Genomic DNA, 288,358 nt, shown 5'->3' with positions numbered 1-288,358 from the left:
AAGACTCTGATAAATTCTAATAAGCGATAACTGTGTGTGGATCTATGCTCGGACTCCAGTTACAGATGTTTAAAAAGGAACAGAATAAACTTTAAATCATACTGTGAAAATACATAGAGAAATAGTACTGATAGTCTCAACAAGACAAATATTTTATGACAAAACATTGTTAAAAATGTTTTTGCAAGTAAATACATGTGAGCCTAATTTATGTCTTTTAAGTCCCAGCAGTATGCACACATTTTAATACATGTTCTTTATTTTTTATGCACAGTCGTGTAGATTGTTTTTTAAATTGAACTTATCAAATTGTTTAGTTTAAGTTTATTGCATTATTTTAGTATCATGTGTTACTCTGATGGTTTATTAAAAGGCCACTTTTGATGAACTTGAAGTCATCATGTGACCATTACTGTGGCCATTACTGAACAGCCTGTATTAAAGTGTAAAGCTGTAGGCCCTACTGTTATTGTTAGTTTACTTTATTTTTAATCTTCCCAAATGGGAGTAAATGAAAATTGGCACACTTGATGCACACGTGATGGTAATGAATAATGAGGCTGTATTTCAGGATCAGTCGAAATGAAACTTGGTTTGCTGCATCAGAGCCATGATCTAGCCAAATACTAGCCTAAAAAAACCTCTCAAGCTTACTGAAGACAAGTAAATAGTGAAAAAAAGAGCAAAGTACATTAGAACAACAAACTACAGTGCAACAAAGACACAAATGATTTTCAGGTAGAAAAACTTCAAGCACTAGAAATACTACATAAAGTGTATAATCAAATGTATAAAAAACTATGCATATTTACAGTGTAAATGAAATATAAATTTGTTAAAAGGGATTCAATCAAGAGCAGTGAGAGATTTTATCTCTCTGTTTTGTTGTTTGATTAGCATGAATAATGACAGCAGGTAAATTTGGATGCTGTCACTTTAAAACCGACTGCACAGATGAAATTCATTTTGCCAGCGTATTTTTTAAATGGTAAATTTCTGGCAACCAAAACCCTAAATTTCACAGTACTGCTTTAAAGCACTATAGGGAGGTATGGCCGCAATTAAATGATGGCAGAAGTGTGATTTTTGGGTGAGCCATTCTTTTAAAAGCTGGGAAGGTATGAGCATGTGGGTAAATGTTCTCTTGGTCAAAATCTGCAAAAAAAAAGTTATCTAACTTCCAGAATTAATTCAGAGAGAAGTCTTCACCCCATAGATTCATCCTCCAACATTAGCCAGAGCATCGTCCGACTTTCACAATTATTTTTCCTCAAAGTTTATTTAATTGAGCATTTTAAATAAAGCGCAATTGATCCATGGAGTGCTGTGACTAACTCTATGACTCTATGCTCTCTGCGGGTTGGTGGTTCAGTGGAGTGTTTTACTGATTGTTATCACTGTTTTCACTTTGCATTCTATCTCTGCCACATTAGAGAGGAAGATCATAGAGTTATTCACAGTGGGATTTCCAGTAGGTCTCCAGTCTAGTAATGTACATCTCAAGCTGGAGACACAAGTTTGGTGAGATTTATTCAACAGTTTAGTCTTTTATTTATACATTAAGTACTATTAAAGGAATATTTCACCAAAAATAAAAATTAAATCACAGTAAAACAGTTCATACACAAGTATGGTCATTTTTCTTTAGTGAATTATTCCTTCAAGAGTATTTGTTCTTATAAACTGGTAGAGCTTGCTTTACTATCAATGTATTGGTGCTGTATATGTCATGATAAATATTGCCATATTTATAGATATTTTGAAAGAAAAATGCTCAAAAAAATCAATTTCATCTTTAAAGTGTCCCTATTATGCCATTTTAAAGGTTCCTGATTTTGTTTTGGAGGTTTACGTGCATCCAAGAAAAAAAACAAACTTGAATTTTCTCATAATGTACATTGCAGCATCACTTCTTTTCTCATAGTGTCTGAAATGGTTCAGTAAAGGATTCAGTCTCTTTCCGAGAGGCTACTCTGATCTGGTTGGTCATATGGCTCAGTCTATTGTGATTGGTCTACTGCTTACAGCGTGTGTTGGAAACTAAATGGCCATTACCATATCTGAGTTTTAGCTCCGGAGGCTTCCTCAGCACTTGTATACAGTGATACGAACAGTAACAATGGTGTAAGTTTTAGCATCAATTCCAGCCCGAGTCCTCATCTTTTGGAAGTGCACGCAAACTGGATTTGCTTTCGCAGCGCAGAAAACAGCATCTTCTTGACATGTTGACAACATTTACCAAACTCTTCCAGTCTCAGCTACAAATACAGTGTTTGAGGGTCAAAGTATACATTGTTTTTGGGCAACCAATGAAGACCATTGTATCCAGAGATATTGTCAAAACAAGCATCAGCTATCAATATCAAGATGATCTAGCATTTTCAATTTATGTATTAAATTATTATTAGTATTATTGTATTATTATTATTATTATTAGGGAAGGCCTAGGCTACTTTTATTATTAAATTGATAGGCTATTTCTATCTCAATAATTTCATAGCGCATCACCGCATAACCAACACGCTGTGAGGATAATAAAATATTACATAGAAGCTTACTTCTCATTGAAAATTGTCTAAAACATTTAGGTCGATTACAATAAATTATAGCTATATAATTACAGTTTTTCTCAGTCGCTTTGGTGCATTTCTCATAACACTATTTACATTTGCACAACAGTTAATGCAGTTCTCAAAACAATTAGTACAAACTGCAAAACCTAGTTGATAACCTGCAAAAGCGTGTCACTTGCTCAAAATGGATAGCCCATTCCTCAAAAGCAAGTATTTATGTCAATGAATGTGTCAGTGTCATCAAAATGAAAAGTCCTGACACCATCGTTTATGAACAAGATAGTCAAATGGCTTAGTCATGTTTTCATTATGTCAGTTTACTCTGTAAATGTTTTCCAATGATAAAAGTCAGATCTTGGTGACACTACCTGAAAATGCTCAATACAGCACTACTGTAAATACTATTTGCACTGCCATTTGAAAAAATACAGTAAAGTAACACATTACTGTATTTATGAGGTAACTGAGTACAAGACACTGAATATATGTATGTTTCACATTTTTACTGCATATGCTCTTTGCAATTCTAATTTGTTCACAGCATTGTGCAAAAGAAAAAATACACCATTATTTACAACAAACATAAACTCCCTTTGGGTAGAGCTGTGCACAACTGTGAACAATATTGCAGTAGGCCTATATACTGTATTGGAACTGAACATACAACATACATAGGACTGTAATCATTCATGCACATCCAGACGTTCCTCTCTGTCTGGTCACATAATTTAATCTACATCACAGCGAATATCACCTCTTGCTCAATTGCAAATTGTTCAATTTAGGAGACTTTTTCAGGATTTATTTTTTTTTTTTTAAATGACAGATTTTGACAACTAGTTCAACATTTTTGTATGTAATGACTCAAGCAATGAAATGAGGACTATTAGTTTTATATGGAATGACTATTCAGCATTCACAAGTATAGTTAATTTTGACTGACATGACATAAGCAAATGATAATGTTATAAAACAGCAGAGAGATGTCCAAAAGCATTTGCAATTTGTTGGAAGGAATGAGAAACTGCTACTATGATGTGCACAAATGACTAAATGTTGTGGAGGTTGAACTAACTGTTGTGCAAATGTAAATAGTGATGTGAGAAATGCACCAAAGCGACTGAGAAAAACTGTAATTATTAACAGTCTATAATAATGTCCGAACACTGCAATAATTCATCAATGAAAATAAAAAACAGCTTTAAACAAATTAATAAAAGAGGCAAAGTGTAGGCTACATCCAGGTGGCTTGGAAGACGTGAGTAATCGTTAATCCATTTTGCAACACGAACTGGAGGTAAGCAACAGTAATTTGTAGCTAGCTTGAACTACAGAACTTAAAGATCTCCCTCTTTTCATTTTTTTTTTTTTTTTTGCTGCAGATGAAACTTCTGTTTTCGCGCAGGCGCAGTGAGGGTAAAAACACTGAGTTTAGGGCAATCGGCACATGGCAGAAATTCATCTGACCATCCGATTGCCGGTCGGGAGAGGTTAATCACCTCTCGTTTCCCCTTGTACACTGCACGACAAAGCTGAAAATCAGCCCGAGAAAGAGTCACATGAGTCAGAATTTGCCTCAAAATCGGACAAAAATCGCAGTGTATGCCCGCCTTTAAAGGCAGTTTGAATGAATTAAACTCAGAAGAAGATGTTGACAATAATCATCTGTTATGTGTCATGTGCCAGTGTTTGTTTGTATTAGTCACATGTCTTTGTTCTGTTTTCCCACCACTCATTTGTTTCCATGATAACCCTTATCAGTTCATCTGTATCACCTGGATTTAGTTAATTATCATCATCATCATCATGATCATCTGTATCACCTGGATTTAGTTAATTATCATCATCATCATCATCATGATCATCTGTATCACCTGTGTCCTGTTAATCAGTGTTCATCTGTGTTTGTATTTAGTTCCATTCTGTTCGTTCAATCTGCATCCTATTAAGTGCGTGTGAATCTCCTGTCTGTTTGTATTATATTGTCAGTAAAAGTTTGCATTGGAACTTTTGATTCTCCTTCGTCGTCTTCTTCTGCACCACACCGTGACATTATGTAAATGCACACTATTGACCGAATTTTTTGTGCAAAACATTAAAAAGCTTTAGCTGAAATTTTCTTATCAACATGTACAACAATAAAAGGTTTGATGACAAACCATTAAGCTCTTGAGTGGTAATTCATGTGTTTTTACAAAAACACATCAGCTTGATTGTGTCTTTTTCTCTCTGCGCTATTCTGTGTTTTTATAGAAAATTAAGCTTATTGTGTGTGACAAAAGAATCTGCATGCACCAGATAACAATACATACGTCATTGTGGTAAAGGAATCTTTACGAGATCTGAGAAATCAGGAGAAAACAAAAAACATAAAACACAGCCCACCCTCGGCTTTGACCTGGGATGCTGCCGCTTAGTTGCTTATTATACATGTGCGCCTAAAGCACAATCAGCCCTTGATGTTGAAAGCTCTCTGAAGCACATAAAGGAAACAATGCTCATACCAAAACATTGAACCAGGAAATTGGGCTCCTGGTAAAATACATCCTTTTTCAATGACCTAGAACCAACTTCAAGTCCCAGCCTTGAGCATTGTAAAAGAAACGGTGAGATGGAGATTCAAATGTGGTTTGGTCCGCCCCATGTGGGATGTGAGATCCGGCTGGTGAGCTCTGGGATTCAGAGGTCAGGCGCTTTTTCAAATGAAGTGACCGTGTAGCCTTGCTGGAGACTGCAAGCTTCACTGTTTCGATGTGGATTCAGCACAGAAACTCCGGACAAACTGAACAATGTTTACCGATGGAGATAATTACGTGGTCCTGCCAATGATGAAATACCTCAGGGAACAGAGCAATAAATCTTTTTATAGCTGAGCTGGTTACTTATGTGTGAATGGACGAACTCTGAAAAGGACAGAGAGTGAATACTGGGCCACGAAGCTCAATCCGGCAGGATAAAACTTTTCATTACAGGAACTGACCTCAAGGCTGAAGAGACCTCAAGGCTGGTCCAGAGTTGGTGGGGTTTGAGTTTACATGAAACAAATAGATCCTACACTTAATTATTATTTCTTTTTCGCTCAGTTACAGATGCATTTGGATCGAACAGATACTGCAACATACGTTGCAGAAACGAAACAACTGTCTTGAAATATCAGCACAGGTGAAGCCAGGCTTTCTTTAACACATATTATGTTGATGTGATATCTCCTTATAAGACAGGAGTAAAAATCTCAAAACACCCTTCTTAATTAAAGGAAGTCCTCTGGGTGAAAAATTATAATCTAAGGAACAAACAATTCTTAGTTTAATAATAAGTTCAGCAAACCCTAGCACTTAAAGTTTTGACACATCTATTCATTTATTATTACTATTTCCCACACTCTACCATAAGTCTTGACAATGAAATGGAAGTGTTGGAATTATGTAGAGACCAAGTCAACAAACCAATCAATCAACAGAATTTTAGCTTTGTCCAGGAATTCAAATATTGGCACAATTTATAACCAACTTGATGCATTTTTTTGAAGCATTGAAGGCTTTTAACTCTTTCCCTGCCAGCATTTTATTTTTAAGTTGACAGCCAGCACCAGCATTTTTGATCAGATTTACAAAAGAAAGAACAGAGCCTCTGCTTTAAATGTATATATAAATGATTCTTGCTTCATTCATTAGTTTTTTCATGAACACTTGAATGTCTCATTAAAAAACAACATCCTTTTGAACAAAATGCTGAAAGGAAAATCGTATTTTTGTCAAAGACTTCGTCTGCATCGGATTCAGAACGATGATCAAAACATAGATCGAGCCAATCAAAGCTTGCTCAATCATGTACCTCTTTGTGGGTTCTACTATTTCTCTCACTAATATTAGGCAGTTTTGGTCTCTATACGCTGTTGAATGTTTGATGATCACATCAGCTTACTTGTGCATAAACAACTTCTATCCACTCTTTCTGGTTTATGCAGATCTTTTTCGTTGCTTGTTTTTGGATCCGGAGATTCTGTACAATTTCAGAAGATCCGTAACAGCGCCCCCTACCGTTTCACAGTGAAAACGCGGATCACCGGAAAATCTCATCAATGGCAGGGAAAGAGTTAAAGGGTAACTAAACCCCTGGTCAGAGCCTGACTCCACCCACTGGCAATATTTGAAAAATGCTAGAAAAGTGGGCAGACCCCAGCGGAGATAGAGGGGACGAACCGTGAGCGGGGGGGCGTGCACCTGAGACCCGCTGTCAGACTCTCTAAAATGGAGAGTGACTCACAGGGTTGCGAGACGACGTAAAGTACATGCATCTGATGAGTTTTATCGAGTTGATGTCAATAGCGCGCGCTCTCTATAGGCATTTTCATATTTTGCCGCTATGTGAAAAAATCCAGCAAAATGCGCTGGCGCGTTTGTCGACCCCAGAGGATTAACTTTAGCCTAACCATAAATTGTGATTATTATATATATGATCACTCACATCAAGACGCCGCTGCGGTGGTGGAGTCCATGCAGGAGGAGCAGCGTTTGGCACTGCGTCGTTTTTCAGCGCGAGCTGTGTGGAGAAGCCCATTTCCACCTCTATTGCGTTGGAGAAGCAATTCCGCGTAAAATGCAGGTTTCACACTCACGGTCTTCCAGGCCACGCATGCAACCACTGGCGCCTAATTTCCAAGTCTGCTGGAAAGCTGTGCAGTTGCCACTAACAACACTACACCTACCACTGTACTAAATAAATACAGATAAATCTACGCTAGCTCATCCAAGGGCTTGGTGAGCTCGTACCAAGGGAGGGCGTGGTCAGCTGGAACCTGCTTACGTCACGCAGTACCGCTTACGTCACGCAGTACCGCAACATCCAATAGGAAAATTCAACTGCAGTAGCCACCGTTCAACCTGAAGAGGGCAGCACTCAGACGTTTTTACACCATAATATATTGTAGAATTAAAACACTTTATACCCAAATGTCAAAAAAGTTACTCGAGTCAATGACCAGCACTAATAAAGCCCCATTCTTACAGATCATTAACTAAAAAAAGTTGGTTTAGGGTTTAGTTACCCTTTAAGATCATGAGAAACACAAATTCAGTCAAATGTGTCTTTTTATGATCAACTTTTTAAGTATCAACTTTTTAACCTGTAACATATAATGTACACAATATCTAACTGTAATGTATGTATCTAATAACTAAATAAAAGGCAGATAAATAAACTATAAATATAATAAATTAATAAAGGTAAAAACCGTCTTTTTTTTAAATCAAATACAAAAATTTAATTATTCATTTATTCATTAGCCATATATCACCTCAGAGTATCCATGTTTATTCAAATTAGCCATGTACTTATTCAAAGTTGTTTTGCAATACTTTCTTAAAGCAAATCTGCACAAATATACATATTTGCAACGAACCAACTGCTGTTCTTTTTGCCAGATCCTGCTAACACAGGTGTGTTTAGCACATGCCACCCAGATGGCAGCACTCTGCAGGTCATTCATGAGAGAGCGGCCCATTTATCATACACATACATGCTAACCCCCGCTCCACTCATGTGGGTTCAGTTTGTCAGAATAACACACTTAACCATTATATGCACAATTATGAAACCAGTAAATTTTGATGTTTGAATAAAAACATGATTCACCTGCATATGGAAATTTAAACCCAGTGGGAGAGAGAACCTGGTGCCAGATGTGCAAAACTGAAAACAGCTTGGCCCATCTTGCCCAGTAAACAAACTGGAGGTGTGGGTTTTGAGAAGGTAAGACATAGCAGGGCTGTCGATCATTTCAGATTTAATCAAGTTAATTACTTAAATAGATCACAAATAATAATGTAAATCAGTATTTTTCGATAAATGCCCCCGATTAATATGATTATTGCAGCAGATAAGTAAAACACTTTAGTCTATGTTACACTTAAGCAACTTGTTTCTAACACTGGGATTTGATTTATTTGCATTCTATCTTTTAAATAATTGTACTAAATACATAGATGTAAGAACATTATATTTTCATCAAGACCCTGTGATGCTGTAGAAGCTTAGAGAAACAGGATTGAGAGATTCAACAATCTTCGGTGTGTTCCTGATAGTCACAGTGAAGTAATTAAATTAATGTAATTAAGAAATTAAATCTGTTTCCTTTAGAATAATTCACAAGATGGAACTTCAATTTTTCTCGTCTATCAAGTTCGTGACCTCCCCAGTGGAAACTTCTACAGTTTAAGAGGATCTCATGCAGGGATTGTTATTATTATCACGCGCACCTGTGTTTGCGGATGAATTTAACATATGGTCTGTCGCCTTTGTGACTATATGAATGTTCCCATACCAATCACTTTGACAGATCAGCCAAGCAGACAGGCCCGTGATGATGACAATACCTCTGAGAATGCCACATGCACCGCTTACCTGCTCGCTGAGATGTTTACTTGAGAAAAACTTGTCAGAAACACTTAATGTTTCAAAGTTACTGGAGAGATAGTCAAGGAAAGTTTCATTCAGGTATGTGAGGGGAAGAGGAGGAGAATTTCAATCATGCTTTCACAGTATGAAACATATGGGTTATCAGAATTTGCTGAGATCCCATAACAACAGCAGACGTGAGGACTGTTGAGTTTTGCTATAATTTCTGAATCTGATTAGGTCTTTAGTAAAGTGCTGTTTTTTTGGATGCGAGTTAATGCTCTTAAGAACAATTATTTTAACCATCTGGTGGCTTTGGTGGTTGGCTTGTGCGAGTATTCCTCTTGCCAGCCATAGTGAGTTAGTCTATTTGCAATATGGTTATCACATCAAAAGCTATGCATAAAGCTCAGCAAACCCTAAAATAGTATTAAAGTAGACAAAGGGTGAAGCTCAAGAAACTGTTTGATTGTCAACCTCAAGTTGTTGCTGCAGTGCCGGCCCGAGCCTTTTGGGGGCCCTAAGCAGAATTTGATTTGGGGGCCCCCTCCCACCACGCGGAGTCACCTGTGCTTGATGATTATTGACACAATGTCACTCTATAATGTTACATTATAAATTAATACAATGAGGTTATGTATTAATACAAAATAAATAGCCTACTTAATAAAAAATAAATACTTAAATAAAAATGTTTTAACTTTTTCTTTACTCTTTTACTAACTCTTTGAAACTTCTGAAAACAAACTGTCAAAAAACATATTAAAAAAAAATTATTTGCAAAATATCCTCCAACGTTTTGCAACCCTTTGCAGTTTGAATGATGTCTTATATGAACATGACGGAGTATGTGTTTATGTTTCCACTGTTCGATCGCGTCCGCGCCTCACAAACACACACACACACACACACACACACACACACACACACACACACACACAACATAGGCTATTCCAGCACTGCAATCTTGACATCGCAGCCTGTTCGTTATAGCCGTAATAAAAAATACTAATAAAATAGTCAAACTAACATATAAAAATTACACTGCTCTTTTTAAATAGTCAGTAGTAGCCTACAATTCGTACCATTCAGCGCTGCGTAGCCTAAGCACCGCTCCACTGTGATGTTTCCAAGCACATTTTTGCGCATGTGAAGAGAATGTTTTTTTCCCTCGATATTGGATTTCAAGCACATTTTTGCGCTTGTGAAGAGGATGATTTTTTCCCTCGATATTGGAACGTGGGTGAAGTACAAAGAAGCCTATAATAAATAATAGTTTACCATCCAAATCCATCGCGAATGTTGAAACATTTTGATTCTAATGAGAGAGATCCGCTTTCACTTTCGCTTTAAATTATTTCGTTTTGGCTTGTTTATAGTTATTTTTTTATTCTTGTTCTGTTCTGAATATCATTAAATTTAAAGGATAAATCATTGATCAAATCAAATTTGTGTGAAATGGCTTAACATTAGGCTACCGTGACTTTGCGCACGAATTTTCTATGCACGCGAGGTTATGCGCATATGACTCAAACACTGGCAGACACAGCAGCAGTTGTAGGCAGGTATATTGATCATGAAATCAGAATTTTCTTGTCTTGAATTATTAATCCATTCATTAATTTATGTCACTTGTTTAATTTAATTAGGCCTAATATGTAAAAAAAAAAAAAAAAAAAAAACTCGCTTGGGGGCCCCCTGGTGGCGAGGGGGCCCCAAGCAGCCGCTTAGTTCGCTTATGCCTCGGGCCGGCCCTGTGTTGCTGTGTTCAGGATGGAAGAACTGACCATTCGAGCAGACCATCTATGACAGGAGATCAATGCCAAATAAACCAATTCATGTTACTTGATAAAACAGGACTAGGAAGTCATCTGCAAAATGTTTTCCTCAAAATGTATGGCTGTGATTCCATAACTGCTGTTCTCTGAAATGGCTTTGAGAATTGAGGATTGTAACCTTAATAGTATTGGCTTGTGCACCACAAGAAAGTCATCAATCATTAAATCATTGCTTATTCATGCATTTTTAGCACAAAACAAAACCTTTGGTAATTTTTGAAACTAGTCAAGTACTTTATATTTATAGTTTGTTGCTGTACACAACTCAACATAGAGATAAACTCTCATCACATTCATATATTCAGCCAGTAAATGCATGAAGTAGCAGGTGCTAAAAAACCATAGCCTGCTTATTTTCGGTCTGTATAGTTCACAGAAGGCTTGAGTGATGAGTTTAATTCCCATCAGTGCACACTGGTGCTCAGCGAGCTGAAATTATTTGCTTGGGTGGTCTTATCATTATTTACCTCTAAGGAGTTGATCTCCGGTTGTCAGTATCTTTTGCTCTCTTTAGACTGGTAAAGGGCTTTTCCATTTCCATTCATTTTCAAGTAGACTTTGATTAGCTGGTTTAGGTGTGTTTGATTAGGGTTGGAGATTTAGGGTACGTTTACACGACAATGATACGCTTAAAACAAAGAAGTTTTTCCTTTGAGTTTTCCGCGTACAGACGACACCATTGTCAAAACGATTCCCATTCACACGGATCCGCGAAAACGACTAAAAACCCTGTATTCTGCTGCCAGGCCATTAGATGGCGATGAAACACTATAGACTAAACACGTAATACGCATGAGCATGACGTCATCGTCTTCAGAGATTCGCGTTTTTGTTGTTTACACAGAGACTGTTCAAAACCTTGCACTTTGAAACCCGTTTTCAAAACTTTGCGTTTACAGGCACCCGCATGTAAACGAACGGCCAAAACGCATAAAAAGTTTTACGTTTTTAGTTGAAAGTGGTGTCGTGTAAACAGCCCCAAACTCTGCTTGAGTATTAGGGTGTTTTCACGCCTAGCTTGTTTTCTTCCTTAGGTCAGTTTGTTTAGGCATATATGAACACGGTAATCACGCTCGGATCCGCACCAAAAAGCCCAGAGATTGTTTGAACAAGGTTGTCTCGGCCCGCTTGAAAGCGAACTCTGGAGTAGTTCGCTTGTGATGAGAAAGCAATCCAATCCAACAGACCAACAAACCAGGCTGTATATCAATGTATGATGGGTAAAAATAATAATTTGTTACATTTGTATATCGCTTTTCTGGGTACTCAAAGTGCTTTACATATGGAAGGGGGAAATCTCCTCAACCACCACCAATGTGCAGCATCCACCTGGATGACGCCAGCAATATTGCACCAGAACGCCCACAACACACCAGCTTATTGGTGGAGAGGAGACAGAGTGATGAAGCAAATTTGTCCGGGATGCCGGGGTTACACCCCTACTCTTTTTCAAAGGACATTCTGGGATTTTTAATGACCACTGAGAGTCAGGACTTCGGTTTAACGTCTCATCCAAAGGATGGTGCTTGTTACAATATATCTCCATTACTATACTGGGGCGTTTGAACCCTCACAAGCAGCAATCTAGTTTTCCCAGGAGGTCTCCCATCCAGGTACTAACCAGGCTCAACCCTGCTTAGCTTCAATGGGCAACCAGTCTTGGGCTACAGGGTGATATCGCTGCTGGCCATTGTGGTAATTATGCACGTTGCATGAAAAGCAGCAGTGTTTGTTTTGCTAATACCTCTCAAAATGAATCAAACAAAGTGAAATGCCCAATTGAAATTTGGTTGGACGAACATATTCCAAAACACACATAAATACTGAACAACTGCTACAACGAAAGCCACAATAAGCCTGAAGAGTTGTTTTCTATCCATCTACCACTTTGACTCTTCAAAAAGATCATAAAGAGATAAAATCTATCCATCCTGATGGATGACTGCTATGAGCGGAATCCCGGAACAATTCTTATTATTATTGAAAAGATGCACCCTGACCAGTGAGAGGACAGTTTACTCGCTCAGAGGGCAGTTACACTTTTGTCCGTTTAGAAATGCTGCCTTATGAAAGCGAACCAAACCAAGGAAAAATTGCAACATTTTAACAATTTTAATTGTTTCGGAATAAATCAAACGTTCTACAGGTCCACGTGATATCACGGGAATACGTGTAATAATGCTACTTTTAAATGCTACCAATACGTCCGTATTGTAAGTTTCAGCATCTATCCAAACGTACAAAAAAAGTATGTTTTGTGTCTTTGAATGTTACGTATTAATACCTACATATTAACAATGAGACCAGGCTGACAGGTCTAAAAAATTTTACCAAGTTGCTTATTCAGAAAACAATAGCATTGCCCTGATACCATGTCTAATATCATAGAATACTTGTGTAATTTTTTTGTAACTGTCCAAAGCAACAATTGTCTTGGTAATCCAGTTGGAGACAAGAGTCAAGACCTTTACAAGGCCACCTGGGCTTTCTTTTAATTGTGCAACAACACAGCATGTGATGCTAATGACTTGATCGCCATGCTACTTTGATCCATGTCCATCAAGCTGTGGGACCAGAGCTAAGATGGAACAGGCAAAACTGAGAAAACCAAGAAAGCTTGTTTTGTTGAAAAGTAGGGCATTGTAACCCAAATGAAGCACAAAACATATGCAGCTAATATTTAACCCGCAAAATACATTAACAACATGGGTTCACAAACTATTAATTCCTCATGATTTCTAAGGGCTGGACTTTAGTAAATTTCAATAGACAGAATGATTAATTGATTTACACAATGTTTTTTTTTTTTTTTTTTTTTTTACATATGGAATGTATAATATTTTTTTTAAAAGCAATGTTTTCTATCCGTGATTGTGTTGAATTTGGTAGCACAAGTCTGAGTTTGCAAAAATCGAATTTAAACCAGTGGACTCATTTTACGATAAAAGTTTTTAGACACTTTACCATATACAATTAAAGAGTTAGCTAAATAAACAGGACAGTTTAATCATTAACTAATTTAATTGATTTATATTGTTTTCTTTTCTTTTTATTTTGCCATTTTAAATTGGAGTATCATGTAATGTATTTTACATGCATTTTAAGATCTTGTACATAAAACTACTTCTAATATACATAGTGCAAGTATACAAGTGTTTTTTTTTTTATGAGTGTGAATAACCCAGGAGTTGTGATAGCACAAATACACATGATTAGTTCAGGGAATAATCTCTCAGATATTTTTATGGCAGAAGATTGATCAAACACTACAGAAGGCCATAATGATCCATCGATGTCCAATGGCAATGAATATCACTGCATCAAAGCATATATTGTTAGGAACAAAATGGTGGCTTGAAGAACCATTATCTGGATCTGTCTGCTCCTGTGCTCCCCTGATTGTCATCTCAATATTCCATTGGAGGGGTGCCACAATTTTGATCTCAGAACGAATAGTTCTGGGCTCTAATCCAGGTCTGGTGAAACTGTCAAAATAGTGCATTAGATTATTGGAACCAAGTTGGAAGATGGAAAAACTCAAATACAATAGTGTGTGTGTGTGTGTGTGTGTGTGTATATATATATATATATATATATATATATTTTTTTTTTTTTTTTTTTTTTTTTTTACTTTGGACAGAATTAAAAAAACACTTAAATTGTTGACAAATATTTACATTTGTGGTTGGGTTCAAATCTTACATTTTTATTTAATATTGATAAAAAAATACTTGTTTTCCAAAATCAAAAGCATTCATAAAGTAAAAGAATATTTATTATTTTTTCTTCTGCGTGTTCCGGTTTCCCTAGGCCAATCTGAGCCAGTTCTGTACTCTCCATTGACAGCTACGCAACTACCACTTTGACTCTTCAAAAAGATCATAAAGAGATCGTAAAACTAATCCATATGAATTGAGCGATTTAGTCCAAATTTTCTGAAGAGACACGATCACATTATATGATGAAAGGATTAAATTTAGCATTTTATTCACATATTAACATTGATCAGCGAACATAAAATACTCAACCATAACTGCATGACGCATAAACCTTATTGGTTCTTGCAGAAGCTCAAATGTGCTGCGTAACACACAAGAATAAACCTCACTGGCTCTTGTGCAAGCTCAAATGTTGGGCGAAACACACAAGAATGAACCTCATTGGCTCTCGCACATCAAGCAAGAATGCTTGAGCTTCTGTTTATCATAACTTATGTATGCACTGATAAATGTTTATATGTGAATAAAAGCCTAAATTAAATCTGTTCAGCATATGAAGTGATCATGTCTCTTTATATTCGAAAATTTGGACTGAACCGCTCAATTCATATTAGGGCTGCACAATTAATCGCAATGAAACCGCACGCAATTTTGCAAAGGCTGCGACTATTGTATGCACAGTTTGTCAGTGGAGCACGGCTGATCGGTAGTAAATACTGCTCCATCTGAACACCAGAGGCCACTCTTACACAGACACGCCAAAAATGCCCCATGCAGAAGTATCATTCCACGAAATCCCTATGGGCATCATACTATCGCTGTAGCTGAATAAACAGAAGATTGAAAAGCTTTGATTAAACATGACTAATAAACACACGACTGCCTTATTCTGAGTAAGAAGTCACATCATCTCACAGAAGGATGCTCAACTGTTGTTATGAAGTGAGTTTGGAGTAAAAGCATGTTATTAAATCTTTTGTTGGACAAGAGGTTCATAAATGCTTCTCACGTTTGGAAAGATGTTTGAAGCGTGTTGCTTTTTTCAAATGCATGTTGTAAGTGACTCAAACTCGCAGTGCTTTCAGATGGAGCAGCGTTTACAGAGCCGTACATCAATGACAAGCAGCGCAAAAAAAATAAAAAATTGCAGCCTTTGCGATTTCATAATCGCGATAAGCCAAATCGGTTTAAGTGCGATTTCATGTTAATTTGCGATTAATCGTGCAGCCCTAATTAATATGGATTTTTTGAAGTGTAAAAGTGGTTGCTGTGTTGCTGCACAAGTCTAGTGTCCCCATGCACACACACCATGTGATGTCTGCCACTGACTGGTGCCAAACAAGGGAGGATGGGTTCCACTGTCTGAGGCAAACAAAACAAAGAACATCCCCAGAAAAAAATGTGTATCAAGGACCATTGAGTACCCTCTCTTCTCGGCTACACTGTCTGAAAAGAAAGATACAAAAGCTGTTAGCGATACCATTTCAAAGGGTACTTATTTGTACCTTAAAACCCTCATCCTTCCCTTGGGTCATTTTGACCTGAAATTCATTTTTTTTTTAAAAGTAACAAATCCTTCCCTCGCGGGTCAATTTGCCCCGCTTAGGAATGAATGGAATGCGAGAAATGCTTCAGTATAAATGGAAAAACCCAAAAAAGCTCAAAATTCAAGCTAAAAATGCTAAAACTTTACCAATTTTTTTTATTTTTATAATGTCTACGTGTCTATCTGAATGCATACTGAAGAAAAAATGACTTTAGGACCCAGCGGAACAGCTCAATTGCTCCAAATAGAGCTATCAGGCCGTCTAGTGGCAAGAGTCATGAAATATCATGTTATATAATTTTTGTTCCACTAATGTAAGATATTTTGAGGCTGAATTAAAAGGGTTATGCATGCAATTGTAAGTTATTTTGAATTTAAGTTGAAAGAATGTGATGAATGTGCTTGCATTACTATTTATTTATTATTTATTTTTCAAATCTAATTTAAAGGTAAATAAAAAAAATAAAAAAATTGCATTAAAAAATATTGTCAAAATGAAATAAAATAAGCTTTCTGGACAAAAAATAAAATAAAATAAAAATTTAAAATTGAAATTGAAGTGTGCGGGAAGTATGAGGGTTAAATGTACATATTAGTAAGTAAAATGTTCACAGTATAAAAAAGGGGTACTACCCCAGTGACAGGTTCTGTAACTTTTTTCCCCTGAGGGTGTAGTTGAATAGAGAAGGTACTCAATAGCCCTTTATATGCACTTCCACCGTCACCCTTTTCTAGAACTGTGGATTGTTTTGAATCTGTCCCAACCCTCTATCCTCTCTTGCTTGGCACCAGTTAGAGGCAGATTGAGACTTTGCTTGATGTGTAGCCTATACATTGTACACTAGACGTGTGCTGGCAGTGCCAGTATCCATCTCAGCCAGGTGCCTTGGGAAGCAGCTATAGTGCACCCCTCCACTTCGAGTGGGACTGGCCAGGGTTTGACCAGCTGTTGGACTTGGGCAGGAAGGCACCCAGTGTGGAAGAGGACACCACACGGCAGCCTGTTCCTCTTACTCTACTGTGTGGCGAGTCATCAAGTTGGAGAACAGGGAAGACCATCTGCTACACATCTGGAAGGTCCTTGAAGGAACTGGACTGACCAGAGAAAATTCCACCTGAGATTAATGGAGGTGCAGTACCTGGGTTTCTGAATTGGTCCCGAATGAATCATACCCCCTGAGAAAACAGGAAGCAACAATGACAAAGTTCCCAGAGATGCAATCATAAACTTTGGAACATACAAGTCTTAGGTTGGCTGATGGCAATTGATTCCTAAGTTCTGCTGGGAAATTCTGACAACAAAGTTGACATCTTTTTAAAATCTCTTTCAAAGACTAATGGAGCCATATTTTAATTGGTTACCACTGTTGTGTGACAGTCAATACTTGTTGTAGCATCAATTTCAAATTTACCCACTCCAGTGTTGCCAGATTGGAAATGTCCAAGTATCGTACCAGAAGCTCAAAATTATCGTATTTGGAAGAAAATTGTCGTACACGAGTCAACGACATGAAAATGACAGACATCCCAACCTGCACAAAGTCATTTCTGGGAGTCATGAAATCTCCAACGGGGGTGGGGGGGTGGTTGTTCGGTTCTGATTCGGGAGTATAGATAAAAGCCCGCCCGCACTTACAATTGATTGGTTGGGTCCTTACATGCGCTTCGTGAGGCACACTAGCAGACACACGCAAGGTCTCTCGCTCCCTCTCTCTACACGTTCTTCCCCCGGTAGACGTAGAATCCACAGCTAGATCAACGAGAAGCCCTATTACAACGACCATCATTTGAAGTGTCACACAGTTCTGAAATTATCGTACATTACAGGATTTTTTCCATTATTGATCGTACATCGTACAGAGGTCAAAATTATCGTACAAATATGATAATTATCGTACATCTGGCAACACTGACCCACTCCTATATGTAGCAGGGTGACTGAATCCACTAATGAGGATCTCATTCACCTGTGCCTAGTTAAGCCCCGCCCCTTTCTTATTTGATATAAGGGATGTGTGGTTGCCACATGGCATGTGTCTTGGTATCGCCCTTGTGATGTCATCCGTGGTTGCCGCAGGCTTAGACTGTAAGCTGGCTTCCTCGTCTGCTGTGTGCTGGATGCCCACGCCTCACAGGTATGAGTAGCTGTTTTTGTTATATAACAAGAAGAAATTGACTGTGGCTGGTTATTTATGATTTATGTTTTGTTTTAGGTGGCATTGATAGCATGTCATTGATAGCATATGTTCCTGACTGAGCTGCTGTACTGCAATATGGTGAGCGACTGCGAAGCGGTTTTTGTGCCGGGATCATCACCCGGTATGTAAGATTATAGTGTTGTGTGTTAATAATTTGCTTCTGTTTTTAACATTAGCTTTCTGCTCGGCAGGCCTCCCTGCGTAACTGAGGGTCTCTTGGGCGCTTCGTGAGAATCGAGTATCAATGCTGAACTGTGATCGTGTATAATTGCGACTGCGTCGCTGTTTTGCCTCGACGTTCATCACAATAGCAACTATTAACTGCTGTGACTGTCGCACGTTGCTATTGAGTATTGTGTATTCCTCTGACTGTGCGAGCTGGCTGGTTGTCTCTGGCCGCCGTCTATTGAATTCCATTGGTTTGAAGCATCTTGTATGTATGAATGTTTGTTTGAAATAAACCAAATAATCAATGTCAACTTGTTTTTATGTGGTACTGAGTCCTAATTATGTCAAGTGGTTTAGATCTTTGAACGATTGGACTTGTTTTATTCGTTTGGATTGTATTCATGTTTTGTGTGTTTCTTAATTTTGTCTTTGTTGCAGGAGCTGGGGGTTTCTGGAAGGTGAAGGCGAAGCTGCCATTTGTGTGGTGTGTTTACACCTAGTGCTGCGTGTATTCTGGCATTTAACCCTTCACGTGTGTGTGTGGGTATTTTTAGTGGATTATTTGGGCGGGGTTTTGTTTTCCAATTTGGCAGCCGGCCCGGACCTCCAGATACCTCTGCTCCTGGTTGAGTTTCTATAAATTGAGTTTATTTACTGTGTGTATGAGTAGATGCTAATTGAGTTGTTCAGTTATTATAATGCCAATGTGAGTTTTTAACTTTGAAGTTTCTAGCTATTTTATTATTCAACATTGACGAACAAAAAACTTTTCTACTTCTATATATATACGACTCGTGTCCTCTCACCCACTCAAAACGAACCTGTGTGCCCTTAGGGCTATTAGTTCCCCGGTTTTCCGGGGTGGCGTAGTCGATCATATATTGCCATTTCTGTTAAAAGTGTGGTAAACACTTCTCAATTCTCTTACTCTCGCACTGCAACGCTACATATACATCACTTAAAAACCAACACTATCTCACAACCAATTCATACGAGTGAGTAAAAGGTGGCGAATTCGTACAAACTCACTCGTGCGAATTTGTACGATTTATCTAAACCCCAGTGATGGCTAAGTTTAGGGACGGGGTCAGGGGTAGGTCATTCATATGAATTGGGCAACTCGTAAAATATTTACGATTTAGCAAAAATCGTACAAATTCGTACGAGTGAGGTCGTATAAATTAGCCACCTCATAAAATACTTACGAATTGCCATGAGATCGGGTTGTTAAAAACTGAGGTTGGTTGCTTGACATGTTGTTCAGATGGACCCCTTTTGGCTCATAGCTCCTTGATCAGAATACGCTGATAGTCACTGTGAGATTTTACATGAAGAATACTATATTAGGTGTGGTCACATTTCCCTTTAAAGTGAATTTCTGCGGGTGAAATAGTCATCTAAATAGGAATCCATTCAATCAGGATTTTTTTTGCATGAGGGACACGTAAAGCAAAAAAAAAAAAAAAAAATTCCCATGTGGATTTCACATGGGTTTGTGGAATTTTGAATGCCAGAATCTGCTGCATTTACCAACATAAAACTGCTTGGTTTGGAAGTGACCTCTAAAACAAAAAAAAAAAACACCCAAAGGTTTGTAAAGGATTATGCAGAATTATGTGTCTGGTGCCTGAACAAAATCTACAAATATCAGTATTCTGAAACCACAGATCTAGGGTTACCTAATTGAATAAGTTTTGGGGCAGAATTTTACAAGTCCTCTATAAAATATTCAGTCTTGGTTTGCAGACACATCTAAATTATTTATGGCTGCAAAATGAAAAAATCTGAGAAATTCTACAAGCCAGCTGCACAGGCTTTGGGCATTTTATTTTCCACTTATCTAAAAGCATGGGCTTAATTATTAATGGCCCAAATTGTCTTCCTGGCTTTGTCTGATCATGTGAAGGGCAACAAAGTCACACTGGTGGTAGCTGAAGGTGATTTTACTTATATTTGTTCATAATGACTGTGAGGCTTTAGAGCAGATATGACCGTTGTTTCTGGGACATTTGGTTGAAGATACACAAGGGTACAAATATTAATAATATGGATGGCCTGAATTAGCCCTAATATTTCAGCATATACATATTTTTAATCAAGCAGCAGGGACCTATGATTTGAAACATTTCTTTCTTTCTCAATAATCACTGCTCTTTGTCATACTCTCCCTAAAGAAACACAACCACAGAGAATCCCCATTAAGAAAACCTGATCAGCCATGTATATAATTATTTAACATTCTTTGAACATGCCAACATGGTCCAACAATGGCAGATGACATTTAAATGTATATTTTATCTTTACTGCATAGAGGCTGTCAGTGACATTTGGCAATTTAATTATTTATTTATTGGCTTCCAAGCGAATAGAGGGAGTGTATCAAAGCTGCATGCTGTTTTTTCTCATTAGGGGGGATTTCAGTCCATAATCTTTATGTCTTAACTGAACAGTCCACTACATGTGGTAAAAAAAAGAAAAAAAAAAGACAGGGTCTTCTTTTGACTATGTTCTTGTACTGCACATTAGTGGCATAACCAACTACAATTGCATATTTAGCAGATGGTTTTATCCAAAGCAACTACATTGTATTAATGCATTCAAGGCACAGTATGCATTTGATCAGTTCATGCAATCCCTGGGAATCAAACCCATGACAGTTCTAAAGCTATGCTTTTCTGTTAGAGGTCAAAGAATGCTTGAACTACACTTGTCCTTGTGGGTTAATGCAAAAATACTCTGCTCATATATTGCATGTGCTATGGCTGCTAAGCGATATCAGCTTTGCTGTAAAAATGCTTTTATGATTAAGAATCAGGTGAACGGTCAGTGACTTTATTGTGCAGAGAAAAGAGAATCTCTGACATCATTAGATCATTTTTTGGTTTGTTTGTTTTGGATAGGGATGCCATATGTTACTATGAGTAGGAACAGAGACACATTTGCCCTATTAATGTGTCATATTTCAGTTTGCCCTATCATTTATAATGAATGAATTCAGTCAGATGGTAAATGACAAAGTCCAGCCCACTTACGCATCTCTACCCTGAACAGATGGAGCCTAAAGACATGCAGAATTATCTATGTGTGTGCGCTTGCCATGAAAAATTATGTTTACTTTTGGTTGTTTGTTGCTGATCACAAAAAGCTCTAGTCCTGTCTTTGACTTCTGTTTTGTTTTCATGCTCAGAAATATTACCCTGCATGTCAGCGTTTAATAAGTGATATCTCTGCTGCAAAATTTACATAAATGCAATGGATACAGTTTTATTGAAGTAGAAAATAAGATGCACATTATTCATGACTCTGGTGTTTTCTGTGTGCCAACAAGGTGAGTAAATCTGAAATAAACATTTTCCATATAAAAAACATGCCTCTTATGGTATTGGTGAACAACTTTTTGTTTTAACATGCAAGTACTCTCGACGAGCAATTGCAGCCCACTGTTTGAAAAAAACAAGAATGTGAAGGAAATCAATTTAACCTAACATGCCACGGTTTATTTGAACTTTTACATTATTTGTTGGGAAAAAGTTCTTTACGGTTCTCCTTTTTATTATTTAGCATCTCGCCGGTGGATCTGCCACAAAGTACAGGTGCAGCGGGATTTTGTCAGGCAGAATAATGCTTTAAGCAAATGACTTTGAAACTCACAAGGAGAATCTACTTTATAGTCTGCAAAAGTGCACAGCAGCAGCTCTGATGTCTCAATCAGGGTTTATATCAAAGTAGCACACAAATGTGTTGCATAATTGCAGTTGTCATTGTGCCACACTCAAAAGACTTTTTACATGAAGTGTTTAGAATGTGTGTGGGATTTCATTTCATACATGATGTTTTACAGTATAACACATCTGTCAGCAAAGGCAATTATTAAAGGGATCGTTCACTCAATGAAGATTCCGTGATCATTTGCACCCTCATGTCTTTCCAAACCCATCTGACTGTCTATCATATGTAGAACACAACAGGCGAAATATTGCAGAATGTATTGGCTACTCAATATAAAGTAATTTTGGGCACAATAAAAGTACTGTATGTGAGTTGTTCACTATATTCCAAGTACTCCAAAGCTATCGTCGTCGGTTTGGAACCTGGGTGTGCTCTTTGATACCAATCTTTCATTTGAAAGCCACGTTTCTAGCATCTGTAAAAACGCATTCTTACATCTTAAAATATATATCTAAATTACGACATACGCTTTCAATGAAAAATGTGGAACAGTTAGTTCATGCGTTCATGACCTCAAGGCTAGATAATTGTAATGCTCTTATGGATGGTTGCCCTGCACGCATAATAAACAAACTACAGCTGGTCCAAAACGCAGCTGCTCGAGTTCTTACCAGAACCAGGAAGTATGACCATATTAGCCCTGTTCTGTCAACACTGCATTGGCTCCCTATTAAACATCGTATACATTTTAAAATATTGCTGATTACTTACAAAGCACTAAATGGTTTAGCTCCGCAGTACTTGAGCGAGTTCTTAACGCATTATAGTCCTCCACGTCTATTGCGATCTCAAAATTCTGGCCAGTTAATAATACCTAGAATATCAAAATTGACTGCTGGCGGTAGATCCTTTTCCTATTTAGCACCAAAACTCTGGAACAGTCTCCCTAACATTGTCTGGGAAGCAGAAACACTCTGTCAGTTTAAATCTAGACTAAAAACACATCTCTTTAACCTGGCATACACATAGAAAATTATACATTCCTATTATTCAAATCAGTTAAATGATTAGGCTGCATAGGTTAGGTCGAGCCGGAACCGGGAACACTTCCTCTAACACCCGATGTACTCGTTACATCATAAGAAGAATTGCATCTATGCTAATGTTAGTCTTTCAGTTTATCACACCACCACAACGCATCCCTGAAGTGTCAGCAGAGGTTGTGTCAACTAGACTCTCCCCTGTGAAGGCCTCATCGACACGACAGCCATGAGCACCGATCCTCAACAAACCCGTCTCCATACCGGCGTGATGACTCCGATCTTCAACCAGATGGAACTGGATAATGATCTATAATACTGCCTGAATCATAATCATACACTGTTCGTTCTGTGGCAGTTCATAGCTGGTTATAGTGTTTAAGCAATCGAGAAAAACTGTAATAACCTTTTTACAACAAAAATTAAACATCACTGAACTTACTTAAGCTGGACAGTGATGCTATTTTCTTCTGGAAACAAAATATGTTGCATTATTTTCCTGTTATCTCTGTAAAGCTGATTTGAAACAATCTGTATTGTAAAAAGCGCTATATAAATAAATGTGACTTGACTATTGTACGGCTTGGAATTTAAAGTACAACAGACGTTTAACACTACACTCTTAAAAATAGTTTCCAAAAGTTATTCCATAGAAAGACCTTTCAAGATTTCCAAAATAACTTTTCAATGAACAGTAGTATTTTTTTAGTATGAAGAACATTTTAATGATATAAAGAACCTTTTTCCACTATAAAGAACTTATATGCAATGGAAAGGTCCCATGGATATTAAAGGCACACTATGTAATTTTTCGCCACTAGAGGTCATTTATTCAAAACAAATTGATTGATTTCGCAGAATGATGGGAGTTGTTGTCTTCAACTCTACAGCCGGTGGAGAATATGACGGGACTCGGGCAGAAAACATATTCATAGATGACTGGCAATGTATTAAAGATTTATTAACGCTACGAAAGCCGTTGGAGCTATTGCTAATGAGAGAAAATCACAACACGCGGCTCAAGAGCAGTGGAGCTTTTATTACGCCACAGAATGCTTCCGCTTTTTCTGGTCATGCTTATGTGGGGTAACTCACATATTTATCATATTAGAAACATTTGAGTGTGTTGAAAGCTGTTATAATGCTACTCTGTGCATTAGCTCGGCGGCTACTATCTGAGACACTTGTGGCACACTGCAGTGAGCTAGATCAATATTAGGCATGATAAATATGGTACTCGCGGTAAATCAAGAAAACAAGGTTTAAACAAAAAGACTAACTGTGTTGATCTATTCAACAATGATTAGTTTTCTGTCGATGAATGTATCCAAACAGTTGCTCACCTGTCTAATAAAACACATAATCGTCTTTAAAGCGTCTTTGGTGTTTCCATGGTTTCAGTACAAATCGCGATTAACGTGGGTATGATGTCATTGATAGGTGACACATGGACACAGTCCATGTCCTGGTTAAAACTGCTTATTTCTCTGGATTTAAACATTTTTAGAAACATTTTGGATAATGTAAGTACACAACAAAATATCTAACATTGTTTTGGGATATTTTGATACAAAAATCTTGCATAGTCCATGGAACCATAGATGGCAATAAAACCATAGATGCAATATATATACAAACCGCAGAGTCATTTTGAAAGGCCAGATAAAAGTCTTCCTGAAGTTTCTTATAAATGTATTTTTTAACATGAAGGCTTGAATATTCAACAGTGTTTACAACTGGTGGGGGGAAAAAACATATCTAATAGATGCTGCCTGCTGGATAGATTTCGGAGCTCTGTTCTCAGAGGACACCTTGTTGTTTTTCACATTGTCTGATTTTCGCATCTATAGGGACGAACATCTTGAAGAGTATTTCCTCTAGAGGAACACACAAATGAGAGGAGACGGTAGATGACAGTGCAGACAGGAATTCAAGGGAAAGTGTTTGCACAGAGAGAGCCTTTGCTGCACACTTGACTGAATCGCCAAACAAGAACAAAGGAGAAGGAAGCCACAAGTGAAAGATGACGAATACTCTCTCTCTCTCCCATTCTCCCCAAAGGTAAATATTTGTTAACCATGGCAGTTTTTATATATATCATGTCTAGACCTATTAATTAGCGTGGAATTTCAGCCAACATTGTGAAGCTTTTTAGATACTTGGTCTGCTCCTAATTAGGATTTGTTGGTTTGTGAATTTGTTACACTACGCAAATTAAATTCTAAAACTTCTTTTAATTCACATTATCTGGTTTATCATTGTGAAAAGAGTTGTTCTGTATTGTATTGAATGTGCACTTGTGGTGTACTTTAAATCGTAAAACTATATATTAAAATAAAATAAAAATACTTGCAGATAATGTAATGTTATTGAAATAAAAGGTCACCTAAAGTGAGTACACTTTCCTTAAGCACACTTTTAATAAATGCACTTTGTGACAATGTCAAATTAAAGGAAGGGGAGACAATTTTTGGAGAGGCTAGCAATAGCGAGCTAGCTTTGAAAGCATAAGATCCCAGCCTCCCTTCAGAGCGTCTACAAAGCCACGCCTCCTTCAAAACACATGAACCCACACAGCCAGAGAAGAGTCTGCAAAGTGTCATGAGAGATGGTGTTAAACTACCTCATGTCTCAAAGCACACAAAATAATGAACATAAACAACTTAATGAGCTCTGACCTGTACCAACTGACTGCTACAGATTTATTTTGCCATTGATAGTCTTGCCATTGTTGCATAAATTTGAGTCACGAACCGCTCTGAGTATAACGTCACAGGTTTCCATCTCTTTCAAGTGACAGTAGTTATGGCGTGAACGCAGCAAGACTTTTGACCATAACTGCTTGACGCGAGAGAACAAACCTTATTGGTTCTTGTTGAAGCTCAAACGTGCCTCACGTGTTTACCACAACTAATGTGTGAATTAAGGACAGCTATATGCGACTAAAAGCATATAAATTAAATCTGCTAATCATGTTAAGTTTTATGATCTCTTCATAAAAAATGTTACGCATCAAATTAGTTTGTTGCATAGCTGTCAATGGAGGAACAGAAATCTTCTTTTGTGTTCCAAAGATGAACAAAAGTCTTACAGGTTTGGAATGACATGAGGGTAATAATTAATGACACAATTTTCATTTTTTGGGTGAACTGACTTTTTTAAGTAATTTTTAATTCATTGTTTTAATAATCTTTTGTCATGCTTTAAATAAGTACACTTATTTTGATGTTTTGACTATCATACTAAAACACATGTAAAGTACTTGATTGGAATTGTAACTGTAGTGTGCAGGGTTTGAAATTAACACTCGTCAACCTGCCAAATGCAGGTAAAAATCAACTGTGGTGGGTAACACTGTAAAATCACTAGCCAATTTGGCGTGTTACTTATTATGTTTACTCACTTTGCTGGGGAAGTTCGTGTAAGCCAAATCTGCACAGATTTAGCGCAAATGCTCAACTCACAACACAGTCATCATGATACATTAAATACAGCGTATTGCGCAGAATCTGCGCATATCTGGCTTACTTGAAAACACGCCACTACTCAACAAATAACGGCGTGCTTGTTCCTTTGCATTGAAGCAATAGTGAAGATTAAAAATCATGTTTTTTATTATTATAATTTTTTTGGCTAGTAGAAGTTCCGAATGGCCGGTAACTTAAGGTAACGTAAAATTTAGCAGCCAAATTGGCCAGTGAGTGAAAAAGTTAATTTCAAACCCTGGTAGTGTGTATACATTTATTTAATTGTAAATAATATGCAATTAAATGTCTGAAAACATTACATTCAGTAAAGAATATTCTTACAATAAAAGTAAATTATTTCTACAATAAGTGCTCTTTTTAAAAGTATGCTAAAGTGAATGTCTTCACAAGGGTAGTTAAATGTAGTGCACCACCAAACGGAATTGCAATGTCTGTTACAGCAGGTAATATTTTAGTCATACTTTTTTTTTTTTAACAAAAATATCCTATAAAAATTTTGTCATATATAACTCAGTAGGTTTTAAAGTTGTTTAATTATTGTGATGCATATTTTTTCATCAGTCTACATTATTACTGACAACACTTTTGTTAATGAACATTTGCCTCAGTCATTTCGTTTGACGAGATTAACACTGCCCCAGATGCCCACCATATGCTTTTGAAGGTACTTTCGCACTGTTTTCTACAAAATAAGGACAAGGTTACAAAACACTGCAGTTGAAGTAAATTACAATAAAATTACAATGTTAATAATTTAACAAACAAAAATTGTGTACTGTACATTGCATATGATATAGCCTGGCAAGCCAGACCTACATCAAGATGTTAGACACGGCTCAATCCGAGGGGCGGGATAAACATCTGTCTTTCAAATTCCCTCTGCACGCAATAGGACAGCGCTTCAACCAACCAGAGCGTTTTCCCAACAGCGGAGCTTAGTTGATAGATTCAACTTTTGCCATATCTGTCCGGCAAAACGACGAACACATCTTCCTTTTTTAAGAATGACTTAAGTGCCGTTCTTTGCTCTTTTCTCAAAGAAAAACTCAACTCCAAGTCCTCCAGAGTCGCGGCCAAAGCCGATTCGAAAGACCGTTGTTCTCCAGCAGCAGCCGCCATTCTTTGTTTTCAAGTGGCAACCGTCGCAATGTCGTCATATGTTAAGCCCGCCCCCTCCTACTCTATACAAGACGTGATTGGCTTGACCCAATTTAGGTTTTTGCAGCTAGAAGGTCTATTGAGAGTTGCTAGACCCCCCTGGCTGCGAAATACATTTTGCTGCCGCTAGGGTGCGTCTAGATTTCTAGGCTACATATGATATGGACATTTCCCTAACCCTGGTTCCCTATCGTTCGGTCACTAGTGGTGAACGATGAATAGGAATCTCGCTAGAGAGGCCAATCTACTTCGAGTGAAACTAAACAAGCCAATACACATTGGCGTGCAATCATTTGCATCAGCTGTGCAGCCTCGCAGCGCGGGTATTTAACGAGCAGCTGGTGAGATTGCACTTCAGCTTTTTGCTTCGGAGCCAAGCACTTCGATGCGTTCTACAAACAGAGTGACTTTGACAAGCCTTATTTGGACCTCTCCTTCCGGTGCGGGCGTTACAACACGGCAGCGCGAGCAGTCTTCTTTTTCCTCTCTCTTCTTTTCTCTGTCTTTTTTGTTTTTGTTACAAACTGAGCAAACAAAAAGCTGTTATAACAGCTGGTAAGGTGCGCCATCAGAGCGCTCAAAAGCTGTTTTTACAGCTGGTAAGACCTGCCAGCGAGAGAGAGAGAGTCAGCGCACAGACAGGTGCACATTCCTGTCTGTGTTCGCAGTGACTGTTCCCCTGCGTGTTTCAGCACCAGTGAGAGCAGTCCCTAAAAGAGCTTACACAGATAGAAAGCGTCTTTTTCAAAAAGAGAAAAAAATGACTTTCTATCTGTGTGTTTCTGGATGCGGTCGTTACCTGGGTTCGCGGGATGGTCACCAACGCTGCCTCGTGTGTCTGGGCATTAAACACGCTGAGGCAGCGTTTGTGGATGAGTCATGTACCCATTGTGGGAAGATGACCATCGCGGAGCTGCGGTCGAGACTCACGTTCCTGCAAAGGGGCGGAGTCCCCGTGCCGCTGCCTCGATCAAATCCTCCTCAGAGGGTGGCTTCGGGCAGTGACATGGGTGACCTGAGGATCACGGTGAGCGCGGCTTCTTCGGGGAACCAACCCCCTAGGAGCCCTCACTCCTCTCATGCTCCGCAGCCAGTTGAGCCCCCATTGGAGAGAGCTGGACCATCCTCGCGGTGTGTACCGGTTGTCTCCTTTGGGGCTCCCTGCGAAGACCAGATGTCGATCGCGGCATCGGAGGGTGGGTCAGACGTCTCTGCGGATGACGACTCAGCGCCGTTACCTCCTTCGGGTGTGTCAACGGTGCCTGAGACGGACCCGGAGATGATGGCCATGCTTTCCCGGGCCGCCAATGGGGTCGGGCTCGTGTGGAACCCTCCACCGTGTCCCGAACCCTCGAGGTTGGATGATTGGTATCTCGGGGTGGCGCGCGCTGGTTCTCAGCAGCCCACCCCAGTGCCTTTCTTCCCGGAAGTGCATGAGGAGCTTACGGGGACGTGGACGGCACCTTTCACTGCCAGAAACCGTTCCGGTGGCTCCTCCTCCCTCACCACCCTTGATGGCGGGGCAGCTAAGGGATACACGCGCATCCCGCCAGTGGAACGGGCCGTTGCTATGCAACTGTGCCCTAACTCCACTTGCCGCGGAGAACCGTGTCTCCCTTCACGGGCCTGTAAGTACTCGTCGGATCTAACCGGCAAGGCTTACAAGGCCTGTGGGGAGGCTGCCTCTGCCGTGCACGCCATGGCGTTGCTGCAGGTTCATCAGGCCAAGGCACTGAAGAACCTGCACGAGGGTGGTCATGATCCCCAAGTTCTTCAGGAACTTCGTATCGCGACGGACCTCGCGCTTCGTGCGACGAAGGTGACCGCGCGGTCGGTGGGTCGTGCGATGTCCACCATGGTGGTCCAGGAACGCCATCTCTGGCTGTGTCTGGCGGACATGCGGGAGACCGACAAGCTCCGGTTCCTTAACGCCCCCATGTCCCAGACCGGCCTCTTCGGCGACGCGGTCGAGAACTTCGCCCAGCAGTTCTCGGCTGTACAAAAGCAGACTGAGGCCATCCGTCACATCCTGCCGCGGCGGCCAGCTGCTGCTCCCAACCTCCGTCTGCGGCTCCTCAGTCTGCTCGTCGCCGAGGGCGGCCTCCTGCGTCTGCCCCTGCTCCCGCGCCGCAGCAGCAGCCTCCATCCAAACGGCGCCGTGGAGCCAGTCGCAGGCGGTCCGCCCCGCCCGTCCAGGACCCCACCAAGAAGGGCGGCAAGGCCAAGGGCAAGCGGCCCTAGGACGGGCGACCCAGAGATGGCAGGGACTGCTCTCCAGGAGACGATGACGGCATCGCTCCATCCCCCGGAAGAGGGCCGGGTGGAAAATCCTTGTTTTCCTTTTCTTTTTGTTCCGCCGCTGGCCTCAAAACCAGCGGTACCCAAATTTTCAATAAAAGAGCAGTTTCTTCCGTCTCTGGGTCCGAAGAGGGCCCGGAGAGCAGTGGGGGGAGAGAACCCTTACCACTCTCATCCACCTCTTCTATCGCCAGCAGGCAGCAGTGTGCAGTTCGAGAACGCAACCAAGCCGTCTCCTGCACCTCCCGCCTCGTGGAACCAGGTAAGTGTTGCGCAGCACACTCTGACTCCGCTACGGGCCGCCTCCCAGAGAGAGCCTCCCGAGCCGAGCCCCTGTGTTCCACCTCGCTGCCCTACTCCGGGTACGCCTACGGTCCCTTTGGTCCCGCTTGTACGGTCTCTGCGAGCCTGGCTAGCGCTCCCCAGCCCGTCTCGCTGGCTCATTCGGACCATCAGGCTCGGCTATGCGATTCAGTTCGCCCGGCGTCCCCCCAAGTTTCGGGCCATCCACTCCACTACAGTGAGAGCAGCCGATGCCCATGTCTTGCGCGCGGAGATCGCAGTCCTACTGGCGAAGGACGCGATAGAGCCGGTCCCTCCAGCCGATATGAGGTCAGGGCACTACAGTCCCTACTTCATTGTACCCAAGAAAGGTGGTGGGTTACGACCGATCTTGGACCTGCGAGTTTTGAATCGGAGCCTTCACAGGCTACCGTTCAAAATGCTCACGCAGAAACGCATTTTCGAATGCATCCGTCCCCAAGATTGGTTTGCAGCGATCGACCTGAAGGACGCGTACTTTCATGTCTCGATTCTTCCTCGACACAGGCCGTTTCTGCGCTTTGCGTTCGAGGGTCGAGCATATCAGTAGAAGGTCCTACCCTTCGGGCTGGCCCTGTCCCCCCGTGTCTTCACGAAAGTCACGGAGGGGGCCCTTGTTCCCATGAGAGAACAGGGCGTTCGCATTCTCAACTATCTCGACGACTGGCTCATATTAGCACACTCTCGAGATCAGTTATGCGAACACAGGGACCTCGTGCTCAGGCACCTCAGCCAGCTGGGCCTTTGAGAACAACTGGGAGAAGAGCAAACTCGCCCCTGTGCAGAGGATCTCTTATCTCGGTATGGAGTTGGATTCGGTCGCACAGACAGCGCGCCTCACAGAGCAACGCGCTCAGTCGGTGCTGAACTGCTTGAACACGTTCAAGGGCAGGACGGCGGTCCCACTGAAATTCTTTCAGAGGCTCCTGGGGCATATGGCAGCGGCAGCAGCGGTAACTCCGCTCGGCCTGCTCCATATGAGACCGCTTCAGCACTGGCTTCACGGCCGAGTCCCGAGATGGGCGTGGCATCACGGCACTCACCGGGTGGCAATCACACCGGAGTGCCGTCAAACCTTCAGTCCGTGGTCAGACCCCTCGTTCCTCCGGGCAGGAGTCCCTTTGGAACAGGTGTCCAGGCATGCTGTGGTTTTCACAGATGCCTCTGCCACCGACTGGGGTGCCACGTACAACGGGCATGCAGTGTCAGGGGTGTGGATGGGCCCCCAACTGCACTGGCACATCAACTGCCTCGAGTTGCTAGCAGTACATCTCGCTCTGAGCCGCCTGAAAAGGCCGCTACAGGGCAGAGACGTGCTGGTCCGTACGGACAACACTGTGACCGTTGCGTACATCAACCATCAGGGTGGTCTACGCTCCCGTCGCATGTCGCAACTCGCCCGCCATCTCCTCCTTTGGAGTCAGAAGCATCTGAGGTCGCTTCGAGCCATGTATGTCCCCGGTGTGCTCAACCGTGTGGCCGACGAGCTATCACGAGCTGTGCTTCCGGGAGAATGGCGACTCCACCTCCAGGTGGTTCAGCTGATCTGGAGAGAGTTCGGAGAGGCTCAGGTAGACCTGTTTGCCTTCTCAGAGACCTCCCACTGCCGGTTGTTTTACTCCCTGACCGAGGGAACACTCGGCACGGATGCACTGGCACACAGCTGGCCCCGGGGCCTCCGCAAATATGCTTTTCCCCCAGTGAGCCTACTTGCACAGACCCTGTGCAAAGTCAGGGAGGACGAGGAGCAGGTCCTTCTGGTGGCTCCCTATTGGCCCACCCGGACTTGGTTCCCAGAACTCATGCTCCTCGTGACAGTCCCTCCCTGGCCCATTCCTCTGAGGAAGGATCTTCTGACTCAGAGACGGGGCACCCTTTGGCACCTGCGTCCGGACCTCTGGAAACTCCATGTCTGGTCCCTGGACGGGACGCGGAGGTTCTAGGTGACTTACCCCCAGAGGTACTTAACACCATCACTTCTGCGCTAGCGCCGTCTACGAGACGTGCGTACGCCTTGAAGTGGAACCTGTTTGTCGAGTGGTGTTCCTCCCGCAGAGAGGACCGCCGAAGATGTTCGATAGGGTCAGTGCTTTCCTTCTTGCAGCAAGGGTTGGAGCGAAGGCTGTCTCCCTCCACCGTTAAAGTACATGCTGCTGCTATTTCAGCAAATCATGACCACATAGATGGCAAAACAGTTGGGAAGCACGACCTGGTCGTCAGGTTCCTTAGGGGGGCGAGACGATTAAATCCTCCTCGTCCCCCCTCCATACCCTCTTGGGACCTTTCCCTGGTGCTTCGAGCACTTCAGGATGCTCCCTTTGAGCCTTTGCAGTCAGCAGACTTAAAGCTTCTCTCCTTGAAGACTTTGCTGCTGGTTGCACTGGCCTCGATCAAGAGGGTAGGGGACCTGCAAGCATTTTCGGTCGACGAATCGTGCCTAGAGTTCGGGCCGGGTGACAACCATGTTGTACTGAGACCCCGGCCTGGCTATGTGCCCAAGGTTCCTACCACTCCCTTTAGAGATCAGGTAGTGAACCTGCAAGCGCTGCCCCTGGAGGAGGCAGACCCAGCCCTGGCTTTGCTCTGTCCCGTTCGCGCTCTGCGTATGTACGTGGACAGAACACAAAGCGTCAGGACCTCAGACCAGCTCTTTGTCTGTTACGGAGGCCAGCAGAAGGGGAAGGCTGTCTCCAAGCAGAGGATGGCCCACTGGATAGTGGATGCCATCGCCTTGGCTTACGAAGCTCAAGGCGTGCCCTGCCCGCTCAGGTTGCATGCACACTCCACGAGAGGCGTTGCATCCTCCTGGGCGCTGGCACGTGGCTCCTCGCTAACAGATATCTGTAGAGCTGCGGGCTGGGCGACACCTAACACGTTCGCTAGATACTATAGCCTACGTGTAGAGCCCGTGTCCTCCCGTGTTCTCACCCTAAACGGGTAGAAGCACTGAGAGTACCGGCTCTGTCGGCTTGCTGCACCCTACTGTGCATCCTTATTGCTCCAGAGTTAAAACCTGTCGAGTCCTCCAAACACCCTCGGCCTGGACGTGGCGGAGCGTCCGGTGCCAGGCCTTTACCCGCTGAATCTTTGAGAACCGGGTCTAGGCTGGGTCCCATATGTGTGACCCTATGGGGATCCCATATGTGTATATTTTACACGGCTGCTCTTAAACGGAAGCCTGTGTCTTCCCTTGGGCTAAGTCACCCTTTATTCATATGCAGTACAACCCTTGGGTTAGTCCATATGTGTATTCCCACATAACTCTTCTTAAGAATGTGGTTTCCGCAGCGTTCCCTTCCCTCAATTCGGGCACGCTTCCCAGTGTTATCCAATAATCTCACTGTATGGGTTATCACGGAACAACAGTGAAGGATACTCTCGGTGTAAGCCCCTTCCTATCGTCCTTCCAGGCAAGAAGGTGTAGAGGCTTACTCAGGGCGCTGGATGGGGTGCAGCAGCTGTGGCACTTTGGTAGGGATTCCTATTCGTCGTTCACCACGACATACGTCGTAGTGACCGAACGATAGGGAACGTCTCGGTTACATATGGTAACCCTCGTTCCCTGAGGGAGGGAACGGAGACGTACGTCCCGTTGCCACATCTGCCGCTACCCGCCGGGGCGACCAGCTTTTTCAGGCTTGGCTCCTCAGCAAAAAACTGAAGTGCAATCTCACCAGCTGCTCGTTAAATACCCGCGCTGCGAGGCTGCACAGCTGATGCAAATGATTGCACGCCAATGTGTATTGGCTTGTTTAGTTTCACTCGAAGTAGATTGGCCTCTCTAGCGAGATTCCTATTCGTCGTTCACCACGACGTACGTCTCCGTTCCCTCCCTCAGGGAACGAGGGTTACCATATGTAACCGAGACGTTTTTTAAACCTATAACCCCAGCAGTCAATTCTTCTTCAGTCTTTTCCAGTCAACTTCAGTTACATAAGTACAAAAATGTTATCCTACTTTGGCTGATAAATAGCTATGACATTTGTTTATGCTGCAATAACTGCCATGATATTAGAAGAAAGTAACAATCCTGTGGAAGACAAACTAAGAGTGAAGGAACAATGTTGTCAAGATTTCTTGTCTAAATTCAAACTGCCCTTTAATTAAAATACCAGCAGCACATCAGATGTGAGATCACAGGAATTAAAATGCAAATAGCCAGCTGAAACTTTAAAGAAATGAAGCAAAAACAATTACTGTCACGACTTTCACAGTGGCCCCAAAAATGCAGATTACTGCTCTTGTGTCCTCTCATGCACACAGCAATCAATTCATATAGTTCATTTCAAATACATTCTGCTCCTCTAGCAGTTGTAATCACAGAGAGGTCCTGTTTGTTACTGATTGCAAGAATTAAACTGGTTTGGAGATACATTCACAGATGCACTTTATTTATTCACTAAAAAGTGGAGTATTTTTTTTTTATTCACTAAAAAGTATTCACAAACATGGAGATGAAAGAAAACGCAGAAGTAGCATTGGGCTTAGTTCAATAATATTTCGGACTTTTAAAATATTTTTCAGAGGGTCCTTGCATGTACAGTAGGCGTTTGAAGAAGGGGCTTTTAAATAACTGCATATTATTTTGAAGGGCATGATTAATGCTACAAACATGTGAAGCAAGCCAAAGCTCAGTGCCATGCACCCTTTGGCTTTGGTGTTGTACGGCTATAAAACTATTGATGTCCAGCAGAAGGAAACAAAACAAAACAAAACAAAACAAACTTAGCTTGTATTGGTTCAGTTCAGTTTAACAAACAAGAACATACATTGTATAAGATTTGTTTTATGTGTAAGAGTTATTCATAAGAAAAATCAATATGCATATATATTATTGTTTTTTTATTGTGTCATGCATATCTAATCTAATCATTTTCATACACAGATTTTACTCATTTTAATATATTTTCCATTCTCCTTTATACATTTGCCGTAAGAAATAGTTTTTACAAATCGTATTACTTTGCAAATCATGTGACTATGATAAATAGTCATAGCATAATTTTGGGCAAGGATTTTAACCTTTAAAAGCCGGTTGTGCTCACGCCATGGCGAATTATTTACATGGCGGAATTTGCAAGCGGAAAGATTGAATGCTTCTCCAGAGAGGAAACAGATCTGCTCGTGCGCGAGGTTAAAGCACGCAAGCAGACCATCTACGGGACAAGCCGGATTCCACCATATCTTTATGTACACAATAATAATCTTTTACAATGTAATCCTTTTATTTTTAATATTTTGCTAGTTTGTGTGGTGCTGCGCTTCCCTGTGTGTGGAATAAGCAGAGTGTACGCACGATTAAATATAAAAAAAATAAATATTGACTCTAGACCAGGTTTTTTTGGTCAATGGTGCAGTATTTTTCAGTTGCCTCAAATTTGCCCACAAATAGGCACAAATGCATTTGCTATTTAAACAACGTGGCGCAGGACGTGAAAATGATAACTGCGTCAGGCTGATACTAGCAAAAAACACTTACGTCGCACCTGGCGCCGCATTGAGCCGGCTGTATGATTTTATATACAGTCTTAGTTAATCGACTTAGGCCCTCAGTCTTAATTAATCGAAATTCTTCTCCTGTAATCACAATTTGTGCAAGAAAGAAATAAAAGTTGTAATTTTACTGCCACTAGTGTTCATTTCAGCTGGAAACTACTCTGAATTGTTATGTATAGGTGCTAAAATGTAGGTAGAGGCATGTTTTTTTTCTAATGAGCCTATATGTTATCTATTAATATTAAATAAGCCAATATATTTGTGTTGTGATGCCAATTCAGTTTTTAAGTCTACAGCGAACTTTTGAACACAAACCCCACAGCAACTTCCAACCTGCAAACAGACACCTCAGCAACTGTTAGAGCCTGTTAGATTGGAGGAAACCCTGAAGCCAAAATCAAATGTGTCAGTGTTTTGAGGAGCATATTGATCTCTACGAAATCTTTTCCTCACTGTTTTCATTTGTTCCACCGATTGTTTACGATGGAGCGGTGTTCATCTGTTGGCAGTTCTGCTATGATCGGAAAACAAGCTGGAGTCGGTGACAGCGTGTGAGATGTGGGTTGGATCCACTGGAAGATAGCTGACCTTTTACTTTTGCCAAGGATTTGGTGGTGGAAACCATCCCTGAGAGTGAACCGAAAAAACAGACAGCCTTTAAATGACAGCAGCCTTGGTAAGAATTTCATCTGCTGTCTGATGCTTTGTTCTTTTCAAGGTGTATGTGATTGAGACCTCTGCTTAAGATTCAGGATATGTCATCCTTGTGTTTACAGGTCCATGTTGTGCTGTAGGGCTGATCGCCAGAAGTTTTATTGAAAGAAATAACATTGTACCAAGGAATTCAACCCCAGTATGCTCATTATCATCTAAGCACTATACACTGTGCATTTATACACAATGTATTTATGCACTAAGTACTCAATCGTGTAGTGTATGAATTTTATATGATTATTTTTGCATTCAATATTTTAGTCCGATAGCCCCTCCCCCTCCGGTACATAAAGCTGTGACAATTGAGTGCATGAAATGTCCAACATTCCACACTTTTAATTAAATCATATTTAAAGCATTCTTTTTCTATTTGGACTTTTCAGTGTGAACACACTGCTCACACTATTTATACTACAAAACGTCATAACTAGTGCACAAGTACGTGAATTGGGACACACCTATAGAATATAATTCTGGCCCTGGTCAAGTAACAATATATAGATGACATTATTGTGACATCACACAACATGCAACCGTGTTTCTAGTTTCTTCAGGCAAGCAGCTTGTAGTGATGCATATGAGCAGCGCTACGAGTCTAATAATCTTAAGCATTATACAATGTAATAAGGTTTGTTAATTTTAACCAAGGTTACTAAAAAGTGCTTTATAGTTAAAAAAAATATTGTGGCAAGCATGGCGGGGCCAAGAGCTGTGGGAATGAAGCAAGTGCTAATGAGCAAATATGTAGGTTCTTCTTGACATATTAACAAAACCCTTCTTGATTTGATGTAACAAGTTGCTGAATTCCAAACGGATCTCATTAGAAAACATAACTATTTTTTATGAGGTGACGATTTTGTTCTGTGATTAATTAAAAAATGTACGAAAACCCCACCCCTAAACATGACCGTCAGTGGGGCCTAAGCAGATCGTTCCAAAATTGATGAATGGGATCGTACAAATTCATACTAACTGACCACCAATTTGCCAAATGTAAAGTAGTTTAATGTAGTTACAAATTGCCATGAGATTGTGTTGTTGAATTCATATCCTCAAATGTAAAATGCACTTCCAAAGCCTGAGAAATGGTATATGAAATATAGAAATATAAAAGTATATAAATGTAAAAAAAGTCCACTAGACAAACACACAAAGCACAAATACACAAGTAATAATATTTAATATGAATGAACAACTGTTTTATATAAAAACAACTGCAAAGATTTCATCAGTATTGATTGTATTTCATTTGCTTATCCTTCCTCAAAAAGCCAATACCCACCAGCAGACAGTAAATCTTTAGGACTTGTAGTGCCTAAGAGAGATACAAATCTACCAACACACAGTTGCCCAACAATTGCTTATTAGAGCAAAAGAGATCATGATGATTGCCATGTACGATGTATCATCATTTCTGTAAAATACTGAGTTTGCCCTTATCCACCTGATTGCCTCAATGGAAGCCCAAATCTCCTTCAGTCTTTTAAAAACACCATGTTTCAGCCCCACACACTTTATGGTTATTTTCAGCTCAATTTGACTGCAGCAAAAATGTAAAACAGACCTTTTCCAGGTTGCCTGAAGAATAATAATAATGAATTTCACAATACACATTGTTTCAAGAGCTTTACAGAAATTCATGATGTTAATATTTATATCTTAATATCTTCGTGCCTTAAAGTCGTATTTAGCAGATTAAAGCTTGGCGATAATGGTTTACATTACATTTGCGACACTACAGGCAATCGGGCAGTTGAGATTTGCTATATATCGTTTTACATGTGTGTACTGTATGTATGTGGCTAAAGTTATACTTATATATGTCCATCTTTATATAAAGTGAAATAGTTTACATTTTGGAATGATATAAACAATCGAGCAATTGAGAACCAGTCATATGGCTTCAGAAGACTTGGAATATATTGCACACGTCGTATGGACCACTTTTTTCATCCTTTTATGGTGTTTTTCTATGTTTCGAAGCTGAAAAGCTTTAGTCTACTTTCTAAAGTGGAGAGAAATGACTTCTGCTGGTTAGTTTTAGTTTAGGCAACAATTTCCTTCTCATTTTCCACAGCATTGTCAGAGCTGCAAGAAAACCTTTCATTTGCTTTGAACTGGACAAAGCACGAGGAAGACTGAAAGCTCTTAGGCCGTCTCACTCCGCTGAGCTTTGGGCAAACGGATGTTTTGAAATGAGAAGTATACTGCTGTGAATGCAAGAACAAAAGCAATGAAATGTTCAGATGAGGGCTAAGCAAGAGTTCACTCATGAGGAGAAACAAAACAGCGCCGCAGAGCTTTTACACCCACGAGTGTCTGAGCCTACAATTTCAATAGAAAAGGATGCATATTATGTGAAAGGCAAAAAAGATCCACAACTGAGGAGTTTTACTGTCTGTGCCATCTTACGTAAGATGAAAGATATATAATGATATTTATCGAGTGAGTTTCAACACGTTTGAATAAACCCCAGAATTGTAGAGTATCTGTCCATGGTGCTGAAGTCAGTAGCACTAACCACATTTACCATGAAGACAATTGCATTTAAAACAGTAGCTTTGAATTGCACTCGTTAGACTGTATTTTCTAAGTAATGTCTAAGAAGCTCACATCTACAGTGATTATTAGGGCATGTCAACGTCCACTCACCGTTCATCTTTGATGTCAGTCTGAATTAGATCAAAGGTTTAAAAATCTGCTTCACAGTCCACCGCACCCTGCACTATTTCACACACACTAACATACTACGCCACCTGAAAAGAGCGGGTTGAAAGGGAGCTGCTTATTTGTTTCTTTTCTTGATTGATAGTTTTTCGGCTGAAAAGTTTTTCAGGATAGTTTGGAAAAGTAATTTATGTCTGCAGTGAAATGTGTTTTTTTTTTATGCCGTTTTTCCTTTTTTTTATTTCGATAGGACAGCACAAAGGTAAACAGGAAACATTTTGAGAGGAGAGAGGGGAACAATACGAGATTTTTAAGCAGAGCTACATGACAATGTAAGATTTTCACGTAGAGCTACAAAGGATAAGGAAGACAGGGACATTTCAAGTTCATAAGCCATCATGTGTCTCTGCATATATCAAAGAGAGAAAGAGAGAGAGAGAGAACAGCTGTGTCTATTCATTTTCAGCTCTGAATAGTCACATGTGACTATTCCTTCCAGATAATGGTGTAGTTACAGCGTCTACCAGAAGAGGCTAACTAGATAATATAAACACTGATTTCTTCGATAGCTAACTATAAATGATGACTAATTTTATCAGCAAGATCTTCATTGCTGACCTGAGGCCTGTTTTTCTTCTGTGGATTACTCAGTTATCTGTATTTTACTGTTGACAATTTGACATGATCCAGGATTGTTAGGTTCTCCGAAGTTCATCCCAAAGTTGCTGTCATAGCAACAGGTCCGCAAGCTCAAACCTGCACAGTAGCAGGCTTATTTCATGTAAACAGGATTAGGTGTTACTTAAAGTCAGTCCCGGCCACTGCTACTTTTTTACAAGGGTACCTTAGTGAACCAGGGACAATAATAATTTAATAATAACAATTTTAAAATAAATGTAAAAATAATAGTATAATGTTGTGTAGTTCATTATAATATACACTCACCTAAAGGATTATTAGGAACACCATACTAATACTGTGTTTGACCCCCTTTTGCTTTCAGAATTGCCTTAATTCTACGTGGCATTGATTCAACAAGGTGCTGACCGTTATCAGTTTGTAGCAGTAAATGAAGAGATGTCTCATCGATCACAAGTTCAGTATGGCGTACCACAAGGCTCAGTACTAGGACCGCTGCTTTTCACTCTGTACATGCTACCATTGGGAGATATTATTAGGAAACATGGAATTAGCTTTCACTGTTATGCCGACGATACTCAACTCTATATTTCTTCAAAACCTAACGAAACTTACCAATTCACAAAATTAACGGAATGCATAGCGGATATAAAAAACTGGATGACTCGTAATTTCCTACTTCTAAATTCTGAAAAAACAGAGTTTCTAATTATTGGACAAAAAACTTCCTCACGTAATAACCTAGAATACTGTCTAACACTTGATGGCTGCTCTGTTAAGTCTTCGTCGTCGGTTAGGAACCTGGGTGTGCTCTTTGATACCAATCTTTCATTTTAAAGTCACGTGTCTAGTATCTGTAAAACTGCATTTTTCCATCTTAAAAATATATCTAAATTACGTCATATGCTCTCATTGACAAATGCGGAACAATTAGTTCATGCGTTCATGACCTCAAGGCTAGATTATTGTAATGCTCTACTGGGTGGTTGCCCTGCACACTTAATAAACAAACTACAGCTGGTTCAAAACGCAGCAGCTCGAGTTCTTACCAGAACCAGGAAGAATGACCATATTAGCCCGGTTCTGTCAAAACTGCACTGGCTCCCTATTAAACATCGCATCAATTTTTTAAAATATTGCTGATCACGTACAAAGCACTAAATGTTTTAGCTCCGCAGTACTTGACCGAGCTCTTAACGCATTATAGTCCTTCACGTCTATTGCGATCTCAAAATTCCGGCCAGTTGATAATACCTAGAATATCAAAATCGACTGCTGGCGGTAGATCCTTCTCCTATTTAGCACCAAAACTTTGGAACAGCCTTCCTACCATTGTACGGGAAGAATACACACTCTGTCAGTTCAAAGCTAGACTAAAAACACATCTCTCTGACCTAGCTTTCACATAATACATTATAGACTTTAGATTCAATATTAGGCTGCATAGATTAGGTCAGCTGGAACTGGGAACACCTACCATAAATCCTTATGTACTCGTTACATCCTAAGAATGGCATCTACGCTAATTTTAGTGTCATTGTTTATCCCAAGGTTTTCCCGCAGCCTGCCGGATCCAGGCCGTATCCAGATCTGATGATGGACCTGCGCTTGGACCCAATGACAACGCAGTGCTGAAGTGCCAACTAGTCTCTCCCTATGGAGGATCCCTTTACCACTCTACAGATAAAGCGTTGTCGGGAAACTCAATTCGCGTATCTACCCCAAATTGATAAAATAAAATAAAATTCTGTATCAAAAATTATAAGGAAACACCAGTACTTTGTTTAGGCTTGGTTTGTAGGGAATTACAAACCTGCGTACATATATTCAAACGCACATAACTATAGAACCAATTCTTAATGCGCATGTGAACGCCATCAGCGTTTCTCACAGGTTCGTGTTTAAAGTCTATGTAGAGAGAATTGGGTCATCTTTGCGGCCCCTAATTTAATAACAAATGATTGTTGCGACGGAAGCGAATCAATCATAACTAACCTTAGCTGGAAAATAACTTTATTAAAGAACCGCTATAAAGCCAAAACAATCTCTGTTACCATAAATTATACGTTTATCTCTGTAAAGCTGCTTTGAAACAATCTACATTGTTAAAAGCGCTATATAAATGAAGATGACTTGACTTGACTTGAAAGCATTCTTTAGAAATGTTGGCCCATATTGATAGGATAGCATCTTGCAGTTGATGGAGATTTGGGGGGATGCACATTCAGGGCACGAAGCTCCCGTTCCACCACATCCCAAAGATGCTCTATTGGGTTGAGATCTGGTGACTGTGGGGGCCATTTTAGTACAGTGAACTCATTGTCATGTTCAAGAAACCAATTTGAAATGATTCGAGCTTTGTGACATGGTGCATTATCCTGCTGGAAGTAGCCATCAGAGGATGGGTACATGGTGGTCATAAAGGGATGGACATGGTCAGCTCAGGTAGGTCGTGGCATTTAATCGATGCCCAATTGGCACTAAGGGGCCTAAAGTGTGCCAAGAAAACATCCCCCACACCATTACACCACCACCACCAGCCTGCACAGTGGTAACAAGGCATGATGGATCCATGTTCTCATTCTGTTTACGCCAAATTCTGACTCTACCATCTGAATGTCTCAACAGAAATCTAGACTCATCAGACCAGGAAACATTTTTCCAGTCTTCAACTGTCCAATTTTGGTGAGCTCGTGCAAATTGTAGCCTCTTTTTCCTATTTGTAGTGGAGATGAGTGGTACCCGGTGGGGTCTTCTGCTGTTGTAGCCCATCCGCCTCAAGGTTGTGCATGTTGTGGCTTCACAAATGCTTTGCTGCATACCTCGGTTGTAACGAGTGGTTATTTCAGTCAAAGTTGCTCTTCTATCAGCTTGAATCAGTCGGCCCATTCTCCTCTGACCTCTAGCATCAACAAGGCATTTTTCGCCCACAGGACTGCCGCATACTGGATGTTTTTCCCTTTTCACACCATTCTTTGTAAACCCTAGAAATGGTTGTGCGTGAAAATCCCAGTAACTGAGCAGATTGTGAAATACTCACACCGGCCCGTCTGGCACCAACAACCATGCCACGCTCAAAATAGCTTAAATCACCTTTCTTTCCCATTCTGACATTCAGTTTGGAGTTCAGGAGATTGTCTTGACCAGGACCACACCCCTAAATGCATTGAAGCAACTGCCATGTGATTGGTTGATTAGATAATTGCATTAATGAGAAATTGAACAGGTGTTCCTAATAATCCTTTAGGTGAGTGTAGACACAGCCAATTTCACTCACTGAGAGATTTTTTCGAGAGGGAATAATTACCTAATAATTTTATTGGACATGGTGCTGTGCATGAATTTGAAGGGTGACTGACAGCTATTATGGAAGTGGCTTGATGCAGAGCGGGAGATGCAGGAAACTTAGTTAAACAATGCTGTCTGCTGTGCTATTCGAAAAATTTCCTTGACCCATAAGAAACTGCTGTCACGTAACAAATATGCTTCACAGGTAAAATTAAATGAATTGCTAATTACAACATTGAAATGAAAATGTAAAGGGGGGATAATTATTTATCCATGCACATCATTATTTTTCATCATTCATATGCTTTTGTAATCTTAAAATCAAAATGATTCCCTTCTCTTCCCATCCCTTCCCTTCCCTTATAGTGTCCTTATGTAACCGGTCCTACTCGACGTAATCCGAGCGGGATTCGAACCGGCATCTCCAGCATGGGAGAACAAGAACATGCCTCTTGAGGCCATGGGAGTGAGGTTTACACAGCTGTTTCTAGCTTGCCTCTGTTACACTCATCCCCCTAAACCTCACTCCCATCCGGGTCATGGCCCCAAATGTAACCGGTCTACTTGACCCGCTCCGAGCGAGATTTGAACCGGCGTCTAATGGCGTTGGCCGCTAAAGAGCGCAAGTCTCTAATGTCAGTCGCTAGTGCTCCTCTTGAGCCCTGGGGAGTGAGGTTTACACGGCTCTTGCTTGCCTCTTAGAATGCAAAAAACAGAAAAACCACAACTGCCTTCTCAGTAGCTTAAGAGCTCAAACACACACACACACACACACACACACACACACACACACACACACACACACACACACACACACACACACACACACACACACACACACACACACACAGATACTATAAGAGCAGGATTAATAAAATGGTTAATCAACTAAGCTCTGAAATGAAGATCCTGTGGACTTCAGATCAGGAGGCTGCGTGTAAAACATCTCGACATAAATATGAGTTCTGAAGCAATTCAAGCTTCAAACTTATCCTTGCGAAACAGCCTCAATCTTCTGCTTTTTAGAGCATCTAGGCTATTTTGTCCACCAATTAGTGTCAGCAGCCCAACCCTTTACCAAGTTGACTGTGGAAATATACTTTGGATAAAAAGAAGCACAGACAAAAATAAATGTCCTTTCTATCAGCAGCAATACGCTTTCAGAGCCTAAGGGTTTCAGACAGAGAACGGTGAAGTCTATGTATATACATACGTAGGGATTAATGATTGATATAGAACAGATTCCTCTCGGTGAACCGTAAAGAGATGGCCTCACACTCAGGGCCTTTTAATAGGTGTCATGCATGACTGGGTCCCTCTTACTCACACTGAAACTAATGTAGCACAACTAAAGGTATGGACACTACTCCCAGTGTGCTTGTCTGTTCTTATGATGTGTATTGGTCAGATTTAAGGTCTTATTTTATCACAGTTGAGCAGCTAATGAAGCCATCATAAAGACGGAACTGGCTGCAAGAGAGTTATCGCAATGACATCAGCTCAAATTAAATGGAAGTCTCAGTTAAATTTAAACTCGAGTAGATGAGTTTGTAAAGTTAAACATTTTCACTTTCACTTATGCTCAGAATCAATTTCCAAATTCAAACTGCGTTTAAAAAGCTCCAAACCTTGGGGTGGTTTTTAGTTGTAGATTCTGCACACCTCCAGAAAATGGAAAACAGTTTCCAAAAAAATATACTTTCAAATAATTCACCGTAACAAAATGCCTGAGCAGGCTGTTTACTGCCAAGCTCTGGTACTCAGTAAAGGTAAACCTCTGAATGAGTTCATGACTTTTGGGTAAATATAATCCGAAAGTGATAATTTGCTATTTAATGTGTGTGAACTTATTGTTCAGTTGAAGTTGCCTTTTTCGAGTTTTGTGGACTGTGGTGACTGTTAGGTGATAGCAAAACAACACAAAATAAAACAAAATCTAGGTGATACAGACTGCAGTGCAGGGTTTGAGAGATAGTTCACCAGAAAATTAAAATTCTGTCATTATTTACTCACCCAAATGTCATTCCAAACTAAAACAGACATTTGTGAAAATATATTTTATGTCCCAGAGAAGAATGTCAGGTTTGAAATTTTCAGGTGAACTATCCCTGATATAATCACATATCCATAAATATTGTTTTTCTATTGTAATTAATAAGATGTTTTAGATAAAACAAAAACAATATAATCAAAATACTTAATTATATACTATTTAAAAAAAAAACGTGACAATAGTATATTCATATATTTTTATTCAATAACTATATTTTTGCTTTTCTAATTAATTACAATTAATAATATAAAGTAAAAATAACATAAAATGTAATATTGAATGAATGTATTATTGATGTATTATATGATGTATTATTATGTAACTATATAATATATGTACAAATATTACATTGGGCATATATTAATATAATATGACACTATGGTAATCAAATGTATAGGTTAATAATTCCAGCCTCACCATCCCTAGACTTTAGCTTTTGGCATTAGCGAAGATGCTGATTCATTCTTTATTTTTGGCTGTCACCATGTTTTGTTATTTGTGTTTCATGAACAAAAAAAAAAAAAAAAAAAGAAAAGAAGATTGCTTTTCATATTCCAAAATAGAAGGGATGTGTCTCTTATGTGTATATTACTTGTATAATCTACTGTAGACGTCAGCAACCTAAGGCACGCGTGCCAACACTGGCACGCGGAGGGTTAATCGCTGGCACGCAAGCAAATGCGAGAGAAGTGTATGTATTTCATTCAGATAAAGTAGTCTACCTGCACACAGATCTACATTTTGATGTAATAATTCCTCATAGTAAAAACAGCTTATTTTATTAAGTTAGAGATGCACCGATTGATCCGCTGGTGGCCGAAATCAGCCGATTTTCACGTGATCGGCCATAACCGGCGACCGGCCGGTAAGTCTGACATATGCCGATTTTATGCCGGACAAATGCACTCGGTCTCGGGCAACACCATCATCACATGTGCACACGGAACGCACATGTAGGAAACTTCGTGAATTACGGCCGTTTCACGCATATTTTTTTCGGCGTGCATGTTAATCAGTGAGTGCATTCACACCGGGAGCAGCGCGTGAGCGCCCAACAGGAGCGTCGCGTAGCAGCAGTGAAGCGAGGGTTTCGCCGCCGAGTCTATTTTGTCTGCGCTGCTCACGCTCAGTTAAAGTGAAAGCACACATTTGATTGACAAAATAAATATGATTTCAAACAAAAGTGCCTAAAATGCACAGAATGTGCATGTCTAGTGTGTTTTAACAAGAACTGGATTAGGTTATGTCAGAAAAGAAAATGAAGACTCAAAAATATTTATATAAAATCTACTCATTTAAACTTGTTTTTATTATTCAGTTTGGGTAAAAGGATATGATATTTTATATATATATATATATATATATATATATATATATATATATATATATATATATATATATATATATATATATATATATAAAAAAAAAATATATATATATATATATATATATATATATATATATATATATATATATATATATTTCTGTGTGTTGTAAAGTGGTTAGAAAAAAAGAAATCGGAATCGGCTAAAATCGGTATCGGCAGGTCAAACTCAATGAAAATCGGAATCGGCCTAGAAAATTGTAATCAGTGCATCTAGGAGTTATAAATACTATTAAATTGTCTATCTAAATCTAAAACAAATTTCAAGAGAAATATTTAAATTTCTGTACTATTTCTGTGTAAGCCATTATGAAAATGTAAAATGTTTGTGTATTTATATGAGTGTGTGTGTTTATGTATATGTATGTATGTATGTATGTGTATGTGTATATGTATATATATATATATATATATATATATATATATATATATATATATATATATATATATATATATATATATATAGGCTATGTGTGTGTTGTGGCACAGTGATGAACTCGGAAACTTAAAAATGGCACTCTATGACAAAAAGGTTGCCGACCCCTGATCTACTGTGATGCTATGAAATTTTCCGAGCGTTGCACTGTGCTTGATTTTAATTTCACAAGGCTCAACATTAAGCCTCCTTATGTGCTTGACAGTCAGTCAGTAAATCAGTCATTCACTTGTCCAAGTAAAAAAATACGTTTCCAAAAAGAAAGAAAGAAAAAGGTTTAACTTATAATTTGTAATTTATTCTGAAGCAATATCCTCATCGGTGTTCTCTATCAACTCTTACTTACTTAAATCAGCATATTTGTGATATCTGCCACCTTAAATGGATTTCCAGGGCATTGATTTACCTTTATGAAAGGCAAGGGCATCACTGCATTTACACTACAAATTTACCACTGCAAAAACTAAAATATTGTGTCTAAAATGTAACTTAATATTAACTACTTGTTTATTGAACTGTTGTATAAAATAAATGTCACATTTACAATTATGCTGATATTCGGCAAAACAGCACTCTTGGTTGTGTGATATTGCTCAAAGTTGTCATGAAACTGAAGTTGTGATAGTCTTTTCTTCCATATTGTTATGTATATCTGAGAGAAACAGCTTCTCGAAAAAAAGAAGTGGGGCAGGACTTGATTTTGTCCATTTGGAATTGATTGGGTGGTTGGATCGTTAGCTTTTGCTATTGCTGTGACCTCATGCGAGTGACAGGTTTTACCGGCCTCATTGGATATTTCTGTATGTTTTACAGCAGTTATGTTTCTCTGTGTGTGTTTTTGTACTAATTTGTATAGATTTTTCTTCCCCAGAGACAGGCTGTGTGAGCCTCAACTGGCGCGACCTTGTTAATGTCAATACATTATCATTTGTCAGTCGCTGTTTACCCTGAATGTAATAGCCTAAAAGTCTCACCCAATTTTTTTTTTCGGTGGCCGAAGTTTTGGTGCTTCCCTAGTTATTTTTTATTACTGACATTTTAATAATGCTACTTGTTCGGTCAGGCAAGTAAAATTGTCTTTCACTTGTCCCAGACAAATATTAATGTTGCACTGATTCCTAATTTGATTCCTGTTTGCTTTCAGTCCTGTTCAACCTTTGAACATGGCATGCCTCACATTTGACTAAGTGTCATTATTGTTCCGTTTCTGGAGTTTTCCTGTCTTGTAGGCACAGATGAATCATCTCTAATTGGTGGAACAATACAGCTGGCTCAGCAGTACAACAGAAATGAAGCGCATCCATTTCAGTCAGCATCAGCCTCTATAAATGTGAACTGAGTGGAGAAGGTGCCAAGCATGTTTAGCAAATAAATTAAAGAGCGTCTACTCATCTCTCACCATCCAGGGCCAGCCATTAATCCAATTCTGACAAATGACCACAGCTGTCCTGCTATTTTCTAAAATCCCACTATTTATTAAAATAGTTCATGAATGCAAGCTTAATTAGACCGACGCGCTCCCAACAGGGCTACTTGTGACTACATAACCAATGCCATCAGTTAAATCTCACGATCATAATATAGAGTTAAAGAATTCCAGTAAGAATATCTCATAGTTGTATTGGTCACATTTTAGTTCAGGGTCTAATTCTCACTATTAACTAACTATAAACTACGTCTGTTGCCTCATTAAAGTCCTAATTACTGCTTCTTAGTAGTTAGTAAGGTTGTTGTTAAGTTTAGGTAATGGGTGGGATTAAAGGGGTGGTTGATTATGATTTCACTTTTCTAACTTTAGTTAGTGTGTAATGTTGCTGTCTGAGCATAAACAACATCTGCAAAGTTACAATGCTCAAAGTTCAAAGCAAAGGGAGATATTTGCTTTTAAAGAGATCACTTTTTAAGGACTACAACAAACGGCTGGTAGGGACTGCAAGACATTCCTCCAGGGTTAGTGACATCACCAACCCTAAAATTTACATAAACCCCACCCCATGATCAAAACAGAATATGCTAATCACTGACTAGAACATAACTACACATAAGCTACATAAATTCTTCAACTAACCATTCAGAAATGTCCTGTTGCATTCTACATGTTCTCACCTCTTCTTGAGTCTCTCCATCATTGTCTAAATCCGGTTTGAACATAAAAGGCTAAAAGTTTTTGAAATTTGCAACCTGTTGAAGCTCCACCCTCTGTGCCGGGAGCAACAGCTCATTTGCATTTAAAGGAACAGACACAAAATGGTGCATTTTTGCTCACCCTCAAAAATTGAATTTTAACATGCTATATAAAAATATCTGTGGGGCATTTGAGCTACAACTTCACATACACACTCTGGGGAAATCAAAGACTTATTTTACATATTGTGAAAAGGGCTTTATACCACCCCTTTAAGCGATGTATGGTCATGCAGACTAAGGCATTAATATGTGCTTTATAAGTACCAATAAACAGCCAATTTCCTAGTAATATGCATGCTAATAACTATAGGTAATAGTGAGAATTCGAGCCTAAACTAAAGTTTCATCATTGTATATGTCCATGCAGTGTTATCAAGCAAATTTTGAGGATATTAACAGCTTAATTGAAGAATAATGAGGTTTCATGGTGTTGCCTTAAAAGGCAGCTGCCTATGTAAGCAGCGAGGCAGCTCACAAACTTCTGAAATAAAGCTATGATCTCATTCAGTGGTAGTTTCTAGCCAAATGTTTATTAACAGGCCACTCTTTTAAGCCAATCAGGCAGTATTAATCAATTGTGGAAAGCACTAAAGAAACCACTAAAGACGAGGAATGATTTGCTATCACTCTTGATGAATCAGTTCCTCTACTATTTAGCTACTTTGCTTCTTATAGCACTCTGCAGTCAGGTATTAATTATAACGTCAAAGTACCCTTATTATGCTTTTTTAAAATGTATGTTTTAGATATTGTCACGATTAACAGTTGGAGTGCCACCAGAGGGCACTCCACCCCGGACTATTGCCACACCATCTCGGACTACATTACCCATAACTCACTGCCCGGACTAATCAACCATGATTTTCATCAGCTGTTCCTCATAGCCTTGTTAACTCTGTGTATATAAACCTGGTTCACTCTATCATTCTGTATGGTTTTGTTAACTGTTTACACTGCATCTCTGATTTCTCCCTGGTTTCATTGTCTCTTGTCTCTTGTCTCTTGTCCTGATTCTTAGATTCCCTTTTTGCCTTTGACCCCTGCCTGCCTGTTTGTTTGTTTGTTTGTTTGTTTGTTTGTTTGTTTGTTTGTTTGTTTGTTTGAAATGCCTTCCTGTGCTTGACCCTTTGCCTGTGTTTAGATTACGATTCTGGATTGCCACCTCTATGCCTGTGTCTTAGGACGAGACGGCCAACTCTACGTCTGTGTCTTCGGACGAGACGGCCGCCTCTACTCCTGTGTCTTCGGACGAGAAGTCTGCCTCTATGCCTGTGTTTTCAGGCGAGACGACCCCCTCAACGCCTGTGTCTTCGGACGAGACGGCCAACTCTACGTCTGTGTCTTCGGACGAGACGGCCGCCTCTACTCCTGTGTCTTCGGACGAGAAGTCTGCCTCTATACCTGTGTTTTCAGGCGAGACGACCGCCTCAACGCCTGTGTCTTCGGACGAGACGGCCAACTCTACGTCTGTGTCTTCGGACGAGACGGCCGCCTCTACTCCTGTGTCTTCGGACGAGAAGTCTGCCTCTATGCCTGTGTTTTCAGGCGAGACGACCGCCTCAACGCCTGTGTCTTCGGACGAGACGGCCAACTCTACGTCTGTGTCTTCGGACGAGACGGCCACCTCTACTCCTGTGTCTTCGGACGAGACGGCCGACTCTACTCCTGTGTCTTCGGACGAGACGGCCAACTCTACGTCTGTGTCTCCGGACGAGACAGCCGCTTCTACTCCTGTGTCTTCGGACGAGACGGCCAACTCTACGTCTGTGTCTCCGGACGAGACAGCCGCTTCTACTCCTGTGTCTTCGGACGAGACGGCCGACTCTACTCCTGTGTCTTCGGACGAGACGGCCAACTCTACGTCTGTGTCTCCGGACGAGACAGCCGCTTCTACTCCTGTGTCTTCGGACGAGACGGCCGACTCTACTCCTGTGTCTTCGGACGAGACGGCCAACTCTACGTCTGTGTCTCCGGACGAGACAGCCGCTTCTACTCCTGTGTCTTCGGACGAGACGGCCAACTCTACGTCTGTGTCTTCGGACGAGACGGCCACCTCTACTCCTGTGTCTTCGGACGAGACAGCCGACTCTACTCCTGTGTCTTCGGACGAGACGGCCAACTCTACGTCTGTGTCTCCGGACGAGACGGCCGCTTCTACTCCTGTGTCTTCGGACGAGAAGCCTGCCTCTACGCCTGTGTCTTCAGACGAGAATGCCGCCTCTACGCCTGTGTCTTCGGACGAGGCATAGAGGCGGCCGTCTCGACCGAAGACACAGGCGTAGAGGCGGCATTTTCGTCTGAAGAGGCACCTCCACGCCTGTGTCTACGCCGGTGTCTCCGAGGACTGCCCTTGATAGCCACCAGAGGGCACTCCACCCTGGACTCTGTCATTCACTGCAAGGTTTTGTTAGCTGTTTACACTGCATCTCTAAGCATTCTCCCAGGTTTCATTGTCTCTTGGTTGGATTTTTGCCTGTTTCTTGGATTCCCTTTTTGCCTTTGACCCCTGCCTGTTTGTTTGTTTGCTTCTTTGTTTGGACTGCCTTCCTGTGCTTGACCCTTTGCCTGTGTTTAGATTACGATTCTGGACTACTCTAATAAAGCTGCATTTGGATCTCAACCTTTGTGTCTTGGAGCAGTTCGTAACAGATATTACCTTTCGTGTAATATAGCTGTTTGTTGATGTGAAAGGTCTGCAAAGTTTCAAAGATCAAAGTGCACGATAAATGGAGTTATCATCTCACAAAAGAAAGAAGTGATTTCTGAACTGCCTGAAATGAGCCCTCAGTAACTCGAGTCTTACTTTCTGCACAAATGTATGTAGGTTTGTAACAAATTTGCATAATGCCAGACTCTGGTCTTCATTGGCTGCTTGCGAACAACATCTACATTGACCCTCATACACTGTTGTAGCTGAAGCCTGAAAGAGCTTGGTTTGCGTTATCAGCATGTTGAGAAGATGCTGTTTTCTGCACTGGAAAAGCAAATTCACTTTGAATGCACTTTCAAAAGATGAGGACTCGGGCTCAAGTTGATATGATAAAACCGAGGCCATCATTACTGTTCATATCACTGCAAGTGCTGAGGAAGCCACCGGAGCTGAATCCAGATATTGTAATGGCCGTTTAATTTCTGACATAAGCTGTAATACATCAACTATGTTAAAGATTGCTCTGTTATTGGAATGAAACAAAAATCATTCCAGAAATACTCTACAGGTCTAGCAAAAATGAACTATTTCTGCTGCTCATCGAGGCCCACTGCTGGTTTGGAGCTCTGGGCAGATGCCCGGCAGGCCTGTGCATTAATCCATCTTTGTCTCTAGTGTCCAACACTCACAGATAAGTCTCCACTACTCTTAATGAAATGACGGAAACACTGTGGTTGGCACAGAATGAAGATAAAGCATCATAGCCCATATGCTGAGTGCTCAATTGAAACAATACTCATTGTCACATTTCTTCATATAAACCTTTGTTATGCTCAAAGTATTGACCCACAGAAAAAGGTCATCCATGCATTATTTCTGCTGAAGAATTGCTTGGGTAAGTTTAATAAATGACTCTCAGTCATGGATGGAGCTTGGGGAAGGCTGTGGGGTGTGTGTATATTGTCATTTAATTTAACCCTAAAAAGCCTGATAATAGTAATAATATATACATATTTTTTAAAGGAACCATTTCTTGGAATTTTAGGCTTTTATGAGCTCATGGAGCTCATACTCGAGAAAAAAAAAAAAAAAAAACCTCAGAGGCCCAAACTGAGCAAATATATGCAATTTGGTGCAGTTGCTGATATTTATATGACCAATATCAATGATAATTTCAATAAGATGAAATTCTGATAGCTTGTAATGTAAATCAATGAAATCTTTATAAAAATATAACAGACTTACTTAATTCGTCTTAATTCGTCGTCATTCCATATCTCACAATGTCTTAAGATGATATGTAATGCTTAGTTTTATGATCAAAGCTTTGTAGTTTTTATTGTGGGGGGGCAAAACATACAGCACACTCACCGGCCACTTTATTAGGAACACCTTGTTAGTACCAGGTTGGACCCACTTCTGACTTCAGAACTGCCTTAATTCTTCATGGCATACTGAGAGAGTTCCACATGTAATGCAAAATATTTCATATGCAAGCATGTCAGCCAATCACAGCAGTGGGCATTTACACTGAAATCTCACAGCAGACACGCCCCTTTAAACAGAGCGTTCAAATCAGAGGCTAAAATCAGGCTAGGAAATATGCCTTTTATTTCTAAATTATAGCAACTTTTGATCTAAAAAACGTTAACATTATAAGGGCACCCCATGAAACATTCTAAAATAATAAAATAATCCATGCAATGGGACCTTTAAACAGTGCTCAATTAGTACTAAAGGGCCCAAAGTGTCCTGAGAAAATATACCTACACCATTACACCACCAGCAGCAGCCTGAAACGCAGATATAAGGCAGATGGTTGGGTCAGAATAAACACCATGAAAGTATAGATCCATCATCTATTCTTTCATGGTGTTTATTCTGACCCAACCATCTGCTGTCGCAAAATTCTATTGTCCAATTTTGCTGAAACTGTGCGAATTCTAGCCTCTGTTTCTTGTTCTTATCTGACAGGACTGGCACCGGTGTGTTCTCCTGCTGCTGTAGCACATCTGCCTCAAGGTTTGACGTGTTGTGCGTTCAGAGACGCTCCGGTTGTAATGAGTGGTTATTTGCGTTACTGTTGTTTTTCTACCAGCTTGAACCAGTCTGGCCATTCTCCTCTGACCTCTGGCATCAACAAGGCATTTTCGCCCAAAGAACTGCCGCTCACTGGATATTTTCTCTTTTTCAGACCATTCACTTGATATGGTTGTGTGTGAAAATCCCAGTAGATCAGCAGTTTCTCAAAATACCAGTCTGTCTGGCACCAACAGCCATGTTCAAAGTCACTTAAATCACCTTTCTTCTCCATTCTGATGCTCAGTTTGGACTTCAGCAGATCTTCTTTACCATGGCTGTGTCCAAAATTACCCCTATGCCCTCATTAGCCGCGTTTCCATTACAGATTTGCGCAAACGTTTTGCGCTATTATCTAAATATCGATAAAAAACTATTGCAAAATGACGGCGTTTCCATTAACCGATGTTATGCGACTAAAACGTCCTTTTTTCTCTCGCGATAAGTCATTCCAAAAATCACGGCAACGGACGTTGGTTATAATATCACAGCCACCGCTTTAGACATTATTATTATTATTAATGGAAGGAGATGTGGTGTGTTATCCAAGCATTAATGGCAGGGAAAGACCCCCGAACGACACATATAAGGAGTTTCTGGGTGTTTCACCCTCATTTCTGCTCCGAGGATTTGATTGTGGCATTTCTTTGAGATTTAGAATCCAGTATTCCTATAGGCTAATTCTTGTTTCTTTTATGAATTTAATAAAGAATTCTGTCTTGTATTCTGTCCAAACGATCCATGTCGGCTACTTTTGTGTCCATTCGTTTTTCCTTTTTTAACCCCTAATTGAAAAACGAAATATGAACGGTTGTTGTCTTTTTAAAACGCAAAGTTGAACACCAAAATTTTTATTTGAACTGGCTACACCAACTGCTGCGAAAAAAGTAAATATCGACGAATTTTCTGATTTTTGTTTATGACTTTTTTCCCCTTTATTAAACATTTAAAATATTCACAAATTAATATGGAAAACATGTCGATTTTACTGGTTTTCTAAGGCCAAATTAGAAATTAGCTGAATGAGAAGAGCCATTAATATTATTAATAAACTATTGTTTTCTAAGTGTCGGCTAAAATCACATCTCCATCTCCGCTGTTAAGCAGATGCGCTTTTAGAGAGAAATGCACCTTTCATACGAATTACATAATCAGAAGGTATTAGCTTTCGATTCGAATTTGTTCGTTTTAAAGTGGACATTTCAAGCTTTAGCCTACATAGGCTATATTTTGTTTCAGTTCTCGCGCTCAAGTTTACGGAGATCATGAAAGTGCGTCTGATTGTTTTCTTTTATTTTACAAAAGCACAGCGTTTTCTTGTTATTGTGAGTTTACACAAATAAAAGTAGTTGAGAATAATGTATTATTATTTTCTGTATGACCAGAAATGATAGAGTATTTTAAGTTGTTTCCACTGTTGATAGGAAAATGTAAGTGTTCGCGGCCGCGCCTCCGTGTCATGCAGTGCGCGCTCCACGCTCAGCTTTGTTCCTTTTTTGCATAAAAGCGTCTTCTAAATATAGCCTATTAAATGTTATAATAAAATAACATATTTTAACATAACAAGTAGCTATACATGGACTTCAGACACACCGCGTCTTCTAAGTCAGTTGACTGTAAATGCGCAAAAACTGTTTCCATTGCAGTTTTGCGAAATATTCCTTTTTCGAATTGCCTGAAAAACCACCTCATGAGAGCGTACAAACTTTTTTGCGATAAATGGGAGTTTTTGCGAAATCGACGTGTTTCCATTAGGCGTATTTTCAATTCACAATTTCAATTTGCGCAATTTGAAGGGTAATGGAAACGCGGCTAATCACTATTCTCTACATTAGTCGGCTAATATAGTTCTCTTGAGAGAAAGAATGAAATCGAGTGAGTGAATTCGGACACTGAGTGTGCCGTAAGGGTTGACGCTTATGCATAGTTTGTGCTTGCTGTTTAATAGTCATTTGCAAATAATTTGGCAGCTCCAGAAGCAAAGAAAATATATTGAACTCTGTCATGGAAACTTTTTATAAACCTTATTTAAACGATTAAATAATAAATGAAAAAGGAATTTATACCTGTATGATTTTAGGCAGTCGCTGTACCAGCATTTTTGGAAAATGGATGGATGGATGATTTAGCTAATTAAGCGGCCGGTGAGTGTATAATGCAATGCAATAAAATTATGATTATGAAACGTACAAATAAATGTTCCTCAAAATGTATCATATTTAATACTACCATTTTAAAATGATAAAAAAGGAAAATCAAGTAAACCTACTATAAGATGCTTTAGTTCAGCAAGTGTTCACCTTCAAATATTACTGAAAATATAGAATTTATTATACATAATGTTTAATTTATAAAAATCACTAAAGATTTCACAGCAAAAAGACACATACCACAACCTGAAGGTGGCCATTTCTAGAGTGATACTTAAAGGCATTTACTTGCTAAAAAATTACAAACTATCATTCAGACAACAGAAGCCATATAGTAGATTGTGTACAACAGGGTTTTTTTTTCAGCAAAGTTTTTAATCACAAAAATATAAATTTTTATTGTTTATTAACCAAATTCTGGCCCTTTGTCTGAAATGATCTGCTTTAGGGGTGTCTCCCAAGCCTTGTCAGTAAAACAGCCACTTTTATGATTGGCTAATGCAATTGCAATGGAAAAATCGATCACAATAACTCGATCAAGCACGTGGAGTATGTCATAAATTGAATGGGCATCTGTATACTGAATTCAGTGTAGACAGCATCAGTGATTATAATGGGTTCTATTTGCTTTTGATACAATGGTCTAATCTGATGTAGACAGGTCTTTTAAGTAATTGAATGCCAGTGGGCGGGGCCTATGGTGTGATAATGTAAATCAGTTTGTTGATGTCTTGCTTAGTCCGTCATATGCAAATACTGCTGCATTCGCAGCATGTTCTAATTACCATAATTACAAGATGCCAACCTGTGACGTTCTGTCGGAGACATTCACGTCCTCGGAATTATGCCCTTAAACGGCAATAACGGAATCAATGGCAAAACGAATCTGCAGCGGTCAGGTATAAAAGTCACGCTGTCCAAGTTGGAGCTTTCAGAAAACTCGCGTTTAAGTTGTAGGGCTAATTACGAGTTATTTTTCAGGATCTCGTAATTACAGTCATTCCGAAATTGCGTGAACTCACCTTATATTTGCCCATCTGACATCACTAATACCACATCCAAACTTGTTTTTGAAGCTTGGTTAAATAAATGTGCTTTTTGGACTGTGGAAGATATTTTTTCCCATAAGATAACATAAGATTTCATATAATACTTAGAATAAACAGCCAACATACGAAACAGCGTGCTAACATGAGCAATACCGGAAACTGAAGAGTGCACAAGTAGGAATTTAAATACATAGTGATGAGGACAAAATAACGAACAGCTATGATCATGCGCATGTGACGAATGATAGCAAACTAAGAGTCCATGAAAACAGAGACAAACAGAACATAACAGTGACAATTACAGCTCTATTTAAAAAAAAGAAAGAAAAAAAAGCACTTGACAGTTTGTACCAAAAGCCAAAATGATGTGGCCATAAATAAAAGTTATATAAATGTGAGCCTTTATTACAACCAAAATGACCAGGTGGTCAATAACCCAGTTTTAGAATAATATATTAATTGAGAGACTGTATGGAGTGTGAATTTGAATGTCTGTTAAAGAAAAGCTAAAATGTGATTAAAATGGTGACTGACCAAATGGCGACTGCATGGCTCGGTCTGGCCCCACTAGGTCAAATGTCAACTTACGCCCATGCTCGCAATCATTTTAAAGTGATTTGTCAACTCCATCTATGAGGAGGACAAATATAGCCATATTAATCACAGGTTTCATATATGTCTCAATTACTTCACATTCAGCATGATGACATTTCTCAGTCTTTCATCTCTGTATTCCACCAGTAGTCTTTGCATTCATACTTGTTCTGTACCTGCTAATAATAACATTTCCTGCTTTAAAGGTTCTGCACAGATTGTAGAGTATATAGCTTGTTTCCAAAGTAACCATTTCTGGTTTTATATATTTATATATTTGTACAAGAGAATGGTATAAACAAATATATAATTAAATAAAGCATGGCAAAGAATTGTTTTTTCTTCAAATCACAAATTCTTTGAGGGTGTGTAATTAATAGCCAAGCTTTTACATTTACTGACTGTGTTATTGCCAAGCATGCATTTTATAATCATTCAGAAACGTACCTGAGCTATCAGTGATGCCTTCAGATGCTTCTGTGATCCAAAATTATGGCTTTTATGTTGTCTAGCTTTGTGCTCTGTCATCCTGTAATTTAGTTTTTTTCTCTTTGAAATTCTGAGGAGAGCAGCTTTCTGGTCATTTCTGTTGCCCCTTTTATTTGAATCAACAGCACTTTTAATCAAAACACAAACACCTCAGTCAACATTCACACTATAATCACTTTAATGTACGAAAACCACTACCAAAGCCCTTTGATAACACATTCAAGGATAGGCAGGTGCACTTTTTTAACAAAATAGAGCTATTAAAGTTCTTACCTCTATCCGTGTTCTCTCCTTTTGACATGGTTTGTGCAGCTGAAACACAATTTTTGACATAGACTCATCTGTCTTGTTAACAGCAAAACATGATAATCTAATGTTTTAAACTCCAATCCAAGCTCCACTCCTCCATGATTTTTAGACTTTTTGTCCAACATTGAGGATTGCATGTTTAACGGTCACCAGCTGGAGTGCCCTTGAGAGCCACCAGAGGGCACTCCACATCAGACGATTGTCATTCCTTCACAAACTACATTTCCCATAACTCACTGCCCGGACTCATAATCCCTGATTGTATCCACCTGTGTCTCATTACCTTGTCAATCTCAGCCTATTTAAACCATGTACACTCATTCATTCCCTGCAAAGTCTTATATGTTGTTGCGCTGCATTTATCTGGTTCCATGTATTTCGGTTTTTGGACTCTCTGCCTGCTTTTGAATTACCTGTTTGCCTTGTTCCCAACCTTGTGTGTTTTGTTTGCTTGGACTGCCTACCTGTGTTTTGACCTGTTGCCTGAACATTGGATTACGTGTCAGGATTGCCCCATTATTAAAAGATGTATTTGGATCTCAACCTTCTTGTCTCAGAGCAGTTTGTAACATATGTAATGACATTGTCTGGAACTGTGATCAGATTCACTAATTTTCGCTTGCTCTTTACTCACACAGAAATTTATGAGACATTCACTGGAATGTGTTGTGAAAAGTGAATGACTGAACAATGTGACAGTGTGTAAAAATTCTATTCTATTTGTTTTATGAGAAAGTTTCCTGGTATTGTGTGCTTACTTAAATCAGCCAATGTAGATATTAGGTGTGTTCGACATCGGCTGCGGCTGGATGCACCCGATCTGCGAGAGTAGCCGCGTGCAGGCGGGAGGAGCTGCAAATGGAGACGTGAAGTCGGACACTTTCTGGTTCCCGTAGTGACCGCTCACATGGTGTTTGCATACTTTACCACAGCTGCAGTGAATGCAAAATTTGCCTAACAATGCACAGATGTTTCAGAGACATTTTCATTCAATACTTTATGTACTGCTTCATACAGCGTCTGTTTGAACAAGAATAAAGTTCAACATAAGCTATATCAATGAAGTGGAGTCTACGTTTTTTAAGCAGTTTTAATTTGATAAACATGACACAATATAGCATGACAACGACATGAAAAGAGTGTTCACTGTTATAATAAACTGATTTGAGAGCTTTAGAGGAACTAAAGGTGTTCGAAATAAACACGAAACACACGTGATCGTTGTCATGCGGTGAATCCGGCCAATCGTGGAACAGCTGTGTCGTCATCAGCCCACGTGCAGCCCAGTGCAGCCGCTCTTGAGAAGCTGCGCTGGCTGAGTTCTCCGGCTACTCTCGAATAGGCCTTTATCTCATTTCCTGGTTTCGGAACGTTCGAAATCGCCAAGCAGTGTACTCGCACTTCCGGTGGTTACTTAGTTACACATTAAGATGAAAAGTAGGTCAGTAAACTTAAATAAAATCGCGATATAGACCAGTGTCTGTTTAAATAGGAATCGTGCTCTGTTCTGCGTGTCTCTGTGAATGAATGGCACCGACGCGTTTCATTTACCACACACACACACACACACACACACACACACACACACTGAGGCACGCATGACGCTCGCGATTTTTTTCAGCCTTTCTTATTAACATTAATGCACTTCATCAACACAGCCGCTCTGAGAGTCACTTCAGCAGGATTTTTTAGCTTCATTTGAGAGAAACTATCATCATAAAACACAGAGAGAAGGTCTACATGGCAACCCGTCAAAATAAAAGTTTGGTTAACCTTTGAAGAAATTTTTGCTTAAATCATTACATTTTAAACAAATGGTTATAGCAATTTAATTAAACCATTCAAATGGAATCAAGAAAACAAAAAAAAAATTAAACTTTTGGGAGATGCGAGAGTGAAGTAGTCCAGTGATAATTAACATGAAGCCATGGTGAATGCAATAACCGGAAGACGCTGTACACTGCTTCGCGGCTACTTCCGGCGTTCTATTGTGTTGTGATAAAGGCCTATAGGGGTTATGCGGAACATACTTCCGGGTTCTACAAAACGGGTAGCCTATAACTACTTCCGGTCGTCAGCTACTGAGGTAAACACAGCGTAGGAATGGCGAACTTTTATAGCCGGTGTTTACAGGAGCTACCCATTCTATCCATTTCAGATGTGCATCGTATTGCCAAACGGACGTCCAGAGCCCCGAGTAAGATAAAGGATTTAAGTTTTTACGCCTCCTCATTTATTCATGATTATGAAGGTATGTAAGTTAGTATATGTAGCTTTTGCTAATGGCACCCGATGTAGAGTTAGCTAACTATCAGTAAGTTAAGTTTAGACTTGTTGTATGCTATCAGTAGTTTAACCCTTTATATTTGCTTGCAGACGATTAAAACAATCAAATGGAGACTACATTTTATTTTTTTTATAATTTTATTTTTTCTGATACCTAAGCATTCGTGGCATTTTAATTAAAACAGAAATAAGAATTGTATTCTAAAAAAGCGAAAAATAAGTTACCTCAGAGATCACCTACCGCTGCAGATGCGTACAGCAGTGCAAACCAGAAATGCTTATACCTGTTTTCCGGTTCGAACGTTGGGCGTTCCGCATAACCCCTATTGCTCTCGCGGTACTTTGATGGCATACGTCACAGTCACGTGGCGTCGGCGCTGTATCAAGTCGGACAAAATTTCTAACCGGCATGCACTGCTTCAAGTCAGCCGCCGATCGGTCTGCGCAGAGCTGCATGAAGTCGAACAAGCCTATTGACTACACTGTCCTAACTAATGGTTTGGATTTCATCACTTGATTTTGTAAAGTAACAGTGCACTTTTACTAAAGATTGGATTTGAAAACATATTCACGGAATTCGTGTGCAGTGTGAACAAAAACCACACGCAGGTTCAACTGCAGTCAATATTAGAGACTGTGGGGCTGCAGTTCCTATAGTTACACCCATAGCTCTGAGCTGTGGAGCAGAGAAATAAACCTTTTTTTTTTTTTTTTTAAGAAAGATTCCAGATTTTTTTACTATTTAATGTCTGTGCAGTAGTTGTGAATTGGTTTTGAGCACCACATGAGACTGGTATGATGCAACAGTCTTGTCTGCTCAGCTGCTACAGGCCTTCATTGTAAATTAGAACTCTGAAGGCACATTCTGTACTGTTTTTATAAGCTAAACAACAAATGTGTGTGTGTGTGTGTGTGTGTGTGTGTGTATATATATATAATCTTTTCATATATAAAATGTACAGACTCAGCTGTTTCCAATGAACAAATCAAACAAAAGTAACTGAAATAGCTCAACACAACAAATGTTTCAAGTGGTTTCCCCAAATTCAAATGAAAATGCAACTTTTAATGACTTCTGCAGTCTCAAAATTATTCAACATGACAAGCATCTTTAGTACTTAGTATTTAGTAGAACACCCTTTTGCTGTTATGACCTGCTGCAAATGAGATGTATAACTAGACACCAGCTTCTGGCAGCGTTTCTGAGGAATCTTAACCAATTCCTCATGAGCAATGGCCTCCAGTTCGGTATTCTAGGGTTTGTGTGCTGCAACCGCCTTCTACAAATCCCACCAGAGATTTTCTATGGGGTTCAAGTCAGGTGACTGTGATGGCCACTGTAAAATCTTCCAGGACTTCTTCTCCAACCAAGCCTTGGCGGAATTTGAGGTAAGCTTGGGATCATTGTCCTGCTGGACGATCCAATAACTCCCAAGCTTCAGCTTCCTCATTGACAGCTGGACGAAAACTGAAGTTTTCTCCTAGGATTTCCTGATACTTCAATAAATCCATGTTGCTTTCCACACTCTGCAGGTTTCCAGTGCCAGAGGATGCAAAGCAGCTCCAGAGACAATCCGTGAATATTCAGATCTCCTCGGGCATGGGAGGGAAAAATTCTGATAATAGTGATGTATTGTTTGCTTTATGGAGCAAAAAAGTTGAGCCTACCTTGTGTAAACTCAAGAAAGAGTACATTGGGATTAAATGTCCAGATGAGGAAATGCTCCAATGGTGGGACACAATTGGCAAACATCAAAAGAAATCAAAACATGGTGAAATAATTGAGGCTTTAAACTTCATAAGTTGTTTACGTGAGATAACAACATGTCTATCTTCAAGTATAGATGCTAAATGTAAAGAAGTGCAATCTAAAAATGCAGAGGCACACAAGTTTGAGGCAAAGATTCAAGATCTTCAAACACAGCTAGATAGATTACTAGCTGAGCAGTTAGCCCTGACTGAAAAGTGTAAAAGTCACAAGGAAATCATTGCAGATGTCAAGGCTAAGCTAAATGCTAAAAAGTCTCCCAAAATGCTTAACAGGGATGGGACTAAAAACCATGTTCACTTCTTAGAGGAGGTGACTTGCTCAAATGAATCTGAAACATTATTTAAAAAAAAACATGTGCAACTGTCCAAGAAAGTGTGCCTATTTCAGTACTTAAGGCGATGCAACACCGTAATAGCGCAGAGTAATGTATCAGAACACATTATGTACAAGCATTCGAGAGTCGTGAAAATCCTCAAACTCCAGGAGAACGTAGCAATCAACCCTATGGTAAAGAAAGCAGGTTTTGCAGTATCTGTCAGAAAATAGGCCATAAAGAGGGGGAAAGCTGGTCACTGGGAAGGGGCAGACCTCCATCTTATATTCAGAAAAATAGCAAACCACTTTCTAAGAGCAAAAATCAGCGATCTGCACGTACAGGTAAAACTCTTAGTGAGTTAACTGCTTTGTTCATGCAAGGCCTTCAGCTATTAACTTCACTTGCTAGTGGGTTAGTAGCTCAATAGCAACAAGTTTAATATCCAAATTGCAATGATCCTGTTTGTATTTTCAAATTTGTTATTGTGCATAACACATTGTGCTCATAGAACACACTTTATAGTTGTTTTTGCTACTACATGTACACATAGGCTAATTAAGTTTATTCTTTAAAACACACAATTACTTTACTGTAAGTGTTGTATGAAACACTTAGGTTAAAAGGTTGAAGATGCTATGCATTCTAGGCCATGTATCTTGTGTAAACTGGAATAATTGTTTTACTGGAACTGCATAGCAATTTCATGTTGCATGTGTGACTATATTGAATTTGTTTGCCTCCCTAGAGGAAAACTCTGCTATTTTCCAAATAGCTGCAGTAATACGAAAGAATTGCCATGTGGCTACAATGTTAATCAGAATTGGCATTAACCACGAAAAAAACAGCGTTTGCTCCCAGATTCAGTGCCTGTTCTTGTGGAGGTGTGAAGGTGTGATTTGCTGGATGATTTGCATATCTATGTTAAAGATATGTTAAAGTCACATGGTCAGGGAAAGGATAAAAGAAGATTGTAACTAGGGCTGTGTAGCTATCGATTATTTTAGTAATCGAGTATTCTGCGGATTATTCGGATAAAAAATTGTGGTAATAAACATAGATCCAAGTGAACAACAGCCTTTAAAATGACTTAAAATATAAATATAGGTAACACTTTACAATAAGGTTCATTAGTTAACATCCTAAGAATAAACAATACTTCTACAACATATCTTAGTTTAAAATTAAATTAACATTTACTAATACATTATTAAAATCAAAGGTTGTATTTGTTAACATTGATGTACTGTGGACTAACATGAACAAATAATGAACTGCTGGATTTGTATTAACTAACATTAACAAAGATTAATACATACAGTTACAAATGTAGCTATTGTTCATTGTTCATGTTGGTTAATACATTAATGTTAACTAATTAACCTTATTGTAAAGTGTTACCAAAATATATAATAACAAGCAATAATTATTGGTTCAGATAAAGTATCAAAGTAATCAAATGAACAACGCTGTTAAAATACACCATGTAAAATATTATATAAACTAATATAAACATATGTACATAACGTATTAAAACAAATGCCCGCAGAGAGCGCCAATGGCCTGGTTACACTAAAGGGGGGAAAAAGCGCATATATTTATTTAAAGCGGCACTATGCAGTTTTGGCAAATTCTTCGCTGTTTTGTCGCTTTTTGCTCACGGGTTTCTCTATAGAGCTCCCCCTACAGCTTCGGAATAGATATTTGACAACACTGTCGTCAAAACTCGTTGGCAACTCTCCCCCCTCCCATCTTATCCCTCTGGTCGTGCATTTGTTTTCAAAGAAGCCGGTGAATGCACAGAGCTATGTCCACTGAGGTATGTATGATACACAGAAGGCTAGCAAATAAATGTTTAGATAGTGTATGTGTGCAGTGCCGTAAAGCAATTTGTTACATCGCAAGACCTGATATCACGCGATACTTCCTGACGTCGGCCGGCCCAAAGTTGCAAGGGTGCTTTTTCCGCTCACAGGCGGTAGGAGGGTGCGAGAAGACCACCATTCAACCCGAAAAAAGTCATAACCATTCCAATGACTCCGCAGCTGTACAGTTAAGGTAAATTAAGCCAAAAAAAAACTGCATAGTTCCCCTTTAACTGAATCACAGCCTTTGTGATTTCACGATAGCACTATGCTATATTATGATTCTAAATGGTTTTAAATATATCGCGTAGCCTTAGAAAACGGTGTAATAATGCAGTTCATGGATTCTCGTCTGTGGAATGCGCCACTTCCGTTATTTTGCCGGTTACTCAACACGTGTAAATTGCAATCGAGGATTTTTTTAAATCGAGTACTCGACTTTAATTGAGGAATCGTTACAGCCCTAGTTGTAACTCTTGCTCTGTCTTTTCTCTCTGTCTATCTCTCAGGTAACATTTTACTGGTTGAGGAACGACCACTCCTCGAGAAGACAAAGGACCTTTCTGGAAATTAACATTTAAACTCTCTCTTGTGAAATTAGCACCTCTCACCTAAGCAATCCTAATCTACATTTCTTCTCTTCACCCATCCCTATCTGAATTCACCCAAAAATAAATATGGTATAATGTGAATAATTATCATACAGTATTACACTTTTGGTATCATTTGAAATGTCTCATTGCAACTGGTACAAAGGTCTCATTCCCAAATAAGTAAAATAAAAGGTAATAAGGTTTTTAAGAGTTTAGAGATAACTGGCACAGTGCCGGCCCGAGCCTTTTGGGGGCCCTAAGCAGAATTTGATTTGGGGGCCCCCTCCCAACACGCGGAGTCACCTGTGCTGTGCTTGACGATTATTGACACAATGTCACTCTATAATGTTACATTATAAATTAATACAATGAGGTTATGTATTAATACAATGTATTAATAAAATAGATATACTTAAATAAAAATGTTTTAACTTTTTCTTTACTCTTTTACTAACTCTTTGAAACTTCTGAAAACAAATTGTCACAAAACATATAAAAAATTATAATTTGCAAAATATCCTCAAACGTTTTGCAACACTTTGCAGTTTGAATGATGTCTTGTATGAACATGACGGAGTATGTTTTTATATTTCCACTGTTCGATCGCGTCCGCGTCTCACACACACACACACACACACACACACACACACACACACAGACACAGACACACAACATAGCATTGCAATGATATCGCATTCTGTTCGTTATAGCCGTAATAAAATATAATAAAAAAATAGTCAACCTAACATATAAAAATTACACTGCTCTGTTTAAATAGTCAGTAGTAGCCTAATTCGTACCATTCAGCGCTGCGTAGCGTAAGCACCACTCCACTGTGATGTTTCCAAGCACATTTTTGCGCATGTGAAGAGAATGATTTTTTCCCTCGATTGGATTTCAAGCTCATTTTTGCGCATGTGAAGAGAATTATTTTTTTCTTCGATATTGGAACGTGGGTGAAGTACAAAGAAGCCTATAATAAAGAATAGTTTGCCATCCAAATCCATCGCGAATGTTGAAACATTTTGATTCTAATGAGAGAGATACGTGAGCCCAACGCCGCTTTCACTTTCGCTTTAAATTAATTCGTTTTGGCTTGTTTATAGTTATTTTTTACCCTTGTTCTGTTCTGAATATCATTAAACTTAAAGGATAAATCATTGATCAAATCAAATTTTTGTGACATGGCTTAACATTACCGTGACTTTTCGCACGAATTGTCTGTGCACGCAAGGTTATGCGCATGACTCAAACACTGGCAGTCACAGCACCAGTTGTAGGCAGTACTGATCATGAAATCAGAATTTTCTTGTCTTGAATTATTAATCCATTCATTCATTTATGTCTTTTGTTTAAGTTAATTAATATGTAAAAAAAAAAAAAAAAAAAAAAAAAACTCGCTTCGGGGGCCCCCTGGTGGCGAGGGGCAGCCGCTTAGTTCGCTTATGCCTCGGGCCGGCCCTGAACTGGCACACAAAGGAGGGTGTGTCTCCAGGCAAACGGCCTTCTGTTCTCAAAGGTGTAAACTCAATGTAAATTCCCATTGTTAGCAAATGGTTCCATGTAAATCAACTTCTGCCTCCAGTAAGTCTGGGACGGTGATTTATGTAAATTGCCACTGTGAACTCATGTTTACATTTGAAAAGAGGTTTCTGCCTTGGTCTGTCTATATAAAGAAATGCAACGAGAAGGATCGGCACGATTCTGTACCTCAGATCAGCCCGTGATGTTGAAGGACCTTAAAGACTTCAGCATCATGTATTTCCTAATGTCAGGTTCACATCTCTTCTCTTTATTCCAGAGCATTTGATGTTTTGTATTGATTATCTTTGAACTGATTATGAAATTGGCATGATACATTTACCCGACATAATAAATTGTAACCATTGATTTTATTCTAAAGGACTATGGCATTATTTTCAGTAAAGAGTTAAAAAGAATAGTCAAACATTCGCTCACATTTAATGATGCACAGATATCATTAAAATCTTTTTATTTATGGAGTCAGATGAAATAACGAGAAAATACATATGAGAAAATGTATTTCATTTAATCAAAAATACTTTGCCACTAGAAAAGACAGTAACATGCAGAGACCTTCCCCGCTGACCGGATCCCTCCATTGGGCCGATTGAGCGTGTGCTTACAATGCTTAACTGTAGTCAGAGTGTTCTTTTCAGTATATGCTTCATTCATCTTTCTCCAGACATACCGCTGATCCATAGGGCCGAAAAGTTCCAGTTTTTTTTCAACGCTCCACAGAACAGAATCCTAAAACTTCTGTGGCTTATTTATATGATTTTGAGCACTATTCTTGTGCTTTTGGGTCAGTGGTGTAAATCTAGAAAGTTGAAACCTCAGTGCCTATTGCCACCAAGTCTTGCTGCAGGTCTTTTTGCAGTCACACTAGGGTTTTTCTGAACCTGTCTTCTCAGAAATCTGTTTGTAGCTACCCCGTCCAGTTAGTGTAACCACTGTTAAAGGGTAACTCTCGCCAAAATGCAACCTAGGCTCTTGTTAATCTACCCAAGGCAAACTTTCGTTTAAAAGCATAATTAGAATGGAAACGCCACTTTTAAGTTTGACCATATTTTCGTTTTAGGTTAAAATGCCTTGTGAATGGGAGTGAATGGGGCACTTTTATGATAGCATCAAAAATCACTATTTTTAAAACACCAAGGAGGCTCGATACAACATGAAACTTTGTTCAAAGTATCACCAGGGGCTCTACACATGAACTTGAGCATTGAGAACATTGTTTGTGTACACAGAAGATTTTGAACAACTCACTGTAGCTGTGTCCGCCGGCATTTTGACAGTCAAAAATAGTCAATTTCCGAATGCGAATGAACTGACTCTGAATTTTAGTATTGTTTCTTATTTGAGGATCCTTTTTCAAATACCAGGTCAATATTGATTTTCACTGACGAGAAAACAACAAATTATCTGTGAATTTACATGGAACTAAGCTTTAGGAGCTTTCCACCTTTACTCTCCTCCCTGTTACGGAGATCGACTATTTTTGACTGACAAAATGCCGGCGGACGGAAACACAAGCCGTTTCTCAATACCAAGTACGCAAAGTTCGGACTTGAGTCCTTGGTAGTTCGGACTGACAAGTTCGACTCAGGAGAACGAACTCCCGAGGACGGGAGGATGCGAGTCCGATAATTCTGCAAATGGAACAGCGGCGTACTTGATAGCGTCACTCAGCTTGCTCTGGCTACTCCGGTTATCTCTTTATAGGCTACAAATAAAACAAAATATGTTATAAACCACCACTTTGCCTCTTTTCATTTTCATTTAAAAAAGATCTTTAACACAATGGCCACACAAATGCGGTTCAGGCAACGCAATTGATTATCTTCACTGCACAGGGTTGCCAACTCTCACGCATTCAGCCTCAATCTCACGCTCTCACGCTTAACAAAGAAATCTCACGCTAAATCAGACATTCTTCTGTGCTGTATTTTTTTTTTTCACTCGTGTGCACTAAATTTCAGAATTACTATAAACAATTCAGGCTCTTAACTACTGGATGGACCACTATTTATGGCGCAAATTAGTTAAAATCTCCCGGAATCTAGAGCGAGCACGCATGCGAGACAGAGACCGTAGCGCACACACGGCGTACGGCAGCGTTGAGCATTGTAGCCAATCACTGACATGTCTGTTGAACGCATTGGCCAATCAGAGGCGTTTAAATGAGTCGCTGTCCTGAAGATGTGTTTTGCGCGAGCTCACCGAGTTCTACACTTTCGCAAACCTGTCATTATTATTGCCTATAAACTTAAGATGCAAATAAAAGATTCACTGCAATGTATTTGATATTCTTGATGCTGTTCTGATGCGCTCCATTACGCACCGCTCTGTTTGGTGTTAGGATGACTAAAAGTTCAGCGGTCTAGCTCTTCAATGTCAGAATGATTAAAGAAGTGAACGAATGCCTGGCAAAATGTAAGTGGAAAACATTTAATATTTGACTGTTTTACAATAGAAATGTTCAACTACCGACAGTATCCGGTGACGCGAATTACTCAACTTTTTTTATTTATTTACTAAATTTAGCCTTTTTGAATTGAAAATATGCTATAATTTCTTTGATTCATTTAGAGAGAATGCATGCATAATAAAAAATAAAATATTATTTGCAAATAGTTACAATTATTTCACTAATACAATAAGCTTTTTTTTCTCTTTATTCCCTTAAATCGCTTTTATAATTAATTCCTTTAAATAAAAATACCCCAAAAAAATTTGGGTTGGAATACCCCATACCCCAACCCCCCCCCCCCCCGGTGGAAATATATACCCCCCAAGTTGGAGAAGTCTCACTCCGAGCTAAACTCTAAAGTTGGCAACCCTGTCACTGCATATTTACAACAACACGAAATATAAAGCACAACCCTGACTCTTTTTGTTTTCATTTTAAAAATATGATGAATAAAAAACATTATAATATTGATCATTAAAATGAACATTTAGCAAAAAGAGACAGGGTTGTGTCATATATGTATATACAGTGAAGAGAATGTAGGCAACATGTAGGCTATTATAATACAAATTTTTATATGTTTTAAATATATAAATTAAAAAGACATAACCTTTTTTGCTAAATGTCAGTTTTAATGATCAATAATAGCCATTCTAAATGTATAAGTCGCCTAAAATGTATAAGAAGCTATACAATAATAAAGCCAACGATTCAGTCAAACATAAGTCAGCTCTCTAGGCTACATAGTTAAATAGACTAACGTTAAATAAAGCTATAACTTCACTTTGCCCTCAGCTAAAACGTTTTGCCAGGGAACAAATAATACATTAATGAGACAAATAAAATAAATAAATCGCCTGTTGGATATACACAAGACGATTTAAATCTCATGTTATACCCATAGACTGTAAAAGGTTATACCATTAGACTAGAGACATCCGAGCCAACGGCAAGTCAGCAGCACTAGCCGAGGAAAGGCTGTTCTCGGCGGGGTACGAGCGCCGAGCGTCCGATTTCCTGGTTCTCACAACTCCGAAAACGTCAGATCAAATTTTCAAATAGGCGCTATCTTTATAAATAAACCAAAGATTTGAGCTTTAAACAACTACATTCTGGCCTGAAATACTCTTAAAACTACATTTCGTGACACATTTATAGCAGTATTTTTAAATTACGCGGGGTTTCTCCTCTGCTATTGACACTTGCTGGTTGGTGGTGTGAGATGCATTCTGGGATACCTGGCTTGTCAAGTCCGCACAAGTCACCTCTTGATACATCCTCGGTAAAAGGGGCGGATCAAGAACACATCCGGGGATTCGACTGGACTTGGCTAGATGTGAACTTTGAATTGGAACAGTACTAGGGCAGCGACTGATGACGTTTCACAAGTCCACAAGAACACAAGTACAGACAAGAACGCATATTGAGAAACGGCTACAGAGTTGTTCAAAATCTTTCTTTTTAGTTAACTCTTTGTACACAAACAATGTTCTCAAATCACAAGTGCATGTGTAGAGCCCCTGGTGATATAAGTTTCTTGTTGTGTCGAACCTTCTTCGTGTTTTAAAAATAGGGATTTTTGACGCTATCATAAAAATATCCCATTCACAAGGCATTTAACCTACAGTAAACCGAAAATACGGTCAAACTCAAAAGTGGTGTTTCCATTCTAATTATGCTTTTAAACGTAAGTTTGCCTTGAGTAGATTAACAAAAAGACCCTAGGTTACATTTTGGCGAAAGTTACCCTTTAACTTTAACTTGCAAACTATGCTTCCAATGGTGTCTTTAGGAAGATTTAGTGCCTTCGATATCTTTTTGCATCCTGTTCCTTGTTTGTGAAGGGCGATGATACTCTTAACTTTTTGGACCCTTCTTTTGACCATATTTAACAAGCAATCAAACGTGGCACTCAACAAACCTAGCCAGTTCAGATATTTCCATAGACAGGAAAAGAAATGGACACATTGACCCCATAGACTTCAACGGAGACAAGTGAAGTCAATTAGAAGCACTGTCTTCCTGATGGCTGAGCGTACTGCGCAGACTCAAACTGAGCTTGACGACGTAGATGTGGCGTGAGCAACCTGTCTGACAGTTGCAAGTCTTCTAGTAGCTGTGCCGAGAGAAATCTGAATCATTCCCTTCCGAATCTTGCAGAGACGGAGAGTGTGAGTAGGAGCTGTCCATGAGCTGGGAGCAGGAGAAACTTTTGGTAAGTATTCTGATGAATTATTTTGTCATTTTGCCTCCACGTCCCCCCGATTGCCCACGAACTTCTCCTCCTGTCCATACGGTAATTTCTCTACTGTGCAACAGAGAGTCGTATGGTTATGACGCAATCGTTAGCCTATTTTTACAAAAAACGTCTTCTACGGGGCCATAACGTAAGACACAAGTTAATGGAGCCTTTTATACATTGTCGTGTTTCTTTTGAAATAAACAATGGACAAATTGAGTCTTTAAACGCCTCAGATGTAAAGTTTTCGCTGTCAAAGTGACGCCAAAATGAATGGGAGTCAGTGGAATTCTAACAGCAGGTGATGGCTTGTTAGCCAATGGATGCCCCCATGTGCTTAAGCTAGAACACATGAAATATCCAAGGGGGGTAATCCAGCACGCGGAAAGCGTACCTTCTATGGTCTGTGTGTGCAATTCCACAAACCTGGAAGACCTTCTGAATGTTTTTAATTCATTTATTTTTTATTAGAAAGGAACATTTAAAATATATAAAAGAAGTTGTCAGGAGAATAAATTAATTCTGAATAATTTGCTGCCAAAGTGAGAATAACATGCACCTCCACATTTGACCTTTGGTCATGTAAGTTGCAAAACAGTTAAGGAGACAGCATTTATATTGAAAATTTTCAGAACACTATAAAACGTAAATGAAATTCTGTAAAAGAGCCTTTGAAATTAATCTAAAGCTACCTCGGGGGCTGTACCAAAACTCTGATTGAAAAAAAATTACATTAATGTTAAAGAGTTATACCTAGACTTTCTATCATAATTGAAAAACTAAACTTTACAGTCATGTTGAATCATTATTCAGAGGTCTAAAATCATAATGATATATATACAGGCGTCCAGAACTAAAACAAGACCATTACTCTACAGTATTTGCTTGTTTCCCTTTAATTTTTCATTTTAATTAATCTCTTCAATAAAAGCTTTCAATTAGGATGCATTCCAAATGCACTCCATCAAATGCTGGCAAGTCTGTGATGTGCGATAACTCCCAACCTTTTAATTATGAGTGGCTTCAAGCGGTGACATTCCTGACAACTCCCAGCTGATGAAATGTCTGGAAACATTGCATGGTTATATTACAGGCTACTTTGCCAGCAGATGCGTGTTCCCACTATACACATACCTGGAGTGATATTACACTTCTCTTTTTCAGCTTAATAATATCAATCTTCTGTTACAGTCACCTTTGTGCCACTGTTCTCTAAATGAAGACCTTGGCTTTGTTCTGCCTTCACTTTACTGTTGGTACCTATTAGCCTGATGTGTTGATGAAAGCTTTATTTATTTTTTCACTCAGGAAGATTTACTGATTTCCCCCTCTAGTCAAATAGATCTGCACTGTGATTTAGAACATTTCTCCCTGATGACAGACGTTATACCCACCAAACCTTCCAGAGAATTGTTTCCAGAGAGTTTAAAGAGGACCTATTATGCTTTGTTGCATTTGAGCATGAAAAAGGTCTGCCAAGTTAAGCACAAAGGCAGTTATTCTCTATATCAGTGCGCTCCGTTTCTGATCTCCCTGAGTCTCAACTCCATTGTAGTTTTGAGTTTTCTTCCGGGATTCAAATAGGTCACAATATTCCTCATTTAAATACTTCCCACCCAAGTCATATGCAAAAAAAAAAAAAAAAAAAGTGGTCGTCCAGGTCGGGTTGAGTTGCGTGGTTATGTTAAGGGGCGTAACATTTCTGAAACAAGCTCAAAGCAGTTGACCAATCACAACACACTGATCCAGCCGCCCAATCAGAGCACACTGTGCTTTTCAGAAGGAGGGGCTTCATCGTAACAGCAACTGAACAGAGTGTTACTGACAGACTGGGAAGAGAGGTGCTGCAACAATGGAAAAAGGTGTTTTTTTAAACCTATTCTAGTAGACCACAAAAACAAAATCAAGACTTGTAAAGTTTTGTGTTGACACAGGGGAGGTATACAGGACTGCTACACGAAATGATGTGACACTAAGGTGCAAAATAGGTGTACGTCTACTGTTGTTTTATGTACAGCAACAGAAACACTTTTGTTTTCTCACATTTCGGCACAATATAACAAGACCTGTAAGTGAAGAAGTCTTTGCATCCGTTGAAAACCCACATTATTTCCCATGGGAGGTCTAAGCACAGAGTGTACATCCTCGAAGGCAGTCACAGATGCCATGAAGGCGGTTGTTATTCTCATTTTACCTACTACTAACCTCTAGAGTGTTTATGTGTGAGTCTGGTATTGCAAAAGCAATGATGGAAATAAAAGTAATGATGTGAAGCAATGAACGTGAAGCACTATAGCCATTTTAAAGCATTTGGATATGTATTATAACCCATTTACATGTTGAAATGACGTTAGAAAAGAATGTTGATTAAAATCTTGCTTTTCATTATGCATTGGAAGTTTATGAAATATAAGTTAAGTTAAACCCTTGTAAAAAAAAAGTGTGCTTGATTGTGCACTTGTGGTAAAGTTAAGTTAAACTTTAAAAAATCGTATTTGCAGATAATACTGTATATTAATGAAATGAAAGGCCAATAAGTGTACATAAAGAAAGCACTCTTTCATGACTATTTCTTAAAGTACACCCCAAAAGTGCACTTTGTAATAATGTCAAATAAAAGTTTTACTTTAAAGAACATTTTTTTAAGTATTTTGATGTGTGGGCTTACATCCTAAGACATGTAAAGTAATTGATTATAATTTTAACTGTAATGTGTTATTTGATATTAGATTTAAAGTTTGTTCTATATACAGTACTTCAAATGTACTAAAATTGCTACATCATTACATGTGTAAATATATTTAAATATATGACATACAAGTGTCAACAGAAATCGCTTTAAATTATATTTTAGTCCACAAATGCCTGCCAAAACATTTAGCAGTACACTTTAACCATATTTCAAAGACAATAGAGGTAATTATGAAACAACATATATAGATGTACAACTACATCTAAACTTATAGCCTATTGCATTTAATATAAACGCAAACTATAGTAAATTGTTTGCACTCAAGTATATTCTTTTAAAGTACATTATTTCCGTGATACTTGTTTTAAAAGTACACTAAAGTTCACTTATGAAGTATTACAATATTTTTTGTCGGACATTTTCCATGTAATCTCAAGATTTGTGTGACGTGTAATGGTTATGATGAAGTTTAAAAATTGATGACCCAAGCAAATAGAAATGACCTTATGAACCCTTGTGAAAAAGAACCAGACTTAAGCATACTTTTAAAAAGAGTATTACGGAAATAATATATTTTTTCTAAAGAATAAATTTAAGTGCAAACTGAATGTAACGTTTTCGGACATTTAATAGCATGTTATTTGTAAATAAATCAAAATGTATTATAGTTTAAATTGATATTTAATGCAGCTAATTGACCTTAGTTCATCCAAAAAATGAAAATTCTGTCATCATTTACTCACCCTCAAGTTGTTCCAAACCTGTATGGATTTTTTTCGACACACATAATTATTTATATTATGAAAGATTTACAAAATACTATTAAAACATAATTATTTCCCATGCTCTTTAAAGTAAAACATTTTACATTATTACCAAGTGCATTTTTTAAGAGTACTTAAGTGTGTAAAGAAACAGTCATGAAAGCGCACTCTGCCTATAAGTTTTTTATTTCGTTAATGTTATATTATCTGCACGTTTTTTTTGGAAACTGATATTTCCTACTGACACACTACAGCAAAATATATAAATAACTGACTTAAAACCATTTAGCCTTTTGCACAGTACTGTATATATATATATATATATATATACACACACACAAGTGCACATTTGATAAAATAAAGTACACTTCTTTTCACAAGTCAAAATTGGCCCCATTAACTTTCCAAATGTTTCTGGTATAAATGTAAGCAGTTCATCATTCCACTTTTGTCTTTGTAATTTTTCAATTAAAATATAATAACTAGCTTCGCCTCTGCACGTCTGTAGCAACTTGCTTTGTGCGCTGATGTTACTAATGCCATTATAAAATTAAGTAGTAGAACTTTTTTTTCCATTTCCGTTTCTTTTCACTGTGGATTATTATTAACAAACAACAATAGTCTTTATAAATTAACAGCTGTCTAGACAGCTCAAATAGATTCAGACATTGTTTGGATAGCGCATTCAAATACAGACACATTGTCAAGTAAAAGACATAACACAGAGTTTATGCATTGTATTTTCTTTAGTACTTACATATAAGGAGGGAAATACAACAGTTGTTTTTTTAGGGAGGATACAGGATGTTGTAACAGTGCTCTGTACATTAAGGGTGTGACAGCACATGGCTGACAGTACCGTGCTTCAGCAGGTCATAGAGTACAGCTCAAATCTACACCACAACACAGCATGTGGTCAAGGCAAAGGCCTAGTAGCAGCTCCTCTTGAAAAATAAAAATAAAAGCACAGATATTGCAACTGCTGATTCATATACATACATACGTACATCAGTTGAAAGTAGAAAACAAAATGAAATCAAAAATGTCCTGATGGTGGTGTTACACAAAATAATTTTAGAACACAGAAAAGTCTATGAGCTGCTACCAGAGACTTGCTAGTAGTCGTATCGAGTCTTGTGTACCCCATCAGAAGACCTTAATAATACATTGGACATTATGTTCATTTTGATCGCCAAGGTACAGCTGAAAAGTTTACATTCAGTTCTGAGCCTCCATATCTGTAATGTGTGGGCCAAACTAAACATTTGACCAACACTCCAGCTGTCAATCAAAACCTAATACCTTGACATGTTACATAATCAATTAACATTTCATCACACATAATATGATTGAGGGTTTATTTATACCTTTTTTTTAAAAAAAAAAAGGGTGAAGGGGGCAACAAATCATAGGAGAAAGGTGGAGAGGTGTCAGTATTAAATTCTCTGTGACTCTTATCTGGAGTGCAAAGGGCCCCTGATTAAATTAGGGGTGATCTATTTAAAATAATAATAATAATAATAATAATAATATAATACAATTACTATAAAACAAAGAAAGCAAATATAGGTGTTCCCTCTGGTTACAGGAAAATGACTAATAAGACTATTAAAAACTAGTCAAAGGTAAATCCTGCATGTTACAAATAAGCACAGTGGGAGATAAGCATTTAATACAGTGTGTGAATTTAGACATCCTGAAGAGGGGGGAGGGGGGGGGGGGGCTGTAACCCTGAAACTAACCTGTGATTGGTCAGCACCAATACAGATACAACTTCTTTGTGCCCCACCACAAAAAAGCTTCCAGACCCGTTATCAGCTTAACCCTTTCTAAACTAGTTAATAATTAAATTTTTGGGCTTGATCTACTGTGCTACCGCATTTTGTGGTGTTCTTTAAACAAATCTAGCGTGTTTCAAAGTAAAACAAAACAAAACAAAACAAAAACAACAACTTAAATCTCAAAACCTGCAATTTACACTGTGTCAGATGTTACAACCAGTTTGAGACATTTCTTAGTATATTAATGAAAGTAACCGTGGTGCTATAATAATATCTAGGGCAGATTTACCTAACCACAATAATCAACCCAGCCAGTGTTTGCATAGCATTTTATCTTTAACTCTATTACCACCTGGATGGGAATTCACGGTGAGTTCAGTAAAGAGACAGAAAAAGAGAAACGAGAGCCTCACTGAAATTCAAGTATCTGGCTGCCGAGTTCCTATATGGCATCTGCCTCCCTTATATCTCAGGCTAACTGAGTAATCAAGAGTTAAGCGTCAGCAGTCGTTATGTACTGAACATGGTATGTACACAGGAGGGAGGGTCTGGCACATGCATGTAATGCATGGTAACATGATATGTCCTCTATTATCATTTATGCATGATTAGATTATTTTCACAATACAAACATGTACAAAGTAAAAAAGAAACAAAATTGCGCTAATTGTGCCTCCAAGTCTCCATTCATGCAGAGGAATGTTGGAGAAGATACCTAACTCCACAATGTACAAGCTCTCGTCTTCCCCATGCCGACACATTTCATTGAGATACAGACATCTGTAGAGTTGCCCCCTGCTTTGGCCCTTACCAATATGAACAAATGTGGTGTCAGCACAGAGAGAGGTTGTGACTATTGAGATTAATAAGGCATTTGACTTAACCAAGACAGTGAGAGAAGCAGAGGTGGGATCCAGATTGAGAATGAGTATGAAATACCAAAGACAGACGAAGAAGAACTAATTCAACAACCAAGGCATGTGTTGAACTGAGATAACGCTGAAAAGAGGGGCAGGGGGATAAAACCATTCCGCCTTTCCAACACTGACACGAACATCCCTGACAGTTTCTGTGGCTAAGTGTCAGGTTTATCAACAATGGCATGAAAATGATCCATCTCAAACACAAATCTGGGACAAAAGTAGATCTGCACTTCAAAGGCCTCTTTGTTGGAGAAGAATCTGTTGGATTAAAAAAAAAAAAAAGAGAGAGAAGAAGAAAAATGGACACAGTGCCAAGACTCCAGGCATTCCTCTGAGAAAGATCCCATCCCCAGCAGGGTGACCCACACATGATTGAGTACTTCAGGGATCCATTTTGATATTAGTGTTCACAACTAAAAAACTCTATGTTTCCCATAAAGATTGTACACTCACCCTTCACCCTTCAGTAATCACACACACCGCTAAAGCCATTTTAGCTAGAATCCCTTAGACTTGTCTTTGGCTTCCCTGGCAGCGTCATGAATTTTTTTTTTTTTTTTTTTTTAAGTTTGTACAAGTGTCAATGTTCAGGGAAACAGCACTGTGCAGAAAACCCCAACAAAACTGGACATTAGGCCTTGGTTGTTTTTTTCGTGAAAGGTACCTCCCCTCTAGAGTGAAAAATAAGAGAGAGAAAAATAGAAAGGAACGTCTTTAGAAAGCATATAACCCGATCAGGCTATTTCCTTTATCCTGCGCATGTAGTCGTGCAGTTCCTCTGGGTCCTGAAAGCCCATGTCTTGACAAACCCACTGAATGTCCTCTTCATTGGCAATGGGGATGGAGTTGTAGGGTAAATCCTCTGTGGGAAGGGTAAAGGTGGTGAACTTGACACGCTTGCGTTTGGAGGTTGGCGAGCTGGCATCTTCTCCGTGGTCTTTGGTGGAACCGCCGGAGCTGCCATCTCCTCGGCCGTGGACTTGGCTTTGTACGCTGGTCTGCGAACTCCCACTGCTGTGGTGGTCCCCGTGACAACATGTCTGTACCCCCTCCAAGGTGTTGCTGGGGCTCTCCACCGTCTGAGGCGAGAGGTCGCTCTGGGTGCGCAGGGGTTCCCCGTTACCCAAGAACACCCAGTGATGGGAATGGTCCATGTTGGCTTGGCCTTCAGGAGGGATGCGCTTATGGCGATACTTCAACACAAACACAATGCAGTTTATAAGAAACACCAGTATGGCGAGACAAAACACGCCGAGGAGAGCATACATGCCGATCTCTAGGTCAGTCATGCTACGGGGATTGTGCACAAACTCGTCATCCTCCTCGTCTTCTTCAGTCGGTTCCTCAGAATTGCTTATTGTAGGGAAGTTGGTGTAATCAATGGGCACGCTTGCAGGTTGCTCATTAGATGGCTCATACCCTCCACCACCCACGTTGGGATCGATAGCGGGCTTTCTCGTGTTGGAAGCCATTCTAGTGTCTATTTCAGTCTCTGTATCCACTTCCTCCTCAGAGTCTTCATCTGGTCCAAAGCGGACTTTGACGAACACAGGAGATGAAGCAATGACACTCTTGCGTTTAGTCTTCTGGCAGGTTTCGCTGATGGTCATCTCCACGTGCACTACCTCTCCTGTGCCCTCACTCTCGGCAACGATGACTGGCCACCGCCCCTGGGGTTGTTGAGCCACGGAAACCACCTTATCGTCTGCTGTGGAGGCATTGAGGTTGTATTCTTTAGGGTCGTACATACTCAGGGGGGCGGCGGTATTGTCACTGTAATAAACCCAGATGGACAAACTGGCCTCCTACAAACACAAAACGAAAGAAATTGTGAGCATAAATTCAACCACTAAACAACAGTTAACCTTCAAATTCTGTCTTTGAATTCTTACGTTGTTGTCTGTGATGCACTCTAAAGGGGGGCCCACACTGAATGAGTGTTGGAGATTCATATTTGATAAATAAAGTGGTAAATTATGTTTTGTTGTGTGTGTGTGTGTGTGTGTGTGTGTGTGTGTGTGTGTGTGTGTGTGTGTGTGCACAAACAAAGCACTTGCATCATTTCATACAACTGAGGTTTAACCCCTAGAGTAACATGGATTACTTTTATGATGTCTTTCCTACCGCTCTGGGGCTTGAAAATGGTAGTTGCGCAGGCTGTCAATGGAGGGACAGAAAGCTCTCAGATTTCATTAAAAAGATCTGCATTTGTGTTCCGAAGATCAAAGAAAGTCTTAGGGGTTTGGAACGACATGAGGGTGAGTAATTAATGACAGAATTAAAATTTTGAAACATACATTTTTCAAATGCGAAACATTGTACAACTTTCTCTTAATGCAAAGAGATTTTCTATATTGACTTTATAGATAATCTCCTGACTTTCCAAACTTCTTTTAACTCTTTCTCCGCCAGCACCAGCATTTAACATTTTCACAGAACTTTCGTGGCCCCTAGAATATCTGAACATGCAATGTATGAAAAAAATGTTTCTTTTAAACAACACAAATACTGCTCTATTCTAGCTTAATGTATTCTCAACATTTTGAGCAAAAAGCTGAGAATTTTTTTTTTTTTTGTCAAAGACTACATCTGGATAGGATTCAGAATGATGATCAAAACATAGATGGACTAGATCAAGTCCATCAACACCTCCAAAGCTTCACCATCCTATAGCTCATCCTGGGTCGACATTTCATTCGGTAACGTTAGGCAGTTTTGATTTATATGCGGTTTAATGTTGATGATCGTGTTATTTTACATATGCATCTGCTTACATATGCTATCGCTTGTTTCTGCTTCTTCTTCACCTTTGTTTTGATCGGATATCATGGACTCTTTTAGAAGATGTGTAAAATATAGCGCCCTCTACCGTATAACAGTGAAAACGCGGAAAGAATATTCCATCAATGGCGGGGAAAAAGTTCAATGTTAATTATCCTAAGTTTTCTGGTCCATAAAAGACAACTGTCTTGAGCAAGCAAAATACAGCTAACATCAGAGGTGCTTGCCAGCTTTAGCCATAAGAAACAGACTGAGGGGAAGGAGCACTGGCGCGACGCTTGTGTTCTTGTCACCTCATAACAAGCCTGAGCTTGACAGTTGTTTTCCTGCTCATGCTCTCTGCTAAAGGAACAGTACAACACCTTACACCTGTTGGCAGGCAGACAAAATAAAACCACTCTGCCAGAGTGCTTTTAGTCAGAAATAAAGTGTTGCTTTGCTTTTATATTCAGGAAGAGAAGTATTTATCTGCTTCAGCAACGGCCTGTTGTGAGGCTGTAAAAAATATCTTCTGTCGCGTCACTAACTTCAAGGTTGTTCTGACATTCGAGCTCAGGCTCTGTCAACACTGCTTGTCAAGATGAAGAGAGTCTTTGATATGCATGATCTGAATAATACATTGAAGATGACATGATATCCTCGTGGACCTTTTGAGATCACTCTAGCCACTAAATAAAATGACATCAATCACACATGGTCCTTGATTCTTCTACAAGCTTCAGTCTTTGGGACATGACACTGTAACTTTTACATAGATGAGTCATTACGTTTCTAACTGCTAAAAGTTTTTGAACTGTATCTTGAAAGTAAGTTTGAATTCACTGTACGTAACAAACTATAAAAGTATAGTGTTCTTACATCCAAGACACTTGGAACTTTAAAACAGAATAATCGCTTACACCAGCATACAGCAAAATCAATTATTTAAGGCTGCCAGTTAGACAAAAGAAAGGGGCATCTAAAGTGTAAAAGAAAGAGCAAGAAAATCAGTAACACTTTACACAAGCTTCAATTTGTTAACCTTACTTTAGTTTATTGCCATCCGAATTCAGAATGTCAGTGTTTTTCTCCCACTACCCGCGTTAAAATCCCCGGCCAAAAAACCTACTGTATTTTCACAAACACCAAGCTCGTGTGGTAATTTAATAGCTGTCTGAATCCACATCACTGAGTTTATAAGAAAACATCAATTCAAAATTCACTGTTTAATTCCTTTGGACCACTGCTGAGCACCGTACGATAACGATTGTGCTTTGCTGTAATTTGGATGCGTTTTAAAGATCTAGCCTACACTTTTATCACTGAAATGCTAGAAAGTATTTACAAGAACAATATTTCATCATCACTCAAAAGAGAAAGAGAAAAAAGTACGTAAACATCTGAAATGGGTCATCATATAAATAAGAGGCTGTATTAACTTATTCCTGCTAATTTCCACATTTTTAAAAAGCCAAATACAAGACATAAAACCATTTTAACTATAATGCATCCAACTTCCTATTTTAAAACAGGAGATTTAAATAATCAAATAACAAATAGGATATTATTTTCCTATTATTAAATTTAAATTAAATGAAAATTGAATTTATTAATTTTTTAATGTTATTTACAGAAGACAATCATATGCGACTGACCACACGTTCCCTGGTTCGTAGCATGACAAGACTCGCTCCTCCACCATTGTAATGATTCCACTGGAGGCGAGCTTGCAGAACCCAAGGGCAGTTTACTTGTATACAAACAAGATCAAACATAAAACAAAAGCATGGCATGAAACTCAAGACTTAAACTTAACCGTGAACATAAAAATGGACATAAACTTCCCAACAGTGGTTACAGGTAACAATACTTGACAAGGACACGTGGCAAACATGAGGGCATAAATACACACAAGACTAATGACAAGACAAGGGACACCTGTGAACAATGAAACAATCAGAAAATGACACGTAAGACAAGGGAACACATGGCAGGATCACATGACTATAACAGGGAACCACATGACAGACATGAAACAAAACCAAAACGTGACCATCATGAATAAATCACCATGAATAAAACTTTGATAAAAAAAAGTTTTATCACTGAGGTGCCATGCAAGTTTATTTTTATGAACGTCCACGTGAGAAATATATACCGTCCGAAAAGGGCCAATGATACGTTATGACATTTCAAGTTTGTAGAAATTAATAATAGGTAATGTATTGTCAACAAACGTGAAGTAACAGCAAATAAAAGTATATGTACTAATTAACTCCAAGACTAGGTTAAAAATCTAGGTTAGTTACTTTATTATAGTTACTTTTGTTCAATGTTTATTCATGTTCGTTCATACATTAATGGTAATTTATTCTAAACTTAAAACTTAATGCATATAGAGAAATTATAATTCTCTTTTAATAAATTATTAAATTATATTAATGCATTTTAACAAAGACTAATATATGCTGTAAAGAATTATTGTCCATTGTTCATGATGCCTAATGCATTAACTAATCCCAACAAATTGAACCTCATTGTAAAGTGTTACCAGAAAATCAAACAATAAAAAAACCAAAGGCAGAAACGATTGCAAAACTGCTGTTATTTTGTGACTGCAGAGGTGAAGTAGGCAAGTGCACTGAAGGACTGAAATGATGGACTGGTAGTAGTGGTGGAGGAGGAGGGTCATCAGTGATGTTTATTGCACAGTCTCCACAAGCACTTAGGCTGATACATTACGCTAATTAAAACCAAAGGTGGCGAAGCACAGAGCGGGGGAGAACCGCTGGATTTTAATGCGTGAACTGAAAGCAGCCACCCTCGTCTGATGTTGGTCACAGGCTAAGTACAGAGCAGGAAAAAAAGGCCCCGAGCTCTCACGGCAGGGCTCCGTGACCTGCCCAAGACACTGTATAAATTAGCCCGGCAGCATCCGAGGTCTTCACTTGAAAATACGAGTGAACGCGCTCCAATTAATGCTTTGAGAAAGATTATACAGCAATTGCATGGAGCTCCCCTGATGACACTCGAGAACGCCAGAGAACAGAGGTGGCGGTGGCTTTTTAATAAGCGAGATGCTTGCTCATTTGGTGTGCTGATATTAAAGGAGATTTGAATATGTCTGAATGCCAAACTAGCCTTTATTAAAGTAGTGAGGGCCGTGCTGAGGCTAATTTGCCAATGGTGTATAACCTTCGTGGAGACTCGATTCATCAATATGAGGCTAAGTCCAGCCAGTGTTAACTCCTGAGGAGCAGAATAATCCTGAGCAACAAGGACGAATTTCACATAAATGTCACTTGCATAATTAGTTGCAGGAAGCCAAAGGTTAGAGCTTTTCCATGGACTCAGCTGCAGAGGGGTATATGATGACAAATTATACTGTCATATTTAGACAATTACACAAATATACAAGTTTGTATTTTGTGTATAAATTAACTAAGATTCTTCAGTGTGTTTCTTTCCCCTAAACAAGTGTGATCATTTTAGTTACACAATATATGACTTGACACTGCACCTTCATTCATGGCTTAAGAATGTAACTGATAAGACCTGTTATATTTCACACAAATTCAAATACAGTAGATGATACCATGACAATTCAACTAAAATATGACACTTTGGATGGTTTTACATGGTCTGCAGCTGGTTTAGTCTACTCATATGATGGTCTGTGCTGATTTATGCGTTGACTAGCTGAAAATGGGGGCCAGAATGAGTAGGTAGACCATCTTGAACAAGTTTATTAAAGCTTGGAACAGTGTTATTTTAGTATGATTAATATACTATTATAGTTTGTTAATATATATATATATATATATATATATATATTTAGAATTAGATTTTGTGTTTATATTTAGTTTTCACTTTAAATTTAGTTAATGTTTTAGCAATTTTGTTGTGCATTTTTTTTCTTTTTATTCGTTTTTTTTTTAAAACTTTCAGTATTTATTCATTTTTATTTATTAGTTTTAGAAAATGAGAAATGTAGCTTTGCTTAACCCTTATGTTGTGTTCGGGTCCTTTTGACCTGGAGAGGATATTCTCTTTCCTGAAAGTGTTAGTTAATGTTATCGCATTGGACTACAACTTACTGACTTTGCTCACACAGGGTGTAACTTCTTCCCAAATTTTTTGGGGGATAATTTTTCCACACCTTGTTACACTTGTGGTGTTCCCGGTCAAAAATTACCAGCCTACAAAAAATAGCTTATAAATCTCTTGTTACGCTATATTCTCATCAAAGAGTTCTACAATCAATCAGTTTAAAAAATAAATACAAAAGGTCCTGTCTTTGAATCCTGTCTTTATTGAAATAAAACAAGTTGACCAAAAGATTGAATCCAATATTTGGAGATAATATAGCATAATGAGTGATTTACCGGCAATTTTTAAAAGGCCGGTCATTTTTGACCGGGAACACCAAAGGTGTAACAGGGTTTTCAACACAGCGTGTTCATAAGCCTAAGATTTGTATATTTTAATTTCAGTTGATGTTTATGTTATTTCAAGTATTATTATTTTTAGTTAATGATACCTTGCCATGGACCAGCAACAAATCAAATATACTGCACATTCAAAAAATCTGTATTTTGTTTAAAATGTAACAACATACTGTCAAGACAGCCAGATGAAATGTCATTTAGTCTAGAAGGAGTGAAAAACAATGAAGGGATCAACTATACCTGCTTAAGAGTGGAAAGTGTCTGCAGGCCAGTTGCCTTGGCAACCATGGTATGGCTGTTGCCAGGGCTTGGTTGAAGATTAAGTGCCAGTCCCGAGATGGCGTGAACACGAAGCTCCGCAATGGACACTTTCTCGTCTACCACAAAGAACTGCGTTTCACCCAGTACCGCCTCCACTGCCAGTGGGGATTCAACCTGAAATCAACAAAACAAGATGAGCTTTCACACTCCGAAAGACAATGGAGGAGTAAAGACATTCTAAATGGAAGAAAGAATGGGGGGGAGTGAAATTACAATGTCTGTCAAACAGAAACATTTAGTGAGTAATCCCACATATTCAAGATGCAGCCCACTGAGAAAAGGAAGCATGGGAAAATGCTTCTTTTCTCTAGAGGATGGCTAGCACTCGGCCTCCACATAAATCCTGACACTTCAAACCCATTATATCACCGTTTCTTCACCTCCTACCAGCGTTAAAGGTCACCAGGGACTTACCGAGTGAAAAGTCAAGTGGGGCGGCACAACTAGGAGGGTCAGAGAATCTAATTTTTTTTCCCTGTGTGTCTTTGCTGAACCACGAGACCCTGGGAATCCCAAGAGCCACACAGTGCCAAGTTAGATAAAATGTGCCTCAATATAGGGATAGTTTTTTATCTTTTCATAATTCAAAAAGATTAACTTAAACTCACATTTTCAAGACAAGAACAAGGCAGCTTATGTGGAGTGTTTTTGCCTCGAGAAAGACACAATAAGAGGGAGACGTACATAGAGATTGGATGAATTTTAAATTTTAAAACTGAATCGTTGCCAGCAGCCTACACTTCAGTCTCTCAATGACAAACAGAATTATGACTAGTAAAGAACACTAAAAGATGTTGACAGAAATTGAAGTTGTTTTTGCTTTCCCTTTACACCATGTGCAAATATCAAAATGGCATTTGCAAAGTGAGCTCATTATCTTATGTTATCTTATGTTATCTTTTCTTTTCAATTACAGCTATACTGAATAAAGAACAATAATATAACCTTCTTATTATTGTCTTAATCACAGCTGAGTCAGAGCTAGTTACACTTATCAACACACGAGGGAGCAAAGCGAATTTTGCTCTTATAATTTAGCCCTATAAACTCCATAATGACTGGTAATGGTGTTCAAAAATCTCCAACCTCTACAGCAAACATTTTCATTTCCAACCTGCTATTACTTCCCTCTTCAAAATTACCCATCTCCAGCTAAAAGCCCTCAACGCTGATGTAGGTTTATGATCTAGCCATGCTGCTGATTATACTTCCGTCTGTGAAGTGGCAATGCTCAACCATCTTTTGTCATAGAAAAGCCATTTTTTTAGCCTCATCTCTCGGTGAAGAACATGATGCTGTCTTGGCGTGCGGAAGCTCAACCCAGGCTTTTCCTGATCCAGCCTAGACTTGCGACCCATATGTCCCAGATGCACACTGTTTGTGTCCCAATGCACTAATGTTTTGGAGAAGGCTGTTACAGTTCATCGACCATCCAGTCCTATACAATCCTCTCTCCCTTCCTCCGGTTAGAAAAGAGCCGTAGACCTTGGGGGGGGGGGGGGGGGGAGCAGATGAATGTATAATTGAACTAAACTGTTTTGTTCTTGCATTTTTTATTTCCCGAGTTCAAGGCAAGCTTCAAAGATACAGCGCATTTGAAGGAGAGAAAAGGAATGGCAGATAGAAAAAGGGGAACTAAAAACAAATTCTTGCCAGAATGGCTAGTTTGTTTGGTATCCAGGCGGTTGCAATTAGTTTTATTATACTTGCTGATATACCTTCTTTTGATGTTTGCATTATAACCAGAGCTTTGCATGCATGAATAGAGTGTGTTCAAAGGCTAAAAAGGGACTGTCTATTCCCCTAAAACCTAATTACTGTACTTGGTAGACCTGGCGAGCCAATTAAGTCATAGGAAATACAAAGAATCAGGCTCAGAGAGTAAGTATTGTACATTAATGCTACTGTAGATTGATTCACAGGACCATTACAGCTCAGTCGATGCTGAGAAGGGGTCAGCAATACCTTCTGCTGTTCAGAAGATTATCAAAACAATGCGTCAACGAGAGACGTTCAAAGCTTAACGGCGGAGCGTCTTTGTGTTCAGGCCAAAGTGACGGGTGGAGGATGAGCGTTCTGGCAGAGAAAGATCAAAGACCCACCAAATAAGCTAAAAAACCCCGGTGTGGTTGACTAATAAGCAACATTATTCATACCTTTCCCTTGTTTCTTTTTTTTTTTTTTTTTGAAGGGTGAAATGATGCTTCTGTGCTCAGACTCGTTTATTTTCAGCTTGCATTCAGCAAAAACATTCGAAATCTGCATTGGCCATTAATTATTAATGGCCTTTGCAGTTTTCCCAAGTTAAATTAGCAAACTTTTTCTTTTATGCTCAAATTTGTTTATGGGCAAAAACAGACTGGTTTTTTTTTTTTTTTCGCCAAACAACAGACAGCACTGTGGAGAGGTGTGATGAAGCTGTCATGAACAATCAAATCTCTCTCTGTTTGGACACAATGAACTGATTGTGTGCATATTCAATGGAGAGAAAACTTCACTTTCAAGAATGATTCCCCCAATTTAACACTATTGAAGTTTTTAGAAAGCACTGATAATTCTCTTCCCAAACATCCCAGTTTCTGAATAGCCTACTGGGACTAAATATGCATATGAATAGCTTTCTAACGGGGCATTAAAAGACAAAGACAGCAGCAGAGCTAACTTAGATGAATTAAATATGAGAATTTGAAATATTGATTTAGGACCCCTATTGATTTGATCAATAAACTACATTTATATTCTTAGCAGTCTGTCTGTTTAAAAACACTTAGATAATTATCAGGTTGACTTTGGACTATGAGCAATTGTTGTAACAAAAGAAAAGAGAAAGAATGAGAAAACGAAAAAATAAATAAAATAAATTCTCATAATTCCAAGAGCAAACTTTACTTTCACTCTCTTCCCTGATGTTGTTTTGACATGTTATAACACTGGCAAGGTGGCCTATTTTATTTTATTTTATACTTTGCTTTGATTTTATTATAATAGCTGATAAAATAAAAAGGTAAAAATAAAATAAATTAGACCACCATACTAGTGTCTAAAACAAAACATCAGGGAAGAGAGTGAAAGTAAAGTTTTTTACTTGGATATTTGAGACAGTAAAATGGATTGAACAATTGTCCCTAAGACACTTTGCATCATGTCTTGACAGGTATAAAAACAATGAGTAAGGACCAGTGTCCAATAATGTTGGATGAAGAGAATGTAATACAGCTAAATTAAATTGCTGCATTGTAATATGGTATTGAGAGCTCCATTCACCTCTCCCCCCCATTATTCCATCAATCCTAAATTTATAAGGTCTATTCTTATTTGTATTCTACCTTCAGAGTGGATGATCCAAGCTCATTGGCCACAAGCACCGTCCTGTCCACCAGCTCAGCCACCCTGGCATCCACCACCTTCAGAGAGTCTTGCACTAGCTCAGTCACATCCACTTGCCAGTCAGGACCCAGCATAGTGATCATCTGGTTTGTGCCTTCAGTAGAAGTAGTGTGGAACTGGGTCAGAACCTTAACCTGGGCCCTCTGGTACTGAAGCGTACATCCACGGCTCACTTTACGGTCATCATCATCATCGTCATCGCTGTCTCTGGCCGTTCTGAGGAGATGAGGGAGAGGTCATTGTGAGTAGGATAAGAAATTCACAGCAGAATATATGTGCCAATCATATGCATGTTAGAGTGACTTTTCGTCTCTCATTGTTTAATAAGTTTGCACTCAAGTTCGGTGAACTTTAACAATAATTTATGTGGTGAAATAGAACTAGACTAACAGAGGATCTGAACATTACAAATTGACCTTTTAGGAAAAGCAAACACATAGGAAACTCTTATTTTGGTCGTTTCACATAATCCTGATTTATAGAATAATTTTTTTTACAAGAATCACTCTATCTATCTATCTATCTATCTATCTATCTATCTATCTATCTATCTATCTATCTATCTATCTATCTATCTATCTATCTATCTATCTATCTATCTATCTATCTATCTATCTGTCTGTCTGTCTGTCTGTCTGTCTGTCTGTCTGTCTGTCTGTCTGTCTGTCTGTCTGTCTCCATCCATCCATCCATCCATCCATCCATCCATCCATCCATCCATCCATCCATCCATCCATCCATCCATCCATCCATCCATCCATCCATCCATCCATCCATCCATCCATCCATCCATCCATCCATCCATCCATCCAAGATACAGTAGTCAACATTTGAAGTGGATCAAAACCTTTCATCAAAGTTATACATGAATTTTGAACAATACCCATTCTTGTCTTAGGACAACTTTGATGAACTTGATGAATATATATATATATATTTAAAGGGAGGTGTTGGTGTTCATTTTCTATAGAGCTATAGCAACAGTTATTCATCCAATGATCTGCAAATGATGCACAAGAGCATATATAAGACATGCATTCAGACTCATTGCACAGATGAGCGCACTTTCTATATAGTGAATCTTACTGAAGTGTACTGTACCCGCTTCTAAAACTGTGGTGAATAAATTGCGTTCAGCACAGATTTTTTGGCATGCTTGTGCCATTACCTAATTAATTCGCATTTCTTAAGTGCATTGGGTGTTAAAATAGCTAATGTGTGCATATAAACAACCCTCCATGAATTCCCTCCAAAATGTTTGTTAGACCTGCATAACAATATGAAAAAGTGCATCATCTGGAGACCTGTTTCAAAGAGTTTTCGCATCAGTGACTCTTACATGCCTCACACATACCATCACATTCAGTCTATCTAATCTGCTCCCTTGGCAGCGTGTCACCATGTGAAGAAAGTGAGCGGAAGCAGGGTAAGAGCATTCTACACACATAACTAAGTAATCAGATAACTGGAGATGTAGAGACAGCTGTCTGACAACACACGTGACTGACAACCCATGCCCATCGATAAGCCTAAACTGAACTGAATGTAAAGCATTGCGTTATATCATGTAAGGAGACAGTTACTTCTCACCAACAAAGAGAGATTAACAGGCACACAAACACAGAAATAAAAGACTTAGAATAGTGGAAAGCAGTTGTTGATCAGCACTTTGCTCTCTTCTGAGTTAAACACACGCTCCTGTTTCCATTGAGGGGAAAAACACGAGGCTCTTGCATCAGTTGAAGAACCTGGCAGACAGAAGCTCTCTGTGTTCTTGAGGACAGTTGTACTCTCTCGTCTCCTCACACGGGTTAATGCGAGTTTCAAACCAGAAGAACACACCTCAAGAGCGGAGCGTTGCTTGAACTCATTAGGCTGTTAAGAGAACTGGAGATTTCATGCACGGAAACTTGCTCATCCAATAAAAATGAGTGTCAGGTTTTGCAGACACATCGCTGTTTCACCAGTTTAGTGAGCTACATCAATCAATTGGTGTGGAAGGCCAATGCGAGAAACCTGCCCACTGACACGTCTTAACATTGAGCAATGGAATGGAATGAAACAGACAGAGCAGAGGAGGGAGGAACTGAAAGAAGGGAAGAGGGAAAGAAAATAAGGCATCCAAATCCAGTTAATTGTTTAATAAAAAATAAAAATCTATAAGATAAGTGACAGGTTAGATCAGATTAAAATAATAATAAAACATTTAATTTGGGATGTACCATGTATATAATGGCCTACACAAAACAGTAGTGTTACCGCTGTGCCGGAAATCACTAATTTACGCTTACATGTGAAATTCACTATGTATTAAATGGTGAATAAGTAAACGAATGAGTGGGTTTTTGCACAGAATATGCATGAATGTGTAAACAGTACAGAAATGCCTTTTATGCTTCCGCATGATATCAAATTTAGTTTGTTTCTAGTCTTATTGTGAATGATACATCTGTCATAATGTTCACAAGTTTGGGGTCAGTGACACTTTTTTTTTTTTTTATTAATTCAGAAAGTATATAATCGAATTGATCAATAGAGATTAAAGACATTTATAATGTTGCAAAAGATTTCTATTTCAATTAAATGCACAAAAATATTAAACTCAACATTGATAACAAGCATTTTTTTTCTTTAGCATCTACAGTATATGATCATGTTACACTGAAGACTGTAAATTACATGTAGTATTAAACGACAAACTATATATACTGTCAGACTCCTACAAAAATCTCCCTGGGTTATTACAATTAATGTCAAATTAATGTTTGGAAGTGCAGACTGATATTTCTTACTGACACACTACAGAAAAATATATAAAAAACTGGCTTAAATTTTTTTTTTTTGGGGGGGGGGGGATACATACACTTAATACATAAGTGAAGTTGGACTTGTCAACGTTAATCTTATTAGCGTCTCTTAAAAACAACTGATTTTGTAGGTAAAAAAAAAAAACAGACTATGTTCTGCTATTTGTCTCATCTACACAAACTCATAAGCTTGCAGAGATTACACACATTTTTTTTTTAAAACCTTTCTTTTAAAATTATTCTATTTAAAAAGGAACTGAAAGAAATCATGAGATTAATCAGGATTAGCTGGTGCCATGGCTGGGTTTTATGCACCCGTAGCTCAGCACTGTGACAAGATGTCAAGAATATCAGCAAAGACAAAATGTTACGTTTTGTCATCTCTTTCCTTCCATGGTGACAGCTACTCTCGTATGTCTTTTGGTGCCATGCTGAATTTTAAGCCATTACTATAGTAACCATATACATTAAATAGATCAGATCTCTTCACTTGCAAAATGACAGTGCAGGCACCGGGATAAAGATTGCATCTGAAAAACAAATCAGATTTTGAGCCGATCACACAGAGATTGTATGTGTGAACAAAGCCTTGGAGATCATAGGTCCTGGGAGGAAGCTAAATCAAAGGCACTCAAATTGAGGTCAAATGCAAATGTGGTGACACGCTTGTATTGTGTGTGAATTGTCTGTATGAAACTGATAGACTTTGCTTACAACGGCTTGATAATAGTGAACCGCAATACACTATCTTTTCTAGCAGCTATATATGATGTTTTTAAACGTTCCAATGTTATTTAAGATATCAAAGCTAAATCTCTATAGCTGAATTTGCAATTGATGACTTATTTCTACCTTTGCATGGTACATGCGTCATAGCGCCAGCCCTACACAAAGGCTATATGTAGATTGACGATTTGCACCCAAACAGGATTAGCATAACCAAATCAGATCATATTTCCATTTTAATGGCCCATTTGAATGAATTTAATTAGAGATTTACATCACAAAAGAAAGACCTCTGTAAGGGAGCAATAATGATACCAGTGAGTTACAAGAATGTTTTCCATCATGATTAATTCTGGAGAGGTTCCTCATGAAAAATGCCTGTGCTGATATTCTGCCGTGCACTGTACGACAACACCGCAGCTTCAATTTGTCAAAATCACAGTAAATGGGCTGTATGAAGAATGACATTCGGGTCTCATGCGGCATCAGCTCCATGGTCTCATTGTAACTAACACAGCCCTTAGTGACCTAGCATTAAAGCTTTTACAACTACACTAATTAAAATATTACACCGCTTTATCACCCTCACATCGCCTACAAGTATTACGTTTAAATAAACAAGCAGCAAAATAAAAGAAAACATGCATTAAAGGTGCTAACTGGGGAAATTAATATGCATTTATAAAACGGTTAGTTCCAGTCCTCGATTCTGATTGGTCAATAGCTGTTTTTTTTCCACGATAAAACACGGCTATGACCGCTTCACCCAACGGTTCTATGTATCACTCCACAACACACCTAGCAAGCACTCTTAGCAACGTAAACATATGTTCTGAAGCTTATAGAGTAACGTTAGAGTATTGTGAGAGATCGAGTAAGCGAGTGTACCTGGATTTACAGTAGATATAGCATTTTCCTTCAGGTCAGTCCTATATTCGTAATAATAAAAACATCTGTTTGAATGTCCGCTGCGATATCTTGTCCTTTTAACAGTTAAGGGGTTTTCACGTGCCCTGACAAGCTAGTCATTTGTCAGTTGCGTGTTGTTTTTCCGTATTTCAGTCCTTTCAATATAAAGATGTCTTCTCTAGTCTACTGACTGACTCACTCATAAAGACAGTCTTTATAAACCATCTAATGGCGAAATAATGTATGTAACTTCTGTTGCTGTTTACGGTCAGGGACTATTTTTTCCAGCGGAAGGAGGGCTTTTTGTGATTTTACAAAGTTGCATACAAGATACATATTTTTTACCTTTAATATTTGTATTGTGTGGTAACTGTTTTATAAAAGCAATAAGGTACTCGAGGCTAGTGCTGTATCGTGAATAAAACACGGCCTAACAACGCCCTTCAGCCGTGACTTGTTCACGATACAGCACAGTCTCATGTACCTTATTGCTTACAAACAGCAGTCAGAGTGCAAGAATATTTGAGAGCACAGATATGGTGGTGTCTTACCTGCGGTCGGGTAAGATTGGCACCCTCCAGCCCTTGATGAAGCTCAGCCTGTTGTCTGAGAGCTCCACTTTAAGGGGTAGTTTGGGCACCCAGACGGTGAGCTCAAGAGGGGCACTCAGGTGCTCATAGCTGAAAATCACCCGAGCGTTCATGGAGCCACGCGTCTCTTTTCCATTCACAAACACATAGTCACAGTTCATGGACACCTGTTGAGGAGAGCAAAGAGAGGTTTGATTGCTTTCACTGCATCCTCTGGAGAGTCTGCACACAAAACAACAGCTCTTCACGGGCGAAAGCAAGGATGTTGGTTTGTAATTGGCCTGTGAATTAAAACACATATTTGAACAAATCAAAATGAATCACATATCAATATTTGCTATGAAATCCCCTCAAAATGATGCCGACTCCACATCAGACTACCTTCACAGCAGAGCTTCACGCTCAGATGGGGACCGAAAGGGCATTTTTTTAGCATCTCACATCATGAGCAACATGCTTTTAAGAAGCTGTGTCAAGTTTAAAACAGACCACTGCATTGTGCTACGTTCAGCTGTTTTTGAACCAAGAATGCATCCTATGTGAACAGCTCCCCGCTATTCTGTAAGTATGGTTTGCCATGCCAAGTAGCCTGCAGTTTTGTATGGGTAAGGTGTTAAATGCATGATTTTTTTTTTTTAAACACGTGCATCACATTATTTTTTTATACAATAATTGTACTAAATAACACATTAAATTAAATGGCAGGCGTAGTTTCAAATTAATGTTCTTTCAAATCAGTTAGCACCAGAAAGGGTTAATGTGTTAAAAAAGTCACTTTGAACAGCATCAAGTAAACCATGAAAATGATCCATTCAAAAGTATTTTTAAATTGCAAAAGAGGTCTTTTTACTTGAAACATGTTTCCTAAAATAACACCCCATAGGAACTGGGTCTGACAGCTTTTTTCCTGAGGCATTGTTTTTTTCTTTCTTTTTTCGAAGCAGCAGTTGTTATTCACTGCATTCTGCCTTTTTTCTGAGCACACAAACAAATACACCAATGAACACACTACACACACATTTTTAAATCTCCAAGTTGTGGAAATTTCATTAACGCACCCAAAGGGTTACCAAAGAGAACTAAAATAATAGTCCCCCCCCCCCCCCCGTTATTCCTTCTGGTCTGCCAACACATTTCATATGTACAGTCAGCAGTCTTTAATAATAAATTATTTACTGTAATAGATAGCTGAAGCTTTGCTTTGGGGTCCCATCTATGATTTATCTAGGGGTCTAAGGCAGCTGACACTGTAATCAGAACCTAATCTCCCTCAAATGGAGGTCGGTAGCTGCAGTCCATCCAAGACTGGAGATTCATCATAGTGGGGGATATCTGAGTAATAAAATATGTAGGACTGCTAGACAGCTCCCTTCTCTTATCCATACCATCAATACGGGGAATTGATCAGAGGAGATGGCTCTCTCAACAGTAGTCTTTAGGAGAATCTGCGGGGAAACTCTGCTTGCCCACTTCATTTCTTTTTTAAAGGGACTGTTATTCAGTGAGAAAAACTATGAATAATACTGCAAAAAAAATAAAAAAACCTGACATATGGTGATAGAGCAGAGAGGATAACAGCACAGGAGGAACAGAGAGCGCTTTTCATGTGCAAATGAAACATTTCCTTGCTTGGCCTAAATCTAGATGAGAGAAACCTCACTAGTAAAGTTTTGATAGTCACAAAAAAAAAAAAAAAAAAAAAAAATTCTTACTTTAAGAGTTGATGATATTTTCTCCTATTCCATCTTAATATGTAGTACAGATGCATAGGTCAGTCGTGAAATTCTTCCAAGTAGCTTTATTTATTCTTTCAGGCCAGCTGTGCACAGACAATCAATTTATTTTTCTTATCTACACAACCTTTTTTGTTCCCATCCCAAACTGCTCCAGCTCAGTACAGTGCGCTAGATCATTTGGTAACGCTTTAGATTACAGCCCGGAAAGTACTGCGTAATTAAAATGAAATTACAGTGTAACTTTTGGTAATTACAGTGTACCTATAAAGTACGTACGTGTAAGTATAGGGGAATAATATGTAAAGTTTTGGGAATAAAGGGGTAATAAACAGGAAAATAACAAATTATTTAGGCAAATTATTTAGACTGTAAGTATTCCATGTAGTTACAGGGTAAGTATGACATTGCGGGCTGTAAATTAAAGTGGTGCTTCTTACCCTCTTGTTCCATGTAGTTACAGGGTAAGTATGACATTGCGGGCTGTAAATTAAACTGGTGCTTCTTACCCTCTTGTTCCATGTAGTTACAGGGTAAGTATGACATTGCGGGCTGTAAATTAAAGTGGTGCTTCTTACCCTCTTGTTTCATGTAGTTACAGGGTAAGTACAATAAAAACACATGTACACACACACAATCTGATATCACTTGGAAAACCTTTATTCGAAAAACAACTTATTTCAAAACAGATTTACAACATGTTACACTTCTTATTCTTTATTATTTTTTTTAAAATCAACTTTTCATTTCAAATACTAAAGTCCTGAAAGAAAGTAGCATGTTTTGTCCTTTTTTGTTTCTCTTGCATGGCTTCCTCCTCCTCTTGGTCCTCCTCTTCTTTTTCTATCGTTCCACTGATTAGCCTAATCTTAAGGAGTCTTTTTCTATTCTGTATTATGTATTAAAAGAAAATACAGTACACCCAGAAATGTTCTCATAATTTACTCATCTTTTCGCTACCGACCAACTGTCACCAGCGAGTGCATGAGAGTCGGCTTGAATGGCTTGGCTTCGCGTTTGGTGAAGCTTTAAGCGTTCATTGCATTCTCGCGGGAGTTTGATGTGAAACTCGCGCGAGAACTGGTGTCTGTTCTTCTGCATGGTTTGTTTTTCATTATTATTATCTGTTATTGTTTGTATTTTGTTGTGAGCAATAATAAAAACATAAAAAAATAAAAAAATAATTCGACATTCGGTTTTTCGGTGCGCTTACGTCACGCTTTACTCAACCCTCTCATGAACGCGCAGGTGACAGTTGGTCGGAAGCGATAGTCTACAGTTTAAAAATGTAAAATATTAGGTATTTTTCTTACAAACGCTTATCGTTTCACTTCAGAAGACATTGATTCATCCATTGGGGTCGTATGGATTACTGTAGTTATTGTTGTATGTGCTGTTGTCAACTTTTAGGAACACATGAGCTTGCATTAGCCTATGCATTCACAGAGATTATTTATTTTTCGAAAAACTTTTGTTTGTGTTAATCTGAAGAAGGAAATTCGTATACATCTCGGATGACATGAGGGTAAAAGATGAGTAAATGGTGAGGACATTTCTGTACTGTATTTTCTTTTAACACATATTACAGAATAGCAAGAGACATGTCATGATGGGATTCCTTCTTAAGATTTATCAGTGGAAAGAAAGAAAAAGAAGAAGAGGAACAAGAGGAGGAGGAAACCAAGCAAGAGAAACAAAGTGCTGTAAATCCGTTTTGAAATAAGTTGTTTTTCAAATAAAGTTTTCGGAGTGATATCAGATTGTGTGTGAGTACATGTGTTTTTATTGTACTTACCCTGTAACTACATAAAACAAGAGGGTAAGAAGCCCCACTTTAATTTACAGCCCGCAATGTCATACTTACCCTATAACTACATAAAACAAGAGGGTAAGAAGCACCACTTTAATTTACAGCCCGCAATGTCATACTTACCCCGTAACTACATGAAACAAGAGGGTAAGAAGCACCACTTTAATTTACAGCCCGCAATGTCATACTTACCCCGTAACTACATGGAACAAGAGGGTAAGAAGCCCCACTTTAATTTACAGCCCGCAATGTCATACTTACCCTATAACTACATAAAACAAGAGGGTAAGAAGCACCAGTTTAATTTACAGCCCGCAATGTCATACTTACCCCGTAACTACATGGAACAAGAGAGTAAGAAGCACCAGTTTAATTTACAGCCCGCAATGTCATACTTACCCTGTAACTACATGGAACAACAGTATATTTACCCAGCATTTAAAAAAAAAAAGTTGCAATAGTTTTACTTGCCTTGAAACTTAATCAGTGCACCTTTGCAATAATAACAAATTAGCCTACTTTATAAAATGCACTGATATGTACCCAATAATAAAAAAAAAGCCTTTATGTATTTTTATACACTATTATTACAAAAAGGTGCAGTGTATGTACTCACTAAATTGCTCCCAAAAGTAAGATTCTAAAATACTTAGTCTAAATAATTTGCCTAAATAATTTGTTATTTTCCTGGTTGTTACCCCTTTATTCCCAAAACTTTACATATTATTCCCCTATACTTACACGTACGTACTTTATAGGTACACTGTAATTACCGAAAGTTACACTGTAATTTCGTTTTAATTACGCAGTATTTTCCTGGTTGTTACCCCTTTATTCCCAAGACTTTACATATTGTTCCCCTATACTTACACGTAAGTACTTTATAGGTACACTGTAATTACCGAAAGTTACACTGTAATTTCATTTTAATTACGCAGTACTTTCCGGGCTGTAATCTAAAGCGTTACCGATCATTTTCTTTAGCCTTCCTCCTCCCCAGCACAACCAGTCTAGATCTGCTATGGGGATCTCCTTACTTTACCTTGCAGCAACCATTCCACCAAGATCAATCGTATCTACACTCAATTCTCATCAATAAAATGCTGGTAAAATCTATTTTGAGAGTTGTCTTGACTGAACTATAAGTTAATCATTTTAAAGGGATAGTTCACCCAAAAATCATTTACTCACCCTCAAGTTGTTCCAAACCTGTATGAATTTCTTTCTTCTGTTAAGCACAAAAGAAGATATTTTGAAGAATATGGGTAACCAAACAGTTGATGGGCCCCATTGACTTCCATAGCATGAAAAAAATATACACTATGGAAGTCAATGGGGCCCTTACCGACATTTTTGGTACAACTTGAGCGTGAGTAAATCATGACAGAATTTTCATTTTTTTGGTGAACTATCCCTTTAAGTCAATTTTTTTTATTGCTCTGTTTGCATCCCAATCAGCCAGACTCCACAATGATAGCTCAACCAATGGCGAAAGTTTAGGGCGGTACATCTGTTCTGTCGACCAATGGTATATAGGTGGAGTGTATAGGTAAGTCATTATATTTGAAATGCCATTTGGCACTGCTAGAGAAAATTACACACATTACACCTTCAAACAACTTGGATATTCCTCAAAATATTTCCTTGTAAGTGAGAATAAACGTGAATGACATGAGGGTGACAAACTGATGACAGAATTTTATTTTTTGTAGTTGAACTTTTGTTTAATAGTAATATTAATACTAGTAGGCCCAATAAAAATGGTCACTATTGTTACTATCAATAGCGTGGGTGGGTGGCACACAACAAAAGCAGCAGTAGTTTTGCACTGTTGCTCATGTCCTGTCTGGTTCCCACTGCACTCTACAGTCTCGCGAATATGTTCCTGCTGTGCCACTTCTGTTGATGTGAGCTCAGTCTTGACCCACTTGCTCCTGGGGCTTCTAATAAACTTGGATGGATAATTTTTAAGTCAAAAGCAGTTAAGGACTGTGGGCGTCACTCGCCAGCAGGGGCCGGCTGAAAGTACTTTTTACGTGCCAGCCAGCAGTCAGAGTTCCTCAGAGTCACTAATCTGCCCTGGCAACTTGCGTGGTTCCAGAGGAGTGGCAGGGGCGAGGTCAGGATAGTGCCACCCATTGAGAGGCCTCCAGCTCCACACACCCGCCAGCTGTGTTTAATCCAACAAACACCTCCTGTAACCCTCCACCATCCAGGCTGCCGTCACACAGTTAAGCAGATGCACTTTTATCTGTGTTGATGGTATCATGCGAAGGCCGACTATACATGGTTAAAGACGAACTTACTGCCAACAGCTTGAAGCAGAAACTGATGTCATGCGAAGGCCGACTATACATGGTTAAAGACGAACTTACTGCCAACAGCTTGAAGCAGAAACTGATGATTTGATTTAATATGACAGGTAGCCTCTACAGAAACAGAATGGTTTCACATTTAAAATACTGGTATCAAATAGAGAGTTCAAGTCCTGAATGCTGATTGGTCAATTCAGCGTTCCAGCTCTGCTAAATTTATGCAATAACATTCAAGAGGCCAAGCTATATTGTGAATATAGTCACTGCAAAAGTGAGTTGTACTAAAAAAAATACATTAGAGATGCACAATATATTGGTACTGACCGATATTGTATTTTTAATATTGGATTTTTTTTTTTTACATTTAGATTTATTTTGCTGTCAACATTCACTAAAAAAATAGCAATAATTTAACAACACTGTTAAACGTAATTTGCAAATCTCAAAATCTTATCTTATCTTATTATATACAGTAAATACATTAAGTGCCATCCTTCCACCATATATGATATGACAAACATCACTCAAAGTGGTTACTATTTTGCATATTTCTTCGTACAACTGGAATCATGTATTGACCAATCAGTACCGAAACTATCCATTTCATAATATTTATGCTTTACAATTAACCTGGGATAGAAGAGAGAAAGTATTTTAACATTTAAAATAACAAAATACATCATCTTTAAAGGCCAAAGATAATCACATGGCATTTGCTATTATTATACATATTATACAGTCATTGCACCGGAATCAAGGTGTGTGACTCATCTATACGTGGTGATTCATGTATAAATGTGCGTGTTTGTTGTGTTGGGAATGTGCGCAGTGAGGATTCCGGCTAAGTAGCAGAACGGAATGGGAACGTGTGTTCTCAGATGGCCTGTGTGACTAGCTGAGCTTTGAGAAGAGAGATCAGCTGGGAGAGACTGTTCACAGATTCCTGCTCCCAAACACAAAGCCCCACAGGGTCTCATCATTCAACACTCAGATATAACACACAGAGCAATGTAGATGTTCATTATACACACAAACACCAACAAATAACTATACCATTCAAATCTGTGCACAAATGTCTAAAGATACACCTCACTGGTCTTATTTTATTAAGAGTGTTTTATTACCAGCCTGTATACAGAACCTGCGGCAAACATGATATTAAAAGTCATTTCCATGCATGTAGCATAAAATGCCATTCTCACAGCTCTACATGTAATCATCTGTTCTGGTGTTCCTGTGCAGGAGTAAAAGCTTTGGCTCTAGGCAAATAAACCGTGTTACAATAAATACTCATGACTACCTTTTGAATAAGATAAGCAAAAAAGATGTTAGTGGGCCCTGTAACCTTTGCCTTCTGTACGACGCTTTTTTTTTTTGCCACTGCACAGAGCATTTTATTGAACTGTCAGGACTCATGTTGTCTCAGCTTGAAGGGCTCATCTTGAATTAGCCTCCAAAGTTCAATAGCCCGGGCGGCCAAGCAAACCAACTCAATAACAGCAGAGCTAATGCTCTGCCCGGGCACCGCGGCACACAAGGCTATTCTGAATCTTAAAACAGATAAACAACGGATGCCCTCACGGCCCCTCTCGGATGACTTATGGATCCCAATCTTGGCGGACAGATGACACTCCAAGGCATATTATTATTTCGCTACATTTTTGATACGGTTTATATTCGAATTGCATTTCTCCTTTCAGATTTTGTCGTGCTATGGAACAGATGGTGAATATTGTTGAAATGATTGTTTCCTTCAGCAAAGGACACTGCAATGTTTTCGTCTTGTATTTTCAAGCCCTCAGGTGGAACCAACTGCCCCCTTGTGCAAATAAAGAGAAATAAATTCATTCATTGACTCAAATACACAACCTTAGCGGTTGAATTGAGACGGAACTTAATCCAAGAACCAGATTATGAGGATTTAAAGCAGTAGTTCTCAAACTTTTTTGACCCAAAGGTCAACACTGATGATGTTATCTTTGGTAATTTAAAATGTATCACTCTAAGGGCCAGATGTACTCTTTTGATGTTAATGCTAATTTGACCTGTTTAGTAAATATGGCCCTAAAAGTCATACATTACTGTCAAAAGCCAGAAAAAAAATCTCCATAATGTTAGGAATATGTCCATTTTGTTATATTAGCAAACCCCTCTATAAAAACATAATAAAACTGGAAGGTTTGATATGTAAGTGCTACTTGCTCAGTGCATGAGTAAGAACAGTCTTATGAGAAAAAGACTGTAAAGATATGTACTGTAATTAAAATCTACAGATGCAAATAGATAAAGTGTGACACAATAAAAACTTAAATGTGTATTGTAGTCTTTCCAGTAGTCTGATCAAGAAAAGTTTTGGATGCAAAATAGCCTATAAGCTCAAAATGAACCAGTGGCTGAAAAAAGGAATGGCTTGCCTGCAGTGTCTTGCCATAATACAAATAGCTTTGGGTGCATTGCTTTCTAGGAGACTATTCATTTAAAAGCATTAAACACAGGTCAAGTGTGTGATGTCTGCGGCTGTTCAGTGGGAGATGTTGTTCTGTAGAGCGCTGAACACTTTTGATGTACTGTCTAAGACTGAAAAGACATCGATCCCTCTAGGGGATCACAAAAGCAGTGGCCACAGGACCATATATAAACTCAGTTTAAATGAGGTTTTGATGGTCATTTTATGGTCTCTTAAGCTGTCCACAATTGATTATGAGAATAGTAGACGACATCCTAGTTCACAAAAGCTCTCAACGTGGGTGTGACGTACCTTGATGATGTCCTCGTTGAATGACTTGCACTGCACAAAGGATGACACATCAGTGACAGCTCCATTTATCTCAATGGAAACCACCTTGACAGAGAGAATAAAAGCGAGAGCATGAGTCAGGAGGTTAGCAGAAGTTCACTGCTCCAAAAATCTGAATGTTCAGGAAAGCCCCGGAGTCAGTGCTACACTGCTTATGAAAGTACAAAACACTATCTATTTTCGATTTAAAAGCCATGAGCTTCCCTCTTTCAAAGGAAAATGTCCAATCAGTAAAAATTCCAGTCGACTGGTTTTGAAACTCGAGACACCTGAAATCAGAAGAGCTCACATGTGACCCCTCAGATTTAAGTCAACTTATTTAAAGGTACACTGTGTAGTTTTTTAAGTATTTTATTAGCTAAAATAAATGTCTTTCATAAATATGTCCTCATTGGTGTAAAATTACCTCTGCCAATGATCTGACTTATCCTCGTAAGCGAAGAATTTCTTATCTTTATTTACATTGGACGGGTAAGTCCAAGGAGGCTTCCATGTCATTCAGCCATGTTGAAAAACTATAACAGCAGAGAGGGAAAAAAAGCACTAGTCTACCTCAACGGGTTTCCACAACGCGTTTTCGTTCAGAGCTAGCGTCACGTGACTGAAACCAGCTGAAACGGTGAGAGGCGCTTGTCACTGCCCCGGCAAATTTGAAAGGCTGCACTGCACAGTACTTTATAATGCAGGATCATACTTATGCCGAGCCACAGGACAAGGAATCCTCGTCGCCAAACAAGCAAAACATTTTATTTAAAAGGAAACATGACCGGTGAATTAAAAAAACGAGGGTAAATATCGGGATAGCTTTTCCCAGGTGGAAAGAGCTAATGAAGGAGAAAGACTTTGAAAGGGACACTGAAGTTGCCTGCTTTCTTCTCGACAGGAAAGTCAATGTTACGGTCTAAATTGCAAGCTTTTTTTCATTGCTTGGTTGTGTAATTCATTACATAGGCAGCATAACAGTAGAACATGTATAGTTAAACTCGATGAAGTGCTATTGGAAGACATGTTGTCATAGCTTCTTGTTACATAACGGCTACCGTAGTTGCAACACGCATTTTGAAAAAGCGAGGCGCTAGAGAGCACTATTCGTTTGAATGCAAAATACAATTTCACCGCTAGATGGGAAAAATTCCTACACAGTGTACCTTAAAAATATGTGTATTTTTGATAATTAAATAGCATGGTTATTGTAGAATAATTGGTAACACTTTAGATTAGGGAGAAAATATTCACTATTAACTAGGATTTTTCTTAATAAACTGTTCATTTGATAGTAAGTAAGGTGGTTGCTGTAGTGGTTATGCTTAGACATGGAGTAGGGTTAAGGGGTGTAGAATATGGTCATGCAGAATAAGGCATTAATATGTGCTTTATAAAGTACTAATAAACAACCTACAGTATATGCTAGTAATATGCATGCTTAAAAGCAACTAGCTAATAGTGAATAGTGTTCCCTAATCTAAATTGTTAACAAGTAATTCAATATTGTATAATACATGTCTACAATGCAGTCACACACTACATCATATAAACACTCTCAAGAAGAAAAAAAAACACACACATAATATCTTAATGCACCACAAACGAATGTTAACACCTGCTACATGAATCACAACAAGGGTTACAACCAACCATCATTGGAAAAGAGAAACAAATTCATCCTGACATCACAAGACAACTCATGTTACTATTTGTAACATCACCATCAACAATAACAATGTAGCATGTAGCAACTGGCATACAGTCAAATAATGCAACCATATTCATTATTTATGCCCCAGTGCATGCTGGGAAGCAGGGCCGGAGTAGGGCCCATTTTCAGCCCGGGAGTTTAATGCCGCTTTCCGTGGCTCTCTCACTGAAAAAGAAATAGACACTTGCGCTTTCCGAGTCCTGTGTAAAACTGCCTTTATTTCTAAGTGGCGCTGCTGGTCCAATTTATGAGCCGCCCACCGGGAATTCTCCTGATGGCCAATCCGAGCCGGGTGGGAAGAGTGCAAATGGGGATAAACCACAAAACCAGTACAGGCCAATTCAACTTAAAAAGGCATTAATCTAACTCAAATTATGTGCTTAGTTTGTCTGATTTAAGAAAGTTTTATTTTTTTTATCATAACTGAAATGCTGCATTGGGATGCATTTCTTGTTTTTATGAAAGTTGAAGTTTAACAATCAATAATAAGTAAATATTTGGTTATTTTTCAGCATTATTGTCTGGAACTCGCATAAATTTCACAGATCCTCTGCTTTAAACTGAAATCGAAATTTGGTTGTATTCCGATTATGTGTCATGTAAATGTATTGACCATACTATCAAAACCTGATTAAGCTAATATTCTGTTTTTCTGAAATATGCTTGTATTAATTTGCACAGAATTCTGTCATATAAGCGGCTTATTAAAGGGATAGTTCAACTTAAAATGAAAAGTAAGTCATAATTTCCTCACCATGGTGTTGTTCTAATGCTTTGTGCCCTTCTTTGTTTTATGAACCACAAACGGAACATGTCCCATGGGATCATTCTGTTATACTTTTGTGTCTTTTTTAAAAAGCTTGATACTGGTCACTACTTTTTCATTTTTTTTTAATTCTCCTTTCGTGGTCTATAAAAGATAGAAGATCATACGGCATTAGAACAACAACAGGGTGAGTAAATTATGATTTAATTTTCATTTTAGGGTGAACTATCCCTTCAACCTGGCATAGTCGTGGTTTTGCTTTTTAAAAATATTAAAAGAAGTGAACATAACTCAATATACAGACAGGTGAAAGCGCCGTAACAGTGTTATGACCTACATTTTCTAGTTAATTGTATCTTGTGTGCTGTGTCAAGGACATGAATGAGAATTAATGAGTTGAATTACTAAAATGAATTAAAATAAATGGCAAGAGCATCTTCAGTAATTTCTACAAGAGATAAGGCAATATTTTGATTACATAATATTCCACTAGCTGTGAAGCATTTAAAGATCTTTTCTGGAATCAAGGACAAACCAGGATATGAATCTACATTTTAAAACAGTTAATAAAATAGTAAAATGTATGAAGCTTGAAGAGAAGGATGTACATGTTCAACAGTGTCATTTGACAAACTCAAATGGGATTGAGGTTCTCATTCACTTTGTCCAAACCTCTCGGGCTACGGCAGTTTCAGCACTCCACGGTAATGGATTAACTTTTAGAATACTCTTGTTCATGAGCTTCCCAATTTAAAAGTTTTCCTGTTAGATGACACATGCAAATAAATCTATGCTTTCAATTACATCTCAAAAGCTGAAGCCAATTAAAGAGCACATTGGCTTCGCAATGGCTTTCCAAGGAAAATCAATTCATTATTTTGGATAGAATTGCTGCAGGGATGTTGCACAACTAACTGTAAATTATTTCCCTTGTGGCCCACAGGAATAAAGCAAAGATTATGCAGCTCTCTCTCCCTCAAGCTTCAATCAGAACAGCACATTCGAGGAGAAACTTTCCACTGAGCCCCTTTGCTTAAAAACAGCCATTTTATATACAGTAGTAGAAATAAAAGCATGCAAGTATCCGCTGTCTTATTTGAACTGGGTTTCAATCAACATCACATTGAAAATAATGTATTCCACATGAAATGACTCGACTCTTCATTTGGAAAAACTTCTTTTCTTTTCGCTTTGCTATCCTAAACTGCTTTCAAGGTGCGACACCAGTCATTGATAGTGAAAACGCAGAACATATTTGAGGTTCCAGATGAGGTGTCATAGGTGGAATAGACACTAACATTTCTATAAATGTGAATTGTTGTGTTAGCATGTGATGGACTGGTCAACCATCCAGGGATGGAGTAATAACTTCAGCTAATTCATTGTTTTGAAATCAAATTAAAGTTAAATTGTTGCTGTAAATACCGAACATGACAAATGAGGACTAATTCGATTTGTAAGATTTAGTTGCGGGGTGCTAGAGCACATTTGCACATGCGCACTCTTCAAAAATGGCACTTTAATTTTTTAATAGACTAATAAAAGATGTAGAATGAAATATATAGATTGTACTACACATTATATATTCTACTGACTATAAGTAACTTTGCAACTACTGTACATGTCAACTAACATGCCAGTATTAGAGTATCAGTAGGCTTAGTGCTAAATATCTGCTAACACTTTATTTTGATGCTCCCCCTAAAAGACATATAAGTGACTTTGCAAGTACATGACAGCTAACCCGAATCATAACCTAACAGTCTTCTAATACTCTAATGAGAGTTAGTTGACATGTAGTTGCAAAGTTATTTATAGTTAGTAGAATGTCTAAAGTGGACTATCGAAATAAAGTATAACCATAATAACAATCACAGTGGAATGGCACCATAGGATTTATCACTTGTCACATTATTGCATCACAAGTCATGCTGTAGGCTGACTCATTTCATAAAAAATAAATAAATAAATCTTTATTCACATTTTTAGCATGAGAAAAGTCACCATGTGAAATGGGTCGTAAATGTTCGACTTGCAAATAACGTCTGAATTAGGTTCTCTTTAATATCTCCCCACTGAGCAAATGAGTTATTAGCTGAGAATTACTCTGATAGTTTTAGCTGAAACTGCATAATCATAATTTTCATTCAAAGTGCATTACTGGCCTGCCTGCCTTGTTTAAATGGAAGTCCTGGGTACTTGCACTAAGAAATAAAATTCATTATAGGCCCCTGCAATGCCTACCAGCTCAATTCTTTTCCTGACATCTCATTTTTATGCAAGGTAAACTTTAAAGGTCAACAACATCCACCCATTGAATTTATTTAATTCATACAATTCATGTTCAGGAAAAGCCTTTTTTGCTGGTGTTGCCTACCGCTGTCATTTCCTCCACTCCAAGCAAAAAGCTGAACAGATGGTCATGGACACACAGGGACTCTCAGCAAAGGAAGCTGATTCAAATCCAGCTTTATTTCCGGCAAATAATAACTAAGCACAGAAAAGACTACAAGAATAACAACATTAAGCTTTAACTCAGAATTTATTGAGTCTCTCATTCCTTGCAAAAAGCTGGTGGTACCACGCTGACTTATCAGTTGATAATACCATGGACTTTGCACTTTGATTCAATGAATGCCGTGGTATTACCATAATATATTATGCTAAAAAAAATATTACTCTTAGAGAAAATAAATAAATAAATGGGTGGTTCTACATAGTGTCAGAGTTATGTTTGTTTTTGATCTGTTTCCCTGTCTTGTTCATGTCTGATGCTGAGTCCCAATTCGCCTACTTATACTACAACCTAAAAGTATGTACTTTTTTTGTGAGGAAAAAGTACATACTTTTGAGTGTGTAGCAAAAGAGTATGCACGTTCTGGGACATACTTCGATGACGTCATGCAACGTGAACTTGAACGTGGTTGCCTAGTTACGCACACCGCGACTGTTAACAAAACACTTTACATTTCATTCATTCTTATATGTCCAATATAATTTTATTTACTATTCCCATCTTTTTTTTTCCTCATCGTTTTTTCCACAATACATTTACAATGTTTTCTACCAAATTGAGGATTGAAGCAGGGCGTCGTCGTAGATCAACCAAACGCAGGTCGTTTGTGAGGCGGCTGGTTCTGACGTTCATGTGCAATGTGTGTAACGAAAGCTATTTGAGTTAAAATATTTAACTATTGTTTAACGTATTTTATACTTAATTTTATCATTATGTATAATACTCAAAAATACCCTGCTGAAAAAGAACTATGCTTTTACTATAGTAAAAGTGTAGTAACCATGTGTCTTTTGGTTGGACTGATAAAGTTAACATTTGTACAGCCACAGTATTACAACAAACAAGTCAGTGTGGTTAAATATAACTTTAATTAGGGTTAAATATTTGAATTCTTACACTTAAAAACTGAGGGCGCATCTCCGCTGCTGCATCTGACTGCCATGTTTACATCATCACCACTATCACCACAAAGCTCCTCCCTCCCGCACGCAATGGGTTGTGGGCAATATTAACCGTTAGAGTTTGCATTGATCTGCACTTCGAATTCTAACCGGAAATAGTAGACCATCCGGGTATCTTTGGAATACTCATTTCAACATACTACGATTTGGGACGTACTAATTCTAGTTTCGCATACTATTTGGGACGGATAGTATATGCGAATTGGGATAGTATCACATGTTCCTTTGTTCAGTTTCCATGGTTACCATCATTATTAGTTCATTGGTTTCAGCTGTGTGTCATTTATTAGCTCGATTCAGTTTGTTATTTAAGCCTCACCCTTGCCTTCACACGCTTTTTTAGTAAGAATTCAACTTATTAGTGTTTTGTGAGAACCAGAGTCTTCTGTCTTCAGCTTCCCTGCATGCATCGTTACACATAGAACCCTGGGGTTTGTGACTCAATTTTAAAGAATCCATCATGCCAAAAGGAAAAAAACAAAATCCATAAAATTATCCCATGATGATCTCCTATGTTCTATATATCAAGTGCCTGACTGAATCCTTTAAGGTTCTATATAGACCATACCATAGTATTCCTTTAATTTTTACTATGATATATAGTCAAACCAAAATTTATTCAGACACCTTGCTATCCTAACTTACATAAATGAACTATAGTGTCCCGCACCCACTATAAAAATTATATATGGTATCTGAATAATTTTTGGTTTGACTGTATACCACTATTTATATACAGTATAGTGATTAATATTACATGATTCTCATGGTAATGCCGTGGTAAGAATACAATAATACATGTACAAAAAAACTAAAAACAATAACAATTTTTTAATGATAGTAATATAGCGCTCTGCTCTAACACAAAGACAGGTCAAAGCTGCCCCAGCCCATAACTTCACTCTGAATCATTTTAAAGTGACAGCGATGTGTGAGCGTGCTGGGGAATGCAAATAAGAGTATCATTCTCGTGGCGGGCAGTATTTACAGTGACAGACAGCGAGAGCCGAGCGGCCTCACATGACGGGTGAAACAGCCAGCTCAGATGGATACAGACAGCTTTAGCCGTAAATAACAGCAAGGGAGCTTTTGCAAGCCATTAAACACTTCACACACAGTCAGAACAAGGTAAACCTGAGCCTCTTATCCACACAAAAGGATACCAAAGATACAGGCTATTTGATATAAAACACTGCCAAGGTGACAGACTGCCCTTATGATGAGATTCTTCTACGCTATTTACAGTTTTGTGCACTGTGCTACGAATAACCAGCTTGGTGTAGAGCAGCACATGCTTTATGGATTTTAACAAGGATGTATGTTGCTGTGGATGTATGTTGCTTGCAATAAAATATGAGCATTTTACAGTCAACATGAAATGGATTTCATAACCAATCTGACTTCCATGTCATAAAACAAGATATTCTGACAGATATTTCTGACGGAAACAGGATTTTCAACCTTCAAAGTAAGGCAAGACTAGATTCTTTCCATCAGAAATTTAACATTGTAGAAAGGGGCAGTTCCATACCAGAAAGTGAGTTTAACCCTGAAAAGCCACATGCATCAAACTTTTAATTTATTTTCATGACTGTCACTATAACAAAGCTAAACTAAAAGGTTACTTTGATGATTCAGTAAGTAAAATTTTTTTCAAATATTGTAAAGGTGATCATTTTTGCTGTTGTTGTGATCAATAAATTACCATAAAAGCTAGATGTGTCAAATATATACAGTATATAAGTGTGTGTGTGTGTGTGTGTGTGTGTGTGTGTGTGTGTGTGTGTGACTTCGTTAACCGGGTATGCTGGGTGGTATGTCATGTCAAAAAAATAAATAAAAATAAATAAATAAATAATCGAAATTTTTCAGTTATGACTTTTTCCGTTTGATTTAATTTATTAAGTTTTGTATCAAATAGAATGTGATTTTCTTGACTGAGATCTGGCAGAAACAGCAGATTTTTCCGCTTGGGGTCAGCGGACAGCTTTCCCTGCGCAGGAAATCCCTCATATGCCAGCAAACCAATTACAGCAAAAATGTGCAAATAAATAAATAAATGACAGCACCAAAAGTTTATCATGTAAGCTTTATGGTACACTTCAAACCAAGGAATTTGTTATTAATACTAATTAGTGAGTCCAAAAATGGCTTGGGTATGCAGAGCATTCGCAGCTTATATGGACCGCACTCCCCATATATAAATATATACACACACACACACACACACACACACACACACACACACACACACACACACACACACACACACACACACACACACACACACACACACACACACACACACACACACACACACACACACACACACACACACACACACACACACACACACACACACACACACACACACACACACACACACACACACACACACACATATATATATATACAATTTGTCAGACTTTACTGGATTAAGAAAGTAAGAAAGTAATTTTTATTTTTTTAAAAAGGGTCAAGTTAGTGTTAAAGTCTTAATATATTCCTCAGATTTAGAACATGAGGGAAAAAATATAAGGTCATGATGACCTCACGTCCAGATTCTATCCTCTTTCATATACCAGGACTATTCCCTGTTTTTTTTTTTTTTTTTTTTTTTTTTTTTAAGTGTTTGCATGATACAAGTCCCAATTGGAAGGCCGTGTCATATTTTATTTATGATGTACTATTGAAGCATGAGCAGCAGTGAAGCCCATGTAGCCAAAACATCATCTGTCCCCCGCGTGCTTATCGAGGACTGCCTTCACATGCCAAAACCCAGCTATTTCAAGGGAACACGCAGTGCTGATCCTGTGCGAGTCTCTCACTGGCCAGGCTTGAAAGAGCTGTTCATGGTAATGGAGGTTGAGAGACTGGCTTTGTGAGGTAAGAGGGCTAATTGTGGCCAGGCTGAGCTTGTTGGGAAAAATGGCTGAGCTTACACATAAGTCATTGCTTTTCATTTGAAGGAGCCAAATGTCTGAGGCCATCTCTGAAAATGACTCTATGAAGAACAGAATTGTCTAGAATGTGTTCTTCATTTGCAGAAATCTGTATGTTTACATTTACTCATTTTCTTCAATCTATATGAATTAAATTCCAATTTCAGATTCTGAAAGTTTGTGAATCCCTAACTTTACAATCCGATTAATTTATTTGCTTGCATATGCATTACATGTATTCCGAACAAAATTCGTCACTGTGCGATAATGCTACCACAAACATAATTGCCATTTTTACCTTGATGACAAATCTAAAAAGAAAGCATTCAGTGTATCAGTTCGTATAATATAATATAATATAATATAATATAATATAATATAATATAATATAATATAATATAATATAATATAATATAATATAATAGTCACTATGGATGTCAATTTACATAAATTCCCATAATTGATTGTTGTTTAAATTAACAATCAATTTATCGTAAACTTTTTTTTTTTAAAGCTGGGCTTTACAGTGTATATAGGGAATATGACCATTGCTTATTAAGTGCTTTTCAATTTGCTGACATATTAGAAGTGTTCTATTTTCATAGCATGGAAAACTTAAATGCTTTACATGAAAATGTGATGTTTAAAATAGGGCTGTCAATCGATTAAAAAATTTAATCGCGATTAATCACATGATTGTCATGAGTTAACTCGCATTTAATCGCACATTTTTTATTTGTTCTAAATGAACCTTAAATTAATACTTTTCAAGTTTGTAATACTCTAATCAACATGGGCATGGATAAATATGGATGCTTTATGCAAATGTATGTTTATTATTGAAACCATAGTCAACCTAGAGCATGAAGACGAGACATGTTTCAAAGGTCATGGATGTTTTTCAAAGAACTTGTTCATGTCTATTAGACACATGTAGAAAGAACAAAGAAATACCAGGTTCCCATTACTTCTCTTTCTTTGCACTGAGCAATTTACTAACACAAACATGTTTAGATTTTTGCATGACAGGGCAGCTCTTCTGAAAATTCTAAATGTAGCCTACATTTATTATTTATTATTACATTAGTTTGTCTCTCTCTGTGCCCATTTTGATGAAGCTAAATTCTCAATAAAACTGTTTTCATTGGTATATTTTACTGTTTCTGTTGTCAAACAACGGAATGAATATGAAATGGTGACTGAAACGCGACCCATTAAGACATAACCAGCTCTCCTTCCAAGATGTTAATCTGCACAAAAATCCTGATAATCGAGCCGTCGTCTGATGAAATCAAATACACATAAAATATGTGATTTCGGCTATACTTGCATGTAAAATTAGAGAAGCAACATAATATCTGTGTTTAACTGAATTAAAGCGCTGCTCCTCTTTCCAGCGTGAGACGCAGAGAGCGAGAGAGAGAGGCAGGCGCGCGCGCTTGCTGGGAGAGCAGTACCGGTAGATTCTCAGAAACTAAATAAGGTTTGGGCGCTTTTTTGAAGGGAAAAAAACGCTGAAGGGGTCTGCAATGTCGCAAAGTTGGCAACACTGTGTATCTCCATTTCTCTAACTAGCGGTTGGGCCACGGGTCAAACAGAAAATACGCGCTGCGTTAATCGCGCGTTAAAAAAATTAGTGCCGTTAATATGATTTTGCGTTAACGCGTTATTAACGCGCTAACTTTGACAGCACTAGTTTAAAATCATAGTACAAACCAGATAGACTTGTCTCATCTTTCGTTGAAAAGATTTAGCAGAAACTAGCAGAATACAACAAGTATAATTGTTTCGGTTAGAGATCAAAATATATCAAGTATTTATATAAAAACGCAGCAGACGAACATGTAAACAGTATGTACATGATGCTTTTGCGCCACATTTGGTTTGTAGCTTGGCGAAACATTAGTAAACCATATTGCCCTACAAAGGCAAAGTGCAGTAACTACGCAGACACTGAAACTGAGAAAAATGCCTTTAAGTTTTTACACCAGCCAGTCAAACATGTTGTGGGTAGATTAGTGGTAATGCATTCATGCAATGCCTTCTTCGGAAGAATTTTTTTATAGATAAAAACCATAACCACCGATGTGACCTTTGACCCCCAAAATGCAGATACTGCACTTTGCCTTTGGATGACCTGAAACAACTAAAACACTATTGCAAATGCAAAGTGCAGTATCTACAAACTAAATGTGTTCATTTGTTCAAAGAACATTAGTTTAAACCATTCATTTTAACAAAAACAACAGAACAACAATTAAAGTAGGTATACGTGTGTGTGCTTGTGTGAGTGGTTGTGTGCGCTTGTGTGAGTGGTTGTGTGTGTGGTTGCGTGTGCTTGTGTGAGTGGTTGTGTACGCTTGTGTGAGTGGTTGTGTGCGTTTGAGTGAGTGGTTGTGATTGCTTGTGTGAGCGGTTGTGTGTGCACAACTTGTTTGTGTGTGTGTGTGTGTGTGTGTGTGTGTGTGTTTGTGTGTGTGCATGTGAGAGTGCGCACTTGTGTGTGTGTGAGGTTTGTTCAGTTCAGCTGGTTCACCTTCCTTACCCGTCTTTGGATATTTGATATTTGCGTTTTAACGAGAGTTCAACCATCATTTTGCCGTGGGATTGTGCCATGGTAGGTTAGCTGGTTGACTTGCTGTTTCAAATAAAGCTGGAACGCAGTAACATCACTTACTGCGTTTTGCCTTGGTATTAGTTTGGATTTTGTAGTTACTGCAATTTTGACACTCATTTCTCTGAAACGGGACAAAATTTAAACAGGAGACTTTGTCACAAGACAGAACAGATTTCACAAAACTCATTTCAAGCCTCAATTTTGACCAAATGTGTAGTTACTGCGCTTTGCCTTTGGACGGCAGCATAGTAGATCACATATCTTTATTTAGAGCAGGTGGTCTTGAACAAGCCCAATGTCAGGCTTCTGGGTGGATGAAGTAGGAGGCAAACTCGCAGATGAAGTAATCCAAGGTTTTAATTCACAATCTCACAAAAACAAGGAACAGGGAGCATGTGCTCAGGCAAAGATCGCCTAACATAAAACATTGACCGACAAGTGAAGACTGAAACACTCAGGGCTTAAATACAGGGGAGAACAGATCAGGGAAACAAGACACAGCTGACAAGACTAACGAGGAACCAGGTGATACAAATGAACTAATGAGGGTAACCATGGAAACCAAGGAGTGGCGGGAAAACAGAACAAAGGAAGACATGTGACTAGTGACAAAAAACACTCAGACAGAACAGAATCGTGACATAACTCCCCCCTCCCGGTAGGCGCGTCCTCGCGCCGTAGAAAGACCAAAGGGGTGGGAGGGTGGGCGCCCTGGAGGCTGACGGGGAAGACAAGGCAAGGGAGACAAGGCAGGAAGCCTCCAGGGCGGAGCAGACTGTAGGTGTGGCCACGGTGGAGCAGACCCTTCGGGCGGCCACGGCGGTGAGGACCCTTCGGGCGGCCACGGCGGAGAAGACCCTTCGGGTGGCCACGGCGGAGAAGACCCTTCGGGTGGCCACGGCGGAGAAGACCCTTCGGGTGGCCACGGCGGAGAAGACCCTTCGGGTGGCCACGGCGGAGAAGACCCTTCGGGTGGCCACGGCGGAGAAGACCCTTCGGGTGGCCACGGCGGAGAAGACCCTTCGGGCGGCCACGGCGGAGAAGACCCTTCGGGTGGCCACGGCGGAGAAGACCCTTCGGGTGGCCATGGTGGAGAAGACCCTTCGGGTGGCCATGGCGGAGAAGACCCTTCGGGTGGCCATGGCGGAGAAGACCCTTCGGGTGGCCACGGCGGTGAAGACCCTTCAGGTGGCCATGGTGGTGAAGACCCTTCAGGTGGCCATGGTGGTGAGGACCCTTCAGGTGGCCATGGTGGTGAGGACCCCTCAGGTGGCCATGGCCCCTCGAGTGGCCAGGACGGAGCCCTATGGCCCCCCCCAAAAAAATACTTGGGAAAAGTCCCGGGTACCAGAGAGGGCTCGGTGCAGGGCAGCGACGAGGGCTCGGTGCTGGGCAGATCCAGCGACGAGGGCTCGGTGCTGGGCAGATCCAGCGACGAGGGCTCGGTGCTGGGCAGATCCAGCGACGAGGGCTTGGTGCTGGGCAGATCCAGCGACGAGGGCTCGGTGCTGGGCAGATCCAGCGACGAGGGCTCGGTGCTGGGCAGATCCAGCGACGAGGGCTCGGTGCTGGGCAGATCCAGCGACGAGGGCTCGGTGCTGGGCAGATCCAGTGACGAGGGCTCGGTGCTGGGCAGATCCAGCGACGAGGGCTTTGTGCTGGGCAGATCCAGCGGTGAGGGCCTTGTGCTGGGCAGATCCAGCGGTGAGGGCCTTGTGCTGGACGAGACCAGCGGAGATGAAGACACGGTGCTGGACGGGACCAGCGGAGATGAAGGCACTGTGCTGGACGGGACCAGCGGAGAAGGCTTTGTGCTGGACGGGACCAGCGGAGATGAAGACACTGTGCTGGACGGGACCAGCGGAGATGAAGGCACTGTGCTGGACGGGACCAGCGGAGAAGAATGCACTATGCTGGACGGGACCAGCGGAGAAGAATGCACTATGCTGGACGGGACCAGCGGAGAAGAATGCACTATGCTGGACGGGACCAGCGGAGATGAAGGCTCTGAGCTGGGCGGGACCAGCGGCGAAGAGGGCTCTGAGCTGGACGGGACCAGCGGTGAAGGCTTTGAGCTGGACGGAACCAGCGGCGAAGGGAGCTTCAGGGTCGACGGAATAAAAGAAAACAAAAGCTCTGCGGGCATGACGCTGTCTGTCACAGGCGCAGCGGGCATAACGCTCACAGTCTCAGGGGCGGCGGGCATGACGCATACTGCCTTGGCTTCGGCAGGTCTGGCGTGAAGTGCAGGCTCGGCTGGACTGGCGTGAAGTGCAGGCTCGGCTGGACTGGCGTGAAGTGCAGGCTTGGTTGGGCTGATGAGAGGAGGGAGATCAGAGAAGTCATCATCCCTGGAGATTGGTTCGATTGAACTGATGAGATGAGGATAGGACTGGGTGTGAAGATCTGGTTGGACACGTAGATGTTGGCTCTGGATAAAGTGTCCGGCCCCATATCGCCCACATCCTCCCCTGTGACCTCCACGGGTCCCCCTGAACACAGCTTGGCGGGTTCCCACAAAGGCCTGCCTCCATGTCTCCATATTTTTTTTAAGGTCGGTCAATCTGTCAGGCTTCTGGGTGGATGAAGTAGGAGGCAAACTCGCAGATGAAGTAATCCAAGGTTTTAATTCACAATCTCACAAAAACAAGGAACAGGGAGCATGTGCTCAGGCAAAGATCGCCTAACATAAAACATTGACCGACAAGTGAAGACTGAAACACTCAGGGCTTAAATACAGGGGAGAACAGATCAGGGAAACAAGACACAGCTGACAAGACTAACGAGGAACCAGGTGATACAAATGAACTAATGAGGGTAACCATGGAAACCAAGGAGTGGCGGGAAAACAGAACAAAGGAAGACATGTGACTAGTGACAAAAAACACTCAGACAGAACAGAATCGTGACACCCAAAATACAACATAAGACAATGTGTAGATCACAGAGTGACATGAGATGCTGCTTGGCTAAAGCTATAGGACTTCCGGGATCCAATTGCGTCGTAATCATGATGCAGTGTGTGGTGAGGTGTAGAGACCAATTAGACGCTGTTTTACAGCAGTAACACGCTTGGATTGGTTCGATCATTTAGATTGACAGGTCTTGATTTACCACGCGCCATAGAATAAGAGCGCACAGCTGAAACATCACTGGAAGATCATCACTCATCAACCAGGATCTTATTACTTGCTTATTCAATGCACTTTTAATGTGGCTCAAGTAGTTCAGTGAAATCACTTGTTTGGAGGGTTAATTATATTTCAAAATAAATGGCTAGCCTACCTAATCCATTGCATGGCTTGAAGACATTAATACACTTAGAATACGTAACTACAGTGAGCTCGCTTCATTTTTCCTTGTGTGTCTGCTGCACGTGTTTTGCACCCACGCAATATAACGATGACCTTGCTTAATCGATCATCGATAAGTTTGATCGATTAAATTATCGACAATTGATCGATGCTTTGCTTCATTTGGACTTTCAGTTAGTTTTGCACTGTTCTCAGTTCAATTCTCTTTGTTCATGCTCATCTGTTGCCATGGTTTTTGATTTGCCCTCATGTGTCTTACCTGTGTCTTGTTAATTATCTCGTTTAGTCGTTAATAGGTGTTGTTCTGTTTCCTCTGTTTTTGTTTCCAGATAACCTGAAGAAGTCTAATTTTGAGTTTATAATGATTAAACTACTGTATGTGATTAGATCCTGCCTTTATTTTCCATTTTGATTGCAACCCTTGCTGACAATAATATAATATAAATATCTTATTTATTATATTTTTATTTTATATATCTGATTTTCAGTGTGGTCTCAGACTTTGGATAGCAGTGTATATATACACCCTCTCTGTCATACTCTGCTTTGTATCCAGGGATTTATATATGTGATAATTCGGAAATTCAAAAGAAATGCACGTGTGCTGCCTATTGTGTGTGTATATGCATGGTGTTGTATCTACTCTGTATGTAGGATACTCATTAGATGCTCTGAATTTGAATGTGGCTCTGTGGGTGTATGAAGTGGGATTTGCTCGCCTAAATCAGTGCAGGATTCATTTCGTGTGCTTGGCATGCAACATATAGGTTCTGCCATTGTTGTGTCTATAAACACCTCTCATATGAGCCTCTCTGATTGATTCCTACTTCCAAATCCCCCAGTGAGGGTGAACAGACCTCTTGAGTATTTAGAAAATTTAAAAAGAAGGTCTTTTTATGCATAAAGCCCACATAAACACATGGCATATTGTATATATCCCATTATCTTCCAGCTACTGAACACACACATCAGTGCGTGTTAAGCTACAAAATCTAGTGAGCTTCCTCGCTGTCTACTGCCTACATAGACAACTGCCTTCTCTTGGCAGTGTCCTAACTGGTATAGACCTTCGCAATGACTAATTTGAAATAGTCTACATAGCCTAAAAACGTATGCAAAAAGGCCTGACTTACCGGTAAATTACTGTTAAGAAATCATGTGTGAACAAGACCTTTTCAAAAATGCCAGTAAATCAGTTCTGGCAATTTCCCGGTATGAGAGCATTACCAGTAAATTACCGGTATGATGCCGTTTATGATCAAAGAACAGGATTACCGGTATGAGCATGTATGAGGTCAGAACACACTTACTTAAAAAGTCTGCTTTAGGCCAATCATGAAGCTATGTCTGAGCTGTTTACGATAAATTACACAGCTTTTAATAGAGAGGTTTAGGATTACATACACTGCCTGACCAATAGAAGTAAACAGGCAAATGCTTGAGAGTCAATGATTGGGTCATTATTGGAGTGATTATGATGTTTCTAGCATGTTATATGTTTGGCAAAGGTCTTCTAACCCTAATTGATGGAGTGTGTAGCTTTTCAGTTCTTAAACAGTCATTTTCAAGGATGAAAATCTGAAGATTCATCAGGCTCAAATTGTGAAAGATTGGTTTGGAGGGAGCGTGAAGAATCATTTTCACACATGAATTGACACCTCTGAGTCCAGACCTTAAATTCATTGAAAGTCTTTGGGATGTGCTGGGGGAGACTTTACAGGGCGCTGGACTCTTGCATTGTCAATACAAGATATTGACCAAAAGTTGATGCACCTCTTGATGGAAATAACATCACAGCATTTATTTCAATCAAGAGGTACACACATTTTTGAAATAAGGTCTGTGGTGAACACAAGCTCAAGATTTATTCACCTTTAATTCTACGATATGAAATACATCAGTAATACCCTCTTATGACTTTTTTTTAAAAGCTTTTACTTGTCTTGTAAAAGGCGGTTGCTAACAGGTGGCTAACTGGGACTACAAAAGCTGAAGAGGAAATTAAACGTCATCAGCTGAATGGGTAAACTCTGTTCTGTTTTGCCTAGTTTCCCTTTTCCTGTTTTCTTTGTTGTCATAGTTATTCTTTGTTTAATTGATTAGAGTCTAACCTGTCCCTCATTGCCACTGTGTTTGAACCCTCAGTTGTCTTCTGTTCTTTGTCTTGTGTTGAGGTTTCATGCTGGTCTTTCTGTGTATTAGTTCCTGGCGTTTATTAAATGTTATTTCATTGTTCATCTCGCACAGTTCATTTTTTTTAACGTTTTGTTATTTTAACTGGAATGAAGTTTTTTTCAAGTTCACTTTTTTAAACTTTTCACTTCAGCAATAATCTGCCAAGTGTCATCTTTAAAAAGGAAATTTCATTTTCAGGTACATGCTCAAAAAGTGATAAATGGACTATAATTACTGCATAAATATAATTTAGTACCATAAAATCCCGTAAAAATACAAAATATTAAATAAAAAACTTTATCAACAAAATTATTTGACCGACATGAGAACATAACCAGGTAATTTCCGATGACTGAAATCACAGAGTTTACCAGTATTTTGGTACTGATGTGTGAATGGTCTCTTACTAAAAAGATAGAATGTTGTGAACAGCATCTGGTAATTTTACAGTAATTTACCGAGAATACTTTGTGATGTTTTTATAAGCATTTTTTAAATTCTTTTCAGTATTCAATGAATTATAAATATGATTCAAATATTTTTCACTGTAAAGAATAAATGCGGTGCTGCATTAGAATCTGGCCAAAATACGGTATTTTAGGAAGCAGTATAATTTCACAAGTTCACACTTACTTACAATTAGAGGAAGTAAAGTTTAATGCGTATTTGGCGTGCTTTCCGGGGGAAAGCTCCGAGCTCGGATTTTGGCCTGAACTCAGAGTACTCCCCCCGTATGTAAATGGTTAGGACTAGAAGTGTGGAGAAGGGGTGGTGGAGGGATGCTGCTAAACTGAGGTGAGACTGCTGAATATATATATATATATATATATATATATATATATATATATATATATATATATATATATATATATATATATATATATATACAGTGCTATGTATAAGTTTAGACACCATGCTAAAGTTGACTAAAAAGAGGAATAAAAAATCATCTTTTGGAAATTGAACTTAATGCCTTAATTTAAAAAATGAGGAAAAATCAAATTTTCTTTGTGAATGAATAATGTATCGTAAATAAATAAATGTTCTTCCTTAAAATACAGGGAACATAAGTTTGGACACCCCTATGTTAAATTCCCATAGAGGCAGGCAGATTTTTATTTTTAAAGGCCAGTTACTTCATGGATCCAGGATACTATGCATCCTGATAAAGTTCCCTTGGCCTTTGGAATTAAAATAGCCCCACATCATCACATAGCCTTCACCATACCTAGAGATTGGCATGGTTTTATTACAGTTAGCCTAATAGCTAGTTTGATTTGCATTGAGAGATGATCTTATGGAAAGTATTCCATGCCAATCTCTAGGTATGGTGAAGGTTATGTGATGATGTGGGGCTATTTTAATTCCAAAGGCCAAGGGAACTTTTTCAGGATGCATAGTATCCTGGATCCATGAAGTAACTGGCCTTTAAAAATAAAAATCTGCCTGCCTCTATGGGAATTTAACATAGGGGTGTCCACCTCTTATCTCTGATTGCTGAGTGCTCTCCACTCGTGTTAATTATCTGAACGTGCTCCTTTCAAACTTTGTTAATAAAACATCATTAAATTGCCCACCTGTTGGAACAGCCATCATGTGAGGAGCCCATCTATGATGTCTTAAAACGCTGCCTACGGAAGGGAAGCAGCTAACTAGGTTTTGGAAAAGAGCTTATATCTGTTCTTGGATTCTTTGTGTGTGAGCATGAGGGGAGGTAGTGAAAAATTGAAGCCTTGGCTACTGCACTGCTGCAGTTTTTAGTATTTCCCTCATGGCTGTCTTGTTTTGTATTCACTTCTTGTTATTTGAACCGCTATATTCTGCCGGCACAGGGCTTTTGAAACACACCGATAGGTTTCAGGGGAGATGGAGGATACTGACAGGTCAAAGCAGCTTCTCTACATGAAGCAAAGTGTCTTTTCTGCTGCACCTGGTTCCCGTGTACTGAATCATGCTAGAGTTTAAACATTCACAAATATATGAGGGAGGTCGAGTGGCTTCAACCAAGCAGAGATATATTTTAATGGGTGAAAAATGGAATTTCGTACTGTACTTCTGGAGTGAGCATGAGAAATCCTCGCTAGCTTTACATAGACCTCTTCCCTTAAAAATCCTACAGTGGAAGTGTGAATGAGGTCTTTTCTGACATATCTTAAAATATAAGATAATGTGAACATCCTTGTGAAAAAGATGTACCACTTAGTAAGGACTTGAGTACATCTTTATTTGAAAGTTCATAATTATGTTTATTGTCTTTTATGAACATAGTTAAAATATATGAATGTACTGAAAAGGATTTATGGTAAACTAAAATGTATAACGTGTAAACTCGATTGAAACTTATGTCATGTATTTAAATATTTTTAATTATGTATTTGTAATGAAGTTTCAATTTAGTACATTTAAAATATATTAACTTTAAATATAATATATAACAGTTAAAATGAACAGGTACTTTACATTTAGTACTTCAGTATGTTAGTCAAGACATACAGCATGACAAAATATTATAAAAAACTTTTTAAAATGTACTTTAAAGTAAAACATTAATTTGACATGATTACAAAGTTTCCTTTTGTCATGTAAGTTTACTCTCTTCAAGTACACTACAAATGCACATTCATTACAATTAACTAACATGAACTAACAAGGAGCAATACATTTGTTACAGTATTTATTAATCTTTGTAAATGTTAGTTAATAAAAATACAGTTGTTCATTGTTTGTCTATGTTAGTTCACAGTGCATAAACTAATGTTAACAAATACAACCTTTGATTTTAATAATGTATTAGTAAATGTCAATTAATATTAACTAAGATTAATAAATGCTGAAGAAGTATTGTTCATTCTTAGTTCATGTTAACTAAGGTAGTTAACCAATGTTAAATAATGAACCTTATGTCTATTGAAATAGAAGTGCTGCAGACTTTATATGCAGTGCTAATTTCTGATAAAAGTAGCATTTATCACTCAAAGGCACTGCAAATATTGATTAAAAAAACAACAACTTCATATTAATAACTGATTTTTAGTATTAAATGGGCTTAAATTAAATCTGATTACCTCATTATTTTGGAGCTGAAAGTACGGCACTCTCATTGATAGTTGAAAGTTTCATCATGAAAGCCAAAATTATGAATAAACAAACATGACAGGGTGCGTGATATTTTGTGATTGACAGGCATTCCAATTCTGGGTGGCCACAGATGTCATGCCTGATGATAAAGTATAAACCTATCAAAGTCTGCCTACGCTGAGCTCTAAGGTTGCTGTGTTATGGGATATGCTTCTGTAGAACCCAAACTTCAATGTGATTTCCATATCATTTTTTAAAATTCAAGAGAGATTGCAGATTTTCAGATGAAACAGTTGTGATTGCAGCAAGCAGAATTGTCATGAATTTTTTCAGGCTGATATTTTCTTGCCTGATTTTCATAAACTTTGCTTCTTCTTTTTTTTTTTTGTGTGTGCCTCCAATCTAATTTTGTGGTTTCTGGCTTAAAGTCTTCATTATAAAGCTTTTTGAAATGCCTATGAAGAAAATGGATGGGGAAAATAATTCCAGAACCAAGGCTGCTGAAAAAGTGAGCGGTAACTGTTGTGATCTATTGTATTACTGATTTGTCAAGTTAAGTTACATTTAAAATGGACTGAAGCGCAATCTCATTTCACATACTTTATGACCCCAGGTGGCAGACAGGAAAAACGTCTTACCATTGAAAGTGGAATGATGGCTTGGATGTCCTTCTGCACAACCGTCAGCTCTGTGACCACCTTCTCTGCATCCGAGACTGGATTCTGGCCCCGGTAATCAATATTCCAGTTGATTCTTCTGGTGACTGATTGGCTGGTGAAGTTCTCCATCTCAAAGTCTAGCTGCATAATTTCAATGTTGGCAGCCATGTCCCTGAAGAGATACAAGATGATCATGTGACAGAGAGCAGCACACTTAAATAATAATAATGCTGGAAAAAAAATACTGGCTATACACCAAACGTAGCCATTAAGATAATTTAGAAGAGTCTAATTAGGGTCAGGTATGTATTTAAAGCTTAAATGGTTTAATATGCTGACCATGAACAAAAACAGATGTTCTGTCATGTATTAGGTATTATATATTGAAACATCCAGGAAATGAATCAATCAGAGAGCCTGCAAAGGCCCATCTGTTGTTTAGGACTGGATTACAGGGGATAAAAATGGATTTATCCATTTCAAATTTAAGGAAAGAATTGCAAACACTCAAGTATCAGCACTGGGACTGTTCACCATTTGTGTCAACGCTGGTCTTTGTGCATTCTAGACAGGCAGCATTTCTCACAGCTATTCACAATTTATTAATTCATTCCCTCTTTTTAGTAAATTGTGGCCACATTGAATTAATTTGTTCCCTTGTTTTGATTTAACCAAAACAAGGGAACGAATTACAGTACAATGTGGTTACGATTTAGCAAATCGAGGGAACAATTTATTGTATCATGCACACAATATACTTAAAACAAGGAAACAAATTGTTGTGGGGGGCTCCGTATTTATTGTTCTTTTAAAGATGAAATCCTTCACTTCTGCATTTCTGTGGCCAACAAACCTGTTTTCAAACACAGGGGGTCTGCCATTTTATGACCAAACAGAATGTCCCGCCCCAAACTCTCTCCATAAAGCTGAGCCAATATTGGAGTATGGGGCCATTCAAACAAACAAAGCACTGCTTTTTATACTTTTCAAGAGAATCAACCTATAAATGGCTTACTTAGTTGTCTTTTCTAAGTAACTTAGTAGTCTTACTTTTCGCTTTTGTTGGCCTTTGTCGCCATTTGCTTTTGGCTTGCTTAGTTGGGGACATTAATTCAGTATTAAAAAATATTATTGATCTGCCTGCATTGACACCATTATATGAGAACTGAACTGAGCTGGACGATGACATCACGGTATTCTCCAGAGCGGCTATATATATATACATGAACTAAATTAATAACTTTTTTACAACAAAAATCACTGAGCTTACTTAAGCTGGACTGTGACGCTATTTTCTTCTGGAAACAAACTTTGTTGCTTTATTTTTCCAGTTATCTCTGTAAAGCTGCTTTGAAACAATCTGTATTGTAAAAAGCACTATATAAATAAAGGTGACTTGACTTGACTTGTCTCTGCAAATGAAGCTGAGATAGGGAAAAGTATTGTAACATCTGAAAAAAATGCACATCGAATACACATCAACAAAACAATAAAAGCAAAAATGCTGCACATTGACATAACAATAATCTTGTGAAGTGAAGTGCATCGGTGAAATGAATGATGGTGGTCAACCAGAATGCCTATTACCGCCGCGCCAGCCGCCACGGCGAAATTACCGCGGCGAAAATAAACCAGCCGCATTTCAAAGTCGTTCCCGAAATGACCGCCAGGTGGCGCAAAGGGACATTGTGCAAAACAGCAGCAATTGCCGTATTTTAAAATGTAAGTGGGTTAAATAATAGGCATATTTTTCATTTATATAAATAGGCCTATTAGGCTACAACAGAATAGAACCAAAGATAGAATCAATTTTACAGCTGAAAAAATAGAATCAAAAGTTAAAAATAGAGACGATGTTAGGAGCAATGACGCTGAATATTTTTACTATTCTATTGAGGAATTAGATAAACGAAGAGCTCTCGTGAGCGATACAATTTATAGTGATTTCAAAAGCAGTCCTTAAAAAAAAAAAATTACATGTAGTAGTGTGGCATAATTTTTGAGAGATTACGCGGAACACGTTTTAGTTAAGATCCTGGTTTCAATGCCCTTAATGCACTTGCATATAAGTGTCAGCTGGGAAGGAAATATAGAGACCAGACCTCTTGGAACTTTAATTGAATACATAGCGTTGGTAAAGCATACTGAAATTACATCCCTACAAATGTATTAGGCCCTACTGAAAATAAATGTATCGAATTTAAGCAAAGTAGCCTAAATGTTAAGACTGTAAGCCCTTTGCTTTTTACGTAGCCTAAAGGACTCTTATAGCCGACTTTGGGTTAATTTAATTTGTAGAGGATTTTTTAACTCAAACATTAAAACTGAAATAAATTAAACTAAATTATTGTAATTTTTGGCACACCACGACGAGTGGCGCTATGCATTGTTCTAAAGCCAGGTTTTATTCTGGCATGTTGAATTAGTGTTCAACAAATGCGGCGGCGCGTTCATTTGAATGAAGAGCGTTTCTCGCTCGTGTGAGCGAACACACACTGGAACGTTAGGCCGTATCGCAACGAGTGAATAGTGGCCGAGTGGTTGAACGTACGTTACGATCATTTAGATGACACGGGTTCGAATCCCGAACTAACTTGGACTACTGGTGTTTTTATATTAGCCTATTAATGCATTTTATAGTCTATTGTTGATGCAGAGAGATTTGTCTTCTAAAACATTTTTTTTTTTTGCCTATTTACAAAATAAAATCGCCATGCATTTCCATTTTACACTAAGGAACAAATATTATACAATGACTTTACTTCTGTAGCCTATAATAATTCATATATATGACGTTTAAACGACAAACAATAAAATCAGAACCAGTATTCTGTTGCGTTCATGGTTCCAGTGGCAGTAATGCATCCACGGCTTTTCAAAATGTCTCAAAGCGTTTTGAGATTGTTTTGAATTAAATATTGAAGTTTATAATTTGTTTGGCACGACGAGTGGCAAACTCTTTGTTTTGTTTTGCAAACTCAGCTAGCCTGTGGGGGGTTTGGAGAAGGCAATAGTTGCTTTATCGTGGGGGTGCAGGACAGAGGTGTTAATGTTCCGTCTTTCATATGGAGAGTGTCGGAGCCAGCCTGATGAGGCAAAGGCAAAATTCTTTTAAGGATTAATCTCAAAATCTCCAAAAGTCCATAGCCTATGTACAGTAGGCCCTATATCTTATTAAATTATATATTGTAGTTTTATTGATTGTATAGGTTTTCCACAAACAATTTAAATTTAGCAGATACAGAGCTCTTTTATTGGCGACCCACCTCGTTTTATTGTGAGGTGAATTCAGCAAGGCATGTTGTATCTTTGAAGGAACAAAAGCTATTTGTTACAGTTTTTTCTTTCGTGATTTGTGTGGATGACACACAGCGACATATACAGTATTATCAGCTGTATGGTGTTTTTTTACGCTGAAATGCTTAATTTCGAGAAAGACCCGCCGCGCGCAGTGAGGGAGACCAAACTTACTAAAAAAATATCCAGCGCGAGAGAGGCAAAGAAAAACGCCTGTTCTTAATTTATGTTGCTTTGAACTTTTTCCGTTTTGTACCGTTTTAATTTTTTAATTTAGCTGCAATTTCTTTGACAATAGAAATTTAAAATGTTGCAAGAATAGGCCTAAGATTCTGTGTTTCTTATTTTGCATCACAAAGGGAATAAACTCTATCGATGCAACCCTGTTTAAATAAATAAACTGTCCCGACACTTTATTCATATCTTAAAATGTGCGATGGGTTTTCAAACTTAATTAATTTTATTTTTCTTTTACATTTTCATTGTTTATTTTTTAATTGAAAGCAATACTGTATTGAAAGTATTTTTCTGATTTGTTCGATCTGTTTTGAAAAATGTCTTCCGTTGATATGGCCGGGTATCACTGTCAGTCATCTCAATCTCGTGAATGATTCACACACACACAAAAAAATTATTTAGCAGATTAAAGACGAATCATCTTCATTTTCTGGTGCAATCGGCTGACAGTCTTCCTTCATCAGATGTGTCGTCTTTGCAGCGGGAATGTAGCAAATTTATGTTGTAATGTACAATTGATAATTAAACAAGATGATTGACTTTAATAAACAGATGCATATTTAAGCATCAAGAACGGAAAAACATAAACACTGTCGGCTACACTGAGATTCGATCTCAGATCGTTTGAAGCTCCGAGAGGCTATTGATAATGCTTTGACCACGGAGCTACCGTCTGAATCGCCAACGTCTACTATTTTCTCTGTTTTAAAAGTTTGTAACATGTAAGGCTATTTAGTTCTGAATATAACAAAGAATGCTTAAACCGACTACATCGGTTAGGAGCTGCAAGTCCTGAAAATGTTTTAATTTCACGGTAAATTATTTTAAGTTATTTCACTGTTATGTTTCAGTTAATAAATCTACAAACACATTAAAATAACACGAAGAAAATGACAAGTAACCTATTGACATAGCCTTTCTAAATTATAGAAAAACTGGGCACACAATGTTAACGTGTGTCTACTTTGTTTAAATTTAATGAATTTGAATTCGTTTAACCACAATATTTATCTTGAATTTATCTGTGACCTCAGCTCAAATTACTGCCGCGGCAGATTACGTCATAAAGAGAATAAACTGACACTTTTCAAAGTCTGTGATTACAGCGCCACTCAGCGGTAAAAGGCAGCAAATACACATCCCAATTTTGCCGCCGCGGGAACGGCGGCGGTAAAAGTCTCATTCTGGTTGACCACCATCTGTAGTCATAAAAACAGCTGAGCACAACAGTTCAGCAACATACTGGAATTAAATTGGCGACATTGGGAAAAACGGCAACAGTGCCCAGCAGATAGTTTCTTCAGAGCCTCTGCAAGAAACCTCCATAATGGATAGTGACAGGCTAAATGAGTTCTGTCTGCTGATCTCATGCACACTCATCAAGGATTATTTCCTTTATCTGAGACTCCTGTTCTACAGGTAGATGTGCTGATAGCAGCTGACAACCACGCTGAGAGAGGCGGCCAAAAAATAAATTCCCTTGCTGGGACTGGGTGCGTCTGTGGAAAAATGCTGCAGGGTTATCAAAATGTTATCTGTGGGAGGTAATTAATGTGTCAGAGATGCAAAACCAACAACTTCTACGTGTTTCAACTTCTTCTCAAGTGCGGAATAAGAAAAATCACATTAAACTGAGCCTAAATAATTTTTTACAGGCTTTAGTGTACTTAAGCCACACTTCAGATGTAGGAATGTCATTGAATTGGATATCAAAATATAAAAAAGGACATCTTGAAACAAATGATGCAAGATCTTTTCTAAGAACTAACTTCACTTTTAACCAGCAGGTCCCAATGCAATTTTAAGTGAATGCATGAAGTCAGTTCCGTACTGAAACACATTTATTTTTCTTTTTAAAAGAAATTAATACTTTTATTCAGCAAGGACACATTAAATTGACCAAAAATATTTCACAATATTACAATTTAAAAAATGCAGCCTTGGTGAGCATAAGAGACTTTTTTTTAAATGCCTTAAAAAACTAAATCTGAAAGTGCATTAAGACAATCATAAATATTTTTTTCTTAAATTTTGAACAATATATATATATATATATATATATATATATATATATATATATATATATATATATAGAGAGAGAGAGAGAGAGAGAGAGAGAGAGAGAGAGAGAGAAAGAGCATGCATCGCAAGTTAGGTTTGAAATTACAAAAAAAAGACAAAAAAATAAAAAATAAAATATATATATATATATATATATATATATATATATATATATATATATATATATATATATATATATTTTTGTTTTGTCATTTCAAACTTAACTTGCGATGCATGCTCTCTCTATATTTTGTTCTGTAGTTGTCACAGTTTGTCTTAGGGTATATGTTTACACAACAACTATATGCTTAAAACTGAGTTTTCTGCATACAGACGACCTGTACAACTGTACAAAAACCTGTATTCTGCAGCCAGGCCATTAGATGACGATGAAACACTATGGACTGAACATGTAATACGCATGTGAATGATTCGCGTTTGGTTACACAGAGACCGTTTTCAGAAACTTGCACTTTGAAACCTGTTTTTAAAACTTTGCGGTTTCCGGCACCCAAAACGCAGTTGTCGTGTAAACGAACAACCAAAGCGCATAAAAAGTTTACAGTTTTTAGTTGAAATCGGTGTTGTGTAAACAGTATTCATGGACTTTTAGTTTGTTTTCATTCACATCATGTATTCCTTTGTTTGATTTTCCCGCCACTCCTTTGTTTCTATACGACATGCATGTAGACTGTATGATGATGACATCTATTAAATCGTAGGCTACGGCGCAAGTTAGTATAGAAGAATAAAATCATCAGCATGCGCTAGTGGTAAACAAATAAAGCAAGATGACATTGGCAACTAAGGTCTTTATGTGCACTGAAAAATAGAGGAGGAAGTGAAACAGGAGAATATGGATGCAGTCATGGGAAAGGATTAAAGGGAAAAGAGGCCAACTTGGCATGCCAATTTTGCAAATGGATCTTGAGGTAAGTAGTTTTATGTTTTAGCGCCATGTCGCATTGATCAATACGCCAATTCCTGATGCATTTTTGTTCACGACCACAAAACATCGCCACGATTAGTCATATTTCTTCTGGGACAGCCCAAAATCGTACAATGTGTACCGGCAGGGCAATCCGTTTTAACATTTAATCCTTAAAACCTACTAGTATCTATTTTCATGCTACGAGTACTTATTTGTTAAAATACTAGTATCTATTCCATTAAGTACTAGTACTTATTCATTAGCTACTAGTGCTCATTCTTTAGATACAAGTACCTTTTTAATAGATACTAGTCGTTATTCATTAGATACTAGTTCTTATTTTTTTAGATACTGGTACTCATTCCTTAGATACTAGTACCTATTTAATAGACACCAGTACTTATTCATTAGATTCTAGTGCCTATTAAATTGGTGCTAGTACTTATTCATTAGTAACTAGTACTTAAGCATTAGTTACTAGTACTTATTATTAGATACTAGTACTTATTCATTAGATACTAGTAGGCTACCTATTAAATAGATACTAGTACTTATTCACTACTTATTTCAATAGTGACTAGTAACTATTCTTTTGTTACTAGTAACATAGTACCGGGCATTAGGAGATACTGTTTTGTCACTAATTGTTGTTTGGCTAATTTGAAATTGATGTGGCCAATTAAGTCCATTAAGTGTGCCTTCCCTACGAAAAGTTTAATCACTTTTCCTTTTGTTTGGAAGGAAATATTTTTAAGGCAAACGGGGAATCAATCTCTATCAAACGCGTTTGCTTTCTTGATGTCCATTCATTGGACACTGCATTAACAAAGTTAATATTGCCTTAATTATTTAGCCATTGCTGAGAATTGATTGTCCTGCACAACAGGAGAGGAGGCCAGGGAAGAGTTTAGCTAACAATCAGTCATGAAGCACTGCCAGCTTTCAGAACGCCTTGCTTTTAGACTCATTTTAGGCTTGCTTAACTCTGAGTGCAGAAACATAAGGAGAGAAAGAATTGGCATGAGTGTGCAGCAACTGAATCTCTAATTGAAAATACACTAATGGAATGATGAAGCTTGTCTTATATTGAAAAATAATGCTGGCAATGCCTTCAAGCCCAGCCCCAAACCACATTCGCAATGTTTGCTTCCAGCAGTCGAGTCACTCATTAAAACTGTTAGAAAAGATAGATGGTGAAAGAATATGGGCAGCGTATGCAAAGAAATTTGCAAGTATAAGAAGAGAGCTGAAGTCTGTGGACAGAACGAGCTGTGCTAACAGAAAATCTATACGAGGAAATGGCATCGACTTGCTAAAAATTATTAATCTTCCCAGACAACAAGCTCATGCAGGCATTAGGCTACTTTGTTACGACGCAAAAAGCCCCCAGCCACATCTAGATGTATATTATCCGAAACAAAGAGTTGAGTTCAACTGTGAAATAGTCCCAAAACAAGCGGTAAATTCTGTTTAGATGTGGTGAAAAGTGCAAAGCTGTTTAAACCTGCATTAAAAATAACAAGCAACACCTCTCTACAGTCTGGTGTCACATTGGCGCTTGACAACATGTCAGAGACTGTTGCAATGTGCTGCACATAAATAAACTGTGATAAGTTTTTATGGCAAAACTTTCAGACTTTGTTATTTAAATTTTTTTGCGAGTGTCAGGCAGTATAATAAATTAGTTGAAAAGTGAGAGTGCAAAAAAATAATAGTAATAAATCATGTAAAAAATTGGCAAACACACGGATCAAAATATCAGTATAATTGACACAATCACGTTAGTTTGGACTCGTTATGTTTCATCATCATTGTTATCACGAACACTAATTATGTTCAGCTGTGCACTCATCAATCACATCATGTATATATGTTCAGTTCTGTTTCAGTTCGGTGTCTGGTGACGTCTATTGTGGAAGTGTTTTATGTTGCTCAGTTCCTGTTCGAATTACCCGTTGGATTTATTAAATACGACCTTTTTGCAATAATCTTCTTCTTGTGTTTATACAACCACCCCATGTGACAATAATAGTAAAATGTAACTATGCAGTTATATTTAAAATGTAAATATGATATAAAGGATTCATTAAGATTTCTACATTTCTAAAGCTGTGCATATGTAAATACATGTATATTTTAGATGTTGTCAATATGCCCATATTGTATGTTTCAGCGAACATCCAAACATACACAACAGTTCAAAAGTTTGGGGTTAGTAAGACATTTTTTTAAAAAGAAATTCATATTTTTTTTCTCAGCAAGGATGCATTAAGCTGATTAAAAATGACAGTTAAAGACTTTTACATTGTTACATAAAAAATCTATTTAAATGCTGTTCTTTCGAATCTTCTATTCAACAAAGAATTCTAAACAAGATAAATAAATACTAAGCCGTTCAACATTGATAATAATAAGAAATGTTTCTTGAGCACCAAATCAGCATATTATTATGATTTCTGAAGGATCATGTGACACTGAAGGCTGGAGTAATGATGCTGAAAATGCAGCTTTTCCATCACAGGAATAAATTACACTTTAAAATATAACCAAATACAAATATGCTATTTTAAACCGCAATAATATAATCACAATATTACTGTTTTTACTGTATTCATCAAAAAAATGCAGCCTTGGTAAGCATAAAATAATTATTTCAAAAACATTGAAAAAAATCTTACCCAGCCCAAACTTTTGAACAATAGTGTACAACAACAAAAAATATTAGTGCTAGCATATACCAACTATAATTGTAACAATCCGCATATGACTGTTAAACCATTAGAATTGAATTTCATATTCTGTTATTGAGCTTAAATAAAGACAGCTTGAAACAGCTTTAGTATGCTGGATTGCATTGCTTTTTCAGAGTTTAAAGGCTATGGATACTGGATCAAGTGGCATTTTGAGATTTTGGTCTTACTCAAAAACAAACAAACAAAAAAAAAAACAGATACATTAGTAAAAACAATATGCCTGGCAAAACCTCATCTCTACTGTAGTATTGTATTGTCTTTGCTTAAAAAGTGGGCTGAATGGTCTTAATTGGAGTTTTACTATAGCCTTAAGCTCTAAACTGATGAAACCTGCTTACAGATGTCAGGATAAACAAAAATACATTTTCCCCAGTGGCAGGGTTGCAGGTGAGTGACATTTTCTCTTCACATGTCAGACAGATTTTATTTATTTATTTATTTGCCAGGGTCAACTTAATACAGTGGGGAAAAGAAGGATAAAGGCTAAGAGGCTTAGAAAGATGAGACAAATGGCATGATGATGACCCCTCTAGTAATCTCTGTGTCGACACTCATTCACCACGTCTTCATCTCCCTGACAAAAGGTAAATCACACCTGAAAATGAATCACCCAATGTTCCTGAAGATGAAATGGAAGATAAAAACCTTCTAGACTAGAGTTTTGCAGATTTCGAGAAATCTGGACTGAAAATATTTGTCTGCTATTTCTAGTTGGAGTGTGTACAAAATCAGAATTATAATCTGAAAACAATCAGGATGCTAAAAAGCATCTAAGAAGTTAACACAATCCTACTGGATAAATTGACATTTTTAATTTTTGTTATATGCAGGATTACTTTATTTTATTCAATTAAGACTGATTATAAATGATGGTTTCAATTGGAACCCTGTATATGTCTTTTGACTACAGACTGTCTTTAATGAGCTGGTTCTGTCGTAAAGCCCTGCAATAATAATCTAGTATGAATGAATCCACAGGAAGTACTCATTAATATGACTACAAACGTTTCATTAAGTATAAGCCTCTCCAATTAAACAGTAACATCCTTAAACAAAGGTCTTAAGTGAACAGGCGGCGTTCTGTTTTAGTTGAATGTTATTTGGATTAACTAGCAGATGTTTGAGTGGGTGTATGTGATGATTCAACATGAAAGTTTAGGTTCACTTTTTTTGCTGATTTGAAAGCACCGATTGCTATTCACTACGCACTGCTTAGTTTCCCACTGGAGAAGCTGTTACTAGATCAGTGTACAAATGCGGGAAGCTGACTTACCCAGTGACTCCTTTGATCTTGCTGGCTTCCACGGTTGCAATCGAGTGTTTGGCTCCGGACTGCACATCCCATTCAACCCTCCACTGGTTACTCTTCGACCTGGTGCTGAGGAGGTTCACCCCTTTCTTTGCTTTCACCCTGTGAATAAGACACAGCAGTTTTAAAGAATTATACAGTATATGGCTGGAGTCCAACAAGACTGTTTTGGATTTAAGTGTTCAGATCCAAGAAGGCGCTAGACACCTTGGGATACCCATTCAATTCTCTGTTTTAGCCTTCCAATAAATATCATATCAAGAGTTGTAATGCTATGACATTCAGACCAAAATTTCATGCCCAAACTTCGTGGTGGTGTGAACAGGCCTAAAGTGTTTAATTTTGCAACTCAAATATGCAAAACATGCAAAAAAAAAAAAAAAAAACATAAACCAAAATAAAACAAAAACAACAATAACAACAAAAAACTAAAACAAGATAATAAGAAAATGGAATAATACATTTTAACATTAAAGTCATGTAAAACAGTAAAATAAAGTTATCCCATGTTCAGTACTTGCTGGAATAATTAGAATCTGTTATATAAATCCACTCCTTCGGAAGCTCATTTGAACAAAGATTGCCAATCTGTGCTGCAAACCAAATCCTATTCCCACATGACTTCTGCTTCTTCATTATGACCTCTGAGACCTTACATCTAAAAAGCATCTTCTGTGCATCAATTTAAATACATCATATGCATTTCTCCTCTGTCCATTAAAATTCAAAAACATCACCCTTTTCTCTGATCCACAACCAGATTCCGATGATAAAATCCCTGTGGAAGACACCCCCGCTCTTTCAGAGAAGCCATAACTTCAAACACCACAGTCGTGCTGTGTTTCCAGCAGGGTTGTGTTTCAATAGAAGCTGCTGCGGTTCATACATGTGTGCTGCTTAACACCTTGAATAGGTGCAGTGACACAAGACATGGTAAATGATGTTTGCTTTATAGCCTCTGGATACCAGACCACTCTCTATGTGCTCCTGCTATCTGATATCTACCTAAAGCAACAGTGAAAATAAACCGCTTTGAGCTCTGCCCACACCAAAGGGCCATTCAGCTGCAATGCCGCAAAAACGGTGGACACATGCGAGACGTGAGGCGACGAATGAAAAAGAGTGAGATAGAAAAAAGAGAGAGCATTTAGAATCCAATGAAATATCAAAATAGGGAGATTATGATTGCATCCGTTTTATATTAAACAGCTAAAAAAGTTCACAACATGATGTTCCTCACACATTATTAATCCTGCGATGAAATAATCTGATTTGATGAGCCAAATTTGAAGCAGCTGTGTTTACACACACACACACACACACACACACACACACACACACACACACACACACACACACACACACACACACACACACACACACACACACACATGTGACTGCACATCAAATTATTTCTATATTATTTATCTTGATACACTGTAAAAAGTTGTAAATAAAACTAAGATTATTGGAGTACATTTTACAAGAAAACACAATTTCAGTGTTTCTACTTTAACATTTCATGTTTAATTCATTGTGTTGCTGTTTCTTTGTAATTACTGTGTAATTATTTATTTACTAACACATTCCGAGTGAAAATAGTTTCAAAGCAAATCCTACACCATTTTTCCCCCCAGTGTATTAATGATTTGCTACAAACAATTAGAATGTTAAACAATCTTCAGCTAAATAATTAATATAGTTGATAAGGCTTATTTAACTATATCACTTGGTAGAGTGATTGTTTACTGTGATTATAGTAATATCTATATCTGCACATGCAAAACATCAAAAGAAAGAACAGAGCCACTGCGTTAAAAAAGAACAACAACAAAATTTTATTCATCAACACTTCATCATTAAAAAGCAAATATTTAAACAAAAAGCTGAGAAAATCACGCTTTTGTCAAGGACTTGGACAAGTCCGGATCAGATTCAGAACGATAATCAACACGTACAGTAGACGGAGTGGACCGAATCCATCAACACCCCTAATGCTTGCACAGTCCTATAGCTCCTCCTGGGTCGACATATCATTCGGTTTTGATTTACATGCTGTTTAATGTTTGATGATCATGTTATTTTACATGTGCGTAAGCAGTGCTTTTATTTCTTATTTTTGCTTCTTTTTCGTCTGTGTTTTGATCCGGAGAAGATGTGCAATAGCTCCCCCAGAGTATAACAGTGGAAACATGGATTAACGGAAATTTCCATCAATGGCGGGGAAGCGTTATGTCATAAATGATGGAAAATTACGTCAATGGCAAGGAAAGAGTTAATTATTTATTGAACACTAGTGTGTTTTATATTAAGAGGCTGTGTTGCAGTGCCTGAAACTACCTTTACTGTGATAAAATCACTGTAACGCATGGCCTCGTATAGATTATTGCTTTCATTTAAAGTCCCCCGTGGTGAAAATCAAGTTTTTAACGCTGTTTATATGTGTATGTGGTGATTTTAATATGCTTTAAGACAAACCATGTGCAAATTCATAAGTCAACACAGTTGCTGAGTATTTTCTCTTTAAAACTGCAGTGAACCAAAAACAGTCTTGTTTAAAATCGCTGGTGTTTCTGACATCACAAACTACTTTGTAACCAATCACGTCAACGTGTGATCATCAACAAGTGGATCTCTGAGCTGGTGTGAGTGAGTGGAGGCGGGGCTAATTTGAATATTCGTAGAACCGCCTATAATAAATTAAGCAAAGGTGTAGAGTTACATTCAAGCTATTTTAAGGCATGAACGTTTATGTAATTTTGGTGATCAAATATGAGCTTTAAGGGATACAATAATTGACTACAGGGGATTTTAAGAACTAGCTTAGAACTTCACAAGAAAGTTCTGCGAGGCGGCTGTTCTTCTACACTTTAGGAGCCTATGGGAACTGCACTAAATGGTTGACCAAACACTCGTAACGTAACGAAACATTCATTGATAGCTGAATCTGTCTCTAGGATTAACCTCAGTCCGGTTAACCTCAAAAACTCCGTCCTTTCTCTTTGAACCGCCGCTTCGAATTGCACTTACCTGATAAAAGGCGGCCCCTGCTTTGAGGAGTAGACCATGACCAATAGCAGAGGCTTCAGTCGCCCATTTCAACAACTCCGTCAGCTGAGCCTTATCTCATCCCCTCAGCCCCTCCATCAAGCACAGTATTGATGATCACAGGCTGTACTGCACATTTATATATATTAAATACCAAAAAAAGCAGGTCTGACAGTAAAGTCTGGCTCGTTTTCACAATATCTTTTAGATGGAGAGATAATAACAGATTTTTGATGTAGCTCTTCACATTACACAGTGAAAATTTTGAAATGTAGATGACTGGCGGGTGACCTCATCATTTTGTGTGATGATAGAGAGTACCATGCAACAATTAGATTATTCAATTTATTAAGCATATAGCGCTGAATTACCTTATCTTAAAAGCCTTACATTGTCCACATTAATTAACAGTCATCCACACTTAATTGTCAAATTTAGCAAATGTCTTACTGTACGTCTTCAGGCCATATGCTACGAAATGAGAAATTTCATTAGCCGAAACTTTTTTTAAAGGAACAAATCAGTACTTTAAAAGCACACTTATCCACACTTATATATACATGTAGAAATTACTATAAATTGTGTATAATTACATACAACTAACCCCAAACCACACACTAATCTTAACCCTATATAGTAAGTACATGTAGTTAATTATTACAGCTCAGTAAATATATAATTACATTGTAACACAAACACCTTCAAATAAATTGTAACCAAAATATAAAAAATAAATAAAAATTATAAATGTTTTAATGGATGTGTATTTATTTTTTTAAACAAACCACATGGAGACACAATATGCATTTTTTATTAAACAAGACTATTATATATATATATATATATATATATATATATATATATATATATATATATATATATATATGAGACAAATATTTGACACCAAATTTCTATTTTCCCAAGGACTTCACAGCTATAATATCATTCTAATTCAAAATAAAGTTGCAGTAACGTCTCTTAATATAGCAAGCATGCAAATATAGTACAGTATGAGACATCATGTCCTCTGTAGTAAGTAGACATAGGGCCCTATTTTAAGGATCTAGGCGCATGGTCTAAAGTGCAGGGCGCAAGTGCACTTAGTGCGTGTCCGAATCCACTTTTGCTAGTTTAACGATGGGAAAAATGGTCGTCGCACCCGGCGCATGGTTTAAAAGAGTTGGCCCTATTCTCTTAATGACGTAACGTGAAGTGAAATAAACCAATCAGAGTCTCATCTCCCATTCCCTTTAAAAGCCAGTTGTGCTCACGCCATGGCGGATTTGATAGTTATTATATATACTAAGCAATCTAAGAGTGTACGCACTTTGTGGACCCGCCTAAAGGCGCACATTACTAATGCACCGTTTAAATAACAAAAAAATACTGAGCCACTGACTTCAGACCAGGTTTTTGTCGGTCAATGGCGCAGTCTATTTCAGTTGCCTCAAAATAGCAACACGCCAACAATGCGCCTGAACACACCTCGTTTTCACAGCCATGGGCGCACAAATGGGGACAAATGCATTTGCTATTTAAACAATGTGGCACATGACGTGAAAATGATAACTGCGTCAGGCTGAAACTAGCAAAAAACACTCGCGTCGCACCTGGTGCCGCATTGCGCCGGGTGTATGATAGGGCCCATCGTGATGTTTCAAGGTATTTGCCATTTAACAGCCTGTACATAAACAATGACACTTACGCTTATATAGCTGATCTAGTATGTGTTCACAGGAATGGAAACTATAATTTGACATTCTGTTTTTAGAACAATGACCAGACACTAAAGTTGCCTACAGCAGCAGTGTGAAACACAAGCAGTGATGAATAACTCTAGCCTTCACCATAGTCTCTTACCATAAAAATTACCGTAAAAAAAACCCATAAACAAGCAGGATGAGAAATGTCAGCAGATGCATGTCTCTAAGGCATTAGGCACTCACTCCCGATTTCTCTGCATTACTGCAAAAGCTGTCCCTCTCTTCAATGTCTAAATCTGGCCAGCAAAGATTTTTTCCCACCCATTTGTAGAACCAGGGCTTTCCATTAGTTTCACTAGAGAAAGGGCCACTTGACATGAATAAATGATCGCTGGAGGTCTGCATGCATACATATCGAGTCACAACACACAAAGATTAGTGCATGTCACTCGAACATCTTCCTTTAAACAAAAAATGTCTTCAAGTGGCACACATACGGCATGTGAAAACCCCTCAATAATTTTCTTAAAAACACCATAATTCATCTAAACATCTACAGATCAAGTTGCATATTTATCAGTCTTGTGAACTGCACTGAAATCAAGACAGTATCAATGTCAGACAGCATTAGTTCCACCAACGCCTTTCTGATACTGGCCAACTGATTCAGTATTTTTAGACCATAGAATTGCATGTATATGAGTTCTGCCTCCCATTTAACGCCACATAACATCTGTTCCATAAAAAGCGCTCCATATGCTCACAATTATGAAAACACTAGCAACAACATTTCACTATAAGCTGAAGATGCCTTTGAGTCTCTTTGGATTTATTTCAATTGAGATTGTGTTATTTTTGTTTTTGTTTTTTAAATGTCCCTATAATGGCAGTGAAAAGCATCAAGCTTTTAAAAAAAGTATCACAGAATGATCCCATGTGTCACGTGCCGTGTATTCCAAGTGTTCTGGGGGTATACGATAGGGTTTGGTGAAAAGCAGAAGAAAGATGTAATGCATTATTTAACGGAAATCCTGACCGTGGCCGTTGGTCTTCCGTGCACGGCTACGTGACCTATAAGGCCCTAAACGGTACAGCTCCTTTGTATTTAACCAATCTTCTATCGCACTACAATCCATCAAGCTCTTTAAGGTCACAAAACTCTTTTTGGACTTTTGGTAGTACCTAGGCTATCTAAGTCCACTAAAGGAGGGAGAGCATTTTCACATTTGGCTCCTAAACTCTGGAATAGCCTTCCTGATAATGTTCGGGGCTCAGATTCACTCTCCCAGTTTAAATCTAGATGAAAGACACATCTCTCATTACCTTGTACTCCAGTTATCTTTTGCTTGATATGTTACTAACAGCAGCAATGCTAATTATATTCCATTTGCTTTTATGTTTCTACTGGAGATTACGCTAGCTCCAGTTTGGATCCAGCCACCTCTTAAGAAGAGATGCGAGGACTTCAGACGAAGCCGACTCTGAATCAACATACACAACTGCCAAATTTTCACATTATAATCAATGTGATCACGACTTGTAATAACTGCATTAATGAGCTCATTGTTTCTGCCTAAATGAATGCATGATGTAAGCTAACTGCATGATTTATATTATCTTAGAACTGCACATTTCTGGACATATGGACATCACTTGGACACAGTCACCGCTGATAACAAATTACTCTAAATTGCTGCTTTGAAACGACATGTATTGTGAGAAAGTGCATTTCTGAGTTGAATTGAATTGTAGCATTAAACATTGGCTAATGTCTGAGCATCACAACCAGTCTGACACAGCAACCAATGTCATGTGTTCAAGATTATTTTTGCATTACATACGTTTCGTGCTGCTACAGACACATAAAGTACTTTATTATTATTATTATTATTATTATTATTGCATGTCAGACTGAGACAGATGTTTATTTTGCACAATTCAGAATATTCGAAATACTGTTAAAAACTAAGCACAATGAAAATAACAATGTGAAAGAGAGAGACAGAAAGAGGGTACGTTGGCATCGAGTGGAAGAGAATTATGGCGTTTCTCTGTCAGTTCAGAAGAAGATTTAGAATGAAGCGAGAGAGGGCTGAACCTGCCAACGAGGATTTGCACACAGATGACAATTCATCAAAGGAGGAAAGGCAAAAATTCAGAGGAAAATGATTCACCATTTAACTTAACAACACAAGAGCATTCAGAAGGAGATCATATCTAGTCAATCTATTTGACTTCCACCATATCAAACCAAAACGCAGAGGCAATTTGAAAATGCTCCATCTGCTAAAATACAAAGGGGATATGCCACCATCCATATTCTTTCTGACAGAGTAAAAATGCATGTGGACTATATTTTCAAAAATATACTATCATAATAATATATATAATACCATTCAATATTTAGGGGTCAGTACTTTTATTCAGCTAGAATAGATTAAATTGTTCAAAAATTGCAGTAAATACTTTTATATTGTTACAATATATATATATATATATATATATATATATATATATATATATATATATATATATATATAAATGCTACTCTTTTCTATTAATCACAGAATCCTGATTTTTTATTATTTATTTATCATCATAGAATGATTTGTGAAGTATCATGTGACACTGAAGGCTGGAGTAATAATGCTGAAAATTCAGCTTTGCATCACAGGAATACATTACGTTTTGAAATATATCAAAATAGAAAACAGCTCTTTAAAAATATAATAATATTTCACAATATTACTGTTTTTTATCTGGCTTTTGATCAAATAAATGCAGCCTTGGTGAGCATAAGAGATCGTATTGATTTCAAAAAAGAAAAATTCATTATTCTGTCTGGCCAGGTTGTAATATAGTCTTGTGCACATTGATTATTAATATCATTTTGATTAAAATCAGCAAAACTTAAATAATATATTATTACTGATTTCACAGGAGGGAAATGTGCTTAATTTTCATGAAAATAACGTCCCAATGTAAAAATCCAAATGGTAAACAATGTAGTGAAAACAATAAACCTTTCACATCACCGTGATATTATATAATAGGCTTTGACACAGAAGTGATGCAGAAACTAAACCAGAGACAAAACCAAGCTGGGAAGGTCTTTTGCTCTCAATGCAGAAAGAAAGAAAATGAGCCAGAACGATACAGGGAGAAAAGACAGAGGGCGAGAGACTTTGATCAACAGTGGAGAGAGAGAGAAAGCCATGCAGTGGTTTTCAATCCTCCTGCCTGGAACACAATTATTCTAAGTAGTTTTCCCATCAGTAGCAGGCATGAGCGGAAGACCCTCGGGTGAGCCAAAACCTTTTCTGCAGAGGCAAAAGGGGGGGGGGGGGGCAGCTCTCCAATTTATTTGATAAGGCAAGCAAAACTCAGTCCTGCCAACTATTGCAAAGAACAGGAAAATCACCCTTGTACCCTCAGCCAACTCTCGTCAGGCACCTGACATTTCATTGGCCACTGTAAAATCCAGATATGAAACTATATGTATGATTCATATGTATATATTTGAAGTGTGGGAAACAAAATCCTCCCTCAAAGGGCATATAATATAGAATCTATAGCCTACAACTGATGGAAAAACAGAACAAAACAAAACTAAACAAATGAATGTTGCTTAACATAAGAAATGAAAGATTTACTCAAATATTTTAGCAAAAGAAATAATAATAATAATAAAATCTTCACTGGTTAAAACCCAAACCATAAAATGTAATTCAATAAAATGTCCAATGATTTTTGCCTCACTAACGCTACTTGCACTGAGAAGACTGCAGGGAGCAGCAGATGTATTGCTTGCTGATTTGCTGAAAGAGATGGAAAGTATCAGTAAATCAACCAGCATTAGGAAATAAACACTTTTCTTCTCCGCAATGTGAGGACAAAAACAATAGGAGAATGTAGTGAGAAGTTGAAACAAGGACATTTTAATGAATTATTTGGACGTCTGGTCACCCTATAACTAAAATACATGAGGTCTGTGGTATCAAGCTACAATTTAAAGACATTGTGTTATATCAATATAGCATACTGTGTTTTGCCTCACCCATGTGTACATGAACTGGGATGCAACCCTCAGTATCACAGTCTCAATACATGAGAGGGACCAGATCTGTCAATGGAAACAGTGGAAACCACAGGAAGACATTGCGATTAAGTACTAATCAGTTCTGAGTTTTATGCGAGTTCTAAGAGATTTTTCATCCACATTTTCACAAGCATCCCCCTTCAGCCCTCATCTCTCACTCTCTCTGGCCTCACTTTCAACTGAGAGGCTGACGCCATAAATTAATTTGATGGGAAGATAAATGTCAGGCCGAGTGCTTCTGAGGATCAACCAAATATCAGTTTCTTTTCAACACTGAATCAGTGTCAAAAACAATATGAGAACCAATTTAACAGGAGGGATGAAAAAGCAACTGACGACCAAGTGAAATCGAGTAAAAGAGAGGCTTTTGAGAGCCCTTCCGACCACTCTATGGCCACATGCTTCAAGCAACCCGACGTTTTTCCTCCTATGTGGCACAGATCAGGAAAAAAGCGCATGGATTCTTATATTCTCAGTTCGGTTTCAGGCCTCATTCATATGTGGAAATAAATCAGATACGTGCTGTGGCAAGCAGGGCGGGGCCGAGAGCCGTGGGAACGGAGCGAGGCTGGCGGTGCGAGTGCTAATGACCTGCGCATAACACCGGTCTCGAGACTCACGGAGGAGCTCCAGAAGGATAAAAGGAGGAGTGACGACAGTGGAAAACGAGAGAGGACATGCCTGGACTTTATGTTGTTGTGTTTTATGATGTTTATATGCGGCACTTGTCCGCTTTACTTTCGTTTTGTAGTGGTTATTTATTTTGATATTAAAGTTTATGTTGAATGTTCGCCATGTCCCGCCTCCTTCTTCCCTGAGCCTTGAACATTGTTACACGTGCATTTTCATCTGCCATGTAAGTGGACCGATCGTGATTACATTAGCGATCATTTCTAGATTCACCCAGGATTGCAACAAGGGCTCTCCCCTTTTTTCTCCACATTAAGATACCAATGTTTAGATGACCTTTAAAGATGGTGCGCAAGGCAAAAAGCTTGTATAATCATTTCATCTGCATTCATTGAGATCGTGCCGTTTTGACTTCCTTTTCGGCTTAAGCTTTTCTGGCCAAGCATGCTAACCCATACCCATAACAATTTGTCCTCTGCATTTAACCCATCCAAGCTAGTCCAAACATATTAGGAGTTGTGAGTAGTGAACACACACTGCAAAACCGTGGACCCCGATTGGGGGGTAAAGTCAGTTCCTGCCGGTATTGAGAATCAAAACCGCAACCTTCGGTTACCAGTCTGTCTCTGTAACTATTAGGCCACGACTGCTCAACAATAGTGTAAATGAAGATATCGAATATGGGTCACTTTTCAAAGAAGATGCAAGCTGGTAAGTCCAAAAATATTAGATATAGTCAAAAAATCAGAATTGGCCATCAAGCCCTGGAGTGTAAATGCGGCCTAAGAGAACTTATCTCATAATTACAATAGACACTTTAATAGCTTAAAAAGGAGTTTAAGTGTGATCTTACACAAAAATGAAGTTAATGTGTAATAGCTTTGAGGCAAACTGTTTGCCTATTGTGAGCAAGTTTGCCACAGGGGTTTGCTGGAACACATTCTATGAAAGAGTGTCTGAAAGAGAAAGAAAGAGTAAAATAAAGATGTAAGGTGTGGAAAAAAGTGGTAATGTGAAATTTGGATCAAGCCTCTATAGTGAGGTGACAAAACTAGAACAAGAGCCTTTTCTAATTAACTCCTCATTGAAAATGCAGCAAAATGCCAGTATCTCTCTTCTTTCCATTCACCCTTTTCCCATTTCTTTCCAAAATTGAATCAGTGTCAAAGACAATAAGAGGATCAACTGTGTAACAGGGTAGATGAAAAAGCAACAGAGGACACTGCAAGACAAAAAGAGTGAGTGAAAGAGAGGCTTTTGACTTCTGAGAGCCCTTTATTGACCACTCGGGGAAACAAAATCTTATCTGGGCCAATGACAAATAATAGTGTCCATGAAAAAGAAAAGAAAGTAAAGTACTCTGTGTATATATATATATATATATATATATATATATATATATATATATATATATATATATATATATATATATATATAATATATATTAGGGCTGTCAAAGTTAGCGCGTTAATAACGCGTTAACGCAAAATCATATTAACGGCACTAATTTTTTTAACGGACGATTAACGCAGCGCGTATTTTCTGTTTGACCCGTGACCCAACCCCTAGTTGGAGAAATGGAGATACACAGTGTTGGCAACTTAGCGACATTGCAGACCCCTTTAGCGATTTTTTTCCTTCAACAAAGCGCCCAAACCTTATTTAGTTTCTGAGAATATACCGGTACCGCCGGTAGGCTACTGCTCTCTCAGCACGCGCGCGCGCGCGCCTCTCTCTCTCTCTCTCTCTCTCTCTCTCTCTCTCTCTCTGCGTCTCACGCGGAGGAGCAGCGCTTTAATTCAGTTAAACACAGATATTATGTTGCTTCTCTAATTTTACAAATATAGCCGAAATCAGAGCACGGATATTGTCTTTAGCTTATGTGTATTTGATTTCACCAGACGACGGCTCGATTATCAGAATTTTTGTGCAGATTAACGTCTTGGAAGGGAGAGCTGGTTATGTTTATTTGGTCGCGTTTCAGTCACCATTTCAAATTCATTCCGTTGTTTGACAACAGAAACAGTAAAATATGCGTTTTATTGAGAATTTATTGAGAATTTAGCTTCATCAAAATGGGCACAGAGAGAGACTACAATGTAATAATAAATGCTAAATGTACATTTAGCATTTTCAGAAGAGCTGCCCTGTCATGCAAAAATCTAAACATTTTTGTGTTAGTAAATTGCTCAGTGCAAAGAAAGAGAAGTAATGGGAACCTGGTATTTCTTTGTTCTTTCTACATGTGTCTAATAGACATGAACAAGTTCTTTGAAAAACATCTATGACCTTTGAAACATGTCTCGTCTTCATGCTATATTGACTATGGTTTCAATAATAAACATACATTTGCATAAAGCATCTATATTTATCCATGCCCACGTTGATTAGAGAATTACAAACTTGAAAAGTATTAATTTAAGGTATATTTAGAACAAATAAAAAATGTGCGATTAAATGCGATTAATCGCGAGTTAACTCATGACAATCATGCGATTAATCGCGATTAAAATTTTTAATCGATTGACAGCCCTAATATATATATATATATATATATATATATATATATATATATATATATATATATATATATATATATATATATATAAAGAAAACCTTTATACCAATTTAAGTAAAGTGTAAATGTAAATATTTTAAAATAAACATTACCAAAGTAGTATAACATACTACTACTTTTATAAATGTACCTATACACACAATTCACTGCAGTTTCCAGCTGAAATGATCTAGTAAAAGGCAGTAAAGCACAAACAACTAATCACAACAACAACTTCACACTAATAAAGACATATTTCACTTTTACCATAGTGCATTATTTTTGATGTTTGCATCACATATCCAGCCCTATATGCATGGCTTTTTTTACTAGCTTGGTAGCCGAGTCACTCAAAGTGCTCAAAGACTTGTAAAAGCAAGCGGAAATGTCAAGTTTGATTTTGTTAACACTATCAGTTAGGTTTAGTGTAGGGTTTAATGTAGCTGGTATGTTATTTTCAAACACGACAGAGCATTAACCTTTAAGTGCTACTTACCAGAAATGTCACTTTCAAAGTGTCACGAAACATACAAGAAGCAATGTAATATCATATCAGAAATGTCGCCACAGGCACGTTATTCCAGCCTGGTTTAAATAAAACATTATGCCAAAGTACTTTTTTTTTAGGTTTAATAATGAGGTTTTGTTATTCGTTATGATAACAGTTGTATCACCATGATATTTTTAATTTATCTCCCCTCCAAAATATCTAAATCATTTTTTATTCATTCAGAAACTATGCTCATCAACAAAGGTGTATTCAAACATTTCTATGTATGACCTGCATTTTCAATGAATTAAAAAAAAAGGCCATTATTGACCCATCTTATATTTACAGCTGCTTTAATAGCACAAGATTGCGTAACAAATGCTCATTTGCATGTGAAAACGCATCTCTACCATTCATTGCCTGTCAAACTAATCAGACCTGTATGGAGTGTCAAACCAGCAGTGGTGTGTGTTTATACAGCACCAGCACAAGAGCCTTTTCTCATTAACTCCTCATGACAAATGTAACAAAACGGCACATCACGTCTCTGAGAGCAGGCATAACTCTCTCGCTCTCTGTGTCTCTTTTTCCATTCCCCTTCTTACCACACATCAATAGTTATTACGTGCAGACCACTATCTTTCACCACCCATCCTTGCCCAATCTCTTTCTTCCTTCCATCTCTCCTACAGTTTCTTGTGTATTTCTCGCTCGTACATGCTTTTCTTCTTAAATAAATCACTTCTTACAGCACAGATGCTCTATGAAACTTTCACTAGGCTTTGCTTGTGCCTCGTCTTGATAATCAAGACTCTATATCCTTGTAAAGATGCCGAGAAAGGCTCTTTGCATTTATTTTTCAATGTTTCCATTGCCTGGAGTGTTATAGGGTCTTTGTGGACCAGCTTTATGATGGAGTCCACATAATCATTTCTTGTTAAGACGGATCCACTCTGGCAGTAATATGCGTTACATTGGGGAGTCGTTTTATGTGTTCTCCTAGGATATAACCAGATGTTCCATTTTTCCAGATACTGTCCTGTATTTCAAGTGAGCTGGGACATGTGAAAAGCATCAAATGTATGGGACCGTCCTAGGAGAAACGAAAAATCTGGTCCTTTTTCCCTGTATTTGGTGTTGTGCAATAAACCGAATTGTCCAGCAGGAGGCCTGATGCTCGAGAGGCTCTAGTACACCACAGTTTCATCAGTTCAAAAAAGACCAGCACCACCATGAATACAATCAGGCCTGAGTCAGATTTATCCATTTTGAACACCATGCCATTAATGAAAAAAAAAAAAAAAAAAAAAAGAAAAAATGCAAACCCATGAATTTTAAAAAGTATGAACTGTAGTGTCTCACAAATCGATTTCAGTAGATGTAAGTTGTCCCAATCTATGTGTGTAGGGGTGTGTGTGTGTGTGTGTGTGTGTGTGTGTGTGTGTGTGTGGTGTGTGTATATGTAGAAATGTATAGCAGAGTTGCTTCACTCCTGAATTTTTGTCCTAAAGTTTTTGTCCTAACCAGCAGCGACAGTGATATGCGATTCAATTTCTGCGACGTCGCAGCTGGAAAAACAAACATACAAGTATGACGATGTTAATCTCAGGTACTGATTAAATGTTAAAGGTGTGAGTTTGAATATCAATAAATATCACTTTATAGCCATACTGAAAGCAGCAATAGGCAATTTACCTCAGATCTAAAAAATGAATGAAAGAAAACAATAATGTGAACTAAATTTGAACCATTTTAACTGTCACCTCAGTGTGAACTAACAAGTGTATTCTATGACAAAAATTGTTTCAGTCAATCAGTGTCTTTTTAATATAAACATGGTGTAATATTTACGAATTGAGACAGATGGCAGCTCGGGAAGACGGCAACCGGGGCGATGTGGGCTAGCACCCCTAACCGCAGCCTCTGTGAAGAGGAACCCAAAACTAAGCTACGGAAAAATTAAATGAACAACACCCCCAGGGGAGCCCGAGAGGGTGGGAGAAAGAGAACCCCAGCCGGACGGACCTAAGGTTATCGACCAACAGCAAAGGAAAAATTATTACGAGCGCGGTATGTCTGTGTGGAAAGATTTGCAAAAATGCAAGAGGTCTGAAGATCCATCAGTCACGGATGAAATGTCTGGAGCAACAGCGAGCGCCACAATGCACACACTAGTGCCTGGTGAGACAGAGGAGGAGCAGGGCCCGGAAGCACACCATAGAGCCCAGAGCCTCCAAGTGGTACAAACTGTTCCCCCAGCCATGCTGTCCGAGAAAAGGAGGATCCGGTTGCCTCAAGCATGTTAAACAGCCGAGTGGCAGATGTTTGATGAGGATGTGGATAAGGTGCTGGAAGCAACGGCCGAAGGTGATGCGTAGAGGAGGATGCAAACGATGACAACCATCAGCTCCTCGGGCAGAAGAAAGGTGGACGCCTAATCTCTTCTAAGGGAGAAATCGACCAACACCTTTCAGATACATTTAGCGACCCTTACAGAGAAAAAGAGTTGGGGCAATGTGATGCCTTGATTACACCACCAGAGCCTGTAGAGGCATTCAACCTGAGGGAGCCACTTCTGAAAGAAGTACAGGAAGTGGGGTAAGAAAGGCCAGGTCTAGGTCTGCACCAGGACCAAGCAGAACATCGTACAAGGTGTACAAGTACTGCCCCAAGCTGCTACATCGGCTGTGGAGGATCCTACGAGTCATCTGGAGGAAAGGAAAAACCCTAAAACAGTGGCGGTGTGCAGAGGGAGTGTGGATCCCAAAAGAAGAGGACTCCAAGACCATCAGCCAGTTCAGAATCATCTCGCTTTTAAGTGTGGAAGGAAAGATTTTCTTTAGCATAGTTGCGAAGCGGTTGGCAGAGTTCTTCCTAAAAAATGGATACATAGACACCTCTGTGCAGAAGGGCGGCGTACCAGGTGTTCCGGGCTGCCTAGAGCACACAGGCGTGGTTACACTGCTCCTCAGAAAAGCAAAAGAGAATAGCGGTGATCTGGTGGTGCTGTGGTTAGACCTGGCCAATGCCTATGGCTCTATGCCCCACAAACTGGTGCAGGAGGCCCTGGAGAGGCACCATGTTCCTGCCATAGTGAGAGACCTTATCCAGGATTACTACAATGATTTCAAACTGAGAGTCACATCTGGGTCAATAACATCAGAGTGGCACAGGCTGGATGTGGGAATCATCACCAGCTGCACCATTTCAGTGATCCTATTCGCTCTGGCTATGAACATGTTGGTGAAAGCTGATGAACTGGAGTGCAGAGGGCCAAAATGCAAGACTGGAATGCGGTAACCACCAATCCGCGTTTTTATAGATGACCTCACAGTGACAACGGAGTCAGTGCCTGGAGCAAGATGGATCCTGAAGGGCCTGGAGAGGGTGATTGAATGGGCCAGGATGTCATTCAAGCCAACCAAATCCAGATCTTTAGTGCTGAAGAATGGCAGGATGGTGGAGAAGTTTCGTTTTATAATCTCAGGAACTCAATCCCTACCTTGTCTGAAAAAACAGTAAAAAGCCTGGGAAAGATCTTTGACAGCAGCCTCAAGGATTCAACATCCATCAAAAACACCTGCGAGGAGCTGGAGGGGTGACTGAAGAAGGTCGATAAAACTGGGCTCCCTGGAAAATTTAAGGCATGGGTGTACCAACATGGGATTCTGCCAAGAATACTGTGGCCTCTGCTTCTGTACGAGTTTCTGATTTCCACCATCTCAGAACTAGAAAGGAGAGTCAGCCGCTACCTAAGGAGATAGCTGGGATTCCTGAGGAGCTTAAGCAGCATTGCCCTTTATGGAAACACCTGCAAGCTGCAGCTACCACTAAAATCCATCGAAGAGGAGTTCAAGGTCTTGCGCGTAAGAGAGTTGCTGCAGCTCCGTGAGTCTAGGGACCCCAAAGTCTCCAGGGCAGGGGTAGAGGTCAAGACTGGTAGAAAATGGAGGGCAGAGGTGGCAGTGGACCAGGCAGAGTCATGGCTTCGTCATGGTGTTCAACTGGGAGCAGTGGCCAGAGGAAGGGCTGGGCTAGGAACCTTTCTAGGACACAGATTTGACAAGGCTCGGGGAAAGGAGCAGAGACAGCTGGTTCAAAGTGAGGTGAGGGCAGCGGTGGAGGAGGAGAGGTCCAGCAAAGCAGTGGGAATGGCATGTCAGGGTGCCTGGACTAGATGGGAACAAGCTGTGGAGAGGAAGATCACGTGGACAGACCTCAGGCAGGCAGAGCCACACCGCATTAAGTTCCTAGTTCAGGCAGTCTATGACGTCCTCCCCAGCCCGTCCAACTTGCACATCTGGGGTCTGGTCGATACTCCAGCATGTGCCCTGTGCCAGAGAAAGGGAACCCTTGAGCACATCTTGAGCTGCTGCCCAAGAGCTTTGGGGGAAGGTCAATATCGCTGGTGGCATGACCAGGTGCTGGAAACAATTGCAGAGAGCATCCAGGTTAGCATCAGCAGCTGTCGGAGGTCAAAGCCCTCCAAGCAAACCATTAGCTTCATCAGGGCCGGAGAGAGGCCAGAAAGATCTTCCAGGATAACAGCAGGGATTCTGAACACTGCACAGGATTGGCAGCTGAAAGTTGACTTGGGCAGACAGCTTAAGTTCCCCCAGCATGTTGTTAAGACCACCCTGAGACCTGACATTGTCTTGGTATCTGAGGCAACAAAGATGGTCATGTTGGAGCTCACCGTGCCATGGGAAGACCGAATGGAGGAAGCCTATGAGAGGAAGAGGGAGAAATATGATGGCCTCGTCAACGACTGCCACAACCAAGGCTGGAAGGCAAGGTGCTTACCTGTGGAGGTGGGGTGCAGAGGCTTCGTGGGGAAGTCCCTCTACGGGGCCTATACTGCACTCGGCATCACAGGAGAGAGAAAAAGAAGGGCTATCTGCAATAGCACAGAGGCTGCAGAGAAGGCTTTGAGGTGGCTCTGGATTAAAAGAGCGGATCCGTGGCTAAATGCTGCTAGGGCACAAGCTGAGGTCTGATCAACCTCAGCTGGGTCGCCTGAAGGAGGGTGTCTGATGTTTCGAAAGACCCAAAACACCCAATGAGATCAGGAACACCACTGATGATGTGCCCTAGCGTTGCATCAGAAGATGTATCATCACAACTACGAATTGAATTATATTTTTTCATTTTGTTGCGAGTTCCGTGCTCTTGCAGAGAGACTTCCGCCCACACACTCTTCTGATTGGCTGTGATTTAGTTTTTTTGCATTTCATCTCACAAATTGCTTGTCGCTGGAATCTTATGGCATTGTGTCTGGTTAGGACATGGTTTTAGAAGGCAGCATAATTGCACTGCCTACATTTAGCATGCTTATGTTGCGCTAAAATGCTAAATAGACAGATCTTCAAAGCTAAGCTGTCACTTTAGGTCATGGTTTCTTCATTTAAATAATGCTTTATTTGTTTGTTCAGGAAAATATGCCACAAAGAAATATGTAAGGGATAATGTATAGTGAGCCGGTTGTTATAGTGAATAACAACCCCGACAGGCTGAACGGGATCCCGACGCGAAGCGGAGGGATCTTGAATCAGCCTGAAGGGGTTGTTATTCACTATAACAACCGGCTCACTATACATTATCCCGCTTATTACATGGCTACCTACAAAATAAATAAATAATTTGCCGCGAATTATTGATTTAAAAAGGGGTTATTGATTTAAAAACGATTGTATTGCTTCCGCTAAAGAAAATAGTCCGTTCCGCGTCCATAGCAACGCGCTGTTTTTCATGGCAACTGTCTGTTATACTTCGCAGCGGTCTGTTATAAAGAAATAACAGACCGCATTCTATATTGGAATTCAGCCAAGCCATGTAATAAAGATAATTAAAGCAAACAAAAAAGTATGTAATTGAGCAGGCACAAAGGCCACTACTTTCTTTGATCTTTGGCTCACCCCCATATGCTCGTTCTTCTATTTAATATACTGAGCTGTCCTCACGGTCACCTCTATCCTAATCTTCTTCCCATGGCACTGCTTAAACCGCTGTGCATCAATTCCTGTCTCTTCATTTTGCCCCTTCTCTCTTTTGCTTTCACGTATGGGTGCACAAACGCATTGGGAATGTGCACAAATACATGTACACCCATAAACATATACACAAACGTTCTCCCCGCTGCTGCTGTCCCTGGGTGTGTGTTTAGGTAGCTTTGGCCTAATCAGCCCAAAGCAATGATGCAGTGATGACTCTGCACCACTGTTATTTGAACTCATGTGGACTTCGAGTGTGTATGCTTACAGGAACATTTTATTGCTCAGAGGTTGCTCCTTTATAGCTCAGGAAACCTAATGTTGATGTTTCAGTTGTATTAAGCTTAAAAAAAATAAGAAGACAGAGGATTCTAGAGATGATTTGGTCCTGGGTTCATTTGAAAATATGTGAGACAGTTTTTAAATCTCAGACTTTAGCATTATCATCAAATCTAATGAACTCTATGTAAAGTGGGTCTTTTCTGAAATAAAACAAAATGAGTATTTTTTTTTCTTGCAAAAAGCAAAGCAAAACACACACACACACACACACACACACACACACACACACACACACACACACACACACACACACACACACACACACACACACACACACACACACACACACACACACACACACACACACACACACACACACACACACACACACACACACACACAAAACACAACACAATAACAAAACAAACCACAAAAAACGCAGCAGCTACGAAACAAAATAAAAAAAACAAACCCCCAAAAAACACGATACAGCAACAAAACAAAACAACCCCCCCCCCCAAAAAAACACAACACAGCAACAAAACAAAAAAAACCCCACAAAAATACCACAACACAGCTACAAAACAAATAACAAACCACAAAAAAAAAGAACAGCAAAAAATAAATAAAAATAATTATAGGCTAAAACAACAAGTAAAACACAACAACGTATGTCTACCATAATATTTTAGACTCTACCACACACCATCCTACATATTTATTCCTGGCCTCTGATTGGGAACTGTAAAGTTCAGTTAAAATAAACAAATGTACATTGTGTTTGCACTGTTAGTTATGATGAAAGCATTCATTAGTGTGCAGAAATCAAGTTGCATGGCGAGATCACTGCATTAATGCTCTCAACATGTCTGTGATCGACTACAATGCTCATCACTGCAACCTTTCATGCCACAATCTAAATATAATGCCATAGATTTAATTGTAATGCTATAATCAACACCTTGAGAGCTGTAATAGTAAAAACGCGCTTAAAGTTTTCAAGAGAGTTCCACGTGTAATACTAGCTATTTTATATGCAAATATGTCAGCCAATCACAGCAGTGGGCATTTACACTGAAGTCTTACAAATCAGAGGGCTAAAATGCTTTTAATTTCTAAATTATGACAATTTTTATGTAAAAAAATCACACTAACATTATAAGTGCACCCCAGGTAACATTATAAAACAATAAAAAAAAATGCAGTTCAGAAAAAAGAAGAAATTACGAAAATAGAAGATACAGATGCAGAAGAAAATGAGAAAGAGATGTAAAGGCAACAGGCCCTCATTTCCGCAATCTAAAGTCCGTGTTCCAAACAGGGATCAGACCAGATTACCACACAGAGCTGATGAGGCAACATTTACTTTTCACACGCTCTGAAGACAGATGCGCTTTATACAGCAGCATTTGGTCAATTGGAACAAAGCATTCTTTTCCTTCTCTCTTTCTCTCTATCTCTCTCTGTGTGTGTGGGCGCTGGGGGTCAGTAGCTGTGACTGAGTTTGAATGAACTGTCTTCATAAAGGTCTGTTTTATCATATGATCCCCCTCATAAACCGCATTGTTCTCCAACACAAAAAGAAGGCTCATGCAGTATGAATCTTGATGTTGACAAGTGACTAGCTTTAAGACTCCAAAACAATACGGCTGTGTAAAACTAAAGCATGAAATCAGCTGTAAATTTTTAAAACAAGTTTGTCATAAGCATGCATGACAGAATGAAGATGCCGAGGCTCAAATAACACAGGCACCTTCAGCTGCTCAATCTTTTGCCTTACTATAGCAAATGAATCTAGTGATTCATTAATGTAGAAGCAAATGTGCCACCCCATAGGTTTCCATAGAGACAAATGATGCCACGCACCAAGCAAATTATAACATAATGTATGCCAATTAGAAGATAATTTAGTGATTTCACTATTTTTTTTTTTTTTTCAAAGCTACAGTAGATTTAAAATACTTTTTATTAAAGAAAGAAAGTTCTAATTGCTGGCCAGCAGGGTTCATTTTAAGTTTTTAATGTTTTAAACATTTTCCTGCATTTCTAAAAGTTCTACAAAGATACTGTGAGAGACATCAATACATAGATTGTAAATCCTGACAGAAACTAATAAATATCAGTATTGTTGTACAAACAATATACACAAGACTATAAAGAACGCTTCATTGAGCATATGAAACAAAAGCTCAGATGCGGATACAACAGACACAATAGTGTTACACAATAAAACAGCTGCATTTCTGAGCATGCAAAGATACTGTACAGTAGGCGCTATATTCTGAGACTTTACATTGCATATCTATTTGCACCTGCATGCATATTTTTCCAGCTCATTCCAGCACTTCATGTCTACCACCTCTCTCTCGCATTCACACACACTCCTACACACCCGTAAGTGAGAAACTTCGTTCTGCGACTCACCCCAGAGTTCACTCTTGCCCAGCACACCATGAGGTTCAGGCATGCGAGGACCATCCATAAGGACCATCCATAAGGTGGATGGGAGAGAGAGAGAGAGAGAGAGAGAGAGAGAGAGAGAGAGAGAGAGAGAGAGAGAGAGAGAGAGAGAGAGAGAGAGAGAGAGAGAGAGAGAGAGAGAGAGATTGCAAGGCCAGTGAGAAGCAATGACTGTCTTTTCCCATCAACTTGCTTGCTTACTCTACACAGGGTTTAGGTCCAGAAACCCACTCATAGGGTTGATAGAGGGGGACAAGTTGAACTTGGCTTACCTACTGTGTGGAAAAAGACCAACCTCGAGGGAGTTGTGCTTTCAGAGAAAATGGACACCTATTAGTCTTCAGGTGCATTCACACAAACAGAGATTTTATCCCTGGAAATCGTCAAGTGGGTGTTTTGTTGGATGTAGTAGTTGTTAATGCAGCTGGATGCCATAATGCTATTGGCGGGCAGTATTTTACTGGCCACAGCATTTGAAAACCTTATCATAAATGGGATGGTAAAACTCAATTGCAGTGCTGGGCAGATTACTTGCAAATTACAATTACTTGTAGTTTGTTACTGATTACAAATCACATGAGGGAAATTGTAGTTAGTAACGTAATCTAGATTACTCACTTTAGGTAATGTATTCTGTCTACTTTTGGATTACTTTTGACCTCGTTTATCACTTAATTATCCAACATCAGAGAACTGTAAACGTAAATTAACTTAACATCTCAGAGGTCTCCAAATAAATATTTCTGATCACAGGGGTTTATCTGACAAAAAGGTTTGGGTATCCCTGGATTACATGAACAAACAATAATAAACATGGAAACAACAATGAAATTACACATTCAAAGTTTAAAAAATTGTGTCCAGACTTTTGTCCAGATCAATAATTAGTGAAGGTCACTGGATATGATGAAGACAGTGTTTGCAGTTGCCAGCAGTGCTTATAAACTTGAGTAATTATTCATCTTTCAGGGGTGCTTTTGTCCTAAAATTTAGAAGCATCACAAATTTATTTACATGACATTCCTTTCATTAGTATGAAAGGAAGAATTAAAAGAGTAAAAAGAATTAGGGAGAATCAATACATTTTGAAAAAATTACTATCATTGTGTCAATAATCATTTAATCCATAAAAAGTAACTTTAATCTGATTAGGAGCATTTTAAAACGTAATATAATCTAATGACAAATATTACATTTTTGGAATCTGGTTACGGAATCAAGATTACATGTAATCAGTAACTAACCAGCACGGCTCACATGACCCTCTAATTTGACTGTGAAACTGTTTATTAGACACTAAAAGTAATATTCTGGTGAGAAAAGAATTTGTTTATAAATCACTGCAGTGCATAATAATCTCATGAATAAAATTAATGATTATCAATGAATGAATGACTAATGATTATAAATGCAAGATTACTCAGATTACAAAAAAAAATCTGACACTGTTTTCCCACATAATTTGATCTTATTATACCCCTTTATAAGGGCTAACAAATCATAGTGTTAGCTATATGATATAAATTAGCTAGGTAGCAAGCCATGTGCCACAAATAGAAGCCATAGATGGATTTAATATCTGACGGACTGTCTAGGATATATGGACGGACAGACAGACAGACAGACAGACAGACAGACAAGCTTGGATGGATAGATGGACAAACAGACTGACAGGATGGATGGGCGAATAGACGGACAGACAGACAGACAGACAGACAGACAGACAGACAGACAGACAGACAGACAGAGACAGAATAGATGAATGGATGGACAAAAAGACAAGCTTGGATGGATTGATGGACGGACGGACGGACGGACGGATAGACGGACGGACAGACAGACAGACAGGATGGATGGATACAGACAGATAAGCTTGGATGGATAGATGGACAGACAGACTGACAGGATGGATATAGACAGGATGGATGTACAAAGACAGACGGACGGATGGACGGACGAACGGACAGACTGACAGAAAAGCTTGGATGGATGGATGGATGGATGGATGGATAGACAGACAGACAGACATACAAGCTTGGATGGATGGAAAGAAAGAAAGAAAAAAAAGCTTGGATGGATGGATGGACAGACAGACAGAAAGGATGGATGGATGGACGGACAGACAGACAGACAATCTTGGCTGGATGGATGGATGGATGGACAAACAGATAGAAAAGCTTGGATTGAGAGATGGATGGATGGATGGATGGATGGAAGGACAGACAGAGGGGATAGATGGATGGATGGATGGACGGACAGACAGATAGACAAGCTTGGATGGACGGACAGACAGGATGGATGGATGGATGGACGGACGGACGAACAGATAGATAGATAGACAAGCTTGGATGGATGGACGGACATACAGACAGATATACAGGACAGATGGATGGACAGACAGACAGACAGACAGACAGACATACAAGCTCGGACGGACAGAAAGACAGAAAAAAAGCTTGGATGGATGGACGGACAGACAGACAGACAGACAGACAGACAGACAGACAGACAGACAAGGTTGGTAGGACAGAGATATAGAAGTTAGCTACTTAGCAAGCTAGACAGTGAATTGCTGTACATGAGAACCACCCTAAAGTCATAACAGCATATAGTCATGACCTAATGATGACAGATCATAAATATAACAACACAAAAGCAATTTGTTTGATCCGTATACCCTAGGAGAAATTAAACAAGAGAACACACTAATGTGATTATGACAAAGCGGAGGCTCTTCCACCTACGTTCTGTGAGCACCCTTAAGTCCTGGTTTAATAATGCATTTATCTTTTTCTTCCTAAAGCAGATCTCCGAGATCTTTGACCTTAAATGACTTGATTTAAAAGAGAAAGAGGCCCTCTTAGGATGAGGGTGCAGAGAGGGATGAAGCACTAAACAGCCATTAAAGATGAGCAGAGGCCAGCGGTAAAAGCCAGAGCGACTGTGGCCCAGTTGGCTGGGAGGCGTCCCATAACAAGGCCACACTAAGATTCTCGCTCTCATTTAAACCAGCCTCACGGAGTGGCCTCAGTTGCCATGGCGCCTAGCGATGGAAAAGCGAGTGCTTTGCACGCACACACACACACACACACACACACACACACACACACACACACACACACACACACACACACACACACACACACACACACACACACACACACACACACACACACACACACACACACACACACACACACACACACACAGGGCGGTTAGAGCTGTCATAGGCTTCATGCTAGTTGTGAGGTCTGTTGTATCATCCCAGACAGAGAAAGAGAGAAAGCACTGAAAAAAAAACAAGGCCCAAGAAAAAAAATTCTCAGCAGGGCTTGTTGGCGGAGACAGACTGAAGCAATGTACAAATATGTTTTATAACATACTCCTACAGTGAACAGCACAAGAAAAAAGCGACACACAATTAATATATTAAGTCTGAATACATTTAACAACCACACAAACACATATAGACAAACACACACATAAATCAGTGTTCTTCAACTATCAGTAGTTTTCTGCATCAACAAATGATTGAAACAACATTTTATACATTTTTGGAATAAAATGTCCCACTCCTTTGTCTTATCTTGTCTTATATCATAAATACAAAAAAGAAATACAGCTGTTACAGCTTGATGCTGTAACATCTAAAATTGTTTAGAATATACTATATTAATATATAGTAATATATAATAAAATAGTTTTATTATTAAACTTTAGTAATGTTCTTATGATGGATTTACATATCTTATGATTGCAAGTCTGGGTAAAACAACTGTAAAACAATAAAATTGAGGAAGCAAAAAAAATGATGCATGGTAAAGACATTTTTCCATATCACCAAAAGAAAAACAGTTTAAATCTGTTTAATAGAATTCAACCCCTGGGGAATAAAAGTGCAAGTAACGCCTATATGTAGATAATGATGACATATTGAGAGTGCTCAATTGCTACACTATGATAAAAAATATATATAAACACAAAAATGTCACATTTTATAACCAACCACAGAACTGAAGTGCCAGGAAAATGCTGGAAACTTATATTTCAATTTTAAGTATACCACACGTTCAGTTGAAATGCTTGCAGGAATGACTGGAATAACATTATGCAAAGGGGGGAAAAAACTCCTAGGATCACTGCTCTTTTCTCTCCTCACATTTTACAGGTGAATCCTTTAACACTGAAATGAGGAAAGATAAGGGGAATGCCCCAGGGGTCTGTACTTGGCATATCATCATTTTGGCAGGCAAAATGACAAAGTAGTGGGAGAAATATATATTTTTATTTTGTCTATTTACAGTGCCATTGCACTGACAAAAATCTGTTTAAAAGAACGCTTGCCATGCCTCGGGCGGCGGAGATCAGCAGCTCCGTGTGATCATCTATTGGCGTAAATTTATTAAAGTGAGCAGACAGCCATATCTAGGGCAACATTCATATGCTTCCAGTTGTTACTCTAACCACTTCTTTGTTGTGAAAGCTTCTATGTTAACAGCATAGGTTCACGTCGAGTGTGTATGAGATTTGTGAGCCAAGGTGATACTGTGCTTTTACAGGTAAAGATGAAAATTCTGGGGTTAAATCAGAGTGTCACTGAGTGAGTTCAATGCTGCTCTTAATACCGTTTGATCTTCAGCTATTTAACAGTGGTTTCACACAGCCTTCGCCTTCCACAGCCTTGATGACTCTATACACCTACTTACAAAACACAGTGTGAAATAAACATTCATGCCAATTGACTTCACCTGTGACTGCTGGTGACACACACACACACACACACACACACACACACACACACACACACACACACACACACACACACACACACACACACACACACACACACACACACACACACACACACACACACACACACACACACACACACGCACACACAAACACAATATAAAGTATATATACAGTATATAAAATAAAAAAAGTCTGAATATATAAATGTAAATCTGAATATATATTTAAAATCCTGAATATATATATATATATATATATATATATATATTTATATATATAAAAATCCAAATATATACTGTATTTATAGGCCTGAATGTAAAAATGTATATAAATCTAAATCTGAATATACAGTCTGAATATACTGATAAATATGTTTGCTACATAAAGTCATGTCTATATACATTTGATGAAGATCAGTAGCCTAATCATGTACAGTACATAGTTTTTCATGTACCAAAATGTTCATTTTATCCACTTATTTGACAATTAGCTCATGGACTAAATTAATCATGACAGACATTCACACAATGGCATTGGTAACGTGAAACATTTGCATTTTATTACAGTGCCAAACCAAGCCCTCTTTTTTTTTTTTTTTTTACCCCTCCCCTCCAACCACCTGTCATTTAGAGACCACTAATTATGATTCAATCAATTAACATTTAAATAAATCAAACTGCAGAAGTAAAATGGATTGCAAATGAAGTTTTATTTAGAGAAAATGTGTAGTTTCATTGTTATAAATGCAAATATAGCTAATTATTGTGCACTTAATGACAATAGATATAGATACACTGCACTCTTATTACTTATTAATGGGAGAAACTGCAATGCGCAATATGGCAGAATGTGTCCAGCCTTCTAAGTAAAAGTGCCAATTGCTGACTGGTAAAGTCATTGCGTCACTGCAGCTGCCGTTAGAAGTTCCGGTTCCCATAGAAATCTCCCCCCAAAACCCTCATTCACTATTCCCTACGTTAGTCCACTAATACGGTTCACTTGAAGGAGTGAATAAATACGGGTTAGCAAATTCGGAAAGCCATTGAGCACACATCGGTTGTACACTCGTTATTGCGGTGCAATGTGGGATTGAATAAGAGCTCTCAAAAACGTCCACTATGGTTTCGGACACCATTACAAATGTCTGTCCCCTCAAATAACGGCCTATTTGATGGTATGGGGGTGATTTCGGATTAAGCCTGAAACTCGCGCTTATGACTGCACATGCACATTGGCTGGTCTAACCTGAAAAAATTGCTTTTTTAACGCTTTTTGAGTATAAGAAACCACATTTATGAGACAGTTCAAGTCACATTTTGTTGCTGATTGAAATGTTATTTAACCCTCATCCTCTCTTTCATCTTCCAATCCTTCCCTTGCAGGTCAAAATGACCTGAAGCCCTAAATTTATACTTTTTTTTTCTTTTTTTTTAGACAGCTTATGTAATTTAATTTTTAGATTTTTTTTTCCATTTTTTTTATGCATTTTTTTTGTTGGGAGATTATATCAATAAATAATATAGTTTAAGTACATTTCTCATTCTTTCAACTTAATTTTAAGTAACATGATATTTCATGACTCTTGCCACTAGATGGCCTTGTATGGCGCAAATGAGCTGTTCCGCAGGGTCCTAAAGTCAATTCTTATTTTTTTCTTTTGAGTATGCATTCAGATCCACATGTAAAGTTTTAGGATTTTTAGTTTGAGTTTTGAGCATGTTTTTGGTTTATCTATGTATACTGAAAGTATTCCTCGCATTCCATTCATTCCTAAGGGGGCCAAATTGACCCGCGAGGGAAGGATTTGTTACTTCTTTTATTACAACCACATAAACTCTAGCCTTGTAATACCAAACTCTGCTACTTCGCTTTGCTTCGTAGACAGAGTCTGGAAGGGCATAATTGAAAAGCGTTTTCTTTCTCGCGGGGGGGGCACTTGTCTAAAGTTTAAAATCATTGGTTACCCGTAAGCCAATCACATAACGTTTGGTTATGACGTGTGTTATGCGCAGGCTCAGCCGCATCTAACTTCCACTGTAAACACATCGAAAACAAAACCATCGAGCGGAATACCGGAGTGAACATGGCTGTGAACGACTTTTGCAGTTTATGTGAAGTAAATCTACGCATCCACAGTACAATCAGCATCTACGTCACGGCTCTCAGCCCGCCCTCTGTTCGTTGATTGGCCGGCTGTTTTGAGGCCGGAGGAAAACGGGGAGAAAGGTTGCTATCTCAGACTGAGTACAGAAGCGAACTGAAATTGAGCCGAAGTACGAAGTCTGACATAGTCAGGCTACATAAACTCCTCGAATCCAGTACATTTTTTGTGTTTATTCATGGTTCAAGTGCGACATAATTCCTAAGGTCTTGGACCCCTCCGATTTTTTTTTTATTTTTTTTTAAATGAGTTTCGGGTCAAAATGAGGCATTGCAAATGTGGCCCGAACCCAGAGTATTCCCCCTTTATCTCTGGTTAGCATATTAACCAGGTGAGGTGTGAGGAGACGGGGTGGTGGAAGGATGCAGAAAAAACTGTCGAGGAACATAGGTGAGTCGACTACATATTTATTGGCCTCCTCTCATGCTGATTGGATAGATCATTTGAACGTGCTCCTTCCGAACTTTGTTGATAAAACATGAAGTACTGAACTGTTTGGATACATGTTCACATACTTATTTCTATCAGGGAAAAAGAAATGAAGAAAGAAATCACTTTCATCTTTTGTGCAGGAAACAGAAGCATTTCTATGCGTTATAGTTACAAAAATGAAAAGCCAAAATAAACCAATTGTTCCTCTAATCTTTCCACCTTAAATTGGTGTGATTAGATTTCTCAGCACCCCACAACGTGAGATGCTGAATTACAACGATCATAATATTTCCTGTATGCCCGTTTAATTGCGAAATTCATTTATGTCACAGTGAGAGGCCTCTTAGGCAAATGTACGTGCCCCTTGAAAATGAGCAGGAAAAGATGAAAAAGCGAAGAAATGAAAGTGAAGTGTGAGAGGCAGCGTCTGTGAAGTGTGGCGTCTGCAGTGCTGTAGCTACAGGGGAGCTGTGAGCATGAGGGGTCTCATCCATCACATCTCATCCATCAGATCCCAGAGGACTGGACACAACCCTCATGCTCCAGCAAAGCTGGATAGTGGTTACCGCATGAGTGTGAGAAATTCAGCACTTGTTTTATAACAACAGCATTTCTTGATTTGCACTGAGGCAGTGTGGATCGTTTGTAGCTTGCGATTAATACACCCATGTGATAAAGAGTCAGTTTGAAAGCTTGTTTGCTGCAGATATAGGCTACGTCTACATTAATCCGGATACATTTGAAACCGGCGTTTTTTCGTTTAAAAACGCTCTCCGTTTACTAGCGTTTTCAAATGTTTTCCAGAGGTTTTTCATCCACAATGAAACGTCTGAAAACGGCAAATTCACCTGACTGCGCATTCGTGAACAGACGGTAAAATAAATGATGAAGTTATCGCGCAATTCTTCTGGCAGGATAATTTTATTCAACAAAATATCTCGGCATTCACTGATGCGTCCAGGTCGCACTCACTCACCATATGTTTGGTCTAAAACGCAACTGCTCTTATGTTTTGTCGCAGGACAGCAAATGCAAGTACATTTTCTGTCATATTTGCAGGACTGTGATGTGAAGAGTGTACAAAGGAACATATTTTAAAAGAAGTGAATAGCACATAACAGGCACAATACCGGTATAAACATGAATATCTATAGGTTATTAAACTTACATCATCGTTTTTAAATACCTCCATTTTGACAGTCCACACTACAACTTGAAAACAGCATTTTCATAAAGTGTAGTTTTCATTAATAAAAACGCCGTCTCAGTACGAACAGATGGCCAAAATGGAGAGAAAACGATGCGTTTTTTTAAACGAAAATGTATTAGTGGACAAGGCCTTAGGCATCACTGTCTCTGAACCTCATCGTTGACTCTGCTGCTGAATATGAATCTGAAACGTAAAGAATAGCCTAATATATATATATATATATATATATATATATATATATATATATATATATATATATATATATATATATATATATATATAACCATATATAAATGCTTTTCGACATGTTTACAAAAGCTTTTATTTCTGCATGTGTAAAAGTGTGTCTTTGCGTTTAATAACTGTACAGTGGAACAAATATTTGGAAGACATTTGAGGATAACCTCAATTGAAAAATATAAAAAAAAATATTAAATTGAAATATGATGCATTAAGTTAGTCAGAGCTGCGTTGTACGTGGTGACACATCTACAAGTGTCATTATGCCTTAAAATATTTTTTTATTGTAATTCAAAAATTGTCTTTCAGGGTTTGAGTTTAGGTTAGTCAGTAATATTGGAAACACGTTACAATAAGGTAACGTCCTCATTTGCAAGTTGCTTTGGACAAAGGCGTCTGCTAAATGACTAAATGTAAATGTAAGGTTCATTAGTTAACATTAGTTAATGTATTAACTAACATGAACTAACAATGATCAATACATTTGTTACAGTATTTATTCATCTTTATTTAATGTTAGTTCATAAAAATGCAGCTGTTCATTGTTTATCCATGTTAGTCCAAAGTGCATTAACAAATGTTAACAAACACAACCTTTGATTATAATAATGTATTAGTGAATACTGAAATTAATATTAACTAAGATTAATTAATGCTGTAGAAGTATTGTTCATTCTTAGTTAACTAATGAACCTTATTGTAAAGTGTTAATGTAATATTTATTATTATTTTATATTTAAAAAAATATTTTTATATAAATCTTCCTAAACGCAGCCAGATAAAGCGGGATGCTAATCCATGATTCGCAGGAGGCCCAGGCACGTCTGTTCTCCAACACAGTGTATATGAGAGGACATGCAGTGGCTCCCAGAGCCCGGTGTCAGACCTGACTCTTTTGTTAATACAGCTGCACATAAGACTACCTTATCTCTGGGCCCCAGGCGAACCACCCTGAGGATTGTGTGCGTGTGTGTGTGTGTGTGTGTGTTGAGGACACAGAGAGAGTAAGGACCTGAGTTGTTCAGACTGCAGGACAGTATGTCAGTGTCAGTGTAATTACTGTAATGTACTCCAATTACTTCCCTTTTAGTTTCATTCACTGTCTGCAGTTTAAACTGATACTCACAACACCAACAGACAATGCAACAGCACATGGTATCGTCACTGTAATCTCATCCAAATTAGAAACCTTCACTACCCTATCACATATAGCAACTGTACAATCATGTCTCTCCAGCGGTGGAAATAGCCTGACTTTACTCGGGGGATTTTAGTTGGAGTCAGGGAGCATTTGAAGTGCTTTTTTTTCTTTTTTTTCGGGCACTTCGGAGGATGACTGGAAAAAGAAACACTTTAGAAATGCATATAGTTACATTTATATACATTTTGTGTATTCTATATGCCATGCTTTCTTACTTGTCTAAGCGGAAAAGTAATAATGAGCAACATTCACCAAAACTATGTGGCACAAAACAAACACTTTACAGGAAGAAAGTTCATGATCTGAGAAAGACTTTGTTGCATTCCCATTGGCTGCGTGTATATTCCGGCTGCATTGACGGAGATCAATACTGAGCAACTCCAGATGTGCAATGTTTAAGTGCTTATGTAAAATTATCTGGCTATTGACATAAAGCATAATTTTGAGGAAAATCTGTGGAATGGATTTAAAATCAGTATGCACCGCTCTTGTCTATCTATCAGGATAGATGCCATAATTATTTAATCTTGAATGCAAGCAAGGCTGTCCAGGACAGAAGTACAGCAACTGGTCTTACTTTAGTCCGCGTTGATGGGATATTGATTAATATCTAACCAAGGACCTTTAGACTGTACTACCCACTGAAAAGTCTGTATTTGCATGTGCAACTGTCTTGTTTTCATTCACATCAAATGGTGTCCTGATCAAAGTCTATAAGTAGAAATAAGCATAATTAAATATGTTACATTATGTACTAAACAAACAGAAAAGGAGGGCGATGTAGAGAGCATTGAATGATTTGCATCCTAATTCTGCGAAATTCACGGGAACAGCTTTCGTGTGGGCCTGCGATGAGTCATAATGAATTTAATCATGGAAATAAATATCCTGCAGTGCTACAATTACCAGCTGATATGGCTTGGTGTAGAGTAACACCATGCGGTAATTCCCGGAAAAAAACGAAGTGATCTTTTCTTAAGCGAACTTAAGCGAACACCTACCACAGGCTTTCTAATAAACATGCCCTTTCGACAAGCACTACAGCAGAATGCAAAAAATATGTGACCTTTCAGTCTCTGATAACTGAATAATACTGACCAGTTCAGAGACACGTATGGATATCCAGCCATCTCGGCTCAATGACATCCATCAATAGTGGACAGCAGAGAGCATTTATCACGCAGGCGTTTCTAACACGCCAAGTTCAAGAGAGTCATCAGCACAGGCTTGGAACAGGAAATCTCAATATATTTGCATTTGTATTTATTCTCCGTGCCAACACTTGGAGGTAAAATGCATTTATAATGTCAGGCTTTAGCATGCAGCCACCCCCGTCTGATCTAAGCATATACCCCCACACACACACACACCAGTGCACACTGACATGATGCACAGAGTGTATATTAGTCTAATATACATAAAAGATCTATTTGCCGGAACACATAATGATTTGGACACTCAGCCAATGGGCAATCCTTCTTGGCACTGCGAAGCATAGCATGTGCGCACTGGAATCAATTTTAGTGTCAGCCAGCGGCCTTCTCATCATGCCATTTCATTCTATTTTTTGTGTCAACAGAACAGTGCCATGGAATAGAGGAGAAATTATAAGCACAATTTTATGTCATTTGTGTGACAGCAAAATGAGTTTAAATAGGTGATAAAATGTCGAAGAATTTTGTAATAGCACCCAAAAATTTGCGCCTCGGATCCTACTGAGATACTGAAGAAAAACAATTGTTGTAAAGACATGGGAGGCACAGTGCTTTTTCACCGCTTCTTTTGGTGCGAGAGCTTGCAAGAAGGTGGGTTTGGGGGCTTAGAAGGCTTCTTCAGAGTTTTTTATTGATCTGTACAAAAACGCAAGATCAAAAACATGAAAATGAAATAGCTTCAGGGAGCCTAAGAAACGAGTCGATAGAAAATGCTCAGGCATACAGTAAATGGTTGAAACTGCCTATTGTACTCAAGAGTCCCTCTCGCTGCGGTAATAGTAGATGATGTTGAGCAACTATCAGGAGTGGGAGGGGAAAGTATCCTCCCTTCTCTGCTGGGAGCAGAGGACTTTAATATGATAGGCAGTCTTAAAATGTGGATAAAAATGAACCATACACTTTGGTAAACCACTAATGTAGAAGTTTGTTTTTCCCAGATGGTTGCACAGACGGATTTTCATTTGTCTTTTAACATGACTGATTGATTGAGAAGCTACACATAAAACAATGCATGACTGTTTGACTAGTCGGTCAAAGTCAGGCTTAAAGGAGAGGTTAATCAGGTACATGTGTTGTGTAGTCCTAAGTGTATAACTAAGTGTAGTCCCCTGTAGTCAATAATTGTATCCCTTACAACTCATCTTTGATCACCAAGCGTTTTTTTCCTTGAATTTGTTTTCTTCATGTCTTAAAATAGCTTGAATGTAACTCCTTGCCTCATTCAGTATACGCAGTTCTATGAATATGCAAATTAGCCCCGCCTCCACTCACTCACACCAGCTCAGAGATTCACTTGTTGATGATCACACGTTGACGTGATTGGTTACAAGGTAGTTTGTGACGTCAGAAACACCAGCGATTTCAAATAAGACTGTCTTTGGTTCACTGCAGTTTTACAAAAAATAATCAGCAACTGTGTTGACTTATGAATTTGCACATGGTTTGTATGAAACCATATTAAAAACACCACATAGGCATATAAATAACATTAAAAACTTGCGCAAAAAAAGTCCATTGTCTATTGTCAATAGTGTAGTGCTATATGAAGCTCTGTCTACACAATAGTTATTTTGAAACTAAGCAGCTTTCTGTTGTTCACCACAACAAATTTGTTTGACCAGCAATACGAGCAAAACCTGCAAGGGAAAGTTTTCTGTCCTAAGCCGAAACCCCCGATCAAATGGATTGCTACTGGAATGACTGGATATTGCCAGCGAAAATTAGGAGAGAAACGGTAAATATGACTGCACTTTTACACCATGCCCTAACCAGATGTGATGCAATACTATCGACACCAGATGTGATGCGAAAAAAAAAAAAAAAAAATAATCACAGCCAATCAGAAGATCATGTGGGCGGAGTCTCTCTGCAAGCCCACAGCACTCTTAATAAAATGTATATGTACATAATCAAATCCATGAATATTACAACATTTTTAAATGATTAAATATACACACTGAGTGACAGTCTTTGTCATAGAATACGCTTGTTTGTTCAACTTAAGTTGACAGGTTAAATGTTCTTATTTTCAAGATCTGAGGTGAATTATCCATTGTCGCTTACAGTATTTGTCTGTAAAGGTCACACAACATGATATTCAAACTCACATTAAATTCTTGAAACATTAAGTAAAGCACATAACCAGCACCTGAGATTATAATTTTCATACTTTGTATGTTGTTGTTCCAGCGGCAACGTCACAGAGATAGAAACCATTTCTAAAACAGAATTGTCACGTATCGCTGTCACGGCTGGTTAGATGAAAAACTCTGATTATTAAAGATATCATATGTCACAGCAATGCATCACGTCTGGTTAGGACACTGTGTTAGGGCCTGTCCCAAATGCCACCCTAAGTTCTTGTGGTCACACTTTGGTGCATTAATGCAGCAGTGGAAGTCCTCTGTGGAGCCAGCATCAGCAAAAAGATACATCAAGGGCACATAAGTTGGGTGCTTATGAGCACCCTACTGAAACCTAAAATATCAAATAGGACATCCTACAGTCTTGTGGATTTCAAGGACACAATGCAAAACCCCAAGTGCAATGACAAACAGAGTTTTGATTGTGTTTACACTTTTCTGGGAAGTCAACCTTAGTTATAGTTGCCTCTGGATAATAAACTGGGAAAAGATCAAGTTTTACAACACAGCACGTTGTCAGAATACACCACATATGAGATGAATTCCTTTAGGGCTGACAAAAGTGATAGTGAAATAATAAAAATGGTTGGCAATACAATAATGGATTTGTGTAGTGTCAACATCATGACAGATGAACTAATTATTCATTAGGTAGTGTAGTCAGAATAACAGCTTGATTGCAGTATATACGCACATGCAGTGAAGAATTTTCTGTTGGTCACATTCAAAGTATATAACTGCGTAAACTAGTATGGAAGCTTGTTTTTGACTTTATAACATGCAATTGCGAGTTATAAAGTCCGAATTGTGAGATATAAACTCGCAATTCTGAGAAAGAAATTCTGTCTTTTTTTTCCTCATTGGACTTTATAACTTGCAATTGCAAGTTTATATCTCACAATTGTTAGAAAATAAGTCAAAATTGCAACATATAAACTCGCAATTGTGAGAAATAAAGCCTGTCGCAATTATCTTTTAAATTGTTTTATTCTGTGGCGAAAACCAGCCTCCATAGTAAAGTACACTACTAAAAAACAAACAAATAAAAAACACTGGATGAAGCTAGTATTCAAGTCTGTGGTTATGTATTTGAAATTGTATCAGGGAAAAGAGAAACTGTATCTCTGTTCTGTGACTATGATGCATTTGTATGTCAATTTAAAAATCTGTTTCTGCATATCACAACAGTAAAACATATGTTGGTTGGTGTCGTGAGAAGCGTTTAGCTTCTATCTTGGTCAGGCTTAACCAAGCGGGGAAGAAAATGTTATAAATGTAGCGCAATAAGATTTCAATTGACTTTGACAGAATGGTGCTGCATGACCAATTTGCTGTAATGATATAATCCTTGGCGGCACAGACGGACATGTTTTATGAGCAAAAGAACTTGGCAAGTGAACTGTACTGTTTTGCCAATACTGCTATTCCAAACATAAAATTAAGTGGCATCCTCAGGTGACAGTAGTTGCGTTGCTTTATACAAGTTCTATTTGAGCAAAGCTCTCAATTTATTTCTCCACAGACTGCATTAGAATAACAAACATTAAGGTCTTGAAACATTCTTGCTTAAGTTAACAAACCTTTAAGGTCATTGAGCAATTTTATGTGTGAAATACTGTAAATCAAAAGGACTTGGTATGATATAAAAGAAAAGCTAAGTAAACGTGCCTGAACTTGTGTGTCGAATCGGTGTGAGTTTGCCGAGATGCAAGTAGTGGGACACTGCATTTACTCAAGTATGTAAAATGAAAGGATAATGACTGCAGTTGATTGAAATCTGTCTGTTTTAGTGCTTCGATTTATCTTCTGAAGTATAATAGGCACGGGAGAGAACAAGAGACCTTTCTCCTTCGGGTATAATAAATGTTGTGTCACGTTTCAAAAAGCCGATTAGCAGTTCCGAAATGTTACAGCCACCATTTAAAAAGTTCAATATCTTTAACAAAGGCAAAAAAGACCTTACAGGCAAAAATGTATTTCTTCATTATCTTTCCAATAATGTAGTTTATGGCTCGTCGTATATTTGACGTTCTGTCAAAACACTACAACCTAGTCTCATTGCGAACAAAGCATTACTTACGAGCAAAATGAGGCATGTTCAACGCATTCTCATCCTTGGGCGTCATATACTGACGCTTTTGACATTTCGTCGACATTGAACGCATATGGCACCCTTTAGCGTCAATATGAGACGCACAGAGCTTTGTTCGGTTATGGGTAGGTTTAGGTCTGGTGTAGGGTTAGGGTTGCGCCTTCTGGCCCATTTCTATCTGCATCTCATATTGACGCTAAAGAGTGCCATGTGCGTTTGATGTAGACGAAATGTCAAAAGCGTAAATACATGACGCCCTAGGATGAGAACGGGCTGGCATGTTATAACAAAACATCCTCTCTCTCATGTGTAGAAAGTCTGATTCTTTTTAGTGTATCGGTTTGTTTGGATCAAAAAGAAATGATTTACCAATTTGAGTCCATACATTGTGTCATTTTTAAAGTCGCAATGAAATATGAATATTTTCTTCCGTTTTGTGACATAGCTACATCTGAGTGTAACAGATTATTGAAATATTGGGCGGGGACTTGTTTCTATCTGTCACTTTGAAATGTGGGCGTTGCACTCAAACTTGTTTGTAAAGGGGCGAGGTTTAAACTAAATGATTGGAGAAGGCCACAAAGAAGTCTGTTGATTATGGCCTTGAACAAACATTACAAGGCCAAAAGGTTAATTGAAACATACTGTAATGTAGAGTGAACTCAGAGGCGAGGGAAATCTGGATCCACATGCAAATGAGGTATAATGGCGAAATAACAAAAAATACAAAAATAAAAGCAGAACATGAGGAACAGAATTGAGGAAATCCACCAACATACAGCCATAACAAAAAAAGGCCAAGAACTAGCACATGGAACATATAGCACATACAGACCTATAACATGAAGATGAGAGGGTGAATTTTAATTTGAATGCCAAATCAAAAGCAGCTTTTCGTCCCGTTTGCATTATATGTTGTATTTGGGGTCAAATTATCTGATCAAGTTTAATACTTGCAAGATTCATTCATTTATTACAAAAACCCTCACTCTTTTTGAGCCAGATTAACTGTATTATATAAAAGGTATAAACAGAATAAATAATGAAATACTAGAATATATTGCTTGTTTAAATAGCTTCAATATAGTGGCTAACAGCTTGTAATGTAGTTAACATTAGTTGCCATTAGTTGTAGTTGCTTGTTGCTTAACTGCTTTAAATTATGTGTAGCAGACTCACTTCCCCGACACTAATTATCTGTTGCTAAATGTTTTCCTCACAAGGCACAAAAAAACCCTACAAGCTTGAGGTAAATACTCGCACAGGTGGTGCGTTTAATTAAACAATTTTATGGCAGAAGTAAAAAACAAAGTGATGGCTATAAAGATCTGAGAACACGGGGGCAGTCAGCAGTGGCCAATGTCAGCGAGGCTTGGAATAGGGCATTGTGGGTGCATGATGAGAGCGAGTGTGACGTGGCCAGATGTGGCTGACCACCAGAGCATAGGAGCGTTGAGGTGACACTCTGTTGAGTCACCCAATCAGACTTGAGACTAGGGCTCACTGAACACAATGAGCTATTGGACACAGGGTGACGATACACAACCTTCAGGCAATGTAGTGTTTTTTTTTTCTCTCAGAGTAATTGGAGTGTATTTGTGCTTTTATAACCTTTGCCCTCTTCAACAAACATCAAGACAACTCAGGGATTGTTCTGCATCTTGCAGCCGTTCTGTTGTCTAATGGCAAGTGTACCTTGAAAAGTTACTGTCATCTCTCATATTATCATTTATCTTGTCATAGATGGATGTGAGCAATACTTTAAACATGCGGTCACTGTCCTCTCATTAGGTTGCTGCGATACACAAATGTTAACATCTCCATTATTTCTGACATACTCAGACAACGGACGTCATTTCTTGAAAATAACGTATGAAGTCTCTAAGAGGTGAGATAACAGTGAAGACTGAAGTAATAATGCTGAAAATTTAGCAATAAATACCATTTTAAAATATATTACAAGAGAAACCAATTTATTTGAATTGCAGTCTGGCTGAGATTAAAATACTACAAAAAAACAACAACAACAAAAAAACAGTTACTGTATCAAATATGACGTACAGTATTTGTATGCAAAGGATGACTGAGTTGGGTGATTTACTTTGAACCATTTAGTTGGTATGAAGTGTTGAAAACAGCATATTTTTTCCATTATTTCTTCACTGTTTGCTGACCAAATCTCAGTGTGATATGTGGATGCAATTTGTTTTCATGGGTGGTCAAAAAAGGTCCCAAACTAATAAAATGAGGGATTGCAAATACTGATCAAAAATTGATTTACACATTTTCTGAATAAAAAGTGCAATCTCACCACCACAAGGCTACAGTTGCGGTAAGGTGTTTGGAATGTTTTATTTTATTTTATTTTTTATCATGTTGCTATGCAGTTTCTAGGCTATTTTGGGTTGTTGCTATGGTGCTGCTTGGTGATTACTAAGGATTTAGGGAGGTTGCTTACTGGTCCAAGTCCATGGGTCTCACCTCCACATTTCTAAGTTATTCTGGTCCCTAAATATGGCCCCTTTTCAAAGAAAAATAAATAAATAAATAATAGCAACAGTTCTTCAGAACATGATTCATATCCATTGTTTCACACCAATATTAATAACCACTAACTAAACATATATTGATTTTGGTCAGAGAACTGAAAAAATTTAACAGGACAATTAAACTATTCTGTCTTTGTACAATTTAACAGCTCAGCTTTCAGCTTGAAAACATTTTATTTAGAACAGTTTTGTGACCTCCTGGGTAGCCAAATGATTGAATGGTGCCACTGGCTTTTTCCTCACAACAGCTGTTTGCCTGAATTGCTAGAAACCAATTGTACACGTACTAATGTAGCCAATTTAATTTAAAAGACATTGAAATGCTAATAAGATACTCGCAACAATCTTGTATTGCCTCAACAGCTCTGAAGTAGCCCCCTGGCAGACCCAAATATTGGAATTTGTTTCAGTTGTTACATGTACAACACACGGTTTTTCATGATCATTCTCCAATGGCGAGGCAGTAGACCTAATTCTTACTCTACTGATGACTAGCGGGTTGACACTGTTGATTCAAAAGGTAATATTTCTCCATGATTAATTCCTTTAAGATGCAATCTCTATAAATAACAAATGAAAACAGTAGAATGCCTTATAATGTGCAAAAAATGAAAGGAACCTGATGGTGGGAAGGAATGTGAAGTCGGGGGCGACTTCATCTGAGCTTAATTCATATTTAAAGACTTCCTTTATCACATCTTTAATAGCCTTTTTTGTTGGTATCCCTTAACTTTTGGCTCCCAGCACAGTTTAATTCACCTCCCATTGAGTTGACTGGCTCAGAGCTTTCAACTTCTGACTTTCATCTCCTTTCTTTTGGCCTGAGCTTTTATTGCTCTTCAGCTTTTCCTCGGAGATTTAATGCCACCATATTGGACCACACAAAACTCCAATACAAGTGCATAAAAGTATGAGTTCAGAGAGATTTACTGTTTGGATTTTAATATCACAGTAAACTGAACAACTACTGCAGATGAACTTTCACTGAAGATATTAGATTGGAAAAAAAGTTCTTAAATCATTCCCTTGTGACAAGGAATAGAATTAGGCAACTGCTTCTTTAAAATATCAATCAGGTTGATGCCACAGTATGAAGATAACTCTCCCAGATTTCATTTCCAAACTAGGGATAATTCTATGCATATGCCATAACATTAAGAGGATTAGGTTCAGAAAATGGATCATGATGCTTGTGGTGGCAAGCAGCACTGTACTCTCACTATATGGACAAATCACTGCAGATGAAATGCCCACATCTGCTCTGTAATTTGAGCTGGTTTCTTTGAAAGGCTATATGACATATTTTATGAATTTATAAGTCCTCTATTTTATCCGCTCTATAATTTATTATATTCAATTAAAAAAGGCTTTACCAAAAGTAATGAACAGCACCTTTGAAAAGTTTAAATCATGTAGCCAAATAAAAGTTTTCTGTTTTAATTTTTACATTTGCCTCATTGGGACACATAGGTTGAGAGCATATGACCAGACAAATACAGCTTGCTTTGTCTCAGTAACCTTCCTATTATCAGGAATTTTCAATCATCGAATAAATGAATCATATCTGACACGAATAGGTCATAATGTGATTTTGCATCCACACCACTAGGTGTCAGAATACCAAGACCATAAAAAAATGACAGTTCACCTTAAAAAAAAAAAAATCTTTAAAATGAGAACTATCATGAGAGCTGGTGCATACAGTACTTTAACAGAGCAATGAAATGTATTTATCATTCTTGTTATCCAATATAGTGGTGATCTAGAAAGTTTAACAATAATATAGTGTACCGATTGCAACATCTTTTGACCCATAATGGACTGTCAAACTCTACTACAAATCACTCTGTAGACACACAGACTAAAGTTCAGACTATGTCAGATAAAACTTAATGAACTATACCTGCTAAGGCTACACCACAGCTCTGTCTGCTCCTGTTCGGGTTAATGAGTTATCGAAGCCTAATTAATTTGTGGTTAATTTCTAAATTGAAGTCTGTGAGTTTCCATTACAATTAGAAGGACTCTGTTTATGAAGCGTTCCTTCGTCATGCCTCAAAGAGCAGCTAATATCCTACCTCCCATTTCTCTCATCTGAGGAGAAAAAGGCTCATTTTCCTCTGCCTTCAAGGATTTAAATAATAATTTTACTACACAAGAACCCTAACCCTCCAATTCTATTGACAAAGAGAAATAAAATTCAAACACACAGGCCAGATGAGAAATATGCCTCATATCCCCTTGGCTCTAATTTAACAAGAACTGGGTCAAGCTCATGAGAAATTTAATTTGAACAGATGTCAATTAATACCCATTATGTCTTTACTTTGAAAAGCAGAATCCTTCTCACAATCTCTTAAAGCCTGGCACTTCACTAGAGATTTAGTTAGATCCTCTGTGATTTGTGTCTCATCTTTTGTAAATCAGTTTTTACCTTGTAAGGAATGTGAGTTAATTAGTTTTTTTTTTTTTTTTAGCTCTCTGGAACATTCAGACATTGAGACAGTCAATTACACAGGAAAAAAGCCTGACTTGGTATTTTGCTAAGAATTTGACCATTTTGCTAAGAATTTGATTATTATTGAGCAGAATCCTTGATAGACCACCCCAAAACACATATCAATAAGAAAATGACTTACTTTAGTGTAAACTGCTCCACAGTTGAATTTGGGACCAAAAGCAGGTATATGTTGAGGATCTCTCCTGGCTTTAATGGCCTCTCTGGTAACCTCAAGAAGAGGTTTGTGTCAAGCTGTTTGTCTACCACCAATTGTTCCTGACTGGGCTGATACAAACTGATGCTCCCAATACGCAGAAGGGGTTGTTGGGATGAGCTCTCCCCTCTGGTTGCCCCTCCCCGGCGTGGGTAGCTCTCTCCACACTCATCATTGCTGTCTGGATCATGTAGGGTATAGTAAAGCTCCACTTGAAGGGTCTCCCCACTTAACTCAAGCCCATCTGTTCCTGAAGACTTTCTGCGACCCAATGGTGCTACATTAACATTAAACCATGTGGAAGGGAGATCCAGTTGGGCCAAGCATTGAGCCAGATTCCCTTGAAGCCTGCAGGAAGTTTTGATCTCCCGAACATCTCTAAAAGCATGCAGCCTCACACATGGAAGCTTGTCCTGAATCTTGAAGTCATCCCAGTCCCGTCCTGCAATATAGAACAGCACCTGAACCAATGGGTTACTAGCAAACACTCTAGACTGTACAATAAAGGCCCGGACCTTCCAGTTGACCGTCAGCCTTCCAGGAATATCCAAAGGACTAGACGGCTGTAGTAGGTCTTTGGACAATGTCTGGTCTTGGGTGAAAGGCCCAAGTGAGATGTTGATTGCAGGCAGTTCCTTGGTCTGGAAGACCACAAAGCTTTCAGAGCGCTGAAGAGGGTGTCCACGTTGGCTTCCATATGATGTAACTCGGGTCTCCTGGAGAAAGAAGGCCAACTGTGTGTTGGATATCTTAAAATTAGCAGGGAGGTAAACTTCTGGTGGACTGGAGGTGGTACTAGGAACAGGGACGCTGAAGAGGGCATCGGAACTGGTAGGGGAAACTTTACCAGCAACTGCAAAGACAAAACAAGAGGAAATACTGTTAAATATGCACTGATAATATCTGGTGGTAGCCAAGAATCAAAATTGCTAACACACAGTTTCAAACTCAGTAGAGCAGATGTAAGAATTTAGGAACTCTAGAGTTCATGGAATCCTGCTCCTGTTTAACACTGAATCCTTAAGTGGGCACTCAACTTCATACAGCTTTACAGGGGACGAACCTTGAGTTACAGCACTGCAAGTGGCTATTGGATGGAAAACAAATAAAAAATGACAAGTAGTGACGTGTTGGCTTGATAAAAAGCGTATTCATTGCATTGAAAGGAATTCAAGATATTTTCTGTATCTGCTGGTGGCAGGGAAATATTCTCCATTTTGCAAGAAAGTAAACAATGCTTTTCAAATGAATGCTTGTTCTCTCTTTCATGTCTCGAGAGCTCAGATGGCTCTGACAATAGATGCTGATTAACGGCATGCAAGAGAGAGAGGTTTTTAAACAAACTGTTTCGGATGAGTCAGGTGTAGAAATTCAAATAATGAGCAATAAATTCATATAGTGAAAACATTGGCTTCAGTGAGAGGATGGATCTTGACAGAAATTATCACGATTTGGAGTGGGGTGATATATTGAGTAGCCTGCAACAGTTTGTCTGATAACATATTGTACACAGAAGACATCATTGATCTCTATCTCTTGGGCTCCTAAGATTAACTTCCTAAGAGATGCCTAGATGCGCAATCGATTGTTAAGCAACTTCAATACGCTGATCATAATCTGCATGTACTGGAGAGAGATAGAGACACTTGGACTTTGCTAATATTCAAAGCAAAGTTGACCAAATAAAAAAGCTATAGAAAACACTGTTGTAGAGTTACTGCATGAAAAGGGAGACACTTATGTCATTTGAGAACTCAATTCATCCTCATGCACTCTATTCAAATGTGGAACATGCTCTCTAAAATCAGGGGAACGATAAAACTTACTTATCATAATGGCAAGGCGAAGTGAACAGAAAATCCATGGCAAATCCACTTGAACAACAAATTGTCCCATATTCCACAAATGCTTTGCATTTAAACTGGGTACTTCACAACTTGAATCACTTCACAGGTACACAAAAAGAGTATCCATGCAGCTGAAGCCAAACTGTAGAAACAAATTGATAGCTGCAGATCAAGCTCAGTTCAAGCTTTGAAAACCTGCTCAAAGTCTCCAAACTTTAAAGCACACGAGTAGTATCCTCTCAGTAGTAATCCAACTGTATCCAGAACCTGCTCAAAGATCTGAAAGCCACTGATCACTCGTGCCTGTAAAGAGGCTCCGAAGACACCTCCTGCCCTGCAGCATGATCGGAGTGAGTTCCCACTAGCATTCGCTCACTCCATCTATTCTCTGCAGTTCCTGTTTGATTGTGACTCCTCCTAGCAGATCCCGTTCTCCTCTTACAGCTCGAGACAAAGCCTAGACACCGCCCTGTCTCACCACACCTCATCCAAAACTGTAATAAACTCTTTAGCTCTCGTTCACAGCCAGTGCAAAAGCACTCCTCCCAGGACACCAGCGTGGCAGACTACAAACTACCCTATTACATTCATCTTCTCCCACAAGACGTGTCGAGGCAGACTCTGAATGTGTCTGTGTGAGGGAGAGTGTATTTGTTAGGGGGGCAGGGTTTGGGGGAGGGATGCATAGCTTGAGCGCCTTCAGGCAAAGAGTGGGGGATTAGTGGGAAGATCATTGACGAATTAGCTCTCCTCCTTTCCTCATCCAACAGCCCCTGGAAGATACATTTGAATGGACATGGGGGATGGGGGATGGGGGTGGAAGGTGGTGGGTGCTCTGCCCTTCCAATCACCCAGAGAGTTCTCGAGAGCTCAAAGAAGGAAATAAACTATAATAAGTGGGATGATGCTCTGTGCCAAGCTATCCTACTAGTACAACAAATAAAATGTCTGCACAAAGAGCAGCAAAATATCATTAAGAAACATTTCTGACCAATGCATTCCTCAGCTTGAATGCAACATTTTGAGTGCCACTTTCTGTGAAGCAAATGACATTGTTGAGACTTCTTTCAAGAGAGGTTCCCTTCTGCTCCATTACATTTCTGACGTGTATTATTGTGCTCATTCAAAGCCCAAAGATTGGGTTTCACTCACACTCATAGGTTTGAACAACTTTTGGTGTGGCTGCGGCCTGTAGAAACAGATATGAATACCTCTTAAAGGGATGAGCTAATGCCTCTGAAAGCCAATCCATTACAAACACATTAATCATCAAAGTGCAAGTTTTCCAGACACAGGCAGTCTAATGTATATGGTTTCAATAGCTTCATCGGATTATGTGCTTCCAGTGCCCCCAGGGATACACAGTATGAGAGGTCACAGATTCTAATACATCACGTCCATCATTGCATAGACTCTGCACAGTGTCAAAGAGAAGGCACATATGGGACTACAATGTGACACCAAAAGCCCACACCGATCCCTCCTCCCAACCCCACTAATAGACCTCTGGGTGTAGTGGAGTGGCGGCTGCTGTTGCTGAACTCAGTAACAGGATACACATCTGTTGGTCAATGACTGTGGCTCGATACAATCCTGGGGGCTTTCTGTAGCTTTTGAGCTGCAGTCTTATGAGAGATAATGGAATCGTCATGTGTAATACGCCTTTGAAATGTCAAAGTTGCTCTCCTTAATATAACTTGCCAATGCTGTCATTTTTTTCTCTGTAATCCCACACTTTTTTTGGACTCGTGGGAAATGCAAGATGCTGGAAGGAAAATAAGAAATTCCCCACAAGCATGTACATTTCCTTTGAAATAATCTGTCTAGTGGGGCAAATGCTTTAGGAAATAATCCATGCAGATTTTTCTTAGAAAAAAAATGTGACAACAATAAGCATTAGAAAAGAAATCCCCCACCCACATGCACCGTACACACATTATGAAAGTGTGCATATCGATTGCAATCTTGAGGTTGTCATTTGTTTCGGAGTCTGTTAAAGTTTGAAAATGCTTCAATGGCATGGTATCTTATTTCCCGGTTTGAATTACTTTAACAAATTGAACAGAGTAGTGTGTTAATTAATGAGCTGTACACATCTCTATAAAGAGACATGAGAAGTGCTAGTGGAATTGTTCCATTTGAATTATTGCATTCGAGTGTACCCAAAGGAAATGCGCAGAGAGGAAGTTGAATGAAGAAGAGGCAGTGAGAATACAAGATGTAACATGTGATCAAAGATTGGGATGATGCAATTTGAAAGGTAAATCATTATAAGGCAGACAAAAGAGAATGCAACATTTGATTTGCAAAAACACACATTTGCATAATTCCATGATTGATAAAGTCACATCTGTTAAACCTAGGTAAGATTTCAATTCATAAATAAGTTGTGGTACAATAGTTAGAAATACAATAGCAATAACTGTCGCTTATTTCCTTTGAAATTGTAATCAATTAATTTAGGTTTCATTTTTAAATAAAACTTACATTAATACACTTATTTTATTTGGGGCAACAGTACCATATATTTTATGTAGTCTACACATACTAAAGAAAGGCATTTATTACTGTTTCATGCATTAGTAAAAACCAAGACATTGCCTAAACTTTACGCTGGCCTTCCCAGCTGTATGAAAACCAAAACATCAAAACCAAAACAACCAAAACCAAAACATCAAATTTTGTATAAATTGTTTATAGAAAGTGAGCCACGTGACATTAGAATGCTCCCATCATGCTATAATCACTGAAGCTGTCACTGCAAACTAAAGTGAAATACAAACCATTTATTTGTCTATCTATATCTATGGATGAGGCTGCTGAAAACTCATTAGGTGTTTATTGTTATTGACAGGTCTATAGAGTAACTTAAACGCCTCTTATTTGCATTCATGAGTCTGGAGTTGGTTACAAAACTAAACCAAAGCAAAAATAAATTTGTAAATAGAAAATTTTGATGCAGACCTAAATGGAATTCTGTAAATGTCAGTTTCACGTTTAGTTATACACAGCAGCCATAATCATAATCTTGATTATTCGATTAAATGTGCAGCTCTTTACAGTTGTACTAAGGGTTTTATCTAAGTATCATCTCACCTTACTGCATCTCATGAGTTCAGCAGCATTCATCATTTAGGCTAAATAAAGAATTCATTAATTCACCCAAGATATATTCAATATGAATTTATAACAATAGGAGCTCTGGAGCGTCCACCAAACCTTTTAGGCTAACGAGCCTGTCAGTCGCTGTAATCCAGAGCCTATAGCGAATGAACTCTGGCTTGAGTTAGCATGACAAGCAACAGTTGCAAATGAAGTTATTTACATAAGAAACAGGCGCTCAGACCGTTAGCATCACGCCAGGCTTTGGCGTATCACAAATAGTGACTACCATTGCATTGCATTCTCTTCATTATTGCTCTATGGTTTCTGTTTTCACTGAAAAGAAACATTTCAGAGGAAATGTTTAAAGGGAAATGGGCCTTAAGATATCCAAACTCTAAACCGCTGACCATATTTTGCCATTATTTCAGCATTCAATACCAGGAGGCCTAATGTATTTGCTCCTCTTTGCACCACTTGCCCTTGTCTGTCCTACAAGTGCCTTTTGCTATGAGTGGATGGAAATTGACTTAATAACAGAACACGTGAGATACTGTGCGGGGAGCTGATTGCTAATGCGGTGCCATTGCTTTGCTGCAAAGTAATTTATGGTAGAATTAAATGAAAGGGAATGAGGAGATTTGTCATTAAGAGTTTGACAGGATATAAATCAGAATCCAGTGAATTTGGATGGTGAGGCGCATTGCCACACATTCAGATTATAAAATATTTAAGTGGCTAATTATAGTAACTAAGCAAAATTATGATTCTATGCATAGTAGAGAAAAAGTAGCCTCGTTTCCGGAAGCTGTGAAAAAGACAGTGTTAGATAAAAAAAAAAAAAAATCATGTCCAAAGAAAGATAATGTTTGTATTTATTAACTAACTAAATTATTTTACAACCATATATATTACTTTATAAATACATAAGAACACCGATTCAGATACTGATGCATTATTTAGCATTGCAATGTCATTTGCCTGGCTTGGAACGCAAGAATGGGTGTATATGTAATAAGATGTGTCTGACATCTGAAGTGTATTCATACCTGCCCGCAAATACACACACCGAGATGCACACACAAGTAGTTTTGCTCACTGCATTGATTGTTCTTTAGAAGACTGTTTAATAAACCTGAAAACAAAAACAATAAGGAAGGGCCCATTCCACTGGGAATACTAATGAGTGTATTGACTGAGAAGGTGTCTGGGTACGTTGATAAATGATTAGAAGTATAAAGCACATTGCTTTCACCTTCATAAACAATACAGTTTGTTACATCTTCAGTGCACAGACCAGATACTAAATATCTGGGAGGGGTTTGAAACCATTTCAAAAGAGCTTTCAATGGTCTTTATTAACATTAGTTTATTATTGTTTCAAATATGTGGATTCCTCATTTTAAGTCTCTGTAGAATATGATAGAAATCGCTCAAACGTGAACGTACGCAAGTTCACATCCCGCCTGTACGGAATCATTACCCACAGAATCCCACAGAAAGTTCTCCATAATTTAAACAAAGTTGTACGTATTCACTCATCATTTAACAGATATTATGGCTAATTTGATTATGCATTCAGCTACTAGTAAGAGTGCAGTATTCTCAGCCCATTCTCACACATTTTTTCCATTTCCATTTGCGTATTTACGTTTTGTAGATCTTCCCCCACAAACAGTACTACACCGATTAGGGCGCTTTGGTTAAACAACATAAAATGAATAAAAAAGCATGCAGAAATCCTAACCTGCTGTCAGTTACCTTACCACATACAGTGAAAAACTATATTAGATTTCACAGAACAATTCATGTAATTTTACTGAACAATACATATATATTTTTATGAATATAAAAATAATGATTTACCACATAATTCACAGCAAAACCCATCATCTATTTATTAAGAAAATACGTGCAATTTCACAGTAAAATGTTGTTAAAATAATGCTTGTGTAAGTATGAGTCACCTTTTAAATTATGTTGATTTTATTCAAAAACATGTTTCTTATACTCTTGGTTTATCAGTATATTTTAAGGTACAAAGCAGTAAGATTTTAGTAGTACAGGTAGGTTAGTATATTAACATTATATCAGTTATATCAATTATATCAGAAATATATGGGTAGTTAATGCGTAACATGTCTTTTTTTTATTTTGATGTACAACTGAGTGTACCAGTTTATTAAAAAAATATATAAAAATTACATTATAAACTATATTATATATAGGCCTATAAAAAAAAAAAAAAAAACTAAAAGATTGAATGCCAATCAAGATAATTCAGATGCAGTAGAAAATAAATACGGTGAATATTCCTTTCAAGCCGACATGAAAGCTTTAGATGGAATATAGCATGTCACCCTACAGGGATTTATGCACATTTTACATGAACTTTAATGCCTGAAGCATTGTCATTATGTTTTAATTAGACATGACTGGTACATCACATGGGAAAAGTATGTTGCATAGCTCGTATTCATGAAATCCTTATTACATTTCAGTCAATAGAAATAGTGTCTCTCACAATTAAGTTACAACCTGCATGGTAAAAGACCCCGAAATCAGAGGTGGAAAGTAACTAATAACAAATACTTTTGTTACAGTACTTGAGTACATTTTATTTTTCAAATCTTTACTTTTTTGAGCGCTCAAACCGCATGAATCAGCATTGCTAACGTTTCATTATTTTGGTGAATGCAAGTGAGCTATGCTTATATTCGGATTTTAAATTGTAATTTTGGCAGCTTCTGAAATGGTAATGCCAGTGATATTACCAGAGCACTGAGCAGTTGAAGTAAATCGAAAACTCGGCTCAAAGAAGAACTCAGTCATTGCATGGACGGAGCAAGAAAATAATGCAAGTAGTGTCATGTGCAAAATTCAGTTGAATGGTAATAATTGCCCTCTTTAACAATGCAGTTAAACTAAATGTACGAAGAAAACTTTGTATGAAGCTGAAATAACCTCAACATTAACAACAATGGAATAAGAGTGCATGGTTTATCTGTCAATCAGATGCACGGAAAAGAGTAACTATAGCAACAGTGGACTCCTGGCACATTTTTTGGAAGAAAGAATAAAATGCATTTTATTTAATATGTTAATCTATCCCACTTTATATTTTTTTTACTGGCACCTTTCTACTCACACTGTTTTAACACCTAATTTCTTTGATCAAACCTCTCACTTGCCCTTCTTTGCCTTTGCCTTTCTTAAAAATAAACATTAAAATGATTATACGTGGACTTACTTTTCAAATTTAGTAATAACACAATAGCTCTTGGCAACAGGAATAGCCAGTACGTTTGCATAGCATATTGTCAAACACGACAATTTATGAGATTAATATCATGTTTTTCTCCAAAATCACTATACATACTGTATACACGTCAGTCATGTTTGAAATAACTAATATGGTCCATGTTGCTTTTTAACACAGAGTTAGACAGAAAATACATTATTTTATAAAATTCAATACTGTGATACAGGCTATGTTGATTAGCGATGCATTATAAATATACAGTACATCATTCCTATGAAAATACCCGCGATGGCATGAAGAACACAGATAAATCAGATTATCATTGTAGTGATGTGTTTATTGTCTTCATGTATCATCAGTCAAAACGTCACTATCTGCATGTCAATAAAGTCCCCATGAAGTTTTTTTTTTTACTTTTGGAATGAATATGTTAGTCTTACTGTTACTTAAGCTATTGTGCTCAAAAGCAATGACAAAATTCACATTTAGAAGATATAAGCATTCAAAACGTGCAGTCTCTCACTTCCGCCAACATGGATCAATGATTTTGATGACATCACTCTTCTCTTCAGCGTCTCATCAGATTTTCTGTCCAATCAAATGCTCTCTAGAATCTAAAGCGTCCCGCCCCCTACACTATAAATAGATGCTGAAGCTGCGACTAAAATCGGTCACTTGTTCACATATTTACTATTTTCTACATAGTGAATGGCACATTATAGGGGATAGGGAACGATTCAGACAGTGTAAATATGCTTTCCATTGGGGCGAATGAAGTCTGGAAGAATGGAAGTCAGAGATCGTATGCGCATACAAGACAACGTATCGGAAACCTTTTGAATTTTGCAAAGAATGCTGAATTGTAAAGCGATATGGAGGAGATTAGGAGGAGAAACGGTTAGAGATTAGGAGGAAACTGCAGCTTTACTGAGCTCAACGGCTCTGGCCGAGCTGTAATATAAACGAAACGCTATTGGCTATTTTAAAAAAGTGAAGGAGCCGATCGACATGCCCCGCCCCGTCTTCCTGTTTCATTGGAAAGTACGTCAATGCACTGAATAATGCTGCGTGTTTCAAGTCACTTCAGTGGGCCCTTAAGCTATAGCGATATCTAATGCCTTTGTCCATATAAGGGATTTCCAGATTTATGGCTCTATGTGTCTCACTGGTGGACTTTCTGCGTGAGGGCGCCCTCCGGCTTCCAGTATGAATGAAACAGACGTTACATGAGAGTGTTTAGCGCTCCTTAATGCTCACATTTTGGGTAAAAATAGAAAAATAATTCTAAAGTAGTCTTTGTAACTTGGATAGTTTTTCAGAAAACGACTTATTTACTCTTACCTGAGTCTTATTATTTTTCAGTAGAACTTCTACTCAAGTAAATAATTTCTTAAGTAGCAATACACTGTAAAAAGTGAATAGTTGGATCAACTTAAAAAAATTACTTCAATTGGTAACACCTAAATAAATTAAGTTTTCTCAACTTAAATTATCACGTTTTTCACGATAATTTAAGTTGAGAAAACTTAATTTTTTTAGGTGTTACCAATTGAAGTAATTTTTTTAAGTTGATCCAACTATTCACTTTTTACAGTGTACTTTTTTTAGTAGGCTACTGTTTCCACCTCTGCCTAAAATCTCCTATCAAGTCACAATAAGAAGGTCGAGTTATGGGGGCAGTACTTATGAGCAACAAGTAAAGCTAGAAGTGAAAATCCTGCAATATCTCCAGATGCTCTGTCTGTGAGACCATCGATTGCTGCAGATAAAGACCCACCCACCTAATACTGCCGTACAAGAACACTTTTCATTAATGTCTGCACCAATAGCAATGTTTCAGTTTTCATTCAAGAAATGCTAGTCGTGGTCTTTCATTGGAATGACTCCACTAAGCCGGCAAGGATTTGGAGATGAACACCCTCCCCGTCCCTGAAAAACGGCTTATCGACAATAGTAAATACAATAAACCGTAAAACCTTAAGCCTTGAATATTGCTGATGAATTTGAAAAGATTGTGATCTTGGCCTGTCAGCTGTTGCAACCCGCGCGGGGGGGGGGGGGGGGGGGGGGGGGGGCTGGACTGCTCCTTATAAGCTAAGATTGCACTTATTTAAATGTAACTGATTTATGGTAAATGCGAACATTAAAGTTTCATGTGTTATAGGTCACGGCTAGATCAGAGCCGGACTAAACAATAGAATATTACAGGCACTATTACTGCTTGTGTTATGAAACACAGATCTTTTTACTGCACAGGACCATTTTCATTGTCTTGTCTCAAAGCAAAATAACAACATGCTCTCGTGACAAGTTCATTCAAATCATTACTGATTAGCCACTGGATACGAACACTGGCGAGACATGCACGAGATGCTCAGGAAATTAATGTGACATGTCTTGTGCATCAACTGCACCACTCAAGCTGTCATCAAACTCTTTCATGCATGACTGTCACCAAAGTGGCGTTATATTTCCGTGTCTGTAGGCACAATGGAAAAACTGAATTAATATGTAAGAATCATCCTCAGGTAGGTCTAACAGAGGTATGTGTATTGCCATTGCAAAGCTCTTTAGGATCACTTTAATAATCACTGTGGTAATCTTTTAACACGATTAGGAAGGACCTTTGATGACAATTCAAAACGTCCACTGGCCGAACAGAGATGGTTTTCATACATACGAGAATAAATGGCTTTCATTTTGGTTTGTTCTTGACACATAGATATTGTATGATTTCAGAAGACAAGAACCAAATGGACTTGGGACTTTTATGATGCTTCTGCATGTTTTTTTAAAGCTTGAATGTTCCAGTCCAAGGTTCCATTTTTTGTAACCGCGTGGAACAAGCAACCGTTGTGTTCCATAGAGGACAGAACACAGGTTTGGATAGATTATTATATTAATTATATTATGTCTTCGGAATAGACTTCCTCTGAATATCAGATCCTGTGACTCGTTAGTATTTTTTTTACTTATTATATAGTAATTTTTTTGACATGTAAAGCACTTTGGTCAACTTGTGTTGTTTTTTAATGTGCTCAACAAATAAATGTTGACTGATATTATATTATATTAATTATATTATATTAATCAGTAACAAACCATGAAAAATTGACCATGAACTTTATGTACTATAGAAGGTGAATTCAGGGTGACTGTGATATATATATATATATATATATATATATATATATATATATATATATATATATATATATATATATATATAACCCTACCTACATTAATAAATGTTGTAAAATTGTTGAAATGTTTCATACAAATTTCAGTTTTACATTATAATTTTCCACTCTCTCTTTGACACTTGTGCTACTGCACCTTTAAAACCTCTTTATGTAAATGATCTATGACTATGGCTAACTGCTTTGCATATTAAATTAATTCTAATATAATGCGGGTGACATTTACACTGTGAACATGAGAAAGACCAAAGAAAATCCTGTTTTCATGATATGTCCTTAATGATAGGATAGGTAATTAAATGATAGGCAATTAAACTGTATACTTAATTTTGTAGAAACACTGTGAAATTACACATTAATACTGCTATTGCTTTTTTAATGATAATGTAATTCAGGTTGCAGGAATATTCCCATAAAATGTCTCTAATGAAGCGTGCTTTATGAGAAGGAGCGCAGTCCATCACGACGACAGTGCAGTTCATTATGAATGTTCGACAGGTGTTTGCTATTTTTCGACACAGCACAATCAGACGATAGACATCAGTATTGATGGGATATCTATACCCTGGAGCTTAAGCGGTCATGTCAATAGATTGTTACCTGCTGACACTTCCCCAGAGACCATAGAGCTGTAGATGCAGCCTTGAGTTTGACAGGGACCATTGATATCACAGTGCCTGAGAAGTCATACCTCAGCTTCAATGGCCACACATTTAGACCATTATCACTGACCTCCATATATGACAGTTTTACTTACTCAGCTAACCAAAACTCACACAGCACTTTGACAGATTTTGATTCTCCATTGTTTAGACTTAACACTTGTGCAGCGTGACTGTATCTATACACCTTTTTGCTAAACAACCATGATGACTCGCTATTTCCGGTTTACTGTTTCCCGTGCCCGGTCTCATTTGAAAATCAGAGCCGGAATTAAACTTGTATAAGCTACAAGTACAGAGCGGACTAGAATCATTATATATAAGATTCAATATGCGCTGTTGCTGCTAAAAAAAAAAAAAAAATACGATTTTAAAAGATAGCAGTTATAGAAGACTTTATTTCATCAGTAAACAAATAACCAATTTGATATATTTTACAATGTAATTTATTTCTGTGATGCAAAGCTGAATTTTCAGTAGTCTTCAGTGTCACATGATCCTTCAGAAATCATTCTAATATGATGATTTGCTACTCAAGAAACATTTATTATTATCAATGTTCAAAACAGTTGTTCTGCTATATATATATGTGGATGAAACATTTTTTTTTTTTTTGGATGAATTTAAAGTTTAAATAAAATAGCATTTATTGTTTTGTAACAATATAATTCAAGTGTCAAGTATTTATTTTTTAAAAAGAAAAAGTGAAATACAACCTAAATGACCCCAAACTTTTCACTGGTAGCATATCCATGAAAACATCCTTTTTCAAAATACTTTCTTTTGTGTTCAGGGTTTGGAACGACATGAGGGTGAGTAAATGATGACATAATTTTCCATTTGGGCTGAACTATCAATATCATGTATTAAGTCAGCAGATATCCACATGCATATTCTGCTTTGTTTCACATTTCTTTGAAGAAAAAAAAAACAAAACAAAACATAGGCTACTACCTTTGTATGGCCAAAACCATTCTTATCACAAACACTATACACAAGTCATTTCAAGTCATGGTTGTAAGTGGTTCTTGGTCAGAATAAGCTCCAATGAGGACAATACTTTATGCCGTAAGTCAAATTAGTCTACAGCAATTAGCAGCCAACATAAAGAGAATCAGCTAGAGTCATGTTCAGGTCAGGTAGGCATTTTAAGGACACAGGAAAGCACTGAAGTCATTTTCAAAGGAGTTCTTATTAAAGCATTGAAAATGAGGGCCTGCTATTAGGTCAGATCATATTCAATCTGTTGCACAAAGCTTTCAACTAAGAGTTGTCATGCTTCAGATTGGACCGATAAAAGGAAACAATGCCTAGTCAATGGTTAGCGATGATTTCTTGATCTCTCTTGCGAGAGCTGGCAGATAAAAGGAAACAAGCCATTTCTATTAAATATTCAAGAAACTCTCACAAGCCAAGCGTATGATTTATTGATTGAAAAAGCGGAACAATAGAGAGCAACTTTTTAAAAGCTCCTTGGAGTGAATGCAACTTTTTTTAAAAATGTGTAAGAAAAGCTACCAGGACCTCTCTAATAACGCCGTTTGAACGCTTAGCTCGGTTGTATTGGGTCAACACCATTCACAAGACGCTAATGGACTGCCCTGGGAACTTTCCTCAAAGCCAGCACCAAGGTTAGCCTTTTTTCAAAACAATCCTTCAGGGGAGATATTAAATCCACCTAGAGACTGGAGAAATAGACTGAGCGGGGGGAAAAGCTGAAACAGCAATTTGTTTTTTAAATCAAGCAGAGGCTTGGGAATATGGGACGTTCAGGATCACCATACCACAAGCGCCTTTACAAAGTGGGCGTTTTATGCTATGCTGGGCTTTGGCTCCTTAATAGGCCTCAGTAGAGAAGTCGTTTTCACTGCAGCTTTGCAGTCCATTGCATTTTGGCCTGTATATGCATTTACACAAGCTACAAAGGCCAGTGTCCATGTGTGGTTAAGGCTGTGTTATCCCACCAGCACACGCAAGCTTAGTGTGATCTAATTTATGTACAGTAGCCTCCAGCTGTCTTCCAAACCTCTGTCCCCGGTGGCATACAATGGTGCCTTTATAGTAAAGATACTCAATATTTTTTTAGTCTGTGATTGGGATTTTTTCCCTAATATAATCTAAAATGTAATCTAAAATGTATAAATTTTTATAATCATAAAAATGATATTTTTGATATTTGAATTGTTTATTATTTATAATATTTTTTATCTTGTACAAAAAATAATAATAAACACTTTAAATGTGTGTTGTGGTAATATTTTTTTAGTCTGTGATTGGGATTTTTTTCTTAATATATTCTAAAGTGTAATCTAAAATGTATACATTTTTATAATCATAAAAATTATATTTTTATTGTTGTAATACTGATGTTTGAATTGTTTATTATTTATAATATTTTTTTATCTTATACAAAAAAAAAAAATAAACACTTTAAATGTGTGTTGTGGTGCTTTGCACCAATTATAATTTGGTCTTACTTGACAATTTTCTTAATTTTCTCCTTTCTCTGAGCTTTACAATAGACTTAAACATCGATATAAATATGCAGACACTGCATTAACAACTTGTCCTCGTTATCATGATGCATATGCATGCCTGAAATATTGACATATATAACATTCACATTGTTTTTTGCTTATCTGAATACATGATGTTAGCTAACTGCATGATTTGTATTATCTTAGAACAGTACATTTCTGCCATATGAACATTCATTTGACAAAGTCACCTCTGATAACAGATTACTCTTAATTATAACATAGAGACTGACATTTTCTGCAAAGCTGCTTTGAAATGATATGTATTGTGAAAAGCACTATAAAAATAAATGTGAATTGAAAATTGGAACGAACTGTGAATTCAGAGATGCGGTCTGAGATAAACCCGTCGAATGATTTTAACAAGATGTGCTCTGTCATTATCATCAGATCATTTTGCATACATTGGACGAGACAAAAGTCACAATTAAACAGAGTATTAGTAAAACACTGCTGTAAATAACACTGACCATTAGAGCACAGTCTGATTGCTTTACGTTTCTAATAAAAGCAGTATTTTGAGACTTTTTTTTGTACATACAAGGGAAGTCAAAGGGCACCAAAACTGTCAAAAAATCTTCTAAATATTTTGTGTTCCAGAAAAGAAAGTCACAGAGGTTTGGAATGACATGAGGTTAAGTACATTGGGACAGTTTTGCATTTCCATCCATCCATCAATCAATCCATATTCATCCATCCATCCATAGTATCTATCTTGACCAACATCCATTTCATTTGGTTCACACAGATTCAGATAGAAAGTTTTGCCTCTTGCAGTATGTCAAAACTACTGAGCTGAACTGCAAAATATCAAGCGTAGCGTCAGTTCTGGCAGGTCACGTTAGTCTGACTCTCAGCCGATCCACGTCTACCTACAACGCCTATCACTGTATTCATATATGAGCTCCTTCAGTATTATCAGTAGCTATCACGTTTCTCAGGAGCTAATTACTCTCCTCCATCCCCAGCTCCACCTCTCGTCAGTCAGGATTTGGCATTCTGATTCCCTTGAATCAGAAAAGATTCTCAAATTATGTTGTGCTTTAAAATCTTGAATTAATGATATCTGCAATACATTCATGTCGGTTTTGTCCTGTTTACCCTAAGGGGGGTTATTGCTCTTATCCAGGCTAGGCTGCATGGATGCGCAGGGAGTTCTTGCCCAGAACAGAACCATAACTCCAATCCAAACTGTATGCTAATTGTCAATTGTACTCGACAAAATAGTGGTCCTGACAGAAATTCATGACTGAACGTTTATATAATCGTTGATTTCTTCATTCGAGTAAAACTAAACCACAGGGTGGTGTAACTACCCCATCTTTTTGGCCCTGTCCCACTACAATCACTGTTAAAGTCCCTACAGTGCATAAGTGCAGGTTCACACAGTAAAGTGATATGCCAGGTTCAATTTTAAAGCGGCCGATCACAAGTGCTCCTAAATCCACTGTGGATTGGCTCAGGGTCTTAATGGGTTTAAAACACTTGGTGGAGGTTAACATACTATATTTATGTTTGAATTAACCCTTTCAGACTTTGCCCCATTACATGATGGGTTGTTTTTTCCTGCTTTACTAATGATATGCAATAAGAGACACTAATTGGGATCCTGTGGATCTGTACAGGACAATGTTTTTAGGTGAGCACTTGAGGTAACTGTACAAATAGTCACACAATTCTTGGAACTGTCTTTCTGAAAATGGACTGCTTTGTTTGATGATTTTGTGCTTGCTTTAGCTGAGGTGTTGACTGACAAACACAAATGTTCTGACAGGCTGGTAAATTTGTGTAGTGGATCCAGTTGAGGACTTACTGCTGTTAGCAGTCTGGCCGAGAAACAGTAACGAATGAAAATGTTTTGAGGATAAATCAACAGTGGGCTGAAGTAAACCACATGGAGGGAGATATCCAGCACTATACAGACAATTAATTATTCTTTTTTTTTCGTCAGTTTATGTGCACATGCAGACTGACATATTTGAGAATGCATTGCACCATGCTGGTTTTCTGCATCTTGCGCCAGGAGTGCTGTGCTTTTAGGATGCCTCGCCAAATGAGATATATGGATTGAATTCCATCTAGCTTTTTTTTTTTTTTACTTTCAAAAACAAGATAGAGACTATTAGAATTTCCTGCATTGCTTGGTATGAAATGAATTTACATACGATACAGGAGGTGTGATCAATTACTACGATTGTACGTTTATGTGCGAAGATGTCTGTCTCACTCAAGTACACACACACTCAGTTAGATCTAAAGAGATATGTCAATAGAGAGTATTTGTGTATTTATGTACGTATGAATGATTGTATAGAGATATATGTTTACATGTAACAGTTTAACCTTCAATAACTGCACTGCGTCTTCATGCTGTAGCTTAAAAATGTGTAGTTTGCATTACAGCAAAACGCCAAGACGAGCAAGAAATCAGATATGATTAAAGATTTTAATGATTTCTCACTGGAGCAATTTTTGAACCTGTAATTTATATATTTCTCTTATTTGTAAGTCACAATGATCTTTGTATTTAATGATCTAAGTATTTAAATTATGCCCATTTTACACAGTCTTGGTTTTGGGGTCTACTAGAATAGATTTTCATGTTTGAATGTTCAAAAAGGTAATTATTTTCCACACATTTTACATTGATGTATCACCTCTCTTCCCAATCTGTCTGTAACACTCTATTTAGTTCCTGTCTCTATAAAGCCCCTCCTTTCAAAAAGCGCAATGTGCTGTGATTGGTCGGCTGGACCAGTGTGTTGTGATTGGTCAACCGCTTTGATCATGTTTCGGAAATGTCACACCCCTTACCATAACCGTGAGTTTCACACACTACTAATGCAACTCAACCAAGCCCCACCCCCCACCCACCCTTTTTTTTTTGCAAATGCCTTGGGCGGGAATTATTTAAATGAGGAATTTTGTGATGTGTTTGTTTCTAGAAGAAAACTACAAGAAGACTACAATCGAGTTACTTTGAAGACATTACACACTAAAGAAAGACACTGTAGGTCCCCTCTAAATATTTTGCAATTTTTTTTAAAAAAAGTAAATAGTCTGAAATGTTAGGGTGGTACATTTTGATGTTGAATATTAACTTGTAAAAATGTGGCAAGGGACACAGAGCAAAAAAAAAAAATATACACACACACACACTACTGGTCAAAAGTTTTAGATCGGTAAGATTTTAATGTTTTTAAAAGACCATGCAGCCTTGGTGAGCAGAAGATACTTTTAAAAACATTAAAAATCTTACCGAACTAAAACTTTTGACCGGTAGTGTGTATATATATATATATAGTGTATATGATAGAAAAAAATACACTATAAGAGAGGTGTGATATGGTAAACCAGGCTTGTAGGTGGAGAAAATATGCATGTCTCGGTTATAAATCACACATATTGTCCCAGGAGACACTAGATTTGCAAATCATCTTGTGGACGGATACATTTCTACAGAACTTGTGATTTTTCAAAACAACACATTTAATAAAAAAACAGATATTTTCCAAACACCACACCACCACATCTACATCATGTTAACACTACAGTGTTCCAGTACCCAGCCTCAAATCAACATGACATAAAGATGTTTTTGTCTGACTCAAAGCTAGATTTTATATCCAGAGAGAATGGTGTGTCTGTGTGTATGTATGTTATGAAGAAGATTGTTATTTGTGGTGTCTGAGATACTGAAATGGAAGCGTGTGAAAATATCAGCGTAAACAGAAGCACTCAGTTGCACACATGTATGATTTATGTACACAAATGAATGTTTATTCTTGCATGTGACGTGTGATTTAAAACCTACAAGCGCTGCATGTAACATTAGGTTTAGTGACAGAAATCAACTTTTCTATTAAAATTATGATGAAATGGAAGTAGACATTTTGTCTGCGATGATAGTGGCGACTTTTATTAAGAAATGTAAGTTACTTAATATTAACTTCTTGTTTATTGAACTGTTGTATAAAAGTAGCATCCATATTCCAAACCGCTTAGGGTCATGAGGATGCTAGAGACAATTAAATGAACATAAAAACCAACACCTAAAACTTGAATTTTGGGGCCATTTTAATTAATTTTGATGATATTTTTACCCCAAACCCTGTTAATTTCCAACTGTGATTAGCATCACCACAACCATGACTCACTGCAACATTTTCCTAGGTTTAAAATTATTTTTGAATGCTTAAATATTAATGGTTTTCAAACTTTTTTCAGTATTGTAGAAGAAGCGCTTGAACGAGAGGCAATGGATGTGTCCTGCCTCATCTCATTCAAGCTCATTGCCAAACATGTTTCATAGCCAGCCAGATTTGAGTGCCAGTTTGAGATTGCTGATTGGAATTGTGACCTCATTATGAGTAACAACTGAGATGTGATGGTGTGACTGGCCAGTAAATAAACATTCAACATTTAATGCATTACACCAGAATTAAAGTAGTAATAGGAATGATGTGCAATCTAAGTCAAAGTGCCCACTTACTCCCATTAGTTTTTTCAATGCAATTACTGATAAAAATGGACATTGCTTTGTTGTCAAATAACACAAAGGTGAGAAAATGGCCATTGTGAGAATTAAATTATCAATTAAAACATGTCAACCGAAATATGATGAAAAAAGCAAAGAGAAAAAGAAAGATCTAGAAAGAATAGTTACATAGATTACACATCCATTTCTTTCTATTCGTCAAAAATGTATGATAATATAAATAAGTCTTTCTTGAGCAGCAAATCAGCTTATTAGAACAATTTATGAAGGATCACGCGATAGAGTAATGTTCCTGAAAATTCAGCTTTACCATCACAGGAATAAATGTAATTATAAAATATATTAAAACGTCAATGTAGTTTACATGAAGTCGATAACATAAACGCCCCCCAGAATATCCATATAACAGAACATACACCTAACAATAATTACTTAAATAAATAGACACGTTTTAGTCTGAGGAAAACTGACTAAAATGAATGACTTAATTTGATTACTTAATTTGACTGATTACATTTCACAGATATTTGTATCAAGACACACAAAAAAAGAAAGAAAGATTGATAAACCAGGCAATAGTAAACATTCAAAAGTAGCCTACTTTTTTCAAGGTAGCACCCTTGTTCACAACATACAGTATAAGAGCTGTTGGCTCACAGGGATCCAGGTTTGAATTTGGCCTGGATCATGTCTGGATCACATTCCACCTCTCTCTCCTTCACTTTCCTGTCTTCCTCAAGACATGCCTGTAAATAAATGCTCAAAAATCCCCAAAATACAAGGTAACTGAGACAGTTTCTTTCTCCCCATCTCTGCCTGGTCTCCTTTCCACATTTACACATTTTTGAGTTCTTTTCGCCTCAAACCCTTAAAAAAAATGAAAAGAAAAAAAAAGTTCCAACAAACAATTGTGTTTTTCTATCAGTTAGTGCCTCTGAAACTGACAATGCATTCCCTTGTGCCCGACTGGGATGTAAGAGGCTGAGCTCCATTATGTGCTTGTGCATTCTGGTCGAGAAACACTTTGACGAAGAGCTGGGCACAAGGATAAACAGATCCAGCAGTTTTGTCAAAAGGATTTCCTTGCTTGTGGAGCAGTCTATCACATCTCTGTCTCTGTCATGGTGATAAGAGGTGTGAATGGGAGATTAACGGCCTGGCTGTGACAGCTTTACCTTGGTTCTGCCCTCATAGAATCGCTAAAAAGACAGGGAAGCTAAAGCCTCGGAAAACACTTCAACTGTCACTGCTTAAAATCCCTCCCTCCCGCGACCGACAGTGAGACAAACGGGAAAGGAACGCCATACTCTCTTCATCAAACTGAAGCAAAGCAGAAACCACCCAATGTTTCATGTAAAATATGAAGTGTTTTACTCTGTGTATGTCCTCATTAAAAGTCTAGGCCAATCTCGGCCTGCAGAGACTTTTACTTGCCCCGCTAAAACATTTTCAATATTTTGGTCTGAAAGTGTCAAAAAAAAAAAAGTATTTAATGTATAATTAAATAGATTTAAAATATTATATATTTGAATATAAACAGTATTTATATTTTAAAAAGGCTATAACTATAATGTAATGAAAAGTAAGTATAACTTTAATGTGACTGCTATAAACTTCATTGTTACACTTCAGCTGCAAAATAACTGAATACTATTACACTCACCTAAAGGATTATTAGGAACACCATACTAATACTGTGTTTGACCTCCTTTCGCCTTCAGAACTGCCTTAATTCTACGTGGCATTGATTCAACAAGGTGCTGAAAGCATTCTTTAGAAATGTTGGCCCATATTGATTGGATAGCATCTTGCAGTTGATGGAGATTTGTGGGATGCACATCCAGGGCACGAAGCTCCCGTTCCACCACATCCCAAAGATGCTCTATTGGGTTGAGATCTGGTGACTGTGGGGGCCATTTTAGTACAGTGAACTCATTGTCATGTTCAAGAAACCAATTTGAAATGATTCGAGCTTTGTGACATGGTGCCAATTGGCACTAAGGGGCCTAAAGTGTGCCAAGAAAACATCCCCCACACCATTACACCACCACCACCAGCCTGCACAGTGGTAACAAGGCATGATGGATCCATGTTCTCATTCTGTTTACGCCGAATTCTGACTCTACCATCTGAATGTCTCAACAGAAATCAAGACTCATCAGACCAGGCAACATTTTTCCAGTCTTCAACTGTCCAATTTTGGTGAGCTTGTGCAAATTGTAGCCTCTTTTTCCTATTTGTAGTGGAGATGAGTGGTACCCGGTGGGGTCTTCTGCTGTTGTAGCCCATCCGCCTCAAGGTTGTGCGTGTTGTGGCTTCACAAATGCTTTGCTGCATACCTCGGTTGTAACGAGTGGTTATTTCAGTCAAAGTTGCTCTTCTATCAGCTTGAATCAGTCGGCCCATTCTCCTCTGACCTCTAGCATCAACAAGGCATTTTCGCCCACATGACTGCCGCATACTGGATGTTTTTCCCTTTTCACACCATTCTTTGTAAACACTAGAAATGGTTGTGCGTGAAAATCCCAGTAACTGAGCAGATTGTGAAATACTCAGACCGGCCCATCTGGCACCAACAACCATGCCACGCTCAAAATTGCTTAAATCACCTTTCTTTCCCATTCTGACATTCAGTTTGGATATCAGGAGATTGTCTTGACCAGGACCACACCCCTAAATGCATTGAAGCAACTGCCATGTGATTGGTTGATTAGATAATTGCATTAATGAGAAATTGAACATGTGTTCCTAATAATCCTTTAGGTGAGTGTGTGTGTTTACATATATATATATATATATATATATATATATATATGAAGAGTTCAGATGCAAAAGCCTCATTTGTATCAAGCTCGTATATTTAAGTTCAGTAATTTCACTTAAATGTCATTTTCATTGCCATTTAAGTGAAATTACTGAAATTAAATATATGAGCTTGATAAAAATGATCATTCTTGAAGAAAATTTCAGATGGCACTTTCAGAGGAACTCTTCATATATATATTTATATTTCATCCCAATTCACAGAACTGCTATGCTACTTTTATGTTAGATTACAGAAAACAGAAGTCAACAATGCTCAAAACAGCACAGGAAACCCATTTATTAATGAACTAGCCTAAAACTCTCTCACACTGGTCAAAAACACCCAAAGGATCTTGAACCCTTTGTGTATATCCAACTTAGCACTTATTTATAGTATTAAAAAGCAGGTAAATGGGGTAATTGTGTGGTAACAAAAAGTCTTGGACATTATGCATAATTAGTGGATTAAAGCTGTCTGGGAAATGCTTTTAAGAAGCTCTTGAGAACCAAAAAATAATAACATGATTACAGGTTGATTCAGCAGACAGGACTTCAAAAGTAAACACAAATTCTGTCTCATACGCTGAGGAATTTAGGCATAATACTTGTCAAAAAGGCCCGTCAGCAATAATCAACAATTCTCCTTCCTTTCTGCAATAGTGATAGTAATTCAGACATGTTTGGAAATAATTACAATCTCTGCACAGTTTTGTTTGACCATGCAAATGCCATTTTTAAGTCTAAGCCAATTTCATTTACTGGCAAAAAAATAAATGGGGGGTTCCTAATGTATTCTTTAGGTGGTTTAATCCCAGGAATAAACACCCCCAAAGCTTCACAGTCCTGTAGCTTGTCCTGGGTTGACATTTCATTCGGTAAGATTAGGCAGTTTTGATTTATATGCTGTTTAATGTTGATGATCGCGTTATTTTCAACACTGGCTCATTGGAAAAACGTTCCTGTGGCAAACTTTTTGCAAAACGCAAAATACTGTACGTACCAATATTTACATATCACTGCAGTTTGTAAAAGAAATGAACACTAGAGGCAGTAAAACAGCAAGCACTTTTAATTTTTAATCGTTTTCACACACAATTATGATTACAGGGGCACGCAGCTCCTTGCACAATTATGTTATGACCTCAAAACACTTTTTACCATAGTGCATGATTTGTAAACAAATGTATTTTGGAGTGTGCATCACCTAACCAGGTCCATATGTTCAGTTTTACTATATTATTAAGCTTGCTCAGTAGCTCAGCTGGTACGGAATTATTCTTGTGATGTGAAGAGCTCAGGTATGAATCCCTTGAAAGACGAGTCACGATATATGAGCTTAAAGTCCAAAAACAAGCTTACCATGGTTACGATTATGTATGTTTTTATGTCGAATTTGCTTTTGTTAACACTATCGGGTATAGTGTAGGTTGTACGTTATTTTAAAACGTGATGGAGCATTAATCTTTTAGCACCACTCACCGGACATTTCAATTCAGAACTGTGGGGATACGTACAAACTCCGACTTAATAAAACGCAGCCATATTCACGTTCAAAAACTAAACATGCTTTTAGCGCCACTCATTGGACATTTCACTTTGAAACTGTTGCGAAACGTGCACGACGCAACATATTTTGCGTTTTGCAAAAATTTTGCTACAGGTACGTTTTTTGATTGAGCCATTTTACATATTACAAATGCCTTTGGTTGTTGCTGCTTAATTTTTTGCCTGTGTTTTGATCTGTAGATTATGTACTCTTTCAGAAGATGCCTAACAGCGCCCCCTAGCGTATAACAGTGAAAACACTGGAAAATGTTGTCAATGAGGGGAAAAAGTTACTATGGAAAAGATACCTTGTATCGCACGTCACAGCGTCGTGTCTTGTCAAGACATGGTGTAATGGTTAAAGACTTGACCTGTTAATTCAAAGGTTAAAGGTTTAATTCCAAGCTCATCATCTGGAGATTAATGGAGATCCCATTCCAGCTCTATTGTGTTCTCCAACGAGGCATTTGACCCGAAGTAGCTCTAAAGGGAATGTCCCTACAATTAGTACAGTGTAAGTCGCTCGGATGTACAGCATCTGCTAAGTAGCAACCATTGTCCTCTTCGCATAATCTTAAAAGCTCTGCTGTCAACTCAGAAGATTCTCACACTTCCAGGATGAATATAAAGCTACGTTCTGTAGCAATGGTGCTGAGCAAGCTGCAAGCTGTATCCATCTGTTTGCGTCTGCTGTATTTAGTACCCTTATGTGTGAACATCTGTGTAGAGGTCCTAGCATCTCCACCCTCATGTACGGGCCTGGAACAAAGGACTGTCTGCTCGGTGTAATCACGCTAAAGCTCTTCTGATGTTGTCCCGCGATACAGGGAAGGCACTTCAATTATGCATGAGGACGGCATCAAAAAGGCTTGGGGAAAGTTTTGTCTTTCTTTTTTATTATTATTTCTTTTTTAAGGGGTGGGAACATGTTGAGGCATGCCACTTCAGAAGACTGTTTGAAGAGCTATTTAAACATATGCTCAGGCATTTCTTGGCAATCTCCTTGCAGTTTATTATTAGATTTAATGAGTGGAATGAAGCTTGGACGCTTAGGATCGGAAGTTGACGAAAAACAGCACAGCAATGTACGTAAAGAAATAAAATGATGATGATGAAATAATAGCGTGAACAGAGGATTCTGTGCTTCCGTGCAGCTCTGAAAGCGAAGGCTGACACGGGTGATGCCTTGATATAATCAAATAAGGTGAAAAGACATTTTTATAATTTGGCTGTCAAAATGACTGTGGCCGCATGGTACTTAAGATTAATCTGTCCCGGGGTCACGGTTCAGCCTTAAAGCCTTTTACAAAAGCTGTTCAAACATTAGATTAAGAAAGACTGGATACAAATGAAATCCACTCCAAAAGTTTAGATATTAGGTGACCTCAACCGCCACAATCCAGTCCTCTGGAGGATGTACACAGAAATGCGTAACAATGACATATGGCGTATGATATAAGACAAAACCAAATAGGAAATCCGGAGCTGATCAGGGATGTAACTTTTGCATGATGCGTGTAATAATGCATAATTAATTTATTACTAATACTTTAGTATTAAACGAATACTTTTATTCAGCAAGGACACATTAAATGGATCAAAAAAGGACATTAATAATGCTACAAAAGATTTCTATTTCAAATAACTGCTTTTTTTATTTTTTATCACAGTTTCCACAAAAATGCTAAGCAGCACAAGTGTTTTAAATATTGATATTTAATATATTCAAATCAGCATATTAGAATGCTTTCTGAAGGATCATGTGACTGAAGACTGGAGTAATGGCCAGCTTTGCCATCACAAGAATAAATTACATTTTAAAATATATTTAAATAGAAAACAGTTTCACAATATTATCATTTTATTGTTGTTGTTGTAATAAATTCAGTCTTGGTAAGCATTAGTGACTTCTTTAAAAAAAGCATAACAAATCGTATTAACCCCACATTTTAGAAAATAGATCAAACTCCACAGGAATTTCAGCAGTATCCATCCATCTTGTCATTTATGATGACATATGATGATATCATGATGTAGTTTTATAAACAATGGTCAAAAACACAAGTGGCATCCATGCAAGCGAATATGAGATTGTGAGTCAATTAACGTCACTAAACAGTCTGCAAAACTGTTCTTTTAATATTTTCTCATAAAAGCAAAATTTCCATTCATTATGCAGATTTGAGTACGTTTATCTGCGGTTGTAAATGAGCTCTTATTAATTAAACGGACACCTGTACTCAATAATTAAGGTTAGAAACAGTCACTCCATTATTAAGTGCTGGGAATTACTTTGAGGATCACAGTTCTCAAGCAGTAAGAATGTGTCAAAACACGATTGTTCAGTTCACGTGTCTTGTAAAAGAGAACAGTGCTTTATACATGACGATTAAAATGATTAAACTCCATGATCTTAGAGCTGAAGGGCTGTGAAATAAGCGTCGCACGCAAAGTCAAGCAACCTTTAGCCCGCATTGGGTTGTAATAATGAAAAGCCCAGTAGCCAGGCTGCTGAGCTGATCTTTGATATGGCCTTTTTCCTCATTAAAGCCCCAGACAGCTGTCCACTTCTTCTGTCGTGCCTCTTGATAAGTCAGGACCAGCCCTACAAGACAAACACACACTGACAGATTCCAACCCACATAAACAGATCACAGCTAATTAAGCTGCTTTCTGAACTCCCAATCCTCCAAACTCATCCCAGGAAACGACACACAAACAGCTTAGTGTGGAATCAGCCCTTTAACGTAGCCATGGACATACTGTTCCAAGGAGAGAACAGCCAGCAAGCAAAAAAACAAAGTCAAAGCAGAAATCTTAAAGGGATAGTTCACCCGAATGAAAATGCTGTGATCATTTACCCACCCTCAAGTTGTTTCAAAGCTGTATGAATTTCTTTCTTCTGCTGAACACAAAAGAAGATATTTTGAAGAATGTCGGTAACCAAAACAGTTGATGGGCTCCACTGACTTCTATAGTATTTTGTCCCCCACACTATGGAAGTCAATGGCTCCATCAATGGTTTGGTTACCCATAATCTTCAAAATATCTTCTTTTGTGTTCAGCAAAAGAAAGACATTCATACAGGTTTGGAACAACTGGTTATGGGCGTATTGTTACCGACGCACGCTGAAAGCGACCAATCAAAGCAGACTAGGCTCTCGGAAACGAGGGATTTAGAGAGACAGAATCCATAATCGAAAATTTTCAGACACTGTGAGGAAAAAGGTGATGCCGCAACATAATGTGACGATGCAGGGTTGAATCAACGGAGGAAGCAGGATCCAAAAGCAACAGATTTAATAAATAAACTTGAAACAAGACAGACTTAGATAAGGGAACAAGACACAGGAACAGAACAACCAAACTAAAACAACATCACAAATGACAAGAACCCACAAACACTGAACCAAGACACAGGGTATAAATACAGTGACTAACCAGCTAAACAAGATAACAAGGGGGGCGTGACTAAGAGAAAACACCTGGGGATACTTATAAACTAGAAAAACTACAAAGGACTACAAAACATGACACAGAACAGGAAATAACTAAAGTCCACACAAGACGAGGGAAACACAAGACAGGAATCATTACATAGCCCCCCACTTAAGGAGTGGATTCCAGACACTCCTCAAAAAACAATAGTCCAGGAGGGTGGTGGATCGGAGGCGGAACTGGGGGCGGGATGGAGGGCCAGGCCCATGGAACGGAAGGGGGCCTGGAGACTGCGACAGGACGAGAGACCAGAGTGGAGCAGGCTGTGCAGGCGACCCGGGCGGAGACGACCCTTCTGGCGGCCACGGCGGAGACGACCTTTCAGGCGGCCACGGCGGAGACGACCCTTCTGGCGGCCACGGCGGAGACGACCCTTCTGGCGGCCACGGCGGAGACGACCCTTCTGGCGGCCACGGCGGAGACGACCCTTCTGGCGGCCACGGCGGAGACGACCCTTCTGGCGGCCAGGGCGGAGACGACCCTTCAGGCGGCCACGGCGGAGACGACCATTCAGGCGGCCAGGGCGGAACAGGAGACCCCCCCTCTGGCCGTCCTGGCGGATCGGGCTGGTCCAGAGGGAGGTGTATTGCCCCCCCCCCCAAAATTTTCTTGGGGAGGCTACCCGGTAAAGAGTCCTGGACCAGCGGCGAAGAGGGCTCTGAGCTGGGCAGGACCAGCGGCGAAGGAGACTCTGGACTGGACAGGACCAGTGGCGAAGGAGACTCTGGGCTGACGTGAAGTGCAGGCTCGGCTAGACTGGCGTGAAGCTCTGGATCGGCGGAAGTGATGTGAACAGTCTCTGGATCAGCAAAAGTGACATGAACAGTCTCTGGATCAGCAGAAGTGACATGAACAGTCTCTGGATCAGCAGAAGCGACGTGAACAGTCTCTGGATCAGCAGAAGCGACGTGAACAGTCTCTGGATCAGCAGAAGCGACGTGAACAGTCTCTGGATCAGCAGAAGCGACGTGAACAGTCTCTGGATCAGCAGAAGCGACGTGAACAGTCTCTGGATCAGCAGAAGCGACATGAACAGTCTCTGGATCAGCAAAAGCGATGTGAACAGTCTCTGGATCAGCAGAAGCGACATGAACAGTCTCTGGATCAGCAGAAGCGACGTGAACAGTCTCTGGATCAGCGGAAGCGACGTGAACAGTCTCTGGAATGAGAGCTAATGTGGGAGTACCACGTTTCTCCTCCGTGATCCCCACAGCATATCCCGAATCACTCAGCTGCAGGGCCAAGTTAATATAATGTTCTAAAGTGCCGTGGGTAGAATGCAGTGGCATGGTTGACCCAAGTGGCTCTGATAGCCCTCCTCTAAAAAAGATCATGAGGCACATAGGGTCAATAGGGGTAACATTTGCCAGATTGATAACTCCTGTACGTACTCCTCAATTTTCCGGTCTCCTTGACGGAGACACATAATCCGTGCTACAGGATTCCTGGGAATCATTGTTGCTGGATCCTTGTTGTTTGGTGGGTTCTTCTGTGACGATGCAGGGTTGAATCAACGGAGGAAGCAGGATCCAAAAGCAACAGATTTAATAAATAAACTTGAAACAAGACAGACTTAGATAAGGGAACAAGACACAGGAACAGAACAACCAAACTAAAACAACATCACAAATGACAAGAACCCACAAACACTGAACCAAGACACAGGGTATAAATACAGTGACTAACCAGCTAAACAAGATAAGAAGGGGGGCGTGACTAAGAGAAAACACCTGGGGATACTAATAAACTAGAAAAACTACAAAGGACTACAAAACATGACACAGAACAGGAAATAACTAAAGTCCACACAAGACGAGGGAAACACAAGACAGGAATCATTACACATAAATTATATATATATATATATATATATATATATATATATATATATATATATATATATATTTTTTAAAGTGTTTTTGACTTTGGATGCATGAGAATCTATTGTAGGAGACCTCCAAAACTTTAACTTAAATGTTCAAGGCTTCCATTGTCAGTTGCTTACCGTTATTTCAGTGAAAAAAACAAAACAAACAAACAGTAAATTATGCAGCTTAATGTTGCAAGCTGGTGTTTGTTCATTTTATTTGAATTTATTATCGCAATCATTAACACACTGGTTTGTGGTGCAAACAGTTTAATATTTTACTGCAAAAATAAAAATATCACATTAAAAATAGTGTCAAGGTGTCTGGTAAAGCTGGGAAACTGTTTCGGACTGCTTTACAGTTATCACAGTGCTATTCTCAGCACTTCGATTAATATTTAATTTATTTTTGTTTATTAGAGTGCAATAATGAATCATGCCTAAATTACTAAATTAGAATAAATAAAATCTTTACAGGGGACATTTTTGCTCTCTATATAGACATTCAGTCTAGATATGGTACCAGTGAGACTCCATTATAACAAATGTTTTGTCAGATGACCTAAAAATGTGCTAGACGAACTAGTTTATTCCAGTCAAAATATTATTTGTTATGACAGAATCAGTCTGATTACATTAGGTTACACCAATGAATCTGATATAGCACAGTTTTTTAAGGTTTCACTTAAGAAACGGTTTTGAAAATAATAGTAGCCTAATAATACAATCAAAACTTTCCTGTGTGCTGCTCTGGTTTGTGTACACAATCCAGAACGGCACCACCACAGCGAAACTTCCAAACTACCGCAGTCTTTTTATTAAGTTAACCACAAACTTGACCCCTGAATAACGATGTGGGTGTTTTAATGGGCTAATGAGACTACTTGATCTATTAGAATTGCTGAATATTATGCAGCATGTTCTTTTCTAAGTATGGCTGAAAAGCATTAAATGAATATGTGGCGAGCAGGACGAGGTCGAGGGCTGTGGGAGGACGGCGCGAGGCCTGTGGCGTGATTAATAATGAGACGCACCGGTCTCAAACCTCTGACGGAGGAGCGACGACTAAAGATCGAGAGAGGACCAGGCCTGGACTGTTTTATTTGATGTTGTGTTTTATTATATGTAACAGCAGTCGTCCGTGAGGGTCTTTACTTTTGTTTTGTTTATTTTATTTATTAAAGTTGTTGAATGTTCGCCGGTTCCCGCCTCCCTCTTCCCACATCTCACTTTGCTACAGTATAGTTCACCCATAAATGACAACCCTGTCATCATTTACTCACCCTCATGTCATTTCAAATATGAACACAAAATAAGATATTTGGTAACCAAACCGTTTTGGTGACCATTGAAGTCATTGAGGTTTGGAACATTTGCAACTTTATACAATTGCAATAAATGGAATTTAGTCAAAACAATGTTTTTTTATATATATTTTTGTACATGACATTTTCTATTGTCTTTGTGCTTCATAATTGTTTTTCTGTGTAATTTTACCTGAAACAACTGAGGCATGTTGTCACAAAAGGTTAATGCGCGTTAAATGAACTGTTTATCTTTATTCGTGAGCAATAATAGTAGAAATGTTCAATACATTTTATACACTTAAGGTGTAGGTTCCTATACCAAATCCACTTGGAAAATATACAATGGATTAAAACGTGTGACAAATAACCCGTTTTCTTTACCAAAATGATCACTCGGGGCAGAGAAGCAGATGTTAGAGCCTGAAAGCAGAAAACATTTCTCTGATTAACGGCTCTTTGTTGCTGAATCCTTATATTTTCCCTTAATTGGAAACATCTGACGAAGATGAATTTTGTTAACAAAAATTAAATATGCCTACATTCAAAAAAATATGTACAGGGTTCTCTACCATCGATCTAAACAAAAATTGTGTTAGCAAATAACTTTCATGTTTATTTAGCAAATACATTTCAAAGATGTTGTTGAGCCTCACAACTCTTTCCAGTTTCCGGTCTCTTTTTAAGAATATAAAACAGCACTTAATTTAATTCGCTGTTCTGTAATAGGCTGCCTAGTCAAGTATTGGATTAGTGAACTACATGAACCTAAACAGCTGTTGGGCGGTAATTTCTTTCAACTTGACCTATTTTTATCATAATCCGCTTTCACTGTGTATTGCAAGGAAAGGAGGGGAAGTTGGAAAATTTCATCAAAAGCTCACTTAAAGCTTATATTTTCTTCTGAATAGGCAGTAATTGGAATCAATGCAGCAGCTATTTGGCCAAGTGAAGCATCACCAGACGACTCGCCTTAATCATTTGAACGAAAATAGAGATAGCAATTTGCAAGAGAAAGATGACACAAAACAGATTCAAAACAATCTCCCAGTTCCCAGTGGTCTATTTTCCTCCGTCTGCAAACACAAATGCCTCAGCACAGCTGTACGCTACTGTTTGCTATAAATCATACAAAAATACCCTCATGGTGATCCAGAGCTATTGCTCGGGCCAAAAGGGGTCGTCACAGAAAACACCCAAGTGAATCAGAGAACCACTTCTCCATAGTTCGACTCAGGGCCGGCGATTGCTATAGGCGAACTAGGCGGTTGCCTAGGGCGACAAATGTGTTGGGGGCGCGGACGCACTCTAGTGTCGCCCTATCTACTTCCCATATTAATCATAAAATTAGAACGAAACGCGAAATAAAACATGTTTATTAAACATGATCAAAGGGCAAAGGGCGCCCCCTCAACCACATGTTTAATTACTTGTCAACCTGATTATTAGATTGAATTTATGATTTTTGTCGACCATTTCTGGATTGGCGGGGGGCGGGAGGGTTGCGTTACGTTACGTTAGGGAAGTGCTCAGCTGCTGGCACGTTGATCGAAAATGAAGCGGTCTAAACCTCTGGTGCACAGGGACGAAAACGGAGAAAGGAAGAAGATAAAAAAATAAAGCTCAGAGTAAGTCTTCTCATCTTAGCTATTAAGGTGTCCAATGAAATAAATTTACTTAGTATTGTAACCTAATATTGGACGTTTCATTGCTGTCACTAAGCTATAGTTTGCTAGCTATAGTTACTTTGAAGGTGAATAGAAATGGCAGAAACAACTGTTAATATTTTATTATTTGAGATAGAACTAAAAGAACTTAAATATTTTAATTTTGTAGTGGTACATACATTATCCATAATAGCACATTTGTTTGTAGAAGGTATAGTTAAACCAGTTTAATGGTCATAATTTGCTTAAATTAATCCAATTTGGTAAATATCCTTGAACATTCTTTGTAGAATTTGTGTATAAACAATTTACAGTTGATTCTTCAAGTCATAATTTGCTTGTTGAAGTGTTGGAGTGACTATTAGAGCATTTTTGTTTGTTCATCAATGAACATTCTTTGTAGCATTTTTGTATGTGCAATTTATCATTTACGTAATATTTTGCTTGTTGAAGTGTTGGAGTGACTACAGGTGGAACTCGAAAAATTAGAATATCGTGCAAAAGTTCATTTATTTCAATTATTCAACTTATAAGGTGAAACTAATATATAGACTCATTACATGCATGCAAAGTGAGATATTTCAAGACTTTGTTATGGCTTACAGCTTATGACATATCAATTCATATCAATTCAAATTTTCTTTGATTTTGAATTTGGGGGGGGGGGGGGGGGGGGGCGCAAAAACTCAATCTTGCCTAGGGCAACCAAAGGGCTAGAGCCGGCCCTGGTTCGACTAATTATTATACATTTTTTGCCTCAGGTGAGGAGTACAGAATGTGAACCAACAACAATTAACCAAAAAATAGGATCATGCAACAGAGATCCCAAGTAACACTGACGCTTAACTCTCTCGCCAGCGTTTATGAAAAAAGTTGCCAGCCAGCGCCAGCATTTTTCATCATTTTCACAAAAGATTCATGGCCCCCAGAATATTTTGTTGCATGCAATATATCAAAAGATAGAACAGACCCTCTGCTTTTAAAAAACAAAAAAAACAAAAAACAAAGAAATTCTAGCTTCATGCATTCTTTTTTATCAACACTTGAATGTGGGTAAGTTTCATAAAAAAGCGCAACATTTTAAGCATAAAGCTGAGAAAATCCTATATCTCATCCTAGGTCGACATTTCATTCGGTGGCGTTAGATAGTTTTGATTTTAAATGCTGTTTATTAATGTTAATGATCACGTTATTTTACATATGAATCTGTTTACATATGCTATCGCTGGTTTCTGTTTCTTCTTCACGTCTTTTGATCTGGAGAATCTGTACCCTTTCAGAAGATGCCTAACAGCGCCCCCTAGCGTATAACAATGAAAACAAGGAAAGCTGGAAAATTCCGTCAATGCCGGGGAAGCATTGTCTCTTATCACTGCATTAAAAAATATCCAAATTAGTAATTAGTAACGTGTAAACTTGTTACATTTACCTGAGAAGGAATGATATTAAGAGTTGCATTTTGTTTTGTTTCACTTGTTTTCAACATACACTCTCTACATAAGGCAGTTTGCTTCTCGGTTGCATTTATCTTGTTGTAAGAATGCTGTTAATAAGTGTGTGGTATTGCCTTTAAATAACAGTTAAACGAACAAGAAATAAGCAAAAACCAAGGAATATGTAAAAGATCATCTTGTGTGTGGAGCTCATAGGCCAAAGGTTCAGGATATGCCATTGCTATTTCAAAAAATGTGTTCAAGCCTCCATTACTAATTCAAAAACATGTCCTTGGAATTAAAAAGCAAGGCTTAGCCAGTGTTATTGGAATAAGAAAGAGGCAGCGTGATTGTTCTTGTTCAATAAATGAGAAGGTAGTATCAAGTAAGTTTTAAACACTGTTTTGCCCATTACTTCGTCTGTTTTTGGTCCAGCAATGAAAATAGTTCCAAAGACATCCATAGCAGATCCATTGTGACACAGCAACACACAGCAGTGGTGTTTTGTTCCTAAATGATTCAGTATTATTGAATGAATAAGTTGAATCATTATGAATGTTTCAATTATGAATCATTCATAAGAATGAATCAGCGTTTTTGAACCAATCAGTTGAATGAATGATTCAATGATGCAAAGACAGTTGCTGCAAACCAATTTGCATGTGATGGTGCGAATATTTTCCCACCCGTTAATCGACATGTGACAACACCGTGGATACTGGTATCACTGGCGGGGGCTTTTAAATCGCTAATTTGAAGGCAAAAGTAAAATGCGCACGTCCGCATGGGCATTTATAATTGTGCGGAGCAGACTGAAAGCGAGCGTTTTTCCATAGAAATGAACTGAAAACGCTCTATTCTGCTCGCTCTGCACCCGTGTACACGTGCGGATTTTAGTTTTGCTTTCAAATTAGCGGCAAATTGGGGGCCGATTGCCTGAATGGTGAGTTCATTAGCCTATTATTCCTAACGAAAAACACAACAAAACAATACAATGACAAATTTGCTTAAATAGGCGCTTTTACATTTCGCTTTAACACCAAATCTTCCACCGTCATTTTGTCAGTCAGCACCTCACTCTCATGATAAACGAAATCTGACTCCTGCTACTGATCTGTGCTGTGAGTCGCGACTCTCGATCAGCTCACGATTTATTAAGCAGACACGTTCAGTTTTTAACTGTAGCGTGTCTGTTCTTTAACTGAACTAAATGATTTAATATATAAAAAAAATATATCAAATCGACGGTGGGGGGCGGTGCTGCGGTGGGAAAGTGATGTAACTGGCGTTTATTCTGAACACTGGTAACACTGTCAGCACCGACTATCATAGCAAGCCTAGTATATAATGAGTACATGATGAATCCATCTTTCAAACCATGCTTTTGTCTTATCCTGGATCACTACGGTACACCTACAATAGGTGTTTATATTCAGACCGGTGCATTTAAGTATGATAGAGTAGTGATATGCACCCTTAGAGGTGAAGTATAGTTTCTGCGACACTAGTGGCAGCTAGCGGAATTACAAAAATAAAGCATATTTTCAAAAAACTTTCAAAAAAGTTTCCTTTTCGTACATTGCCCCTCCCCCAACTCAAACATAAATCAAAGCTTGTGAATGCATGTTCTCAACAGGTAAGCTGTCTTAAATAAAAGGCCCAATATATTCAGAACACTTTTAGCTGTGTTGCTTTGTGTCATTAGAAAGCAATTGATTAGGCTAACACTCTGTCTAGAGCGACTGCAAGCATCTAGCTTATAATAAACCCATAAAACATTTCTGCACCAGGTGCAGTTTTTGGCATGATGCAAACTGTTTGAGGCGGTCAATACTGGGCACATCAAAGTAAACATTATAAACTATTTGTCTATCTGAACAGGTGCATGATGATGCTGTATGCTATTGAAGCGCCCAATGTAGTGTGTTGCATTGCAATGCTATATTTACTTTGACGTGTTCATGATCTGTTTAATATTTGAAGGTCTAAATGCAGTGAATTTTGGCTTGCACTTCTGTACTCGAAGCTGAATGTCTTTTTACATATAATGCATCAGCAATGGTCCCACACAAGCTAAACACCCTCTGGCTCCACCTTCTACAGTAGCCATGCCCCAAACTCACGCTATAGGTTGAGCTGGAAAGAGATTGACAAATCTGAGACCTTTAAGGTATTCCTATGAACTTGTATGGGTAAATAAAGTACAAAGATGTCCCTTTAAGGGTACTGCCCTAGTGACAAGCTGTTGTACCTCAAAAGGTACCATGAACATGAACATGCCATGCTTGGAACCACCTTCAAAAACACAGCACATGCTCTTGTGTTTTGTATCTGTTTTGTTGAGGACCTCATGTGTGCATTTGAATTTGAATACATCATATCCTGCCTCACACTTTGAGTGATCACAGTGATCATTTGTATGCATATGAGTGTACGCCAGTAACTGAACATGCCCATCACCACCTCCACATGAAGATGCTTCTTCCTCCTGCGTGATGTCACTGGCTCAGGGTGACAGGCGTCTGCTCGTGTCATCCGTCAGAGCCTCTGACAGTCTCGTCACTGGCTTGTCATAGCTGCTGTTTGTCAGGTCAGTGGGGCCGCCAGCAAGTCCACAGCCTTCGGGACAGCAAAATACACCAGGGAGCACATCTCAAACTAGACCCTGCCTGCCTGCCTTCGCTCACTAAGGCCATCACATGCACGGCTCACACACACTGAGGTATAATGAGACAGGGGAGATTGGGGGCTGGAAGGGGAGTTGAGAATTGTTAATCTCATCCCGCAAAGACATGTCAAACAAACTTGTTTGACAGAGACAGAGCCTGTCCATGGGCTAATGTGAGAGAATAACAATAACCACAGTCCAGTTAAACACTTGACACTATGCATATGAAACTACATATGTTTGTAAGCGATCCATTTGCCAGCTATATGGGGCTAACCACAACAAATTGAGTGGAGCGGTTTTGTAGGAGGATGTGGATCTCAAATGTGAGAACCAGATAAAAATATACACAATATTGACATTAAAGTACATCTGAAAAGCATTACTGGTAACCAACAACATTGAGTGTGTTGGGAAAGTAGTCTTTGGGGGTTTGTTTCAGGGGAGGGGGTCTGAGTGTGGATCGATTGAATTTTGGCTCCTATATGAACGCTCAAAACAAACATCTTTTTTGTTACAGGCTACACAGTTAAAAATGACCAGCACTCACAAAGAGGATGGATATTGGATATATTACCATTATTTGTATTAAGATTTGGTCTTATAGTTTTATAATGAGAAAAAAAGTTATATTATATTATATTATAATATAATATAAGTTGGTACATGTTCCAACAATTGAATGAAAAGGAAATGTGGTTGAAAGTATTGTTAAAAAGCTTTAATTTAATTTAATTTAATTTAATTTAATTTAATTTAATTTAATTTAGCAATTGATCAAAAGTGACAGTAAAGACATTTTTAATGCTACAAAAGAAAAATATATTTCAAATTAATAATGTGCAAATAATAATAAGAATAAGAATAATAAGAATAAGAATAAGAATAAGAATAAGAAGAAGAAGAAGAATAAGAAGAAGAAGAATAAGAAGAAGAAGAAGAAGAAGAAGAAGAAGAGGAAGAAGAAGAAGAAGAAGAAGAAGAAGAAGAAGAAGAAGAAGAAGAAGAAGAAGAAGAAGAAGAAGAAGAAGAAGAAGAAGAAGAAGAAGAAGAAGAAGAAGAAGAAGAAGAAGAAGAAGAAGAAGAAGAAGAAGAAGAAGAAGAAGAAGAAGAAGAAGAAGAAGAAGAAGAAGAAGAAGAAGAAAGGATTCTTGAGCACCAAATCAGCATATTGTGCATATCATGTGAAGCTAAAGACTGTGTAATGTCTGCTGGAAATTAAGATTAGCCATCACAGGAATAACTTACATTTTCAAATATATTCAGATAGAAAACAGTCAAATTGTAATAACATTTAACAATATGACTGTTTTCATGGTATTTTTGGTCATATAAATGCAGCTTTGGTGAGCATAAGAGACTTCTTTCAAAAACTCGGAAAGAAATCAACCACAAACTTTTGAGTGATTAACTCAATTATGCCCTCAATACAAAATCGGTCTCCTTTTATAGTGTCATCTATTTCAATGTGGGTTATATAAAAAGAAAAGATGTGTGTGCATATCAAGAAGTTCATGGTAAAATTATGTCACCATTTCATCTGTACTCCTTTTTTTCCAACCAGTAGGAGTCTAATTTTGTTCTTCTGGGAGCTTGTGGTGAAGCAGTGGGGTGGGCTTCCAAAAAACACAGTAGAAATGAGAAGAAAATACATCCACGCTCTCTCCCCCTCGAAGCGAACAAGAGCTAAAGTCATTATCTGTATAAGGGCATGTGTTCACTAATCTCTGACATCAAATCTCCGTTCATGTCCAACATGTCTGATCAGCTTGATTTGAGGAAGAGAAGTACATTGCAGAGCAAGATTATTCAGATGGATCTGGCACAGGGCGATTTAGTCGTGAAACTAAATCCCTGGAACATGACAGCCTATCTACTACAAAATACCTTTTACCGTGTCAGTTCAAGAGTTCGGTTTAAGACCATAATATATGATTCAGACAGGAATGTTTCAGGTCATGAATTCTCCCATTTCAGATTGATCTTAACTCCGTATGAGCTTGTGGCACCGCACACTCATGTCAAACTTATCTTGAGACAAAACTAGGCATTTGAAATCTGGCATTTACAAATGTTGACTGCAAGGCCTCTGATGTGATCTCTATTACTGGTGGAAGGTATCTTATTAAAGCACCTTTGTATTTGTCTAATGTCAGTGCTGAGACCTCAATACTTCAAGCCAAATCGAAGAACGAGCTGGTGTGACAATTTCGAACAAAATCAGGCCACTTCGTTTGAAGTATGAAACAGCTTGCCAAAGCTGCCAAAACTTTCCGGAAAAGTTTGCTCCGACTGGTAAACACCTTTGAAGTACCATTGGTCTACAGCGATGATGTAATATGTAGGCGTGGCTCTGTGGCTCCACCCTCGTTCAAGTAGAAATCTTCATTTTTTTTCAATTCAGTTCAATTCACATTTATTTGTCTAGCACTTTTCACAATACACATCGTTTCAAAGCAGCTTTACAGAAAATCCACATTACAATTTAGAGTGATCTGTTATCAAAGGTAACTGTCTAAGTTATGTATTTCAGAAATGTACATAAACAAAATCACAGTTAGCTAAAAACGTATTAATTTAAACAATGTAATAATTTAAGGCAGAAACAATGAGCGAATTGAAGTAATGAATACTTGTTTGTTAACAAATGATTATGTCATTTAGAAAAATGTAGCATTGGTGCATGTTGATTCAGAGTTTGCGTCATATGAAGTCCTCGCAGGACTTGGCAAAGTCTTCTGTTCAGTCTGCCGAGGTTCCGGCGCGAGTAAAACATGAACATGCTGGAGAGCTTTTTTATACTAGACACTGACACTTTTTTCATGTTTGATCCTGTAAAGCTGCAATCTACTCCCAGCAGAGTGAGCATTGTTGGGATGTTTGCTAACGGTATAGCTCTGCTCGGTTATTTCAAACTTCATTTTACCCCTAATCAAATAGCGAAATAGAACTTTGCTCTGAGTATATTGGGGCCTTTGGGCTATTATGAGAGCAGCATCCCTCATCTTCTTGGCTACTAAGTGACAATAATGTGGAAGAGCCAGGCCTGATACATGACTAATATCTCCATGAAGTCAAGGATGTCATGTTAATGGCTGTGGAGGGGAAGGCAGAGGAGGATCTGATGTGGCGCTGACACTGTCTCGGAGTGTCCTTTGAGTGGCAGCAAGGTAATGAAGTCTTTTGATGAATCTGATGGAGCAGCGATAAAGCACAGGCTTAATATAGCACAGCCCTGCTTGAGTTAAGAGAAATAAGAACACTGCACTGTTAACCAAATGAAATGCTTTTAGGATTTTTTTGAGTTGATCACGCTGACAGACAGGTTCATGCTGTGAATGTGCTAAAGATGTTGTTTTCTCCAGATATCAAGGGAATCACTGACTTTGGGGTGAATTAGGTGTTAGCAGAATTAGGGCAAAGGCATCAGTATTGCGAGTTAACTTATACGATGATGTTATGTTTTCGTTGGATATGATGGTACCATGATATTACTTAAACAGTAGAGCATGACAAGTAAAGCATGGGCAATTAGTTATTGTATCTATAACTATCATAACACAGTTCATAAAGTAAAGTAAAGTAAAGTCATTATGAATTTGAAACATACTTTTTGTCTATTTTTTTTTTTTAAATACACTAAAATGTAATTCATACATACAATGGCTGGAATACATAATTTATATGATGAGATTGAGATTATGTGTAATTTCAAACAGTTATGTTTTTTTTAATACAAATGTCCTTATATCACATTAAAGAAAAAATTAGTAAAATATTATAAAGAATGAAATTCTTAATCTTGATTTGTTCAAAATAACCTTTTACTTTTATTTCTAAATAAATAACAAAAATATTTGCTTTAAATATAAGCATTGCTGCCTAATAATTTTTGAGAATTTTTTATGTTGCAAATTAAAGTCATGCGGTCCAACCAACACGTAGACACCTTTTTATGACAAGGAAAGGTTAGTTCAGGTAGTAAATTTTATGTGGTGTGAGAAAATATCTAATGATATTTATGAATGAATAATTCATGATATTTGTGAAAATTATTTATACCGTGAAAAGAATACTTAAACTTAAAAAAAATCGCACACTAAATGACATTTTCGACTTTACTTGAAAATAATGGGAATGTTTTTTAAAGGTCCCGTTATATGCCCCTTTTCACAAGATGTAAAATAAGTCTCTGATGTCCCCAGAGTGTGTATGTGAAGTTTGAGCTCAAAATATCCAACAGATCATGTTTTACAGCATGTTTAAATTGACATTTTTTGGGGCTCAGAAAAACAAGCTGTTTCAGTATGTGCCCTTTAAATGCAAATAAGCTGCTGCTGGACGGCCCAGGGGGCGGAGCTTCATGAGCTCGCTCTCAGTCTGTCAGGACCAAGCGGCAACCTCCCCGTCTCTCCCTTGAAACCAACACGGAAGTGAGTTAAACTGTAATTCGTTGACTGGCCGCTTGAGGCTGTTGTCAGAAGTGAGTCAAATCTGTATCTCCCTCATGTTAAAATGACCAACTTTACAGCAGAAAAAAACGTGTTTAAAGCCTGGTGTCTGTATGTGGATTTGGTCTATACAGCTAATTTTGCCCTTCATAACAACTGTGAGGGGGGTGAATTATTTTATAACTCGTCCGTTTAGTTGATTAATATTTAAATTTAAGGGTGTGGCCAAGCCACTTGAGTGACAGATGGATTGCCGCTGTCAGTGCTAGCCGTTTGTCTGCTGTTACTAGCCGTCACTTCACCTCAGCAATGTTAGGTGCTGAACTTGCCATCTCTGCAGTGTTTGTGCTTTTTTCGGGATTATCATTTCATACAATTTTAATACTTGGGTAACGTTACAAAGCTCACGTCTTTGGATTCCGTCGTTATCGTTCGAGAGAACAACCAGCGCTGTATTTCAGTTGTTTTCCTCTGTGAACATGCACTAATGGATGTCTGACAATTTCGTTGCTTTTTGGGGTTTTCAAATTTAAAACGTCAATAAATGCTCGTTTGTTCTGCTCCCATGGAACAGATGGATTATAATATGCTTATGTAGGTTACCGTCAGATGAAATCATGCAGGCGTCGGCGCTTTCTCCGTCCGTGAATGAGCGCGGATTTTCTAGCGCATTTACTTGCACTTCAAAGGCAATATATCTATGGTTTAACGGTTAAACCATAACCCATTTGAGAGACGGCCAACATCAGAATTTAAAATGGACTGAATAAGCTCTCTACGAACTTGAGCGATGCCGCGCTGACGGACCATGAAAGAGTGACGGACATGTATGCACATAAATCACTGTCACACACAAACACTCTCGAAGCCATGTCTTTTAACTATTACAATATTTCGAAGGGCATAAATAGGAACGTTTAATTGGCTTTACATCATCAGCTAACTCGATCACGTCGAGCTAGGTGATTTCAGATAGCCAGGCTCCTCAGCTCCACTCACGCTCCGCCTGTTTGTCCATTTTCTGTTATCCGGGAGGCGATATTTTTTTTCCCAGGAGGGTAGGGGAAGACTCATTAATATTCATTAGGGAAGTCATCACTGATTGGTCTTTACCCCAGTGACGGGTAGGTTTAGGGGCGGGGTTGGGGTAGGTCATCACATAGACCCCAGTGACGGGTAGGTTTAGGGGCGGGGTTAGGGGTAGGTCATCAGACCAATCAGTGATGACTTCCCTAATGAATATTAATGAGTCTTCCCCTACCATCCTGGGAAAAAAAATATCGCATCCGGGAGTGACGCAAGGCCAAGATGGCGACGGCCGGCTCCGCCCACTTTAGGCTTCAAAAATGCTCTTCAGAAACCTACGGGTGACGTCACGGACACTACGTCCATATTTTTTTACAGTCTATGGTCAGGACAAATTCATCTCACGGAATGATGATAATATCCGAAACTCTCAGTAAAGGCGTTCATTTCGAGTCGGACAATAATGCCTACAGAGTCAGAGTGCTGTATAGAGATGAAACAGGTATGGTTTAGCAGTTTAATTACGGTTATTATAACGTATTTGTCATCTGCTTGTATGTATCCATTATTTATTAACAGCCTACAAGTCTGCTGTTTCGGACCAGGTCCGAATGATGATCAAACATGTACTGATGAGTTTAATAAAGTTTATTGTACATCACACAAAAGATGAAGCGTCAGTTTTACTTCAGAAAATCACCGTAAGAGCTGAGTAAACACAGTAGCCTAAGTCATAAGAAGTGTGCAAGTAGCCAGTAGAGTTGAGGGAGCATTCCTGTGGGCGGAGGTTAGTCTAAACACGGTTCTGGTGATGTCACTAAAGAAGGAAGTAGAGGGATGTAGTCCAAACGAGCCGTTTTATGTAGTCAACTTCTGTTAAATAAAATATCTCGCTTGGCATTGAACTTTGAGCTTTATAATTTTACAGATATTATTTATACTCTAACAACAACATTACACACTAACTAAAGTTTGAAACATGGGATCACGTAGAACGGGACCTTTAAGACCATATTTCTTTATCTTTTTTTTTTTTTATCCTAAATTACTTGCATTGCATTCCATGTATACATTTAATCAGTTCATGCATTCCATGAGAACCGAGCCCACAACCTCGTCATTGCTAATGTCAACGATTTACTGTTTGAGATACAGGAACACTGTTTATGATATGTGTCGATTCAGTGTTTCCACTTGATGGCTTAATTATCTTCTAAAGCCCTGCAGCTGTAATAAACCTTTCTAGAGTATTTCACACACTAGGAAAGATATGCAGCCGAAACGAAAAAAAGAAAGAAAAAAATGTGTAAAAAGAAAAAATTGAAAGGATCCTGTAAAAAAAAAAAAAAAAGGAGTCTGAGTGTAAGTGAAATATTAAGAAATAAGGAGGAAAAAATAAAACCCTGCAATCTCTACAAACTTCAACAAGCAAAATGGCTTTCATGAAGGGGATGGTAAGTGGGCCCCCTACCTAAGAGAATAGAACCCAGCCAGCATTTCAATGACTAAATGCACTGCGGTCACCTGTGGGACGGGAGAGATTTTGCAGTCCTGCTACCCCGCAGAATCATGCAGTGAATGGTCAAGCTGAAACTCAAGCCTGTGTCTCTCAGCAAGTAACTCATAAACACAACGAATGCAGCCTGAGAGATCATTTTCTGCTAGAGTGGAGAGAGGGAACATTTGTTCGTGCTCCACGAGCGATTCACATATAAGCAGCACATCAGTAAAGCAAACACGTGTCAACCTTGGCTGAAAAGACTCCCTGCTTCATTCTTCTGCCCTCAGTGGAAGGGCCATTGCTAAAGCTGTGAGGTGCATCACTCCCCACTGTGCCCTTTAGAAGCTCTTTTTTTGTGTTATTTCTTTCTGATAATTTCTGACCCATAAACTTCTGTTCTCCCACTTTTAGCAGTTACACTTCTGAGAGATTGCAGGGTCAGAACTGGTCTGAACTGGGGTGCAGTGGTGAAATACGGGCAAGACTTCCACAGGCAGAAGATGAAGGTTCCTCCTGTACCAATACCTAACCAGGAAACTTTACTAAAGATCAATGAGATATTATCTGTCCTCCAAGATTTATATGAATCTCAATATCTTTTGCTTCAGAAAATAAGCTATATTCTTCAGGAGATTCATTTCCTAGCAGAAACAGTGAGTGCAATATCATTTACTGGTGCAGATGGTATTATTTACTCAACGTTGAGGGCTGCCTTCTACAGGTTATTAAATGTTTCCATAAGAGATTCTTGCAGTGCTGGGGAGTAACTAAATGAAAGTATTGAAGGTGTTAACAATAGCATCAAAATAATATAGCTTTTCCAGGAACAGGCAACTTCATTACAGGCAACTTCATTATTCTTTATTATTATTCATTATTATTTTTGTTAATTAATGTGTCTTCATAACCTTAAATCAAAACAGATTCCCCTTCCTCTTACAGCGACATCTCTTCTCTTCTCTGATGAGGTGTTTACTGGCGTGAGGGCAGGACCACCTGTCAATCACATGAGATCGACCAATAGCAAACCACAACCATCCAATCAATTCCAGATGTACAAAATCAAGCCCCACCCTACATTTTTTATAGTTCGAGAAGCAGTTTCATTTGGATATGTCACAACAGGGAAGAAAAGTTTGCAACTTCCGCTTCATGTCGACTTTAAGTTTAGGGATAGTGTATTATATTTATGTAATTTGCATTTTATTTAATTTTCCACTTTACCTTAAAAATGTACATTTACAAGGCCACATTGTAAAGTGTGCACAGTTATTAAGCACATGTTATCTATTCGCTGAACATCTTTATTATTACCATATTATTACCATTGGGGCGGCAGTGGCTCAGTGGTTCATGTAGATTGTCTACAAACCGAAAGGTTGGTGGTTCAATCCCCGGTTCCACCTGACCAAGTGTCGAGGTGTCCATGAGCAAGACACCTAACCCCAGCTGCTCCTGACGAGCTGGATGGCGCCTTGCATGGCTGACACCGCCGTCCGTGTGTGAATGAGTGAGTGAATGAGTGAGTGAATGGGTGAATGTGAGGCTATATGTTCAGTGCTTTGGTGGCCATAGGTCTGTGAAAGCGCTATATAAATGCAGTCCATTTACCATTTACCATATCAACTATTATTTCCTTATCAATAATGGTTTATTGAAACCTGCCGCCTACTAGAAAAAATAATGAGGGCTTTAAAACTGCTCTGATCTAAATCAACCGACGCATTTGTGCTTTTAAAAACATGGACAAAATGGAAAAGAGCACAGGATGTTGAGACATGTTTTTAAAAGTTGAACTTTTAAACTGAAAAAGCAGACGAGGTGCAAAGGTCATAGACGTCAACTGTCAAAGACGAAAACAACCTTTTCTCTTTTTCATCACCAATAGGCTAGGATGAAAAAAAGCGCAATAATTAATATTTTAATCTATATTTTGATTTTATAATTTTATAGTTTGATTTCTTCTGCTTGGTTGAGAGTGACAGCATGAAAATGACTTCCTAGAGTTGAATCACGCATGTCCTCCCGGGTTTGCGTAAATTTCGCAACCTCGTATCCCCAGACGTGGGGGAGGTCTTGCGATACTTCACAACTCGATCTATAAAGCATCTCTGCTGTCTGTACAAATGTATGCTTCCTTTGAATCAGCTGCTTTACTTCTCAGCGGTCCAACACCTACAGTATTAGCTGTTATTTATCAGCCATATATTCATAAATGAATTTTGTGCATCGGTGTACCTTTCACCTGTCACCCAATCTTATTCTCCAGGGGGATTTTAACACTCATGTGGATACTGCCAGTAACCCACTCACAAGGGATTTCAATTCTTGCTTTGAAAATTTTGGTCTTCAGCAATATGTGGACTTTCCAACTCACTCTAAAGGTCACACTCTGGACCTTGTCTGCTGTTCAGGTGTTACACCTCTGGACAGTACTGCAGATGTAAAACCCATATCTGATTATAAATTGCTTTCTTTTAATGCTAATGTTACACTCTCTAAATCCAAACAATAACGCTTGATGAAATTTCAGAATATAAAAAAGTTTGACCCCTCAGTTTTGACAGCAGCAATTACTGATCTTCAACTCAGTGACCATCTCACTTCTCCTGACAATTTGGTCTCCTTTTATAACTTTGAACTACAGCAGCTCCTTGACACTCTTGAACCTTAAAACTTAAAACTCGGACTGGTTTACTCCTGAACTTAGCCAGCTCAAAACCAGAGGCTGGTGGTTGAAACGCCTTTATAAACGAACTGGACATATGATACATAGAGAGCTGTATAGTGAACATGTTCATCTTTATAAAGATGCTCTTTATGCTGCCAAAAAATTGTTTTATTCACATTTAATTGAGTCTGGAGATGGTAATACTAAAGCACTGTTCTCAAATGTAAATCGTATTCTGAAACCTCCTGACACACTCCCCGCACACCTGTACTGCACTGCTCACAGTGATTAATTTATGTCTTTCTTCAATGACAAAAAAACTACCATCCACCAACAATTGGCCTCTTTGGCTACCCCTTACTGTAGCTCGCCACACAGTGTCTCAATTAATTTTCACCTCTCCTTCCTTTCTTCTTTCAACTTGCCATCCGAAGAAAAAAATTCTCAGTTAATTTACAAATCTAATTCTTCCACACGTTTACTTGATCCGATACCAACTCATTTGGTAAAGGCCTGTTCTCCTTCTTTTTCTTCTCTTAGGCTATAACTTGTATTATTCACACTTCTCTTAGCTCCGGCATTGTTCCATCATCTTTTAACCCCCTGAGGTCGACAATCACGCCGGCGTGATCTGCTCGTTTTTTTTTTATATCAGTGCAAAATACTCTGTTGATTTTGATTTTACATACTTGTATTGTACATCATTCAAAACTGTTAAATGTCTCCTTTTATGTGTGTACACTCATAATTAAAATAATATGTTGTGTTTTTCGTAAAACAAAGAAAATAAACATGATGCGCGTTCTGCCGTCTCTCTCAATGTGAAACTCATTCTGAAACGCGACAGAAATTGACCTGTAACTCAGCGAATGTTTGTCACACAGACTTGAAACGCATGTCTATACAACGCTTGGAATCTCTATTTTTAAAGTATGTAAATAATATAAAAAACAAATATTCTATTTTTAAGTAATCCATACGAAAGCAGCGGCATGTACAGTTTCTCAAACGCGTCCTCATTAAATTTAATTTGAACACGCCTACGAGCGGACGAGCGATTGACATGCAAATGATCCATGCGGAGAAACGCAGACCTGTAAACGCCCTCATCACCTCAAAACAAAGAAGCAGAGACTTCGTAACTTACTCCTTACTGTGTTTGAAAGACGCGCCAGAGCTTACATTGGATTTAGGCTACCTCAGAAGAAGAAGAACGCGATTTGAAGACAAGAAAGATTTAAGGTAAGAAATTTTTACATATTAGTTTGTTATTGTTGCATAAATGTCACATTGCAGTTGAACTGTTGCTAGATATATGGGGAATATTATAATATTTAGACCCGTGTTTACTGTTAAGCCTACTGTGTTTGTGGATATCTGGTCAAACGTAGATATGTATGCTAACCATAATGTTTTATACAGTATTTGAGCGCGATCGCGTTTGAATGTATCATTTGAAAATTTGAAAAGCAAAACACACCAAACGGCTTCATGTTTTTACTATTATCTCATTTCATATCATCATAACGAATGGAAACATTTGAAGTAACATGATAATCAATATATTTTTCTCTAGCTTGGTTGTTACTGAAATATTTTGGAAGATTTATACTGCTATCTATTGTTATTATTATTTTACCCAGCACTGCGCATAGCTTATGCCTACAAGGCACAACAAACCTCGTGTTCATTATATTATATATTGTTGGAAACATTTGTGTGTGTGTGTGTGTGTGTGTGTGTGTGTGTGTGTATTTTGTGAATTTTAAAAAGCAATTTTAACCAGAAAAATCTAATATTTATTTGCAAAATCGTGCAGGCCTTTCTCTTGATATCAGTACGTTCACTTTTTTTTCAGGGCCCAGATGCCACTGAGTCCTGCCGACTTCAACATTCACATGAGTCTCTGGAACATGAACATGGTAAAGTGAAAATCAAACACCTTGGAAATTAAAGGTATGTACAATGTTTTTAGGAATGGCACAAAGGTCTGTCTTTGAAGTGGTTTTTTTTGGCATTTGTTGTGTATCTTTGGGTTATGTTGTGTTGTAAATAAATCCAAACAATTTAAAAGCCATTCTTTTTTAAATCTCCTCATTTACAGTATTGTGCAAGGTAGCTCAGAATGATAGGGGCCTGATAGCTCCTAATAGGGCCGTTGGGGAGGTTTTTTGTCTTTCTCAGGTGAGAAAAGCTTACATATTAATGAGCTGCCGCATAAGGCTTTCTAACACAAAACACGTCGTAAAATTTTTAAATCAATATATTGTCTTATCTGAATGAGCAGTCAGGGTGATTTTCACATTGTTTTGGAGCAAATATTCTAGGCTACGTGATACAATTTTCAAAAGTCTTGTGAAGAAATAATCAGTATGGGTTTCATGGCCTTATTTCAGTGAGAATTTTTTTTTGTATTTTCACAAACCACGCATAAATGTCATTATCTCAAAACTACAAACTTTTACATACATGCTGCTGATATATTGTTGTAGCAGAGTTTGTGCTGAATACAGTTTAATTAGACTTTAGCCATGAAAATGTCACAAGTAACAGAAATAACCAGAAATGTCAGAGCATGTCAGAACACCTCCAGGGCCCAGAAAACAGCTCAGACCTCAGAGGGTTAAAATAGCTGCCATTACACCAGTTCTTAAGAAACTTGGTGCAGACCCAAACAATCTAGATAATTTCTGTCCCATCTCAAATCTTCCATTTATCTAAAAAATTCTTGAAAAAGCAGTGGCAGCACAGGTTCATGCTCACCTTACTTGGATAAGTGTTTTCAATCAGGGTTTCGTTCTAAGCATAGCACGGAAACTGCCCTAGTGAGAGTAACTAATGATCTGTTAATGGCTGCTGATGGCGAGTGCTTATCTATTCTTGTTTTACTTGACTTGAGTGCAGCTTTCGACACAATTTCACACAATATTCTCTTGAACCGTTTATCCGATATTGGTATCACTGGTATTCCTTATGCCTGGTTCACTTTATACCTTTCAAACCGTACACAGTTTGTACAACTAAAAATGTTTCATTCCCAACATTCTTCTGTTAGCTGTGGTGTCCCCCAAGGTTCTGTCCTAGGTCCCCTATTGTTTCTAATCTACCTTCTCCCACTCGGTAATACATTTTCCAAATTCGGTATTAAATTCCACTGTTATTCCAATCAAATGCTCTCTAGAATCTAAAGCGTCCCACCAAAGCGAGCGTTGACACGTCACAGAGCAATATGGGTTGGAGATGTGTGTTCGGTTGCTCAAACTTTTACGTTAGTCAATGAAATGGCTAGAATTTATTCACACCACACCTCTATTGAATCCAATGTATCATCAGCGCTCGGATTCGCTTCCATGGTGCTGTCAAGTACGAATTGCTGTCTGTGAGGTAAACTAAACGCTATTGGCTATTTGAAAAGGGGTAGGAGCTATTCAACATGTCCCGCCTTAGCTTCCTGTTAGGCTGCTCTGTTCCATCATACAAAGCTGTGCGTTCCAAGGCACTTCAGTGGGCCTTTAAAGTTCAGTCATTTAGTGAATTGGTACATTCTAAACATATCTTTGGAAAGTCTGCTTCCTTTTTTTGTGAATTGGTTTGTTCGAGTGGTTCATGTACAGTAAATAAATAGATTCAAAATATAATGCACTGAGGAATAAATATATGTTAAATGCTAAATTAGGTTTTTGACTAACATCTAGTTTAAGTATTTGCATACTGTAAACGTATTTGTTAAATTATAATACTGTCTTGCAAATTGAGAGCCATTCATTTTTGTGTCAGAAAAATGCTTTTCTGCTTGTTATAAATGATATCATCTGATAGTAATACTTTTTCAAAGATATTCCCCAACACTACACTCAAGTTGCATTTAAGGGGCTTTGTTCCATCTGCTCCCAGAAACTAGGATCAAGCAAGGTTGTTTTGAAAAGAAAAAGAAAGACGGAACCGTGCAACGCAGGAGAGCTTTTTGCTTTCCGTCAGAGCTGTGATCATGCATGCCTTTTTGATGTCTCAGTTAATTGGCAGCCTATTAGAAGTGCTAATAGTGCAGCAGGAAACCACAGCTTGAGACATGAATGTGATCGGGCAATCATTAGTCACGCCTAAATCAACCTGTGCCTGTCACCTGCTGCCACCTATAGCAAATCAATCAGGACTCCTTAATTTTATTACCCATAGCTACCAACCCAATCTAACAAATCACGTAAAGTCTGCGGGCTACGGACACACATGCAAACACACACTCATGGTTTATTATGCAAATTAAGCATGTGTAGAGTAAGATAGCTTGACACCTCATGGTTCAGAATAAACAAAGCTCAGCGTGATTATGATCACAGGACATCAAAGACTATTAGTAATAAAAATATTACTGTGCTGCTTCAAGGAAAAAAGCATGGTGTTTAGCATGTACAATTTACATGTGTCTAAATGAAATAAAACAGTTGGTAAAAAAATACAAATATTAAATTTTAACTTAATGGAAGTAGACCACATAAATGAATACATAAACCAAATGTTTATATGCAGCCTTTATGAAAAATTTATGTCAGTAAAAAGTCTGCATGGGTGGCAATGTGGGGTCTTAAACTATTATTGATAGTAGATATTTCATGAAGTGCTTTCCTGACAGACACAAGATGGCAAAGCAGGAGTCATTGATTGGGGAAATGTTCTGCATTAACCTTCCGGAGACAACGTGCACAGCAAAGAAAACATCTGTTAAAGTGCCTCTGAAGGTTGAGACTGAAGGCTGCTTTACAACAAGACTACATCAGAAAAAAATAGTACTTAATAAATTAAGCATAAAAAGCTTATCTTTGATACATAGCGATTATTGACTATTTGGACCTAGGTGTAAATAGCACTGGCTACAACACACACACCCACCCTCATATATGACATCATATATAATGTCAGTAAGATTCTTTTTCATGTTTTTTTTTTTATTTTTTTTATCTCTCATGCTCACCAAGGCTGCATTTACTTGATCCAAAATACAGTAAAACTGTAATATTCTGAAATGTTATTACAATTTAAAAGAAGTGTTTTCTATTTCATTTTTTTTTTTCAAATGTAATTTATTCCTGTGATGCAAAGCTGAATTCTCACCTGATCCTTCAGAAATCATAGGCTAATTTGGTGCTCAAGAAATATTTCTTATAATTATCAATGTTGAAAAACAGCTGCTTAATGTTTTTATGGAAACCATGATACATTTTGTCAGAATTCTTTGATGAATCGAATGTCCAAAGGAACAGCGCTGATTTGAAGTCTTTCTAAATATTTGAAACATTCTAAATATCTTGACTGTTACTTTTGATCAATTTAATGAGTCCTTGATGAATAAAAACGTTAACAGAATAAAAATAAAAAAAAGCAGAAGTGTGTATACATTTTAGTCCAGTCTAGTACGGTAGAGTAAAGTGTCAGTGCTGATCAAAACATAACCAAAGTGGTCATGAATACTTTATTTCATAAACTGACAGGGGGCATCCTTGGTAGGGAAGCGTGGAGAATTCCTTTAACACACTCACACATCCCTACACACAATTTCATAGTGATCTCCACCGAATTCTATCATATTAAGCAAGCACACAGGAGAGAGAATCAAATGGAGGCCCTCTTTAATCAAGTTATTTTGGGGGCCACTGAAGTTCTGCTGGCCCTTTTATGGCACATTAGAGTCTAAACTGCAGCTGTCTAACCCCCTCCCTCACTCCTAGCATATGAGGGTAATGAAATTAGACAGCATGCTTCATGGTTCAGCATTGTCCTGTGCCTGCCTGGGCCCTTCCCTCGCCACTATCCATAGAGGAGTTACTGGGATATTGCTAATCTCTCACAAAAGACGGATTAACTGAGGAGACAATTGAGGACAGAATGTCAGGCCATTGCACCTGCTGGACAACATGACAATCACAACATTACCCCCATCACCCATTGATTTCAGAACAGCGGGCAGGGACACCAAACACACACGAAAACACATGCATACACGTTAAACCGTCCCAAAGAAAAGAGCGATGTGAGACAGGGTGACTAGTTGTATTGATTTGTTTGTTGTTTGTTGCGCACAGTCAGATTGGCCCATATAAACGCTTACCACCTGCTTTTACTACAAAACAGAATAAAAAGCACTAAAGCATGCTTTAATTTATGAATAAATGTATTTATTTAAAGCCTAAAATGCACCATCATTAAAATGAAAGAATGAATAAATGATATCATATATTAAATTGTTATTCAAATATAAAATGAAAGTCAATAGTCAACAGTCAATAGAGTTTTGCTTCATACTGTTGTTTTCAATCTTTTTAAAGGCTGTTTTCCCTGTACCAGCTGCTTTTCCATTAAAAAATAAAAAGACATATAAATAAGAGTAGAGAGTGTCCCATCAAGATGTTTGATGTTGAACATTAATGGTGGGCAAAAGTAATTATCTTTAAGGCCCACATTTATTTCATGTTCCTCTTCAAAGTGGCATCAGATCATTTCTATTTTTTTTTTTTAACTCTTGAACAAATCATTTTAGATTCCAGCTCATAGAGTTATCTCATAGCCTACTTTTGTGATGCTGGCCCATAGCCTTTACAAAGAAAATGGACAAAGTCCTTAAACAAGGGTTTCAAGTTTTGATTGTCACCCAGGGCTTCCTTCCATTACACATTGATCAGTTCTTTAACAGACCTAAAAAGACAAAAAACAAAGCCTGTCTTATGATGACAGAGCATTCTTATCTCTGTTCCTCAGAACACTAACAAGCAGCAGCTGGTGGCTAAATTATCACTCTTTCTTGGAAAAGTGCTGGAGTTGATTGTCCTTTAGTTCAGAGAATATTTCAACTGTGAAGCTGGACGACAATAAAACAGAGAGAAATCGTATTTTTAACCTGGTGCTTGTTAATGGTGTTGCACTTCTAAGGTGTATAATGATGAGGTATGCCTCAGGGTTACGTACTCGGTTCTCATTATCTTCCAAGGTGGGCAGAACTGATGGTTGGTCGAGGGCTAATCAGAAAAAAAAAAAAAAAAAAAAAATGCATACAGAAGAACACAATCCTGTGCAATATTATATCGTTTTAAGAGATATGCACAAAAACTTTCATCTAACTCTAGATGCCATACTGCATTAATGGAAAAAAATAAATAAACAAATATATTTTCTTGAGTCAAAAAAATTAAACTGCAGATCTTCTCTCATGTTTAATTCAGCAGCAGTAAGGCTCCATTCGATGTTCCCTCAAGCGAGTCCAATTTCAGACGAGATGACTACTGCAGCACTGAGGGGACCTGGGGAGATGTTTGGTTGGCCAATGATTTTGGAAATCCAGTAAGCTCAGGGGTACAGGGATCAGATCTCAGTGAATTTATAATAGCCGTTTGTGGGGGATTCAGATGAGGTTATTGAGTTACTGGAATACATAGTGCAGGTCATAACTGCTGAATGACGACGACCTTGAAATGAGGGGTCTAGAGAAAGATGATCTTTCATGCTGATTTGACATGAGTTTGATGTTCACTTTTTTGAGGGTTCAGTGTTGAAAGGCCTCATTTAAAGATTGGACCAGTGCAGTTTTTTCTCTCCAAGTAAACTCAGATGAGTTTAGTGAGAGAGATCATTCAAAAAGGCTTTTCAGCTTAACAAATCAGTGCACACTAAGAAAAACGGAAGTGATGAAAGCAAGCAAATAACGTAGTCAAGAGGACACAGTAGGCTCTCCTTAATTTTCACCTTCATCTCGTTTGAGCATTCTAATATGCTAATATTTTCATGCCGACATTCCGTCTGGAATAAATAAAGTGAAGCTGCTTAATATTTTTATGTAAAACATTTATTAAAGTCTTTACTGTAATTTTTGAACAATTGAACACATCCCTGAATAATAAAAGGATTCATGCAGTCCTCTTCCGGTTTCCCTTTTTTGAATGACGATTACAGACTACAACCACCTGCTGGTATGGAGAGTTATTTTGCTCTCATGCATGTGCAGAATGCACGTTCAGGCTGGCCATTGGCTGAAGTTTTCGTAGTGTTCAAGTGCAACATTTTGGCATTGATACAGGCGACACAGGCAGCATTCGTCACTACTATTTTTTATTTTTTTTTAAGTTGATTTGCTGTGTCATGGCCTTTAGAAGTACACAACCAGATGACCTCAAAGCAACAAAACACTCATTTTGATCTCATAGGGTCTTAATTTTTCAAATTGATTTTTATGATGTGTCATTATGTGATTGTGGTCCTGCTAAAAGGCTCAATCTTTGTGAGACTCTTTTGCTGAGAGGATATTACTCTTTAATCTTCAATTGAAAAGCTGGCACAGTAAAATTTAGCCATATGCATCCTTTTTAAAAGTCCTTGTCTAATGTCCCCCAGGTGGAAAAAAAAAATACCCACAAAGCACTGCAGAGTGCATGCTTTTGTTGATTGGAAAAGAGAAGGTCAATGTCCCTGACAATAATTTAATGAACAATTACTTTCTGTACCTCATAAATTAATTACCCCAAACCCAGGGTGACAAAAACATAAGCGGCAACCGAGGTGCCTCAGGCTCTTGGATCTCATTCCCAGCATGCATGCCGCCAATAAAGCAGGATGCTGTGATGAACGCTGACAAATCTAACAGACATTCATCCTGACACCGACTTCCATAACAATCCGCAGGTACTTTGCTTGAAAGGGGCCGAGAGTGTGCGCTCTCAAAGGGCTTCACAAGGGGATAATTGGATTGCAAAGTCTGTGGCCTAATTAAATTAAAGCAAAAAAAAAAAAAAAAAAACAGCTTTTGCCCCTCTCTTGTGTGGGAATGAATGCTTAATACGGACATGTGGCAGTTAGCTGGTGATGATGCCACCATCATTTGTCTTCCGTGTTCACTTAGAAACTCTATGATGGAGTGAAACAAGAGTTGAAGAGGGACGGTGAAGGTCAAGTGGAAGAAGACTGACTTTGTTCTGTCAGAGGAAAAGAGCCTTTTTTCTCTCATTTCTTTTCATCTGTCTCTCTTATCGCTTGTTGCAACTGCTTAAGTGCTGCCAAGTGAAGTGTGATATTAGTATCATCTGCCTCCTCAATTGGAAATGCAATTTTACTTCAACATGTCCCCTCTGGGGGAGGGACGTTCTTGATGAAGACCGTGCTTCAGCGACCGTGCACCTGACTCCTTTTGCGTGCCGCTATAGCATGAAGCTCTCGGGGAGTGGTGAACAACTGGCAGTAGATAAATTGCACGCTGTCTTTTTATGCCCGCCGGTTTTGTAACTGGGATGTTGTTCTTTTCATGTATAACAGGGTCAAGTTAAATGCCTAGGGATTAACGGATGCTAAACATATTGCGGCATATTGAAACAAGACAGTAAAGCATTTGCTTATCTCCAAGAGGCAGGCTCATATTCCAAGCTGGTTCTTGTGGCTTGTTGTTGGTACAGAATATGACCAGCACGGGGACATGCGATACCTACAGCGTTAAATGCTGTGTCACCCATTAAACGCACCAACAAGCACCGTCAGAACAATATGAGAAGCACTACAGCAAGCCTTACTGTCAATCACAACCATGACCCAGTACAAAAAAGCATTGCCCAGGGAATGTAAAAGGGAAATTCTGTCCTTTTTTGCTCACCCTCATGTCATTCTAAACCTCTTTTATGTTGATTTTTCTGTGGAATACAAAAGCATCTTAATACAACAGAAGTTCATAAGACCTCTGTCAAGCTCTAAAATGAATACATAAAAGTATTCTGTATTCTGGGTATTTCAGTCCAGCTTATTTGTTTTTGCAAGTCTTTCATAAGAAATTTTAATTTTACTCTCACTTTTGAGTGCAGACTATGGTGTCGTTTACTATGTGGGTGGTTGTGGCAGTTTCAGTTTCGCTTTAAGTTCATTTAGGCTTGACATTTGTAATAAATTTGGTTTATAATGAATGCCCCCATAATTTGCTTGTTTTATACTTACTTGAAGAAATATCCGGGATTTTTCCACCCTACAGGAAGCTCTTCCCACAAAGAAGAAAAAGAAACCAATGGATTTGACTTCGCTTGTACATGACATAAAAGCGAGATAAATGGGATTAAACAGCTGAGTCACTGGTAGATGTTCAACGTGCTGGATGGAAAGAAAGTATTAGTGAAGGAGGGCATGCAATCAGAGGGATGAGTGAGCCTCTAATTGCAGCAGCCCCAGCGGATTGAGTTTCGGACTGGAGTAGTGCTGGCTATCAATTCTGCTATAGAAATCAATGATGGACTGAAGCTCAGAGAGGCTGGGCCCGCCATAATAGAGCTTTTCCCAGTCCTGGGGTAACAGAGCTATGAGAGACATTCATGCAATATCACTCACTCAAGAGACCACAGAAGAAGAAGAAAAAAAAACAAAATCCTAACAAAGAGCTACAGAACTGAATTCGTAGTAATTGTTTGTAATTCAACAAACAATTGGGCCACTGCTGTGTATGGCATTTCAGCATACAACCATCTGTCTTATTCACTAAGCACCTGCAATATGGAATGGTGAAGAATCCCAGTAAAGTACACCAGTTTGTGTTAGTCTGCATGTTGGGTAATCCAAAATATTTATAACGTGCCCCTATTATGTTTTTGGGATATTACCTTTTAATGAGTAATATAGCTGTTTGAAAATATAAAAGGTCTGCAAAGTTTCAGTTATCGTCTCCCCATTAAAAAAAAAAAAAAAAAAAAAAAAAAATTCCAGTCCTACTTCCTGCACAAACCTATGTAGTTTTGCAACAAATTTAGCCTACCTAATGCCAGCCTATGGTCTTTATCGGCTGCCCACGAGCAATGTCTACTTTGACCCTCAAACATTAGTTGTGAATGAGGCCTGGAAGACTTTGGTGCGTGTTGTCAACGTGTTGTGAAGACGCTGTTTTCTGCGCTGCGAAAGCAAATCCAGTTTGCATGCACTTCTAAAAGATTCAAGCTCGAATTGATACGATAACCCAGCATCATCACTGTTGGTATCACTGCTGAGGAAGCCTCCGGAGCTGAAATTCAGATATGGTAATGGGAGATTTTCTTTTTCTGACAAATGTTAAACCAATCAGAACAAACTAGGCCAACTGACCAATCAGAGCAGAGTAGGCTCTCAGAAAAGAGGGTATTTAGAGAGAGAGAATCCTTCGTTGAACCATTTAAGAAAACCAACACTAGAAAAAATGTGATGTGGTGTATATTATGAGAAAAAATAAATAAATGTAGGCTATGCATGTAAACCTATTATTGGAGGCCTCCAAAACAAAATTAGGAACCTTAAAATAGCATAAATCCACTAGAAGCATAAAGTCCAGGTTCTGTACCTCGACAAATGCTGGTCCTTGATTAGAATTTAATTAGAACAAAACTAAGTAGCAAATGTCACACAAGCCGGTCAGTCAATACAACCCCATTAACTCAGCATGCAGAGGATTACCGTGCTGCACTTGTTCCGCCACCTACATCAGTCAATTGAGTCCTCTTAAATCTGCTAGAGACCAGGGTAGAGAAAAAGCACCGCAATCACTGTGGAAACACCCACAACTAGCATTTATTTAGCTTCTCAGGCTTTCCATACTGTGGGTTGTGTGCAGCTGAAAGAATATTAAGATACGTGTTATTTTAAGGTGTCCTTGTTACTGTGTAATTATACATTTAAGCACTGAGTAATATTAATTAACTACATGTACTTACTATAGGGTTGGATTGTTTAGTTTAGTTGCATGCAATTATATATAATTTTTAGTAATTACTATAGAAACTACATGTAACATGTAACAAGGAAACTGTAAAATAATGGCTTACTGAATATTATGCTTATCAAGTGGTTAACAGATTTATTAAAACCACTGCCATTGAAAATGTTCATTTGGCATATGCTTTGATTGAGCTTTTCATACATTTTTAATGACCTTGTAGTCACAAACCCATGCTTTATCAGTTGAGCTACAGGAAGTCACAACCCAGTAAACACCCCAACCTTCCCCTTAGCCTGCAGTGACCCCTTAAAATCTAATATTTGTGCAATTTACTGTTACTAATAAAGCAATCAGGGAACATGCTGATCCATATTCTATTCAGGATGTTTGACTGTTAATCATGATCAAATTTAGCCTCTTTTTAATCAATTCCTTCGAATATCAAACACCCATTTCTTATCTATTTAATTTCCTCCCTAAAATTGTTTGGCATGTAACCAATAGGCAGATGCAGATTTGCCACTTCCGCTTTTGTAGAATATGGAAAACAAATAGCATCCAGATTTAACAGACACTAGCGATTGTAGTGAGGCAACTATGATGTTCTCCTAATATCAAATTGGACATTTATTAATTTGGCAGACACTTACAGAGCATTGATTAGCATGTGTGTTCTCTCAGTATCAAACCCATAATCTTTACCAATCAATCTATAGCACAGTCATTATATTCCAGTAACCATCATGACACCCCCCTGAGCTTTTAGTCACTATTTAAAATACAATATTTGTGCAGTTTACTCTTACTAATAAACCAATAGAGGAACATTCAGATTCAAAATCGATTTAGGATTTTTAACTTGATTGATCATGATTAAATGTAGCCTCTGTCTAATCAACTCCTTCAATTACTGAACACACATTTCTTATCTTTTGAATTGCCTCTCTAAAATTGGTTGACATGTAACCAATGAGGGAATGCAGATCTGCCACTTGGAATGTGGAAAATAAACAAGAGGCACACAACAAATTATGTTTTGATGAACCTGAAGTGACGTACGTGCTGTTTTTCCTGTGTCCGGACTGTTATTTCGCATGACATCATTTTAGCTTTTAAAATTGTGTCTGTGCTCTAACAATTTGAATACTTTGAAGTGATTGCCAAACATGAAAATGCTGTTATACAGAGCAGGACATGTAAATAATTTACTTGCAGCAGTGCATTGTGCAATTTAGAGAACAAGTTTTATGTATTTGTTTCCTCCCGTAAACAAATCATTAAAAAAAAAAATTCTTTGGACGACCTATTTTTGAGGCCTTTTTTTTTTAAACCATACAAGGATGCAAAGCTTATCCAATTAACTAGTCACATGACAGGCAGCTGCCATGTTGATAAATGCCAATCCCAGCGCACAAGTCTGTGCAAATTAAATAGACAGCCCTCCCTTGACAAATAACAGCTTTCTGAATTTACGCTCGCCTTATAGCTGTCATTCTGAGGTTACAGGCCTCGGGTCATGATATACGACTCAATCTTCGGACGGCCTGACTTTGTGACAGTGAACTGTCTGGCAGAGAGGAAATTCATTTGTTTTGCTAATTCAGTTTCACTCCGAGGCTTTTTCCACCCAAGCTGTCATTTGGAGTCCATCATGGATGAAGCGTAAGTAGCATCTGGGCCAGTATCCCCTTCATAAAGAAGTTACATCAATGCCATTGACGGATGGCGCATCTTAATGGCACAACTGTGTTTCAGGGCAAATTGTATTTGCTTTCTCTGTGATTCTTGAAGCTAAAAGGTCATTGTGAAATTTCCTCCCTTCTGTGAAACAAACTAAAATGGATGTTAAAAACATTATGTTTGTCTATGCTGTAATTGCAAAGAAGAAAGACTTTGAGACTGGCAGTGGAAGTAAATTATTCAGAAGGCGTCGACTTCTTTTATCATCACTTCACAGACTTCAAATAAGACTCAACATATAAATATTATTGGCCGCTGGTTTGCTGGTTCAATATTCTGCCTTTATGGCACCCCACACCTCCAACACGATTTAACTTCATCTTCCTCTCATAAATCAAAAGTGTGTTTATATAGCAAGTGGCCTGCCATCCTCAGCATATTCTGCTTAAAGAAGAGCAGAGTGAAAATGTCAAAGCTTATCTTAACCAAGCCACAACTGCTTTTTCTGACGTACGCTATATGAGACACATACGCTATGTACATTGTAAAAAAAAATGCTGAATAACTTAAGTACAATCAACTTTGATGTTTAAGTCATTTCAACTTAAATTGCATTAAACTGACTTAAATACTGAACTTAATCTTGTATAACAAAAAAAGTTGAACATTTCTTAACTTATTTTGATGAGTTAACGCAATGTAAAAATATATGATATGATTGAATTTTTACAGTGCACACACACACACACACACACACACACACACACACACACACACACACACACACACACACACACACACACACACACACACACACACACACACACACACACACACACACACACACACACACACACACACACACACACACACACACACACACACACACACACACACACACACACACACACAGCAGTGGCCAAAAGATATGTCCGGCTTTGGGAAATTGACTTCTTTATACTTTATTCAAATATTATTTAAGATTTTGTAAGGATTTTGCATAGTTGTGCTCGGAGTCAATTGTTTTATCTGTGATAATACAATGCAACATGCCAAATTGTGCATACATAATTTTTGGCCAGGCTGTAAATAAAAAAAATATATAAACTCATGCAAAAACAAGAGACAACCAATGAAATATTAACAAACTTATTGTTGTAATCAATGTATGTTTTTTTCTTTAAACTTTTTGTAATTCTATGCATTTTTTATTGTTGTTTTTGCAAAGTTTTTTTTTTTTGATGAAAAAAAAATATATATTTCTGGATATGTGTGTATACACACACACACACACACACACACACACACACACACACACACACACACACACACACACACACACACACACACACACACACACATATATATATTATGTATAAAATTAAAACCTTTAATTATTTTTTTTAAAACCTTTATTAACATACAAATCTCAAAATAATAGCAAAATAATATGCTAGAGGATAAATTTTGCAGTTCAAACCATACCTCAAAATCCTTGTTTGGCAGCACTGTTATATTTTTGAGGGGTAGGTTGGGGTTGATTTGAAATATGATGCTTGCTTCACAGTCATAATGGACTCTGGTTCTCCCCTCAGTCTTAGTGTCAAAGCATGATAAATGTCCAATATTATCAACTGAGGGGGAAAGCGAGGTCTCTGTACCACCAACAGCTCCTCAGCAGAACACTGGGACTGGGGTCACTGAATAAAAAAGGTCCTTGTTCGTTTTCAGTATAAACGTACTGCAAGGCATTCCCTTTTTTTGTTGTTGTTATAATATAACCATAATACTGGCACAAAAAAAGACAGTTTTCTTAAGATTAGATACTATATAATATATAACTGTGATAATTATTTCTCTGAGAGATAATTGAACAGCCTACAGTAAGAGTAAACAAAATTATACAGGATCTGAAGAGGCAAATATGTAAATTATAATATCCTATAAGCAAATCCCACGCTGATTAATCTCTCAATTTCATGACATTATTTTCCAGTTTGTCTCCAGGCATTACTAATGTTACTAACGCAAGACATGATATACATTCACTTTTGCAAGCAGATTTCAATACAACCACTGTAACCTTCAAAAGCTTTCAAGGAAATAAGAGGCACACATTCAACGGCAGCATGTTGAAGAGAGCCAATGCTGGCATACAGCCTGCAAGGCTTAGTAACTAAAGAATAAATGTTGTAATAAAGAGAATGAGACTGGAATTTTATCCTAACAAGGCCTAATATCCGGCTTCATAGCTGTAATGTGTCATTCAGAAGATTCAAGACAATGGACAAGCTAACAGATATGTCCTTTACTTCAGATAGGAGAGGTTCGTGTCAATAAATGAAACAGATCTGGATTCTGGACTGAGAGTTGGATTTGACTAGGGGAAGTTGGAGACAGATGCACTATGCATACTAATCAGGATAATCACCATGCACAATCTCATGCTTAAATTCTCCTTTTTCCAGGTAAGATTATCCAATGGGTGCTTATGAACTATCCTACTCTGCGAAACCCTGATTGTGTAAAAGCAACAACAACTCCCATCTGTATTGAGCTCTATAATGACTGTGTGAGTGGTGACAGATGCACGGGTCAAATGCTCCGGCCATGTACTGCAATTTTATCATAATAGACATAATCATTTTAACCTTTTAAAAAAAAGAGTTCATTTGCATATGATATCTGACTTCATGACTGTTATTAATGGTAGTATAGGAAATGGAACACGGATATGACATCCTCCCATACTAATGCTTTAGTTTGTTTATTGTTATACATTTTTAATTACACAACTGTCAGGGAAACTTTATGATTGGTCAATGACATCATTCTGCATACATACACTGCCGTTCAAAAGTTTTGGATCAGTAAGATTTTTAATGTGTTTAAAATAAGTCTCTTCTGCTCAACAAGGCTCAGTTTATTTGATAAAAAAAAAAAAAAAACAGTAATATTGTGAAATATTATTACAATTTAAAACAGCTGTTTTCTATGTGAATGTACAGTAAAGTGTAATTTATTCCTGTGATCAAATCTCAATTTTCAGCATCATTACTCCAGTCTTCAGTGTCACATGATCCTTCAGAAATCATTTTAATATGATGATTTGATGCTCAAGAAACATTCCTCATTATAATCAATGTTGAAAACAGTTATTTACTTTTTTTTTTTTTTTCAGGAATAGGAAATTAAATAGAAAGCTTTTGTAACACTACTGTTCAAAAGTTTGGAGTCAGCAAGAATTTTTATTACATTTTTTTGGGGGAAAGTTATCAAAGAAATCAATACTTTTATTCATCAAGGATTAATTCAATTGATCAAAAGTTACAGCAAAGACATTTATAATGTTACAAAAGATTCTATTTCAAATAAATATTCTTTTAATTTTCTATTCATCAAAGAATCCTGAAAAAAAAAATTGTAGACAACTATTTTCAACATTGATAATAATAATGAATGCTATTTGAGCATGTTTTTGAGTTTTTTGATTTCTGAAGAATCATGTGACACTGAAGGCTAGAGTAATAATGCTGAAAATTCAGCTTTGCCATCACAGGAGTAAATTACATTTTAAAATATATTAAAATAGAAAACAATTATTTTAAATTGTCATAATATTTAACAATATTACTGTTTTTCTTTTTCGGATTTTTTGGTTAAATAAATGCAGCATGGTTAGCAAAAGAAAGTTCTATAAAAAACATTACAAATCTTACCGATCCAAAACTGCAGTGTACATTCCACACTCCTCCGCAGTCTTCCGTTTTTAGTTGAAAATGGTGTTGTGTAAACGGCCCATCTGACATTTCTTACAAAAAAATAACAATAGAAGAACCAGATATAATGACTTAAGAGAGGATAAAACAGCAAGAAACGCCCACTTGCTCATTACAAGCAATTGATCATGGTCTCCCATGTCTGATATAATCACAACCACATCCGAGCATCCTTTTGCCTTTACATAACGATGTGTTTAAATGGAAATGAAACGCCAGACCATGAAATGATACTTTTGAGAGTCTTTGGCAACTAAAACCATCCTCCTCGCCGTGCATTTAGACAATATAGACACGCATCTTCTTCCATGCAGATTCATTCAGATTGTAATTATTGCCCTGATGGTGGAAATGGGATTTTTCAATGCTTTAGCTATTTACTTACAGCCTCTATCTATTTTGTGGAGCTTAAAAATCTAGTGCTGCACGTCAGAACTTTATTCGTTGGCTTTACCTAACCTTTACCTATCTCCATATTTGACCATGTATCAGGATATTTGACCTCAAAAAAGTTTGTTACTCACAAAACTACATTTCAACCTTTGTGCCAAACATTAGCATTCCCATCACCTGCAAAAGTGTCACACAGCAGCCCTACAGCACCTAGATCTTTCTGACTAACACCTGTAAATGTAAAACAATTACTGTCTGAATAGGTCTGAATAATCCGTTTTTTTTTTTGTTTTTTTTTTTCCTCCGTTCAGTTTTTCTAAAAATCACATACATGCACCTGGACTAATCCCCACCTGCTCCCTCTGCTCTGTACTGCATGAATAAGCATGTGCTGGAACCCAACCAAGAGCACATGCACCGTTTCAAACCGCAATACCGTCCTCCAGAGATGTCTGGATGGCCCATTTCTACCTCAAAGTTAGCCAAGGGGAGTGCACTAGCAGCTGGTAATTACTGTGCATATGGCTCACCCCCTTAATTAGCACCGGCACTCCAAGTTTCTAATGAGTTTCGATTTTATTTCATTCTGTTTAAGAGACGACAAAAAAAAAACACCTCACAGCACACAATAGGCCTGGCATGAGCGTGGATGCTTTCACAGATATTATATGTGATGTTGTGACAAATAAAATCCTGATCTGGCAGGCTGATGCAAGGTACAAGCAACTTTTTCTTTTATATCACTGATACAATTTTAGAACTTGGTTCCTGAATATAGAGGCCTGGACAAAAACAATTTTAAAATAAGAAAGTATTATTGCATGTACAGTGTCTAATCTCATTTGAGATTATGCTAATGAATTATAAATGACAGAACTGGCATTATTTGAATCAGCATTTCTCTTTATTTATAACAACCACGCAAGCTGTTCATGTTTTCATGTAAACCTCCATTGATTGTTAGCATTAAAGATTGAATAGAGGGATTTTCTCCAACGAACAATGTGGCAAAAAGACAAAAATAATTCTCATAAAATCTTGCCTGTTATTTTGATTGATTGGATGTCTGACTGATTTATTGCATCACTATTCACACAGATATTTGAATAACTCATTGTTTTTATATTCTAAAAACGGAACTAACAATATAACGATGTTGCCGTATCTGAAAAGCAGAACAACATTTCCATTATTAAACATCTTATTCAGTTACACATACAATAATTACATTTCTAATAAACTCACCAACCCTCGTGTTTTTTTGTTTTTGTTTTTTTTTGCATTATAAGGCATTTCCTCTCAGGATATTCCCACTAACACTCGATAGACACTATCTCTCAGCAATTATACTGCAATTCACAAATCTCTTTTCAGCATGAGATATTATGACTATGCAGCATGTGAGAGGCAAAGAAAATTATCGCTCTCCTCTGGGAAAGAAAGATAAAGTAAAGACAGCCATTAATACAAGATAGGAAATTGTTGTCTGTTGGTATATTTCACATTTTGCAATGCTGTGTATTATTTACAACATGAGTATGCATGCATGTATGGAGTTATATATCTATTTATTTATTTGTTCAAAGAAATGATACACTGATCAAAATTACGGTAAAGACATTTACATCAAAATGACAAATTCTGCTTAAATAAACACTGTTCTTTTGAACTATATTCATCAAAGAAACCTGACTTTTTTATCATGATTTCTACAAAAATATCAAGAAAAACAAGCTTTTATATATATATGGAATAGATTACCGTCACAACATATAACAGTTTCATGGTTTAATCCCAACCATTCATACACATGAATACTTTACGTTTTGCCTTTTCTACAACATGAAATGCATGTATTAATCATAAGACAGCTGCTATGTGCACAGTTATGAATTGCAGGAAGCATGTTTCTATTTATACAGTAAACATTAACGGTAAAGTACCCATGGATTCTGTCTGTCTGAACAACGAAGCAAATTGAGTGATCAATAAAAGAAAGGCAGCTATGAAGTGGTCATTAGGAAAAAAAAAAATCTGACAGAACAGTTGAGTCCTAGCCTGTGTCCAGTTAAAGCTGGTTTTGCCCTTACTGGACCACACTGTAAACATCTAACGCTCAAAATAATTAATTGCTTTGAGTAAAGCCAAATAAAATTAAACAAATTAGTTCAATCAAATTAACTTTCATGAGTATATGTAACTTTATTTTTCTTTCGAGGTCACAAAAATGACACATTTTAACTAATCTAAATTGTTTCATTGTTTTGAGTTTTATGAACTTAAACTTAAATTTAATTGAAACTGGGCTGGGATCTCTATTTTCCAGCATGCTTTGCCATGACAATTAAAAGGGAGAGTAAATGCTAAAATTAAGTGTTAATTATTTTATATAAAAAAAAAAAAATTGTGCAAGATTAATGTTAAAGGTGCTATGACATGCTGCTTTTTGGATGCTTTTATATAGGCCTTAGTGGTCCCCTAATACTGTATCTGAAGTCAATTTCCCGAAATTCAGCCTTGGTGCAGAATTACAGCCACTACGAGCCAGTCCCACAATGAGCTTTCCTTTGGACGTGCCATTTCTGTGGCTGTATCTTTAAAGTCCCTGTAAAGTCAAAATTAAGTATGTGTTCTGAGTTTGTCACACCACAGAAAAATGTGTTATTAGCCACCCAGACAAATTTTAATGATAAAAAAAGCCGGCAAGTACATAAGATAAGCGATCAAAATCTTGAAAAAATGAGCAGTAGTCTCTGCTCTCAAACGCTGGGGGCGTGTCCGCTGGCTGCGCTGAAACCACGCCCACTCGCGGGAAAGCACGCTGCCGTCGACTCACAACAACACTCAACTGTCACCGCTACAGCCGGAATGGATGCTCCTAGCAGCTTAATTTGTTTTACAAAGCCATACATGTTCGAGCCTGGACTACCTACTATAATTATAACATAAGCACACAAGGCAACTTACACTCAATGGTGGGCACGCACTGCCAATGATGGCACCAGTTGTCGGCGCGACGGGAGGATGAAGACCGAGGCGGGAGATAGTCGGTTCGGCCACATTCACCAGTAACAGCGGATTATCAGTCAATGAATCCCAGTTGTCTCCGACGAAAGTTTATAAAACTATCCCATGTAAAATGATCACTACAGAGGCGGGTTTTGGCGGTGATCCTCAGCTCTCCATCAAGGTGGCTCTTCACAAAATTAATCCACCTCTTGTTGATATGATAGTTTTTCGGAAATTTAAATAAGGACACCGATCTGTTTTGTACGTGATCGCATCCAGGTAATACGCATTTCCGTTACGAAGGCATAGTTAGCTAGCAAACTGTAGGATGTAGTAAATAATAGTACTGACAGTAACTCGCGATTGAGTTGCAAACTGATGTGAATGGGGCTCCAGTGCGTCATCAAGTAGGGGCGAGTCCAATAGCTCAGGGGGCCTCAGTGCGTCATCGAGCCCCCGTTTTAGCCCCGCCCAAAAAATCCGGAACACAGCAACGGTGAAAAACTGTTTAACGGTCTAACTCCACAATTCAGTACTTCACAGTGCACAGTCTTTGTAATATGATTTAGCAATACATTTCTAACATTTATAATGTGTTTAAAACTTTTTTTTAGAATTGCCTTTACAGGGACTTTAAATGCTAATAAGGAGGAGAGAGGCGGAGCAAGGTGGAGGGTGGAGGTGTGGCCTTGACCAGCTTGTGGCCACGGTACCATGCGCTAATGTTTACAGTGGATGTATCGCAATGGCTCTTAGACACGCAGAATCTGATCCGGATGGAGAAACACCTGAAGAAGTTGCAACTCGGCGGCTACAGCAGGACGTCTCCGAATGGTTAGTTTAAAATATTGTGTCTGGATACGGTACTTTAGTTGGTTTGTTTATGTATGCTGTTACAGTTATTATCATGTAGCTAACGCTAGCCTACATTGTTGGTAACGCTAGCTAACGCTAGCCTACATATATATATATATATATATATATATATATATATATATATATATATATAATATCAGCTATAGACACTAACCAGCGCCACTATATTAGTCAGACCTCTGCCATTATTACACGAAGGAACTAAAAAAAGACTTTTGTGTTCATTTGTACATCCAAACACTGAGCAACTGCCATGCTTCACTCGTTTGCAAGCCCAGATGTCTCTCGAGGAAAAAACAATATTGCGCTCGCATGGTCGTAGCTCATTTTCTCATGGGCGGACCAAATTCTCTGGGTGGGCAAAGGTAACCTTTCCCCCGTATGACGACATAAAGGGAAGATTCCAGATTGGCCCGTTTGAGCTTTCATTTTCTCAAAGGCGGAGCAGGATACCCAGGGCTTGGTTTACACCTATCGCCATGTCTAGCCACTGGGGGACCATAGGCAGGCCAGGGGAACTCATATTAATGTTAAAAAACCTCATGAAGTGAAATTTTCATGCCATGGGACCTTTTAGTGGGAGATTTAGTAATGTTTAATGTTTTGATATATGCAAATTTAGAAGAGTTTATTTTATGTTTTCTGGGGGGGGGGGGTACCATCAATGTATAATAAATGATCTATATTGCTGTACTCATTCAGCAATTGCTATGCTATGCTGATGCTATTAAAACATTGCATCATCAATTAGGAAGTTAGCATTTTTTGAATTAGCAAGTTAAGGCTAACCACGTATACACTACTAAACAAAATTAAGTTGAGATTACCTGACAATTTTAAGTTAAAAGTATGAGTTAGCTTACTCAAATATTTCAAGTTAAGAGCAATAAAAACAAATGTTAATCAAGCATTTATTTATTGTGTCGACTGTGACGAGGAGCTGCGATAGTTTGTTTGTGATTGACCATAACTTGTGGCTATAAAAACCACATCATCAAACACTTCTATAAACCTGTGGCCAAAAGGTTTATGATATTCAACAGACATGACAGTAAAACAGACACCCATTAAGTAACACTCCAAGTCTGTGCTGGCTTGTGTGTGTATATTTTCTAGTAATTTCTTTCAGGGCATAATCAGTTGAAGTGTGTCTTGGGCAACCCAAATTGTCTTCTGGCGCCACAAGCACCATCAGCCAAACGCCAGCTTCATAATCCTAAATACAATTTAGACACTGTGTTTTTTTGATATGCATGTGATATGTAAATCTTTAATATAATAAAAGTGAAATAGAATGACAGTACTTATCATATTTTATTAATAACCCAAACTGATCCTAATGCAAATCGCTTGAGCAGCCTACTGTTGCTATGGTTACCTCCTCAGGTGAACATGACTGCAATTTGCAGGTGTCTATTAGGTGTCAGATGAATATATGTTGCTTGAAATCTAACTTTGGCGGTGACTGAAATGCCGTTTAAACGCTGTTTAAAAGCTTACCAAAGCGCTTGTTCTGACTTTAAAGCTGCCATCGGCAACATTTTTTTTTATCATATTCAGTGAAATCGACACTATAATCCGACAGAACAACATGGTTTTAGAAAAAAACCTGAGCTTCTAACTCCACCTGGAGCGTGTTATTTGTTTTGCAAAAATCCACCGCTCCCGGATCATCGGGTCCAATCAGCGCAGGGGGGTGTGAGATCTGACTGTCAATCACAGGTCGTGCACACGCCACAGATCCCCCCTCCCTCGCGCACATTACAATATCACGTTGCACATGACGCGCCTGAAGTTCGCCTGAAGATTGCACGAAGCGTGATGGCGGAGAGAAAATCTACTAACAAGCTTCCAATTCCTCGGTTATTGCCATCTATGGATAGATTAGCCAGGGCAGCCTACCTCCGAGTCCATGGTGTTGATCGATGCTGAAGAGACGGACGCGTTCACAGAAAATCAGGTACACACGCACGCGCACAACCTCGATGAGAGGGTGCTCGCTGGTAGTGGAGGAGGGGCATGAGAGTTGTAAACATTCAAAATTTGGGCTAAGTCGACCCAATCTGCCAGACTTGCCGACTGCAGCTTTAACTTATTTTACAGAAGGGTCAGACCTTACCAAAATTAATTATAAAAATACAGTGCCCAAAGAAAAAATGGAAGCACTCTAAACCAAGCTGTGTGTTAGTTCAATGAATGAATGTCAAGCAGCACAACTGTTTTCAACATTGATATTAATCAAATGTTTCTCGAGCAGCAAATCAGCATATTAGAATGATTTCTGAAGGATCAAGACTGGAGTTTAAAAAAATTGAAAACAATTATTTAAACTGGTCGAGCATAAGAGAAATCAGTAACACTTTACAATACGGTTTTATTAGTCAACTACTTTAGTTAACATGAACTAAGAATGAACAATACTTATACAGCATTTATTGATGGTAGTTAATATTAATTTCAACATTATCAAAATATGTATTTGTTAACATTAGTCAATGCACTGTGAACTAACATGAACAAACAATGAACAACTGGAGTTGTATTAACTTACATTAACAAAGATTAATCAATACTGTAACAAATGTATTGCTCATTTTTAGTTCATGTTAGTGAATACATTAACTAATGTTAACAAAATAAGTCTTATTTGAGTAAGAGAAATGGTGGGCTTTACTTTTTGAAGGTCGAGCAGGCTGAACAAGCCTGAAGTCTGGCAAAATACAGGGGAAATTCAATGCATGAAACATTTACACAATTATTAGTGAATGATCAGTGAATAAGAGCAAAGTCTGAGTATTATAACATTGAGACAACAGACTTATGGCCACACAAACACACATAGACACAGAATATCCAGAAAGTAAAAACTTTCACACACACAAAATGACCACTCAAGTCTACACTTTTAGAAAATAATATGTTTGAACTAGACTGAACTCCATGGCTGACTTATGAAAAGAACATAGATAAAAAAATGAACTATGCTACATAATAGATGTGAGGTTTTGATGACCTTCAAGCTCATTCTGAGAACAGATGGATAAAATGATGTCCATTAGAAAAGCAGCACTTTTAATCTCTAATTCCCAGTGATGTTCGGGCCTTTCTCTAAAATCACCACCCATTTTCATTTCCATTTCACACCCTCAAACTTCAACTTAGACCTTGCAATGCCCTCATATATTTAGGTGGCAGCTTTTTTTCTTTTTATTTACTAGAACATTCCAGAAATAAATGACAATCTAGATGATCCCACAATACCTAATGGCAGCCCTGTGGCCTAGATATATGGTTGTTGCATGACTTTTGACCCCTTTTTCATAGCTTCAAATGTTTCTTAATCAAATCCGTCCCATTAAATGCATTTCATGTTATTAAATTCAGTGCAGGAAAACAACATGTTCTAATAACATCATTGATTGTGAGTTCACCCTTGGTTGCTTATTGCCTGTGCATGAGCGATAGCTGCAGAGTTCCCCTTCATGTGAAGGTTGAACTATATTTTTCTCTGAAAGCCAATTATTGGGATGTAGCCAACAAAAATGCATGTTTCATCTTAAAAACCTTAATGTGACTTACCTGCATTGTTGCATCGGGAGTGGAGGAAGCATAGAAAAAAAGAGAAAGAAAAAACAGTTAGAGAGTAACTTGGGCATCTGATAAAAAGTAGGTTTTGTGAAGACGACACACTTTGAATCAGTGCATTGGCAGACACTATCAAATAATAATACTGTAAAAATAACCACACACACAGCTATTCCTCAAATTTACCTCCTTCTCTATCTTCACCCCAAACTCAGACTCGTCAAATAAAAGTTCAACACTGGAATATGTTAACGCATAAACCAAACACTACATCAGATACGAATGAGGACGTCTTGAAAACAGAAGGGGTGCTGCATTGATAAAGCTGAGCTGTCAACATTGTTAAAGGTTAACATCGCTTCTTTCAGTCAGCGAGTGTAATTGAGTGCTTTCACCACAGGTAGAGTGATTCACGGCTCTGCAGAAGAGGAAAGACTCCATGCTGAGAGTGACAAATGCTGAATCCATGCGCTTAAACTCTTGGAGTCACACCTGGAGTAAACCCAAAAGCCCCAATTATGCACGTGGCAGAGGTATTCTTCGTTCTTCGCTTATATAGGGGTAAAAATAAGTTTAAAATACCTTTGCAGCACTATACTGCTAAAACAGTGCCGGGATAGGCATTTATATGAATATTTAAATATGTTCTGCGCGCTTTCCTCTCAATAACAAAATAAACACACAACATAAATGACAGAGGTTAGAAAACAGAAGTTAAGAAAGCATCTGATCATAGCGATGTGAATATGTTTGCACCAGCTCTGCAGTTTAGTTAAAGTCACGTGACGTCACATTTACTCATATAGCACTTTATACAATGTATTGCTTTGAAGTAAGCAGCTTTACAGTATTAAACATGAAAAAACAGAGCCAGTGTCTCTTTCAATTAAAATTACAACTTAATTTTCAACTATGAAGCAGCTCTCCAGTGTGTTCATGTTTTTACTCGCTTTTGAATAGACTGAGTAGAAGAAATGAACAAGACAACATTTCCACCTCAAAGAAGGCGGAGCCAACAGAGCCACACCTACATATTACATCATCAACACGGATCAGTGGTGTTTATCAGCCGGAGCGAACTTTTACAGAAAGTGGTTTCAAACTTCCAAAACAAACTTCGTTTTGGCCTGATTTTGTTGTTCTTCGATTTCCCTTGAAGTCTACTGGGGCTTTAAGATGGCCAGACTTAAGAACTACTGCATGCATACTGGAACTAGTTAACAATAATGACCTTAATAAATATTATATAAACTGGGGTCCAAAAGTCTGAAACTACTTGTGAAAATGCTTTTATTTAACAATTTTCTCATTTATTTTCCCTATAAATTATATTATCAACATAACAATTTGAGTGAAGTTTAACTGATTTTTTTAAATAATTTCCTAGTACTTACATCTTGCTTTTGTTTTGATGAGAGCAGCAGCCGAGCTGAAAGGACCATACTTCAAATGGCATCTTTTTGCAGTGGAAGTAAGATCATATGACCTTTTGAGGAGTTTGCATGTTTAATGTCACAAATTTGTTTACATTTTGTTAATGACCTAGAAATAGTGTAGCATCTTAAATACTTCTACTGCATTTCACATCATAGCCTCTCATAACTCAATACTTTTTTGCTCTTACTGTACAATACACTACATGCACTAATTTTATTCAGCAAGTACACATTAAATTGATCAAAAGTGACAGTAAAGACAACATCATATTGAGTAGTTATACATTTATTTTTGTAATTTAACACATCACCCATGAGGCCAATTATGTGTATCACTATCATTAATGGTATAGAGCGGAGAGAATGGGTGGGGCAAGGACAAACTACAGAAACTATTCTCTTAGATGTTGCCAGTGCAAAGCAAATGGAGCACACACCATTTTGTACCTTTGCTGAAGAGCTTTAACAAATAATGACATTGCCTAGAGGTAGAAGCCAGCATGTAGTGATTTACATTGAGTTACTGTGCTCTGCCAGCCAGGGATGTGAACACGTTTATGAGAATGTGAAGCCTGCAAAGTGAAAATGTTTGTTTTGTTTTGTCACACATCTATTCTCTTTGTTCACAATAAAGTAATGAGACGTAGAGGTCTAGGTCTAGATTCTCTCAATCGCACAATAAAGAAACAGCAGTGTTTGCTAATGCCTCTAGCAGTGTTAATCTCGTCAATGGAAATGTTCATTGATAAAGTGCGAAAAGACGTCACAAGGATCTTTGATTTCAATTCAAATCTGCTATTGGTGCAAGTATGATAAGAAAAAAAAAATCTATACTTAAATGTAACAATACAAATTTGCACAGAAAATGAATTGAATGCACATGTGAAATAAGTTTTGTGCTGTTCAGACAGCCCGTTCTCATCCTAGGGCATCATGTATTGACGCTTTTGACATTTCGTCGACATCGAGCGCACATGGCACCCTTTAGCGTCAATATAAGACGCAGATAGAAATGGGCCAGAAGGCGCCTCCTAGCAGTCTAACCCTAACCCTACACCAGACCTAAACCTACCCATAACCGAACAAAGCCCTGTGCGTCTCATATTGACGCTAAAGGGTGCCATATGCGTTCGATGTCGACGAAATGTCAAAAGCGTCAGTATATGACGCCCAAGGATGAGAATGCGTTGGTTCAGAATATTCAAAGCCTTTTTAACCCGCTGGCAACTTGTGATCCTCAGTGATGAGAATGAACCGAATACAATAAACATACAATCTTTGAAAGAAATTAATCTACAATACTTTGTTTCAGTAATACATAGGATAGGCTATTCTTTAAAATCTTGTATTTTGGGGGAATTTCACATCACTAGACAATATTTTTTACCCCTAAATTGTTCACTTTACATGCAGGGCTGTGTAACCCCTAGTTGCTTATATGAGTATTTTCAGACATAGTTACTTTCTTTTATTTCCATTTTTATGTATATTTAGACATTATCAAAGAATCATTGCTAATTTGTAGATTGCATTCCAGAAAATAGTATTTTTGTATTTCCAATTTATTTACTGTGGTGGTCATTTTTGACCACAAAATTAAAAGCGTGACTATTTTTAAGGACATTTAGTCATTTCTAATCATGTCTAAGTTCATGTCTGAACAAATAGGCTCTAAAGCAACTATATTAGTGTAAAGGCTGGGTATCGTTCAAAAATTTCCGATATCCATACCTTGACTTCCAGTTCCTGAAGGATACTTTTTTCGACACCAATTTTATGAACAAGATTACATTACATATTACCTAAAAAACTAACAACATTGGTTTTATTTTTTCAGTTTGTTGACTTTTTTTTAAAGACTCAAAGACTAATATAGACCACTGGTGGGTGAAATTTGGTACCGAATGACAAGAGATTTTTTGATACTCTTTGGTATCGAGGGAATTCGGTCAGTGCCTAAAAAGTATTGAACTCAATACCTAGCCCTATACACTACACACGTTTTCTGCAGATTATTTCATCAATTTGCAATCTGGACGAGTCTTCGGGAATTGTCGGAAATTTCACAGAAAATCTTATAGTGTGTAATGGGCATATTTAATTTTTTTAGCTATAACCCCAGCTATTCTATGATTCCATCCAGTCGGAGGATATCAAATGTAGGTATTGTGAGCTGATTTAACACATATCGTATTGTATGATGTGCCTAACTGATTTAAAGCCACTCATCTACAACTCTAAAGTACAACAAGCCCTTGGAGGTGGAAGATGCTACTGCAGTACTTGAAACTTAAACATTACCGACTCACAGCTAATACTAGGGAAGGTGGGAACACAAACAAAAATGCAATTCGACTATACAGCACTCAGTACAGGGGTGAATGGAATAAGAATCTCTCTCACCCACACACAATCAAAGTGCTGCTTACCCAGACTCTCTTGCTATTACAAGGACAACATCAACCGGACCCAAACAGGACCAGTGTCAAGACAATAGTCATCAAGAACTATCACATTTGCATTCGTGCATTTGTAGTCATGTATAATCTCTCATGTCAAGCGGTTCCCCTCGCTGCTGTCTGGGATATATCCGCCATGTGTGTTTTTAATTACATCTCACTCAGGATTTGCCCGAACAATAAAGGACAATTACTTTTCTTGGCATCTTTTATTGAATCGTGCTGCAGGCTTTTGCAGAATAAGCAGCGTTCTGGGTGAATTGCACTGCTGGGCTCTTTTGAGGGAGTTTTTGTTAGAGCATGTTTTTGGTGACCTCACAGGATGGGTAAAGTTCACCAAGAATCCTCTTAGGAGTCCAGATGTTACCCTTGTTCAGTATTCTGAATATACCTTCTTTGGACATGCACAAGCTGCATATCAATTACATGAATGACTTAATGCTCACCAGGAAATTTTAAAATGGTGGAAATTACATTAAGCACTCCAAGGCCAATGGCCAAGGTAAAATTCATGAAAAAAATATGTGCTTTAATATGGCAATTTTGCTCTACTCAAGTGGTTCACCTAGATTTCAACCCTCCGAAAGAGCTCTCTGAAATGAGATAGATAGATAGATAGATAGATAGATAGATAGATAGATAGATAGATCCCCCTCTTACTTCCTCCAGTACATAATGCCAAATGTTCCTAAATTATCCACTTGAGCAAGACATCTTTGTATTTTTCACATGCTTTGCAATTTACTGCTGTCAATTTACTGCTGTTTAGAACTGACTGACACTTCAATGGGATTAAAACTAACAATTAAGACCAAACATTTTAAACCAAAGGCTTCAGGCTGTCCACATTTTACTATGCTTTTCACACTAACAGCTTAAAGTTAAATATTTAAATTCAAAATATATTATTAATATAAATAGTTCAGCTCCTGCATTATTTCTAGATGACTAACCAAATGTAAACAAAGTTTAGACATAGACCATGTGAACAACAACTTTTTTTTTTCAGATGCTCTTTGGATCATCTCAAATCATGCTGGATAACATAATCAAGTTTAACATACACTTGTGATGTTCATGCAGTTTGAGAGCTGCTATCATTAAAGCAAAAAATGGGGCATATTCTAAAACAATTTGTTATGTTTATCTATTCCATTCTCCTTTTACTTTTATGCTCTCCTTTCTTCTCTGTTTTAATTTGATTGGATAGTTCAGTTTTAAAACAATATCAAGCTGAGACTAAGCTTGATCCATTCAATAAAGATTAAACCCATTTCAGAATAAAACCATAATTGTATAACCGGTGTCCCTTGGCATGTTTCCTATACGAGTTGCATACGGCATCGCTAGGTAACCCACTCTGTTCAAAATATCCAACATATGATAAGGCGATCATGTTAATCCTTTTAAAGAGATCTAAGTAGCTAAGCCTCCTAAAGCTGAAATCACTGGGAGTAAGATAATAAGAAAATCAAAATAATAAAATTGTAGAGAAAGAAAAGATTAATGGTATAACATTAAAGTCCTCCTGTAGTCAATCATTTTGTGGCTTCAAACTCATCTTTGATTGCCAAAATGACATATTTAAATGTATTTTCCTGTAAAAATAATTTCTTCATGCCTCAAAATAGCTTGTGTACTCTTGCTTCATTTAGTATACGCGGATCTACGAATAAACAAATTAGTCCCCGCCTCCACTCACTCACACCAGCTCAGAATACCTGATCCATACGCTAAACTTTACTGTAGTAAACTGTCACATGCCTGTCCTGTCTTGTGCTGCACATGGGTGTTTGTTATGTTGGGCCATGTGCTCGTGTCTATTGTCTAGCCCCTCCCAGCTTGTTATTTGATTATTGGTTAATTTATCCCACCTGTTAGTCTCATTACCCTCCTTTGTTTGTTCCCCTATTTAGCTTCCTTGTGTTTGTAGTCCTGTGCTGGTTCGTTGTCCGAGTTACCTGTCTTTGATGTTCCTGTCTGTTGATTTTCTGAGTTCTGAGTTTTCTGTATTTTTGTCTGTGTTTGTTAATTAAATCTTCTCTGCACTTGAATCCTCGTCTCTCGCTCACTCGCCCGTGACAGAACGAACCAGCCAAAATGTGGATTCAGCGGAGCGAGATTTTTTCTTCTTCAGAGGAGAAGGGAAATTCCATTTCCCTAATGGAATATTTCTCCAGATGTGTTCAGAGGACTTTGGAGGAGGAGAGCACCATGTCAGACGGTGATCAGATCGGAGGAGGTGGTCCGGTCGTCCGGAGACGGAGGAGGAGAAGGAGAAGGAAGACCTCCTCTGTGACTATTCCGGTGGTCCCAGTTCCGGTGGTCCCGAGTCCGATGGTCCCAATTCCGGTGGTCTCAAGACACAGGAGGAGGAGAAGGGTTCCCTCCATAATTGTTCCGGTGGTCCCAGTTCCGATGGTGCCTGCCGAGCCTGTGTCTTCGGACAAGATGGCCGCCGCCGAGCCTGTTCACGTCACGTCTGCCGGGCCTGTGTCTTCAGACAAGATGGCCGCAACAGAGACTGTTCACGTCACGCCTGCCGAGCCTGTGTCTTCGGACAAGATGGCCGCCGCCGAGCCTGTTCACGTCACGCCTGCCGAGCCTGTGTCTTCGGACAAGATGGCCGCCGCCGCGAGTGTTCACGTCACGTCTGCCGAGCCTGTGTCCCCTGACAAGATGGCCGCCACCGAAAGTGTTCACGTCACGCCTGCCGAGCCTGTGTCTTCGGACAAGATGGCCGCCGCCGAGCCTGTTCACGTCCAGTCTGCCCAGTCAGAGACTGCTCACGTCACGTCTGCCGAGCCAGAGACTGTTCACGTCCCGTCTGCCCAGCCAGAGACCGTTCAGGTCACATCTGCCCAGCCAGAGATGGTTCAAGCCACGTCTGCCCAGTCGGAGATAGATCGGGAGATGCCCATTCTCATGGCCGGGGGGGCACTGATCGGCTATTTAGAGCGTTTAGCTCGGATCCTGGAGACGCCCTTCAAACCTCCAGTGTCTGTTCCTGAGCCGGAGCCAGTGTCTGTTCCTGAGCCGGAGCCAGTGTCTGTTCCTGAGCCGGAGCCAGTGTCTGTTCCTGAGCCGGAGCCAGTGTCTGTTCCTGAGCCGGAGCCAGTGTCTGTTCCTGAGCCGGAGCCAGTGTCTGTTCCTGAGCCGGAGCCAGTGTCTGTTCCTGAGCCGGAGCCAGTGTCTGTTCCTGAGCCGGAGCCAGTGTCTGTTCCTGAGTCTGTGCCTGTGCTTGTGTCTGTTTCTGTGTCTGTTTCTGAGCCGGTGGTGCCTGTTCCTGAACCGGAGGTGTCTGTTCCTGAGCCCTTAGTGACCGCGACACTGGCCATTATGGCCACAGCCATGTGGTGTGTGTGGGCTACGCACACACTTGGACCGGTGGTGTCTGTTCCTGGGCCGGTGGTGTCTGTTCCTGAGCCGGTGGTGCCAGTGCCCGAGCCAGAGGGGCCAGTTCCAGTGCCCGAGCCGGTGGTGCCAGTTCCAGTTCCTGAGCCGGTGGTGCCAGTTCCAGTGCCAGTTCCAGTGGTGCCAGTTCCAGTGCCTGAGCCGGTGGTTCCAGTTCCACTGTCAGTTCCGGTGGTACCGGTTCCAGTTCCTGAGCCGGTGGTGTCGGTGCCAGTTCCTGAGCCAAGGGTGTCGGTGCCAGTTCCTGAGCCGGCGGTGCCAGTTCCAGGGCCAGTTCCAGTGGTGCCAGTTCCTGAGCTGGTGGTGTCGGTGCCAGTTCCTGAGCCGGTGTCGGTTCCTGTTCCTGAGTTGGGGTCGGTTCCTGTGCCATGGTCGCTTGAAGGGTCGTCTACTTCCTGGTCTCCCGAGGGTTCATCTCCGCCGTGGCCGCACGATGAACTGCCGTCTCCGCCCTGGCCGCCCGAGGGAAAGTCTCCGCCCTGGCCGCCTGAAGGAAAGTCTCCACCCTGGCCGTTTGCACAGCCTGCCCCGTCCTGGCCTCCTGAACCCTGTGGACCACTCTGGTGTCCCAGACATTTTTTTCCCCTGTCCCGCCCTGGTCTGTCCCTCCCGTCCCGCCCTGGTCTGTCCCTCCCGTCCCGCCCTGGTCTGTCCCTCCCGTCCCGTCCTGGTCTTATGGAGCGTCTGGTAGCCGCTCCGTAGGGAGGGGGTAATGTCACATGCCTGTCCTGTCTTGTGCTGCACATGGGTGTTTGTTATGTTGGGCCATGTGCTCGTGTCTATTGTCTAGCCCCTCCCAGCTTGTTATTTGATTATTGGTTAATTTATCCCACCTGTTAGTCTCATTACCCTCCTTTGTTTGTTCCCCTATTTAGCTTCCTTGTGTTTGTAGTCCTGTGCTGGTTCGTTGTCCGAGTTACCTGTCTTTGATGTTCCTGTCTGTTGATTTTCTGAGTTCTGAGTTTTCTGTATTTTTGTCTGTGTTTGTTAATTAAATCTTCTCTGCACTTGAATCCTCGTCTCTCGCTCACTCGCCCGTGACATAAACGCTTCACAATGGAAAGTGGAAATGCTGCTTTAATTCAGCCATGTGTGTTTGAACCAGAAACTGATTCAGAAGAAGAATGAAGAGCGAATTACACAGGCTCGTCTACAAGTTTATGTATCAGAATGGCAGCGCCTTTTATGTATCGCTCTCTACAACGTCGGACACATAATTGATATAATTAGCCTTTGGCTTGACTATGTTATCAAACAGCTAATAATTTGTTGCTAATGTTACGCAAACCATGTTTCCGTGCGTCATCTCAGAGTCAGACAGCTGCCTTCTAAATATCAATATTCTTAGAAACGCTTTGAACAACTTAGAACGCCAGTGGAGAAAGGTATGTAGTTCATCATAATATACATCATATTCATTATTCACCAGATATATTGCTAAATCACAATTTTTCAGATCAACAGAAAATTATAGAGGGATAACCTGGTTTCTCTTGAGACTCCCCTGCTTCAGAGCATAGTTAATGATATGCTAAAGCCTGCATGTTGACGTGATTGGTTACAACATGCTTGTGATGTAGAGAACGGACGATTTCAAACCGACTGTCTTTGGTAAACTGCAGTTTTAAGGAAAAAATACTGATGAATTTGCACATGGCATGCCTTATAGCATAATACAAAACACCACATAGGCAGATAAACAAAATTAACTTGATTTTCACCACAGGGGTTCTTTAAGAAACTAGATATACAAGGCCATTTTCTTAGACAGAATCAGAGGGCTTACTTGGATGTTTTACTTTCTATTTTGACTTTTTGTTTTGTCTTTGTTTCAAGGCTTAAAGAAACTAGTCCAAAACGCTACCAACCCAACCTTGGCATGACTTGTCACTTGAAAAGTCATTTTTACCCTCTGAGGCGTCTTATGAAGACACTATGGAACACCTCAGCAGACAATTTCGTTCCCTGGCCTTGTGGGTAAAGGTCTCCATGAGAGAGTGTATATATCAGGCTCACCTCTCTGAAGTGTCAGCTGAAAGGCAAGTCTATGACTCAGGCCTCGTTATATTTTATGTGTACAGGGTATGTGACTTTTTCTCATCAGCTTACTGTCAAAAAGCTTAAGAAGGAGCCTAATTTATCTGACATAGATCAAACCGTTCTTAATGCATCTGACAGCCATTTTGATGAGGTCTCAGCAATGTGAGACCAATAGGTTCTTGTACAACAGGGCTGTTTAATTGACCCTCTCGCTCCATGTTTTATTCTGAGCTAATACAGTAGCACTTATCTCCGGCGTGATTTTTGAGGAAGACAAAGTTACAAGATCGGGCTTGGAGGTCAATTGAGGGACTTGGGGATGTTAACTGCCTAACACCTGCTCAATTAACACATGTGGTGGAACTGGAAGAAATCCATTTTTCTGGCTCTGTGAGTAAGAGAAATATATTTCATCTCAATGTTTCTTATGTCAATAGTTAAGGGGTTAGGGAAGAGACTGTATAGTAACTACAGAATATAAATAAATAAACAGAATATTTGAACATCATTCACTCACCGTTGTGTCTTTTAAAATGTTTCTTCTTTCGTGGAACACAAACAATGAAATTGTAAGAATGTTCACACTGCTAAATGGAAAAATGTGCCTCTGTCTACATCATTAGCAAAACTCCAAAAAACTTACCAATACATAAAATCCACTGCAGTTTTCAGCTGAAATTAACACTAGTGGCAGCAAAACAACAATTTATTATCCCTTTGCACACAAACAATGATTACGGGGCAGATTATCGGAATTGAATTGAATTATTTATTAAGACTTATTTTTGCATGGTTTCATGCATAATACTTTGTTATAACCTCAAAACACTTTTACCATAGTGCATGATTTGTAAACCAATACATTTGACATCCGGATTTGTTCGCAGGATACCAAAGAACTGTCAAAAAAAATCTGTGTGGACTGGAAGAGCTTGGCCAGTAACAAACCTACTGTGTGTGAGTTCATTTGTGCCTTGCATTGGGGTATGTGAATAATGGCAGTAAAAATAACCAGAATTCCTAGTGAATAATTAGAATGATGAAACTTGCATGTAAAACGGTGTGAAGAGGTCTGCTTGTGTCATGTAAACATCTTACTGCGATTAAGTCCTTATTGGAAATGATCACATGTAAACGTACAGTGTGGTGTCATATGAGATCACAGCAGGGTCTTCTAAACTGAGACTATTTAATATCCATTATAATACAGAAGAAAGGAACTCTTGAGCAAATGATGAAAGAATGTTCATTTCTGAGTGAATTATCCCTTTAGGAATCTCAGACGCTTAACACGGAATGGAGATTTTATCTTGGTATATTATTCATCTGTAATTTAATAGGTTTTACAAAATGCAAGACACAAAATGTCCCTTCCTTTGTGAAGATTTGAATAGAGCAATTAAATGAATGATTAACATATTAAAGAGATAAAAATAGCATTTTTAAATTGAAAGTGTGTTCTCTACTATTAATTCATATTGCATATTATATTACCTCATTTGCACCTGATGGCCATGATCTTAACCAATTAAACAAATATGTATTTGTTTCGTATTAAGATCATGGCCAGTGGGTGCATATGAAGTAACCATGCAGGATAGGAGTGCGGTGTGATGATCTTTAACCCCCAAGGTCCAAGAGCCCATCAAAGTACTATAGATCCAAGCACACATACAAGTCTTCTTGCAACAGTAAGCTGTCCTTGGGTGATTAATCTATATGGGTGGAGAGGTGGGGGTAGACTGGCAGGTCAAGGCAAGGCCTTCAAGAGATATTACACTTGAGGATTCGGTCTTCCTCCCATGCAAATAAAGATTGAATGTGCTCACATGTCTGTTTTTTTTTTTTTTTAATCTTTTAAAACGTACTCTACCCAGAACGAGGTAACCTCTGTCTGAAGCTTTTAAAAGTGAGTCAGTTATCCATATAACATACAACCAGCACATGAGGTTTCACATTCGTCTCTTATTAGTCCTGTCCAGCAGATGTAACTGGTACAGACAGAGTGTAAAATCTCAGATTCTGTGTCTTGTAATTTCAACTTGTGAGATAAAGATCAGGGTCAAGGTGAAGTCAATGTGGAGTGATTGAACCAGAGAAGTTACCGCCTGGCCTCCTCTTTGACACTCTTTTGCTATTTTTACAGTTCAGGCAAATTAAATCGCATCTCAATTAATATGTTTAAAAGCCTCGTCAGCAGACAATCACATTCTTTACAATTGTCCCGACCACTCGCAAGATCCCAAGCAAGGTTAAGTTGTCTAGAGCTACCATAACATATCAAAAAACTACATATAAAATCATTAATTGCTGTAATTACAGTTAAACTTTCACTAACAAAATCTTCAAGCACCATCTCAGGTCATACACTTGTTGTAGGGTAATACAATATTGCTAGCAGCAATGATTTTTTTGATTGATTTTTCACATAATCAATCAAACAAATTCACATGCACATTTATGAAATTAGAAGACATTTTTAGAAATTACTTAAATGTACATGCAAGCTATTCATTTTATCATGACGTGGTTGCTAGTGGGCATTGCCACTGTTGGTTGACCTACGTTATAGTCATATAAGATGAGCTTCTTTGTCTTTACTTCCACTGGTCATTGCAACACTTCACTGCTTATTTGCATAAAGTTAAACTATGTTCAAATCTGCCGTATTGCCAGCGGTTGCTGTGATTCATGTCGCCTCAAATGGCAAACTTGTTAAAAATGATTGACTTCAGATTGCTTTATTAATCTAAATCACTGTTCCATGACATTTATAGCTCAGGTGACTGGCTCAAGAAGTTATGTGGCTCTATGACAAATATCGCAGATGGGTCATTTTTCAATTGGAGTGTCAAGAGGAGGCAGAATTTGTAAAACTGATTTTTTAATTAATAAAATGTATTGCAATATATTTCAAATTAGTTTAATATGCTAATAATATTCTTGCGTCTATGCTTATAAGCACTGGTGCTTATGTCTTAGGTCAGGTATTTAAAGTGAAATTTTGTTCGATTCTAAAATGAGCAGGAACATGCAGCTTTACATGTCATTTTGCAAAAAAAAAAAAAAAATATATATATATATATATAATAATTATTTAAATACACACACACACACACACACACACACACACACACACACACACACACACACACACACACACACACACACACACACACACACACACACACACACACACACACACACACACACACACACATATATATATATATATACATATATATATATAATTTTTTTTTTTGGGAAAATGTCATGTAAAGTTGCATGTTCCTGACATGAAAAATAAATAAATAAATAATAATAATAATAATAATAATAATATATAATAAAAAAAAATTCTGCAATAATATGTTATTTCGTAATAAAAATATGTCATTTGTCATCTTATATGACTTTATATTATTAGATTTATCATCTTATGTTATATTAAACTTGGCATGAAAAGGAAGTTCCCTTGGTCTTTTCGGTTACACTTTATTTTAAGGTGTCATTGTTACAGTGTAATTATATATTTTAGTACTGAGTAATATTAATTAACTACTACATGTATAGAAATAGGGTAAGATTAGGGTTTGGTTGAGGGTTAGTTTCATGTAATTATGCATAATTTACTTTTATTACTATGTAAGTACATGTAACATATGTAACAAGGACACTGTAAAAAAAGGTGTTACCGTCTTTTCTTCCACACTGTGATGTATATTAGAGTCAAATGGCTCCTCGAACAAAACAAAAAAGAAAGAAAAAAAATGTCGGTCGGGAATTGATTTTGTCCATTGGGAATTGATTGTATTGTTGGATCATTGTTGTTTTTTATCTCATGTGAGTGACAGGTTGTCCCACCCTCGCTCTGAAAAACACAATGTCGTTGCATGAGGGAGGGGAAGTTATTTTGATTAAAGATAACTAAGGTACATACATTTAAAAGAAGTAATGTGCACAGATAAATAATTCATTATAGCTGAGTTAAGATAAAGCATTTTAACATAAAAAATACACAAAAAAGCTTTCAAAATGTAATCTTAAACATGGTTCTGATTGACTATGGTTCACATCATAGGACCATTTTCCTTTCAGTGAGAACAAAAAAAAAAAAGTGTCATGTTGCACATGGTTAGGACACAGTGTAGCTTTAAAAGACTGGAGAGAGGGGGTTAGAGTGCACTAGCCCGGCAAAATAAGTGATGTGACAGAGAGGATATAATGGACTTCTAAATAGGACTCATTCACTCTCTTTGTTCCTCTTTTCTCCAGCTCTGTCTCTCCTCAGTCAGCTACAGCTCACACTGCTCAGAGTTATCAGAGTAGGAGAACCCTCTCCTAAAGCTGTAATGGATTAAATAACTGACAGAAGAACCACCATCAGTCCTCTCAAGCAATCATGACCAATGTCGAATTCAGTGCGAGTCATTTGTTTCTCTTCTCCTTCATTCTTTCCTTTCTCCTCCTCATCTCAAGTGGAGGACCACTGGCTAATAACGCAGAAGACATCAGCTGTGAGAGATGAAAATTCAATTTGTGGATCTCCCACATACCCATAGCATGGAAACTTTCACAAGCTCTTATTTGTTAAATCAGCCAGAATACCGTGCTACGACACTGCATTACCATTCAAGCAATGATCATCAAGAAGGGACAGTGAGTAATGGTACAAAGAGAGCTGGCAGCAGCTGTACTACTGACACCGAGTGGTTTCGGCTCACTGTGTTTCTGTTAACCCCCGGAAGCTAACTGGCCTCTGTGTAGTGTAGTGCCAATGGCTGGCATTGAGATTAGGAATTTAGCTCCGTTCCATAGCTAGTGGGCTGCCTACCTAGAAAGCATTTTAAGGCATTATAGTAAGCACGCTCCTGACATGAAGGCTATTCCAAAAGCCAGCAAAGATCACTACTACCTTCACAGATACACTATAAAGATAATTCAACCAAGGCTCATTGGAAAAATGTGCCTGTTGTGACATTTGCGGCAAAATGATATTACGTTGCTTTCTGCATGTTTCACAGCACTTTCAAAGTGAAATGTCCGCAAAAACACAAACAGATAAACGTGAATCTGACATTGTTTTAATAAGTTGCACAAATCGTGGGAGTTCAGAAATTAAATGTATGGTGAGTGGTACTAAAAAAAATAATGTTCTATCACGTTTGAAACTGATAGTGTTAAAGGGATAGGTCACTTTGAAATTAAATTTTGGTATGTTTTAGCTTACCTCAAAGGCATCCAAGATGTAGGTGTCTTTGTTTCCGCAGTAGTTTCAATTTTGATATTTTTAGGTCAAACCGTTCTTGTCTGTCAGTCATATAATGCAGGTCTATGGTCACTGTCTCAAAGAGCATGCACAGAGAAGTCCAAATTAAACAATTCCCCATCATCCAAATTAAACAATTCCCCATCGTAAGTACACATTGATGGCCTAAGACACGAAATGAGCGGTTTGTGTGAGAAAACGAACAGTATTTATATCGTTTTTACCTTTTGTACACTTTCCGGTGCTTGCGCAGACTATAACGCGCGCACACGTCACACACCCTCAGATCACTTGGACGTGGTTGTGTAGAGGTAAAAACGATATTAATACTGTTCGTTTTCTCACACAAACTGCTCGTTTCGTGTCTTAGGCCATCAATGTGTACAGAAAAGGCATCTGAAATAATAAACTAAGTGTAATGCAGTGTTATCAAAAATATTGACTTTTGAATACATATCGATACTGAAATATCTGAAACGCTTCCAATACTCATTTTCCACAGAATAGATACCTGTACATGATAGCAGCTGCGCTTTCTCGTTCTGTCAACTCTCCGACAGCGAGCTGACACAGAAACCCGCCTCTCATCACTCACTCATTTCATTTGTTCCGGATGAAAATTGTTTCTGTTACAGCTTGAATTTCGATGTGGGATTGCACATATTAGCGCATAATTTGACTTATTCCCACAGATTTTTGTGCTCACACCCAAAGTATGCGCACATAAAGCCGCCTCTCAGTACTAATTTCAGTTCTTTTTCGCTGCTTATTGTGCTTAAACAGTCAAATACACACAAAATAATGTCCAAAAGTTACTTATAGTTAGCAGAACGTCTAAAGTGGACTGTCGAAATAAAGTGTAACCAAAACTATTTGTGTGCATATGTGAATGTGCAGGAAGTACTCAGAAAGGAGCACTAGGTTTTTTTCAACAGAGCCACATTTGTCTAAGGCGAGGAATGTATAACACAAAAACCTTTGACTTCTTCAACTAATGATTATCTTCTTGTACAAAATTTGTAATAAACTCTGACCTACACTGCTTCATGCATATGCAGTAGGAAAGGCTGTGAGATATCTGACCTTATATTTCTGACTGAATGAGCAAGAGATAATGTACAGTCAGCTAGTCATTATTGCCAAATAAAACCCAGACAGGATGATCAGGACCCCGACACAAAGCGGAATCATGAATCACCCAGAAAAGGTTTATTGTGCAGTAATGACCGGCCGATTGTACAATACCACATGTATTAGATGCCTACCAAATAAACAAATACATTAAACACTGATTTGAGTTGAAATTGCATAATGTGACAAGAAATAGACTACATGGGGATACAAGAGACTAGCACAGCTATGTACAACCCAAGCTTATTGGAAAAAGGTGCCTGTGGCGACATTCTGCTAAATGATTATGCTGTAAATTACATTGCACATTTCGTGATACTTTCAAAGGGAAATGTCCAGTAGCGTTAAATACAGTTTTATCAGAAACAGATGAACTGTGATATTGATAATGTTTTACTCCGTTGGTTGTTGTACATACAGTATTACAGGAGTTCAGAAATTAAATGTCTGGTGAGGTACACTAAAAGGTTAAAGGGAGACTTCACCGATTAGCATTAAGCTTTGTATCAGTAGAAACCCAGTAGTATTTTCGAATGACCGTGCTTCCCTCCCTCCTGTCCCCCTGAGACGAGAGATTTCTGTATTGTGTCTAGAAAAAAAAAAAATCTGATTATGCAAAAATCGTCATTTCGCGTCATCGGAGGCTTTTTTGGCCAGAGGCTAGAGACTACAGCCAGTAGTAGGAGCTAGTTCTGCATGTTTTCAACCCACCCATAGGGGGTGGGATCTCACGATAAAACGGTGTCTTTTTTCAGTTTCAAGTCAACTAGTAGCCTAGTTGTATATTTCTTCTGATACTGCCCTCTGTAACCGGTAGGCGTGGCTTGGGAGTGGCCTTGTAGGGCAGCGAAGCAAGTGCATTCTGGGAGTTGTTGTCTTTCATCCACATGAGCCAAAAATACATTTTCTGGCTTTTCTCAGTCTAGAAGGCTCCAACTTCTAAAATAATTTCACATTTCTACTACATAAATGACCCAACACATTCATCTTTCCAGTGGTGAAATATCCCTTTAATGCTTTATCATGTTTAAAAAAAAAAGTACCAACTACCCTAAACTTAAATGATAGTGTTAAAAGCAAACACAATATACAAATGCATTTGCTAATGCAACTATGCCATTTTAGCTGGTTTCAAGTCCTAGAGCTCTTTTGTCTTGACTCGTGTTTCATGGGAATCGATCACTCCACATTGCAAGTACAATGCTGTATTAGTTACCGAGCAAGTTTACTTTGTCAGAAAAAAAAAACATACATATGGATTGCGCATCGTTATTTATGGAAGCCCGTTTCCGCCACATTGAGTAAAAAAATAAAGATTCTTTAAGTCATAATAATGAGAAACTTTCTCATAATAATGACTTAACATCTCGTAATAATGAGAAACTTTCTCGTAATAATGACTTAACATCTCGTAATAATGAGAAACTTTCTCATAATAATGACTTAACATCTCGTAATAATGAGAAACTTTTTCATAATAATGAGAAACTTTCTCGTAATAATGACTTAACATCTCGTAATAATGAGAAACTTTCTCGTAATAATGAGAAACTTTCTCGTAATAATGACTTAACATCTCGTAATAATGAGAAACTTTCTCATAATAATGACTTAACATCTCGTAATAATGAGAAACTTTCTCATAATAATGACTTAACATCTCGTAATAATGAGAAACTTTCTCGTAATAATGAGAAACTTTCTCGTAATAATGACTTAACATCTCGTAATAATGAGAAAGTTTCTCATAATTATGACTTAACATCTCATAATAATGAGAAACTTTCTCATAATAATGAGAAACTTTCTCGTAATAATGACTTAACATCTCGTAATAATGAGAAACTTTCTCGTAATAATGACTTAACATCTCGTAATAATGAGAAACTTTCTCGTAATAATGAGAAACTTTCTCGTAATAATGACTTAACATCTCGTAATAATGAGAAACTTTCTCATAATTATGACTTAACATCTCGTAATAATGAGAAACTTTCTCATAATAATGAGAAACTTTCTCGTAATAATGACTTAACATCTCGTAATAATGAGAAACTTTCTCATAATTATGACTTAACATCTCGTAATAATGAGAAACTTTCTCATAATAATGAGAAACTTTCTCGTAATAATGACTTAACATCTCATAATAATGAGAAACTTTCTCGTAATAATGACTTAACATTTCGTAATAATGAGAAACTTTCTCGTAATAATGACTTATTTTCTCGCACTTCTACGCATGCGCAAAGCAGCGGAGCAGAAGGGCGTGCCACACTAGCGACATCCGCTGGTCAAAGCCGTGTAAATGCATCACAGCAAACTTGGCACGCTCTGCAAAACAGTTGGTTTCATTAAAGTCAGTTTGATCTACTTAGTGCAATCTGTAGTATCATTAAATAACATCATCAGTAGGCCTATATCTTCCATACTTTTCCATGCGCACGATAAGGTGTGAAAGTGGAATGCAGAAGCAGGACGGTTACCATGGTAACGAAGGACGCCTGCTTGTGCACACCGATGAAAATTGTTACATGAATTTACAAAACTATCAGATTAAAGTTGGAATATTACATTTATTCGTCAAGTTTAAGTGTAACACATATGTGTGTTAATATAACACGTATTTTGCAGATGCTAGGATATTTGATGTGCAGGTTCATCTGGAAGATATCAATACAGAAATCACCTTTAAGATGTTTATGACTTTGGGGACATTTAAACATAAGTGGGCAGTGGAATGGGGGAAAACGCAAGGTCGAGACGTGTTTTTAAAAGCTGAACTTCTTTTCAATATAGAACGCCGTGTCATGCGCAAGACGCTGCAGAAGAGCGAGCGCAACGTCCGTCTAGTGCGCGTATGCCTAGAAAAGCAATGAAAAAGCGCGTTCTGTATGAACGGACCCTTACACAGATTTCCAGATGAAGTGTTCTTAAACAGATTTGGAAAGGTGTGCTGTCTTATCATTCCTCCGTCTATTTGAAATCCATGGATCACCCTTGTGTTGCTGCTTGTTCATACACAAAAATACAAATGATTACAAATGAATAAAAGACTATCTAGTATGGAAGCCTGTCTCATATACTGATCATTTATCTTTAATGTTATTCACTGCAGAGCGTGCCAAGTTTGCTGTGATGCATTTACACGGCTTTGACCAGCGGATGTCGCTAGTGTGGCACGCCCTTCTTCTCCGCTGCTTTGCGCATGCGTAGAAGTGCGAGAAAATAAGTCATTATTACGAGAAAGTTTCTCATTATTATGAGATGTTAAGTCATTATTACAAGAAAGTTTCTCATTATTATGAGATGTTAAGTCATTATTACGAGAAAGTTTCTCATTATTATGAGAAAGTTTCTCATTATTACGAGATGTTAAGTCATAATTATGAGAAAGTTTCTCATTATTACGAGATGTTAAGTCATTATTACGAGAAAGTTTCTCATTATTACGAGAAAGTTTCTCATTATTACGAGATGTTAAGTCATTATTATGAGAAAGTTTCTCATTATTACGAGATGTTAAGTCATTATTACGAGAAAGTTTCTCATTATTACGAGAAAGTTTCTCATTATTACGAGATGTTAAGTCATTATTACGAGAAAGTTTCTCATTATTACGAGAAAGTTTCTCATTATTATGAAAAAGTGTCTCATTATTACGAGATGTTAAGTCATTATTATGAGAAAGTTTCTCATTATTACGAGATGTTAAGTCATTATTATGAGAAAGTTTCTCATTATTATGACTTAAAGAATCTTTATTTTTTTACTCAATGTGGCGGAAACGGGCTTCCATAGTTATTTACCGATAAGGAAAGGAATACATTTTTACATTTATTTTTGTACATTTGTACATTCATGTACATTTTTTGGAGTTTTACAAAAATGTAGTTAGAGACATGTTTTTCCAATGAACTTGGCCAATTCTATTTTTTAGTGGTCATTTCACAAAAATTTGAATTATGCAACAGACCAATCAGAATCAAGTATTTCAGAGATCTTTGTAATCTTTGTAATGTTAGCTTAACCATTGGCATACACACTCAAATAGATGCTAAAACTACAGAAGTGTAACACCTACACAGCTCTACACATAATGGAACAGAAGGGTATATTTGCATGAGATTATTTTTAATTAGCCATCCAAAAGGACAATGACCTACATGCATAAAGCCCAGGAACCAACTGCAGTTATTTACTGTAATTTACTGCATTGCTTAGCTGAGTTACCCTGCTCATCCGTGATTAAAAATGTTAACATTACAATTATGCAGATGCCATTTTGAGCACAGTTGCTACGAATTACATGCATGACTTCAGGAAACTTGCAAGCAGAGAAAACAAAAGTCACACAAACATTCAACGACCAAAAAATAAACAAACAACCCCTCCTAAACCAATCCCAGAATGCACCTGATGCACCACCCCGCTGAGTTAGAGTGCCAGTGTGTGCCTGCCCCGGTTTGGGCAGCGGCGCGTACACAAAGACAAAAAGTCGAACAGCCGAACCCACCCCTTCTTTGTCAGCTGTCGACCCCATTAGCAGTTTGGGGTCTGCGTAAATTATGCAGGAGCTTAAATTCATTTTTAAATTTTAATTGTGGGCTGTCTGGAGACATGCATTAAGGGAATCCTCCTAAGTGATTCTCAGCATCCTAGGCTACATTTAACTGCTCATTACGGTGGATGTGAGAGAGGGAGAGATGGATGGGAGGGGCCGTCACTTACTCCCTCGAGAGCCTTTGCGTGGAGCTCTCTGACAACCGCTGGCCCCCCTGAGGATAGCGTAAGGAGACCCACTTTAGCCTCTGCGTCTGCAGCTCTAGGGGGTGAAATTATCTAGGAGAACAGTAAGAGACCCACGTTGCAATCATCAGCAATTAACCCACATTTAGCTACCATGAAATCATCCAGTGTCAAAATGATGTTTGTCAGTTAGATGGGTTTCATGAGAATATTTTCTAAAAACATGGAAAGAAGCACAGATGTAATGCTTCACTGCACAACATGGTTTTCTTGCTTAGTATTCTATTGAAAAATAGCTACAAATTCTTAAATCTATAAAGATATACATACACGAGCAATATGACATAAGATGTTAAAGTGGTTCGGAGTAATTTCAACCTAGGGTCCTTTGCATCATGACCTCGCATAAGCCGTCAGGCAAGTGTTATTTAAATAAACTCCTGATGTACTTAAAAAAAACTTTCCAATGTCTTGTTTTATGAGTACAGAACCTTGTACTACAGTAGAAGTTTGGTACCATTCTGGGCATTATAAGTGGGGTAATTTACGAGATACATCCTTGGATCTGTTAGCGCCTAAACTAAGCCATTCGGCTGATATCTCTAAATAAGCTCTAACTTTAACAATGTTCGAACAAGGGGAAAAAAGCTTCTGGGGGGGGGGGGGTGTTTGGCTCGAGGTCATGGCGCAAAGGACCCTAGGTTGAAATTACTCCGAACCATCCCTTTAACCATCCCTCCGTTTTCTGTTGGAGGAAAAAAATCATCACAAATAAGCATGTTTGTACTTAAAACAAGAAACAAAATCTGTCAGTGGGGCAAGAAAAATAAACTTATTTCAAAAGGGAAAATATTATTTTTCTTACCCCACTGACAAATATTTGTATCCTTGTTATAATCATAAATTCACTTCACTTTGATATTTTTTTTTAGTAAACAAGACTTGGGGCCAGATTTACTAAGAGCTTGTGCCAGCGCAAACCCACTTTTGGCATTGAAAAAAACGACTGTCAGGATTTACTAAAGAAATGCAGTGCTAACACAATGCTAAATCATAAATCAGATGTATGTAGGCTACAATAACATTACGATGTCCAGCAATCAATTTAAATAGTACATTGGGTTTAATTTGTCGTTTAATGAGATCTAATATGTAGTTAGTGGCGAGAATTTTCACGTGAATAAATACATAGATCCGACTGATTTAAGCCTGTATTTAAATGGCACAGTGGCTGAACTTTTGCCAAGCGTGTCAGAGGTTCTGGGTTCTAATCAGCGCTCGTATAGGTTTTTTTTTATTCTCATCAAAACTTTTGTACGATTATGTTTATCAGTGGTTGTATATCAGGCAGGGACACGTTTGTGTGCATTTTGTTTTGTAATTTCACCGGAATGAATAGAGTCTCCAAAACGGATTGAAGCGCGCGTCCGAGTGAAGACTGTGCACGAGCCACAAGAGAACACAGTATCCTCGCCACTGATCGCAGCGGCAACGAGCACTTTGATCACTTTATTTAAAAAACAACACATTTCAGCGCTAGATCGCCTCTTATTTAACAAACAAACTAAATGAATGCTCTGCTAGTTCACTGGAGATGTTTTTTTTTATTTGTATTGGTACATTCGTTCCGCGAGATGTTTCAAAAGTGGTGGGGACAATATCGACCTTAGCAAAAAGTGGTGGGGACATGTCCCACCCGTCCCACCCGCAAATTATGCCTATGGGAGGAGAGTATTTAAATGAATCACGCAAGGTGATTTACTAAGGTTTGCGCTCATCCATGTACTTAAACCAGACGGTACCTGGTAGATTGTGTTGGTCATTATGGAAATGATCTGACTGTGTCTGTGTTCTTTAATCTTTCATTTGAGCGTCGCCAGTTGATCAGTGTTGATCAGTGTCCCTTTTGTCACTTTAATCAGCTTTGGCTGTATGCGTGTTTACATTCAACACACTGATTTCTGCCAAGACCGTCATTACGCATTATCTTTTCATTTCATAAATATACATGTAAATGACCTCTAATCTACTGATGTATAAACAGAGCACAAAAATAACAAGGACTAAGATGTCCAAGGAATTATGCAAATTCAAGGGGCCGGACCAGGGGGCTTGTTTGCCCTCAAAGCAGCCCACATTAAACAGCTCATCTGGCAGAATTAGGCGTTCCCAGCCAAAATAGGTTTAATCCTTCATTAGTTTAGCTATGCATGAATAGGTACTCTATCACTGGTGCCAACAGCACTGACTGGACACTGAGTGACACTGAAAACTTTATTGGTTGATTTACATTTGGACGATAACGTCTGCTATTACACAAGAAAATGTTCATATCATCAAATGTGGCTCCCTACAACGGCAGAGCTAATTTCCACTACCCAAGGTCAAGATTAAATATTATTGGGCATAAAGATGAATAAAAGCTTGGCCATTCTTCTTACAATAAAGGGCCATGTCAGAACAAATTCAACTCTTTCATTTGAAAGAAGACATTTTGAGATGAGCTAATCGTAAAAGTAATGAGAAAAGTAAAAGTCTATAAAGGTCTAAGGGTCATTGGAGTCATTAGAAGAGCTGTATTATACTGCATGGTATTGAATTCACAAGCAGCTCTTTACAAATATCTCAAGTGGGACATAGCGTGCACATCTGTGCTCTTAAAAATACAGGTTCCAGTTATAGGGACAAAATTAGGGTTACGCTTTATTTTAAGGTGACATAGTTACATTGTACTTACTCAAATAGGTACTGAACAATATTAATTAACTAGGCCTACATGTACTTACAATAGAATTACGGTTAGGGTTAGTTTCTTGTAATTATGCACAATTTGATCATTCTTTTTTTCTTCCTGGTACGGAATTAATACTTTAATTCGACAAAGATGGAGCAAAAATGCCAGTAAATACATTTATAATATAATAAAAGATTTCTATTACAAATAAATACTGCTGTTCTTTTTAACTTTTTGTTCATTAAAGAATCCTGAAAAAAAATGTTTTCCACAGAAATATTAAGCATCACAAATGGATTTCAACATTGTTAATAATAAGAATTGTTTCTTATCAGCAAATCAGCATATTAGAATGATTTCTGAAGGATCATGTGACACTGAAGAGTGGAGTAATGATGCTGAAAAATCTCAGGAATAAATTTCATTTTAAAATATGTTAAAATAGAAAACAATTATTTTGAATCGTAATAATATTTCACAGTTTTTTAACTTGCAGCCTTGGTGAGCTAAGAGACTTCAAAAACATTTTACCCACCCACTTCTGAACTCTATTTAATTTTTTTTTAATTCGGTTACCATTTACCTTTATGTTGTACAAAAAAAAAAAAAGTATGACTTTATGGAGAATTGTAAAGGTGTAAATTTGAAACTTTATTCATGTTTTTCAAGGAAGAAATGACAAGTAGCATGTCCATGCTGACAGATGAATTTAAGGCAAAAACACTGAAGAGGTTGATTGGACACATATGAGTATGTTTTGCTCGTCTTAAAAAGCCTATTTATTTTGCTGTTCTAACAATTATGTGATTATTAACATTTTATTATTTGCATTAGCAAAGTACTAGTCTTTTAGATAACTCAAAATACTGACCTAAAGAACCAATAAGGTAACACTTACTCCCATATACATTAGGCTGTCCCAGACTAAAGATGACCAATCGTGGCAATTTCTATGCTCATCGTACAGTCTACATACATGTTGTACCCAAGCTTATTAGATTCATGTCGTACAGTGTAATTTGTAATGATCTTGTAGGATTGCCGAAATCGCACAGTCTGCTGCAGGCATTAGACTGTACACTACTATCACTATACAGTGAAAATGGTTCAGGTGCTGCAAAAAAAAGGTGTAGGTGCAAAATGTAGGTTAACACTCAATGAACATCAATTACACACACTAAAATGCTATTAAATGCCTTCATCCATGAGAAGAGACAATGTTGTCGGATAGACTCTTTTGTTTGTTTTTTGCTGTTAAAACACTACTCTGGCTGCAGAAAGAAAGGGAGAACAAAACTGGCATTCTAATGGAGTAGAAAAAACAAAATGTGTGGCAGACAGACAGAGGAGAGGTCAGACAGAGATGTCCAACTGAATGCAGAATACATGTTACCCAGAAAGTACAAAGACACCAAACAAGGAAACACAACAGGATGCTGAAGGGAAAGAAAGAAATCTCTATAATCACCAAAACAAACAGATGCTCCTTGACATGTGCGGTAATAAACGAAACAAAATGGTGACTTCACCCTGTACATTTACTGATGTGTCTGTTGCGGTAAAATAGAGAGGTTTAGGAACATTAAGTTAATATGCAGTATGTTGAGCATGAACTATTAGGGTCTTCCAGCAGGAGAACAGAACCTCAGCACAGCAGGCTGTTATGGCTGCGAATCAATTTCTCCTTTCCTGATTAACACAGGTGTTTAGAGCACATAACAGGTGGCAGCATTTATGAACATGAGAGACAATCAAGCCTGGGAGGATAAAACCAAATGGCTGTTCATGCTCCACAACATTGAACTCAACAGACTACATGAAGTGTGCATAGATCGCAAGCATGCTTGAGCCAGCCTGGCTCTTTCAGGACCCAATTTGTGCGTTCTTGTTGGGGAAACGTTTCCATTGGGAAAAAGTCAATAGAATAATCAAGCTCTGAGTAATGTTTCCCAACCCCCCGAGAAGGGATTACTTGGAGAAGTTGTCTCATCAAGGGACTACTACTGTATGTTCACAGACTTGCCAATTTATATCCAACCTTACTAGTCATTTAGTGCAGGCTGGTGTTTGCTGAGATTTTTTACTGACTGGATCTACTGAATATATACAGTATAGCAAAGGATATGACCAACTCAGGCTCAGTGGAAAAACGTGCCTGTGACATTTCTGTAAAATTATATTATGTTGCTTCTTACACATTTCTAAATTTTCAAAGTGAAATGTCCAGTGGAAAGGCAAGGTAGTTCGTAAATAAAAGGATAAAGTGCCTTGAAACGTGCAGCATTATTGTGCTGACGTAATTTCCGCTGAAACAGGGAGACAGGGCGGGGCATATCGATCAGCTCCTCCCCTTTTTTTTAAATAGCCAATAGCGTTTTGTTTATATTACAGCTCGGCCAGAGCCGTTGAGCTCAGTAAAGCTGCAGTTTCTTCCTAATCTCTTACCGTTTCTCCTCCTAATCTCCTCCATATCACTTAAAAATACAGAATTCTTGGCAGAATTCAAATGGGTCCAATATGTTTTGTGGTCTGCGCTGACTCCCTCATATGATCCATTCTGTGCTGTTGTGTCTCTTTGGCCTGGAGCAGACTGTGTGTGCACTGCAGAAGTTTACGTGACACTAACGTGAAACCGGACTTCATTCACCTCAATGGAAAGCATATTTACACTGTCTGAATCGTTCCCTATACCCTATATAGTGCACTATGCGCCATTCACCATGTATGAAATAGTAAATGTCTAGACAAGTCAAGTCACATTTATTTATATAGCGCTTTTTACAATACAGATTGTTTCAAAGCAGCTTTACAGAGATAACTGGAAAAATAAAGCAACAAAGTTTGTTTCCAGAGGACAATAGCGTCACAGTCCAGCTTAAATGAGTTCAGTGATGTTTCAGTTTTGTTGTAAAAAAGTTATTAATTTAGTTCATGTATATATATAGACGCTCTGGAGAAAACCGTGATGTCATAGTCCAGCTCAGTTCAGTTCTCATATAATGGTGTCAATGCAGGCAGATCAATATTATTGTTGAATATTAAATTAAATGTTAAATTTAATGTCCCTAACTAAGCAAGCCAAAAGCCAATGGCAATAAAGGTGAAAAAGGAGACAGTGGCAAGGAACCAAAACTCCATCAGGTGGCAGAATGGAGAAAAAAAAAACCTTTGGAGAATCCAGGCTCAGTAGGGGCCAGTTCTCCTCTGGCCAACGAACGGACAGTGTATGATTATGATTCAGGCAGCATTATAGATCAGAAGTCAGATTGGATTGGAACAATCAGAATATTATCCAGTTCCATCTGGTTGAAGATCGGAGTCATCACGTTGGTATGGAGACGGGTTTGTTGAGGATCAGTGCTGATGACTGTCATGTCGATGAGGCCTTCGCAGGGGAGAGTCTATATATATATATATATATATATATATATATATATATATATATATATATATATATATATATACATATATATATATGAATATGTTGAATAGAGAGAATATGTTGATGATTAAGTTTTTTGCCAGGTTAAATGTGTGAACAAGTGTCCAATTTTAGCTCTTAGCGTCTATTTGGGGCGGGATGGTGTAGATTCTAGAGAGCATTTGATTGGACAGAAAATCTGATGAGAAGCTGAAGTGCAGCAGATGTCATCAAAATTATTGATCCATATTAGTGGAAGTGAGAGACTGTGGACTCTATCTTACACCCAGCGCAATTGACTTTGTACACCGACGCATGTATCATTCCTATATTGCACCCACTCAAAGTGCGCTTTTCCCTCCACAGAAGCACGTCGCTAAACTAGGGAATGAACTTGCACTCCCTGGGCGGTTCAGAGCAAAAAAGGAGGCGTGTTCCGGCGCAAACGTTCCTTCATGCTATTTTGCAGGTTTAGAAAACAATTGCGCCACTAACCAGGAAAAAATAGTTTAAAGTCAGTGGCGTGTTGCGCATGTTATTCATATGCTATTTTAAGGGCGCATGCTTGGCCATAATCAATGTAGCGTGTGCACAACGCGCATACACTTTGATTCTCTCATCTACACAGAAGCAGCAGTTTTCATTTTTGAAAATCATACATTATTACGATAGATAGATAGATAGATAGATAGATAGATAGATAGATAGATAGATAGATAGATAGATAGATAGATAGATAGATAGATAGATAGATAGACAATTTATTATAAAAGCATACATCTAGCTTACACATTTAACCAAATTATCATACGCCTTTTTAACCGAAGTTAATTTGGGTGGGTTTCTCCATCCCCAACGTCCCTGACGAGAGCGTTGCTCTGCTTGGCTGTGAACCGCTCCTGGCGCGCGCCTGGCAAATCCGCCGTTACAATAGCAATCCGCTTTAGAAAAAGCGCATCTTAAAGGGAATGTGAGATGACGCTCTGATTGGTTTATTTCACGTTACGCCCAAACCACACCTATGAATAATGAAGCTACTTCAGATCAACCCATTTTCGATTTGCGCCTGGCGCAAGTGTCATTTATCCCGCCAGGAAAATAGCAACAGCGCCAAGACCCGCCCACAAAGTTACTTGCGCTTTGCGCTTTGACACTTACAGTAGGTTTCAGATCGTTAAAATAGGGCCCTGTATGTTTATCCTTTTTTCTTAAATTTACTGCAATTAAATCCGAATGTTGTCATTGTTTTGGAGCACACCAGCTTATAGATAACAGTAAGACTAACATATTCATACTTACATTTTTGACTTCATGGGGGCATGGGGAGCTTTATCGCATTTTTAAAAAAAAGACATACCATCTACACTAAACCTAACCTACAGTGTTAACGAAAGCAAATGTAATTTGCTCAAGCAACCATGCCATTTAACTTTCTTCACAAGTCTTTAAGCACTTTTATTCCAACTTGTGTTTCACAGGACTCTTACCTGAGCGCTGTACCAAGTGAGCTACATCAGAAAGCCATACATATAGAGCTGGTTACATCAAAATGAATTCCTTTACAATTCATGCACTACGGTAAAATGTAAGTTTTCGGAGTTTTGCAAAAAAATTAGGTAGAGACGTGGTTTTCCATTGAGCTTATTTTGGATATAACACTGGCTAGCATAGCAAATGGCTCGTGTCACGCTGGGGTGTTGTGGGTGGTTGTCAATATTGCTAAGGTGTTCTGAATGGTTTTTAATGTAATACTATACATTTTCAAGGTTGGGTGTGTCCCAAGTCAAAACAGCCCACCTCCAAGTTCATATGACATTCTGGTCTCTGAATGTGGCCAGAGTTCTTACTTTAACGTAAGTCTATGGAATATTTTGTCACTTGTTTGTCATCTGATTGCTACTTAGTTATCTGACACTAAAAAACATAACTTCGGGGAACCAAGAAAACCGAGAAGCAGAAAAATAGCAGCGAGACATCGATGTTGCCACCTTTCATGGCTAGTGTTTTGGGCCATGTAAACTCATTCTAATTGGTTCTGTATGTATATATAGCACCTGTTCGGTTGGCATTCTTGAAACGCAGAGGAAGGGGAATAACAGCAGGCGTTTGTCTACACTGACAGTGAAAAGACTGAGGAGATTAAGGGTTGACATGTGTGGGAAGAAGCTCTTCTTGTGCTGGCTGGGGCCACTTCAGCTACCGCTAATGAACTCTGCCAACCACACTCGGCAGCAGTAACTTAAGGGCTTTTAGTTTCCAAGGTGAACGCGTAGGCAAGCAAGTCTGCCATTACATGTAAAGACCTTCCAACTTTCTCAAATGTTTCATTATGACATCGAGCCATGACAGAGTTTGAGACTCTTCAAAGGACGGTTTTCAAAACAGCACCCGCTACATTAAACAAGACAGTTCTGACCGAGGGCTTCGTGATTACATATGTAGCACATATAAGATCCAATAAAGCTCAATTTCATCTTAACTAAAGCAACATTCGGAACATAATTAGGAATTGCCTTTTTAGTTTGAGTTCAAATCGAATTGAAGCATTGAAGGATGCAATCTGCCCCCCCCAGCTGCTTTTGTGGTTGCCAAGTCATTTAACAATCCCTGCGCATCTTAGAGAACATGTAAATTGAAGGAAACTATATGATATGATTTACATATCCCAGCAGTTGAGTCTACATTGTGAGCAGGTGTTCTACTGCACATAAAAATGCATGAATTGATGTGCTAAAAAAATAAATAAATGGCAGAAGAAGCATTTTCTTTTTTTCTCCTGCCATAAAGCACAGGCATTTTGGCATGTTGTTGCTCCATAAGGAATGGAGGATGCAGTTGGTTGGTGCTATATGACTAATGTGCCGGTTTGCATGACTACAGTCATGCACAACTCATGCCCCTTAAAACAGTTTGTCTACGGATTAATCACATTTCTACATTTCAATGCTTTTAATAATGTGATAATGTTTTGTGGAAACTGTCTTCCTCTCTGTCAGTGTTATTACTGAAACATTTTTTCTTGTTGGTACCTGTGAAAAGTAGCACCTGCAGGCATGAGATGTTGTAAACCTTGAATATACGCTGGTTTTCACACTGGGTTTTATGACACAGTGATGCGTATACCTCTGGGTGTAGTCTTGCGAGTGTGTGCTAGACTGAAGTGTCTTTGTGGATGTGTGTCATGTGTTTGTGTGTATGTTGGCAGGAGTTGCGTCTCACTTCTCAACTTTTTCAGCGACAGCAAACCTGTTAAGAGTCCCAGTGGCCTAGCGCTGCCACAGAACTACAGTTTCAGAATGATGGCTTGCTGTGAAACATAGCTATGCAAAATCATTGACCACAATGGCAGGCCCAGCTGAGTTCTCCTCTCCTCTTACTTTTGTTGCATGAAAGACCTAATGTGTACAACCTCAAATAAACACACTAAACTAAGAGCTAATGTCTGCAACCTGAAATAAACAGCCCAAAATAAAACTACAGTAAATACAAAAGCTAATGTGCAACCTGAAATAAACAGCCCAAAATAAAATAAAATAAACTCAAGTAAGGGCTAATGTGTGAAATCTGAAATAAACAGACCAAATAAAATAAAATAAATACAAAAGCTAATGTGTGCAACCTGAAATAAACAGACTAAAATAAAATAATATAGAATAAATACAAGTAACCTGAATTAAAAAGACCAAAATAAATACTTGACATGATAAACAACTCAAGTGTTGTGTTGGTGAGTGGAAAGATTATAATGTGTCATTAATGAAATGCCATTTACAACCCATTTTGCTTCAAGTAAAACAATATATTCAACATTCTTGCTTTTTGTCATTTTTGCATAAAAAATAAATAAAATAAAAAACTACAGGAAGATTTTCTAAAATCCTTTGCTTAACTTCATTTTGTGCCTATTATGCAGTTCGGTTTGATAGTTGAATGGCACACCACATTTCTATTCTGTTCTCTCTTCCCATCCTTTTTCTATCAGCACCTGCACATTCAGGGTATCTCTTTTAAAAGCAAGGGTTGTGCCTCAGAAGAGACATGTTTTAGTCATAAGAAAGAATGATTTGATGTCCATGTTTTCTTGATAAACTGATCAGGCTTATATATTTGTGATTGTCCAATTTTGCCAGGAAAACTCTGCATTTCCACAAGTTTAATTATCATTGACAATAGAAGCAGCTGCGATGACAGAAGCATTTGTGATCAGTAGATTAAAGGATACTTTGGTAGCTTAGGCTTCATTGCGTGATTGACTCATAAGCTTATGTGAAATATGATTTTTTTACTAAAGCAAGTAAAGTCACATCAAGGCAACCATTATAAACAGGTGCTTTAGCTGAAAACCTGGATGAATTTACTAAAAATACAGCTGTTGTACAAAGAAAAATAATGAATTAAGCACAACAATGCACATCAACTTTAATTGATCCTTTTTGTTTGGGCTTCCGTTGCAAAAATGCAGTTTTCAAGCTGCTCCATGTAGTTTCTTGTTTATGGTTTTTAAGAAATCCACATCAATTTTAAACGGGTACATTTCTGAAAATCGTTAAGAATGCAGCTGTTGTAAACAAAACAACGACAAACACTTAAAGGTGCCATGTGTAAAAATTTAGGTAAAAATATCCAAAAAATGAGCTACACGCATCAAAAGAATGAGAAGAAATAAGGGTGATTATGTCATTAAAAAAATGTCAAGTTATAGTGCTGCAGAGATATCAACCTGAATTAGCATGCTAAATTACTAGCCACGGCCCGACAGGTGTCGTAATACCAGTTTCGGCCATGGGAGGCGGTATGTGGGCAACATAACCACAAGCCAAATTGTAGTACACGAATAACTCGCACGGCTTGTGGGCGTACTTGAACCTGATGTCAATCGTGTTGAAAGTACAGCCCACTACTACATTTAAGTTCAGGGAAGAGAGCGGAAGAATGGCTGAAGCCCTTGGCAAGAGACCCCTTCCACCACCACAACCACCCGCTGCAGGGAAAAAAACGCGCTCGGAATCGCAAACTACGTGACCCATATTATGTTTATTAAATGGCTTTCCTGAGGTAAATCTGACATAATTGTTCTCCAGCTATGTTATTGACCTCTTCACGCTGATAAAAAACACTGATTGGTCGATATTATGTATGAGGAATACATTTTGGTAAGTTGTAGCCTACTGTATCTTTCAACAGTGTTCGGGTTTTTTTTACTATTAGCTAGTAGAGATGATCGGTTCACGTGTCACGTGTCGTGTAACATTTACAAGCGCCAAAACGGTATTTATTGTTTGAATTGCGTAATAAAATTGGCAGAATCTGAGAGCTGAGATTTTTTTATATCATAACTAACCTGCTCTATATAGTCTGTCGGTCTCCGTGTCCTCTTTGCTTCACGATTTTTCTGTGCGTGAGAAAATTGATGTGTGGCGTGAGAGCGTGTGAAAAGTGTCAATTGCATGTGTCTCACGAATATGAACATATTCACTGGTAAAGGTGAAGGGGAGTAGCTTGAAGATGTCATATTTCAAAATCACTTGACATCACCCAACGTTCCTCTGGAGGCAAAACGTCCTCTATTAGGCTTCGGCTATGGCTCTAGGGTCGTTGTGAAGGTAGGGGCGGAGCATAGAGACTATGCCGTTTCTCGGTTGTTACTCTAGAGTAGACCAACTCACTTTCTGGAGGTATACTGCCCCCATCTGGTATGGAATGTGGAGTATGAATTGATTTTTTGGTGGACATTACACAAGGCACCTTTAAGCACAAAAATAAACATGAACTTTGACTTTTTGTTTTGGCTTCTGTTGCAAAGATGCTGTTATCAAACTGCATTTTGTTTCTTGTTTTACTTGTTTTTTTAAGAAGAAAAATTTATAATAATAATTTGAGTGTGACATTAGCTCCTGTTGATATTTTTGAAAAATCTTAGCATTCATGCCATGAGGCATTCCTGTTTGACTGCATATTTAGATGACACTTTACAATCAGGTCAGCATTAGTTAATTCAATTGCTAGGTTCATGTTGATTTCTAACTAACACCTTTAACATCTTAAAATGTATAAATTAACATTGAAAATATGACCTATTATGCCCTTTTACAAAGGATTGATTTTGTTTTTGGGGTCTAATAGAACAGGTTTTCATCCTTGAATTGTTGAATGATCAATTTTTCACATATTTGGCATTGTTGCAGCATTCTCTTCCCACACAAATTGATGTGTGTGTGTTGTTAGGGGTTAACAGTTTAGGACCCAAGGACCAGATGTTTGAAAGAAGACCTGGAGTCAGAATTATAAAAAATAGAAGAAAAGTTTTACTGAAGATAGTTTGCAGTTTCATCAGCAGAAGTCAGCTTCAAGACTCACACAGGAGTTCGTTGGCCGCCCCGCTTACAGTTACAAAGATCACAGCAGTTATACCATTTCCAAGGTCTAAGCTACGTCATTGCTTACAGGTTGAATGATTCTCATTGGCTAAGAAATTGATAAAAATAGTAATTTTCCACACATATACAGATAGACAGAAGCATATCTCCATAGATTATGCTGCTGACACTCAGACCCTGAAGTTAGGCACGTCGTGACCTTCCAGGTCACAGATTTGGGTGGCTGGGCGCCAGCCTGTCCCGAACAACAACTCAGTCAATCTCCAATAATGCCAGTGGTTCCTTAACCTGGAAGCAAGAAGACTAACACACACACCCAACACACATCTTTTCCAAGGTTGAATATGGCCAGGCTCTAACTATAAACAGAAGTCTCGTCTCAAAACATCAAGATAACAAGTTCTTTCTCTCAGGAAAGGACAATTTATTCTAAATGGAAAGTATAGGCTTTAAATGACAAATGGTCCCTTAAACTATAGACTTTAATGACCCCTATGTGTTTTAACATGTTGAAGACCTTTCTCAAACACAAAACCAGTCCCTATTTCATTTCTGGAAGCTGGGATAAATAGGCAAGCACTGTTACTGCATTCAAATATCCAATACTGACCTTAAAGAATACATGAAAAGAACATTTCAGTGATCACACTGGTAACTTCTATAACAAAGTAAAATCTCCAGAGAAGTCATTCAACTCATTTGATTTTTAGAAGGAAAAGTATTGATTAATACCTTGATTATAATCACTCATTACATATACATTGAAGCAGCAGTGGATTCCAATCCACTCCCTTCAGTGTGTGTGTGTGTGTGTGTGTGTGGGTGTGTGTGTATATATATATATATATATATATATATATATATATACACACACACCCACACACACTATATATATATATATATATATATATATATATATAGTGTTGTCACGGTACCAAAATTTCAGTATTCGGTACCAATACCAGTGAAAATTCACGGTTCTCAGTACCAATTTCGGTACCAAAGCTTAATTTAGATTAAATTTACATAATTATATTAAAGTGTATACCACAGTTACAAAGATGGAAACTGTAGTATTAAAAACACTTTACAATAAGATTCCATTTGTTAGATAACATTAGATAAAATGACTTAACAATAAACAATAGTTATATACTGTCGCAATTATTCTCCTTTAGGGGTTCATTTAAAAATACATTTTTAAAATCAAAAATTAACATTATTTCTGTTAACATTATTTAATGCACAATGAATGAAGTGAACAAACATGACCAATCAAGTGTTTGTATTAAATAACATTCACAAACATTAATTAATGTTGTAAAAATATATTGTTCACTCAATGTGTTGATGTTAGATAACGCATTAAGTAATGTTAATGAATGGTATCTTATTGTAGTGTTACCAAACTATACAGGAGATAAAACGTGTTTTATTTGACTTGACTGTACTTTTATTTAATCCAAAACTGCATTCATATTTAATTTTAAAAGGGCTTTTTAAACCTGCTAAGAGTTATCCAGCCAAGAATAAGACTAGAACTGCTTTTCTGATGGACTGATATTAATGACGGCTTTTTATTTCTCATCTCCAAATATATATTTAGCTGTAAAGCTAATGCAAGGGCTAGAAATCAATTCATTCTTTGCTGATACTTCCTCGTCATCATGGAGAGCGCAGTTCGCACCGCTTTCTCCTTTCCACAAGCGCTTGTTCTCCCGTTGCGTTTGTCGTTGCTATGCATCCATGAACATAGGCGTGCATGGAAAAACGAGCGCGCCGCTTCTATTATGAGCGCGCTTGCCGCGCGGCATTTGAAATAACGTATCTGCACGCGCAAAAACATCAGCACCACATCAGCAGCACCGCCATCGCCATGTCTCAGCGCTTTTATGAAGAGGACACAACTGCACGCGCCTCGGGCATGCACGCGCATCAAGTACCGGGTTTATATATACTATACTAACCTTATTGTGAAGTCTTACCTATATTTAATGCATTAAGCATATGTGGCCTGTGCTGGCAAAATGAGTCGCAATGAGCACATTTAAAAACATTTAGTTAGTTATTTTCACATTCTTTAAAAAAAACGAAAAAAAAAAACTACAAAATGGTGAATGATTTGTTGGAATCAGACAAAAAAAAAGAAAAAAAAAGAATGAGTTATACCTGTTTGAAGTTGATAAAGTGTTTGAGTCAGCGAAGTCAATTTTGAGAAAAATTGAGTTAAAGTTTTCTGAAGTTTCCAAAACAAAATCCCCTAGCAATCATACCTTAAAATCCCTGGTAATACACCAAATACATGCTGTACCGCACGGATTTAATAGTTAACCAAACATCCACTTAAGACATAACAGATAATGTTTGCGTGAATACTCGCCAAGACTGATATTTTGAAATACTGTAATTCTGTGTATATGTTTAAATTATCAGGGTGTAATCAATTAGCGAGTAAGATCGTTTTGTTTTGAGAAATGCTGTGTTTTACAACGATGCCAAAGTTGTTCTGAGGAAAGCACCAATTGTCGAGAAGCGAGCAGAGAAAAACTGCATTTTTCATGGACAAAGGAAAGGTACTCCTACCCTGGAAATTACTCTGGTGTCGAATAATGTTGCTCATTAAATATGCCCCTCGATATATAGGCGGGCCAGAGGCAAGCTAAACAGAAGACGACAGTGCTGTGACGTCCAAGTCATTAGTAAACATTGCAAGATGGTTATGGATGAATACCAGTTGTTTGAAACGGCTTTGACCGCTACAATGAACGAGTTAGACTTGGCTTTGTATCTAAAACCGGATACGGTAAGAGTATAATCTACCAGTTAGCTCCGCTGGTAGCTTAGCGTATGAGGTTTATTGTTGTGATTAGTCGTAGTGTTATCCAATTGCGTGCAGTGAGATGCATGCTTGGTGCCGCCCCTCGAGCTGGACGAGTTTCATTAGTCGATGCCAGACCATTAATCTTTTAGGCTGCATTTACACTGCAGGGGCCGGTTGCACCAGCTGTGCGTAAGTTATAACTTAGCCTAGTTTTGACGTAAATGGACACTAAGTTACGACTTACGCACTTCTAAATATTTTTGCGTTGCACCATTAAACTTAGTTGAAGCGTAACTCTACGTTTAAACTAAATATTTACGGCAGCCTCCGATCAGGAGTAACGGATGGAATAAAATATCAAACACACTGAACTGCATCAATAAGCTCTTCTTTTACCTGACAAACTTCAATTCTTAATACATATATGATAATGCAGACATTTACACTCGCTTACATTTTAAGAGAGAGAACATTATGTGAAAAGATTACTTTGTTAGAGGCTATCTTTAACACAAACCCATTCTAAACAGCACGTCGCTGTGTGCATCGGTCCATGTCCATGTGAAATATCAGTCATAATCAATAAACGTAATCTCTTATGCTTTTTGTATCAATATTTATTTATTGATCCTTATTCATTTCATTTCCAATACAGTTTCTGAATGTTACATATAAAAACACTTATGCTATTCAAGTATCGTATTTAATGGAAACTTATTTTTACCGTTAGTAACGTGAGGCAAAATAATGAAGGATAAACTGAAATTCACAGCATTTCAACACAACATCTGCTCACGTATTTGAAGGCTGCTATTGGATAACCGAGGCTAAACGTCATATTATGCGACTACGCATTACTTTACGGAGAGCTTACGACCTACTAGCTACGTTCTGCCTTACGAACAAATGGTGCAACGGAATAAAGTTCAGAGTTAGTTACAAACTAGCTAGTAGTTACTAAGCCTCTAGTGTGGACTTTACGTTCCAATTTAAGAAAGAACTTACGAACGGCTGGTGCAACCCTACCCAGGTCTTGATGCCCAATTCCGATTTGCTGACTATATCCGATTTTTTGGATGACCCGCTTACATCATCTTTTAAAAGTGACCCGTATCCGATATTTGCATTTACACTATACACTGCCAAAACAACCCAATGTAGATGTTCTGACCCGGAAAATGAAGTAAAACAGCTCAATATGCAATGGATGCAGAAGCAGACAAAATTATTATAGTGATGCGCGGATCGTGGTCATATCTGCGGGGGCTCTGCAGATAATCCGTGGATCGGGCGGGTCAAGTAGGCTAATAAAAATAGCTTTCTGATTAATTTCGGGTGGGTCGCGGGTGGATATGATAAATCATTATTAACGAAAATATTAACTACATTCTCTAAAATATGAGTATGTTCCATTCCAGTTTAAGTTTCAAGGGAGTAAAGCCTGTTTATGCCATTAAGAAAATTAAATTCTGTCAAATAAATTTTGTTTTAAAGAAATGTTCATTTAAAAGCAACGCTCATTCATCAGTGTATTATGTTACCATTAAAGATGCGCGCATCAACCATTGCCTTGAGTCCGCTGTTAAAGGTGATGATCATCCATTTATCCTCACGCATAACAACACATACGAATACATAATTTGACCATCGGGTACGGATACTTAAATCAGACAAAAATATTGGTGCGGTTGAGTGGCGGGTGGATGATTTGTTTTTGCCTGCAGATTCGGGTGACGTTGGAGCTCATCCCTGCATCTCTAATTATCCAGTGTTTTGCTTTCCGCACTATTTTCAAAAATCAGCAAAACATTGCTCTCGTAAGGCGGAGAAAAAAATACTCCACTGTGTTTACGCTGAAAAATCAGTGTAAATGGGGCCTTAGATTTAGGTCTGGATTTCCAGGCTAAGGTACTCGTCTCAGAAAACATACAAATAAGGATACTTTTAGATGTTAAATTGATATTTGGAGCATTGGGGTTGCTAGACAGAGGATTTAATGAACTATTATTTTGTGAAAACATCAAATTCAACCAAAATTTTCATTTTTCACTTGTTTTGCCTGTAGCTCGAACGCATTCCGACTCATTTTGCCAGCATGGGCAGGGCCGGATTAACATAAGGGCTAGGTGGGGCTGAAGCCCCAGGGCCCGCGGGATTAGGGGGCCCGTGATTGGCTGGAGGAAATGAGATTGTCAAATCATAGGTGGTTGATTTGTGTATAATAAAATAACAAGAAGTTATTGGAAAATGTGCCTGACTGATATAATTCACTGCCCAATCAAATTAACTCTACAATTTGCGCCATGATGTTGGGAAACGCCTCTTTTCGTTATGCTTTTATGTAGCCTAGAACATATAAATCGCTCGCGGGAGTTCAAAAATGATGAAAAAAGTGATAGTGGTGCACAAAAAAAAAAAAAGGAAAAACAAACTCGAAAGGCAGAAAAGGGATGCAAAAATTCCTAAACTAACTAACTACTTTGGTTAACTTTCATCCGTGCCCGTGGAAGACCACGAGTGCAGTGCCAGGCAGCAGCCCACAGTTAGCTTCACCCTCCTGCGTCGCCGCCGATCCGCGTGTTTTATATGTTGAAGAAGGTAAGCAAGCAGCTGAAATAAGTTAATGAGTTAAGCACTATTTGGATGGTAATTGTTTCTCGTGGAGTCGTTTGGTATTTTAAATATTTATAGGGGCTATTTAGTCGGTGATTTTATTGCAGTCTGAATCCAGAATGTCAGTGTTTTTTCTCCCACCACCCACCCGCGTAAAAATCCCCGGCCGAATTACTGTTTTTTTGACGAACATCAAGGTCCAATATCCAAGGTCTAATGGGCATTTTTGCCCCGATGAGTTTTTGTCTTATTGTATTTGTAATATTACATAAAATAAATATATCACACAAGTAAAAGCACAGTTTTCCCCAAATATCACAATTGCTAATGTCATTAGCAATTGTGATATTTGGGGAAAACTGTGCTTTTACTTGTGTGATATATTTATTTTATGTAATATTACAAATACATGTGATATAGGCTATATATTATGCAACAATAAATGAGTTGACCAGTAAGTTAACATTGAGAGATACGTTTTGATTTATCGTCATTTCGCCAATGAAAATTCCAAAATGAAACCACAGCATAAACAATCTCTGAAACTGATAGTGGTGATTCGTTACTGAATAATCCGCGTTTTGAACGAATGGGTTCATTTAATGATTCATTGACTCCTCGTTTGCTTCGTCGTTGAATCAAACAGCCGTTTGAACAAATCGGTTGAATGAATGACTCGCTTATTGACTTGCCGCCACCTACTGTGAGTTTTAGGTTCATAATTAAAGTACCCTTTAAATAAAAAAATAATAATTAGAAATAATTTTATATTTAAATATTAAATAAAATAACAATCATAGCATTTATGTAATTGTAAATGCAGTGTAAATGTAGGCTATTAATATTTTTTTACAGATATCCACATGAGAAACAATTACCATCTGAATAGGGCTTTAGAAAGCAAATGTTTTATTAATGCTTACTTTGTCCCTTTAGATAAAAATGAGAGAAATAGCACTTATAGAGGAGGGGGTAAACATATTTTATCAATAAAATGTTCCCAAAATGAACCAAGAAATTATGTGGGGTAATTTTTATCATGATGTTCCATCAAAATATGTGCAGTAGAGGGTTAATGTGTTAAATAGCCTGGACTATTTAGTGTGCAAAAATAATAATAATAAATAATGATAAAGAAAAACATTAATTAAATATATTGATTAATAACAATAAAAAAATATTTATTGCGGTAGAAGACTGTGGCGTGGCAATCAGATGAAAGGGGGCCCTCTGTGTTGCTATAGCCCCAGGGCCCAAAGTCCTCTTAATCCGGGCCTGAGCATGGGTCACGTATTTACAACACCCGTAAGATTATGTGAAAATATTCCTGAACAACTACAACAATGCTTAACTTTTTGCAACTTTTTCCATCTAGAATGGATGAGTTGCCATTGTTTCCAATGCAACCAATCAGACAGTTGTCGCACACACTAACTGAGGATTTCTCTTAAACAATGATCTACAAATGAAGTGCATCAGCACACACTGCTTACGACTAATTAGAAACACATGGCTCCTCTTTGTACAAACTATAGCTATAACACTAGACATCTCTTAATGATAAATACGGCACTAACTAACAATCAAATAAACAAAACAAAAGGTTAATAAAAAAGAAAAAGAAATGCACCAACCCAAAGTGAAAGAGCGGATGTTTTACCAGCAGATACAAACCAAGTTATGGAACCAGACGTCATGATTGCGCATCGTTTATGGCACGGCAACAGGTTGTGCTACCTTAATTGATGCAGAGCAATGCAGATGGCATGCTTTTACTTTATTCATAAGCAAAGAGGATCCTTTCTTATCACAACCTTCAACTGCACTGACAGAGTACTAATTCTGAGCATAAATTCAGTTGCATGGCAACCTGCAATTACGTCTGCAACCGGAAAAATAGCAAACGTACCTTGCATTTCAGTTTTCAATTAAAATCACACACTAAGAGAATGCATGCAAGAAGTGACCTAACCTCAGCTCAACACTCCAGTTCTGATTCCGAAATTCTTTCTTGTGCAATTAAGGCAATTCCACATTGGATCCACATCAATACATAGCCAGACAAAGAGATTAGGATACATATACACATGGACGAAGGCCAACAGAGTCTTTTGCTGTCGGGTGGCACAGGTCAGTAATGGTGCAAGAATTTGCACCTTTATGATCCTGGCTACCTGCCCAGTGAGGTTACAACTGTTGATGTCCAGATGATTGAGCTGCCATCCACTCTTCATAATAATGGAAACTACATCACAGAAGTGGTTTATGCATGAAAGTACAATGGTATTAACCCTCTGGGGTCTGAGGGGTTTTTGGGGTCCTTGAGATGTTCTGACATGCCCTGACATTTGTGCTTTTTTCAGTTGCTTATAAACATATTAATGGCAAAGGTGTAAATTCACTCTATTTAGCACAAACAGGGCTACCATAATATGTGAACAACTTGCATGTACATGTTTGTATTTTTGATAGAATAATGTTTAAGCATGTTTTTTTCAAAAACAAAAAACTAAAGTTTCTGAAATAAGGCCATAAAACACATTCTAAATATATGTAAATAAGACTTTTGACTAATGGATGACGTTGCCTAGAATTTTTTCTTCAAAATTATGTGAAAATCATCCTGCCTAATCATTCACATAACACAATACATTGATTTAAATCTTGTAAAACACTTTTTGTTTGGAAAGGCCATATGCGGGTGGGCGTGATTCACACCTGCGGAGTCAATGGGGCCCGCATAATGAGGCTGCATACGTAATGAGCCTTTCATTCAGGTGTGTGAATGAGCCACAAAAATGCAAGGACAATATATAACTGGTTTGTTGTTTTTTTCCACAAATTTTGCTTGCAAATTGTACAATATCCAAGGTAAACATTTCTAGTAATTGTGCAGTTAATTGTTCTCATACTGTATTTTCAGATTTGGAATATATTCTCTTCCCAAATGTGTCACTAATAAAGCATAATAAAATTATTTAAAGAGAAGGCTTATAATGACCTTTTAAGATTTTGTTTACATCTATCCTTATATATATATATATATATATATATATATATATATATATATATATATATATATATATATATATATATATATATATATATATATATATATATACAATTAAGGTTATACAATTACAACACCATTTAAAATTGTAACAATATTTCCAGTGTAATCTTTCTTTGTATTCGCGATTCATATTAAAACAGTATTTTTGCCAGCTGTAGTAGCTCCACAACAGCGCGCATCTGTGCGTTCGTTCGTTCATTCATTCATACACAGAAACGCAATTCATATTTAAACAGTATTTTTGCCAGCTGTAGTAGCTCCACAACAGCACGCATCTTTGCGTTCATTCATTCAAACGCGATTCATATTATTAAACAGTATTTTTGCCAGCTGTAGTAGCTCCACAACAGCGCGCATCTGTGCGTTCATTCATTCAAACGCGATTCATATTATTTAAACAGTATTTTTGCCAGCTGTAGTAGCTCCACAACAGCACGCATCTGTTCGTTCGTTCGTTCATTCATTCATACACAGAAACGCAATTCAGATTTAAACAGTATTTTTGCCAGCTGTAGTAGCTCCACAACAGCACGCATCTGTACGTTCGTTCGTTCATTCATTCA

General features: G+C 38.3%; 1 protein-coding gene across 1 annotated transcript; it reads right to left on the bottom strand.

The window, feature by feature from the left end:
- Positions 1-78,382: 78,382 nt before the first annotated feature.
- Positions 78,383-177,686, bottom strand: tmem132e (transmembrane protein 132E). Its single transcript, XM_081364674.1, is given in 10 exon segments — positions 78,383-79,622; positions 85,266-85,460; positions 88,673-88,949; positions 93,727-93,932; positions 102,382-102,513; positions 102,515-102,532; positions 123,124-123,316; positions 133,697-133,834; positions 175,626-176,553; positions 177,527-177,686. Coding segments are annotated over 10 exon segments (3,228 nt in total). The 5' UTR covers positions 177,597-177,686; the 3' UTR covers positions 78,383-78,551.
- Positions 177,687-288,358: the final 110,672 nt, after the last annotated feature.

The sequence above is a fragment of the Scardinius erythrophthalmus genome, assembly GCF_964197995.2.
Source record: "Scardinius erythrophthalmus genome assembly, chromosome: 5".
NCBI classification, from domain to species: Eukaryota; Metazoa; Chordata; class Actinopteri; order Cypriniformes; family Leuciscidae; genus Scardinius; species Scardinius erythrophthalmus.
The sequence above is the reverse complement of the archived record's forward strand: the minus strand, read 5'-3'. Positions and strand labels throughout refer to the sequence as shown.